The sequence below is a fragment of the Syngnathus scovelli genome, chromosome 9 (assembly GCF_024217435.2).
Source record: "Syngnathus scovelli strain Florida chromosome 9, RoL_Ssco_1.2, whole genome shotgun sequence".
NCBI lineage: Eukaryota > Metazoa > Chordata > Actinopteri > Syngnathiformes > Syngnathidae > Syngnathus > Syngnathus scovelli.
Window position 1 is genome coordinate 16,076,341 of NC_090855.1, and position 280,449 is coordinate 16,356,789.

General features: G+C 48.8%; 12 protein-coding genes and 1 long non-coding RNA gene across 43 annotated transcripts in view; 3 read left to right on the forward strand and 10 right to left on the reverse strand.

Moving 5' to 3' along the window:
• Positions 1-22,070: 22,070 nt before the first annotated feature.
• Positions 22,071-38,041, reverse strand: dcst1 (DC-STAMP domain containing 1). Its single transcript, XM_049729771.2, has 19 exons — positions 37,861-38,041; positions 37,634-37,759; positions 34,326-34,418; positions 34,152-34,208; positions 33,946-34,071; positions 26,285-26,359; positions 26,078-26,206; positions 25,308-25,447; positions 24,970-25,135; positions 24,759-24,902; positions 24,568-24,692; positions 24,345-24,502; positions 24,164-24,263; positions 24,008-24,103; positions 23,807-23,933; positions 23,612-23,728; positions 23,368-23,510; positions 22,317-22,409; positions 22,071-22,190 (listed from the first exon to the last, which is right to left on the reverse strand). Exons 3-19 carry the CDS (start codon positions 34,360-34,362, stop codon positions 22,110-22,112), a joined length of 1,914 nt encoding a protein of 637 aa, XP_049585728.1. The 5' UTR covers positions 34,363-34,418; positions 37,634-37,759; positions 37,861-38,041; the 3' UTR covers positions 22,071-22,109.
• Positions 26,201-97,176, forward strand: dcst2 (DC-STAMP domain containing 2). 5 transcript variants are annotated; one of them, XM_068651929.1, is made up of 17 exons: positions 26,201-26,937; positions 32,964-33,122; positions 34,489-34,548; positions 48,145-48,419; positions 76,873-77,043; positions 77,135-77,236; positions 77,332-77,526; positions 77,893-77,958; positions 78,027-78,240; positions 78,378-78,535; positions 78,743-78,907; positions 84,889-85,056; positions 85,120-85,220; positions 85,307-85,440; positions 85,748-85,845; positions 85,974-86,067; positions 86,374-97,176. In XM_068651929.1, the coding sequence occupies exons 3-17, from the start codon at positions 34,502-34,504 to the stop codon at positions 86,414-86,416; spliced, it is 2,031 nt and encodes a 676-aa protein (XP_068508030.1). In that variant the 5' UTR covers positions 26,201-26,937; positions 32,964-33,122; positions 34,489-34,501; the 3' UTR covers positions 86,417-97,176. The 5 variants fall into 5 exon arrangements, 4 of the variants coding, with proteins under 4 accessions (XP_068508030.1, XP_049585722.1, XP_049585725.1 ...); XM_049729767.2 differs by lacking the exons at positions 26,201-26,937; positions 32,964-33,122; positions 34,489-34,548; positions 48,145-48,419 and adding exons at positions 49,839-51,165; positions 51,239-51,555; positions 51,654-51,801; positions 75,350-75,508; XM_049729765.2 differs by lacking the exon at positions 32,964-33,122.
• On the reverse strand, positions 86,707-91,821 carry plin6 (perilipin 6). 3 transcript variants are annotated; one of them, XM_068651932.1, is made up of 8 exons: positions 91,569-91,821; positions 89,479-89,521; positions 89,191-89,389; positions 89,014-89,096; positions 88,378-88,603; positions 88,178-88,305; positions 87,745-88,011; positions 86,707-87,517 (listed from the first exon to the last, which is right to left on the reverse strand). In XM_068651932.1, the coding sequence occupies exons 1-8, from the start codon at positions 91,571-91,573 to the stop codon at positions 87,068-87,070; spliced, it is 1,401 nt and encodes a 466-aa protein (XP_068508033.1). In that variant the 5' UTR covers positions 91,574-91,821; the 3' UTR covers positions 86,707-87,067. The 3 variants fall into 3 exon arrangements, with proteins under 3 accessions (XP_068508033.1, XP_068508032.1, XP_049585733.1); XM_068651931.1 differs by having other exon boundaries at positions 88,124-88,305; positions 91,569-91,809; XM_049729776.2 differs by having other exon boundaries at positions 86,707-87,451; positions 88,124-88,305; positions 91,569-91,800.
• Positions 96,619-120,506, reverse strand: atp2c1 (ATPase secretory pathway Ca2+ transporting 1). Of its 3 annotated transcripts, none has more exons than XM_049729748.2 (27): positions 120,330-120,506; positions 104,821-104,928; positions 104,616-104,732; positions 103,644-103,733; positions 103,528-103,563; positions 103,408-103,469; positions 103,230-103,338; positions 103,001-103,156; positions 102,823-102,891; positions 102,680-102,755; positions 102,547-102,613; positions 101,967-102,091; positions 101,811-101,908; positions 101,383-101,478; positions 101,215-101,304; positions 100,839-100,943; positions 100,612-100,768; positions 100,375-100,545; positions 99,794-99,891; positions 99,684-99,734; positions 99,433-99,599; positions 99,212-99,280; positions 98,662-98,778; positions 98,368-98,515; positions 98,194-98,289; positions 97,977-98,118; positions 96,619-97,744 (listed from the first exon to the last, which is right to left on the reverse strand). In XM_049729748.2, the coding sequence occupies exons 1-27, from the start codon at positions 120,351-120,353 to the stop codon at positions 97,623-97,625; spliced, it is 2,766 nt and encodes a 921-aa protein (XP_049585705.1). In that variant the 5' UTR covers positions 120,354-120,506; the 3' UTR covers positions 96,619-97,622. The 3 variants fall into 3 exon arrangements, with proteins under 3 accessions (XP_049585705.1, XP_049585703.1, XP_049585706.1); XM_049729746.2 differs by having other exon boundaries at positions 102,959-103,156; XM_049729749.2 differs by lacking the exons at positions 102,823-102,891; positions 103,001-103,156; positions 103,230-103,338; ... (1 more) ...; positions 103,528-103,563; positions 103,644-103,733.
• An 18-nt stretch (positions 120,507-120,524) lies between these two features.
• aldh5a1 (aldehyde dehydrogenase 5 family, member A1 (succinate-semialdehyde dehydrogenase)) lies at positions 120,525-126,639 on the forward strand. Of its 2 annotated transcripts, none has more exons than XM_049729774.2 (11): positions 120,525-120,683; positions 121,135-121,519; positions 122,193-122,276; positions 122,589-122,759; positions 122,831-122,947; positions 123,709-123,852; positions 123,933-124,076; positions 124,269-124,427; positions 124,519-124,682; positions 124,780-124,838; positions 125,331-126,639. In XM_049729774.2, the coding sequence occupies exons 2-11, from the start codon at positions 121,226-121,228 to the stop codon at positions 125,546-125,548; spliced, it is 1,554 nt and encodes a 517-aa protein (XP_049585731.1). In that variant the 5' UTR covers positions 120,525-120,683; positions 121,135-121,225; the 3' UTR covers positions 125,549-126,639. The 2 variants fall into 2 exon arrangements, with proteins under 2 accessions (XP_049585731.1, XP_049585732.1); XM_049729775.2 differs by having other exon boundaries at positions 123,721-123,852.
• Positions 126,640-154,242: 27,603 nt separating this feature from the next.
• Positions 154,243-168,641, reverse strand: dennd4b (DENN/MADD domain containing 4B). 2 transcript variants are annotated; one of them, XM_049729742.1, is made up of 29 exons: positions 168,105-168,641; positions 166,435-166,746; positions 162,588-162,843; positions 162,452-162,521; positions 162,208-162,377; positions 161,768-162,009; positions 161,631-161,697; positions 161,490-161,548; positions 161,278-161,422; positions 161,036-161,211; positions 160,856-160,956; positions 160,461-160,676; positions 160,225-160,370; positions 158,679-158,812; positions 158,482-158,596; positions 157,978-158,184; positions 157,769-157,897; positions 157,580-157,706; positions 157,327-157,476; positions 156,838-157,003; positions 156,413-156,692; positions 156,138-156,233; positions 155,892-156,067; positions 155,725-155,824; positions 155,467-155,661; positions 155,313-155,403; positions 155,070-155,250; positions 154,879-154,937; positions 154,243-154,814 (listed from the first exon to the last, which is right to left on the reverse strand). In XM_049729742.1, exons 1-29 carry the CDS (start codon positions 168,113-168,115, stop codon positions 154,669-154,671), a joined length of 4,323 nt encoding a protein of 1,440 aa, XP_049585699.1. In that variant the 5' UTR covers positions 168,116-168,641; the 3' UTR covers positions 154,243-154,668. The 2 variants fall into 2 exon arrangements, with proteins under 2 accessions (XP_049585699.1, XP_049585698.1); XM_049729741.1 differs by having other exon boundaries at positions 155,725-155,827.
• Positions 168,642-170,414: 1,773 nt separating this feature from the next.
• Positions 170,415-178,906, reverse strand: LOC125974867 (CREB-regulated transcription coactivator 2). 8 transcript variants are annotated; one of them, XM_049729760.2, is made up of 15 exons: positions 178,593-178,906; positions 177,062-177,163; positions 176,876-176,992; positions 176,588-176,649; positions 175,746-175,817; positions 175,260-175,366; positions 175,090-175,175; positions 174,960-175,009; positions 174,308-174,558; positions 173,633-174,063; positions 173,396-173,557; positions 173,144-173,314; positions 173,001-173,072; positions 172,752-172,920; positions 170,415-172,267 (listed from the first exon to the last, which is right to left on the reverse strand). In XM_049729760.2, exons 1-15 carry the CDS (start codon positions 178,764-178,766, stop codon positions 172,074-172,076), a joined length of 2,220 nt encoding a protein of 739 aa, XP_049585717.1. In that variant the 5' UTR covers positions 178,767-178,906; the 3' UTR covers positions 170,415-172,073. The 8 variants fall into 8 exon arrangements, with proteins under 8 accessions (XP_049585717.1, XP_049585716.1, XP_049585715.1 ...); XM_049729759.2 differs by having other exon boundaries at positions 173,144-173,317; XM_049729758.2 differs by having other exon boundaries at positions 173,144-173,317; positions 176,588-176,652.
• A 217-nt stretch (positions 178,907-179,123) lies between these two features.
• Positions 179,124-192,798, forward strand: LOC125974885 (uncharacterized). Of its 2 annotated transcripts, none has more exons than XR_007483749.2 (4): positions 179,124-179,567; positions 179,688-179,964; positions 189,656-190,490; positions 191,248-192,798. It is a non-coding gene; the product is annotated as an uncharacterized lncRNA (long non-coding RNA). The 2 variants fall into 2 exon arrangements; XR_011087344.1 differs by having other exon boundaries at positions 179,688-179,948.
• A 21,316-nt stretch (positions 192,799-214,114) lies between these two features.
• On the reverse strand, positions 214,115-234,095 carry npr1b (natriuretic peptide receptor 1b). 3 transcript variants are annotated; one of them, XM_049729744.1, is made up of 22 exons: positions 234,034-234,095; positions 229,103-229,833; positions 227,363-227,550; positions 227,110-227,223; positions 226,466-226,601; positions 219,682-219,776; positions 218,745-218,880; positions 218,579-218,663; positions 218,295-218,412; positions 218,153-218,224; positions 217,992-218,069; positions 217,569-217,673; positions 217,423-217,494; positions 217,174-217,336; positions 216,896-217,051; positions 216,664-216,832; positions 216,344-216,490; positions 216,143-216,266; positions 215,924-215,992; positions 215,633-215,807; positions 215,469-215,567; positions 214,115-214,874 (listed from the first exon to the last, which is right to left on the reverse strand). In XM_049729744.1, exons 1-22 carry the CDS (start codon positions 234,078-234,080, stop codon positions 214,729-214,731), a joined length of 3,225 nt encoding a protein of 1,074 aa, XP_049585701.1. In that variant the 5' UTR covers positions 234,081-234,095; the 3' UTR covers positions 214,115-214,728. The 3 variants fall into 3 exon arrangements, with proteins under 3 accessions (XP_049585701.1, XP_049585700.1, XP_049585702.1); XM_049729743.1 differs by having other exon boundaries at positions 218,736-218,880; XM_049729745.2 differs by lacking the exon at positions 234,034-234,095 and adding an exon at positions 232,229-232,910 and having other exon boundaries at positions 218,736-218,880.
• Positions 234,096-234,919: 824 nt separating this feature from the next.
• LOC137840593 (cyclic AMP-responsive element-binding protein 3-like protein 4) lies at positions 234,920-239,203 on the reverse strand. 2 transcript variants are annotated; one of them, XM_068651785.1, is made up of 10 exons: positions 239,055-239,203; positions 237,388-237,492; positions 237,126-237,312; positions 236,686-236,765; positions 236,531-236,620; positions 236,345-236,451; positions 236,029-236,097; positions 235,868-235,952; positions 235,719-235,809; positions 234,920-235,645 (listed from the first exon to the last, which is right to left on the reverse strand). In XM_068651785.1, exons 2-10 carry the CDS (start codon positions 237,487-237,489, stop codon positions 235,434-235,436), a joined length of 1,023 nt encoding a protein of 340 aa, XP_068507886.1. In that variant the 5' UTR covers positions 237,490-237,492; positions 239,055-239,203; the 3' UTR covers positions 234,920-235,433. The 2 variants fall into 2 exon arrangements, with proteins under 2 accessions (XP_068507886.1, XP_068507887.1); XM_068651786.1 differs by lacking the exon at positions 236,686-236,765 and adding an exon at positions 236,918-236,988.
• Positions 239,204-245,777: 6,574 nt separating this feature from the next.
• LOC125974877 (protein DEK) lies at positions 245,778-253,283 on the reverse strand. 7 transcript variants are annotated; one of them, XM_049729785.1, is made up of 13 exons: positions 253,130-253,283; positions 252,911-253,061; positions 251,776-252,030; positions 247,797-247,930; positions 247,568-247,662; positions 247,370-247,499; positions 246,967-247,058; positions 246,810-246,885; positions 246,446-246,571; positions 246,310-246,376; positions 246,112-246,251; positions 245,982-246,050; positions 245,778-245,901 (listed from the first exon to the last, which is right to left on the reverse strand). In XM_049729785.1, exons 3-13 carry the CDS (start codon positions 252,026-252,028, stop codon positions 245,890-245,892), a joined length of 1,194 nt encoding a protein of 397 aa, XP_049585742.1. In that variant the 5' UTR covers positions 252,029-252,030; positions 252,911-253,061; positions 253,130-253,283; the 3' UTR covers positions 245,778-245,889. The 7 variants fall into 7 exon arrangements, 5 of the variants coding, with proteins under 5 accessions (XP_049585742.1, XP_049585740.1, XP_049585741.1 ...); XR_007483747.1 differs by having other exon boundaries at positions 246,175-246,251; positions 246,314-246,376; positions 246,810-247,058; XM_049729783.1 differs by having other exon boundaries at positions 246,810-247,058; positions 247,797-247,906.
• A 450-nt stretch (positions 253,284-253,733) lies between these two features.
• LOC125974869 (uncharacterized) lies at positions 253,734-264,177 on the reverse strand. Of its 3 annotated transcripts, XM_068651784.1 has the most exons (5): positions 259,738-264,177; positions 259,165-259,427; positions 258,658-259,085; positions 254,955-255,059; positions 253,734-254,430 (listed from the first exon to the last, which is right to left on the reverse strand). In XM_068651784.1, exon 1 carries the CDS (start codon positions 262,548-262,550, stop codon positions 260,538-260,540), a length of 2,013 nt encoding a protein of 670 aa, XP_068507885.1. In that variant the 5' UTR covers positions 262,551-264,177; the 3' UTR covers positions 253,734-254,430; positions 254,955-255,059; positions 258,658-259,085; positions 259,165-259,427; positions 259,738-260,537. The 3 variants fall into 3 exon arrangements, with proteins under 3 accessions (XP_068507885.1, XP_049585726.1, XP_049585727.1); XM_049729769.2 differs by lacking the exon at positions 254,955-255,059; XM_049729770.2 differs by lacking the exons at positions 254,955-255,059; positions 258,658-259,085; positions 259,165-259,427.
• A 97-nt stretch (positions 264,178-264,274) lies between these two features.
• The window catches only part of tg (thyroglobulin), an 18,700-nt gene continuing 2,525 nt past the window's right edge, over positions 264,275-280,449 (reverse strand). The window contains exons 9-49 of one of the 2 annotated variants that reach the window (XM_049729724.2): positions 279,804-280,294; positions 278,787-279,180; positions 278,533-278,571; positions 278,252-278,455; positions 277,509-277,613; positions 277,351-277,428; positions 277,164-277,270; positions 276,939-277,050; positions 276,478-276,639; positions 275,956-276,150; positions 275,675-275,802; positions 275,454-275,604; positions 275,224-275,379; positions 274,991-275,137; positions 274,652-274,816; positions 274,222-274,326; positions 274,035-274,138; positions 273,869-273,974; positions 273,616-273,795; positions 273,224-273,394; positions 273,062-273,148; positions 272,930-272,986; positions 272,647-272,784; positions 272,379-272,555; positions 272,136-272,250; positions 271,994-272,070; positions 271,218-271,364; positions 271,092-271,157; positions 270,759-270,893; positions 270,398-270,580; positions 269,389-269,590; positions 269,246-269,324; positions 269,018-269,168; positions 268,750-268,940; positions 268,321-268,485; positions 268,106-268,261; positions 267,703-267,884; positions 267,542-267,640; positions 267,337-267,477; positions 266,981-267,159; positions 264,275-266,897 (exon numbers count right to left, since the gene is read on the reverse strand). In XM_049729724.2, the coding sequence (XP_049585681.1) occupies positions 266,803-266,897; positions 266,981-267,159; positions 267,337-267,477; positions 267,542-267,640; positions 267,703-267,884; positions 268,106-268,261; positions 268,321-268,485; positions 268,750-268,940; positions 269,018-269,168; positions 269,246-269,324; positions 269,389-269,590; positions 270,398-270,580; positions 270,759-270,893; positions 271,092-271,157; positions 271,218-271,364; positions 271,994-272,070; positions 272,136-272,250; positions 272,379-272,555; positions 272,647-272,784; positions 272,930-272,986; positions 273,062-273,148; positions 273,224-273,394; positions 273,616-273,795; positions 273,869-273,974; positions 274,035-274,138; positions 274,222-274,326; positions 274,652-274,816; positions 274,991-275,137; positions 275,224-275,379; positions 275,454-275,604; positions 275,675-275,802; positions 275,956-276,150; positions 276,478-276,639; positions 276,939-277,050; positions 277,164-277,270; positions 277,351-277,428; positions 277,509-277,613; positions 278,252-278,455; positions 278,533-278,571; positions 278,787-279,180; positions 279,804-280,294 (6,122 nt within the window). In that variant the 3' untranslated portion in view covers positions 264,275-266,802. Of the gene's footprint in view, positions 266,898-266,980; positions 267,160-267,297; positions 267,478-267,541; positions 267,641-267,702; positions 267,885-268,105; positions 268,262-268,320; positions 268,486-268,749; positions 268,941-269,017; positions 269,169-269,245; positions 269,325-269,388; positions 269,591-270,397; positions 270,581-270,758; positions 270,894-271,091; positions 271,158-271,217; positions 271,365-271,993; positions 272,071-272,135; positions 272,251-272,378; positions 272,556-272,646; positions 272,785-272,929; positions 272,987-273,061; positions 273,149-273,223; positions 273,395-273,615; positions 273,796-273,868; positions 273,975-274,034; positions 274,139-274,221; positions 274,327-274,651; positions 274,817-274,990; positions 275,138-275,223; positions 275,380-275,453; positions 275,605-275,674; positions 275,803-275,955; positions 276,151-276,477; positions 276,640-276,938; positions 277,051-277,163; positions 277,271-277,350; positions 277,429-277,508; positions 277,614-278,251; positions 278,456-278,532; positions 278,572-278,786; positions 279,181-279,803; positions 280,295-280,449 lie in introns of those variants that run through there. The other variant, XM_068651783.1, reaches the window with a different exon arrangement.

Genomic DNA, 280,449 nt, shown 5'->3' on the forward strand with positions numbered 1-280,449 from the left:
TTTGATTAGAGGCACTTCCGGTCTATTTAGGTCACTTCCGGTTTGATTAGAGGCACTTCCGGTCTAGCTGAGGTCACTTCCGGTTTATTTGGGGTCACTTCCGGTTTAAAAAGGTCACTTCCGGTTTGATTTGGGGTCACTTCCGGTTTGATTTGGGGTCACTTCCGGTTTACCTGAGGTCACTTCCGGTTCATTTGGGGTCAATTCCGGTTTGATTTGGGGCACTTCCAGTTCATTCCGGGTTCATTGGGGCACTTCAGGGTCAATCCAAGATGGCCGCCACTCTGGAAGTGGGGGTCAAGGGTTGATTTGTGGAAGTGGGGGTGAAGGGGGTGAATATGGTAAGCATAAGGTGAACAAAGTGAATAAAGTTGGAATGGGTTGAATCGGTTGAAAAATGTAGAAATTAGAAGGGAAAAACTAAATTTTGGGAAAATTTGGTGTGAATTTCAAAATTGAAAATTTGGAAATTTTGCTAAGTGGGAAGGTGTGGAATAGGTAGGCAAAAGATGAACAGTTGAAAGTTGGAACGAGTTGAATCGGTGGAAAAATGTAGAAACTAGAAGTGAAAAACTAAATTTTGTGAAATTTTGCAAAATTTTGTGCAAATTTTAAAAGTGAAAACGTGAAATTTTTGAATTTGGCAAGTTTGGGAATGTCCCCAATGTGATTTGAATGTGTTGAAATAAGTGAATTTCAAACTGGAACAACAAAAATGTGAAATGTTGAATCTGCCATTAAGAATGAATGGGGAAAAAAATGCCACAAAATCGTGAATTTTGTGAAAACGGAAAATTTTTCGAACAAAAAAAATGTAAGCAGCCGTGTCATGAATATTTGGAATAAGTGAAAAGTGGAACGGAGTGAATCGGTTGAAGTATGTGGAAGGAGTTAAGCGTCAAAAAAGTGAGCGGAATAAGTAGAATAATAATAATAATAACTAGAATTTGCAATTCCTGAAGAAATTGCGTGTGAAGGTGAAGAGGTTGAATAAATACTTGGGGAATGTTGCAGAATGATGTTGAAAAGAGTTGAATCGGTTGAAAAATGTAGAAATTACAAGGGAAAAAGGAAATTTGGGAAAATTGGGTGTGTTACAAAATTGAAAATTTGGAATTTTGGGTAAGTGGGAAGTTGTGGAATAGGTAGGAAAATGATGAACAGTTGAAAGGTCGAATGGGTTGAATAAGTTGAAAAATGTAGAAATTAGATTAGAAAAACAAAATTGTAGAGAATTTTTGGTAAGTGGGTAGTTGTGGAATAGGAAGGCAAAAGAAGAACAGTTCAAAGTTGGAACAAGTTGAATCGGTTAAAAAATGTAGAAGTTAGAGCAAATCTTGAATCCTAATAGAGAATGAATGGGAATTAAAAGAAAAAAAATTGCACCAAAATTTTTTGAAATTTGGAACAAAAGGAAAAAAAACAGCTTTAGGAGGTTCACTTTTGGGGTTAAAATGTTGAAATGGGTTTAATCGGGCAAAATTTGCAAAAGTTAGCGCAAATGTAGGTATTTAGGGCACTTAATGTTGAAATATGGTCACTTCCGGTTTGATTTGGGTCACTTCCGGTCTATTTGGGTCACTTCCGGTTTGATTAGAGGCACTTCCGGTCTAGCTGAGGTCACTTCCGGTTTATTTGAGGTCACTTCCGGTTGAAAAAGGTCACTTCCGGTTTGATTTGGGGTCACTTCCGGTTTGATTTGGGGTCACTTCCGGTTTACCTGAGGTCACTTCCGGTTCATTTGGGGTCAATTCCGGTTTGATTTGGGGCACTTCCAGTTCATTCCGGGTTCATTGGGGCACTTCAGGGTCAATCCAAGATGGCCGCCACTCTGGAAGTGGGGGTCAAGGGTTGAATTGTGGAAGTGGGGGTGAAGGGGGTGAATATGGTAAGCATAAGGTGAACAAAGTGAATAAAGTTGGAATGGGTTGAATCGGTTGAAAAATGTAGAAATTAGAAGGGAAAAACTAAATTTGGGGAAAATTTGGTGTCAATTTCAAAATTGAAAATTTGGAAATTTTGCTAAGTGGGAAGGTGTGGAATAGGTAGGCAAAAGATGAACAGTTGAAAGTTGGAACGAGTTGAATCGGTGGAAAAATGTAGAAACTAGAAGTGAAAAACTAAATTTTGTGAAATTTTGCAAAATTTTGTGCAAATTTTAAAAGTGAAAACGTGAAATTTTTGAATTTGGCAAGTTTGGGAATGTCCCCAATGTGATTTGAATGTGTTGAAATAAGTGAATTTCAAACTGGAACAACAAAAATGTGAAATGTTGAATCTGCCATTAAGAATGAATGGGGAAAAAAATGCCACAAAATCGTGAATTTTGTGAAAACGGAAAATTTTCCGAACAAAAAAAATGTAAGCAGCCGTGTCATGAATATTTGGAATAAGTGAAAAGTGGAACGGAGTGAATCGGTTGAAGTATGTGGAAGGAGTTAAGCGTCAAAAAAGTGAGCGGAATAAGTAGAATAATAATAATAATAACTAGAATTTGCAATTCCTGAAGAAATTGCGTGTGAAGGTGAAGAGGTTGAATAAATACTTGGGGAATGTTGCAGAATGATGTTGAAAAGAGTTGAATCGGTTGAAAAATGTAGAAATTACAAGGGAAAAAGGAAATTTGGGAAAATTGGGTGTGAATTTCAAAATTGAAAATTTGGAATTTTGGGTAAGTGGGAAGTTGTGGAATAGGTAGGAAAATGATGAACAGTTGAAAGGTGGAATGGGTTGAATAAGTTGAAAATGTAGAAATTAGAGTAGAAAAACAAAATTGTAGAGAATTTTTGGTAAGTGGGAAGTTGTGGAATAGGAAGGCAAAAGAGGAACAGTTGAAAGTTGGAACGAGTTGAATCGGTTAAAAAATGTAGAAGTTAGAGCAAATCTTGAATCCTAATAGAGAATGAATGGGAATTAAAAGAAAAAAAAATTGCACCAAAAGTTTCTGAAATTTGGAACAAAAGGAAAGAAACGGCTTCAGGAGGTTCACTTTTGGGGTTAAAATGTTGAAATGGGTTTAATCGGGCAAAATTTGCAAAAGTTAGCGCAAATGTAGGTATTTAGGGCACTTAATGTTGAAATATGGTCATTTCCGGTTTGATTTGGGTCACTTCCGGTTTGATTAGAGGCACTTCCGGTCCAGCTGAGGTCACTTCCGGTTTATTTGGGGTCACTTCCGGTTGAAAAAGGTCACTTCCGGTTGAAAAAGGTCACTTCCGGTTTGATTTGGGGTCACTTCCGGTTTACCTGAGGTCTTTTCCGGTTCATTTGGGGTCACTTCCGGTTTGATTTGGGTCACTTCCGGTCTATTTAGGTCACTTCCGGTTTGATTAGAGGCACTTCCGGTCTATTTAGGTCACTTCCGGTTTGATTAGAGGCACTTCCGGTCTAGCTGAGGTCACTTCCGGTTTATTTGGGGTCACTTCCGGTTTAAAAAGGTCACTTCCGGTTTGATTTGGGGTCACTTCCGGTTTGATTTGGGGTCACTTCCGGTTTACCTGAGGTCACTTCCGGTTCATTTGGGGTCAATTCCGGTTTGATTTGGGGCACTTCCAGTTCATTCCGGGTTCATTGGGGCACTTCAGGGTCAATCCAAGATGGCCGCCACTCTGGAAGTGGGGGTCAAGGGTTGAATTGTGGAAGTGGGGGTGAAGGGGGTGAATATGGTAAGCATAAGGTGAACAAAGTGAATAAAGTTGGAATGGGTTGAATCGGTTGAAAAATGTAGAAATTAGAAGGGAAAAACTAAATTTTGGGAAAATTTGGTGTGAATTTCAAAATTGAAAATTTGGAAATTTTGCTAAGTGGGAAGGTGTGGAATAGGTAGGCAAAAGATGAACAGTTGAAAGTTGGAACGAGTTGAATCGGTGGAAAAATGTAGAAACTAGAAGTGAAAAACTAAATTTTGTGAAATTTTGCAAAATTTTGTGCAAATTTTAAAAGTGAAAACGTGAAATTTTTGAATTTGGCAAGTTTGGGAATGTCCCCAATGTGATTTGAATGTGTTGAAATAAGTGAATTTCAAACTGGAACAACAAAAATGTGAAATGTTGAATCTGCCATTAAGAATGAATGGGGAAAAAAATGCCACAAAATCGTGAATTTTGTGAAAACGGAAAATTTTTCGAACAAAAAAAATGTAAGCAGCCGTGTCATGAATATTTGGAATAAGTGAAAAGTGGAACGGAGTGAATCGGTTGAAGTATGTGGAAGGAGTTAAGCGTCAAAAAAGTGAGCGGAATAAGTAGAATAATAATAATAAAGGACAGCAATAACAATAGTGTGAAGGTCTTCACCTTCACACTAATAATAATAATAAAGGACAGCAATAACAATAGTGTGAAGGTCTTCACCTTCACACTAATAATAATAATAATAAAGGACAGCAATAACAATAGTGTGAAGGTCTTCACCTTCACACTAATAATAATAAAGGACAGCAATAACAATAGTGTGAAGGTCTTCACCTTCACACTAATAATAATAATAATAATAAAGGACAGCAATAACAATAGTGTGAAGGTCTTCACCTTCACACTAATAATAATAATAATAATAATAAAGGACAGCAATAACAATAGTGTGAAGGTCTTCACCTTCACACTAATAATAGAGAATGGTGTAGAATAACATATGTGTGAAGGCCATCGCCTTCACACAATAATAATAATAATAATAGAGAATGGTGTAGAATAACATATGTGTGAAGGCCATCGCCTTCACACAATAATAATAATAGAGAATGGTGTAGAATAACATATGTGTGAAGGCCATCGCCTTCACACAATAATAATAATAATAGAGAATGGTGTAGAATAACATATGTGTGAAGGCCATCGCCTTCACACAATAATAAAGGACAGCAATAACAATAGTGTGAAGGTCTTCACCTTCACACTAATAATAATAATAAAGGACAGCAATAACAATAGTGTGAAGGTCTTCACCTTCACACTAATAATAATAATAATAATAATAAAGGACAGCAATAACAATAGTGTGAAGGTCTTCACCTTCACACTAATAATAATAATAATAAAGGACAGCAATAACAATAGTGTGAAGGTCTTCACCTTCACACTAATAATAATAATAATAATAATAAAGGACAGCAATAACAATAGTGTGAAGGTCTTCACCTTCACACTAATAATAATAATAATAATAATAAAGGACAGCAATAACAATAGTGTGAAGGTCTTCACCTTCACACTAATAATAGAGAATGGTGTAGAATAACATATGTGTGAAGGCCATCGCCTTCACACAATAATCGAGAATGGTGTAGAATAACATATGTGTGAAGGCCATCGCCTTCACACAATAATAAAGGACAGCAATAACAATAGTGTGAAGGTCTTCACCTTCACACTAATAATAATAATAAAGGACAGCAATAACAATAGTGTGAAGGTCTTCACCTTCACACTAATAATAATAAAGGACAGCAATAACAATAGTGTGAAGGTCTTCACCTTCACACTAATAAAGGACAGCAATAACAATAGTGTGAAGGTCTTCACCTTCACACTAATAATAATAATAAAGGACAGCAATAACAATAGTGTGAAGGTCTTCACCTTCACACTAATAATAATAATAATAAAGGACAGCAATAACAATAGTGTGAAGGTCTTCACCTTCACACTAATAATAATAGAGAATGGTGTAGAATAACATATGTGTGAAGGCCATCGCCTTCACACAATAATAATAGAGAATGGTGTAGAATAACATATGTGTGAAGGCCATCGCCTTCACACAATAATAGAGAATGGTGTAGAATAACATATGTGTGAAGGCCATCGCCTTCACACAATAATAATAGAGAATGGTGTAGAATAACATATGTGTGAAGGCCATCGCCTTCACACAATAATAATAATAATAGAGAATGGTGTAGAATAACATATGTGTGAAGGCCATCGCCTTCACACAATAATAGAGAATGGTGTAGAATAACATATGTGTGAAGGCCATCGCCTTCACACAATAATAGAGAATGGTGTAGAATAACATATGTGTGAAGGCCATCGCCTTCACACAATAATAGAGAATGGTGTAGAATAACATATGTGTGAAGGCCATCGCCTTCACACAATAATAATAATAAAGTAGAATAACAATGTGTGAAGGCCTTCGCCTTCACACAATAAAGGACAGCAATAACAATAGTGTGAAGGTCTTCACCTTCACACTAATAATAAAGGACAGCAATAACAATAGTGTGAAGGTCTTCACCTTCACACTAATAATAATAATAAAGGACAGCAATAACAATAGTGTGAAGGTCTTCACCTTCACACTAATAAAGGACAGCAATAACAATAGTGTGAAGGTCTTCACCTTCACACTAATAATAAAGGACAGCAATAACAATAGTGTGAAGGTCTTCACCTTCACACTAATAATAATAATAAAGGACAGCAATAACAATAGTGTGAAGGTCTTCACCTTCACACTAATAATAATAATAATAAAGGACAGCAATAACAATAGTGTGAAGGTCTTCACCTTCACACTAATAATAAAGGACAGCAATAACAATAGTCGCCTTCACACAATAATAATAATAAAGTACAATAACAATGTGTGAAGGCCTTCGCCTTCACACAATAATAATAATAAAGTAGAATAACAACGTGTGAAGGCCTTCGCCTTCACACAATAATAATAATAAAGTAGAATAACAATGTGTGAAGGCCTTCGCCTTCACACAATAATAATAATAATAAAGTAGAATAACAATGTGTGAAGGCTTTGCCTTCACACAATAATAGAGAATGGTGTAGAATACCACTGACTGGGACTTGTTTAAGCAGGCAGCCACCTACAACGATTGGACGGACATAGAGGAGTATACTGACTCTGTTACCTCTTACATCACGAAGTGCATCGATGATGCGACTTGCTCGAAATCCGTCGTCACTCGCGCGAACTGGAAGCCGTGGCTGACAGGGGCTGTCCTCAGACTGTTGAGGGCCAAGGACAAGGCTTTCAGAGCGGGGGATGAGGCTGGCTTGAGGACAGCGAGGGCCGACCTGTCCCGAGGCATCAAAGAAGCGAAGAAGGCGTTCTCGTGCAAGGTCTCCACCCACTTCAATGACAGCAAAGACGCACGTAGCCTTTAGCGGGGCATTCAGACCATCACGGACTACAAGCCCGCGCCGAGGAGCTGTGAGGGAGACGTCCGTCTGCTGAACGATCTGAACCGCTTCTTTGCTCGCTTCGACGCCCAGAACAGCACTTGCCCGCTGAAGACCACTCCCCCCCCACACGAGCAGCCCCTGCGCCTCTCTGCCGACGGTGTGAGGAGGGCGCCTGCCGCTATTGACACCCATAAGGCGGCGGGCCCTGACAACATCCCGGGTCGAGCGCTGAACGACTGCGCTGGGGAGCTGTCAGGTGTCTTCACGGACATCTTTAACATTTCCCTGCAGCAGGCCATCGTCCCCTCGTGTTTCAAGGCTGCCACCATCGTTCCTATGCCGAAGAAACCTGCACCGTCCTGCTTCAATGACTACCGCCCCATGGCACTGACGCCCATCATCATGAAGTGCTTTGAGCGGCTTGTCATAAAGCACATCAAATCCGTTCTCCCCCCCACCATTGACCCTTTCCAGTTCGCGTACCTTGCCAAGCGGTCCTCTGAGGATGCCATCTGCTCTGCCCTCCACCCGGCCCTCACCCACCTGGAGAGAAAGGACTCATATGTGAGTTTGCTGTTTGTGGACTTCAGCTCTGCCTTCAACACCATTGTGCCGCAGCGACTCATCTGCAAACTCGACGAGCTGGGCCTCAGTACCTCCCTCTGCAACTGGCTACTGGACTTCCTCTGTCAGAGGCCTCAGGTGGTGCGTGTTGGCGACAAAATCTCCGCCAGCATCACGCTGAGCACGGGGGCCCCCCAGGGCTGCGTGCTCAGTCCATTGCTCTTCACCCTGCTGACGCATGACTGCACTGCGACCTACAGCGTCAACCGCATAGTGAAGTTTGCTGACGACACGACTCTGGTGGGTCTCATCACGAAGGGCGACAAGACTCGGTACAGGTCGGAAGTTGACCTTCTGACCACGTGGTGCAGGGACAACAACCTCCTGCTGAATGTCAACAAGACCAAGGAAATCGTTGTTGACTTCCGGAAGGGTCACACAACACACCTGCCGCTGATCATTGACGGTGCTGTGGTGGAGAGGGTGAGCTGCACCAAGTTCCTGGGGGTGCACATCAGTGAGGACCTCTCCTGGTCCGCAAACACCTCGTCACTGGCAAAGAAAGCTCAGCGCCGCCTGTACTTCCTGCGGAAGCTCAGGCGTGCATGTGCTCCTCAGGCAGTCTTGTCTACATTCTACCGTGGCACCATTGAGAGCGTCCTCACCAGTTGCATCGCTGTCTGGGGTGGTAACTGCACTGAACAGAACTTGAAGGCCCTGCAGCGCATAGTGAATACGGCTGGTAAGATTATTGGTGCTTCGCTCCCCTCCCTGAAGGACATTTACACCTCCCATCTCGCCCGCAAGGCAACCTCGATTGCCAGAGATGTGAGTCACCCGGCTCACTCTTTGTTTGACCTTCTGCCCTCTGGGAAGAGGTACAGGAGCCTGCGCTCCCGCACCACCAGACTCGCCAACAGCTTCTTTCTCCAGGCTGTTAGGGCCCTGAACTCGCTACCCCCTTCTGCGTAGCGTGCGGCACTATTGTGCTATTTTCGGGAATGTCTGCTGTACGCGCACTTGCTCCTTTTTTTTTTTTGCTCCTCTTATTTATTTATTTATTTATTTATTTATTGTGTTATTTATTCATTATTTATTCAGCACGCTTTTGTTTTACTTGTTTACTTGTTTGTCTGTTGTGAGCCATGTCTTGTCACCGTGGGATAGGGGTGAACGAAATTTCAGTTTCTTTGTGTGTCTTTGGCATGTGGAGAAATTGACAATAAAGCTGACTTTGACTTTGACTTTGAGAATAACATATGTGTGAAGGCCATCGCCTTCACACAATAATAGAGAATGGTGTAGAATAACATATGTGTGAAGGCCATCGCCTTCACACAATAATAATAGAGAATGGTGTAGAATAACATATGTGTGAAGGCCATCGCCTTCACACAATAATAATAGAGAATGGTGTAGAATAACATATGCGTGAAGGCCATCGCCTTCACACAATAATTGAGAATGGTGTAGAATAACATATGTGTGAAGGCCATCGCCTTCACACAATAATAATAGAGAATGGTGTAGAATAACATGTGTGAAGGCCATCGCCTTCACACAATAAAGGACAGCAATAACAATAGTGTGAAGGTCTTCACCTTCACACTAATAATAATAATAATAAAGGACAGCAATAACAATAGTGTGAAGGTCTTCACCTTCACACTAATAATAAAGGACAGCAATAACAATAGTGTGAAGGTCTTCACCTTCACACTAATAAAAGACAGCAATAACAATAGTGTGAAGGTCTTCACCTTTACACTAATAATAATAATAAAGGACAGTAATAACAATAGTGTGAAGGTCTTCACCTTCACACTAATAATAATAATAAAGGACAGTAATAACAATAGTGTGAAGGTCTTCACCATCACACTAACAATAATAATAATAAAGGACAGTAATAACAATAGTGTGAAGGTCTTCACCTTCACACTAATAATAAAGGACAGCAATAACAATAGTGTGAAGGTCTTCACCTTCACACTAATAATAATAATAAAGGACAGCAATAACAATAGTTTGAAGGTCTTCACCTTCACACTAATAATAATAATAAAGGACAGCAATAACAATAGTGTGAAGGTCTTCACCTTCACACTAATAAAGGACAGCAATAACAATAGTGTGAAGGTCTTCACCTTCCCACTAATAATAAAGGACAGCAATAACAATAGTGTGAAGGTCTTCACCTTCACACTAATCATAATAAAGGACAGCAATAACAATAGTGTGAAGGTCTTCACCTTCACACTAATAAAGGACAGCAACAACAATAGTGTGAAGGTGTCATGGTCGGGTGGAGCATGGAGCAGGACGACCAAGTGCAGGTTGGACCAGGGTTTATTGAAGCAACTCAAAAGGCAAACTGACATGACTTAACAAACAATAACTTGACTGACTGACCGGGACGTGAAACAAGAAGATAGCAGGACATGACGGCATCAAGACAGTACGACAACCCCGAACGACCGCAACCAAAACCAATGATCCGACAGGGACTGAGGGGCAGACAAGACTTTTATACACGACAGGTAACGAGAGGCAGGTGATCACACTGATCATGGGCACACAGGAGGGGAGGGGCGAGCACACAGACAGAAACCAAGACAACAGACACATAGTGGAGCAGTTGGGGACGAGACGTGACAGAAGGTCTTCACCTTCACACTAATAATAATAAAGGACAGGAATAACAATAGTGTGAAGGTCTTCACCTTCACACTAATAATAATAATAAAGGACAGGAATAACAATAGTGTGAAGGTCTTTGCCTTCACACTAATAAAGGACAGGAATAACAATAGTGTGAAGGTCTTCACGTTCACACTAATAATAAAGGACAGGAATAACAATAATATGAAGGTCTTCACCTTCACACTAATAATAATAAAGGACAGGAATAACAATAGTGTGAAGGTCTTCACCTTCACACTAATAATAATAATAAAGGACAGGAATAACAATAGTGTGAAGGTCTTCACCTTCACACTAATAATAATAATAAAGGACAGGAATAACAATAGTGTGAAGGTCTTTGCCTTCACCCTAATAAAGGACAGGAATAACAATAGTGTGAAGGTCTTCACCTTCACACGAATAATAAAGGACAGGAATAACAATAGTGTGAAGGTCTTCACCTTCACACTAATAATAATAAAGGACAGGAATAACAATAGTGTGAAGGTGAAGACATTCACACTAACAATAATAATAAACGACAGGAATAACAATAGTGTGAAGGTCTTCACCTTCACACTAATAATAATAATAAAGGACAGGAATAACAATAGTGTGAAGGTCTTCACCTTCATACTAATAATAATGGACAGTATTAACAATAGTGTGACGGTCTAAACCTTCACACTAATAAAGGACAGGAATAACTATAGTGTGAAGGTCTTCACCTTCACATTAATAAAGTGAATGATGTAGAATAACATAGGCCATCGCCTTCACACAATTATTCATTCAAATCAATTCACTCAAATCATTCTCGTTATGAAAAATTTGATCACAAAACGTGTGTGGCTTTTTCTTAAATGAACACGTTTGACATTGCTATAGTGTCAGCTTTTAATTATATTGCGCTGTCATTTTAAAGCAAATTGATAAATGCAACAATATTAATTTGCTTTGAAAATACCTGAGTAATAAAATGGATGGATGAATGATGATCACAATTAAGTATAAAGTCTCCTTTGTAATATATACTCCTTGTAGCATGTAATAGTACCGTAATTTTCAGACTAAAAGTCGCTCCGGAATATAGGTCGCATTAGCCATAAAATGCCCAATAACGTGAAAAAAAACATATATAAGTCGCTCCGGAGTATAAGTCGCATTTGGGGGGGGGGGAATTTATTCGACAAAATCCAACACCAAGACCAGACATGAACGAGCAACAACAGGCTAAACGATAGGTATGCTAACGTGTCATAAACCCAAAGAAGAGCTGAGAACGGACCTGACGTAACATTCAGAGTTATTCAAAAAACTATTACATAAATAACACGTTAATAAAACCATCTGTGTCACTCCAATTCATTAAATCCATCGATCGTCCTTTGTCAACAATGCGTTCGCGCGGCTGACGGCGCTTGCACTTCAAAATATTCCACAGGCCCATATAACGATATATAAATTATATATCAAATAACTATTATATAAGCAATAATGTTATCAAACCATATGTGTCACTCCAAATCATTAAAGCCATCGATCATCCTTTGTCAACAATGGGTGCGCGCGGCTGACGGCGCTTCCACTTCAAAATATTCCACAGGCCCATATAACGATATATAAATTATATATCCGCGAGTCGTCACCTTATCGTGGTGGAGGGGTTTGCGTGCCCCTATGATCCTAGGAGCCATGTTGTCGGGGGCTTCATGCCCCTGGTAGGGTCACCCATGGCAAACGGGTCCTAGGTGAGGGGTCAGACAAAGCACGGCTCACCCAAGCCCCTTATGATGAGTGATATAAATGGACTTAGTTTTCCCTCGCCCGGACGCGGGTCACCGGGGCCTCCCTCTGGAGCCAGGCCTGGAGGCGGGGCTCGAAGGCGAGCGTCTGGTGGCCGGGCCTTCGCCCATGGGGCCCGGCCGGGCATAGCCCGAAATGGAAACGTGGGTCCCCCTTCCCATGGGCTCACCACCTGTGGGAGGGGCCGAAGGGGTCGGGTGCAATGTGAGCTGGGCGGCAGCCAAAGGCTAACCTTGGCGGTCTGATCCCCGGCTGCAGAAGCTGGCTCTTGGGACATGGAATGTCACCTCTCTGGCTGGAAAGGAGCCCGAGCTGGTGTGCGAGGCAGAAAGATTCCGACTAGATATAGTCGGACTAGCCTCCACACACAGTTTGGGTTCCGGTACAAGCCCTCTCGAGAGGGGCTGGACTCTCTTCCACTCTGGAGTTGCCCACGGTGAGAGGCGTCGAGCAGGTGTGGGTATACTTATTGCCCCCCGGCTGGGCGCCTGCACATTGGGGTTCACCCCGGTGAACGAGAGGGTAGCCTCCCTCCGCCTTCGGGTGGGGGGACGGGTCCTGACTGTTGTTTGTGTCTATGCACCAAACAGCAGCTCAGAGTACCCACCCTTCTTGGGGTCCCTGGAGGAAGTGCTGGAGAGCGCTCCTTCTGGGGACTCTATCGTTCTACTGGGTGACTTCAATGCTCACGTGGGCAATGACAGTGAGACCTGGAAGGGCGTGATTGGGAGGAACGGCCCCCCTGATCTGAACCCGGGCGGTGTTCTATTGTTGGACTTCTGTGCTCGACACGGATTTTCAATAATGAACACCATGTTCAAACATAAGGGTGTCCATGTGTGCACTTGGCACCAGGACACCCTAGGCCGCAGTTCGATGATCGACTTTGTAGTCGTGTCATCGGATTTGCGGCCGCATGTTTTGGACACTCGGGTGAAGAGAGGGGCGGAGCTGTCAACTGATCACCACCTGGTGGTGGGTTGGCTCCGATGGTGGGGGAAGATGCCGGTCCGACCTGGCAGACCCAAACGCTCTGTGAGGGTCTGCTGGGAACGTCTGGCAGAATCTCCTGTCAGGAAGAGCTTCAACTCCCACCTCCGGCAGAGCTTTTCCCACGTCCCGGGGGAGGCGGGGGACATTGAGTCTGAGTGGACCATGTTCCGTGCCTCCATTGTTGAGGCGGCCGACCGGAGCTGTGGCCGTAAGGTCGTTGGTGCCTGTCGTGGCGGCAACCCCCGAACCCGCTGGTGGACACCGGCGGTAAGGGATGCCGTCAAGCTGAAGAAGGAGTCCTATCGGGCCGTTTTGGCCTGCGGGACTCCGGAGGCAGCTGACAGGTACCGGATGGCCAAGCGGAACGCGGCTTCGGCGGTTGCTGAGGCAAAAACCCGGGCGTGGGAGGAGTTCGGTGAGGCCATGGAGAATGACTTTCGGACGGCTTCGAGGAAATTCTGGTCCACCATCCGGCGTCTCAGGAGGGGGAAGCAGTGCAACGTCAACACTGTTTACAGTGGGGATGGCGTGCTGCTGACCTCGACTCGGGACGTCGTGAGTCGGTGGGGAGAATACTTCGAAGACCTCCTCAATTCCACCTACACGCCTTCCATTGAGGAAGCAGGGCCTGGAGACTCTGAGGCGGATTCTCCAATCTCTGGGGTCGAAGTCACTGAGGTAGTTAAAAAACTCCTCGGTGGGAAGGCCCCGGGGGTGGATGAGATCCGCCCAGAGTTCTTAAAGGCTCTGGATGTTGTGGGGCTGTCATGGCTGACACGCCTCTACAACGTTGCGTGGACATCGGGGACAGTGCCTCTGGATTGGCAGACTGGGGTGGTGGTTCCCCTCTTTAAGAAGGGGGACCGGAGGGTGTGTTCCAATTACAGGGGAATCACACTCCTCAGCCTCCCTGGTAAGGTCTATTCAGGGGTGCTGGAGAGGAGGGTCCGTCGGGAGGTCGGACCTCGGATTCAGGAGGAGCAGTGTGACTTTCGTCCTGGCCGTGGAACAGTGGACCAGCTCTACACCCTCGGCAGGATCCTCGAGGGTGCATGGGAGTTCGCCCAACCAGTCCACATGTGTTTTGTGGACTTGGAGAAGGCGTTCGACCGTGTCCCTCGGGAGGTTCTGTGGAGGGTGCTTCGGGAGTACGGGGTGCCGAGCCAACTGATAAGGGCGGTTCGGTCCCTGTATCACCGATGCCAGAGTCTGGTCCGCATTTCCGGCAGTAAGTCGGATTCGTTCCCAGTGAGGGTTGGACTCCGCCAAGGCTGCCCTTTGTCACCGATTCTGTTCATAATTTTTATGGACAGAATTTCTAGGCGCAGCCAAGGCATTGAGGGGGTCCGGTTTGGGGACCTCAGCATCGCGTCTCTGCTTTTTGCAGATGACGTGGTGCTGTTGGCTTCTTCAGGCCGTGATCTCCAGCTCTCGCTGGAACGGTTCGCAGCCGAGTGTGAAGCGGTCGGGATGAGGGTCAGCACCTCCAAATCCGAGTCCATGGTCCTCGATCGGAAAAGGGTGGAATGCCCTCTCCGGATCGGGGATGAGATCCTGCCCCAAGTGGAGGAGTTCAAGTATCTTGGAGTCTTGTTCACGAGTGAGGGGAGGATGGAGCGTGAGATCGACAGGCGGATCGGTGCAGCGTCGGCAGTAATGCGGACCCTGTACCGGTCCGTTGTGGTGAAGAGAGAGCTGAGCCAAAAGGCAAAGCTCTCAATTTACCGGTCGATTTACGCTCCTACCCTCACCTATGGTCACGAGCTATGGGTCGTGACCGAAAGAACGAGATCTCGGATACAAGCGGCCGAAATGAGTTTTCTCCGCAGGATGTCCGGGCTCTCCCTTAGAGATAGGGTGAGAAGCTCGGTCATCCGGGAGAGACTCGGAGTAGAGTCGCTACTCCTCCACGTTGAGAGGAGCCAGATGAGGTGGCTCGGGCATCTTATCAGGATGCCTCCTGGACGCCTCCCTGGGGAGGTGTTCCGGGCATGTCCCACCGGTAGGAGACCCCGGGGACGACCCAGGACGCGCTGGAGAGACTATGTCTCTCAGCTGGCCTGGGAACGCCTTGGGATCCCCCGGGATGAGCTGGATGAAGTGGCTGGGGAGAGGGAAGTCTGGGAGTCCCTCCTAAAGCTGCTGCCCCCGCGACCCGACCCCGGATAAGCGGAAGAAGATGGATGGATGGATGGATAACTATTATATAAGCAATAGTATTATCAACCCATTTGTGCACTCTAAATCATTAAATCCATCCATCAAATTCCTCGTCCTTTGTCAACAACGCCGCGCGTGCGCCCTGACGTCAGCCTCGTCGTTATTCCACTAATCTACTATATAACTATATTGTAGCGTTAACAAAGTTCAAGGAAAGACGTGGCTTTGGTAAACGGCTCTTTATTTAACAAAACAAACTTCCAGGCGTGTGGCGGCGTGGGCTTCCAGCCACGGAAGTGGAAGAGAGCTCCATAGAATAGGACCGGGCGTGCGTAAAAGCCATGACGGAGCCCTATCCACCGTCCCCGGACAGCTACCCGGCTGAGCCCCGGCCCCAGACTTCCATCCACGGAGGTGAAAGAGAGCTCCATAGAATGGGACCGGGCATGCGTATAATCCATGACTGAGCCCCATCCACCGTCCCCAGACAGCCACCCGGCCGATCGCTGGCCCCAGACTTCCAACCACGGAGGTGAAAGAGAGCTCCATAGAATAGGACCGGACGTGCGTAAAAGCCATAATAGTTTTTCAAACCTTCTGTTTGAATCCTTAAATCCTTCAAACTCTTCATCCTCCGTGTCACTTAGAAACAAAGCTGCTAATGATGCCGGTAGCACGTAGGGCCCTTCGTCATTTTCGTCATCCCGTGATCAATCTTTGTCCTTTTTGTAAACAACCGCCGCACACGCCGCGCCGCGCTGCTAACGTCACTTGAAATTCAAATTACAGTAATCCCTTGCTACATCGCGGTTTCAAATTTTTGAAAAAAAAAACACATATAAGTCGCTCCTTATTATGAGTCGCCCCCCCCCCCACCCAAACTATGAAAAAAAAACGCAATTTATAGTCCGAAAATTACGGTACCCAAAAAGAGGAGTTTCTTTGCATCGAGGTTTATGCAAAGAGCTCACGTAATTATATCGTTGCTTTTTGGTGAAGTTAATGAGTGTTCCTTCTGTACGACTGGTCTTTGAATGCACCCCGCTTCAACGGCAGAACGCGAATGAACTTAAAGACATCAAATGAGAATAATCCTTTCTAAAAATTAAAATTGACTGACACAAACGTGAGTTCTTCATGTTTTTATTGAAAACAACATAGCGCTGACGCCGTACGACGCCATACGGCATCGGTTTTTCGCTTTCCAAACAAGGCGTGCGCGCTCCTGCGGCAGGGGGAACAAAATATCACGGGGGAACCAAATCGAGCACAACACCGGCACCGATCAGCAGGAGCAAAAGTGGCGCCACAAGTGCTTTCATTTTGTCACCACGGCTGATTTCCAGTCATCGAGCGCAGCTTCCGTGTCGGAAACCAGCTGAGCTTGCTGCGTCCACAGTCGCACGTCGTCCAGTCGCACCGGCGCGTCACAAGCACACGTTGAAGGTTGCCCTACCTGCACAAGACACTAGTCTGTAACGTCCGCTAGCCGAACCGCCTGCTTGCGTTTATAACGGACCCTAGTGGTGACGTCTCTCGCCCAGGCAAATCACTCCAGCATAAAGCCACAGATTCGGCCTTCAAAATATAAACTTGCGGAGTCTTTCTACTTCTGGAGGTGATGTGAGGCACGTGCGCACTTTCGACCTGTTCTGCCCCCCCCCCCCCCCCACTTTTCAGTGACAAGTCTCGTTGGATCAACTGACCTGTATTGACCCTTTATGGCACAGGTGTCAAACTACGGCCTGCCACATCATTTTATGTGGGCCGCGAAAACAAATTGTGCATCAAATTCGTGTGTCATTACTAGAATTGCAAATTGGCTTCACTTTTAATAATATATATTTTTTAAATATTTGACTAGTTTTTACTCATCTGATTTGAAAACGAGTTATTTGTCAGTTTGTTTTGTAGCTTTTACTGTACATAATATGAGGTGCTCATACATTTATTTGGGTTGACAGTCATAATGGCCCTCCGAAAGAAGCTATGACTACAATGCGGCCCGCGAAAAAAATGAGTTTGACACCCGCTTTATGGTAGTGGTCCCCAACTTTTTTTGCGCCACGGACCGGTTATGTGTCAGAAATTGTTTCGCGTACCGGCTGTTAGAGTGGTGCCCACGCTAACCTATTTTTGCAAGAACCACACGGGAGACAGTATGCCCTTTTAAACACCTGCAAGCGGAGAGTCATTCGTCGTTGTGCATACAGCGATGATCTAACTCAGGCCTCTTGCAAGAGCATTTTTATTGAGAGAAACAGGGTGGGGGTGAGAGTGGACAGGATGGAGTTGAAGCCCCTGACCTCTGGTCAAAGCATATCAGGGGGTGTTTTACGACGTTGTGTAAAACAGGACAAGCTAGGTTATTATTACAGGTTACATTCCAACATAAGCATAGGATCAACCTAATCTAGCTCGGTTATTTGTTACAGGTTACATTCCAACATAAGCATAGGATCAAGATAGCCTGTAAACCCTAACACCGGCCTTTATATAAATAATACATTCATATAAATAAGACATTTATAATAAATATATAAATACGATGAAATAAAATGATAGACTGGCATAAAAAGAAGTATAAACGACATAAAAATAAAACTCACCATTAGGTTGAATTAGTGAGAGCACTGAGCTTGTTTCTCAGAAACGAGCCGGTCCCATCTAGGCGTAATCAGTGACAATGACACCCAAAGTGATTAAGGTGTGTCTTTTAATGCAGGATGCTTGGTCTCCATGTGACGAAGCAGTTTTGAAGGCTTCACTGCCTTGTTAGCTCGCCTGTCGCCTCATATTATGCAGAGTGGGCTTGGCGCGTCAGAGTCACTTGCGGCGATAAATCCATATTTTAAGTAGGACTCCAGAAATTTGCTTTTCTTTTCTTAGAAGTCGTAGCCCCTTCGTCTTCCGTCTCCTCATTGGGCTTTTTTCCCTTTCCGAAGAAGCTTTCCAAATATCTCTGTTTCTTGCTTATATTTGCTTGCTTCACGGGCTCAACTGACGGGATACGTCATCTGATGGCGCCGCGGATGGCTGCCACGGTGAGTCGCTCTCTGTTTCTTTGTCTTATTTTGTGTGTTTTCTGTGTCTTCTGCTGTCCATCCCGGATCACTTTTACTAGAGAAGCACTGTTAAACATCGGTCAGTCTTCTTCTGGTATTTTCTCTCCTGTTCTCTCTGACTCAGACTGTTTGTCGGAGATTTTAGCCGGAGTGGCGGTGCTATACAAGCTAGCGCGACGGCGGCGACGCGGAAAACGAGCGGGAGCCCTCGTAAATCTGAGGCAGAGAGGGTTCCGTTCTGCCCTACCGTCAATTCATCTGGCGAATGTCCGCTCCCTGGCGAACAAGATGGACGAACTGCTGCTCCTCACTTCAAGGAACACGGACTTCAGCAGATCCGCCGCGCTGTGTTTTGTTGAGACGTGGCTTAGCGAACGAACCCCCCACCACGCCATGGAGTTAGCTGGGTTTCGGCTAACGCGTGCAGATCGCAGCGCGGAGCTCTCCGGAAAATCAAAGGGAGGTGGTCTCTGTTTCTACATTAATGAACGTTGGTGTACCGATGTCATGGTGTTGAAAGAGTTTTGCAGCCCTCTCCTAGAAACACTTTTCATAAACTGCCGGCCGTTCTATTCACCACGGGAGTTCTCCTCGATCGTCATGGCGGCTGTTTACATCCCACCACACGCACGTGCGAGTGAAGCCACGCAGATGCTGGCTGACCAGGTGACAGACATGGAGAAACTTCTACCAAATTCACTAATCATTGTTCTGGGTGATCTTAACAGGGCGAACCTCGCACACGAACTCCCCAGATACAGACAGCACATAACGTGTCCCACCAGAGGGGCACAGACACTGGACCACTGCTACACCGTAATTAAGGATGCATACCACTCTGTGGCTCGTGCAGCTTTAGGACTCTCGGACCACTGTCTAGTTCATCTGATCCCTGCCTACAGACAGAAACTAAAAACTTCTAAGCCTGTGTTGAGGACTGTCAGGAAGTGGACAGTGGAGTCAAGGCAGGACCTCCAAGCCTGCTTTGACTGCACCGATTGGAGTGTTTTTGAAGCTGCAAATTCAGACTTGCATGAACTCACTGACACTGTCACATCATACATCAGTTTTTGTGAGGATCTGTGTGTGCAGACTAAGACCTTCTGCACGTACAACAACGACAAACCTTGGTTTACACCGAACCTTAGGAGGCTGCGCAAAGTCAAGGAGGAGGCCTACAGGAGCGGCGACCGGGACCTGTTCAAGCAGACCAGAAACACACTGAACCGAGAGGTCAGGAAAGCCAGGAGGTGTTACGGGGAGAGCCTGGAGAGACACCTCTCTGCCAATCCTGATCCCTCAACAGTGTGGAAAGGCCTGCAGAGCATCACGGGCTTCAAGAAACGAACCCCCCGTCCTGTGGAGAGCCCAAGGCTCGCTGACCAGCTAAACAGGTTCTACTGCAGGTTTGATCGGTCCTCCCACACAACGGGACCTCCTGCAGCACAATCCACACAATCCACATACTCACCTCCCCCCACAACTGCTCTGTCCACACCTCCATCACCGTGGTCACCGACTCTCTCTCTTGCAGAGGCCGCGCCCGCACTCCAGATTCGCGAGGAGGAAGTGCGCCAGATGTTCCGGAGACAAAAGATCAGGAAGGCACCGGGCCCAGACGGCGTGTCACCTTCCTGCTTGAAAGTCTGCGCTGAGCAGCTGGCGCCCACCTTTGCACGGATCTTCAACCGTTCCCTGGAGCTGTGTGAGGTGCCCTCGTGCTTCAAGAGCTCCACCATCGTTCCAGTGGCCAAGAAGCCCGCCATCACAGGTATGAATGACTATAGACCTGTTGCACTGACATCTGTGGTCATGAAATCTTTCGAGAGGTTAGTACTGAACCACCTGAAGGATGTCACGGGCCCCCTGCTGGACCCCCTCCAGTTTGCCTACCGGGCAAACAGGTCGGTGGATGATGCGGTCAACATGGGACTGCACTACATCCTGCAACACCTGGACACCCCAGGAAAGTACGCCAGGATCCTGTTTGTGGACTTCAGCTCGGCGTTCAACACCATCGCTCCTGACATCCTCCAACAGAAGCTCATCCAGCTTGCGGTGCCTGCCTCCACCTGTCAGTGGATCACCAGCTTCCTGACCAACAGGAGACAGCGTGTGAGGCTGGGGAGCATCACATCTGACACCCTGACCACCAACACTGGAGCCCCTCAGGGATGCTTCCTCTCCCCACTGCTCTTCTCCCTCTACACCAACGATTTCTCCGCAAGTGACTCTTCCATGAAGCTCCTGAAGTATGCAGACGACACCACTCTCATCGGACTGATCCAGAACGGTGATGAGACTGCGTACAGACAGGAGGTGGAGCGGCTGGTCCACTGGTGCAGCCAAAACCACCTGGACCTGAACCCGCTCAAGACCGTGGAGATGACAGTGGACTTCAGGCGAGGCCCTTCACCACTTTCACCCCTCACTATCCGCAGTAATACTATTCTCTCATCAGACACCTTCAAGTTCCTGGGAACCACAATCTCTCGGGACCTGAAATGGACCGGCCACATAGACTCTGTCCGGAAGAAGGCCCAGCAGAGGCTGTACTTCCTGAGACAGCTCAAGAAGTTCAACCTGCCACGGGAGCTGCTGAAGACCTTCTACACTGCCATCATCCAGTCTGTCCTCTGCACCTCCATCACTGTCTGGTTTGGATCGGCCTCCAAACAAGACAAGCACAGACTGCAACGGACAATAAGGACTGCAGAAAAGATAATTGGAATCCACCTCCCATCTATCCAAGACTTGTACCTGTCCAGGACCAGGAAACGTGCAAGTAACATCTCAACAGACCCTTCGCACCCAGGTTGCAGCCTGTTTGAACTACTCCCCTCCGGACGCCGTTATAGAGCTCTGTACACTAAAACCAGCAGACACAGAGACAGCTTCTTCCCCCAGGCTGTCGCTCTGATGAACTCACACCACTCTTAGAGTCTCAGAGTCATTACTGTGCAATAACATCCCGCTTGCCACACCTTTTTTGTCTACACTGTTTGTACTATGTGTCCTCTCTGCATCCATTGCAGCCTGGTCATCCTAGAAGAGGGACCCTCCCATCTGTGGTCTCTTCTCAAGGTTTCTCATTTCCCCTAGCTGGAGTTTTGAGTTTTTCCTTGCCCTCTTGGGAGTTTAAGATCAGGGGGTGTTTGAGAATATCTTTCGTTCTTCACATGTCCTGAGTGTTGTTGTTAGTCACCTAAATGTTGAACAGAGGCTGTGATTTACCGAAGTCAAATTCCTTGTTTGGCACGCTCAAACATGGCGAATAAAAAACTCTTGAATCTTGAACTGAGCTGACATGTCACGTGACCGAGATGAGCGTCTTGACCTGAACCGACGGTTGAAATTGGGAGAGAATAGCCAATTTTCTTCATATTTTTCAAAATAAATTTTTATTCATTTTTTGCTAGCTTTGCAGGCTCGACTAGGGAAACATGTCACGTGAACGAGACGAGCGTCTTGACCTGAATTAATTGATCGTCGATAAAAATGTTTGGGGTTTTTTTTCTGTGCGGCTTGGCGGCCCGGTACCAAGTGACCGGGAGTTGGGGACCCCTGCTTTATGGCACACATGAGCCGACGTCATCAGTGCACAAAATCCCCACACACATTTTTTGTGTTGCCAGCATGACATCTGACCTTTGACATTTGAAATGAGTTTAATGTGACGTTTGGCTTTTCACACACTTTGAAGCTCAGTCTTCGAGGATTCCCGCCTTTCCCGCCGTCTTCGACACAGCCGAGACAAACCCTCCAACATCTGTGGACGAAAGCACACATGCGCGCACATGCGCGCGCATGCGCGTGCACGCGCACACACACACACGGGTGAGAAGACGGTGGCGTTTTCCTGGCGTGGTGCAGACGTTCGAATGCGTTTGCGTACGTTGGTGCGGGTGTGTTGGGTGCACGACGGCCTGTGCAGGATTCTCCTGTACAGGGTGCAGTTGTACAAGAACAAGATTCGTGTTTTCTCCCTCTGGAAGACAAAAAGACAAAACGTGGAGTGCATTTGGCTTATCTTCACACAGGCACGCGCTCCCTCAGGCGGTGTCTCGCCCAAGGGCACTCGGCTGTCGTAGGAGCCGTATCATGACGCGCTATGAAATGTAGTGGGTGGGCCTCCGTTTCTTTAGTAGTTAGGCGCCATACTTTGGCGCCATGTTGTGGGCAGCGCTCAAACTTTTGGGATGACTTGGGGATTTTTGCTGTTCACGGCAGAGGTCTATATCCCCAGCAAGGAGGAGAGCCACTATTCAAAAAGATTTTCCTGTTCAATATTATTACAGAAGGCCAAGCGGCTGACGTTGATCCGGCATGTCACGAGTCGGTAAGTGACAAACGGATATTTAAATGATTTGGAAGGCTCGTTCGTACAACCGAGCGGTCAACAATCTGGTCCAGCATTTTGAAGCGGGTCGGCAGCTGTGTACGAGAGATGAGCCGCCGCTAGTTGGCGCTCGTGTCTGTGCCTCCAGCAGTACTCAAGCCCTGACAGTCGCAGCACAGCAACCAAGAGAGCAAGAAAAAACGTCCGGAAAATGTACTCCTGAAAAGCCTCCATTTGGCGTTGCCAGATTGTGCTTCAAAGTACAAAGTCAATCTAGCGCCTCCGGGTCGGTCGTTTGGTTGGCAGCTGCACAGCGGACACCTTGACGCCAACGTCGGTGGACAGTGCATTCGCCCGCAACATCTGCTGCATCGTTTCAAAAATTATGTTCTTGTGGAAAAAAATTTCTGTCTGCTTAATGGAGGACAGCAGAACGAGAGAATCTCTACAACTCCCAAAACAAATTGAAAGAAGTCCCTCGGATTCTCCAAATCGTTGATTCATTTGAACAGTTGCGAGCTCACTCACAACACAAAAAGGCTAAAGAAAGTCCAAACAAAAGTCGACCCGATTGAAACAGCACACTAAATGTGAAAGGGGGCGTTACCCGCGGGTGGTAGAAGGCGGCGATGACCCTGCGCAGGCGGTTGGTATAGACCTGAAGGCAGCTGGATAGCACCGCCAGCAGGAGGCAGCAGGCAATGCTGATGTACGCCGAGATGGCCGGTGAGGAGGGCGGAGTGACGCAGCCTGCGGAGAGGGGAGGGGGAGCGGGATGGGGGGGCAAGCTCACCCAGGTATCAATCATCAGCCAGCGGCGAGAGACCCCCGCCCCCCAACAAGTGACTCACGCTGGTTGTTGGATACCACATGAACGTTGGAGGATGTGTTGAATGCAGCAAAGGATTTCTGCAGGAGGCGGGCCAAAATCGAGTTTCCATTCACTTGGATGTCCACCTGCTGGGTGCCTGAAGAGGCCACGCCCGCCAACAATCAACCGCCTGCGTGTTTACGTTGGAAGCCGGCAAGCCGCATTTGCATCTTACTGCTGACGTTAAAGGTGGTGTGCGTGTGCTTGCTGACCACGTCCAGAACACGAAAGATGGATGCGTCCACCATCAGCAGGACCGCCGCCAGGAGGAGCACAGACAACACCTGAACCACACTCGCCAGCTGCGCACACACACAAGGGTGACGTGGGCGTTCCAGCACGAGTGGGCGGGAGCATGCACGCCGAGTGAGCCCACCACTTGTTTGACTTCTTCGGGGTGAATTCTCGGGCTCCAGGGGTCCACAAAGTTGCGTCTCTCAGACAGCGTAAGGGGCAACAAATGCTGTTTGCCCTGAACACAGACAGGTGAGGACAAGGGTGACAAAGGCAACAAGGATGCCGACGGCCTCACCAGCGACTTCCTGCGGCAGTCGATGATGCCCAAGTACTTGGTGAGGTACACATTATCGAAGAAGACGTCTCCTTGGAAACGCAAGACGTAAGCCAGAGACCTGAAGACACACAGGGAGTGAGGATGGCCGAGGCAGTGCTGGTGCGAGTTAGGGTTAGGCGAGGGCCGTCCGCTTGCTTACTGCGCAAACACGGACAGGAAGGCCAGGGACGCAAGGAGGCGCAGCACATCCAACAGCCGGCGTGTGCGAGCGGCCAGCTGGCGGAAAGACTCGTGGATGCTCCGCATCAAGTCGCCGTCCGCCAGTTCCCCGTGCATAGCTGTCTGCTGCCGATGTTCCTGTCACGACACAGTGGTGCTGAGCGCCAATGCAGATATACGACTGGCAGACGCAGGGCGCTCACCACCTTGTAGACAACCCTGCTGGTGAACTCGGTGCTGAGGAGATCCATCGAAGCATTGAGATGATCGAACAGCTGACCAAAGTTTTTCTCCACCGGGATGTGCTGCTTGCACCAACCCGTCATCACTGAGGCACACAGGAACAAAAGTTGGTCGTGGATGTCCACGCGAGGATGGCCACGTGCTGTCTGACCTTTCATGATGTCACACAGGAAGCTAAACTTCATGGGCACGCACAGGATGTTCTTGATGACGGGTACTTGGACGACCCGGACACACTCTTCCCACCTGCTGGAGAACCAATCGGCGCACTTCCGGATGCCCTCCTTCACCATGCCTACACGTAGTAGGAGACAAGCTTGGCGACGACCGTGACAAAGACGAGGAGGACGAGGAAGGCTCACCTTCGCACTTTGTGAGGGTGCTGAAGGCAAAGCGTTTCTGCGTGCCAGTCCGGTCGGCTGAGCGCCTGCCGGCGGCAGCACCACCACCACCGAGCACTTCCTGCCGGATGGCCGCAAAGGCCTCGCGGGCGCTGCTAGCCTTCGCCTTCAATTCCGCTTCATTCTGCTGGATGCGCACAATAACGTGTCCAAGCGAGTGACGTGGGCGGCAAGTGGCATGCCTTCACGCAAATTGAGCAGTTGTCACGCAACAAACCCGTTATGAGCCAAATTACAACCAAAGCGCTCCTGATTTGCCATGGAGCAATAGAGGGAGGCTGATCACATTTGGGCCTTACTGTGACTTCTTCCGCCACCTTGTGGAAGGGCGTGACGGTGTCTCTCCACAGCAACTTGGTGTTGCGCACTTGAAGTTCCAGATTGCAAGTCAGGGACGCAGTGGCCTTCTCCATGTTGCGCTGGATATTGGACACCGGACCTGTCAAGAATTCTTTGTTTTGATAGATACACCCTTGTTCATGGCACCCTGTTGCCACCCGGTTTGGATTTTGGCTCTCAACCCGGACCACGATTTGAAAGGGCGCTGTTGTCAAGTTGTCAAGTTGTTGTCTTTCCATCTCAGGCACAGGCTCTCCTTTCTCAACAGCCTGGAATCCACTTGTCAGCCGCTCGCCCCTCAGCTGGTCCAAATGGCTCCCACTTGCTTGTGAGAGGGAGCACGTCGGCCCAATAACAGCCCCCAAAACAGTTTGGAGCGTTTTTGTAAACCACTCGGCCCGCCCGGGTTCACAGCCCTTCCTCTTTCACAACCGGGCTGGAGGACACTTGGTCACCATGACTGGGGACCTCTGTGACGGGAGACTGAGTGGAGTTGTGATGACATTATTGTCTGTTTATTGCCAATCATTTGTTGTTCAACTTTGAAACATCGCGCTGTCAAAGGTGAGCTTGCTGCATGTGTGTGTGTGTGTGTGTGTGTGTGTGTGTGTGTGTGTGTGTGTGTGTGTGTGTGTGTGTGTGGTGTGTGTGTGTGTGTGTGTGTGTGTGTGTGTGCGTGTGTGTGTGTGTGTGTGTGTGCGTGTGCATGTGTGTGTGTGCGTCTCCCAACCTGAGTAGAGCGTTGAGAGGACGAGCAGCATGAGGAAGGTGCGTCCACGGGCGCCAAGCATGTTGGGAAACATCAGCAGGACGGCGCACCTGAAGACCGATGACGTGGCCCCGCCCAACGCGCAGGCCCCTGGAAATGCCCACAACTAGGGTCACACGTGCATCTTGTCGTCCATACGACATCATCTTCCTCATTCCTCCTCCTCACCCGTAAAGGCACATCCTGTGGCCAGCTTGTGATCAAAAGTCAGCGGCAGGCCCGGTGCAATGGCGGCAAACATGGCTGCTCACATAAACACAACACACGACATCATGTGTTATGCGGTGGGCAGCTGACGCTAGTGTGACTTAGCGCCTGAAGACCTTGTGTGGCGCGTTTGAATGGAGACAGAGTCGCCGTAGTGAGTTGAGACTTCTCTGCAGTCAACAGAAGGACTTACATGAAAAAGCAAAGAAAGAAAATAAAAAGCACAAAATAGAATAAAAAATGCAGCCGCGGCCATCTGCTCTGGTTCTATCCACTTTCCACTCGGGGTCAGCTCTGAGAATCACGTCTTGGTGTCCATGGAGAATCGCTGCCGCCAGAAAAGAGCGTCGGGAGCACCAATTGTTCGTGCGGGAACATACATGCAGTACCGGCGTGCCCAATACACGCACTATGCTGTTAGCGTTAGGCCTCACGCGACGTCATCATTCTGTTACGTGTTGTATCTTGCCTAGATGAGTTGCGCTGCATGGCTTGCAGCAGCGTGTCGGCGTAGAGTAGACTCCTAGCTGCAAAGACGTCGCGGCATTTTAAATCAGGTAATGACAAAAGAAAGAGGCGTCTTCATGACAATGAGCAAAGACAACAGCAGTCAGGTGAGCAAGGCAACATAACCCCTCTCTTTTTGTGGTTAGGCTACCCATTGCCATTAATTAATTTTACACATTGACTTCTTAACATGTTCATACAAAACACGTTTTAGACGAGGTTACTAAAAGGCAAGCTACTATTATGGGGAAGTCTATTAACTGAGGAAATGCGGTGAATTTAGGTGCAGCCAATTTGTTACCTCTATTTACCTATCTACTAACCCAGGGGTGGGCAAACTTTTTGACTTGCGGGCCGAATTGGGTTCTAAATTTTGACCGGGGGGCTGAACCAGGAGCAGATGGATGTAGTGTTTGTGTGAAGTAATAGAAACGACCTGTAAAGGTCATTGCATAAAAGGTTTTGGCCTTTAGTAGGTAGTAAAGCGTGGATATTCCAAAAAAAATTTTTGAAAACAAATGCATTTATTAACAGCATTAAAAAAAAAAAATCCCTAAATAAATTGCTATCAGTGATTCTCATAAAATACGACACTGTTATTATGAATAACAGTCTCCATCACTTCAGTGCCTGCAGGTCAGATTAATGAAAGATGTTTATCTTATGAGATCACATCAAACGGCAAACATTCTGACCAAATATATCATCTTGAAGAATCGGTGAAAGCATACATCTAAATAAAGTAATCAAAACGGCAACACGGTGAGGGGTATCTGAAAATCAGAGCAGAGTTTTAACTCACAAACACCTGGTAACAGAGGTGAGGAAACGGGAAACACTTCCTTAAAGTAAGCCTTAAGAACTTTACAGGTTAAGATTAGTCACAAACAGGTGGTGCATCAATGTCCTTGAGCATCCTGCATTGTTTGAAAATGAGAATGGTCGCTAGTTTCAATCCCTGCTATTTGTACAGATCGTATTCAAAATGCTTTTTTTTACAACAAACTTGAAAGCCTCCCCTTCATTTTCAGTGGGAACAGTGTTGTTTATCTCCCTTTTTTTGCTAGTGTGTCATAGTCTGGAGTAAAATTTGTTGTGGCAATTCTTAGGAGAGATCCGAGGTGTTGGTCCGTTTACCTAGATCTGTGACGGGTTGATGTTGATGTTCATGTGGCTGAATGTCACGTCGCGTACGTCGAGCCAAATTGGCCACTCTTTTTAAACACTTGGCACTCAGTGTCCACCTTGCTTTTCCTTGGGCGACTCATTTTAATGGAAGGATTCCAGGGGAAGGTTTGTGGGTGGCTTTAGCGTAAAACTGTATCCGAAAGCTCGGCGCGCAAATTACAAGAATGCTGTCGTCACAGTCCACGCTCTAAATTCGGCAATGATACAAATAGAGCGCGAGTGCACCATTTCCGTACTACTGAGTACGTACACGCACTTGTGAGTGTGCACCGAGCTTTCTGACACGGCTTCCGGTAGTAAATGCGCAGGCGAGTGGTTCCCCATCTACTGGGGAAACGCAGTCATTGCAGGCAAAATGACCGAAAAAAAAAAAAAGTTTAATAATACAATTTATTTAGGGTTGGCGGGCCGGATTAAACGGTCCCGTGGGCCGGATGTGGCCCGCGGGCCGTAGTTTGCCCATAACTGTACTAACCTGTTGTATTTTTACACTTCTGTAAATGCTGTTACTGAGTAGGGGGTGGAGCAACTGTTTATATAAAACTGAGTAATTGTTAATGTTATTCATATTAAACTTAATTTGAGTCAATCAAATGTTGTCTCTCTGGTCTTTGTGGGCGTGACATATTTTTGCGTAGGGCCCCCTGGAGGTCTGAACCGGCTCTGTGTACATTGCCAAACATTTGCAAATATGAGTGTCTAGTAATTTGAGTGGCCGACGTCGCCGAGTTAGCCGACTTGTTTTCAGAGCTCAAAAGACAAAATGTTGTTCTTGCACTTTTCTGCTCACACCGCTTTTTGGGTAATAGCAGGGGCCACCGACATGGTGCCCGCGGCCACCAGGTCGCCCGTGAGAACCGCATGAGTCGCCCGCAGGACTGTTCTAAAATTAGCTCAAATAGCGGCACTTGTTAGTGAGCTGCATCTATTCATTTAACAGTCAAACTTCGGTTTTCGAAAGCCCCGGTTCTCGAAATAATCGGAATTCGAACAAAAAATTCGAGATTTTTTTGCTTCGCCGGGAGGACCCGAGAAAACCCGACCGTGGGGCCCGGATGCTGACTGACTCCGTTGTTATTGTATTTTCGTTACTTTGAGGACTGTATTAACCCCTAATCATGCCTCCAAAGAATGCAAGTGGGAGCAGTAAAGCCCTCCTAAAACACAAAGACTGTCACGTCTCGCCCCCAACTGCTCCAATATGTGTCTGTTGTCTTGGTTTCTGTCTGTGTGCTCGCCCCTACCCTCCTGTGTGCCCATGATCAGTGTGATTGTTCCCACCTGCCTCTCGTTACCTGTCGTGTATAAAAGTCCTGTCTGCCCCTCACTCCCTGTCGGATCATTGGTTTTGGTTTTGGTTTTGGTTGCTGTCGTTCGGTGTTGGCGTACTGTCTTGATGCCGTCATGTCTTGCTGTCTTCTTGTTTCACGTCCCGGTCAGTCAGTCAAGTTATTGTTTGTTAAGTCATGTCAGTTTGCCTTTTGAGTTGCTTCAATAAACCCTGGTCCAAGCTGCACTTGGTCGTCCTGCTCCATGCTCCACCCGACCGTGACAGAATGATCCGACCATCACAACGACCAGCGCTTGGACCCCCCTCCACCACCAGCTCCCGCTGCGACGCCCGATCGTCGTCCGAGCAGGTTCCATCGCCGTGGGCTCCACAGCTGCCGAACCCGCGGCCGCCATCGGAGTGCTTCTGGCGCCAGCGGCTTTGCGGCCGCGATCGGACTCTGGTGCCGTGACGCCGGACCCACGGCCCCCGTTGGAGTGCCTCCCGGCGTCATCAGACTCACGGCCGCCATCGGGCTCCACCCCAGCGTCGCAGGACCCGCGAACGTCGCCAGACATCCAAGCCAGCTGCGTCGGACCCGCGATCGTCCCTGGCTCCACTCCCACTGCTGCGGCGCGTGATGGCTCTTGCCGCCGCGCAGAGCCCCGCCTTCCGAATGTCGCCGATCACTGTACGGACTTTGTGAGTGGCCGCCGATCGCGGTACAGACTTCCCAAGTCGCCGCCCCAGTGCGGTTGTGTTTCCCCGAGTTTCCGCGGAGTGCGGTTCTGTTTCCCCAAGTCGCCGCCCGTGTGCGGTTGTGTTCCCCAAGTCGCTGCCGGAGCGCGGTTCTGTTCCCCGAAGTCGCCGCCCGAGTGCGGTTCTGTTCCCCAAGTCACCGCCAGAGTGCGGCTCTGCCCCCTAGGTCACCGCCAGAGTGCGGCTCTGTCCCCTAGGTCGCCGCCGGAGTGCGGTTCTGTCCCCTAGGTCACCGCCAGAGTGCGGATCTGTCCCCGAAGTCACCGCCAGAGTGCGGATCTGTCCCCGCAGTCACCGCCCGAGTGCGGTTCTGTCCCCGAAGTCGCCGCCAGAGTGCGGATCTGTCCCCGCAGTCGCCGCCAGAGTGCGGATCTGTCCCCGCAGTCGCCGCCAGAGTGCGGATCTGTCCCCGCAGTCGCCGCCAGAGTGCGGATCTGTCCCCGCAGTCGCCGCCAGAGTGCGGATCTGTCCCCGCAGTCGCCGCCAGAGTGCGGATCTGTCCCCGCAGTCGCCGCCAGAGTGCGGATCTGTTCCCCGAAGTCGCCGCCAGAGTGCAGTTCGGTTCCCCCAAGTCGCCGCCCGAGTGCGGTGCGGTTCGGTTCCCCAAGTCGCCGCCCGAGTGCGGTGCGGTTCGGTTCCCCAAGTCGCCGCCCGAGTGCAGTGCGGTTCGGTTCCCCAAGTCGCCGCCCGAGTGCGGTGCGGTTCGGTTCCCCAAGTCGCCGCCCGAGTGCGGTGCGATTCGGTTCCCCAAGTCGCCGCCCGAGTGCGGCGCGGTTCGGTTCCCCAAGTCGCCGCCCGAGTGCGGCGCGGTTCGGTTCCCCAAGTCGCCGCCCGAGTGCGGCGCGGTTCGGTTCCCCAAGTCGCCGCCCGAGTGCGGCGCGGTTCGGTTCCCCTAGTTTTTTTTTTTTTGGGACGTCGGGAGACGTCCCTTGTGGGGGGGGTTCTGTCACGTCTCGCCCCCAACTGCTCCACTATGTGTCTGTTGTCTTGGTTTCTGTCTGTGTGCTCGCCCCTCCCCTCCTGTGTGCCCATGATCAGTGTGATTGTTCCCACCTGCCTCTCGTTACCTGTCGTGTATAAAAGTCCTGTCTGCCCCTCACTCCCTGTCGGATCATTGGTTTTGGTTTTGGTTGCTGTCGTTCGGTGTTGGCGTACTGTCTTGATGCCGTCATGTCCTGCTGTCTTCTTGTTTCACGTCCCGGTCAGTCAGTCAAGTTATTGTTTAAGTCATGTCAGTTTGCCTTTTGAGTTGCTTCAATAAACCCTGGTCCAAGCTGCACTTGGTCGTCCTGCTCCATGCTCCACCCGACCGTGACAAAGACGCGCTTAAAGCAATGCGACAGTGACCGCCCGGCGCGCTTCGGTTGCGCGATCGGACCAAATTAAGCTCCCTGCGCACTGAGGTCCACTTAAATTTTGGAAAGTAAATCAGGACTTTAAAAATATTTTCTAAACTTCAGCGATGGCTGTCACAATAATGCGACCAGCGCAGTGCAGTTGCGCGGTCAGCGACGCGCTACTGTTGCGCGTTCGACGGTACGCTGCAGTTGCGCGATCGGACAAAATGACGCTCCCTGCGCACTTAGGTCCACTTAAATTTTGGAAAGTACATCAGGTCTCTCACAATATTTTCTAAATTTCAGCGACGGCTCTGTCACAATAATGCGACCATCGCGGTGCAGTTGCGCGGTCGGCGACGCGCTACTGTTGCGCGTTCGGCGGTGCGCTGCGGTTGCGCGATCGGACAAAATTAAGCTCCCTGCGCACTGAGGTCCACTTACATTTTGGAAAGTACATCAGGACTTTAAAAATATTTTTTAAATTTTAGCGACGGCTCTGTGACAATAATGCGACCAGCGCAGTGCAGTTGCGCGGTCGGCGACGCGCTACGGTAACGCGTTCGGCGGTGCGCTGCAGTTGCGCGATCAGACAAAAATGCGAAAATGAGCAAATGCTTAAAAAAGGCGTTTTTTTGTTTTTGTTTTTGTTTTTTGCCTGGAACAGATTAATTTTTGTTCACTTATTTGTAATGTGAAAACACAATTCGGAATTCAAACGATTCACTTCTCGAACAGCCTTCTGGAACGGATTGTGGTCGAAAACCGAAGCTCCACTGTATTTGTAATGGGAAAAATAGATTCGGAATTCGACCGATTCGCTTCTCGAACCGCATTCTGGAACGGATTGTGGTCAAAAACCAAGGTTTGACTGTATTTTTGCTATTCTTGTTAAAATCACACTTACATATGAACTGGAAATGACAATAATAACACATAATGAAAGTCAAATTGAGCAAATAGGCTATTTCAGAAGTCTATGTCAAACTGGTAGCCCTTTGCCTTAATCAGTACCCAGGAAGTAGCTCTCGGTTTAAGAAAGGTTGGTGACCCCTGGGTAATAGGCTAAGTCAGGGGTCGGCAACCCGCGGTTCTTTAGCCCCCCCCCCCTAGCGGCTCCCTGGAGCTTTTGCAAAAATGCGTGAAAATGGAAAAATATGCTTTTTGTTGTTGTTGGTATTTTTAAAATATGGTTTTTAGATGTTAATCATGACACAAACATTCTTATGCTGTAAAGATGTATGTAGTTGTAAATATATTAAAATGCCGAATTTCAGAATAGCGTCAAACAGCCAAATTGCGTCAAACAGCCAAATTGCGTCATAGCCTGCGACACAGGACAGGCGAGTTGCAAACCGGGGTGTGAGAGTGATGGGCCATGGATTCAAAAGTCAGAGAAAGATTGCTGATGAGAACAGAGGGTTTAAGAAAGACCGGACTGAACCATTTGCTTTCATTCCCAATGCCGAAGGATTGCCTGCATGTTTGATTTGCAATGAGAAGTTGTCAAATCACAAGAAGAGCAATTTGGAGCGACATTTTTACCTAAAGCATGCTAAATTTGCTGCCGATCACCCAGTTGGAGCTGAAAGGAAAGGTGCAATTGCAGTGCTGGTGGAGAAATTGGAGGACCGAAAAAACGGTTTCAAGAAGAGGATTGCATCTCCGAACTCTACTACTGCTGCAAGTTTTGTTGCAGCCCGGGAGATAATAAAGCTCGGAAAACCATTCGCCGATGGTGAGTACATGAAGGATTCTTTCATTAAACTACCAGAGTGCCTATTTTCGGACTTAAAAAAAAAACGAGTTCAGAAATTTGAAGACATGCCTCTCGCCGCAAAAACAGTGAAGGAAATGGTAATTAAAACGGCAAACAACATCAGCAAATAAAGGGCATCAATTCAGCTCCAGTTTTCTCAATGGCCTGTGACGAGTCGTGTGACGTGGCCGATGTCGAACAGATAGCTCTGCTATGAAACGATGCAGGTACGTGAACTCTAATGGGCCGCACCAAAACACAAGACATTAATATTGTAATGGAAGTTCGGCTAAACTTGAAGTAACAATAGGCTTATCGTACATCAGTAGTCACGCGGTGCGTAATTCTCTCCAGGATGCGCTGCAGGGAAAATAAACATTTAATCGTGAATGTTCATTTTGTATTTGTAGCCTCCTTAATTATTTTAATAGTTGGCATGCATACAGCTTATGTACTGACAGTCTATGTTGCCGTATAAAAGGCTTTTAGATTTTTGCGGCTCCAGACAGGCCAATATGGCTTTTGAACATTTTGGGTTGCCGACTCCTGGGCTGTTGAGCTGCATGACGCTCAGCGACCGATTTTAAGTTGTGCAGCGGCCAATCAATTTTTGCTCATGGGCGTGGCTGACACGTTAGCGAAGCAAGTCAGACAGGACGGAGACAACTCAACAATGTCACTCCCAACTCCCATCTGGACTGGCCACAAAGTAACGGACAAAAAACACAACAGCGAGTCCAGCAGCAGTCCAACTAGTCCGTCCACCTTAGTCTTGTCTTCTCGCGAATTTCGCTTTGATTACCTGCGCCGCTCAGCGCGCCGAAGAGAGCTCGGAGGATGACGTAAGCGTGCCGCAGCTCTTCCGATTGGCCGAGGAGGAAGCGTTGGCAGCCACGTGGGAGAAAGCGCCTGATCAGCTGCTCCAAAGCTGCGAGTACGTCACCCCCACAAGGGGGCGTCACACACCTGTAATACTCCAACAGTAAAGAAGAAAATAAAAACACTCACTGCTGCGGGGCTGCTCGTCCCGAGTCATGATGGCGCCACGAGCGTCTTCTGCCGCTCCTGCTTGCCGTTCCCAATAATAGCATAATCATGATAAAAGCATATCAAAGCATCATCATGATCATCATTATATGTTAATCATCCTGACCCGTCCCTTTTGACTGCAACACGACGTACGTGCGATGTGTGACGTCACATGCGTGTGGCTCGTCATGGCACGTGACGTCTTGTGAATGCGCCTCCTCGTGAGTTCAACTTTGGGTTTCAAACCTGAAAATAGAACAGGGAGACGAGCGAAAGGCATGTCAAAAAAAGTTTTTATTCTTTAATTCTTTTTTAGTGACAGTCGCGCGATGACCGGAAGTGGAGTCAATTGGTTACCATGGCGATACCGGAGCAGGTAAAACAGATGTTTGGACACGCACGCACACACACACACACACACACACACACACACACACACACACACACACACACACACACACACACACACACACACACACACATACACATACACATACACATACACACGCACACCTACGCACACACACACACACACACATACGCGCGCACACACACACACACAATCACACAAACACACACACACAAACACACGAACACACACACACACCACTGACGTGCGGTGAGGTTCATGACTGGGGAGGCACTGACATAAAATGTTCTGAGTCTCTCTCTCACAAGTTCAGCTTGTTTGGTCTCACCACCGCTCTCCCAGACCTGGTTCTAGGAGTAGGTGGTGGTTCAGGTGTGGTGTGCTGCGGTGGCTCTGAGGAACTCTGTCCAAGAATACCCTCAAGGGATTGCGGTGTATCGTTATAACGCTCTGGTGATGACCTCATAGGGATGAGATGATGGCGGTTTCGCCTGACAATCCCGTCGGTCCGTCCACGATATATGAACATGGAGTAGGGTGACTGTCAACCACAACGTCTGTGGCTCATTGATCTGTGATCCATACTTCCTTCCCAGGATCGAGCTTGTCAAGATTCCGCGCCCGGTGTCGCAGGTTGTAGCGTTGCGCATCACTCATCCTCTTCTCCCTCTCCTTGTGAATGACTGCCTCACTGTCCGGCAACATCAAAGTCAGCAGCGCTGGGAGCGCCGAAACCGTCGTACGGAGCCTCCTGCCCATGAGCAGTTGTGCCGGACTGTAACCATTCCACAGTGGGGTCGCCCTGTCGGCTAGCAGCGCGAGATAAGTGTCAGCTGCTTTCTTCAAAAGAGCCTTAACAGTCTTGACCGCATGCTCGGCTTCCCCGTTGCTCTGGGGATATCTCGGGCTACTCGTGATATGCCCGAAGCCATATAACCCTTTGAATGCTGCAAAGGCCGCACCTGAGAACTGAGGCCCGTTTTCTGTCACCACTATTTCTGGGATGCCATGGCGTGCAAAGATTGATTTCAGGTGATGAAACATCTGTTGATCTTGTAGGGGTAAGAAGAGCAATTTCTACAAATCTGGAAGCATAATCAACAATCAGCAAGTAGTTGTCCCTTCCCAGTCTGAACAAGTCTACTCCTACCTTCTGCCATGGTCGCTCTGGGTATTCTGACGGCATCATTGGCTCCATGCTGTTCTGTCTCTCCTTGCAGCATGTTCGGCAATTGAAAACCAACTCATTCAGCTGTTGACTCAGCCCAGGCCACCATACTGATTGTCGTGCACGCTCACGGCACTTAACCACTCCCAAGTGGCCTTCGTGTAGTATGACGAGAACCTGGTTTCTCATCGCTGCAGGAATAACAAGCCTGCTTCCTTTGAGCAAGAGTCCATCTTATACTGTGAGGAACGCTCTTTCTGCCCAATACAGTTTGAGTCCTGGTTCAGTCTTGCTGTGTGCAGGCCATCCTTCTCCGCACAATGCCATCACCCGCCTGCAGACACTGTCTCCCTTCAGCTGCTCCCTCAGCTCATCCAAGTACGCAGTGGTCGCTGGCAAATTATCCATCGGTGTCCACATATAGTTTAGTATCCTCAAAGCGCTGTCTCTCATCCAGAGTTACTCCACCTGCGACTGGAGCCCTTGACAATGTATCCGTTGTCCATAGCCTCTTCCCCGGGACATAAGCGATCGAGTCAGAATAGCGCATCAGACGCATGCGGAAACACAGAATCCGTGGAGGTAGAGTATCCGGTGTCTGGGAGCCCAGGAGGCTCAGGAGAGGCTTATGATCAGTCTCCATCTGGAAGTGCTTGCTGATAAGGAAGTTGTGGAACCTTTCGCATGCCCAGGTCAGGCCTCCTTCTCTGGCTTCCTTCTCAACTTGAGCATATCTCTGCTCTGTTGGCGTGAGAGACCGTGACACACAGGCCACCATCCCCCCTCCTGAAGAAACACAGCACCGAAGCCATATGACGACACATCCGCCAAGACTTTGCACTCCCTGTTTGTGTCATACATCGCCAGCACCGATGGGGATGACATGCGTCCTTGAGGTCCTGGAATGCTCTGGCCTGGTCTGCGCCCCAGAGCCAACCATTCCTCTTTGAGAGAAGGTCGCGCAAGGCCTTGTCCCTCTCAGCGAGCCGTGGAATGAACTTCCCCAGCTGGTTCACCATGCCGAGAAAGCTTTTCAGCTCGCTCACATTTGTCGGTTCTTTCATCCCCCGGACCGCTTCCGTCTTGGTAGGGTCAGGACTGATGCTGTTGGTGGAGATCACATGACCCAAGAAAGTCACTTCAGTCTTAGAAAAATCGCATTTCTCAACATTCAGTGTGATGCCTGCCTTTTCTATCCTCCCCAGCATGGTGTGTCGACGAGCGTCGTGCTCCTCTTGTGTACGTCCCCACACCAGCACGTCGTCGATTTGGCAAACAACGCCCTCAAGTCCTTCTGTGACCTCAGTCAACATCCTGTTTTGGAAGTGCTCAGGAGCGGAGCTAATACTGAAGGGCAACCGACTGAAATGGAAACGTCCGAAGGGTGCGATGAACGTCGTATACTTGGATGAGTCCTCAGTCAGTGGAATTTGCCAGAAGCCCATGTTAGCGTCCAACTTGCTGAATACAGTAGCTCCGGCCAGCATCCCGAGTGTCTCTTCCACTGATGGCAGGGTGTATTTTTCCCAACACACCGATTCATTGAGGTTGGTTAAGTCCACACATATGCACACAGCACCTGACGGTTTGAGCACCACCACAACGCCCGCACACCACTCCGTCGGTTCATCCACTCAGCTGATCACCCCAAGGCGCTCCATACGGGACAGTTCCTGCTTCACTTTGTCCATCAGTGGCAGCGGCATTCTCCTTGGTGTTTTGAGTGAGAATGGTTGGGCACCCGGTTTCAGCCTGATTTTGTATGGCTGTCACATCTCCCCGAGACCCATGCATATCTTTTTCCTTCACTGCCTCAATTGCGATGGTGTCTAGACATGCCACCAGCTGCAGCCCATTGATTGCAGGCCTCCCAAGCAATGCTGTGTGCAGGTGTGGGATGACATACACGACGCCCTCTCTCACCTCTTTCTCTCCTCTCCTCAGCAACAGTTCAGCCATGCCCACAACATCAAGTGGACGACCCCCTGGTCCCTTCAGGGTTTTTGTTGTCTCTCGGAGAGTGGGTGGATCTTTGTCTCTGTAGATCTCCTTGAACACAGTGTGAGGTATGATTGTGACGTCAGCGCCGGTGTCAATCTTGAACTGCACCTGCCTGTCACGAATGTCTATGTCAACCAACCATGGATCACCTTGCTCTGCTGACACGCTACCAAGAAAGCGTTCGTCGTCCTCCTCTTGTACCTCATGGACAGCCTTAGCAGACTTGCACACGCGGCGGTAATGTCCCTTCATGCCACATGAATGGCATGTTACATCATTTGCGGGGCACTCTCGCGGTGAGTGGGACTGTGAGCTTCCACATTTGTAGCACTGGATCCCTCTCCCCCTCTCCTGTTGCACGCTCTGTGCCCTAGCCTGGCTGTTAGCATTTTGGGGCACTCTGAAATTTGACCTATTGCCGCTCTTACTCACGTGGTCTACAGACTTGTTTCTTTGGCCTCTCGAAGAGCAGACTGTTGCCGTTTCCCCTCTTCACTTGTCTTGCCATGATTGTAGCACTCTCTAGCGTCAGCTTAGGATCCAGCTGCATTCGTTCTGACAACTTGGCATCCAACACCCCTACAACAAGTCGATCTCTAATTAACTCGTCATGTAGCTGCCCGTAATTGCAATGTTCAGCCAGCGCATAAAGAGAAGTTAGAAAAGAGTCCACCGTTTGTGGCTGTCTCTACCAGACATTCCACACTACCACGCCACGTCGTGTTATCAAAGATACCAGTGAGTTTAACTGTAGTTTGATGTGACGAGAGCCACTTTATTAACTTCCAAGCTCATACTCTGCAATCCTTCCACCCCCTGGGGATTTCAACATAATAGCACCACAGCATCCCCTGCCATAAGGCTGGAGAACCTTTCTTCGTAGCCTCCGTAAAGTATCTTTCAAAGCCATTTTGTTCATCTAAAGCAGGGGTCACCAACACGGTTGAGCGATCGGACCAAATTAAGCTCCCTGCGCACTGAGGTCCACTTACATTTTGGAAAGTACATTAGGACTTTAAAAATATTTTCTAAATTTTAGCGACGGCTCTGTCACAATAATGCGACCAGCGCGGTGCAGTTGCGCGGTCGGCGACGCGCTACTGTTGCGCGTTCGGCGGTGCGCTGCAGTTGCGCGATTGGACAAATATGCGCAAATGAAAAAATGCTTAAAAAAGGCGGGGGTTTTTTGTCTTGAAACGGATTACATTTTTTTTTCCATTATTTGTAATGTTGATTCGGAATTCGAGTTGAAGAGGTGGGTCTTGAGATGGCGTTTAAAGAGGGAGTCAGCGTTACAAATGGTCAGAGGGAGAGAGTTCCAGAGAGTGGGGGCAACAATGGCAAAGACTCTATCCCTAATGGTCCAGTATTTGGTCGAGGTGGTGGGGGTGAGAAGGTTGACGTCAGCAGTGCGGAGTCGGCGGGTGGGGGTATGGCGGTGCAGGAGGCAGACAGGTAGGGGGGTTAGGTTGTTTAGGGCCTTGTATGTGGTGAAAAGGACCTTGAAATGTATGCGTTGTTTTACGGGAAGCCAGTGAAGTTGACGGAGGACAGGGGTGATGTGCTGTCTGAAGGGTGAGCGGGTTAGATGTCGGACAGCAGAGTTTTGAACATATTGTAGTTTTTGAAGGACAGTTACATACAGGATGCTATTGCAGTAGTCCAGTTTGGAGGTGATAAATGCATGAAAATATGTCTCTGCCACAGTGGTGGAAAGAGATGGTCGAAGGCCTGCAATGTTTCGTAAGTGAAAGAAGGATGTTTTGGTAACGTGGTTGATGTGTGGTTTGAAGGAGAGTGTGGGGTCCATATAAATTCCAAGGTTTCTGACTAGGGGGGAGGGAGTGACAGAATGGCTGTCAATACAGAGTGTGAAGTTCTGGTAGGTGGAGAGGCTGGATTTAGGACCAAAGATGATGATCTCTGTTTTGTTACTGTATAGATTGAGAAAGTTTTGAGTCATCCAGTCTTTGATGTCTGTGAGGCAGCAAGTGAGGGTGGAGAGGATGGCAGGGAAGATGGTTTTAGTGGTGATGTAGAGTTGTGTATCGTTGGCGTAACAGTGGAATTTGAGACCATGGCGGCGGATGATGTGTCCAATGGGAAGCATGTACAGAATGAAAAGAATGGGGCCCAGAACTGATCCTTGAGGGACTCCATGTGCAACAGGGGCGGTGTGGGATTTATGTTGGTTGATGGTGATGTTGACATCTGGCAGACAGGTAGGATTTGAACCAGGAGAGGGCGGTGTTAGTGATGCCGATGGATTCTAGGCGGTTGAGAAGAATGGAGTGGTTTACTGTGTCAAAGGCAGCACTGAGGTCAAGGAGGAGGAGGATGGTGAGAGAGCCAGAGTCAGAGGAAAGCAAGAGATCATTTGTGACTTTGAGTAGAGCCGTTTCAGTGCTGTGGTGTGTACGGAAACCAGACTGGAATGTTTCATACAGGTTATTTGAGAGGAGGTAGGTCTTGAGTTGAGTTGTGACAGCTCTTTCCAGTAGTTATGACAGAAATGTGAGATTAGAGATGCGTCTGTAGTTGTTGAGGTCCTCGTGGTCAAGCCCGTTTTTTTTTTAGGAGAGGAGTGATGGCTGCAAGCTTAAGAGGTGAGGGGACTGTGCCAGAGGTGAGAGAGGAATCGATGTCTGTGATGAGTGGGGCAATGGGGGTGAGGCAGTCTCTGACGAGTTGAGATGGCATGGGGTCCAGGGGGGAGGTAGACGATTTTATGGTGGAGAGTATTTTGGAGAGGTCAACAAAGGTTATAGGGGGAAAAGTTGATAGCCAGGGGACAGAAGATGAAAAGAATGTGGGTTCAGGTTGTGGGGTAGTGGAGGGGGAGGATGCAAGCTCATGGTAGATGTTTTCCGTCCGTCCGTCTTCTTCCGCTTATCAGGGGTCGGGTCGCGGGGGCAGCAGCTTTAGGAGGGACTCCCAGAGTTCCCTCTCCCCAGCCACTTCATCTAGCTTATCCCGGGAAATCCCAAGGCGTTCCCAGGCCAGCTGAGAAACATAGTCTCTTCAGTGCGTCCTGGGTCGTCCCCGGGGTTTCCTACGGGTGGGACTTGCCCGGAACACCTCCCCAGGGAGGCGTCCAGGAAGCATCCTGATGAGATGCCCAAGCCACCTCATCTGGCTCCTCTCAACGTGGAGGAGTAGCGACTTTACTCCGAGTCTCTCCCGGATGACCGAGCTTCTCACCCTATCTCTAAGGGAGAGCCCGGACATTCTGCGGAGAAAACTCATTTCGGCCGCTTAGATGTTTTCTATTTTAGAATTGAAAAATGACAAGAGCGTGTCATATTTCTCTGGGGTTTCTTAAGTTTATGGAGTTCCGGGTTGAACCAGGGTGCTGAGTGAGTAAAAGTGACTGTTTTTGGTTTTCAGAGGAGCCACTGTGTTGAGGGAGGTAGACAGAATGTTGCTGTAAGTGTTGACGAGGTCCGTGGGGGTTGGGTTTCAGGGGGGGTGAGGCCGGAAAGTGTGTGCAGGTGGATAGAGTGTCTGGGCAGATGGACTTGAGGTTGCGAAAGATGATTGTGCAGTTTTGTTTTGGTTCGGGGATGAGGGTGTCAATGTCAAATAAGATGGCTAGCTGGTCAGATATGGTGAGGTCGGAGCTAGAAATGTTGTGGATGTGGAGGCCAGTGGAGCAGACCAGGTCTAGGGTGTGTCTGTGCTTGTGGGTAGTGAAGGTGATGCAGGCACGTGCACTCATAGGAGGCAGGTGAGGCAGTGCCTCACCTTGCCACCAGGGGCGGTAAAGGGCTCAACATGGTTTCCTCAGCTGTGTTAAAGCTATAAGTTGTTAAAAAATGAATAATATAATGAAACATAATATAATATCTGTCCTGTGGTCTATGCTTTTAATGCAATTTTGGTGTGTTTCCTATACATTTGGATCATTTTCATAGTCAAAATAGCTGTATTTCTTGTTCAAATAACAACGGGAGATGAGAATCATGGAGGCTGAGACAGTGACAGGTAGTGCCTCTCAGGGCGTGCGTGTGAGAGTGTGCACCACTCACACACTGTACTGAGCGCGTGCAAACGGCACGTGCTTGCAGTCAGCGGGAAAATACGGGCCTTGAGGCAGCCAGTACCTTTGCCTCAAAGATGGGAGGCGATAGTGAGCCTGCGGCTAATACAGGGGTGGGCAAACTTTTTGACTTGCGGGCCGAATTGGGTTCTAAATTTTGACCGGGGGGCCGAACCAGGAGCAGATGGATGTAGTGTTTGTGTGAAGTAATATAAACGACCTGTAAAGGTCATTGCATAAAAGGTTTTGGCCTTTAGTAGGTAGTAAAGCGAGGATATTCAAAAAAAGTTTTTTGAAAACAAATGCATTTATTAACAGCATTAAAAAAAAAAAAAATCCCTAAATAAATTGCTATCAGTGATTCTCATAAAATACGACACTGTTATTATGAATAACAGTCTCCATCACTTCAGTGCCTGCAGGTCAGATTAATGAAAGATGTTTATCTTATGAGATCACATCAAACGGCAAACATTCTGACCAAATATATCATCTTGAAGAATCGGTGAAAGCATACATCTAAATAAAGTAATCAAAACGGCAACACGGTGAGGGGTATCTGAAAATCAGAGCAGAGTTTTAACTCACAAACACCTGGTAACAGAGGTGAGGAAACGGGAAACACTTCCTTAAAGTAAGCCTTAAGAACTTTACAGGTTAAGATTAGTCACAAACAGGTGGTGCATCAATGCCCTTGAGCATCCTGCATTGTTGGAAAATGAGAATGGTCGCTAGTTTCAATCCCTGCTATTTGTACAGATCATATTCAAAATGCATTTTTTTACAACAAACTTGAAAGCCTCCCCTTCATTTTCAGTGGGAACAGTGTTGTTTGTCTCCCTTTTTTTGCTAGTGTGTCATAGTCTGGAGTAAATTTGTTGTGATTCTTAGGAGAGATCCGAGGTGTTGGTCCGTTTACCTAGATCTGTGACGGGTTGATGTTGATGTTCATGTGGCTGAATGTCACGTCGCGTACGTCGAGCCAAATTGGCCACTCTTTTTAAACACTTGGCACTCAGTGTCCACCTTGCTTTTCCTTGGGCGACTCATTTTAATGGAAGGATTCCAGGGGAAGGTTTGTGGGTGGCTTTAGCGTAAAACTGTATCCGAAAGCTCGGCGTGCAAATTACAAGAATGCTGTCGTCACAGCCCACGCTCTAAATTCGGCACTGATACAAATAGAGCGCGAGTGCGCCATTTCCGTACTACTGAGTACGTACACGCATTTGTGAGTGTGCACCGAGCTTTCTGATACGGCTTCCGGTAGTAAATGCGCAGGCGAGTGGTTCCCCATCTACTGGTACCGAAAAAAAAGTTTAATAATACAATTTATTTAGGGTTGGCGGGCCGGATTAAACGGTCCCGTGGGCCGGATGTGGCCTGCGGGCCGTAGTTTGCCCATACCTAGGCTAATAGTTCACGAGTCGTGAATCACGACACGAGTAAATGCGAGAGTAAATTAAGAAGAAAAAAAAGAAAAGAAAAACAACCAACAACATTCGGTGCTAACGCGTTGCTATTTGGCTTTATTTTCCCTGAAAATGGAGGATATAATCTGACTCTGAGTCAGTGCCTCACCAACCCCAACCCTCACCGCACATCACTAAGGTGATGGGTTGAGTGAATGTTTAAAGTCTGTGGAATCGATGTGCAGGTTGAAATCACCAAGAAGATGATGAAACTGAGAAAGGTGCAGTGATGAATTCATCACAGGTCAGATAAGAAAGATGGGTTTGGTTTGGGGGGGGGGGGGGGCGGCGGTAAATAATAACAGTGATGAGGGGTTTAGGTCCTGGAAGTTTAAAACCCAGACGTTCGAATGATGGGGCAGAGGGGAGGGACAGTGCATGGGGTTTGAGGTTTTGATTGAAAATAGCAGCGATGCCACCTGTGGGATGTCCAGATAAGAGTATCCTGTAGGGGTGGTTTGATTGAGTGAGAAATAGTCCAGGGGTTCTTGCCATGTTTCATTTAGGCAGACCATTTACATCCATTTGATGAACGATGAGATTGTTTTGAACAGCTATCTGCATCAAAGCCCGTATTGATGTGATGTTTGCTCTTGGAGCAAACGTCTCGGGATAGTCTATGCCTTCTCTTTGATTGTAACCTTTGACGACATATCTAGCTTTATATACTTTTCCTCTTTCAGTATTTTATTGTAAGGCATACATACCTATTTCACCCCTATTGTGCTACTACTTTTGGGTAAAGAGACCAGTTCAAATGTTTCATTTTCTTGGAGTGATTGGATCTCTTCTTTTATTGCTTGCATCCATTTGGTTGCATCATCAGACTCAGGGCTTCACTGTAGGTTTGGGGAATGCCACATATAGCTCTGCAACTATAAGTTACATAATCGTATTTTGGAGTCTGCTTTTCCCTTCTTGGATAGCGGTGCTGCTCAGTGCCTAAATCAGTCTTGTTCTGGCATTGCACTTCTGCCTCATTATGCTGTAATGCTCTGTGTTAATCCATCTCTTGTTCTCAATTAAGTCTCTGTTATCTTCACTGTGTGGTGTAGCCTCACAAACCCTAGTTTCAGTGGTTGTACACCTGATGTTCATGATTTCTGAATCACAGTCGTCTGTTGTGTTTGACTGTCAACGCTGATGTTTTTGATAAATTTCACTAGCCTGTGTTTTGATACTTTTTCTGTCTGTGAGTTGTAGACCAGATACGCTGGGCTATTCCTACAATACCCAACAAATATCCCTTTCTCACCTATAGCCTCTAGTTTCAGGGGTGTCAAACTAATTTTTTTCGCAGGCCAGATTGTAGTCATAGCTTCTTTCGGAGGGCCATTATGACTGTCAACCCAAATAAATGTATGAGCACCTCATATTATATACAGTAAAAGCTACAAAACAAACTGACAAATAACTCATTTTCAAATCAGATGAGTAAAAACTGGTCAAATATTAAAAAAAAAAGATATTAAAAGTGAAGACAATTTGCAATTCTAGTAATGACACGAATTTGATGCACAATTTGTCTTCGTGGGCCACATAAAGTGATGAAGCGGGCCGTATCTGGCCCCCGGGCCTTGAGTTTGACACCTGTGATCGAGTTTCTTATGATCATGCTTGAACGTATAGCATTCTGATCCAAACACCCACATTTTGGAAAGTTCTGGCATTCCCCCCATTAGCATATAATATTGGGGTGTTTTTGGTCCTGTCATTGTAACATCTGTTACGGATATGGGAAGCATTTTGAACATTTCTAATAACATTTTCTAATAACAGGCAGCGACCCATTTCGAAAAGCTTTCTCCAATGTCGTTCAGCTGTACCATTTTGATGCAGAGAGTATGTGATGATTTTTAGTGTCTATTCTTCAAGAGCGACTGAAAGGCATTACTGGTGTGCCATTATCTGACCGCATACATTTGACACTACCATATGGGGCGCTGTCAGCTAGGAATTTTTTGGTTGCTAGCATCACATCACTTTTGCTTTTGAGAAAGTAGACAGACACAGCTCTTGAAAAATCAATATGGCATACCTATAACCATCTTGACTAGTTGGCTCAATGGGACCTGACAAGTCAGTGTGTGCCAGCTCAAGAGATGCATTCGCTTTTGCATTTGATTTCTTATTTCTCCTGTTTGTGAATTTTCCCTCTGCACACACATTAAAATCTTCTTTTGTGTTACTGGTAATTTTCATACCCTTTGGCAATTTCAACACATCATCAACATTACAATGTCCCAAATTTCCATGCCATGTTTTGATATCACAAGATAACATCACAATATATTTTGTCGTTATGTCACTGATTGACTCATCAAAACATTATTCATTTGGATTTACCATGCTCACGTAGTAAAGTCTTCATGTTCCTCAATGCTGAAGACTGCTCCATCCTTGGTCAGAGGTTTGTTTCGTCCTTCTTCAAATGTCCCTATGGCTCCATGACACGTAGCTGATCTTACAGAGATGATGCTTTGTGGGTACGTTGGTATGTATAAGGCTTTCTTCAACGTGAAACCAACGCATCTTCCTTTCTTGTATATCTCCTCAATGCTACGTTGTTTTCCCTGGTTCCATCAGTCCATGTCGTGCTTAGCTGGGTTGAAAGTATCGTCTAATGTTGTGAATTAGTTTTCTTCATTTATGAATTAATCCCTTTCTTTTGATGTCGTCTGGAAGGTGTTTTAGATTGATCTCAAAGACAAATGTCTTTTCCGCCTCGTGGTCCTCATGTTTTTCTGCTGTTTGTTTTCAGAATCAGAATTTATTGACCAAGTTTGTGCATGCCAAACAGGGAATTTGACTCTGGTTGATCTCTGTACAACATTTAAGTGACTGACAACATTTAGGTAACTAACAACATTTAGGTGATGAGAACAGGATGTTATTGCACAGTGATGACTCTGAGTCTATGAGTGGTGAGTTCATCAGAGCGACAGCCTGGGGGAAGAAGCTGTGTCTGTGTTTGCTGGTTTTGGCGTACAGCGCTCTGTAACGCCGTCCGGAGGGGAGGAGTTTGAACAAACTGTGTCCTGGGTGAGAAGGGTCTGCGGAGATGTTACTTGCATGTTTCCTGGTCCTGGACAGGTACAAGTCTTGGATAGATGGGAGGTTGGTCCCGATTATCTTTTCCGCAGACCTGATTGTCCGTTGCAGTCTGTGCTTGTCTTGTTTGGTGGCCGATCCAAACCAGACAGTGATGGAGGTGCAGAGGATAGACTGAATGATGTCAGTGATCTAACCCCCCCAATTCCAACCCTTAATGCTGAGTGCCAAGCAGGGAGGCAATGGGTCCCATTTTTATAGTCTTTGGTATGACCCGGCTGGGGTTTGAACCCACAACCTTCCAGTCTCATGGCGGACACTCTACTACTAGGCCACTGAGCTGAGCTTCCGGACAGAGTCTATGTGGCCGGTCCATTTCAGGTCCTAGGGGGATTGTGGATCCCAGGAACTTGAAGGTGTCTGTGGTGGGAATAGCAGTACTGAGGATGGTGAGGGGTGGAAGTGGCGAAGGGTCTCTCCTGAAGTCCACTGTCATCTTCACAGTCTTGAGTGGGTTCAGCTCCAGGTGGCTTTGCCTGCACCAGTGGACGAACCGCTCCGCATCCTGTCTGTATGCAGTCTCGTCACCGTCCCGCATCAGTCCGATGAGAGTGGTGTTGTCCGCATACTTCAGGAGCTTCACAGAAGAGTCGCTTGAGGAGCAATCGTTGGTGTAGAGAGGGAAGAGCAGTGGGGAGAGTATACACCCCTGGGGGGCGCCGGTGCTGGTGGTCCAGGTGTTGGATGTGATGGTCCCCAGCCTCACATGCTGTCTCCTGTTGGTCAGGAAGCTGGTGATCCACTGACAGGTGGAGGCAGGCACCGCGAAGTGGGTGAGCTTCTGGTGAAGAATATCGGGAGCGATAGTGTTGAACGCTGAGCTGAAGTCCACAAACAGGATCCTGGTGTACGATCCTGGGGTTTCTAGTTGGCGCAGGATGTAGTGCAGTCCCATGTTGACTGCATCATCCACTGACCTGTTTGCCTGGTAGGCAAACTGCAGGGGGTCGAGCAGGGGGCCTGTGATGTCCTTCAGGTGGCTCAACACGAGCCTCTCAAAGGATTTCATGGCCAAATATGTCAGGGCGATGGGTCTCATTCAATAATGTGATGGCGGGCTTCTTAGCCACCGGTACGATGATGGAGCTTTTGAAGCACGAGGGCACCTCACACAGCTCCAGGGAACGGTTAAAGATCCGTGTAAAGGTGGGTGCCAGCTGTTCAGCACAGACTTTCAGGCAAGAGGGGGACACGCCGTCTGGGCCTGGTGCCTTCCTGACCTTCTGTCCCCGGAGCATCTGACATACCTCCTCCTCGCGGATCCGAAGTGCTATTACGAAGCTTTGAGGAGACAGAGAAATTTGACACTAACATCAAAACGGACAATGAGATGAAAGTGGATGTGTCATCAGCGACCTGCTACATAGAACTATTTCAACATATGAAGTAGGTCCTGGAATGAATTAAATTCATATATAGAGGTTTGACTGTTAAAGAAGAAAAAGCGGGTGTGACAAAGCGTCTTGAGATACAAGTGAACTGACTTAACGACATTTTTTGTTGTTGGTCTTAACAGGAGCCATCATCCAACGGCAAAGGAAGGCTCTCACTAGCTTAATGATAACGTGTCATGGGAAACACCAGAGACGGAATAAGGAAAGGCATTTATAGTTGAGTCGTAATTTTACACTTGGAGCAAAGTATACTTGAACACAAACGGTGCAGAATCACATGTAGACAAAAGCTTCTGTCGGCCAAGCGCATCATTGAATTGCTGATTTCTCTGACCACATCCAAGTGCGCCGAGTGAGCTTGTATCTATCTGCGGATGGCACCGCCACTACAAATAGCCTGATCATTTTTTCCCGCCAAAGGGCTCCATCCTCGTCGTCGATGTCTTCGCCCGGGTTGCGGCAGCGCAGGAAGTTGCGAGGCGAGCTGCATGCGGCAGGGCGGAGCCTGCTGGCCTTCGGAGTGGGGCTGGTGCTGGCCTCATGCTACGGCGCCACGGCGCTCTTCCTGGAAGGTGCGCCGCTGTGGACGTGTGTATACGGCACGCTGGGCGTGGCCGGCGCCGCCGCCTTTGGAATGGGGATCTCCGTGCGCGTGCGCGCCGCTGTCGGCCTCATGCTGCCATTGCTCTGCTCAGGTCCGTCGCCTGACCGCCGTGTGTGTGTGTGTGTGTGTGTGTGTGTGTGTGTGTGTGTGTGTGTGTGTGTGTGTGTGTGTGCGTGTGTGTGTGTGTGCGTTTGTGTGTGTTTGTGTGTGTGTGTTTGTACTTGCGGCATTGTGAGGACCGGCATGAGTAAATAGACCAACACTGTGAGGACATTTTAGCGAAGTGAGGACATTTTGGCCGGTCCTCACTTTGTCATGCTCTAAATCAGTGTTTCCCAACTTTTTTTCATTCACGGCACACCTTTTCATTGGAAAAAATCTGGAGGCACACCACCAACAAAAATCTGTTAAGTGTTACACCAGCTTCTATATTAAAATCAGTTATATTACAACAAAAGACGTAAAGTTCTATTCCTATATATGTATGGAGAGTTGAATAATTGAATAAAAATAAATACTACATATTCTTTAAATGTAACTATTCTTTAAATTGTATTTCTTTTGTAAATGAAAGTGACAGTTTTTGAAAAAAGGTTTTAGACAGTGTAAGGAATAAACTATTGAAAGTGATTGTGGTCAAAATCCAAAAGAATCAATATGGCTTTGTTTACTGTTTTAGACTAGCTCTATAAAATATTGCGACATTAAGAACAAAGTCACTTTTAAAGACGCTCTGCTGTTCTGACAGCGGCTGAGTGGCTATCACGGTCGAGGTGTCTCGACTTGACTGTGTATTTTACGTTGGTGAAAAATGAACAATCCAGGTTCTCCTGTTGAACTACATGCTCTGATTTCCATCAGACAGAAAACGCACCACAGCCGTCATAGTGTCACTGTTAGTAAAAGCACACAGTAACTAGTAATGTGCATTCCAGTTCTTTTAAGTGAACTGAATCTTTAGAAAAAGTTCATTCAAAAGATTCGTTCAAACAAATCGTTCAACAAATCGTCCCCCCCACACACACACACACTGAACAGGAAGTTGCGTCACTGACTCGTCTCATTCGTGGACGGGAAATTACGTCACTGACTCGTAAAGTCTCCTCCATCTATCGCTCGCTGTTGATTAGTCGTTCGCAAAGATTCACGGGTGAGTGACAGACAGCATTGCTGCTATACCGGCCAACACATGTTATGCCGACATTGATGTTTTAATTTTGTATTTGTTGGGCTATAGATGATGGTGTTATTATTCCGAATGTGTTTGAATAAAAGGTTGATTAAAAAAAAAAAACGTTATGCCGACATTTGTTATTTTGGGGGACACTAACTCATATAACAACGTAAAACACACACACACATATATATATATATATATATATATATATATATATATATATATATATATATATATATATATGTGTGTATGTATATATATATATATATATATATATATATATATATATATACATATTGCGCCACAGTTGAACATCTCTCACGGCACACCAGTGTGAAACACTGCTCTAAATCAACTCCAAAAGGTATGGAAAAGCCACCCTATGATTTTCCTGAAAAGTCCTCAGAATGACCTAAAGTTGAGAAATTTTAACCAGAATTTCACACACATTTTGCTCTCTACTGCTGTCATGGTCAAAATCCGGTACTGCACCTATTTTTTTTTTTTTTTACTTTTCACTCTCTTGCTCCACCTCTGGTCAAAGTCGGTACTGCACCAGATTATTCCATGGTTAGGCATAGGGCTAATCCCCTCTTGCTGTACTGAAAGCCATTATTGAAAAATACTATTTATATTAATTTTCGTACGCATTTATTTTTTTATAAAATAATAATAATAAATTAAAATATTATTGCTATATCATTGATTTGGTTCAAAATACAAGGTTTTGGTGGTTATTTTAATACGTTTCACCACCCTTACTGCTATGTCTTAGGCTACAAAGTATTTACTGTTCTAAATGAACTATTCATTAATTCTCTCAACCGCCTGTCATCACTAGGGTCATAGGTGTGCTGGAGCCTATCCCAGCAGTCAGTAGGAGGCATAGAATGTATAAACCTTTGATGTCTATTGTTATGCAAATGTGTATGCTAATGAGTTTGTTGCCAGTCTAGCCGGCGCCAAGATGGCGCCAGTTGAGACGGCGCCATCTTGGCTGACGCCATCTTGCATGGGGTATTGTTATGCTAATGTATATGCTAATGTGTATGGTGCCAGCCGAGGCGGCGCCAGCCGAGGCAGCGCCAGCCGAGGCGGCACCATCTTGGCTGGCTGGCGCCATTTTGGCTTGCTGGCGCCATCTTGGATGGGGACATGTATGAGGCATGTATTATAGCAGCCAGATGTTGGTGCACCTAATTTGACATTCAATAGTTAGTGGGGTCCGTTCAATAGTTTGAGTTTTCGGGGTCGTAGTCGGCTCTGAGAGTCGAGTCATTAAAGCGCCGTCACAATCATTAGCTATAGCGGAGTGTTTTCGCGTCACATGACCCCATAGGCATGGCCTTTTCTCCGCCAAGTTTGAAGTTAGTTTGGGACGGATGACCATCGATCATTTTGAGAAGACAAGCCAGTGCATGAGCTCTGATCAACGGAGTTGGAGTGCGCCAAATATTGTTTCGAGATGGTTAAAGGTAAGTAATGTTACTATTTTATCAGTATAATAATAATAATAATAATACATCAGGTTTATTATAATACACTAGGGTTATTTGTAAAACATAATGTAATGTTTATGTGATGTCATGCAGATATCATCGTTTTTGCCGATGTTCATGCACCCTTTGACGACGACTTTAGTGGAGTTTATCAGATTACGGTGAGTCCGCCGTTCATCTATGGTAGCTAATATAAATGCTATTAGTTTGTGATTTATTTTATGTATGTAACAGATCTCGTAGCCGCAGCCATTAAAAAAAATGAGCCGCCAACACAAGCTGATTTCGAAACACAGACTCTAGTAGATGTCTCTGGACGACATTTTGAAATACCAGAGCCGGCAGAGCCAACCGCATCAGAGCCAGCGGAACCAATCGCATCAGAGTCACGTGCTACCATTGAGACCAATCAACTCATGCCCCACGCCGACCGACAGGAAGTTTTCACGAAAATAGAGGTTGAGCCGGAAGCATTCACGGACACAGAATTGGCGGACGCTTTATCTGCATACGAAGGCGTGAACCACCATTACGAGTCGACAAAGTTAGAGGTATTCCCTTCTATTTTTTTTCCTCTTTCTATGTTATCATTCAACTAGCTATTTTTGGTATTATAACGGTTTAACTGATTTTAAATATCTTAATATAGTTAAGCGTCATGACACAGGGCGAGGGGTTCAAAGAGGAAGGAGGAGGAGGAGGGCAGCCGTCTACAACACGAGCCATCCAACCACCGCCTGAGCCGGCACGCAAGGGTCATCACCATAAGAATAGGAGGCGTCCAGTAAAGTGCGATGGTAATTGTATCTACAAAAGTCGATTACAAGAATGTTTTAGGGTTATACGCATCCTGACAAATTTGGCTGAATCAAGACAGGTCTGTTTTTATTTCTTTTTACTATTCCGTGTTGCGTCTGTTGTGTTTTTTAAAAAAAGAAATATAATGGATCATTGTAACCTCTCGTCAGTGGAGTCAGATTTCCTAACAAACATTGATGAAATAGATTTGCAACCATTTTGTGAAACGGTTACAAACCAAAGAAGTGATACACCTGAGCTAGATTTGTTGAGCATTAACACCGATATTGATTTGCTATCAACCGATGCATCTACGAGTCAAATATCAGATCTGCTCACGGCTCTCTACAATGTGAACAATGCTATATCGTGGGAGAAAGCCCCCTCAGTCCTGATATTCTTACCCATTTACAAGTTGTCATAGATGATCTGAACAATCAAAGTCTGAATGAAGGTAGACAGAGTCCTACACCGATCCCGTCACAATTGCTAAACATGATAGCGGAATTAAATAACCAAGCTAATGATAACAGCGGACGTCTCAGTCCTGATATTCCTAATCAATTGCTAGCCATGATCAAAAATCTAAATACGCAGCCTTTGGTTGACCAGTTGACCATTAAGCCTGTCGATTCCACACCAGCTGTTATTGATGATAGCAGACCAACATTTCAACACCAGCGTGACAACGGTTCTGTAATAACTGATGATATTCCACCAGCGTTTCAGCACATTCCTCAGCCTAACAACTGCTCTGTTATAATGGATAATGAAATAGATGTTATTGATGACAGCACACCAGCGTTTCAACACATGCCTCACCAGCCTAACAGCGGTTCTGTAATAACTGATCAGCAGGGTGGTTCTGTTGTAGTTAATAGACTGCATTTCAATAATGTCGAGGTAAGGCGCCAGTTAAATATACCAGCGCAAGCAAACATCAATGATTTTGCAACCTTTTACCTCCAGATTGAAGATAAAATAGATTATGTTATGCAGGAGGTGGATAGGCTAGCACAACCAGGCGATGTGATTCAGGTTGAGTTAGTGGGTGGTAATGATAGGGCTCATATCTACCAGCAAACGAGTGACATAAACTCTATCAGAGATTGTGTAACAGACATGCTTGAGCATTTAGCCCAATCAAATGCAGAGCTTCTGGCCAATGAGAGCTTAGAGCTTATTGTACAAATAGTCGCTCCATTGCGTGGTGGAATGCGTCGCAGGCTGGTGAACAGTACCAACAAAGAAATTTTGAGGTTGAAAAAACGACTCTTACACATACCTCGTAATGAAGACAATCATCTATGCTTTGCTCTCTCACTAACTTATCTCCTAAATGACACACTAACAACGAAAGAGGCCACACGACAGGCATGGCCTTTACATGAGAGTGTGGGGTTGAATTGTCAAACACCTGTGAGTCTGGGGGATGTCCATAAATTTGAAATAGTCCTCAAACAGAAAAAAACTATAATGTACTGAAAAGAGGACTGTCGCCCCTTGACTTTTTTCGACACACATTACCCCAAAACAGACGAAGACGCTTTATTTGTCTTACGCCTAGAGGGTCATTACTACGGCGTGAAAGCTATAGAGGCATTTGTTGGTCACGCGTTCTTTTGCAAACATTGCTACAAGGGGCATGAGAACTGGCAACAACACCATTGTGAAGGACACTGTAACATTTGTCTCGATCCGCGTTGTAAACAACGGCGGTTTAAACATGTTATCTGCCTCGATTGTAACAAAACTTGCCGTAATGAGGAATGCTTTGCCAAACATAAAGAGTTTCGAGCGACGAATCGTGTGAGCAACTGCACCTCATACAAAAAATGCTTGCAATGTGGTCTGCAATATTATGTGAAAGCTGATGGTACCGGTGCTAAGCATTGTTACCCTGTTAAAAAATGTGCAGTGTGTGATGAAATCTTAAATCAAGATGATGCCTTGCTGAATCCCCACATGTGCTACATTCAGCCCATCAAGCCTCAACCACCTTGCAAAAATGTAGTCTACTACGATTTTGAAACCTATGTAGATACAGATGGTTTACACAAACCTTTTCGTATCTGCTGTAAATCAAATAGACTGGAGAAACAGTCGTTTGGCACAGATTGTGTTGACGAATTTCTTAGATTTTTTCGAAACCCACGGTTTAAACAAACGACATTTGTTGCACATAATGCGAGAGGTTTTGATTCATACATCTTGATAAGGAGAATGCTTGAACTATGTATCAAACTTGACAGTCTGATGCAGGGGAGTAAAGTTCTGTCATTTGTCGATTTAGACACAAAATCTCGATTCATGGACTCGCTCTCATTCCTGACGATGCCTCTAAGTGCGATGCCTAAGGCCCTGGGGTTTGAAGATAAATCAAAGGGTTATTTTCCACACAAATTAAGCTCTTTAGAACATCTAAACTACGTGGAGTGTTACCCTGACCCTGCGTACTACGATATCGAACGAATGTCACCCTCTCAACGAGCTAAGTTCGATGAATGGTATGCCAAAGAAGCTAGCGGTGTGTTTGATTTTGCAGGCGATAGCCTACTGCGAGAATGACATTGACCTGTTAATGCAGGGCTGTGGGAAATTCAGGAGTGAGTTTTTTGAAGCCACTGGAACAGACCCATTCAATGCTGTGACAATAGCCTCTGCGTACATGAAAGTTTTTCGCGCTATATGAAGCCATTACACCTTCAGACAACTATATGCATCAGTACAAAGCTTTTTCGCATGACGCTATTCAATACCTGCAATGGATCATGCATAGCCAAAATATTCACATTAGGCATGCACTGAACAGGGGTGAGATCAAGATAGATAACTACACTGTAGACGGATATACTGAAATTGGGGGTGTAAAAATAGTGTTTGGGAATTTTGGTTGTTATCACCATGGCTGCGCAGAATGCTACGGCTGGTGAGACTGTTACTATTTTCACAAACAGTGATGCTCCTAGTAGCTTGAGACACGAATCGCTGTCTAAAGCGCTCATGGGACAAAAATCATCAGGAGCTCTAGTTAATTTCAGGCGCAGATCCACATTATTCACATTATTGTTCGTGTCTTATGTCCGAGCCACCTCACTGTTCAAATCAGTCATCATTCTGAAACAACGCTGATGTAATCTTTCCAAAATAGTACAACTACTCAAGTCCTTTCAATATTCGTTATGCAAACTAATTGTCCTAAAATGTATAATTAAACATTTGTCTTGTAATAGCAGCTTTAATGCAGTCACACGTTCAGAAATTTCCCCTATTCCTTGTTTCCGACATTCAATGACCTTCCAAACTTTTGCTGTGTATTGTGCCACAGTCCATTCCCTAATCGCTGTATGATTTGTCCTTCGTGCTTTGTCATTAAAAAACCTTAAACCTTATTGTCACTAGAGTGTTACCACGCTTTGCACCCATTCCACGTTGTTGTCTCCCATTAACTCCCTTTCTTTCAAGTTGCTTCTTCTGCTCTTTATCACTGCTTGTTGAATTCTGGCATGTCCTGTTAAAGCTTAAAAAAAACAAGTGAATTTGGAAAAAAACTTTGAATCTCACAATTAAAAATTGAAATCTACTTACCCATTTCTATTTTACCACTCCCCCTTTTGACACCTTCACCCAATGTGTTATTACGTATCAAAAGGAACCTGCAAAGTGTCCCCCCTCATCACCACACTCAACGTAGCCAGGCCCACGGAACCTCTCGCTCTCATCTGGGCCCTGGTACCGTCACCCCAAGTCCCTGAAAATTGACTGTCCACCACACACTCGGCAACACAAACAAAAATCATCGCACTCCTGTCAGTGAGCATATACTAGCCCTGCTGACAGCGGACATTTGTACGCACAAAAATTACACAGACATCAAGTATCAAAATAAAAACAGTCATAAAATGAATCCTGGCGCCCGTGGATCATGTCCTGAAAACCATGTCATCAATAAATTCATTATAAAAACCAAAAGGGCAAGGGTTAACATATTCTTGTAAATTCAACACAACTTTCCACGAACGCAATCGACAACCTACAAAAACGAAAACAAGTTGCGCAAACAACGGGCAATCCGCTCCTTGGCTGGCGGCTGGTGCTGCAAATTTGCATGCAGAGCATTTTTGAGTTGTTGATCATAGACATCAGTTGAACACTCTTTCTGGTCTGTGTCTAAAGTCTTCAAACAACTCATCTTCTCTTTGTTTAGTTCGGCCAATGTCTGTGTAATTTGCTCTACGTTGAAATATTATTTCTATCCTGCAATAGTTGGTCAATTTGTATTTGTAATGGCACCTCGTTATATTCCAATGGACGGCCCTGGAGATCAAAAGGACTCCAGGTGTCTTTAACGCTTGCCCAATGTTTGGTTAAGGATGCCATGAAAACCTGTTGTACTTCATCACCTCTCAAATTATAGGAAGCAATGAGTTGTTTAATTTGGGGTACAAAGACGGAAAGGATGGTTCGCTTTGTCAACATCTGTCTTTGTAATTTGATCATTTTTCTCATCTCCATTCATCACATTCTCAGCTGCGGTTTTTAAGCGAGCTCGTGCTGACACTGTGTCATCATCTTCCTGTCTGTGCAACAGCAAGTTCTTTCTTATCTTTTCTTTGTCTTCCTTATCTTTCAATTTCCCTCACATCTGGGAAAATGAGAATGTAATTTTGCTTTTTAATTTTTAATTTTAAGTCTTGCAAAATTGCTATATCCTTACTGCACCGAGATAAACTGTTAAACATATCTTTAAAAATAAACAAACAAAAGCAATCTATGCTCTTCAAAAATGGGACCCAAATGTCAGATTACAAATCAAACCTCCTCATTCACTCTCACATTTCTTTTTTTTTAGAACAGTCTACTTAGCTAGACACCGTCATATCATACTAAATAATGGCCTGCAAATTTAATATAATGTTGTTGCTGTGGTCCCTCAAAACATGTGACTAGAATTTGGACAATTACTAACCCCCATCAATCGACAAATTATCTCCTCACTAAAGTCCCAGCCTGTTAACCTATCTGCATCAAGAAGACATTTGTAATGCAGGGGATAAGAGAATAACAAGAACACCTTAAAAATAAACAAAATAAACCCAAACCACAATCAAAACCAAATAAACTAGGCCCATGACCTATGTAAACCAACAACGTGCAGAGAGGGGGTCAGTACTCCAAATATTTCCCCATTAAAATTTAAGCCTTTTTGTGTAGAGCACCATTGATTTCTAATCATTGACCTAATTTTATCCTTAATTCAATCCCAATCACGAATGCCCACTACTTAATACTTTACTTGGTGTTCTGTTGATAAAAAGTGCCCCCCTTGCAATGTTGTTTTTAACTCCAAGTGATTCAAATCTTTGACTTGTCCTTACATGTGTCCTTGTATAGTCTTATGTCATAACCAATCAATAATTCCTCCTAAATTTAAAATCTGCAATCATAATTTAATTTTATCCAATTCTACAATGTATGTTCTCTCTTACTCTCACATTTTTATGAGGGCTGGGCACTCTCCTCGTTGGACGAGTTTCTGACCACAACCCTCAGTTTATTCTATCATTTCTATTTTTTTACATTTAACAATGCAAATCTGATAAACCATTGTCTAGCACACCGCTTTCGTGCACCAATTTAACGCAATTCCATCCTTTATAACGAACTGATACACAAAGACAAACATACACAGAAACAAACACACGGGCCCACAACATAGACATGACAATCTTCCCAGCTGATAACAAGGGTGGGGGGAGCAACTGAAGTGCGGAGAGCCTCGCCACCGCCACGTCGCATAATGCAACCCCCTCTGTCCAAAATATGCATTTGTCAAGATATTTTACATTTTCGGGGTCAACTTCTTCCATCAATTTCCAATCTTTGCATTTTAATTCATGTCGGGGCAGCGGCTTTTGCTTGCTATTTGCTGTCCCCATGGTTTATTTGTTTAGTTTACGGAGTTGGCAATTTGAATGGCACCTACAGTGTCCTAAAGCCAACTTAATTCACAGGACAGTGGTAAAATATTCAGTGGTAAGTCTCCTGTCCTCTGCTTCCACACAAAGCCACTGTTTACATAAAGGAGAGCTCAAATGAGATCACTCTCAGTCAAACCATACACACACAATGCACATTCTTATCATCCCACAGGCAAGCAGGGGAGTCCGCCCTCCCGTGGATCTTAACATAATCTAAACTCTTTAACCTTCCTATTATGTAAGAAAAACTTATTTTTGCCTTTTTCTTAAAGTAGATATAAAACCTATCTTTTCATGGATAAAGAAGCCAAACCAGCTAAACAAGAGTTAAGAAAAAACGCCACAGATGGCAGCAGAAAGCTAACACATTAGGAAGGTTAACTAGGAGGCCCCACGACACCTCAGCGGAATTTAACTGCTCCAAATTACCTGTACTTCTTTAGAAAACAGATGGGTCCGCTTTCCCATGGAATTTAACTGACTTATCAGTCAGGGGACTCCAACATCCCAGCGGAATTTACTGTTTCTAATTGCACTTGATAGGGTCTAGAATTGTCAAGGTTTTAAGTGACCTCTTGTCACTGCACTTTCATTACTTCAACAGAATTAAGATTCGTACTCACAGTCTGCTGGGCCTTCTCCTCGGATGATCTCGTCAACCACTCCGGTGTCCAACCGACTGATCGAGACAGCCCCGTGAAAAGGGTTTCTTTATATGCCTTGGCCAAGGACTTGTCCTGCGTCGAAAAGTCGGCCGGAACCCTCAAATAGGTCTTTTGAGATCCCGGACGAGCCCCCAAAAATCTGTTATTGGTTAGATTCTTTTGACGTTCCAACATTTTTCTCATGTAATCAGCTAACGTGGCTTCCTCGGGGATCTCCCATGTGTTCTTGAACTGAGGAAGCCTGTAAGGCCTTCCAAACATTGTTTCATAGGGAGTTAGCCCTGTTGTACTTGTAATATTTATGTACATTTTGACCAGGTCTAAGCACTGAGTCCATGGTCGTTTGGTTTCCTCCATACATTTCTTTAATCTGTTTTTTATAGTCGCGTTAAATCTCTCAACAAGGCCAGCTGATTGTGGATGATAAGAACAATGGTTTTTTAAATTTATGTGGAACATTCTCCCAATGTTATGCACTATTTGATTTACAAAATGTGGACCATTGTCGCTGTAAATTGTTTCCGGAATACCGTATCTTGGAATGATGTCTTTGCATAAGGCTTTTGCCACTGTGAGTGCATCAGCATGTTTGGTAGGAAATGTTTCTACCCATTTAGAAAATGCGTCTATTATGACTAAACAATATTCTTTCCCTTCACATTTATGTAATTGGATATAATCCATATGTATTGTCTGAAACGGATACAATGGAGTCGGGAATTTCCCTCTCTGAGGTCTTAAATTGCCTTGTGGGTTATGTTTAGCACAGATCAAACACGCTCTGCAAAATTGTTTTGAAAAAGCTGCAAAGCTGTATGTTGTATAAATAGCCTCAACTTGTTTCACCATACCCCCCGTCGAGACATGGGTGACCCCATGACTCGAAATAGCAGCCCATTTGAACAAGTTACGAGGCAAGACAGGTTTGCCCAAAGGTCACACAAAATGACCAACAGTGTTTTTAGTTGCACCCCGTTTTTCCCAAGAGAGCCGTTCCTGGGAGGGGCTCTGAGACTGCATGTCAAGCAACACATCAGGGGGGATGTGTGACATCGAATCATGAGCCGTGAGAGACGAGAGGACATGGAGCAGGCCTTCTGCAGCGGCCTTCGCGGATTTGTCAGCAAAAGCATTACCGAGAGAAACAGGATCAGAGCACGCAGTGTGAGCAGCACATTTGCAAACTGCTATCTTTAAAGGCAGCTGGACAGCGTCCAAAAGTTGAGTCAGTAATGTGGAATGAGTGACGGGCTTCCCTGCAGAAGTTATGCCACGGTTGCTCCACTGCTGAGCAAACACGTGTACTGTAGCAAAAGCATACTGACTATCAGTCCAGATAGTGACGGATTTGTTTACAAACAATTTGCAGGCCCCAGTCAAAGCAATGAGCTCAGCGGCCTGTGCAGACATATTGGATGGCAGTTAGCAGCCTCCAAAACCATGTCGGCAGTAACAATGGCATACCCAGTAAGGGTCACACCAGATTCATTTTTCTTAGAAGACCCATCAACAAAAACCACATGACCATCTGGCAGAGGCGTATCTTCCAAATCAGGCCGAGCCTTAGCAACTTGTTGGGCAGCATCGACACAATCATGGAATTCGCCGTCGCCAGGAAGGGGAATGAGAGTGGCAGGATTGAGTGTCGTGCATCTTCCAACGGTCAGCTGCGGCTGAGACAGCAACGTAGCCATGCAAGAAAGATGACGTGTAGGCGACAGAAAACTCACGCAGAAAAACAAAGCAGAGCGTGCTCTTGCCGCAAGCACGCTCAAGCGTCAAACATTTGGTCGCTGTTCACCTAGTCCGTCACCTCGTCGGATGAGCCCAAAGTCGTCACACGTCAAATCGTCCAAAGTCTTGCTGTTCGATGCTTGTTCTGTCTTATCTGACCATATCACTGAAATGGGCCTTCTCCATCTAACCATTTTGTTGTTGATGGTGCGCCTGATTGATCATTGAACCATGGTTCCGGTCAGAACTCATCACTTACCAGTTCCAGTCCCTCCAATCTGTACCACCCCTTCAGGTGAGAGGAATTTTATCCTCAATTGTGATCACACCATCCCAACTTCAGACCTCTCTGGCCAATCATACTGCGCACACACAGTCATAGACGTGCGCACCCATCTCCACACTCACAGACACACTCATTCATCACTATCACTCAGCACTCATCCCACACTAAGCAAAGTTAGTATGTCAGCGAGCAGGCAAACATTGACTCCTAAACGTAACTCTTCTCATACTCGTCAACCAGACCTATGGTAAAATCTCCAATTAAATTTTCCATAAGCTCGCCAATCAGATTCATCGCAAATTGTCATATATCTCTATCTGAGAGGCTAACTGTGCGGCCTGCGTTTTGGGTGAGCCTTCATAACTTCAGATTGCTCCTACAAACTCGAACCCTATTACTCCCTCTGACCTCTTACTTCATCCTTTGGCTCCCCCCTGTGTCCTGTTGTCTAGCTCAAATATGTTTCTCAGTCTGCTTCTCTTTATTGCCCCACATCGCGAGTCTCACTCCCCCCTTTTTCCCCCCCCTAGAAATCCTGCCTGTCACACCATCCAGCACCTCTCCCTGCTTCCTTACGTCATCGCCTATTACCACTCCTTTCATCCACTCACTCATGCGGTCTGCCCCCCATGCAAAGCTGCAGCTCCACACAGGGGGCGCCAAGCCCTCTCCCTCGAATGAGCAATTTTTAATGTAATTTACATTATTGCTGTCCAGATCTTCTATCCTCAATTTCCCTTGCTGTCAATCCCTGTTAAAATGCCAAAATGTCCCCATTCCCACTCGCTCTAATCCTATCTTTGACAGTGGAGTTTGCCCTTATCAAACCTCAGAAAATCTACGTCCTCCTGTTATCTTCACATCCATCTCTTAGTACTTCTTTTGATAAAATCTCCTATTGGTAACTATAGTGGACTGTTTAGCATATAATCCTTGACTCAGCTCTCTTCCTTCTACTTTGCCATGTCGGTGCAGTTGTAATTGAGCCCTATCTCAGTCATTATCTTGTTACCTGTCGCCTTGTGCGACTCCTATGTATGATTGTGTGAAAGTCAAAAATTCCTATGGCCGTTCCGTCTTCAACATGTCCAGCTACCTGACCACACAAGCTCCACTGTGGTGCAACGAACTTCTATCGTATTGAGTAGGTACATTGAGCAACCTAGCTTCCTCTTGACTGAATTCACTTTAGTCCAAATGTCCTATTCTAAAATTTATCTAACTCGACTTCTGTTAGGGTTTTTCAAATTATTCTTATCGTATGATTACGTTGGAATGCAACCGGTAATAAATAACCTACCTTGTCTCATCCTACACAAGGTCGTAAAACATCCCCTGATATGTTTTGACTAGAGCACAAGGGCTTCCTATTCAGTCTACTCTTACCCCCACTCTTTCTCTTAATAAATATGTCCTTGCAGTTGGGAGAGCCAGACTTCATTCTGGAGCGAGTGAACTCTCCACCTGCAGGTGTCTAAAAGAACTTGCCTGTCTCCCGTGTGGTTCTTGCAAAATAAGTTGGAGTGAGCAAATCTCTAACAACTTCTACTTCTTAAGCCTGACGAGCCAAAATATCAGATCTCGCTCGTTTCCTACCGTTTTAGCCTATTTGTTTTATCCAAATTTGTTCACTCTCTGACTATGATGCTTTTCTCTGTAGCTCTACGCATTATTCAATTTTTTATCAAATCTCCTCAGTTATGTCAAACTCAGTGCACAAGGACGCTCCCGTCCACTTTGGCCCAAGCTCCAGCAAGTTTGGTAAAACCTCAGCAAGGAATGCGAATTGGTTGTCGGACACTTCATGTCTCATGTGTCTTTTGCAGCACCTCACCCTCTCAAGTTGGTGTTCTTTTGTTGTTGCTTCAGAGCCAACCCATCCATCACTCTCGAATGAGTCCATTGTTCAAATGAGTCCATTTTCAGCATTGTGAGTACCTCCACTTCTCAATGTCTTTTCTCGTCTCCGGGGATGTCGTCCTTCCTCCAGAGAGTCGCTTGCCCCCTCCAAGCACAAAAACAGTCTTTCTTTGTTCTTGCCTAAGGTCAACGGTGCATCAAAGCCAGGCACTGTTTTCTAGTTGTCTATGGCTGCAGGCGAAGTCTCGGGATCGAGTTTCAGGTATCCTGGCACTGAGAGTGACAGACTGGGATGTCAAACTTGTGAGATTATCTCCAAATATAGCTGCTGCCATCAATTTGCTAATAACGTTTGTTTATCAAACTTCAACTTCTCCTAGTAACAGCGATCTCGTTTTTATATTGTAAGTCTTGCAAACTCATCCTGTTTTTGAGATACATTTCATCTGTTGTTTTCTTATTTTCGATTCTAATCCCTTCCTTCTTCTAATTATTTGAGTTGGAACCGCTGAGACCACTCCTTGCTCCATGTGCATACCACATCTCCCCAGGGGACTTACTCCAAGCTCCCCTCGTTCCACACCTCACTTAGATCCCTCGTCCTTCTGTCTTTCCCACTTCAAGCCTTCAATTTTGGATACAGCTTCCAACTCTTGTGTAAAAATGTAATGTAATTTAATGAGATGTAGGTTGTGTCTTCAGTATCAGTATTCCAAATTAACTCATCAAGCGTCTGCGTTCCAAATCTAGCCCTGATCTATGTCTCGACCTCTCCAACATTATGCTTGCTCGAAAATGTGACTTAGAATATGGTGTTGTGAATTTCCAATCTCCCCGATCCCATTTGATCCCGCTTCTCAGCTGTGCTTTCTCATGCTCCTGTTAGCTTGCAATTGTCCAAATCAAAACTTTTATTTGCTTTTAAATGTCTTTCTGTTGAACCTCTAAATCTCTCGTCTTGCTAACCTATCTACACCAGGGAACCAATTAAAGGGTATTGAAAAAAGACCAACCGACCACTCCCAATATCTCCTCATTGAACTCTCCTCCACTTTTTTCTATGTAATGCAGTGTTGACCACAAACTATTGACCTACTGTAACCTCTAATTTAATCCCAATCAACAAATACTTCTTCCTTCTCACTTATTTTGTCTTAATCAATTACTAACTGGTTTAATTTCTTTAACGCGTCTGTCTCTATGTCTATTTGAGTATTGGAACTCTTCTACAAATGTAATGTCTCATCTCCATATCAGTTGCCAGATGGCCTAGCGCAGGGGTGTCCAAACTTTTTGCAAGGAGGGCCAGATTTGATAAAGTGAAGGGGCCCAGGGGCCAGTACTTTTTTCAGACATTTTTTAACTACAGAAATTTCATGCAAATACATACTGTTATGAAACAAATGTCATTGTCCCAATTGTCTTTATTTTTTAAATGACAAAATAACCAAATATAAGTCACTCAGGCAGATGTGAACAACTTTAAAAACACAAATTCTACCTTTCATTCATATCTGAAGAGTCAGATAACATTGAACAAACTGTATGAAGTAATTTAATTTACAAGAGTTTAAAATTATTTTTGCCTCATGAACATTTTAAACAGGAGTTATAAGTAATGCAAAGTTGTCTGTTATTATTAAAACTTAAAACAAGTTAATTTTGCTCTTGTTATTTACAATATTTTTCAGAAAGTAATAGTTTGTGTCACATCTACAGATTCATAACTTCAACAGTATTAACATGGCCACTTCGTTATAATTAATATTAAATAATTTTTACTTTTGATTTACTTTTGACTCACAGCCCCACGTGATGAATCACTGTTGTGATGCCAGTTCAGCTTGGAGCTGCTTTATTTTATCAATGCGGTCACTCCCTGTTAGCTTGTCGTATGTGTTAGCATGTTTAGTCTGATGGTGTCTCTTTAGGTTGAAATCCTTAAACAAAGCAACAGTCTCTTTACGAATTAGACAAACACAATTGCCTTGATTTTCAGTGAAGAAGTATTGTAATTCCCATTTCTCTTGAAAGCGACGGCCCTCAATGTCAACTTTCCTCGTTTTCTTTGCAGTCGCCATGGCAGACATGAGCGGAGAGGGCTGGTGCTGCCACCTTTTGGTAATAGGAGGAATTATAGTTTCAAGTTTCATGATTTTTTTTTAAATTCAGTTTGACAGTGTAGGCGGGCCACACTTGTACAGCAAGATGGCGGCGCGTGCACACGCAGCGGCCACTCTCTGTCCCGTTCGGTGTTTTGTGAGTGTTTACTGAGTGTTTGTCCGGCAGTTTTGTGTATGTTCGTCTCGTGTGATACGTCGTGCTACTAGTGCGGCGGGCATGTTCTGCTCAACATCGGCGGAAGTGGGTTTTATGGCGTTCTGGACTTTGGTGCGGAGAGATTAAGGGCGCTCGGACTGCTTCGTCATGGAGCGACGCCGGACTGGCCTGCTCTTCCTCCCCCGGTTGGACTGCGTCGTGAGCTCGGACTGCTCCGTCCTGGAGCATTGTTGGGATGCGTCGGCAGCGGGTCTGCGAGGCAGCGGGAGAGGGGCCAGCGCGGAGACATCGGGCCAGGCTTGCGGCCACCCCACCTCGCCCAGCCGTGCCTTCCATTCTACTGGCGTACGTTCGTTCGCGGGACGACAAGATGGGTTGCGTTCGCCTGATAAGATCCACGAACCGGACAGTGCGTGCCTGCTGTGTGCTCGTGTTCACAGTGGCCTGGTTGACTGTCATCTTTCCGGACTCTGCTGTGGATCGGGAGCGGCTAGCGTGCTATCACTCTTATTGTTCATCTTCTTGTTTTATTTTTCCTGTGTTGTTTACTTGTATGTGCGTTGTGGACTCTGTCTTGTTACCCTGGGATAGTGAGAAACGTAATTTCGATCGCTTTGTGTGTCTTGACATGCGGAGCTATTGACAATAAAGGAGACTTTGACTTTTGATAATACATTATAAGACCGAAGCTGTGGGCCGTATGAAATATGTCCGGGGGCCGGATTTGGCCCACGGGCCAGACTTTGGACATGCCTGGCCTCGCGGGTTGCTGACCGCTTCCGAAAGGGTCCCTCATTAATTATGAGTTATTATAATTATATTATTTAGTAATTAATTATTTAGTAATTATGAGAAGAACTAAAACTTCAAATTTTATTAAGCAACTAGAAAATGCAATTCCTGGAGAAATTGCGTGTGAAGGCGAAGACTATGACTAACTTCTTGGGGAATGCTGACGAATGATGTTGAAACGAGTTGAATTACTTGAGAAATGTAGAAAAGTGTATAACGAAATTTTGGAGAATTTGTGGTGAATTTCAAAATGGAAAATTTGTCATTTTTGGTGAGTGGGAAGTTGTGGAATGGGTAGGAAAATGATGAAGAGTTGAAAGTTGGAATGGGTTGAATCGGTTGAAAAATGTAGAAATTAGAGTTGAAAAACGAAATTTTTGAGAATTTGGCGTAAATTTCACAATTGAAAATTTTGAACTTTTGGTAAGTGGAAAGTTGCGGAATAGGTAGGAAAAAGATGAACAGTTAAAATTTGGAACGGGTTGAATCGGTTAAAAAATGTTAGAGCAAATGTTGAATGCCTCATAGAGAATGAATGGAAATTTAAAAAACAAATTGCACCCAAAATGTTTTTACTTTGGAACAAAACAAAAACTACAGGTTCAAGAGGTTTACTTTGGAGTTCAAAAGTTGAAACGGGTTGAATCGGACAAAAATTGTAAAAGTTAGAGCCAATGTTAAATTTAGGTCACTTCTGGTTTCATTCAGGGCACTTCTCTTTGAAATAAGGTCACTTCCGGTTTATTTAGGGTCAAGTCAAATCAAGTCAAGTTTATTTGTATAGCCCTAAATCACAAACAGTCTCAAAGGGCTTCACATAGACAAAAATTGACAATTATTCTCAAAGCATCCCCTGATCTTAAGCTTCCAAAAGGGCAAGGAAAAACTCAAAAACCCCTACCAGGGGAAAATGAGAAACCTTGAGAAGGGACCACAGATGGAAGGATCCCCCTTTCAGGATCACCAGGTTGTAATGGATGCAGAGAGGGCAAAAGTAATACATAATATGAAAAGCAATGAAAAAATGGATGTCGGAGGTGCCCTCGATTGTCCTGGCAGTGTCTTCAAGGAGGTTGAGCTGCAGTTTCCTCATCTTGAATTGGTCCCCGAGAATCCAGCCGCTATCAGCTTTTGCGCCACCTAACCCCAACCCCAGCCAGGGAGTGGGGAGAGCGAACAAAAACAAACTCCGGCCGAATTGGCCACTACAAGTTAGTTAAAGGCCATCTCATAGAAATGTGTCTTTAAACGTGTCTTAAATGTTTCTACTGAGGTAGCAGTTCTAATATCCATTGGTAGGGCATTCCAAAGCTCTGGAGCCTGAATAGAGAATGCTCTAGAACCTGCAGACATTTTCTTGGCCCTCGGTGTAACTAAAAGACTAGCGTTTTGCGAACGAAGGTTACGAGACGGAACATAAGAAACGACTAGGTCGACAAGATATGAAGGCGCTAAGCCATGCAGTGATTTATAAGTTAGTAGAAGAACCTTGAAGTCACATCTTAAATGGACCAGGAGCCAATGTAAGTTGGCTAATATTGGGGTAATGTGATCAAATTTTCTTGACCGTGAGAGCAGCCTCGCAGCAGCATTTTGTACTAACTGTAGACTTTTGATGAGGGACTTAGGAAGACTAGAGAATAATACGTTACAGTAGTCCAGGCGCGACGTGACGAACACATGTATAATAGTTTCCGCATCCCCGGTCGAGAGGATCGGACGAATCTTAGCAATATTACGAAGGTGAAAAAACGCAATTCTGGTTATATTCTTAATGTGTTTTTGAAAGGAGAGCGTTTGGTCAAATATTACCCCGAGATTAGTTACAGTATCACTCTGAGTGATAGTACGGTTATCTATAGTTATAGTGGTTTCCTTAAATAAGTGTCGATAACGAGTAGGACCAATTATCAACATCTCAGTTTTATCTGGGTTAAGACGAAGGAAGTTGAGAGACATCCATTGCTTGATCTCCACAAGGCACGCCTCAAGATTACAACAGTCCCGCGGATCTGTCATCGATAACGACATATATAATTGGGTGTCATCCGCGTAGCATTGAAAACTAATATTATATTTATGTATTATGTCCCCAAGCGGAATCATATAAATATTAAATAGAATCGGTCCGAGTACCAATCCCTGTGGGACACCACACGTAATATTATAGAGCTCAGAGGACGCCATGGACCACTCGGTGCGTCCTGTCTGATAGATAGGAATAGAACCAGCCTAGTGCTGACCCTGAAATACCAACACAACTTTTAAGACGCCCTAATAAAATATCGAAGTCTACAGTGTCAAAGGCAGCACTAAAGATCGACTAGTAACAATACAGACGACGTATTTGAATCCGTAGCTATGAGGAGATCATTAGTCACTTTAGCAAGTGCTGTCTCTGTGGAGTGATTAGCTCTAAAACCAGACTGAAAAGAGTCATATCGATTATTAGCGACCATGTAATCAATAAGCTGCTGCGCTACTACTTTTTCAAGAAGTTTTGCTATGAATGGGGGGTTTGAAACTGGCCTATAATTACTGAGACAGTGCGGGTCAAGATTTGCTCGCTTAAGTAACGGTTTAACAATAGCGGTTTTCAAGGCTGTTGGCACTATCCCAGAGGAGACAGACAGATTGATTATAGTTAAGACGGACGGTCCTAAAATTGGAAATAATTCTTTAAGTAGTTTGGCTGGAAGCGGGTTGAGTAAACATGTTAGCCGCACTAACCAATTGTGTAAGCCTTTCAAGGGACAGGCTTTTAAAATTTGAGAGGGTTATTGCATGATCCCCAGCGCTAGTAACCGGCGGAGCGATTGGAATGGTATTCTTGATCTCGTCCCTAATGGACTCAATCTTTTGAGCAAAAAATTTCATAAACTCATCAGCTGAGTGGAAGGAGCTATCAGGGGTCGGCTGGTGTAGAGTTAGCTTTGCCACTGTATCAAATAGGTATTTAGGATTGTTTTTATTGAGATTAATGACTTGCGAAAAATAACGAGTTTTTGCTAAAATAAGCGCATCTTTATATTTCAGGAGGCTGTCCTTCCATGCCTGATGGAAAACCTCAAGTTTGGTTAAATGCCATCTGCGCTCATGCTTTCTACATAATTGCTTAAGCGTACGTGTTTCATCTGTGAACCACGGAGTTGGCCATCTACGGCGAGTTTTCAGACGTAGCGGCGCCACAGAGCCGATGGCTTTTAATAATGTCGCATTGAATTCATTTGTAAGATTATCAATAGAGCCGCTGTATGCGAGAAATATGGCGGTTGTCGGCAACAGCAACTCAGATAGCGCAGTTGCAGTCATGGAGTTAAAATTACGGCTGTTATAATTCTGATTGCTCTCTTGTCTTTGACAAGGAACTAAAATTTCAAATTTTATTAAGAAATGATCAGACAAAACAGTAGTGTATGGCAGTACTGCTATATTTGAGGTTGCTAGTCCCCGGGATAATACCAGATCTAAGGTATTTCCATTCTTATGCATTGCTGCCTGTACGGCTTGCGTAAAAACAAACGTATCGATTAAAGTCTGAAATGCCGAAGTCAGTGGTTCTGACAGTAAATTCATGTGGATGTTGAAATCACCCATGATAATTATATTATCTGCATTTGTCACTAGATCAGCCACAAATTCTGAAAATTCATCCAGGAAGCCAGAGTAAGCCCTGGGTGGACGGTAAATAACAGCAAGATAAAATGACGGTAAAGCGGTGGATCGGACAATGAGAACTTCAAATGTTTTAAATACGTTAATTGAGCGAGGCCTAAACCTAAGCTCAGAATTTGAGATGAGGGCGACACCCCCACCCTTTTTTCGAGGACGCGCCACATGCAAGCTCACAAAATTTGGAGGCGAGGCCTCGTTAAGCGGCAGCAGTTCATTAGGTTTTAACCAGGTCTCGCAAAGACCAAAAACGTTTACATTATGTTCGGTGACAAGGTCATTAACGAGAACTGCTTTCATTTGGGGTCACTTCCGGTTTGATTTGGGGCACTTCCGGTTCATTCTGGGTTCATTGGGGAACTTCAGGGTCAATCCAAGATGGCCGCCACATCGGAAGTGGGGGTCAAGGGTTGAATTGTGAAAGCATAGTGGAAGTGGGGGTGAAGGGGGTGAATATGGTAAGCATAAGGTGAACAAAGTGAATAAAGTTGGAATGGGTTGAATCGGTTGAAAAATGTAGAAATTACAGTAGAAAAACCAAATTTTGGAGAATTTGGTTGAATTTCAAATTTGAAAGTTTGGAATTTTTGGTAAGTGGGAAGATGTGGAATAGGTAGTCAAAAGATGAAGAGCTGAAAGATGGAATGGGTTGAATCGGTAGAGAAATGTAGAAATTAGAGTAGAAAAACAAAATTTTGGAGAATTTGGTTGAATTTCAAATTGGAAAATTTGGAATTTTTGGTAAGTGGGAAGTTGTGGAATAGGTATGCAAAAGATGAACAGTTGAAAGTTGGAATGGGTTTGTTGAATTTTGTCCACAATTTCGGGAGCGCGCTATCTGCGCCTCATGGCAAAAGCCATTGCCAATCACCTGTTATGCAATTTACTCACTGCGTGCTCGTTTGATTTCTTCAGATATAGGAAAATGCTAAGACACTGAAGCAGAAATTAGACTTACACAGGTTGGTTTTGGAGTTCAATCACAATTCTTGTTAAGAAAGCTCTGTTTTCAGGAAAGTACATTACAGTGCTGGGCCTTTCGTGCGACGATGCTCAAGAGCAGAAAGTCTCCATTCAGAAAGGCAACGTTCAAGGTTCTTTGGTCAGCTTATATTCAGTTGCACATTGTGGGCCGAGTTTGATGGGTGATGAGTCTTTGGGGTGGGGCAAGTTCGCAGCAGAGTTTGAGTCCATGGGAGTGGGTGCTGGTTCGGTGAGAGCTGGTTCCGTGGGGTTGGGTGCTGATTATGGGCAATTCGATGTGTGTGGGGGCTGTTGTTTTCCATCCCATCTTTCGGCCTTGGTGATCACCTTGGCTGTTTTCCTCCTGGCATTCTCCCTCTGGCACCTCTGCTAGTTTTATCTCCAAATGACCTTCCTGTAAACATTCTCCTCCATTCTTGCACATACACTGTCGCACCTCATCCATTCATCATTCTTTCAATTTTGTCATTTTGTACGGAATTATGTGAGTTTTTGGCTGTGACATCAATTTATTGATGTTCCCTGACTATGCAAAGTTTGTACTCACCACTTACCATGTTTTTGTTTGCTTGTTCTTTTGATACTCCATGTACTTGCTTACGTCATCATATTCTTAGTTTAATCATGCTTTCAACCATATCTTTTCTTTGTTAGGCAAAATATTTCCCTCTGTCCAGAACGTTCAATAGTAATCGAAAACTGGCGTCTAGCATTAGTCAAAACATAAGATACAATCAAGTACTGAACATTTTTAGACGACTTTGGCAGTGTCCGTGATTTAGAAAATCATCAGGCATGCATTAAACAGTTCCTTAAGGGTCATTAAGCTATTCAGGCAATATATAAAAAAACATTTGTTATTTCAAAGTGCTCAGAAATATATATCAGATCATAAAGTTATAAAAACCTTTCTCATTACCACTTATCAAAAATGTCTAGTTATGTCTTCTTTATTGATTTGGTGTGTAGGTATAATTATATGCTTAAAATGTTTCTTTTATTAATTTAATATGTGAATATACTTTTCTGCATATGTACTTTATTCAATGAGGTTTGAGCACATCTGTTTTTGTAGCTAGGCAGGACTTTTTGTATTTCGACCCCATTCCTTCACTCCCTCTGTTGACCTCAGTTTAACTGAGGTCACCAAAACCATTGATACCACCAGGGTCCCTCTGTTGGCACACCACGTCCCTCCGTGGAGCCGCTTCAAGTCCCTCTGTGGGGCCGCCAATGAGTGAGAAAAATAAATATAGATAAAATTCATACCCAGACATTTGTAAAAGATGAAGAGTGGAAAGGCAATTGGCCTAGACGACATTTCATTGACAGCATTGAACTATCAAGGAGAGATGGCAGAGGAGATTCTTAAAAAGCGAGAAGATTCCTGGAAAGGTGCTGACTCCTATTCTTTATTTCAGGCCACGGCGATGCGCAGAACTGTAGTAGCTACAGAGGTGTTGTTATGTTGATTAAGCAAAGCATGAAGTTATGGGAAAGAATGTTAGAAGCGAGGCTTGGAAATCTCTACTGGCCAAAATAATGGAGAGTGTGGCAGAGATGAAGATGTTGCAGGACATGCAGATGGTTGGTGTGACAGGACAGAAAGATATGGAAACGATTGCTCTGCAGTCGCGGCCCCTAACAGAAGCAGCCGAAAGAAGTGGAAGATGAGAAAGAAAATGTGAGAGAAAAATACATAAACAAATAACGAAATACATACATACATATAGACAGACAGACATCGAACGATTGCCCATTCGGTCACTCAGTCATTCAGTCAGTCACTCAATGAATCACTCAATGAATCACTCAATGAATGAATGAATGAATGAATGAATGAATCCATCCATCTATCTATCTATCTATCTATCTATCTATCTATCTATCTATCTATCTATCTATCTATCTATCTATCTATCTATCTATCTATCTATCTATCTATCTATCTATCTATCTATCTATCTATCACACAAGTGTTAACTAATCTGTAATAGTATTGCAAGCAGTTTAAACTCTAATGGAATATGTGGATGTCCATATCAGTTTTATCAAATTCTAATCCTACTTTACCTTTGTATAAGGCACAGGTGTCAAACTCAAGGCCCAGGGGCCAGATGCAGCCCACCACATCATTTTATGTGGCCCGCGAAGACAAATTGTGCTTCATATTCATGTGTCATTACTTGAATTGCAAATTGTCTTCACTTTTAATATTTTATTTTTAAATATTAGACCAGTTTTTACTTGTCTGATTTGAAAATGAGTTACTTGTCAGTTTGTTTTGTAGCTTTTACTGTATATAATATGAGGTGCTCACACATTTATTTGGGGTGACAGTCATAATGGCCCTCCGAAAGAAGCTATGACTACAATGCGGCCCACAAAAAAAAAAGAGTTTGACACCACTGGTATAAGGGATAGCCTTCTCAAAGCATAGTCATCATAATTTATTCAATTTGTTGTTTTACTAACATTTAATCATTGATCAATCACGTATCTTAAATTATGCTTTTCCTCCTTTGAAGCGACTATGTACTTCAAACCCAAACGCCACCATTTTATAGGGAAAAAATGTGTTGAATCTATTTGTTTTCGACATAATATTCCCGCAGTCATCTTAAATGTGTTCAATTTATCAATCCCTTCCATTGTTTATCCTGCAAATGAATCACGTGAATAATGTGTTATTCAAACTTTAACGTTCATAAGTTATCCACCTTTTCCTAATTCGTTTGTAGTCTGTATGTTATTGTTCCAATTTTTTACATTTAATACTCTCCCACCTATTTGATCCTATATTGTAAAGGTCTACAATTTATTATGAGCTATTTTAAAACTCTCCACACTTGTTGCCAGCTCAGTGTCCTAGTGGTAGAGTGTCCGCCCTGAGACTGGATGGTTGTGGGTTCAAACCCTGGCCGGGGTCATACCAAAGACACATAAAAACATACAATATTAAATTGTAAAAGGAACCCTCCCTATGCAAAATTTTCTTCTCAATTAAAATTTCCCTTTTTTTATTTTAAATCCAAAATTAATATGTAATTGTCTGGTCTCCTGTCCTCTCATCATTTGCCAATATGCATAATGCTGGAACATGATTTAACTCCCCATTTAGTTTGCTCATACAATCACATTTGTAAATGAATGGCATTTGCTATTTGACACTTTGTGTTGATCTGTAACTTCAATATTTCCACCTTCCTATATTTCTTCCACTAAACAGTTCCATTTTGCTTTCAGTTTAAATTCATCCCTCCAAATAACTACCTCTGGCAAAGAACCAAAAATTTATAGAGCACTCCCTTTTACTGTTACCTTGTTCCTTCATTCATCTCCTCACAAGCATTACTGACCCTCCTAAAAAATAATGATACTAAAAATAATGTTTAAATATACACAGCTTACTCTTGCCACTTACACTATCACCTTGAAGATTATCGTTCTTATTTTTGTTGATGCCAATTCTTAGAATTAAAAAGAAATGCTTACTCTTGATAATAGAGTCACGCTATATCACAAATTTTGAAAACCTTCTTCCACGTTCCCCCTTTGTACCTATCAAAACCAATTAGAAATATTTTTGCTGTCATGATCATCATTGTGGCCCTCACACTTATTGTTCCTGTACTTTAAATTGCCAAGTTTTGTATATTTGAAGCCCTTTGAGACTTGCTTGTGGGCTATATAAATAAACTTGACTTGCGTTGACTTCATTATTATTCAACTTCTTCTGCATTCTTCTGCCTCTTTTTATTTATTTATTTATTTATTTATTTATTTATTTATTTATTTATTTTTTAGCTTAACCACTTCCACGTAACTCATCAGATTCACTTCATTCCACTCCCAACACACTCCAAATACCCATGCCAATTATTCTAAACATTCACGGTCCCCGAGAAATTCACAAACCCCAAGCCAATATTTCACCATCCATTCTTCATGGCGCATCCAATATCCCTCATCCTCTTCCACATAATTCCTCCAATTCACCTTCTTTCACTTCCTAGATTAAAATTTCACATCCTCACTTCCAACATTGCGGTAAAATTATGCAAAATTTCATTTTTCCCTTCTAATTTCTTCCTTTTTTTTTCCACTGACTCAACCCATTTCAATTTTTAACTCTTCCTCTTATGCCTACCTATTCCAAAACTTCCCACTTGTAGAAAATTTCAAATTTTAAATTTTTAAATTGACGCGCCACTGACGTCACTTGAAATTCAAATTACAGTAATCCCTTGCTACATCACGGTTCGTTTATCGCAGTTGAACTTTTTTCTTTTTGTTTTTTCTTTTTTTAATTTTGAAAATTTGTGAAAAATTTCACATAAGTCGCTCCTCAGTATAAGTCGCCCCCCCACCCAAACTATGAAAAAAAACGCGACTTATAGTCCGAAAATTACGGTACCTGGAAATTTCACCTTTTTTATCTATCTCAAGGAGCGGCCAATTGCACATCACAGTTGCCAGGTGAGCTGTGATTGATTGGGACTTTGGCAACTGAGTGGCAAAATGGCCACCCCTTGATATGAATAAAAACAAGTAGAGTTTACCTGTTTATTTTCCATGAATTAAACATTAATCATAGAACAGTTTTTTTAAATGGGGGGCTGACTCCCCCTTTAAAACAGCACTAGGTAACCTTTTAGCCTTCATAAAATATTTTTACAAATTTTCTGATGGTATTTCGACTTACAACTAGTTGACTGACTTCACTGTCCTGGCCTGGGGGCGGTTTGTATCACTTTCACCTCCACTAAACAAGTCTGAGGACTGTGTTTGGAACAATGCCACGCAAACAATCGTCGCGTGAGGTTGGGAGGGTGCGGATGTTGTCAGAATATGGTACAAAACCAAAGTTAAACATTTCTTGTTTTCAACATCGTCATATGACATTGTTTTGCTACAACTAGATTCATTACCTCATCGCTATCCATCCTTCACACAGCCACTGAAAACAGAAATGTAGTTCACTACAAATGCAGCAGGTCTGCTGATTCGCTGGTCCTCATGGGAAATGTGGTCTTCTTTCAAGCTAAACACTACTGCTTTTGTCCACCGTCGCCAAAATTGACCAAAACTGAAAGTTACCTTGTGCTATTTTAAGTCAACAAAACTGTTTTAAGGTAGCTGCTTCAACATGTTTTATAATTACTGTTGTGAATCAAGTCGACTTGGATTTTTAAATTATTTTTCAAATTATTCATACAGTTGTAAAACTTCAATAAAGTCTCAATTTAATCAACTCAACCTCTAATAAACTATTTTTGTTTTTGTTCCATAGATGCTGCAGAAATAGAAGTCACAAAACAAGGTAAGAGACCATGGATTGACCAGGAGAGGACTGCAGTCGAGCAATATCTTGCCTAGTTCATTGCACTGAAGAAGGTTCCAGGAAAGGAGGACTGCCTTATGTGCATTAACAAGTGGTCTCCAGTTCTCAGTAAGCAAACGTGGAAAGACGTGAAATTTTTTGTATGTAACAAAATTGTTAAAATCAAGAGAAAACTTGCATTTTAAATCACTAAAGCACACCAGAGGAAACAGTAAGAGGGTAATTTTTTCATTTCATGTTTCATAGGCATTGTTGTTGTTCTGAAGATGCCATCAATATTTTGATATGCAGTAGGAGTTGAATGGCTCAGATGAGAGAATGACGATATATCAGGGTCATGGTTTAATTCCTCAACACGTTTCTGTTTTTTAATGAATGAGCAAATTTTACCCAACCACTCCTTGGAACAAAATAATTGCAAATTTTAACTTGGAAATTTCAAGTAAACTTTACAATTAAAATTTACCCTATTTTTTTTTCTAGAGTTAGTGACTGGTGTTGAGTAGGAACTGACAATTTGTTGCCTTTGAGGAAGCTGTCTCAAATATTTAATTTTGTATCGCTCTTGCTGATGTTCTTTAGTAAACTGCTGCGTTCTAAAGAGGTGCAATATATTATCTAATGCACTTTGAATGAGCGTCTTGTATGAGGTTGGCAATAATGAATAATGAAAGAAAAATAATCAAGCATTTATCAGTTTGACCTATCACTGTTCATCGTGGATTGAGTCTGCCATGTTTTTTTCCACACAAGAACAGGAATGGCTTTCTGAAAAACAAGCATCAGTGTCAGAAGTTGACACTAAATACAAATTGTTGGTTTACAAATTTAAATATTAGATGTTTTTGTTGCCTGTAAAATTTAACTAATATTCTATGCTTTACCTTTTGACAGCTAAACTGCCTATAAAACTAACACTTGTCCTGACAAAACTAACCAATTTGTTTTTTATTGAATATTTTTAATGAATAAAACTGCCTTGTGATGGTTTTGAGAATATGTTTTACTAAGGTAACATTTCTCAAAAAAAATTGCATTATATAAAAAACATTTAACATTCAAGTTAACCTACTTTAAATCATTAAAAAAAGCTCCACTTTCCGGTCCTCATTCCTCCGTTTGAAAACGTTTTCTTCAATCTTAGTGTTTTGTGTAATCTAAACAGGTGTATTGGATAAGGGCGCCACCCTGAGTGCAGAAATGCTTTTCATTTGTTGCTATGTCAAGCAGAAAGGGTGGTCCTCACCTTGTAGGCCCTTTTACCTGGTCCTCACTATGTCGCATGTACAGGAACGTGTGTGTGCACGCGTGCCTTTGTGTGTGTGTGTGTGTGTGTGTGTGTGTGTGTGTGTGTGTGTGTGTGTGTGTGCGTGTGTGCGTGCGTGCGTGCGTGCGTGCGTGTGTGTGTGTGTGTGTGTGAGTCTGTATGTGTGAGTGCACTTTGGTGATTGTAATTGTGTTCGTGTGTGTAGCTCATGGGCGAAACTTCTTGCTGCTGGCAAGCACATCAGTACTGGTGTCGGGCCCGGTGGCCAACACAATGGAAAATTCGGAGCGAGCCGCCGCCAGCCTGATTTGCGCCGCCAAGCTGGCGGCTAATCAGACGCAACAGTTAATGAGGAATGCGGCCACGCCCCTTATGGGTAAGACACCCACTTCCTTCCAACATCACAGCCTAGCATAGCAGCAGCTCAGAGAGAAAAAAGCCTTTCCTATGTGCGCGTGGCCTCGCAGGTGCACTGGAGCATATCCGCCATATCGGCAGGAACGCCGCCACCATGGCCACCAGAGTCAACAAACTGATTCGCTCGCTGAGTGACGGCGTCCGCCAAATTGGTGAGAGCGCCACCATTTTCCCGTGTTATTGTGTTGCACTTGTGTGTGAGAGAGAGGAAGCGAAGTGTCTTCAGGTTGAGTCTTGGTCCTCCTAGCTCGCACCCTGAAGAATATTCTTCATTTCCTGGTGGACATCGGAGACGTGTGCAACGCCAAACTCGGTTTGCCATACAGGAAGTGTCGTGCCACCTTCATGCGAGCCCAAACCGATTGCATCCGTCAGCTGGGCGACTTTAAGTTCATGTGCAACATCATCAGCGGCTTCGTGCACCTCTGCGATGTGGCTAAAGGTACGTTTTCTCATTGAGCACCTCCCCAAATCCCTTTTGTGTATTTGTCAAAGGGGAGGAGGCGGTGCACAGGCTAAAGCATGGCTTTCCGTGGTGTGGCGTAACGTAATGGAACGTAACATGGCATGGCATAACATAACATAACATAACATAACATAACATAACATAACATAACATAACATAACATAACATAACATAACATAACATTCCAAAGTCCCCCATAACATTGCTGGATCCGAGCAAAGGTTATCGCGACACAGAAAGGGAGCTCGCTATCGGGACAGAAAAGGGCCGAAGGCAGAAGGCGACGGGTGTGAAACAATTCGTTCCGGTCTCATGGTGTGCCCCTGCTTGGATGTCTTTTAGTCACCACGCTGTTCTGCAGTGTCCCAAAGTACGTCTCCAGCCAACTCAAGCAGCACCTGACCGAGCGTAAGTCCAGCAGCCGCCCTTTGAGGGCGCTTCCCAGCCCTGCCACTGACTCCCCCTCACATATTTAGCCGCCATGGCCGCCTTCCACCAAATGCAAAGCCAATTCGACTTTGACTTGTCGGTGTCGGCGGACTTCAAGGCGGACGTCAACATGAGCCGCTCGCTGCACGAGACGGCTCAGGATATCCTGGACCAGCTGACCCGGGAACTCAAGGTCTTTGCCAAGCTCAGAGGACCGCTAGTGTGGGCGGGGCTTGTGTTCCTCACCTGCTCCCTGATCAGGTGACCCAGCCCTTTGCTGTGCAAGCCACACCCACAGTTTTGTGAAAACTGTGTGTTTGTGTAAATGTCTATTTTTGTGCATGTCTGTGTGTGCGTGTGAAGACAGTAGCTAGCAGTTGCTATACGTGTGTGCGCAGGGCAGTGTGGTACCAGCACAGGTACTTGACACGCTTGAATTTCGACAACGTTTACATCAGCGCTCAGTTAGTAGAATTGGACCGTCGGGTGAGCTCAGCGGGTGGGGCCTCCATCCTGCCAATAACACGCAGAGAGGCACAGTTCTACATTAGGCCACGTGAGTAGACATCATTCAAGTCAGCCATATCACACGACCACCACTTCCGCCTGTTGCTTCCGCCTGTCGCTTCCGCCCGTCGCTTCCGCTTGTCGCTAACGTGCGTCGCTTCCGCCCGTCGCTTCTGCCCATCGCTTCCGCCCGTCGCTTCTATGTGTCACTTCCACCCATCGCTTCCGCCCGTCAATTCCGCTCATTTTGTTTCAGTGTCGCTCCGGCTGACAAGCAGCGAGTATCGGGCGGTGCTGCTGGGTGTGGCCTGGGTGTTAAGGCACACGCTGATGTCGGCGGTTCTTGTGGCTCTAGACTTCTTAGTGTTCTGGCTACTGGATCAGGTCAACCAGCAGGTCCGGGGAGGCGTGGTGGCCCGAGGTGAGGACGGTAACATGTTACGCTAACAAAACAATTTTTCAGTTGCCATCATGACACTAACTACGATATTGCTAACTACGGTCTTGGGGTCCCTGCGTGCTCCGATTGTTGCATATAGGAAATGGAGGAACCTGACGTTTGCAGAGACCCAATGACTTCAAGGGGAATGAGCAGAAAGGCAAACTTGCAATTCACTCATGCACTCGGTCCAAGAGTGGTCTGTTTTTGGGCCACGTTACTAAGTCAGCATGTCAAACGCAAAGCAAAGCTACACACCCCAAGTAAACAAGTCTACTCCTTGTCCATGAATTAGAACAAGGGGATATGGTGGAGACCTTTTCTTAAAATAAAACATAAAAATCTTTGGTCTTCGACACATTAATTTTTAAAAACAAGCTCTCACACCATTTGCTAGAATCATCCACCACTAGGCCGTGGGTACAATCCTGAGAGTTTAAAAGGGACACAATCACAGAATCATCAGCAAATTTAAGGATGTGCGTATCAGGATGTTGACTACAGCAATCAGTGTATAAAATGAGTAAAAGTGGTGAAAGGAGCCAAAGCCTTGAGGGGAGCCAGTGGAAGATAAATGTACTACATCAGATAAAACACCATTTACTTTCACCCTCTGAGGTCTTTTGATTAAAACTTCAACCAGCCAAGATACTAGACCTCGGTCTCGGTTAAAAGAATTGGTTAAAAGATCTAAAATATGTGGTTGAATACATTCAAAAACAGAGCAGAAATCAGTCAATGGAAGACGTGCAAAGTTTTGTGCCCTGCCCCAAGGTGACCTAAAACTAGGCTAAGGAGAGTGTTCACAGTGCTCCTGCTTGCCCTCTATGCAAATTGCAGGGGGTCCAGCCTACTTTGTATTGCCTCTAAAATCTCAGCCTAAAAGCTTACATATCACGGTAATAAATTGTACTGTTTTACGTTTTACTCATTCAGTTGTGGTCTATATAAAGTGGAACAGCGATGCTTTTGTCTGAATTCCTCGTTTTTACAGGTCCCTCTTTTCTACTTGTTCTGAGGTGCGGCTCACAGCAAGGCGTTTTGGTGCGGTCTCTTTAAATTCAAATAAAATACTGCACACTCCACTTCCTCCAGGCCACAAGATGTGCGCCTCCCTTTCCGGTCAACATGTTGAGCCGAGGTAGCGTTTACTTGCGGCGCAAACTTTTTGAATGAGTAAAAGATGTCAACGGCAGAAGACATACGTATATTGTTACGTGTTATGTATGTATGGATAAATACATACATAACACGTAACAAAATAAATGCCCTCACAATATTTATGAACATGTCTTTTGTAAACAAGCACTGCAGTCAAGCTATGAAGTAAGCTAATGCTAGCGTTAGCGAGAAGCTAACAAATGCATTTACCACATTATTGCGCTCGTAAGAATAAAACAGCATCTTCGATGCAATTCATCTGATACAAGTACTCAAAATACACCCACAAGAAGTGAAAATATAGAGCGCATAGCTATAATCAGCATAAAAACTGACGCTAATGCTATGAAAACGAGTGCATAGACACGCTATATTATTAAAGTGAAATACAGTTTATTATTTTTGTCATCTCTAGCTTACCGCTTTACTGTGTCCGTCATTTCCATTGATTGAAGGAACTTAACTATCCACGAAGTCTTTCGGCGAATCCATCTCTATATTGACAAAAGATTTCTGAAACAACCAGGACTTTGCCCACAGACGTGGGAACACTACTTGAAAAATTAAATTTGACCTTGGGGGGATGACGTTAGTGCCTCCCCAGTCATGAACCTCACCGCACGTCACTGAAATAAACTATATAAAATAACAAGTTTATCAAACCATCTGTGTCACTCCAAATCATCAAACCCATTGAAATCTTCGTCCTCTGTGTCAATCTCTGTCCTCTGTGTTATAAACAACTCCGCTGACTCCAGAAGTCAGTGAATGGATTTAGACTCATTGTCAGTTGTGGTTCCAATTATTCCACAGGCCTAGTGCGACCTCATGCGGTTTAAAGTAGAAATAACACGTGAAGTGATCAACTATACAAATAGGTAATGTGTAAATGATCTAGTAATAATGTGTTAATGATTTCACTTATCCCCTCCGTGAGTCGTCACCTTACCATGGTGGAGGGGTTTGTGTGTCCCAATGATCCCAGGAGCCATGTTGTCTGGGGCTTCATGCCCCTGGTAGGGTCACCCATGGCAAAAGGGTCCTAGGTGAGGGGCCAGACAAAGCACGGCTCAAAAAGCCCCTTATGAAGAAAAATATATATGGACTCAGTTTTCCCTCACCCGGATGCGGGTCACCGGGGACCCCTCTGGAGCCAAGCCTGGAGGTGGGGCTCGAAGGCAAGCGTCTGGTGGCCGGGCCTTCGCCCATGGGGCCCGGCTGGGCACAGCCCGAAAAGAAAATGTGGGTCCCCCTTTCCATGGGCTCACCACATGTGGGAGGGGCCAAAGGGGTCAGGTGCATTGTGAGCTGGGACCTTGGCTGTCCGATCCCCGGCTGCAGAAGCTGACTCTTGGGACATGGAATGTCACCTCTCTGGCTGGAAAGGAGCCCGAACTGGTGTGTGTGAGGCAGGAAAGTCTTGCCTCCACACACAGTTTGGGTTCCGGTACTAGCCCTCTCGAGAGGGGCTGGACTCTCTTCCACTCTGGAGTTGCCCAAGGTGAGAGGCGTCGAGCAGGTGTGGGTATACTTATTGCCCCCCAGCTGGGCGTCTATACATTGGGGTTCACCCCGGTGAACGAGAAGGTAGCCTCTCTCCGGCTTCGGGTGGGCGGACGGGTCCTGACTGTTTGTGTCTATAAACCAAAGAGCAACTCAGAGTACCCACCCTTCTTGGGGTCCCTGGAGGAAGTGCTGGGGAGCGCTCATTCTGGGGACTCCATTGTTCTACTGGGTGACTTCAATGCTCACGTGGCAGTGACAGTGAGACCTGGAAGGGCGTGATTGGGAGGAACGGCCGCCCTGATCTGAACCCGACCGGTGTTCTATTATTGGACTTCTGTGCTCGACACGGATTTTCTATAATGAACACCATGTTCAAACATAAGGGTGTCCATGTGTGCACTTGGCACCAGGACACCCGAGGCCGCAGTTCGATGATCGACTTTGTAGTCATGTCGTCGGATTTGCGGCCGCATGTTTTGGACACTCGGGCGAAGAGAGGGGCGGAGCTGTCAACTGATCACCACCTGGTTGTGGGTTGGCTCCGGTGGTGGGGGAAGAGGCCGGTCCGACCTGGCAGACACAAACGCTCTGTGAGGGTCTGCTGGGAACGTCTGGCAGAATCCCCTGTCAGGAAGAGCTTCAACTTCCACCTCCCGGCAGAGCTTTTCCCACGTGCCGGGGGAGGCGAGGGACATTGAGTCTGAGTGGACCATGTTCCGCGCCTCCACTGTTGAGGCGGCCGACCGGAATTGTGGCCGAGGTCGTTGGTGCCTGCTGTGGCGGCAATCCCCGAACCCGCTGGTGGACACCGGCGGTAAGGGATGCCGTCAAGCTGAAGAAGGAGTCCTATCGGGCCGTTTTGGCCTGCGGGACTCCGGAGGCAGCTGACAGGTACCAGATGGCCAAGCGGAACGCGGCTTCGGCGGTTGCTGAGGCAAAAACCCGGGCGTGGGAGGAGTTTGGTGAAGCCATGGAGAATGACTTCCAGACGGCTTCGAAGAAATTCTGGTCCACCATCCGGCGTCTCAGGATGGGGAAGCAGTGCAACGTCAACACTTTACAGTGGGAATGGCATGCTGCTGACCTCGACTCGGGACGTAAGTCGGTGGGGAGAATACTTCAAAGACTTCCTCAATTCCACCTACACGCCTTCCATTAAGGAAGCAGGGCCTGGAGACTCTGAGGCGGAATCTCTAGGGTCGAAGTCACTGAGGTAGTTAAAAAACTCCTCGGTGGCAAGGCCCTGGGGGTGGATGACACGCCTCTACAACATTGCGTGGACATCGGGGACAGTGCCTCTGGATTGGCAGACTGGGGTGGTGGTTACCCTCTTTAAGAAGGGGGACTGGAGGGTGTGTTCCAATTACAAGGGATTCACACTCCTCAGCCTCCCTGGTAAGGTTTATTCAGGGGTGCTGGAGAGGAGGGTCCGTCGGGAGGTCAAACCTCGGATTCTGGAGGAGCAGTGTGGCTTTCGTCCTGGCCGTGGAACAGTTGACCAGCTCTACACCCTCGGCAAGATCCTCGAGGGTGCATGGGAGTTTGCCCAACCAGTTCACATGTGTTTTGTGGACTTGGAGAAGGCGTTCGACCGTGTCCCTCGGGAGGTTCTGTGGAGGGTGCTTCGGGAGTACGGGGTGCCGAGCCAACTGATAAGGTCTGTATCACCGACGCCAGACTTTGGTCCGCATTTCCGGCAGTAAATCAGATTTGTTCCCAGTGAGGGTTGGACTCCGCCAAGGCTGACCTTTGTCACCGATTCTGTTTATAATTTTCATGGACAGAATTTCTAGGCGCAGCCGAGGCGTTGAGGGGGTCCAGTTTGGGGACCTCAGCATCGCGTCTCTGCTTTTTGCAGATGATGTGGTGCTGTTGGCTTCTTCAGGCCGTGATCTCTAGCTCTCACTGGAGCGGTTCGCAGCGGAGTGTGAAGCGGTCGAGGATGAGGGTCAGCAACTACAAATCCGAGTCCATGGTCCTTGGTCGGAAAAGGGTGGAATGCCCTCTCCGGATCAGGGATGAGATCCTGCCCCAAGTGGAGGAGTTCAAGCATCTTGGAGTCTTGATCACGAGTGAGGGGAGGATGGAGCGCGAGATCGACAGACGGATCGGTGCAGCGTCGGCAGTAATCCGGACTCTGTACCGGTCCGTCGTGGTGAAGAGAGAGCTGAGCCAAAAGGCAATTTACCGGTTGATTTACACTCCTACCCTCACCTATGGTCACGAGCTACGGGTTGTGACCGAAAGAACGAGATACCGGATACAAGCGGCCGAAATGAGTTTTCTCTGCAGGATGTCCGGGCTCTCCCTTAGAAATAGGGTGAGAAGCTCGGTCATCCGGGAGAGACTCGGAGTAGAGTCACTACTCCTCCACGTTGAGAGGAGCCAGATGAGGTGGCTCGGGCATCTCATCAGGATGCCTCCTGGACGCCTCCCTAGGGAGGTGATCCGGGCATGTCCCACCGGTAGGAGACCCCGGGGACGACCCAGGACGCACTGTAGAGACTATGTCTCTCAGCTGGCCTGGGAACGCCTTGGGATCCCCCGGGATGAGCTGGATGAAGTGGCTGGGGAGAGGGAAGTCTGGGAGTCCCTCTTGAAGCTGCTGCCCCCGCAACCCGACCCCGGATAAGCGGAAGATGGATGGATGGATGGATTTCACTTATAAGTCGCTCTTGATTATAAGTCGCACCCCCGGCCAAACTACGAAAAAACTGCGACTTGTAGTCCAGAAAAAACGGTAATAGAAAACTGAGAAAACTGGACGGAGAAAAAAAATAACCCTCAAACAGATCATAAAAGTATCTCTGCAGCACCTGGAGGGATAGATTACACTTTTCTACACTCTTAGAGAGTCCAAATACACAAGAAAATGAATATAAAAGCAAAAAAATGATTTTCCATTATATGCTAAAATGATTTCATGACTAGGGGGGACGTCAGAGCAACTGGCTGAAAGTCATCTAGCGTTTTCTGTGCTCTAGTCTTGGGAACTGGATCTATAATTGAGTCATTCTAGAGACGAGGGACCCTACAGAGCTGGAGATTTTTTCTAAAAAAAAAAAAGAAAAAGACACCCGCCACCTCTCCTGCACAGCTCCTCAAAGGTTTTCCCCCAATATTGTCTGGCCCCGAGTTTTTTATTTGCCTGACAATAGAGATGACTGGTGAGACCAAAATCCAATGGAAGCAGGCACCTGCCAAGTGACGCTCGTTGTGCTCGTTGGGGCCAGCGGCCGGGAAACTTGTGTCGAGCTCTGACCTCAGGATGATTGATTGTTGACGTGGGCCTGCAGCTCCGGTGATGGTGTTGGTCCAGGTGGAGGGCTCGGGCTTCGTGGCCGACATCATGCGCGACTTGACGGCGTCCTTCAACATGCTGCAGGCGGGTAACGTCACGGTCATCAGCGGCAAGTGCCTGCCGGCGCCAGCGGAACCAGATCGCTCCGCCTGCTTCATCTTAGGTAGGCCGCCGGCGTCGGTGGAAGTGGTCTCCGGCAACTCGAGCCGCTTGGATCTGCTCACAGGCTTCCTGTTGGGCGCAGCCCTCGTGGTGACACTCGCCGGCGGGATAGTGCGGCGATCACGACGCCTTATCTGCGCTTACTTCCACCCCGACACAGAGAAGGTAAATGTGCACGTCATAAGACATGTCATTTGACACCCGACGGACCGGATGTCCGCTGACCTTCCATTGACCTCTCGCTCTGCCAGGCGCGCGTCCACTTCTTGCACCAGCATATCCTGGACGAGCGGCGGGCAGCGGCGAGAGCCCTGGTCAGGGCGGCAGCCAGGACGCGAGCGAGAAGGCCTGAGCCGCACGGCCGTCTCCAGGGCCTCTTGCGACGGTGCGTCTTTGTTCAGACGGGAGGGTTAGACTGAGCTGCAGTGGGGGAAATTATCTTTCTTATTGTGCAATGAAGGCCCCACCCGAAGCCTTTATAGTAGGGGTGGGCAATTCCAGTTCTCGAGCGGAATTGCCCACCCCTGCTTTATAGCATGACCGTCTAACAAAGCCAAAGTGCATTGGCTCTTCCACTAAGGTCCCACGCAGGCGTCCTCTCTCAAAAATTTGGCAGCAGCGCTTTGATGAAGCCAGTCCACACCTGTCTTGCGTGACGATGTCAATCAAGTGTCAATCCATGTGTCTGCCAGGCTGCCAGGGGGCATAGCTTACCTGTCTCAAATGTGTGTGGCCTGCGGTGAGAGGTCGGGCTTTGCACCGTTCGTCTGCGACGTCTCGCAATGTCCGGGTAGGACGACCTCCAAAGCTGCTGTCCTGCGGAGCGGCCGACATCCGCAACTAGCCTACGCGCACTATTTGCAAAAGTCTCCGACGTTGGTTACGAGGGAATTTTGAATGTAGCTTTTATGTTTGCAGGCCTGTTTTGTAAGGCGTGCTTCAAGAGCATGGGAAGGGTGTGTGACGTGTGCGTGCGACCGGCCAGCTTCTGGGAAGATAGCCAGGAGGAGCTGTGAGTGAGCAACAAAACAGCAGAACAAGAAACTAGCAAAATATAGCAACAAATGCCAAACCCTCAAACATGGATTGCATGAGAAAAAAGCGAAAAAAAAAAATCAAAAACCCTAAGTGAAAATGCTGAGAAGGCTTTAAATGTTCTCCTGTTGTGTGTGTGTGTGTGTGTGTGTGTGTGTGTGTGTGTGTGTGTGTGTGTGCGTGTGTGTGTGTGTGTGTGTGTGTGTGTGTGTGTGTGTGTGTGTGTGTGTGTGTGTGTGTGTGTGTGCGTGTGTGTGTGTGTGTTGGCATGCGCATGGATCAGCGACTCGAGCGAGGACGAGCGGAGGGACGCCCTCCGGATGTGAACTCCCATCGCCGAGCCGTCAACCTGCACACAGCTTTTTCTAAGGGAGCGGAGGGTGATGACTTTGCATCGGCTTGAGCAAACAGCAAATGAAAAGAACGTTCCAATGCAAATAAATTATTTGACGCGTGAGCTGCGTGAACGTCAAACAGGCCCAAAAGGCGGTTCAAAGAAACACGGCAGCAACACGACTGTCTAAATGAACCTCAAGAGGGGTGAATCAGCCTTCAAATATGCTTCCAGCACATTTCAGACATTGCTGAAAGCTGACTAGTTGGAGCAGTCCCACGATGAAGGTATGACAAGCTTTATTGGGGGATGTTGCGGACACAGAAACACTACAAATAATCAGCGATAGCGGCTGTCACGGTGATTCCTGGTGGCTTAGCTGTTAGCAAGGCACGTGCGTGCATTAGACTTGAAGGAAGCCTGACACAGCCAGGCAAACACGCACACACCAACACAACGGGGCTCTTTGAAAGATCCACAAGTGTGTAGCAGGCGTTAGCAGCACCGACGTCAGGCGCTACGGGCGTTCAAGCGAGAGCAGAGGGAAGCAGGGTTGCCACGGTTACTTTGGAGAAGGTGTATGCGCTCGGGTGATTGGCCGCAGCGGAGGCAGCGTGTAGCGACGGGGACAACCCGGTGCCCATCAGTCGCTGGCGCTGTTGATGGCCTCTTCCGCAGAGTTGGGGTTGAGGTACTCAAAGGCCTTTTGGCTCTGCGACACAAACTGCTTGAGCGGCGTGAGGATGAGCTCAGCGGCGGAGGGGCGGCGGGCAGCGCCATCGGAAGGCATTGAGGAACCATCTGCCTCCGGCTCCTGCTTCAGGCTGGAGCGCCGGCCGGAGGCAGCAGGGGGGTCGGGGCCCGGGCTACGGGCGGCCCTGGAATAGAGACTCTTGCGCCGGCGAGGACGACCATCCATGGCCTTCAGGAACAGGCTATTGGCCGAGCTGCGGCGGGACGAGCTGTCCGCACACAAGTCCTCCTGGTTCAGGAAGTCTTCCACCTCCTTGTCGGACGGCCGCTGGAGCTGATGCACCACACATATGGGAAACACGGCCTCGCTTATCAAGGGGAACCCAGCAACACGCGACACCTGGGAACATGCCTCCAGCGTGACAACAAAATCAGCCCAGATATTCTGAAAACATGCAGCCGTGTGTCTCAAATGTGATGATCTAACTCATCTGAAAGTGTGCTTCTCAAGTCAGCACTTGAGAAGATGCCGCCCACATGCCCCTTTGAACATGCACCGTTCAAAGATCGTGCCGAGACCCGTTTGAAAGGTGTCAGCTCCGATTGGCCAGGACAAAGCAGACTCACCAAGTCGTACAGTGGCGTGGCGTTGATGACAAGTTGCAGGAGGATCTTGGAGAGCTCCTGAAGGTCCCCCAGGAGACGGCGCACCTGAAGCGGGAGCTCTCGGACTTGCCGCACCGGGCGCAGCTCCGCCAGCGCGACGGCCTGCTTCCGAACGTGACCCAGGCTCGTTTCCCGCAGGCTCTCGGCCCGGTATACCAGCGCCACCAGCAAGCTCCGCAGGTTCCACAGCAGCTCCCCCAACAGGTCCAGGATGGCCGCCAGCCCCACCTGCAGTGAACAAAATGGTGGGATTCCCGTGCATGTCAGAGCGTGTTCACGGAGAAAATTCAAGTCATAAGTTGCGATCAAAGGCCAGCGTTGTCCTCAGCTTGCCACATACGGCTCGGACGGTGTCCCCCAGGGCTCCGGTGGCGTCCTCCAGCTGTTCTCTGACCTTGAACATGCGGTGGTAAAGCTGCAGGCTGATACTGAGAAGGAGGCTGCGCACGCGGGTCCACGGGCCGGGCTCATCGCTGTCATCTTCGTCCTCGTACGCCTGAACCCGCATCTCCCACTCACGACCTCAAGACGGCACATGTCACAAAGCGCCGTTACGACCTGCACTCGCCACAAAAGTAGGAGCTTGCTACTCACGCAACGTGGGCGGCAGTGGCATGTAGTAGGCAGCGGCACTTTCCAGGCGGCTGAGCACGTCATCCAAACCTGACGAGGCGGCGCGTCCCACCTGCGAGTCCTGTAACTGCCTCACCGCCGCCCGGGCGGTCTGAGACAGGCGCTCCATCTGCTCCAGCCCGTCCAGCATCCACAACTGCATGTCGTCCAGCGTTAGGAAGAAGGCATCCTTCAGGTGACCCACCACCTGGATGGGGACGCGCCACATGTTACATAATCACATGACAAAGCAGACCGTCATAGGGCAACAGCCATTATGCGACGGCATCGATTGAATGTTTCCCGCGTCATTTAGCCAAATCGTTTTTCATGTCATCGATGACGAAACGACATGGCCGCTGGACAAATGTGCGTCTCGTGCAGCCAAACTCCCAAGGGGACGGCTGCCTGAATCTCTGCTAGGCTCCAATTTCAACAATCACTTGCACAGCATGAGGGCTGAGTTCTTTTTGGAACAGGCCTAGAGGGTGTTGGCCGCCACTGTCGTTCAGCCCCAATCCAAGCGACGGCATGCCCCTCCCTTTCGGATGGTTCTCTAAGCCCCAATCACAACGGAGGCGCTTTCTCAATCACAAGAAGAAGAAACAAGATGGCAACCTCGTCAGTGGAGCGGTTCAGGACGGGAAATTTCCTCTCCAGCTGATCCAGACCCACCAGAGCAAAGCTGTTGGCCGCCTCGACTACGGGGCAGAGAAAGACACACATGACATAGCATGGGACGGCCATGCCACAGTGGCCAAGTATCGGCGGCATGGCTAGCGGCGGCGTACGCACTCTGAGGCCAGAGGGTCTGCACCAGGGGCGTGGCGCCGCTCAAGGCCACCACGGAGGCATTCCGGACACCTGCCTCCGCCGCGTTGCCCACCAATCCCAGTAGAGGGTAGCGACCTTTGACCTCCGAGTATGCAAAAGTCACCGAGCTCAGCGCCGAGCGAACCAGAGGAAGGTGCGAGAGCCTCAGCACCACACTCATCTAGACATGAAATCCACAGAGATTTCAGTGACACATTTGACACATGGCACGTGACATGTGGCACGTGACACGTAGTAGGCCCACCTCACCTCGTGATTGTGACGAACAGACATGTCGTCTCTTTCCCCAAATCTGAAGGCACAAAGAGAGAAAGGAAGTCAGTGCATTTGATTTGGCTAAAGTCCAGCGCTACCGATTTTTGCAGAAGCCTACAGGCTTGTCAGGGGGAGGCCCCAAGTTCTAAGGTGGCGGCGGCATGAGGCAGTCAGCTGCTCTTGCGCACAACTCTAATGTTCCGCCACCAAACCAGCGTGGAAATCGCCCTCTTTGGTGAAGGCACGTACGCTCAGCCGTACACAAACGGGCTTTTCAAGCACTCTAACAACTTCCATAGGCTTTTGTGTGAGATGGAGGGAGCTCAGTGTACCCATGGCGGATGACGCTATCCGAGCTGTCTTACTGCTGGCGTTGCCTCCTTAGTGGGATTTTAGCTAAACTACCTTGGACTACAGAAGAAGTGAACGCCATCAACTCTGATGTGTTTGTCCACAACCGGCTCGCCAATCTGCTCTCGACTGTGGCACGGGAGCCAATCGGGCTTTTCGAAATAAATCCATCATTCAATCAAACAAAGTTCAGACGACCACCTAACACTCTTTGGGAAATTTAAAAGTATTTGCTTTCCAGTGAGTTGTAGCTAAGCCCTGCTAACTTTGGGCTAGACGCTAGAGCAGGTATGGGCAAACTACGGCCCGCGGGCCACATCCGGCCCACGGGACCGTTTAATCCGGCCCGCCAACCCTAAATAAATTGTATTATTAAACTTTTTTTTTCTTTTTTTCTCGGTAATTTTGCCTGCAATGACTGCGTTTCCCCAGTAGATGGGGAACCGCTCGCCTGCGCATTTACTACCGGAAGCCGTGTCAGAAAGCTCGGTGCACACTCACAAGTGCGTGTACGTACTCAATATACGGAAATGGCGCACTCGCGCTCTATTTGTATCAGTGCCGAATTCAGAGCGTGGGCTGTGACGACAGCATTCTTGTAATTTGCGCGCCGAGCTTTCGGATACAGTTTTACGCTAAAGCCACCCACAAACCTTCCCCTGGAATCCTTCCATTAAAATGACTCGCCCAAGGAAAAGCAAGGTGGACACTGAGTGCCGAGTGTTTAAAAAGAGTGGCCAATTTGGCTCGACGTACGCGACGTGACGTTTAGCCACATGAACATCAACATCAACCCGTCACAGATCTAGGTAAACGGACCAACACCTCGGATCTCTCCTAAGAATTGCCACAACAAATTTTACTCCAGACTATGACACACTAGCAAAAAAAGGGAGACAAACAATACTGTTCCCACTGAAAATGGAGGGGAGGCTTTCAAGTTTGTTGTAAAAAAATGCATTTTGAATATGATCTGTACAAATAGCAGGGATTGAAACTAGCGACCATTCTCATTTTCAAACAATGCAGGATGCTCAAGGACATTGATGCACCACCTGTTTGTGACTAATCTTAACCTGTAAAGTTCTTAAGGCTTACTTTAAGGAAGTGTTTTCCGTTTCCTCACCTCTGTTACCAGGTGTTTGTGAGTTAAAACTCTGCTCTGATTTTCAGATACCCCTCACCGTGTTGCCGTTTTGATTACTTAATTTAGATGTATGCTTTCACCGATTCTTCAAGATGATATATTTGGTCAGAATGTTTGCCGTTTGATGTGATCTCATAAGATAAACATCTTTCATTAATCTGACCTGCAGGCACTGAAGTGATGGAGACTGTTATTCATAATAACAGTGTCGTATTTTATGAGAATCACTGATAGCAGTTTTTTAGGTATTTTTCTTTTTTTTTAATGCTGTTAATAAATGCATTTGTTTTCAAAAAACTTTTTTTGAATATCAACGCTTTACTACCTACTAAAGGCCAAAACCTTTTATGCAATGACCTTTACAGGTCGTTTATATTACTTCACACAAAAACTACATCCATCTGCTCCTGGTTCGGCCCCCCGGTCAAAATTTAGAACCCAATTCGGCCCGCAAGTCAAAAAGTTTGCCCACCCCTGCGCTAGAGGCTGTGTAGACCCTGGAACGATCTCGCAAGGAGACGGGTGAGCAGAAAAGGAAAAGTCCCATAGCCTCGCTGCTCACAGGGCAAAAAAGCCACGTACTTACCCCATGAGCAAGGCACAGCTGCTGAAGATGAAGAGCAGAGGTGGCTGAGCCAGCGAGCCAGCACTTGTGAGAGCGGCGGTGGGCGGGACGGCGGGTTTTCAGGAGGAGGCGTGACGTAACGGCCTCACGGGCAGGCCGGATGAATGACCACCTTTCTTGACTTTTGCAACTCCACATCAAGTTCAGCCCAGTCCAGCCCAGAAATCAAAAGTCAACCAGACAAATTTGTCAAGTCACTCTGGCGGCATGAAACAAACTGGACAGAATGAGCACAGCAGACGTCTTGAAATATTTCAGACTGTGGACATGGCAACTCCCCAGAAAAATATTTCCCTGAGGGAAATTAAAAAGAAGTGAGAGCATTTGGTTGCACAAGTGCGCACACCCTCTAGAACAGGGGGTGCGACCATGTTCTCCATCAAGCCATCACATTCAAACGGCGCACCCGTTTGTAAAGCCAAATCCAGTCCACATGTTGCAGTCGGCTCATCCTGACTTCTTTTAACTCTTTGGTGTTGACACAGACGGTCATTTTCAAGGCTTCATCACAAAATTAGACACAAGCCAGAGACTTAAAGAAACCTCAGCGACTGTGCTGTGCCTCAATATGACGGGCTTGAGGTTCTTGTCACACATCCTGACTGGGACCAGGAACGGACATGCAGAAATCCCCGCAACGCCTAGCCGCAAACACCCTCGGGCCCTTTGGACTCGTTCACTGGTGGGCTATCTTTTCCTGTCCGCCACTCTCCTGGGGATGGGCGGAAAACGCTTGGTGGCAAATTCTTCGCTACTCTTGTGCTGACCGGTCCCGTTGCCCACATTTGTGGGCTTTTGTATTGCATTGAACTTATTTTGTTTTGTTTCCCATCATATCTTGTTTCCCTGCGCTTGTCATTAGGTGGGCTTTTCCTCTCCGCCCCGTCTTCCTTATGTTGGTCCCATTTCAGCCTTTTGTGCGTCATGAGCTCATCAATTTGCTTGCAATTGGTTCCCTGTGCTCGCTCGACCTTCGTCACCCTCTTTTCAAGGATCCTCGAGTTTGCGTAGTGGCTCTGGAGGGAAAACAAAGAATTGAAAAAGTGGATGTGGTGCGCCGTTGTGCTGAATTGCCGTAAGCCAACTTGGCGGAGGCTCATGTGAGTGCAGCTTCATAACGCGTTTGGCCACGCCAATCATGAGCGAGTCAGCACTTCACTTGCAGCCTCTCAGAGCCTTTCATTTCGTATTCTTTTTGTGCATTGACATAGGTGATTTCTTTTTTTGTTCCTAACACTCTGCCGCAAAGCAAATTGCCCCCCGCGGGACAATCAAAATCTTCTCAACTAAATTGATTGTATTTGTATTCACCACTGTATTCATTATTACAAATTAGCATCCGACGGGCAACGGGCTCAACTCTATATTTTCTTTTTTTAGCTTGCCGAAGCAGGAAACGCAAGAGAGGGGGAAAAAAATTCTTAGTAGCAAAAAAGAGAGCAGCTTTCATCAGGAAGAAGGACCAGACCGACTCAAGCCCAGTCCACCTTAAAAGTGTGTGTACACCAGTGGTGGGCTGGCAGGGCCTGCAAGGCCTTCTCTGCTGGCCTACAAATATCTGAATCACAGACTGATGTTACCGTAATTTCCGGACTATAAGGCGCACCGGACTATAAGCCGCACCAGCTAAAATTCAGGGATATTTTAGTTTTTTTCTTACATAAGCCGCACCGGACTATAAGCCGCACGTGCACATGAGTTTTTTACAAAGAAAGACAGTACACAGAAAGCCGTAAAAATCCATAAATATACCGCGCCGCCATTTAAGCCTCAGGGTTCAAAGTAACCTTCTGAATAAAATGCATTAAAAGTTCACATTCATTACAACTTGTTTTTGGTGAGCACAATGTCAGAAGAATTGAATTTAAATGCTGATTGATTGGGTTTTAATACAATGCAGATGGTCCAAACAGCGCCACTGCTTTGTGTAATCTCTGAGTAACATGGCAGAGTATGAAAAAGGGTTTAGAGCCCTTTGACGCAGGTCACCTAGCGTGTATTTCTACTAAAGCTCATAATAGTCACAAGCAACACAGCCAGAATAAGCAGCGGCCATAGTAGTGTTTCAAAATAGTATTTTTGTTGTTGTTTTGTTCTTCAAGATACCGCACAACAGTGGTCCACAGCCTTTTTGCGAGTGTATAAAAGTGATCAAGTCATCACAAAAATCATGAAAAAAATCGTATATAAGCCGCACCTGACTATAAGCCGCAGGGTTCAAAATTTTGGAAAAAAGTCGCGGCTTATAGTCCGGAAATTACGGTAATTATGTTTTGTCGAATACATATTAAATAATTCCAAATGGTCAGTCCGTTTCCTTTCACTGCTAGCCCTCTGGTTGCACTGCTTCCAGATGTGTATTTTCATATTTAAGTATTTAACCAATCACATTTCAGCCACTATTTGTTGCCAGGGTAAAAAAAATCTGCCTGGACGCCTACACAATCAGTTCTGCGGGCCCTGTAGCACAAAATAAATATCAATCAAACTGTTGCTTCAAGCAATCGGATTTTGAGTTGGCGACACCAAGGCCCTCTAGCAGGCGTACGGAAACATCAGTGTATTCACACACTTTGATTGGATAGTCAGAGAGTGTACTTGTCAGAGTTAGCAAACTGCACCTGAGTTTGGTCCGCATTTCCGGCAGTAAGTCGGATTCGTTCCCAGTGAGGGTTGGACGCCGCCAAGGCTGCCCTTTGTCACCGATTCTGTTCATAACTTTTATGGACAGAATTTCTAGGCGCAGCTGAGGCGTTGAGGGTGTCCGGTTTGGGGACCTCAGCATTGCGTCTCTGCTTTTTGCAGACGATGTGGTGCTGTTGGCTTCTTCAAGCAGTGATCTCCTGCTCTCACTGGAGTGGTTCGCAGCCGAGTGTGAAGTGGTCGAGGATGAGGGTCAGCACCTCCAAATCCGAGTCCATGTTCCTCGGTCGGAAAAGGGAGGAATGCCCTCTCCAGATCGGCGATGAGATCCTGCTCCAAGTGGAGGAGTTCAAGTCTCTTGAGGTCTTGTTCACAAGTGAGGGCAGGGCGTGAGATCGACAGGCGGATCGGTGCAGTGTCGGCAGTAATGCGGACTCTGTACCGGTCCATCGTAGTGAAGAGAGAGCTGAGCCAAAAGGCAAGGCTCTCAATTTACCGGTCGATCTACGCTCCTACCCTCACATGTGGGCATGAGCTATGGTTTGTGACCGAAAGAACGAGATCCCGGATACAAGCGGCCGAAATGAGTTTTCGGGCTCTTCCTTAGAGATAGGGTGAGAAGCTCGGTCATCCGGGAGAGACTCGGCGTAGAGCCGCTGCTCCTCTACGTTGAGAGAAGCCAGATGAGGTGGCTCGGGCATCTCATCAGGATGCCTCCTGGACACCTCCCTGGGGAGGTGTTCCGGGCATGTCCGGTAGGAGACCCCATGGACGACCCAGGAAGCGCTGGAGAGACTATGTCTCTCAGCTGGCTTGGGAACGCCTTGGGATCCCCTGGGATGAGCTGTGTGTCTGGGGAGAGGGAAGTCTGGGAGTCCCTCCTAAAGCTGCTGCCCCCGCGACCTGACCCCAGATAAGCAGACGAAGTTGAATGGATTGGATAATCAGGATTTTTGGTGAGTGAAATGTTGCTATATTCCTAAATAATATTGCAATTTTATCAGGTTATTTTTTATGCTTTTTTTTTTATGTGTGTTGGAGCTGTACCTGCAGCAGAAGTTTTATAGCCATAAAATAGTTATTGAGGGTTGGGTGAATTCAGACAGAGCACTATTGAAGACCTAGGTGTGAAACGCACGGCCCGCCACTGGTGTACACATGCACATAGATGCGGTGTGTCATATTACTAAGTCAAATGTGACGGGGGCTTTCTCCAGCTTGCCGGTTTGCGGAAAAAACTGTTGAATTAGAACATTGGATGCACATGCTAACATCGTGTTATATGCTATATCAAGCAGGCACGCAACATTGTGTGCTTTCTTTTAACTTTGTGCAGCCTTGTCTTCCACAGAAGGCTAATTTTCAGCAGCAATATCTGTCAAAGCACGCTGTCCGACCTCATTCAGTCAATATTGTTGGTTTTCTGGACTCCTCAATTCCCCGAAGACTCAATTGAACGCCGACGCTTGCTAATGAAATGGAACACGTGGAGCAGCCGGAGGCTGATCAGCTGGGAGCGCATTTCCTTCATGCGGAGCGTGAAATGTGCGTGACAGCAGTCAGACAAGCTTTCCCTTTTCCACTTGACAAGTTGAAAACGTCACTACAAGGTCAGGGAGACAAGTTGTCGATGAGCATAGGCGTGGCCAACGGAAGCCTGAAGCCGCCTCTTGTTGGCCTTGTCCTCCCGACTTCCGGCGGCAACAGACGGGGACAGCTCAAAATAAACACCCAACAGTCACTTCAACAAGCAACAAAAATATTTGCATTTTATTTCCCGTGGACATTTTTAACAAAAAACAGTCGTTTTTAAAACAGAAGCCTCCACCAAATAGCCGCCATTTCACTTCATGGGGTTTAAAAATAAAAATGAGCATAGAGGGGACAAAATTCTTCAGTGTTATTTTCTCTTTCATCTTTGTCACAATTGGGAAACGTCGCTTGAGAAAAACAAAGTAAAAGAATCTTTTAAAACCAAAGATGCTTTGCCATGTACAGTACTTCCAAGACAATATTGGCTTCCTCTGGTCAAGCAGCTTGGCCCTCAAACATCCTGTGTTGACAAAAGCCCAAATTTTGCCAACTGGGTGCTTTTTAGCATGCGCTGCCGTCAACGGCGGCATCATGCAAGTGGACCATCATGGATGTCGAAGAACAAGAGTTGGGTTGGCGAGAAGGGTAGCTGCCTGGAAGCACTTTCCCTTTCCACTTGACAAGTTGAAAACGTCACGACAAGGTCAGGGAGACAAGTTGTCGATGAGTATAGGCGTGGCCAACGGAAGCCTGAAGCCGCCTCTTGTTGGCCTTGTCCTCCCGACTTCCGGCGGCAACAGACGGGGACAGCTCAAAATAAACACCCAACAGTCACTTCAACAAGCAACAAAAATATTTGCATTTTATTTCCCGTGGACATTTTTAGCAAAAAACAGTCGTTTTTAAAACAGAAGCCTCCACCAAATAGCCGCCATTTCACTTCATGGGGTTTAAAAATAAAAATGAGCATAGAGGGGACAAAATTCTTCAGTGTTATTTTCTCTTTCATCTTTGTCACGATTGGGAAACTTCGCTTGAGAAAAACAAAGTAAAAGAATCTTTTAAAACCAAAGCTGCTTTGCCATGTATAGTACTTCCAAGACAATATTGGCTTCCTCTGGTCAAGCAGCTTGGCCCTCAAACATCCTGTGTTGACAAAAGCCCAAATTTTGCCAACTGGGTGCTTTTTACCATGCGCTGCCGTCAACGGCATCATGGATGTCGAAGAATCGAGAGTTGGGTTGGCGAGAAGGGCAGCTGCCTGGAAGCACTTTGCAGCAATGGGGGAACAACGAACTAACGCTTTCAGGCCCGCCCGCGGTTAATAGTGTCGGGAAGCAGGGAAGGAGCGCACCATTGTAGCAGCGGTCTTTGGGTCTCATTCCCACCTGAAGAGGCTTTTCAAAAAAGAGGGGTGAGGCATTTTGTGGAATAGCCACCGATAAGAATCCAACAAAAGCAGCGGCTAATTGTGGCGATGGCCGGATTTCTTCTGAAGAGGACCCCACCCTAATCACGGACTCACTCCCTGCTCCCGAATCATCACGGGAGGATTGGAAGACTGGGGGCCTAAAAGGATTATTCAAATAACTTCAAGCAGAAGGTCAGCCTACGAGCCTGGTGGTGTTGACGCCGTCGGGGGCGTGCTTAGTGAGTGGCGTCCTCACAACAGATGGGCCTGTGGCGACAGCTCACAGAGTCAATCTAAACACACTTCCTGCAGGAGGAAAGTGAACGAGAGCGCCCGCCAGCAGGAGGAAGGAAAGAGCAGGAATGTGACCGATGGGGCAGGGTTTAGTCCTTCCCATCTGATTCTGTCAGATGGGGCGTTGGCTGGCGTCACACCTGATGGAAGCGGTCGCCGGGTGCCCTCCTGGCCGCGCTTCGCCACCGCTCGGCTCGCTTGATGGCCTCCGACACGATGCACACTGATGACGCCAGTGCCGCCAGGAACAGCAGGTCTGACAAACGGGACGGTCTTTATTTTCAACGGGACCATGCGCATAGCTCAGCATAGCATAGCTCAGCTAATAAACGTTAGTGTCATAAATTCTTTGGCTGGCTAAAAATGTATTTGGCTGGTTTGCAAATTGTTATTGCGTCGCTCCAAGAGTGGCCGCCACTGCCACTGTGCTCTGCTTTCTTGCCGACTGACACTTGAGAAGATTTAAACCCTTGCTTTGGTCCACTTACCAAAGACGCCGAGGCTCTCGGTCTGGAAGACGCGCTGCAGCGGCGGGAAGTAGATGACCAGCAGTTGGCCCATGATGGATGCCAGCACCGCTAGGCAGAACGCGCGGTTGCTGCACAGGCCCATCTCGTGGACCAAGCGTGTCTGTGCGCACGCACGTACGCACATTAGGATACAGGAATGCGTCCGGGAGGGGCAAAGGCCAGCAAGCCAACTGACCTGTGAGCGAGAGCTGAGCGCATTGAACATGTCAAAGAAGACAAAGCAGGTGAAGGTCATGGTGGTGTCTCGGGGGGTGATCTCGTTGTCCTGGAGCTGCAAGACACGAGTCGTGAGGAGCGGCCAGAAGGAGCAGCTGTGAGGAGCGGCCAGCTCGAGAGCGCGAGCGCCCACCTCTCTCCAGAAGACAAAGAGCGTCCCGCACACGATGATAAAGGCCGACACCAGAACTTTGACGATGAGGCCACGCGTGATGATGCTGTCGGAGACGTTGCGAGGCGGCTTCAGGATCACCGCACGGTCTACTGGCTCCACGCCCAGACTGAGGACACAAACGCACATGCCATCGCTTAGCTTGGTGAGCTAAGGCTTGGAATGAGGCCAGGCCAGGCTAGGCTGAAAAATTGGCCTTTTCCCACCCGGCTCGGGCTTTCAAAGTAGGGCTAAGCCTGTGTGAGGAGCCCTTACCTTTGCGCGGGCGGCCCGTCCATGATGATGTTGATCCACAGGATCTGCATGGCGTTGAGCGGGTTGGGGAAATTCAGCAGCGTGGCCAAGGAGATGAGGGTCAGCGCCGCGATGCTCCTGCAGGGGGCAGCGGTGGGGTGAAACAAACAGGTGAAGCAAACAGGAGGCCGCAAATGGAGGACACCGGCTTTGTCCCGCCAAACTGCCAATACGCGTTCGCCATGGCGCCTTGGCTACTCAAAGGCAACGCAGCTTTCCTTCTATAATAATGCCGTCTTTGTAGCCTTCAACTCTCATTTCACGTTTGAAAAAAAGTCACTTTGGAGTCCAGCTCAAGTGGTTCCAAAGCAACCGGCGCCTCGGTGGCATTGACACCTCGCAAGGCGGAACTTTGCAAAAATAATCCCGCTGCAATTTCATCGGCTCAAAAGTAGCATCAAGGTCGCCTTCTCAGATTTTTGACCATATAAACACTGACGCAATCAGATGTATTTTACTTCTACTTGTCTTGACTCTCAGGAGATGCCGGTCTGGCGAGCGAGCGACTCACGTGCTGAGTTGGAAGCGCACAAAGTTCTTGATGTTGTTGTAGATGCTCTTTCCCTCCTCGATGGCTGACCTGCAAGTGGCGCAACAGAGGAGACGCGTGTGAGGACGACGTGGGCCTGTCATGTTCCCTGCCACGCGTGAGGACGACGTAGGCCAATCGTGTTCTCCTCCGCGCGTCAGGACAATGTGGGCCAGTCGTATTCCTCGCTGCCGGCCGCTCACATGATGGTGTTGAAGTCGTCGTCAACCAGGATCATGTCGGCGGCCTCCTTGCAGACGTCAGTTCCGGTGCGACCCATGGCTACGCCAATGTCAGCCGCCTTCAGTGCCACTGCGTCGTTGACACCGTCACCCGTCATGGCCACGACGGCGCCGATGTTTTGGAGAGACTACAAGAGGGGCAAGAGTCAGCCAAGGCCCGAGCGCCTTTGGATGTGCGTGCGTGCCATGTGTTGGGCTTCGTGTGTGCTGACCTTTACAATCTTCAGCTTGTGCCTGGGGCTGGCTCGGTAGAAGACAGAGACCTGTGTGCACACACGCATGTCAGGTGATGGAGACAAGCGCCGAGGTGTGTGCATCTTACCCGACGGACAATTTGCGATAGCTGCTGCAGGTCCAGACGGTCCACTTCCTCGCCGGACAAGCACTGGCCTCCTTTGGACCACAGGCCCAGACGGCTCGCTGCACACGAGCGCGCGTACGCACACACGCACACGCACACGCACACGCACACGCACACACACACACACACACACACACACACACACACACACACACACACACACACACACACACACACACACACACACACACACACACACACACACACACACAGTGTGCTGCTTTTACAGGGACATCTTCCTCATCTTTTGCCCACAAGATGGGCCAGGGCTTGTTTCTGAGCCTGTGATGTGACCCGTCGTCACCACTGCCCCAATTCGAATGAGGAAAACGTGTCTGCGTTGTGGTTTGTCGTGCACAAAAGTAGAGCAAATGCAACCTGGCACTCGCTTGCTGAAGACGTTTTAAGCAGCTGGGGGGCCGAAAAGCCACCCCCCGAGCGAACCCAACTAACAGGTCAAGAAGACTTTTGCCATCCGAGCCAAACGTCAGCAAACAACAGTCCGGCCGCTTTACTGCGAGCCACCACGGGCGGCGCCTGACCTATGGAGGCGGCCGTCTCCTGGGAGTCTCCGGTGATCATCTTGATGGCGACGCCCGAGCTGATGAGCGTGCCCACCGCCTCCTTCACCCCCGCTCGCGGCGGGTCAATGATGCCCACAAGGCCCAGGAAGGTCAGCGTTCCCATCTCACAGCCGGAAGCGAAGGCCAGTACTGCAGGGGGAAGACAGAGCGGCTCAGGTCAAGGAAGAGACGCTGGGCTGGACTGGGCACGCTCACCTCGGAGGCCGGCGGTGCCCATGTAGCTGATGTGCTGCTGGTAGAGCTCCGCCTGCTGCTGGCTGAGAGGAAAGGCGCTGCCTTGGCTGTTGTAGGAGCTGCAGAAGCCAATTACCTGCTCGTAGGCGCCCTTCACAAACAAAACGCCCGCCTCGTCCTGCCAAGTGTAGAAGCAGGCGGGCTTCACACCTTTGCTCTGGCTGCCTCGGCAGCCGGGCCTTACACACCTGCCGCGTGCGGTGAACGCAGCGCACCGCCATCCATTTCTTGTCGGAGGTGAAGGGAATCTCCTCAACACGCACATACTCCTGCTGAAGGCCTTCCAGGCCCATCTGTGGAGGAGGGGGAGGAGGCAATGTCACATGCTGGCCAGGATGCCTTCTAGGCCACGGGGTGGCGCACTTTGAGCGTGTTCCAAAGGCGAGTGGGGCATTCGCATCCACTTTGTGTTTCTTACTAAAGTAACAACAGTAGAAATTGGCTTCTCGGGAGACCCCCGAAACACCACACACGTTGGCTTCCCCGCCAAGATCAACCCTTCCGATGGGCCACACGCAACATTATGCCGGCGTGTTTTTTCGTGGCTTTCGCTCTGCCTCCTACCTTCATGGCAAGGGCCACCAGTGCTCCCTCGGTGGGCCGGCCCAGCAGAGTCCCGTTCCTGATGACGGAGTCGTTGCACACGCAGCCCACCTAGACGCAGGCACGCCAATGACCCATCATTCCTCACCGTGGCTTTTCCCCTTTCGTACCATTTTGTCACAGACCCACCTCCGCGATCTTGCCGAGCGACGGGTGGGAGAAGCCGTGGACAATTTCTCCGTGGGCTAAGACCTGTCCGCTGGCATTGTAGCCCACGCCTGTGACCTGGACCGCAACATAAATCATGGCAGGCAGCAAAGGGAACATCAAAAAGTCCGGTCCCAAGACTTTTACATACTGACCCATGAGACGGTCGCGTTTGTTTGCGTGTTCATTACGTCAGCTAGGGGGACAAGACGAGAACCCCGACATGCACGAGTGGATGAAAAAGCTCAAGGAAAGAATGATGGGTGGAAGGCAAGCAAGTAGAACCCCAAACAATAGAAAAACAAGCAAGGAGAAGTAAAGAGGAAGAAGATGAGGAGAACGCGGCAAAAGAAGAAAGCAGACAAGGCGCTGCCACAGGTTGGGAGCAAAGGTTGGCAGAGCGCGTCCACCTCAGCATGAATGCCGTCCGACGTGAACATCTGCGCGACGGTCATCTCGTTCTTAGTCAGTGTTCCCGTCTTGTCTGAACAGATGACGTTGCAGCAGCCTGAAAGCACAGCACAGCTCAGGAGCCCGGGCGGGCGTCTGGCGAGGGCGGGGCGTACTCAGTGTCTCCACGATGGGAAGCTTCTTGATGATTGCTCTCTTCTTGACCATGCGCATGACACCCAGCGCCAGCGTCACTGTCACCACGATGGGGAGGCCCTCGGGAATAGCCGCCACTGCCAGACTGCGGGCACAGCGCCACGTTAGCTTACATTTCAAAGGAGGGGAGGCCCATCACGGGCGACAAAGTCACGGACAAAAACACAGGAAAAGAGTTTGACCTCACTTTCTTGCTCATTTGAAATTCCGGAGCCGCTACCTTTGACGAAAAAACAAGCAGGGAGGCTGAGCGACGTGTGGCCCTTTTCTTGGGCACAATCAAAAGCGCACAAAAACGCAACTTTCGGGCGCCATGTCCTTTCTGGCTTGAGTCATCGATCCGCCTTTTGAGCGCTTCAATCAATAAGCAAACAAAGCTAAACTAAGCTAAGCTAAAATAAGATAACATAAACTACAGTAAAATAAGATGAACTAAGATTAGCTAAACTACGATAAACTAAGCTAAGATAGGCTAGGCTAAAATAGAATAAGCTAAGATAAACTAAGCTGGACTCCCCGGAGGATCAAAGGAGCAGCTACCTGACACCGATGGTGAACATATCCATGATCCTCTTGCCCTGCAGCCAGCCCACCAGCATGATCACCCCTACAGGAAGCACAGGCGGCCTGTGTGAAGGGCGCCAACTAGACATCGAGAGATGGGTGGACTGACCGATGATGCCGAATGAGTAGAACGACAGCTGCTTGCCCAGGAGGTCCATGCTCTTCTGCAGCGGCGTCTTGGGAGCCTGCCGTTGCACACAAACAAAAAGTAAGCGGGCCAGCCGCACTCACGGGAGGTCCATCCAGGCACACCTCCTCCGCCCGCATCATCTTGAAGACCTCGCCGAACTCAGAGTTCTCCCCTGTTCCGATGACGATGCCCTGCCGCGACAAAGCCCGTGTCAGGAGAGGCCAGCAAGCGATGCAGAGAGCGGGCGGGTCTGATCACCACGGCCTGGCGGGATGACTTTGCTGCATCCATCTTGCGTACCTTGGCTTTGCCGCAGCGCACCAGTGTGCCCATGAAGGCGATGTTGGCGCGGGAAGCAATGTCGCCGTTGGTGGCGGCCGGCTGGTGTGCTGTGGACTTGGAGCAGGGCGCAGTCTCCCCCGTCAGACTGGACTCGTCCAGCGAGAGGTCACTGGCCTGCCACGCGGGAAGTTGAGAGGGGGGCTCAGCGGCCAGAGCGCAAGCGCTGGACAGGCTGGCGTGAGCTCACCTCAAAGAGGCGCAGGTCCGCTGGCACCTGTTCACCCACCGCCAGGCACACCGTGTCGCCTGGGACCAGCTCCCGGGCCAGCAAGTGCTGCAGCCGACCTTCACGGATGCTGAAACCGGCGGACAGCATGAAAAAGGCAGAGCGCCATCTTCTTAAATGGGGCGGGGGGTTAGCCTACCAATGACATTGCGGCGGGACCAGCTTTCCCAGCTCTTCCAGCGACTTCTCCGAGCGATACTCCTGCAAGAGCGGCGGTAAGCTTTGCCAGCGTACACCCGCCTGCCGGCGTCACACTCACCTGGACGAAGGCCACAGTGACTACAATGATAATGGCCTGAGAGCGAGAGGCAGACATAGCAGTCAGTGAGAGAGACACAGCGGTCAGCGAGGTGCTGCGCAGTGCGCCAGTCGTACCACGGTGATGCTGATGGCGTCGTCAAACTGCCGCATGACGACGCTGATGATGGCGGACGCCAGCAGCAGCAGGATGAGCGGATCTTTGAACTAGAATGGGAGGGCAGTGCATCACCATGCAGTCAGACTTTGGCCCACCGGTGTTAATTGCGGGCCAGCTGCCGCTTCAACTCGGTCAACGCACGACGGCTCGCTTGATTTGGCTCATCGGCTGCAGCCGTGGGCTTGACCCACGCTAATCTTTGCCTTCCTGGCGCCACGTCAGCGCTTCTTCCTCAATGCTTGCCTTGTTTCTGTCGCTCGTTGCAGAGAGACAAAACTCTAGAGCGTTTTGGCGGATCTCTTGACGACCACGTCATCCTTCAGGTTGGATGACTCGGCAAATAAGCCAATCGGATTTGTCATGCACAAAAGCACCGTTCTCCTTTGATTGATAAGGCGGGGAATCAATTCCCCGTGAATTGGCTCGGGCAGAGCAAATGGACTGGATGAGTTGCCAGGTCCGGCAGTTCCGGGTGTGTAGAGGTGGGCAAGCCAGACCCAGATGTCACGAGTGGCGCCTCAAATGACAAATTTTGGGTGGAGCGCTAAATACCGACCGGAGAGACAGGAATGTCGATGCTATGTATACGAGACGCTCCTGTTAGGGAGGGCGAGGGTCGGCCGACAAGCTTCTTGTGAAGGGACGGCACAGAAAATCAAATTGGATTTTAAAGCACTCGCACAGATTACAAAGGGAGCTAAGGTCAAAGGACGGCAATTGACTTGAGCAGACTCGTGGAGACACCCGGGCGAGGCTGAAGGCGTGTGGCGGCGATTTCTCACGTCGCTGTACAATTTGCTTGCGTGCAGATGTTCACGCTGGTCCGAGTTGGCCGTTTTGTCTTGGAACAGCAGTAGCAACCCTCCATTGTGCTCCAACTAGTATGTAAGGAAGCCGGATCTGCGTCACCCGCACCCAAAGCTGCCTACCTGCAACATGTACTTCCTCCACAGCGGCAGCTCCTCTCCGACGTCAAACTCGTTCCAGCCGTGGTAGACCCGCCTTCGGGAAACCTCGTCCTCGGCCAGTCCGTACTGAAGGTCGGCCTGCACGCACATGGGACACAGGCACGCATGCAGGCACACATGCACAATGCTCAGAGTGATCCCCGAGCGCGCTTGGCGACACTCATACCTGCAGGGCGCTCGCCACTTCATGGATGGGCAGCTCGCTGGCTTTTTGGGAGCTCAGCACGGGAACCATCATGTCATCTTGGGCGCGCTCTGTGTCTGTGTGGGAAAGCTGCAAAAGAGATAAATGGGAGTGCATTGGGAAGACTGGCTGAATTGGGCCGGCCGACGCGCATCAATGAAGCCGCATTTTGGATGTTTATACTCAGGAGCGACTTATATGTGAAATTATCAACACATTATTATTTGAGCATTAACACATTACCGTAATTTTCGGACAATAAGCCGTGACTTTTTTATCACATTTTGAACTCTGCGGCTTATAGTCAGGTGCGGCTTATCTATGGATATTTCCCTTGATTTTTGTTATGACTTGATCACTTTTATACACTCATAAAAAGGCTGTGGACCGCTGTTGTGCGGCACCGCTTTGCTGGGTGGAGGGATATGTGACACGGTCATTGGGGAGAAAAGTGGTGTGTTGATCGCATGTCCATCCGCCAGGCGAATAGTGCCGTACAATTCACACAAAGAAGAGACTGAACGAGATCAAGATGGACATGACGGAAGAAAGGAAGCTTTTATACAAAAACCATCATAATGGAGGACAAAAGAAATGCATATGTTGCTGCTTTTAAGTTAAAGGCAGTCAATTTGGGCCCTTGTTGATGACATCGTGTTGCGTCACCCTTTCCTTTCTTTATTTCCCAATCACATCTACTCTGGAGCTATACGTGCAGCTCGCTAGTTTAATGTAACTTAATGCTTCGTGCATGAATGAAATTAGCATGAAGCAGACCCTCATCATGGAAAATGCTAGAAGAAATGCATAAAGGCGACGACAAAAGAGAGATGAGAGTGTGTGGCGAAGGATATCTAACGCTATTACAATCGGACACTGAGGAGGAAGACTTCAATGGTTTCAGTGTACAGGAGGAAGATGAAGATGGCTCATTTACCGACTTTTTTTTTACTTTTACTGGTATGTTTTTTTAACCAGCCCTGTTAGTGCTGTGCTACCGTGTTGCTGTTGTGTTACCGCCGCGTCTCAGTGACTTTTACGAGTATGTTTTTTTAATCTAGCCCTATTAGTGCCGTGTTACTTCCGTGTTGCTGCGGTATTACTGCCGCGTCACAGGCAGTGTTTCAAAAGAAATGTTAAGGTATGTTTTTAAAACTTTAAAAAGGCTTTCTGTGTACGTGAAGGAATGGGGTCATAATACAAAAAGTCCTGCCTAGCTACAAAAACAGATGTGCTCAAACCTCATTGAATAAAGTACATAAGCAGACAAGTATATTCACATATTAAATCAATAAAAGAAAACATTTTAAGCATATAATTATACCTACACACCAAATCAATAAAGAAGACATAACTAGACATTTTTGATAAGTCTAAGTCTAAGTCTATAAACTTTATGATCTGATATATATTTCTGAGCACTTTGAAATAACAAATGTATTTTGATATATTGCCTGAATAGCTTAATGACCCTTAAGGAACTGTTTAATGCATGCCTGATGTTTTTCTCTAAATCATGGACACGGCCAGAGTCGTCTTGACCGTACAGTACTTGACTGTATCTTATGTTTGACTAATGCTAGATGCCAGTTTTTGATTACTACTGAACGCTCTGCACAGAGGGAAATATTTTGGCCTAACAAAGAAAAGATACGGTTGGAAACATGATTAAATAAGAATATAATGACGTAAGCAAAGACATGAAGTATCAAAAGCACAAACTTTACATAGTCAGGGAACAGCAATAGATTAATGATGTCACAGCCAAAAGCTAACAATTTCGTACAAAATGACAAAATTGAAAGAATGAGGTACGACAGTGTATGTCCAAGATTGGAGAAGAATGTTCACAGGAAGGTCACGTGGAGATAAAACCAGCAGGTGCCAGAAGGAGCCACCCAAAGACTCGGCCAAAGATGATCGCCAAGGCCGAAAGACGGGATGGAAGACAACAGCACCCACACACACCAACAGCCCCCACCTACACACCGAATCGCCCATAACCAGCACCACTCCCATGGAAGCAGACTCTCCTTCGAACTTGCCCCACCCCAAAGACTCATCACCCATCAATCTCGGCCCACAATGTGCTACTGAATATAAGCTGATCAAAGAACCTTGAACATTGCCTTTTCTGAATGGAGACTTTCTGCTCTTGAAGGGCCCAGCGCTGTATTGTACTTTCCTGAAAACAGAGCTTTCTGAACAAGAATTGTGATTGAACTCAACCATTACTATTACTGCCGCGTCACAGGCAGCATTTAGAAAGACATGTTAAAGTATGGGGCGGCTCGGTGGCGCACTGGGTAGCACGTCCGCCTCACAGTTAGGAGGGTGCGGGTTCGATTCCACCTCCGGCCCTCCCTGTGTGGAGTTTGCATGTTCTCCCCGGGCCCGCGTGGGTTTTCTCCGGGCACTCCGGCTTCCTCCCACATTCCAAAAACATGCTTGGTAGGCCGATTGAAGACTCCAAATTGTCCCTAGGTGTGAGTGTGAGTGCGATTGGTTGTCTGTCTCTGTGTGCCCTGCGATTGGCTGGCAACCAGTTCAGGGTGTCCCCCGCCTACTGCCTGATGACGGCTGGGATAGGCTCCAGCACGCCCGCGACCCCCGTGGGGACTAAGCGGTTCAGAAAATGGATGGATGGATGTTAAAATATGTTATGGAAACTTTAAAAAGGCTTTCTGTGTACCGTCTCTACTTTATATACTTTAAATAACTCGCGTGCGCATGCGGCTTATAATACGATGCTGCTTATTCATGAAAAAAACCAACAAATTTTCCGCAATTTTTTGCTGGTGCGGCTTATACCGTATTGGCTCGAATATAGGATGACCCTGATGATAAGACGACCCCCTTTTTTTCAAGACTCAAGTTTGAAAAAATACTTTTTGAACACCAAATTTAATTTTTAGGCAGAAAATGATTACATCTGAAACAAATGATTGTAACAATATATTCGAGAGAAAAAGCATGTTATTTTGCTTCATTCAAATCATGCAAAAACTATCACATCTTAATATCTGAACATTTAAATATGTAAACTGAAGTGCAATCACATTTGTAAAAGAATGGCTTCTGGTTTTTGCAATGTAAATAAACCAATCTACTGCGATAAAAGAACAAAATTGCAATAACTGCATTAACCATCAAAGTGAAGTCTAACTGTAACTGTAGTCTTGAAGCAAATCTGAATAAGGAAAAACATTGCAATAAAATGATGCAAACTGCTACCACTATTGTTGGGGAGCCTGAGGACTGTATAGGGGGTTGGCTCGGATGGTTATGCTCTTTTCGCCCCCGGGTGTCGGTCAGAACACAGGAGGGAAGACGTGGTTCAGTTTTGATTGCTTTACTGAATTATTGGCAAAAAGGTAACAGGCACTGTGGCTCATAGGGGCATACAGGCAAACTGGCAAAAGGGTATAGGCACACGTTTGGTCGTAAGGATGTGAGAGCAGGTGTGTGTAGTGGACATGGGCGAGGCTTTGAGTGTGTAAATGTGATTCATGTGTGTGTGATCATTGTATGAAGCGTGTGAAGGGTGTGTGTGGTGTGTGGTTCAGCAACAGAGAGAAATACAGCACGTAAGTCAAAGTCAAAGTCAAAGTCAGCTTTATTGTCAATTTCTCCACATGCCAAAGACACACAAAGAAACCGAAATTTCGTTCCCCCCTATCCCACGGTGACAAGACATGGCTCACAACAGACAAACAAGTAAACAAGTATAACAAAAGCGTGCCGAATAAATAATGAATAAATAACACAACAATAAATAAATAAATAAGAGGAGCAGAAAAAAAAGGAGCAAGTGCGCGTACAGCAGACATTCCCGAAAATAGCGCAACAGTGCCGCACGCTACTCAGAAGGGGGTAGCGAGTTCAGGGCCCTAACAGCCTGGAGAAAGAAGCTGTTGGCGAGTCTGGTGGTGCGGGAGCGCAGGCTCCTGTACCTCTTCCCAGAGGGCAGAAGGTCAAACAAAGAGTGAGCCGGGTGACTCACATCTCTGGCAATCGAGGTTGCCTTGCGGGCGAGATGGGAGGTGTAAATGTCCTTCAGGGAGGGGAGCGAAGCACCAATAATCTTACCAGCCGTATTCACTATGCGCTGCAGGGCCTTCAAGTTCTGTTCAGTGCAGTTACCACCCCAGACAGCGATGCAACTGGTGAGGACGCTCTCAATGGTGCCACGGTAGAATGTAGACAGGACTGCCTGAGGAGCACATGCACGCCTGAACTTCCGCAGGAAGTACAGGCGGCGCTGAGCTTTCTTTGCCAGTGACGAGGTGTTTGCGGACCAGGAGAGGTCCTCACTGATGTGCACCCCCAGGAACTTGGTGCAGCTCACCCTCTCCACCACAGCACCGTCGATGATCAGCGGCAGGTGTGTTGTGTGACCCTTCCGGAAGTCAACAATGATTTCCTTGGTCTTATTGACGTTCAGCAGGAGGTTGTTGTCCCTGCACCACGTGGTCAGAAGGTCAACTTCCGACCTGTACCGAGTCTCGTCGCCCTTCGTGATGAGACCCACCAGAGTCGTGTCGTCAGCAAACTTCACGATGCGGTTGTCGCTGTAGGTCGCAGTGCAGTCATGCGTCAGCAGGGTGAAGAGCAATGGACTGAGCACGCAGCCCTGGGGGGCCCCCGTGCTCAGCGTGATGCTGGCGGAGATTTTGTCGCCAACACACACCACCTGAGGCCTCTGACAGAGGAAGTCCAGTATCCAGTTGCAGAGGGAGGTACTGAGGCCCAGCTCGTCGAGTTTGCAGATGAGTCGCTGCGGCACAATGGTGTTGAAGGCTGAGCTGAAGTCCACAAACAGCAACCTCACATATGAGTCCTTTCTCTCCAGGTGGGTGAGGGCCGAGTGGAGGGCAGAGCAGATGGCATCCTCAGAGGACCGCTTGGCACGGTACGCAAACTGGAAAGGGTCAATGGTGGGGGGGAGAACGGACTTGATGTGCTCCATGACCAGCCGCTCAAAGCACTTCATGATGATGGGCGTCAGTGCCACAGGGCGGTAGTCATTGAAGCAGGACGGTGCAGGTTTCTTCGGCACAGGAACGATGGTGGCAGCCTTGAAACACGAGGGGACGATGGCCTGCTGCAGGGAAACGTTAAAGATGTCCGTGAAGACACCCGACAGCTCCCCAGCGCAGTCCTTCAGCGCTCGACCCGGGATGTTGTCAGGGCCCGCCGCCTTACGGGTGTCAATAGCGCCAAGCGCCCTCCTCACACCGTCGGCAGAGAGGCGCAGGGGCTGCTCGTGCGGGGGGGGAGTGGTCTTCAGCGGGCAAGTGCTGTTCTGGGCGTCGAAGCGAGCAAAGAAGCGGTTCAGATCGTTTAGCAGACGGACGTCGCCCTCACAGCTCCTCGGCGCGGGCTTGTAGTCCGTGATGGTCTGAATGCCCCGCCAAAGGCTACGTGCCCCCTTCTGTCAACTTCTGACGTCACAATACGACAGCACACATTACATAATTAACTGCACATAACGGTTACACTATACTAAATAACCATAAATCAGGGATGAGAACGGCAAATGAAAAAAAAAAGTAGCCGGGGTCTGGGGGCCGCAGACCCCCCCCCCCCCATGGGGGCCACAGTGGGCCAGGTGCCGCAGGGGGCCAGGGGCCTGGGGGCCACAGGAACCACAGGCCCCCATTGGGGGCCGCAGGGGGCCAGGGGCAACTCCCCAGAGGGGGCTCAGGGGGCAAAGCTCCCTGGAAACTTTTGGCAGTATAGCAACCCCAAAACCATTAATTTCATCACTCAATTTCCATAGTTTTGTTAAAATAATATTCCTGCTTGGTGGGCTACCAAAGTGAATATAATACATCAAAATGGCACAATCAATTCTGGAGTTTTTCCTTTTGATGAAAACTGTTAATTTTTTGCAACATTCATCCATCTATCTATCCATCTATCCGTCTGTCCATCTGTCCGTCTGTCTGTCCGTCTATCATTGAACATTTATTCTTTAACGATATCATGACAATAGCCTAACATTAGCTTACATGTAACATCATGTTACCCCAGGGGTGGGCAAACTTTTTGACTTGCGGGCCGAATTGGGTTCTAAATTTTGACCGGGGGGCCGAACCAGGGGCAGATGGATGTAGTGTTTGTGTGAAGTAATATAAACGACCTGTAAAGGTCATTGCATAAAAGGTTTTGGCCTTTAGTAGGTAGTAAAGCGTGGATATTCAAAAAAAGTTTCAAAAACACCTGGTAACAGAGGTGAGGAAACGGGAAACACTTCCTTAAAGTAAGCCTTAAGAACTTTACAGGTTAAGATCAGTCACAAACAGGTGGTGCATCAATGTCCTTGAGCATCCTGCATTGTTTGAAAATGAGAATGGTCGCTAGTTTCAATCCCTGCTATTTGTACAGATCATATTCAAAATGCATTTTTTTACAACAAACTTCAAAGCCTCCCCTTCATTTTCAGTGGGAACACTGTTGTTTGTCTCCCTTTTTTTGCTAGTGTGTCATAGTCTGGAGTAAAATTTGTTGTGGCAATTCTTAGGAGAGATCCGAGGTGTTGGTCCGTTTACCTAGATCTGTGACGGGTTGATGTTGATGTTCATGTGGCTGAACGTCACGTCGTGTACGTCGAGCCAAATTGGCCACTCTTTTTAAACACTCGGCACTCAGTGTCCACCTTGCTTTTCCTTGGGCGACTCATTTTAATGGAAGGATTCCAGGGGAAGATTTGTGGGTGGCTTTAGCGTAAAACTGTATCCGAAAGCTCGGCGCGCAAATTACAAGAATGCTGTCGTCACAGCCCACGCTCTAAATTTGGCACTGATACAAATAGAGCGCGAGTGCGCCATTTCAGGCAGCTGGTATTCTATCGGTAATGGAGTGGCCAGTGCAGTCACCAGATCTGAACCCCATTGAGCTGTTGTGGGAGCAGCTTGACCGTATGGTACGCAAGAAGTGCCCATCCAACCAATCCAACTTGTGGGAGCTGCTTCTGGAAGCGTGGGGTGCAAATTCTCCAGATTACCTCAACAAATTAACAGCTAGAATGCCAAAGGTCTGCAATGCCGTAATTGCTGCAAATGGAGGATTCTTTGACAAAAGCAAAGTTTGATGTAAAAAAAAATCTTATTTCAAATACAAATCATTATTTCTAACCTTGTCACTGTCTTGACTCTATTTTCTATTCATTTCACAACGTTTGGTGGTGAATAAGTGTGACTGTGAGGCGGACGTGCTACCCAGTGCTCCACCGAGCCGCCTATATATTATATAAGCAATAATATTCTCAAACCATCCGTGCACTTTAAATCATTAAATCCATCCATCAAATTCCTCGTCCTTTGTCAACAATGCCGCACGTGCGCCCTGACGTCAGCCTCGTCGTTATTCCACAGATCTAGTATATAACTATATTGCAGCGTTAACAAAGTACAAAGAAAGACGTGGGTTTGGTAAACGGCTCTTTATTTAACAAAACAAACTTCCAGGCGTGTGGCGGCGTCAACTTCCAGCCACGGAGGTGGAAGAGAAATCCATAGAATAGGACCGGCCGTGCATAAAAGCCATGACCGAGCCCCATCCACCGTCCCCGGACAGCCACCCGGCCAAGCGCCAGCCCCCGACTTCTATCAACGGAGGTGAAAGAGATCTCCGTAGAGTAGGACCGGGCGTGCGTAAAAGCCATGTCCGAGCCGCATCCACCGTCCCTGGACAGCCACCCGGCCGAGCGCCGGTCCCCGACTTCAATCCACGGAGGTGAAAGAAAGCTCCGTAGAGTAGGACCAGGCGTGCGTAAAAGCCATAATAGTTTTTCAAACCTTCTGTGTCACTCCAAATACTTAAATCCTTCAAACTCTTCGTCCTCTGTGTCACTTAGAAACAAAGCCGCTAATGATGGCGGTAGTACGTGGGGCCCTTCGTCATCATCATCCCGTGATCAATCTCTGTCCTTTTTGTAAACAACCGCCGCGCCGTGTCGTGCTGCTGACGTCACTTGAAATTCAAATTACAGTAATCCCTTGCTACATCGCGGTTCGTTTATCGCGGTTTCACTTTTTTTTTTTTTTGGAACATTTTTTGAAAAAAAACCCACACAAGTCGCTCATTATAAGTCGCCTCCCCACCTAAACGATGTTAAAAAAACGGGACTTATAGTCCGAAAATTACGGTAGATGGATTTAATGATTTGGAGTGACACGGATGGTTCGATAAAATTGTTGTTTATAGTTATTTGATATATAGTTTATATATAGTTACATAGGCCTGTGGAATAATTTGAACTACAATTGATGTCAGCAGCGCGCCGCACACACTTTTTTTAAGTGACACAGAGGATGAAGATTTTGATGGCTTTAATGATTTGGAGTGACACGGATGGTTCGATAAAATTGTTGTTTATTGTTCTTTGATATATAGTTATATAAGCCTGTGGAATCATTTGAACTGCAACTGACGTCAGCGGCGGGCCGCACACACTTCCAGGGTCAGAAGTGCCGTTGTTTACACAAAGGACGAAGATTTCGAAGGATTTAATGATTTGGAGTGACACGTATGGTTCAATGAAATTGTTATTTATGTTATAGTTTTTCGATATATAGTTTATATATAGTTATATGGGCCTGTGGAATAATTTGAACTGCAAATGACGACGAGTCCGACGTCAGCGGCGCGCCGCACACACTTTCGGTGTCAGAAGCGGCGTTGTTTACACAAAGGACGAAGAATTCGATGGATTTAATGATTTGGAGTGAAAGCTGGTTTGATAAATGTGTTAATTAAGTTATAGTTATTTGAATAACTGATAATGTTACATCATGCCCGTTCTCAGCTCCTTGTTTATGTTTATGTCACGTTAGCATACCATATCGTTTAGCCTGTTGTTGCTGGTTCATGTCTGTTCTTGGTGTTGGATTTTGTGAAATAAATTTCCCCCCAAAATGTGACTTATACTCCGGAGCAACTTATGTTTTTTTTCCCCTTTATTGTGCATTTTATGGCTCATGCGACATACTCCAGTGCGACTTATACTCCGGAAAATACGGTAATTAAATCCATCAAATATGATCATATTTTGAAATATTAAACTCTAAACCAGATGTAAGTTGTATAAATAACGTACAGAAGTTGTATTGCTTCGTTTTAATCACCCATTGATCCGTGTAAAGTGTGGTTATTTTTTTAAACCAGATTTAGACGCATAATTGGTTATTCCATAGACCTAATATAGACGACAAAATTAAATCCATCAAATATGACATATTGAACCCTAAACCAGCAGTAATTTGTACCAACAACTCTAAACCAGCTGTAAGTTGTATAAATACAAGTCGTATTGCTTCGTTCTAAACAACCATTGATCCGTGTAAACTGTGGTTATTTTGTAACCAGATTTAGACGCATCTATAATTGGTTATTCCATAGACCAAATATGAACGACAAAATTAAATCCATCAAATGTGAAATATTAACCTCTAAACCAGCTGTAAGTTGTACAAATAATGTACAGAAGTTGTATTACTTCGTTTTAAATCATAAACAAAACGCATGGATGGAGATCAATTTTACAGTAAAAACTCAGTAACATCACACGAGGAGGCAGCAACGTGCATAAATTGTGTGCCACCGTAAAACAAAAGAAAACACGAAAAAGTGTGCGGAGCAAGAAAAGTTTTCCTGCGTGTTTGTTGGAGTTTAAGTTGACGACTGTTACTTCTTATAGACAAAATCCCTCCTGAAAGACACCAACGAAGGCTGCTAAGAGGTGAGTCCTCGAGGTTTCTCAGTAAGCACTGTTGTTTTGTCCTGCAAAGTGCAAAGTTTGCCCATTTCATTATCAATTGATTGCAAGATTAGACTTAAGTTGTAGCTTGCCTGCTAGCTTGTACTTGTTTTCCCATAATTCGCTATATGACTAGTTGTTTTAGTTTTAATAATTTGGAAGAGATGAGCTCCTGACACAAATGTTAAAGGTCGCTAAAGTGAATTTGCTTAAAATTCAAAAAAACTTTGTTAAATGTTGATGCATAATGTATGTAGTGGTTTTCTTTAAGTAAATAAAATCTCAAGTGAATAAAATCTTTAAAATTAAAACACGCTCCAGCGCTGAGTGGCCAGGGGGCTATCAAAAGCCCACAAGAGGGTGATGTCTATTTTGTTTCCCCCTTGTGTTTTGCTGAGCAGGTTGTTTTGTTTATTTTATATGTCCTACAGAAAAAGTATGTACATAATTCACATTGCAACTTAGTAGTTTTGTTCTCTATTAAAACAGCCCCCATTTTTTAATATTGTATGCATTTTTTTTTAATTTTTAAACGTGATATGATTAAAAACATTGCACGTTCATGTTTGTGATGGGTGGATAATGTTTGAAAAATGTGTTTATTTAGATTCAATTGTCATTTTGGTTCATTTTAAACATCAAAAGATCTATTTATATCCATAGCTAACAGAGGTAAGGATCACATATCAAATGCATTACCTCGACAGCCCAGAACTACACAAAGGTTAAAGGTATTAAAGAGAATCTTATTTCATGTTGAATAGACGTCTAGACCAGGGGTGGGCAAACTTTTTGACTTGCGGGCCGAATTGGGTTCTAAATTTTGACCGGGGGGCCGAACCAGGAGCAGATGGATGTAGTGTTTGTGTGAAGTAATATAAATGACATGTAAAGGTCATTGCATAAAAGGTTTTTACTTTTAGTAGATACTTAAGCATGGATATTAAAAAGAACTTTTTGAAAACAAATGCATTTATTAACAGCATTAAAAAATATTTCACCAAAAAACTACTATCAGTGATTCTTATTAAATATGACACTGTTATGATGAATAAGATTTTCCATCACTTCAGCGCCTGCAGGTCAGACTTATGAAATATGTTTATCTAATGAGGCGAAATCGCATCCAACGCCAAACATTCTGACCAAATACATCATCTTGAAGAATCAGTGAAAGAATACATCTAAATAAAGTAATAAAGAAATCAATAGTATTGTTGGTTTTGCTTTTTTGCTAGTGCATCATAGTCTGGAGTAAAATTTGTTGTAGTAATTCTTAGGATAGAGCCGAGGTGTCGGTCAGTTAACCTAGATCTGTGACGGGCTTTGTTGACGTTCATGTGGCTGAACGTCTTCTCACACACGTAGGTCGAGCCAAATTGTCCACTCTTTTTTAACATTCGGCACTCAGTGTCCACCTTTTTCTTCGGGCTACTCATTTTAATGGAAGGATTCCAGGGGAAAGTTTGTGGGTGGCATTAGCATAAAACTGTATCTGAAAGTTTAGCGCGCGAATTACGAGAATACTGACGTCACAGCCTACGCTCGAAATTCGGCACTGATAGATGAAATAGAGCGCGGAGTGCGCTGCGTCCGTACTCCTGAGTACGCACACACACTTGTGAGTGTGCACCGTGCTTTCTGACACGGCTCCCGGGAGTAAATTCGCGGGCGGGCGCTTCCCCATCTACTGGTGAAACATAGTAATTGCAGGGAAAATGACCCCCCAAAAAATTAATAATACAATTTATTCATGTTTGGCGGGCCGGATTAAACGGCCCCGTGGGCCGGATGTGGCCCGCGGGCCGTAGTTTGCCCATGTCTGGTCTAGACGTTCAAATGATCACTAATAGCTATTAGCGCTAATAGTGGTCACTGGAATGTCTATGCAATGGACGTCTAAGAAACTTTCATATATACGTATATAGATATATAGATATATATAGACGAGTTACAGTTGTGTTTTACACGTCTAAGCATAGCCGTCGCTTCGATGGCTGCGCTTAGACGTCTAAGAAAGTTAAAGTTAAAGTCCCAATGATCGTCACACACACATCTGGGTGTGGTGAAATTTGTCCTCTGCATTTAACCCATCCCCGTGTGATTTTGATCCATCCCCTGGGGGAGAGGGGAGCAGTGAGCAGCAGCGGTGCCGTGCTCGGGAATCATTTGGTGATCTAACCCCCCCAATTCCAACCCTTAATGCTGAGTGCCAAGCAGGGAGGCAATGGGTCCCATTTTTATAGTCTTTGGTATGACCCGGCCGGGGTTTGAACCCACGAACTTCCAGTGTCAGGGCGGACACTCTACGACTAGGCCACGGAGCTGAAACTTTCATATATAGACGTGTTTGAGACAGATTTTAGCCGAAACGTCTAGGCACCATATAGCGGTCTAATAGACGGATTTTAGACCGGAAAATGCTCAGTGGGCAAACGCGGGCTTTGACGGCGGCTAACTTATGGAGAGACGCGCACCTATAATGTTCTTCTTGGATTTGGGTTGGAATTTTGTTTTCAGTTGAATTCAAGTAGAAAAGGGCAATTAGCGAAAAATGAAAACCACTTGGTCTTCCATTATCCACATGTGTTTTTTGTGTCTTCCATGAAAAGATTTGACTTTTATCCAAAAACTCGATTGTTCAGGAACTACTCGATTGCCTCAGCCCTAACGGTGAGACGCGTGACATAACTTCAGCTTTATTTTTTGTCAAGAGTTCAATTCGCTCGGTTGGAGAATGCAATCACTGTTGGAACGTATCACTAGGCCTCTCGTTCAGAACGTAACAGTCTTAGTCAATAAAGATAATTCGGACTCCAAAGGCAATCGTGCGATCAATCAACCAAGCAACTAGATCAGGGGTGTCAAACGTACGGCCCGCGGGCCGAAACCGGCCCGCCAGTGGGTTCAGTCTGGCCCGCGGGATAAATCTGCATTATTAAAGACGAATAAACTTAATTTTCTTTCAAATGTGCAGTTCCTATATTGTCCGCTAGGGGCGCTGTGTTTTAGTCAATTCTATCGCTTTACCTGCCTTTTCTGTTGATCCTGGCACCCTCTTCAGTGAAATGTCTTTGTCAAAAAAGAGGAAAGTGGACACAGAGTGTCGGATTTTTCAAGAAAAATGGACCTCTTCCTATAGGTTCACGGAGGTGAATGGGAAACCCGTGTGCCTGGTGTGCATGCAGCAAGTTTCGGTGCTTAGGGAATACAATATTCGGCGCCACTATGAAACTCAGCATGGAGAAAAATACAACAGCTTGCAGGGAGAACTGAGAAAACAGAAGGTAAATGAAATGCTGGTGGGTCTGAGGAAACAGCAATCTGTTTTCACCCGGAGCCGAGAGGTCAGTGATGCTGCGGAGAAAGCCAGCTACGTAATTGCTAGCCAAATAGCATTAGCGTCAAAGCCGTACTGTGACGGGGAGTTCGTCAAAAACTGTATGCTGAAGGCTGCCAAAATTGTGTGTCCTGAGAAGCGACAAGCTTTTGCCAATATTAGGCAGACAGGATTTCGGAACTATCGGCAGACTTGGACAGCCAACTGAAACGCAAAGGGGAGTCATTCCTGGCATTTTCCATTGCAAATGATGAGAGTACTGATATTACGGATGTCGCTCAACTGGCCATATTAATTCGTGGAGTTGACGAGACTTTGACTGTCACAGAAGAGTTTCTCGAGTTGGTGCCTATGACCGACACCACAACAGCTGATGACATTTTCCGCTCCATTGTTGGAGCGCTGGACAGAGTCGGGGCGGACTGGTCCCGCGCCGTAAGCCTGGCTACTGATGGCGCGCCGTCAATGATCGGGAAAAAGGCAGGTGTTGTGACAAAGTTCAGAGAGAAAGTACAAGCCGCAAATGAAAGAGGTGATTTTTTTGACATTTCATTGCATTTTGCATCATCAGGCATTATGTTGCAAGTCGCTAAAAATGGATCACGTCATGGAGGTGGTTGTCCGAACTGTTAATTTCATCCGAGCAAGAGGTCTCAATCATTGTCAGTTTGACAGCTTTCTCAGTGACTGTAACATTACCCATGGTCTGCCATACCACACTGAAGTAAGATGGTTAAGCAGAGGTGCTGTGCTGAAGCGCTTCTTTGATCTACGTACGTGGGGAAATCGGACAATTCATGGCGAAAAAAAGAAAACCTGTTAAGGAATTACAGTGCCCACTTTGGCTGCAGGACCTTGCATTTATGGTTGATATTACAGAGCACTTGAATAATCTAAACAAAATGTTGCAAGGACGCAAAGAAATTGTAACACAGTATTATGGCAGTATACGTGCATTCAAGTTAAAGCTCGCGTTATGGGAGACGCAGATGGCAAGCGGTGACCCTGCTCATTTTCCCTGTCTCAGAGATGTGTGAGCTGCAAGCGTTAATCCTGAAGTGACAAAGTACAAAGACAAGATTTCAGGGTTGCTGAGGGAGTTTGAGAAGCGATTCCAGGTCTTTAGGGAACTTGAGACAGAATTTGTAGTTTTTCGCTCACCATTCACAGTCAGAGCTTCTGATGTGCCCGTTTAAATGCAACTTGAAATCATTGATTTGCGGTGTGATGTAATGTTGTCCATGTTTGGGACTACCTACCTTTGTGAGCAGGTCTTCTCAGTAATGAACATTAATAAAACAAAGCTTCGCTCAAAGCTCACGCATAAGCACTTAAATGAGATTCTGAAACTGGCTGCTTCTCAGGACATGATGCCTGATATTGATGCAGGCTAAAAGATGCCAAGTTTCAGGGGCAAATACTGAGCAAGACTAAATCCTATGGAATGCTGCTTTCAACATTGCACTATAAAAATAAACAGCTCTGAATATTTGCTGTTGTAATTGCTGGGAAAGTCAGTGCTAGTCAGTTTTCTTGTCAGTTTTCTTTGCATTATTTCTTATGCATGCCATATATGTTATGTGAGTTTTGCACTTGAATAAATGTTCAAGTGATTAAAAGTGTTGTTGAAATTGCACATACTTTTCTTAAAAACTCTTAAGTTGTTCATAATATATTTAGTAACAGGGACAATTCATTTCATATAAAGATTTTTATAATTTACGTCTTCTTTGCACTATTACAAAGAAAAAAAGTGGACTTATTGTTAGTTCTATGTAATTTTGGAATTAGTTTACTGGTCTGGCCCCCTTGAGATCCGATTAAGTTGTATGCGGCCCCCAGACCAAAATGAGTTTGACACCCCTGAACTAGATGGACAATTCTGATCATGTCTAGAGGCTAAGTCGATTGTGTCAAGTAAACACGTCATCCATCCGACAAGTGCACACACCCAGGGCGTACACGCAACCTGAACATTTCTTGATATGTTCACTCCAGACAGGAATTGCGAGCGAATTTGCAAAATGACGCCGACACGTACAAAACATGCTAAGGACCATCCGACATGGGGGCAGTTGAGCTCGTATCGGCGCCTGCCTGCAAGCTCGCCAGCCAGTCAGCCTGTCTGCCAGCCAGGTTGCCAGCCAGCCTGCCACTTTCACGTCCACGTCGTCCGGGAGCCTCTGAGCGAAGCTTCTGCTTCCCGGCCAACTAATTTCGCTAGCGTCGCCCATCTCGCGGCCGGGCTTTAAGCAGCATGCTAACAGCGGGAAGCTAACGAATCGTCCTTTCGTCTTCTTCGCGCCACGGCCGGACACGAGCGAAGCCAGCCAGCCAGCCGAGCGAGCCTGGTCTGGCTCAGAATGCCAACGCGCAAGTAGAACTCACCAGAAGCTCGCGTTTCTTCACCATCTTCCGTCAAGTCGCACCTCGGCGCTGAGCCTTCGAGCTCGGGTGGCACAAAGCTGCTCCGCCACCACCATGTCACACAAGTCCACTCACTCCTCTTCCGGGGACACTTCCAAAACATGAGCAACAACTTCCGCTACCTTTTGGATTAGTTTGTTTCCGTGGACAGTGAGCACAGCGTCAAAAAAAAAAAAAAAAAAAAACGTGAACAGATGCTTGCGGAATCTGTGGTCTTCAAAGAAAAACCCTAGCCTGGCAAGACAGAGGTAATGTTGATACTGTTGCGCAAGCTCCTCAGCCTTGCAGTTGGGAAACGTCTGCTAAATTTCCAAGGCAAGTAAAGCTGTTAAAGTGCGCCATAATTTCCAGTTGGAAACTTTAAATGCAAACAATATGGTTTTATCATCCATCCAAAATGATGACCATGCGCGTAAAATGTGTAAAGACTTTATTTGTTCTTTTACTCCCTTCACTTTAAGTAGCTCACTCCACTCTAATATGAAAAATGCGAGCGAACGAGTTGCGGCACTTGGATTGATGGACGGAGCGAAGTTACTTTTCACACGCAGATTTAAGTGCCCTGCTGAGAGGCAACTTCTACGTTTACATTTAAATTCAGTTACTGTTTGACTTGTTTTTCATCATGATATTGCCATTTTGTCATCACTTGTTCCTTCGCTATCCCTCTTTTTATTGAAGCGTCTATGCGTGTCAGCTTTGCGCATGCGCCGTTGTGAGCACAACAAGCCTAATGCGCGTGCGTGGTCACGTGTCCAATCTGCAGAAAAGGCTTTGAAAGGTGTCGATCGCTAGCTGCCCGCTGAAAACGCCCGTCCTCCTGTGACCCAGAAGCTGCGACCACCATAAGCACCTTGATGATGATTGTGATGATGATGATGAAGACGACGCAAAGCGCGCGCCTCCTCGCTACTGCCTTCGTGAAAGCACCGCGTCAACGCGCCTTTAGCTTGGACGCGAGCGCGCCGCTGGTGCGCACGCGTGGCTACGTACACGGCCGTTGGGTGAGCGCGCCTCAAGACTTCCCGGTTTGGGACCCGGCCACCGGAACCGAGATCGCGCGGGTGGCGGACTGCGGGCCGGAAGAGGCCAAGCGGGCCGTAGAAGCGGCCCACGAGGCATTCCAACAGTGGAAGGATGTCACGGCCAAGGTGAGAAGAATGGCAAAGAACACAAGGAAGGAAGCTTGAAAGGGGGACGAGAGGACCACTCGTGCAGCGGGATACTGAAAATTTCAGCTGGCTCTCCAATCAAACAGAGCAGAATGTAGCCGAGCTGTTGGTCCCTATGCACTGCATGCGTGTCCTCTAAATCCAATACAATTACTTTTAATTTCCCCGTGGTTTCAAAATCGATTTCTTCATGTTCCAATGCTACTAACATTCATACATATACAGCGGTCTCTCGCTATTTCGCGTTTCGTTTATCGCGGCTTCACTACATCGCGGATTTTTTTCCAAATTAAAAAAACATTTAAAAGTCAAAATAAAACTTCTAAATTGAGGAAACATGTCTAACCTTTAAAACCATGAAGTATTGCTCCAAATGTTCGTTTTCATTCCTTTAGAAGTCCGTTGTCGCGTGTTAGCACGATCGCGAATTAGCATCTTTCCGCTAACTCGTTAACCTGCCCAGTACTTCTTGTTGGTGACCGTACTTCGCGGATTTCACTCATCGCGGGTGGTTTTTGGAACCAATTATCTGCGATAAACGAGGGTTTACTGTATATACTCACAAGTGCACAATATAAAAACTCCACCGTGACGGCAAGGAAGATATGCATGACGTGAAACTTCGTCACTGAGTTGTGGTTGTCGGCCGCAGGAGCGCAGTATCCTCTTGAGGAAGTGGGCCAACCTGATGACGGAGCACAAAGAGCACCTGGCCACCATCATCACCTTCGAGAGTGTCAGTAGCACCGCTCCTCAGTTACAGTACCTTTGCAAATTTAGCACAAGTTAACACCATGTTAGCATGACCTGATGTTAGCGGGACGTAAGCCTGACGTGAGTGACTTCAATGTGACTTAGTTGGCTGATGTGAGCGTGCTGTCAGCATGGTGTTAGTTTAGTAAGACTGTCCGACTGACATTAGCATGACGTTAGTGTGACGTTGTCAATGTAATGTTAGGTTAGTGTGACATCAGCATGACATAAGTCTGACATTGCATGACATGAGCTTGATGTTGTCATGATGTTAGCGTGATGTGTGCGTGTGTAGGGTAAACCCATGAAAGAGGCCCTGGGTGAAATCGCCTACTCAACATCCTTCCTGGACTGGTTTTCGGAGGAAGCACGGCGGGTGTACGGTGACGTGGTACCGTCACCATTCAGGGACCGCAAGATGCTCCTCCTCAAGCAGCCGGTGGGCGTGGCCTCCATCATCACGCCGGTGAGCGACTGGCTGGTGGGAGAACTCCAGGCCGGCTGCGACGTCAACGTTGTGTCGCGTCTGTGTCGTAGTGGAACTTCCCAAGCGCCATGATCACCAGGAAGGTTGGCGCCGCGCTGGCCGCAGGATGTAGCGTCGTGGTCAAGCCGGCCGAGGACACACCCCTATCGGCGCTTGCTCTGGCAGAGGTTACAAACCCACTTGGGGCTACTCTTCCAGCCATAATGAGAATCAGGAGCTGGCCTTAAGGTCAGGCCGGTATCTGGCAACGGTGTCTGCATGGGTGATCTTGATTCAACCTCAATAGCTTACGGGTTCGTGGGCAAATCTGGCTTCCGTTGGCGCTTATTCCGTCAGCGTTTTACAGTTCCTGTCAGTCTGCCAGCAAAAATGGGAGTCGCTCAGACCTTCCGTCGGCGCTGATGGTTGACGACGAGTGTGAATGAGCTCAAGCTCGTCTGCTTTTCATTTTTAGTGTCTGGTCAGTTATCCACTGCTAAACTGGGATTTTTGACTCGTAGTCCTTGCGGTTTTGTGATCCAATCCTGACTGCAGGGATGAGAATTTCCCGCGGATCCGCGGTTTTCCTTTTTTTTTTCCGTCGAAAGTATTTTCGTGAATTGTGTAAATCCGTCGAAAGTATTTTCATGAATTGTGTAAATCCATTGATAAAATATTTTTTTTATATATGGGGGGGAGCGGCCGGCTAGCTGGCCGGACAACGTTATACTCGGCGACACTCACAGGCATTCCGCCGCCCGCCGTGACACCGTGTATAACCCCCCCCCCCCCCCCCCCCCGCTACTTTTCCGTGCTTTTTCACATTTGCCATCCCTGTCACTGAGAACTGGCTCAGTTAGTTTCGCTCCAGTTGAGTCTAGTCTTTAGGTGTGGTGTAGCATTTGTGTTGGGCGTATCTTTTGGCCTCACGTCGTTTGCGTCTCATCAGCTGTCGTCTCAGGCGGGCCTCCCGGCGGGCGTGTTCAACGTGGTCCCATGCTCCAGGGAGCAGACGCCGTCGGTGGGGCGCGTCTTGTGTAGCAACCCACTGGTGCGCAAGATCTCCTTCACAGGTTCCACCGCCACCGGCAAGGCAAGAGCATAACAGACCTGGGGCGACGTGCCTCTCCCTGTTCTCCTTGTGCAGGCTAACGCTAATGCTAACGATGTCAGGTCTTGCTGAAAATGGCCGCAGAAACCGTCAAGAGGGTCTCCATGGAGCTGGGGGGTCACGCCCCTTTCATTGTCTTTGACAGCGCCGATGTGGACGAGGCGGTGCAAGGAGCCATGGCTTCCAAGTTCAGAAACTCGGGGCAGGTGAGCACAACAGAGTCAAAAGAAAGAACTCCAATGTCGCTCCCTAATGGAACGCACAAAATGAGTCTCAAAGGGCTTGCCATTAGGTGCCAGCAGTATGCAACGGTGCAGTTGCTGAGTTGCAGCATTTGGTGAGGTGAAGCACTTCAAGGCTGGGAAGGGCAAAAAACAGGCTTGTTTTTTTGCGTGCAGACGTGCGTGTGTTCCAACCGTTTCCTGGTGCAGAGCTCCGTCTACGACAGCTTTCTGGAAAAGCTTGGAGCCGCCATGGACTGCCAGCTCAAGATCGGACACGGCAGCGAGCCGGGCACCACGCAGGGCCCGCTCATCAACCACAGGGCAGCGGACAAGGTCAGAGTCACCTTAGCTCTTTCGTGGGGCCTGCCGAGCAGACCATTGCCTCGTCTCAGCGTCTTGTTTTTTTTCTTCCGATGCCCGGCAGGTTCTCCATCAGACCGAGGATGCCCTCTCTCGGGGGGCCCGCCTCCTGCGGGGCGGCCACCGTCTTCACGGCTCTTTTGTGGCACCCACGCTGCTGGCGGACGTCAGGGCCGACATGTTGTGCATGCGAGAGGAAACCTTTGGGCCTCTGGTGCCCGTAGTCAGGTGAGCCACAACATCCCGGCCGGCGACTTCCTCCTCCCATTGGGACGGGCCCAAAACAGGAATGACGACTTGGGAATGGTGTCGTCTTCCTGCGCAGGTTTGACACGGAGCAGGAAGCGCTCGCCATCGCCAATTCGTCCCGAGTGGGCCTGGCAGGTGAGCCCCCAGACTAGATCCAGACAGCTACTGGATTTGCTTACATCTCATCCGCTGGCGGAGGCGCATTCCACTTTTCACATCAACAGTATTCTTTAGTTTTTCTACTTGAGTACAGCACTCACCACTAGTTTCAATCTGTCCAGTCTTCTTGTGCTTATGTTATTTTTATCTTGAGATGCACCCACTCATTAGTTTTAACCCAATTCCCTTCTAATCCACCTCCAGTTGAGGTCTAGTCTAGCTCACTCTTAGTCCAGTCTTGACTGGCTTTGACTTGGCTGTAGTCCATTCCTTACATTTGGTTATTTCTATTCTAGGTCTTTTCAAGTCCAGTCTAGCTCTTTTCAAGGTCTTTGACAGTACTACTTGGATCTTTATTTTGTTTCATTCCAGTTTTTTTTCACTGACTTTGGTGCAGTAGTAGACCAACTCCAGACCATTTTTAATTCAATGTAGTCCAGTGCATCATAATTTTGTGTGTGCCGATAGGTTACTTCTACTCGTCGGACATGTCTCAGATCTGGAGAGTGGCAGAAGCTTTGGAGGTGGGTCTGGTGGGGGTCAACGAGGGTCTGCTGTCCACCCCCGAGGCCACCTTTGGGGGGGTCAAGGAGTCCGGTCTTGGCCGCGAGGGCTCCAAGTACGGCGTGGACGAGTACCTTGATGTCAAATACGTCTGCTTGGGTGGACTGTCGCCAACTGGCTAACGGGATAACCAAACGAGAACCCCGTCAACGTGCCATAAATGACGAGAGCTCGCTAACGCTAATTATTAGTTCTTACTTTGGCTTGCCATTTTTGTAGTGTGCTAGTTAGCTTAGCACAATTGCAATTGGCCAGTGACAGTCAACTTGTATTCATTCATGGAAGAATCCAACATTGCTAAGCGGTGACTGGATGATGTGAAGCTTCTGCCAGCCAACCAGGAGAGATTTTTTCTTTACTGTCACTCAGTGAAATGAATTTCACATTTTGAAAAAAAGCACGATATAAGATGAGAACAATTGAAAAGATTGACATGTCCTCTAGATATTTGTAATGGTTATACTAATTAGTTTATAATAATTGTCTATATTGACATGTCATGGACCACATCTTCATTAATGTTAGCATGATGATCAGCACACACAGGATGATGTCATCCTTTCTGATTGCTAATCCTAAATGTCAAATAGTTTGTTGTAGTCATTTGGAAATATTTTTTTTATTTATAAATATTACAAGATTAATAAAAAGTCATCAGCACATCATTACCTCAAAGTCAAGCATACGGCAAATCTAAAAAATCAACTATCGATGTATGTTTAATGTGCTGATCATTAATCGCATGAACACCTGTGTCCTGTTGTTAATTTAATAATTGCTAATGTACTTTACATCAAATCCAGTGTAACCAGAATACTGAGACGATCTTACTTGTCATATGTTTGTGTTGTACCTTATTGTGTTTATTGTTATTGTCTATTATACATCTGTATGTTTGTCCATAATTTAAGGATATCTGGCCAATATCTGATACTTATGGGAAACCAGGCCCCCTATTAAAAGCTTTAAATAGCTTGCTTAGGGTGACCTTTCACGCATCCGACTGTGTGATACTGTTTGTTGTATCATCAAAGTCAAAGTCAGCTTTATTGTCAATTTCTCCACATGCCAAAGACACACAAAGAAACCGAAATTTCGTTCCCCCCTATCCCACGGTGACAAGACATGGCTCACAACAGACGAACAAGTAAACAAGTATAACATCATGTTGTATGTCTTGGATATTGCGTGAATAAACTAAACTCAACAGGAAGTATGCCCTTTGTTGGGGACATGCCCTCTGCTGTGGACTGCGCCCATCTGACTCATTTCGATGTGGATGGACGTCGTCTTTTGACCCTAACTTTTGAACGTAATGGCTTAGAGTCCGTCTGTCCGTCCGTCTATCATTGAACATTTATTCTTTAACAATATCATGACAATAGCCTAACATTAGCTTACATGTAACATCATGTTACCCACATGCTTGTAAAACTAAAAAGGTACCTTTGTGTTTTTTTGTTTTGATGTGCTCCTCAATGTTCGAAGCGCCACGACCTCCATAGCTTATCACATTTTGACAAAGAATGCACAAAACCTTCCCCGGGACATCTAATTTATGGATATGTTCCGTCAGGCAGGCGGTTACGGACTGTGTTCCGAGTTGTAAGATGACGCCACTCTCGAGCCATGCCCATCTGAAGCAGTTCCTGATCGACTTGTCTATTTCCCTGTAAAGGAAAATGTGCTTTCGGCAGTTTGCAAACATATTTTTAAGGTTGTGTTAAACTTATAATCATATTAATATAATATCTAGTATTGGAGTGCTCGTGTGGATTGGTGGTTGGCGAAGAATGTGCAGGCAAACTGCATGAACTTGTTTTCGTTGAAGTGTTGTGTATAGGCCCAGACAGGGAGTACCGGACGAGAACATCTCAAGGTCGTTGAGGAACGAGAACAACAGTACGTCTATGTTGCCCAGCTTCGCGGGGAAATCCAACCACCTGACCTCAGCGATAACGCCGACACGGGGAGGAGATGGCCATCGACCAATCATCTCACAATATTTTGCATGCTTTAATATTCATATTGTGTTTCTTTAAAACTGGGCAACCCGGAAGAATGTGTCGTCTTTTGGTGGTCACAAAAACGCACGAGTTTTAGTGTGAGGGACCCGGGACCCAGGCCTGTATTAGTGCGCTTTGTCAGGAATAAACAATTGGTAAATTTGGTCTGATTGATCTACTGGTCTTCTCTTTGACAGAATGTTAGGTTCAAAATCAGCAAAAGGATCAGCAGACAAAACCAGTGAGGCAGAATATTGAGTCTTTTCTCGCGAGGAGTGCATTCAGACTTACAGCAATCCGACTACACTAAAAATCTGTTTTACACTCCTCGCTCTTTTTATTTGGAATGCCCTACCCACAGTGTGAGACGATTAGCCCTTAAGGGGGGGGGAAGAGATTGCGGCTTCGTCTCGTAAGAAAAGAAACAAAAAGTAACGCACAAAGTGTTGCGTGCAGATATGGCTATATCAGCAAAACAGTTTAAGCGATATTCCAAGAGATAAAAAGAGAAAGTGACGTTCTTTAAGGAAGATCAGAAGGTTCATGACGCATTGTTTGACGTGTTGTTTTCACGATCTGTTCTGGTGGACGCTGAGCTGTCAGCAGCATCTTGTTTGACACAACCGTCATCTCGCCCCTGACCCAGCCGTAATCCTTCTGTTCTGTTGTACAAGATAAGAATAAGCAAGGCAAAGAAGCAAGCATAATGAACAGTAATATTGTGAATAAGTACTCATTAGAGAACGCATGATAACATATATATACAATTTTTCTAACAATTCCCCCCTGTTTATCATAAGTTCTCGGGGACTAACTTATCACCCATATGGCCACTTCAAAAGATTTTCAGCCAAGGGATCACATTTCGCAAGAACTAACTTACACTTGGGAGGAAATTGAGTCTTACCGTAATTTCCGGACTATAAGTCGCGGTTTTTTTCATAGTTTGGATGGGGGGGCGACTTATACTCAAGAGCGACTTATATATGTTTTTTTTTCACAAATTTTTACTTGATCATTAAGACATCACTTACAAGTATAGTTGACCACTTCCCATGTTATTTTTAGTATAGTTGATCACTTCACATGCTTTTATTTCTTTATCTTGAACATATTCAAAACATAAAAAATAGAGAAAACATCAAATAAAGCAATTAACACTTTAAAGCACCATATCCAAGTCCACTGTCTGCTGTATGTACACTTGCTCCATTTTTGCTCCTCTTATATTTATTATTATTATTTATTATTATTTGTTTATTTATCATTTATTCAATACTCTTATTTATTCATTGTTAGTGCCTTCTTGGTTTTTTTTGTGTTGCTTGTATGCATATGTGTACTATCTCACCGAGGGATAGAGGAAATGTAATTTCAATCTCTTTGTGTGTCTTAGTATATAAAAAAAGTATATCGACGATAAAGCAGACTTTGACTTTGATAAAACAACCAAAAAAAATTATATTTTCAGACGAAACTGGATGAGGGCGCTCTAAATTTTACCGTTGGCCGTGACTCATCAACTGGGTGGGCTTAAGAAAAATGGCACCAAAAAGAAACTCATATTTTGCAGGTTACAAACTTCAAGTTGTAAAATATGCAGCTGAAAACAGTAATCGAGCAGCAGAAAGAAAGTTTGGAGAACCGTGATGTACCAATGGATTACTATTTCAAGTGACGTCAGTAGCGCGGCGCGCCGGTTGTTTACATACAAACGTGCCCACACAAGGACGACCGGCATCATTAGCGGTGATCATTTCTAAGTGACACGGAGGACAAAGAGTTTGAAGGAATTAAGGATTTGGAGTGACATAGAAGGTTTGAAAAACTATTATGGCTTTTACGCACGCCCGGTCTCTACTGAGTCGGGGGCCGACGATCGGCCGAGTGATTGTCCGCGAACGGTGCGCGGGGCTCGGACATGGCCATTACGCACGCCCGGTCTGTCTGGAAGTCCACGCCGCCACACGCTTGGAAGTTTGTTTTGTTTAATAAAGAGCCGTTTACCAAACCTACGTCTATCCTTGTACTTTGTTAATGCTACAATATAGTTATATAGTAGATCTGTGGAATAAAGACGAGGGTGACGTCAGGGCGCACGCGCGGCGATGTTGACAAAGGACGAGGAATTTGATCGATGGATTTAATGGAATTAAAGTGCACGGATGGTTTGATAATATTATTGGCTTGTATTATAGTTATTTAAAATATAGTTTATCTATCGTTATATGAGCCTGTGGAATATTTTGAAGCGCAAGCGCCCTCAGCCGTGCGCACCCATTGTTGACAAAGATCGATCGATGGATTTAATGAATTGGAGTGACACCGATGGTTTTATAAACATGTTATTCATGTAATAGTTGTCCTTAATCACTCTATATGTTACGTCAGGCCCGTTCTCAGCTCTTTGTTTGTGTTTGTCAAGTTAGCATACCTATCGTTTAGCCTGTTGTTGCTATTTAATGAATTGGAGTGACACCGATGGTTTTATAAACATGTTATTCATGTAATAGTTGTCCTTAATCACTCTATATGTTACGTCAGGCCCGTTCTCAGCTCTTTCTTTGAGTTTGTCACGTTAGCATACCTATCGTTTAGCCTGTTGTTGCTATTTAATGAATTGGAGTGACACTGATGGTTTTATAAACATGTTATTCATGTAATAGTTGTCCTTAATCACTCTATATGTTACGTCAGGCCCGTTCTCAGCTCTTTGTTTGTGTTTGTCACGTTAGCATACCTATCGTTTAGCCTGTTGTTGCTATCGTTTAGCCTGTTGTTGCTCGTTCATGACTGTTTTTGGTGTGGGATTTTGTCGAATAAATTGCCCCCAAAATGCGACTTATACTCCGGAGCGACTTATATATGTTTTTTTTCACTTTTTGGGGCATTTTATGGCTGGTGCGACTTATACTCCGGAGCGACTTATAGTCCGGAAAATACGGTAATCGTCAAAGCCAGAGTCACGAAACAAATCGGATAGGTTTACCACAATGGATTCGCTGACAGAGTCGTCACTAGAGAAAGAACTCCCGTCGATCGAAAGGTCATCCCTTTGGAGTAACGGAAAAGTCTCAGCTGGTGGAGAGATAGCAGTTGTAATTAGCTTATTAATTAAGGATCGGAGACAAGGAATGCAGCAACATCCACACAGGGTCAAAATGGCAGAGAAAACGGCAATGGAGACCAGAACCGAGGAAACCAGGGTGCGGTACTTTCCGAACATGTTCAACCAGTCGGTCCAAACCTCCGTGTTCACCCCACTGTGTTCCTTCATCCTCCCATTCAAGGTCCTCAGACCCTCAAGGGCCCGGGACAGGCTTCCGTCGGCTGCAGTATTATTTGGAATAAATGTGCAACATTGCTCACCAAACATGGCGCAGACACCGCCCTCTTTTGAGAGTAGCATGTCAAGGGCCATTCGATTCTGGAAAGCCATGAGGGAAGTAGCGGCCAGTTGGGAATGGACCGCCCTGAAACCCGCCTCGGTCCAGTTTCCAAGCCTCTGCACGTTGTAGTGGATGTAGTTAATCCTGTCAACATTTTTATTAAGAGTACACCACCAACACAGGGCGGATTCAAAACCAGCTGCTATCTGATTCACCAGCTTATACTCATCCGGTACTCCTCTAGGAACACCAATGGCGTCTATGTAAGTTGGATTAGCTGCGCCCTGCCATTCGGCGTTTCGCTTCGTTCTCGGCCAGTATTCGGGCACTACGGACTTAGCAAAAGACGAAAAAAGGGGTTTATATTTTGTCATAGAGGCAACAGGGTAAACCTTATCCCATTTAAAACAATCATGAGTGGGTGAAATGGATGAGTTTAACATTAAAACATCAGCACACTTAGGAACTATATTTCCAGGTATGATTTTCAAAAGAGGTCTTGGACCCATACATGCAATGCAACTGGTGTTAGCCATTTTTGCGGCTTGCTCAGCCATAAGAAGCCAGTTGTTGGTTTGACCGCTTATTCCTGTGGAGGCTATAAAATAGCTATCTATATCAGTGAGGAGCATACTTGTGATTTTTGCTCCTGCTGACAAGGTGTAATTATTTGTAACGGGACGGTCTGCGATCGACATTGTTTTGTTAATGCAAATAGCAATAGGAAAGTGGGGATCAATTTCAGAGGACCAAGCCCACAGTTGAAAACCCCAACAAGAAGTGTTAAAGTGGCATTTGGAGGACGAATTTGACCATCAGGGAGTGTAAGAGTCAAAAGGAGGCTTGTGCCCTGATTTTTCAAAGTTACTCGTTTAGCAAAGAACACAGCCTCTTCACTGGAACCAGAGGGCCAAAAATCTTGCGTTTGTGTGGTGACAAGGGTGCCCCAGTCGGTGCTAACCGGGTGACCAGTTAAATACCACCAATATCCGAGCCATTTATCCCCAGTAGTGGGGTGACCATTTCGAAAACCCTTCAAACTTTTCATTGGTAAAATAATAGAAGAAGATGTATTAGGAGCCACAGTAAACATTAATGAGTTATTGTAAGTCCAAGACAAAAGCCATGCTACGCAAGTTGGAACGCGGACGGTTTCTGGTGTACAAACAACATGATCGAAAGGGGATTTTTTGTTGCGCTTATGTCTAGCAATTTTTCCCCATGAGCCGTATTGATTAGAATCAGTGTTGGTAGTTGCCTGAGAGAAGAATGTTCGAGGCTCATGGTACTCCATCTCTCCAAATAAAATAACCCCCGAAAAAAATACAATGGTAACACAAACCAGCAAAAGCAACCAAAAACACATGGCAGACTTTGCGCAGGCCACAGCCGGATTAAAGTACTCACCAAATGACTCTCTAATGCTCATGTTTTTGGATCTCCTCAGAGTCAACACCCTGAGCTTCGGGTTGGTGTCTTGGAAATTGGCTTCTGCTAGCTTTCGTGTCAACCCTGGATCTTGGCACCAGGATCAGGCACTATTACCAGACTTTGCTCACCTTCCGTACTTAGGTTGGGTCTGCGGAGATCACCTTTTTACAATAAGATAAATGCAGAAAACAAATAAATGCAGAAAAAACAATATTCTTTCCCTTCACATTTATGTAATTGGATATAAACCATATGTATTGTCTGAAGCGGATACAATGGAGTCGGGAACTTTCCTCTCTGAGGTCTTAAATTGCCTTGTGAAAAAGCTGCAAAACCGTATGTCGTATAAATAGCTTCAACTTGTTTCACCATACCCCCCGTCGAGACATGGGTGACCCCATGACTCGAAATAGCAGCCCATTTGAACAAGTTACGAGGCAAGATAGGTTTGCCCAAAGGTCACACAAAAAGACCATCAGTGTTTTTAGTTGCACCCCGTTTTTCCCAAGAGAGTCGTTCCTGGGAGGGGCTCTGAGACTGCATGTCAAGCAACACATCAGGGGAGATGTGTGACATCGAATCATGATCAGTGAGAGACGAGAGGACATGGAGCAGGCCTTCTGCAGCGGCCTTAGCGGATTTGTCAGCAAAAGCATTACCAAGAGAAACAGGATCAGATCTTGCAGTGTGAGCAGCACATTTGCAAACCGCCACCTTTAAAGGTAGCTGGACAGCGTCCAAAAGTTGAGTTAGTAATGTGGAATGGGTGACGGGCTTCCCTGTAGAAGTTATCATGCCACGGTTGCTCCACTGCTGAGCAAAAACGTGCACTGTAGCAAAAGCATACTGACTATCAGTCCAGATAGTGACGGACTTGTTTGCAAACAATTTGCAGGCCCCAATCAAAGCAATGAGCTCAGCGGCCTGTGCTGACATATAGGATAGCAGTTTAGCAGCCTCCAAGACTTCGTCGGCAGTAACAATGGCATACCCAGTAAGGGTCACACCAGATTCATTTTCTTAGAAGACCCATCAACAAAACCCACATGACCATCTGGCAGAGGCGTATCTTCCAAATCAGGCCGAGCCTTTGCAATCTGTTGGGCAGCATCGATACAATCATGGAATCCGCCGTCGTCAGGAAGGGGAATGAGAGTGGCAGGATTGAGAGCAGCTGAGACAGCAACGTAGCCATGCAAGAAAGATGACGTGCAGGCGACAGAAAAGTCACTCACTCACTCACTCACTCACTCACTCACTCACTCACTCACTCACTCACTCACTCACTCACTCACTCACTCACTCACTCACTCACTCAATCAATCAATCAATCAATCAATCAATCAATCAATCAATCAACCAATCAATCAATCAATCAATCAATCACACAGGTGTTAACTAATTTGTAATTATATTGCAAGCAATTCCTAATCCTACTTTACCTTTGTATAAGGCACAGGTGTCAAATTGTGCTTCATGTCATTACTCGAATTGCAAATTATCTTCCCTCTTAATAATGTTGTAAGTTTAAATATTAGACCAGTTTGTATTTGTCTGATTTGAAAGCGAGTTACTCGTCAGCTTGTTTTGCAACTCCCACAATATGAGGCGCTCACACATCTACTCGGGTATGACAGTCATACCGGCCCTCCAAAAGAAGCCATGACTACACCGCGGCCCTTGAACAAATGAGTTTGACACCCCTGGCACAAGGGATAGCCTTCTCATTGATCAATCGCGTATCTTAAATCATGCTTTTCCTCCTTTGAAGCGACTATGTACTTCAAACCCAAACGGCACCATTTTATAGGGAAAAATTTGTCGAATTTATTCGTTGTCGACATAATACTGGTCGCAAATTTGCATGTAGAGCATTTTTGAGTTGTTGATCATAGACATCAGTTGAACACTCTTTCTGGTCTGTGTCTAAAGTCTTCAAACAACTTATCTTGTTTTTGTTTAGTTCGGCCAATGTCTGTGTAATTTGCTCTACGTTGGAATTTTATTTTTATCCTGCCCAATAGTTGGTCAATTCGTATTTGTAATGGCACCCTGTTATATTCCAATGGACGGCCCTGGAGATCAAAAGGACTCCAGGTGCCTTTAACGCTTGCCCAATGTATGGTTAAGGATGCCATGAAAACCTGTTGTACTTCATCACCTCTCAAATTATAGGAAGCAATGAGTTGTTTAATTTGGGGTACAAAGACGGAAAGGATGGTTCGCTTTGCCGTGCCACAACATCTGTCTTTGTAATTTGATCATTTTTCTCATCTTCATTCATCACATTCTTAGCTGCCATTCTTAAGCGAGCTCGCGCTGACACTGTGTCATCATCTTCCTGTCTGTGCAACAGCGAGTTCTTTTTATCTTTTCTTCGTCTTCCTTATATTTCAATTTTCCTCTCATCTGGGAAAATGAGAATGTAATTTTGCTTTTTAATTTTAAGTCTTGCAAAATTGCTATATCCTTACTGCACCGAGATAAACTGTTAAACATATCTTTAAACAAAAACAATCTATGCTCCTGCAGAGACTCTTCAAAATGGGACCCAAATGTCAGATTACAAATCAAACCTCCTCCTTCACTCTCACATTTTTTGATAGAACAGTCTACTTAGCTAGACACTGTCATATCGTACTAAATAATGGCCTGCAAATTAAATATAAAGTTGTTGCTGTGGTCCCTCAAAACATGTGACTAAAATTTGGACAATTAAAAATTAATAAAAATTAATTAAAAAAAAAGAGGTCCCGGGTTCAGATCCCGGACGAGCCCCCAAAAATCTGTTAGGTTCAAAATCAGCAAAAGGATCAGCAGACAAAACCAGTGAGGCAGAATATTGAGTCTTTTCTCGCGAGGAGTGCATTCAGACTTACAGCAATCCGACTACACTAAAAATCTGTTTTACACTCCTCGCTCTTTTTATTTGGAATGCCCTACCCACAGTGTGAGACGATTAGCCCTTAAGGGGGGGGGAAGAGATTGTGGCTTCGTCTCGTAAGAAAAGAAACAAAAAGTAACGCACAAAGTGTTGCGTGCAGATATGGCTATATCAGCAAAACAGTTTAAGCGATATTCCGAGAGATAGAAAGAGAAAGTGACGTTCTTTAAGGAAGATCAGAAGGTTCATGACGCATTGTTTGACGTGTTGTTTTCACGATCTGTTCTGGTGGACGCTGAGCTGTCAGCAGCATCTTGTTTGACACAACCGTCATCTCGCCCCTGACCCAGCCGTAATCCTTCTGTTCTGTTGTACAAGATAAGAATAAGCAAGGCAAAGCAGCAAGCATACTGAACAGTAATATTGTGAATAAGTACTCATTAGAGAACGCATGATAACATATATATACAATTTTTCTAACACAGAACGAACTCGCAAAATTGTTAGGTGCGCCAGTGTGTGGATTAGGACATAGCAATTTATGTGTTAAGTGTTGATCGCAATTTGGAGTCAGATCAATAACTAGAATCCGTAACCTAACAATTTCCTGACGTGATGTCAAGAGAAGGGTAATTGACAACTCGTGGTCTTTAGCCAAGACACCGGACAGTGTCAGGGACACTGTCTCCCGGTCGGCGAACCGTTTGGAATAAGCGCACAACGTTGAGCTGGTACGACGTCTCCTCAACCCTGAGCTCATCACCGATAAGGTAAGCAGAATACCTGTTACTATAAGTCGAAATGCTGCAAATTGAAAGAGGAAATTTAAGAGGAGACTGTCGTTCAGATCAAATAAGATGTGCATGAAGTTAAGATACATACGGTGAATAAGTTTGGAACTTACGTGTGTAACGTGTACGGTAAAGTCAGGGACTTACGCGTACTACGGATAGGTCAGGGACCTAGTGCTTCGTCGTGGCGGACAAGGGTGCGGTGACGATCGTATTCAAATAGCTGGGGTTAATAAAGAGATCCCCGAGGGGAAGTGAGGCCTCGTCAAAAAATATCCGGTGGTAACAGTTCCTCCTGTGAGAGATCAGACCGCTAAAACATCCAAAATGAACCAAATTGGGAGGAGAGTGTGTGTGCGCGCAGAGGATCCTCATGAGTGGGTGTGTATATGAGTGTGTGTGAGTGAGATGTGTGTTCTATGGAAGAAATCAGTAATGGAGAATGTTTAGGAGGCTTTTGAGCGATGATAGGGAAATTGAGAAGTGGACAATGGTGTGTTTAAGTTGGTTAGAGAAACTAAGATGAGCAAGGTGTGGCAGTAGAGAAAATAAGGTGTGTGACAGAAAGTTACTAGAACGGTGGCTTGATAGGATGAGAATAAGAGACAACAAATGTTGTGTAGAAGACATTGAAAGATGTTGAATGTGAACATGATGAAGGGCGCAACAGCAAAGTTGGCCTGCCCTTTGAGAGGTTGAGACTGATGAGCGTGCCTGCACTCGCGCGTAGTGGCGGGTCTGGGCTGTGCGCGTGGGCCTGTGCTATGCTTGTGCGGGCGGTGGGCCGGCGTCATGATTGTTGCAGGAAATGGCCAGCCTGTAACCGGTCAACATTGATGCCGCGACCCCCCCTCGCACGGGGGGTGCTATAGCCCGGGCGGGGCAGGGACAGTGTGAGTTTCTCAGTGAATGTTTGAAGCAGTGAGATTGAGCGGTTGTGTGCGCGCTCGGTGTGTGCGTTTATGTGCACACCCTGTGTGGGTGCAGGCGTGTGAGGAGGAAGACGGCATGGATCAGAGAATGTTCAAGAAAGGGGGGCTAACTCGTAAATAATGAGGAGCTATTGGGAGTAATCTGTTTGTCCTTTCTTTAAGGTTAGTTTAGGTTAGCAACACGAGCGATTTAGAGGTTCAAAAGAAAGACAGTTAAAAGAAAATAAAATTTTTGATTTGGACAATTGCAGGCTAACAAGAGCATGAGAAAGAAGGGTAGAGAAAGCGGTGAAAATAGACAAGGAAAGAAATGAATACAAGGGCATTTATCCATCTTTGCATGATGTGACACACCCGAGTGCCCCGACACTCGGAGTGAGCTATGTTGAACCGCCGCCGTACGGCGACCCCGGAGTAATGGCTCCGGTGGTGACGTTGGGTGGTAGGATGGTAGTGGATGTCGAGGGCGAAGGCGAAAGGGCGGATCAGAGTATTGTACAGTTGATTGAACAAGCAGTAAATAAAGAGAGGCGACGGGCCCGGGAGGGGGACACATCCCGCGTGGACACATCCCGCGTGGACACCTCCACCACCGGTCTGAGCCCTCAACCGTCCAATGTGACGAAAGAAGAAAGCTGGCATAGACTTACTGCCGAGAATGAGGAGCTAAAAAAGAAAATTGATCAAGCTGATGAGCAGCGTAGACAGGAAGCGCAGATGTTAAAATGGGCAACAGAGAGAGAGAGAGAGAGAGAGAGAGAGAGAGAGACGGAGAAAATATACCGTATTTGCCGGTGTATTGGTCGACCTTTTTCGATCCAAAATCAACCGAAAAAAATCGACCTCGACTTATACACCGAGTCATAAAATTTAACTTCGTATTCATCGCTTCAAATGTGATGGTAACCAAGGCCGTTTCTCATGCATCTCATTGTGCGTTGCACTTAGAAAATTTGAACCGGGCGGCGTGCGCGAGTGCGCGGCCCGCTGGAAGTCGAATGAGGCTCAGCGATCTCCTCCGTGGTGCTTATAAACAGCCGATCCGCTCGGCAGGGGCTATTTTCGGCCACTCGGCGCGTGCGCACGGCCTCCCGGATGTGCCGGGCGGCGTGCGCGAGTGCGCGGCCCGCTGGAAGTCGAATGAGGCTCAGCGATCTCCTCCGCGGTGCTTATAAACAGCCGATCCACTCGGCGGGGGCTATTTTCGGCCACTTGGCGCGTGCGCACGGCCTCCCGGATGTGCCGGGCGGGTGCGCGAGCTCGCCGGCCGCTGGAAGTCGAATGAGGCTCCGTGATCTCCTCCGCGGTGCTTATAAACAGCCGATCCGCTCGGCGGGGGCTATTTCCGGCCACTTGGCGCGTGCGCACGGCCTCCCGGATGTGCCGGGCGGGTGCGCGAGCTCGCCGGCCGCTGGAAGTCGAATGAGGCTCCGCGATCTCCTCTGCGGTGCTTATAAAGTGGCGATCCGCTCGGCTTGGAGCTATTTCCGGCCTCCCGTTGGTGCCGGGCGGCGTGCGCGAGCTCGCCGGCCGCTGGAAGTCGAATGAGGCTCCGCGATCTCCTCCGCGGTGCTTATAAACAGCCGCATGCGGACGGCCTCCCGGAATTTGAACACATTTTGTCAATAAATTTCGCATATTGAATTTTGAAGTTTAATATAATGCAACAATTGAGCTCGACTTATACAAAGGATATATCATAAAATCGTAAATTTCCGTCGAATTTTAGGGGGTCGACTTATACACCGAGTCGACCTGTACACCGGTAAATACGGTAATTTGCGGAGTGGTCAGGGACAGATGACACAGGCCGAGGTGCAGAAAAATGAATTGATGTGTCCGCTGGTGACCACATCGGGCGGTCAGCACTACGAGCCCATGGTGCTCCGTGATGTGACCGCGATGATGGAAAATATGCCCCCACTTCACAGAGGAGGCAAGGTGTGGCTAAACAAATTTTTGGCTCTGATGAGTGGGCAGAGCTGTACACTCGGTGACATGCGCCAGATGTTGGCAGGAGCATGCTCCCTAGTGCAATTGCAGGCAATTGAGGAAGCAGCAGGCACAGCGAGACTGGGGAGGGAGGTGCCCTTGCCACAAGTAGCAGCGCCCCTGTTTGAAAACATTAAATTGACTTTCCCACAACCCACCGATCTGGCCCCCACTATGTTTCCTTATGATGTGAAAATGTCACCTGCACAACATTATGTAACATGTGTGGAGAGTTGGATTGAAACCACAGGTCGCCATCCGGCTCTCACGCACGAGGCAGAGGTGCTCTTCCGAACGGCGCTGCTGGATGGACTTCCGCCAGATGTGAAGAAGCAGCTAATGTCAGATCCTGACATTCTGGTTTGTGCCGAAGAACGATTTAAACGTCATCTTTTGCATCACTGCAGAATGTTCACTGAGTCACAAGCTAAAGTTGAAAACGAGACAGACGCATTATCTAAACAGTTGTTGAAATTACAGTTGGCAAAAATGCATGGTGAAGCTAAACAGTCTAAATCACAGAAAAAGGAAATGCAAATGTCACAGGCTCTTCAGGTGGTGGGGCGCGGAAGGGGCCAGTGTGGTATATGGTTTTTGCTGCTTCGCTGGTCTTCAAAAAACACTCGGTGATCGGTGGCTGTTTCCCGACGAATGAGCACTTCAGGGACCACGGCTGATTGGGAAAAGATTTTATTCAACCAATGTCAGAGTGAAGTCTTTCCAAAAAGTTGAGTGGCCCAAGGCATGGATGTAAAAAAGCCTTCCCCCCCCCCCCCCCCCCACCCCCAAAAGGGGGAGCGAGCGAGAGCGAGCGAACCCGCGCTAGAGCAAGCCCTGGAACCAACGAACGACCCCCGCTGGAACGCCCGAACGAACGCCCCTCTTGTCAGGCCCGTAGCTTTTATACCTGACAAGAACCTCAAAAGTCAAAGTCAAAGTCAGCTTTATTGTCAATTTCTCCACATGCCAAAGACACACAAGGAAACCGAAATTTCGTTCCCCCCTATCCCACGGTGACAAGACATGGCTCACAACAGACAAACAAGTAACAAGTATAACAAAAGCGTGCTGAATAAATAATGAATAAATAACACAACAATAAATAAATAAATAAGAGGAGCAGAAAAAAAAAAAGGAGCAAGTGCGCGTACAGCAGACATTCCCGAAAATAGCGCAACAGTGCCACACGCTACGCAGAAGGGGGTAGCGAGTTCAGGGCCCTAACAGCCTGGGGAAAGAAGCTGTTGGCAAGTCTGGTGGTGCGGGAGCGCAGGCTCCTGTACCTCTTCCCAGAGGGCAGAAGGTCAAACAAAGAGTGAGCCGGGTGACTCACATCTCTGGCAATCGAGGTTGCCTTGCGGGCGAGATGGGAGGTGTAAATGTCCTTCAGGGAGGGGAGCGAAGCACCAATAATCTTACCAACCTGATGTCACGGCTTTGGGTAACAGCTGTAGTTTTCAATCTACTAGTTTACTTCAGTCCTAAAAAGGAGATCTTGACCAGCGCTGTTGGTGATGGACGACAACAGCCACTTTACCTTATTATAGGATTGCACACATTGCTGAAACTAAAGCTTCTCTGTACAGCAAATATAGTTTGATAGTCTTACTGCTACTAGTGGATCATCTAGTGCAACATACAGATACGCATAAAGTTCAAAATTCACTTCACCAGTTCCAGGGCGGATACAGAGGCCGGGGAGGGAGTGCACCTGCTTACCCGGGGAGGGCAGCATATAAACCCCATTCGCCCAACGCATGCTTCATCTGCGGCGAAACCGACCACTGGGCAAAAGAATGCCCACAGTATCGACCGCGCGGAGCCACCCGCCCACAAACGCACAGAGGTCAGTACTACCAACATGATGATCTCTGGTGTGGACCATTAGAATAGGGCTGCCCGGGGAGCCAGGAAAGCAGTGGCCCGGCGGAGCCAATGCTTCATGTGACAGTGGAAGGAAAAACCTGTGAAGATGCTGGTGGACACAGGAGCAACTTATTCATCAATAAACACTGCCCTTCCTGTATCCTCACTGTTAAAGAAAACAACAACTTTAGTCGGCTTCTCGGGACAACCACGTACTCTGCCTTTTACCAAACCACTTGAAACTGTGATCACCCGGACAGGGTGTAGACTGTGGTACAAATACATCCATTCCACAGACACTCCGATCAATTTGATGGGAAGGGACTTGCTGTCAGCCGTTCAAGCCAGAATTCTGTGTGGGCCAGAGGGAGTGATTATTCAATTTCCAGATGGCGTCAGCATCCAGTGCTCACAGCAGCTACAACAACATGGTCAGTGGCTGATGGCGCCCCTACCGGCAGAAGCAGAAACTGCAACCATCTACTGGGCCAGGCTGGAGCCAGAGACCCCTGCTGGTGGTGGTGTGTTCTCGACCTACCTACTGTGGAAGCCCTGGATCTGCTCACTGGCGCCATACCACCCACCTGTTGATCCTTTGCATTGCACTCTATATTATGACCGAGAAAGTGATGATGTATATCGGGATTTGTTTGAAGAAATTGAAGGGCACATGTGGGATTTAACTTCATCGTGCATTTTGATTGGTAAAGAGGGAGTCGCAGCGGCAACTGAATTGACATATGAACAAATGCAGTGGTTCAAAATGACAGAGAAAGGGGTGCCACACATTTCGCTGGCTCTTGCCCCAGGACACGAGGCCAGACAATTGGGCTCAATGGTCAAGCAGTTGTTGCAACAGACCGATTGGCGGAAAACTCACATTCCTAATTTGTACTGGTCTGAGTCTCAGAATGCATACCAAATTAAACAACCCATGGCAGACACAGGATTGCTGGAGATGATGTTGGTGTCCCGCACACACGGTAGGGCGTTAACTGATCATGAGGACGCTGAAGTAATGCTGGCGGCCTTGCCCGACACACTGTGGTCCCAGGGTCCATTTGATGTCGGGTTTTGTCATTCGGTGGCCCCTATTGATCTCCAAATGGATGAGACGCAGCCTATCAAACGGCCTCAATATCGTTGGCCGAAAGAGGCGGACCAAGGCATGGAAGACACTCTGTGTGGCCTCTGGGACGCAGGGGTGTTGGAAGTGTCCGACGGCCAAATCGCACTCCTTGCTGTGGCGTTACCAAACTGGGTGGAGCTTGGGTCAAGGTGGACAGGAGCTTCATTGTGCACTGAGTTTGACAGAACTGAGGAGATTTGATAAAAAATTGAATAATGCGTAGAGCTACAGAGAAAAGCATCATAGTCAGAGATTGAACAGATTTGGATAAAACAAATAGGCTAAAACGGTAAGAAACAAGAGCGAGATCTGATATTTTGGCTCGTCAGGCTTAAGAAGTAGAAGTCGAGTTAGATACATTTTAGAATAGGACATTTGGACTAAAGTGGATTCGGTCAAGAGAAGAAGGGGCGAGTTAGACTCGCCAAGAGGGGCAATAAAGAGAAGCAGACTGAGAAACATATTTGAGCTAGACAACAGGAAAAAGGGGGAGAGCCAATTGATGATGTAAAAATCCAGAGGGAATAGTCGGACCCATCTTTATTGAATTTAATTAGGATAATTAATAGAGATCGAGTTTGTAGGAGCAATCTGAGGTTATGGAGGCTCCCCTGACACGCGGGTCCCACAGTCGTCTCCCCCCAGATAGACATATATGACAATTTGCGATGAATCTGATGGGCGAGTTTATGGAAAATTGAATTGGAGATTTTACAATAGGTCATGTTGACAAGTATGTCCAAATGTGAAGAGTTACTATTAGGAGTCAATGTTTGCCTGCACACTAACATACTAACTTTGCTTAGTGTGGAAGGAGAGCTGAGTGATAGAGACAGATGTGTGTGTCTGCGAGTGTGTGGATGGGTGCGTGCGCATGTGATCATCTATGACTGTGTGTGCGCAGTATGATTGGCCAGAGAGGTCTGAAGTTGGGGTGATGTGTTTGCAATTGAGGATAAAATTCCTCTCACCTGAAGGGGTGGTACAGACTGGAGGGTCTGGAACTGGTAAGTGATGAGTTCTGAGTTCATCAGGGACACCATCGACAACAAAACGGTGTGATGAAGAAGGCCCATTTCAGTGATATGGTCAGACAAGACAGAACTAGTATCGAACAGCAAGACTTTGGACAATTTGACGTGTGACGACTTTGAGCTCACCCGACGGGGTGACGGACTAAGTGGACAGTGACCAATTGTTTGACGCTTGAACGTGTTTGCGACAATAGCATGCTCTGCTTTGTTTTTGTGTGACTTGATTTTTTTTTTTTTTTTGCAGCATCAGCCACCAGCCAAGGAGCGGATTGCGCGTTGCTTGCGTAACTTGTTTTCCTTCTTGCAGGTTGTCGATTGCATTCGTGGAAAGTTTGTGTTGGATTTACAAGAATATGTTAACCCTTGCCCTTTTGGTTTTTATGATGTTGATGACGTGGTTTTCAGGACATGATCCGCGGGCGCCAGGATTCATTTTATGACTGTTTTAATTTTGATACTTGATGTCTGTTTTTGTGTGTACAAATGTCCGCTGTCAGCCGGGCTATAAGCTCACTGACAGCAGTGCGATGATTTTTGTTTGTGTTGCTGAGTGTGTGTGGTGGACAGTCAAGTTTCAAGGACTTGGGGTGATGGTCCCGGGGCCCAGATGGTAACTAGAGGTTCCGCAGGCCTGGCTATAATGAGTGTGGTGATGAGAGGGGACGCTTTGCAGGTTCCTTTTGATACGTAATGACACATTGGGTGAATGTGTCAAAGGGGGTAAAATAGAAATGGGTGAGTAGGTTTCAATTTGTAATTGTGATATACAAAGTTTTTTTCCAAATTCACTTGCTTTCAAGCTTTAACAGGACATGCCAGAATTCACCCAGCAATGATGGAAGGAGCAGAGGAAGACCAGTGACATCTGGTTGTGCTGTGGAGATGACAAATTATAGGATCGCTTGCCGAAGAATGCATCAGGTATCTGTGCCCTCGTGTCGTTGATAATGCCTGTGGGGGTTGTCCCCATTGAAATACAGAATCTCAATTGGAACCTGGAGTCCCCACTGGCGGGGCTCCTGAAGCGAGCCAAAAGAGACATTTTGCCCCCGTGGTTGAGCGACGACGATCCAACATATATTGACACTATAGGAGTGCCCCGGGGTGTGCCAGATAAGTATAAACTCGTTAATCAAGTGTCCTCGGGATTCGAAAGTATCTTCCTATGGATCACCCCCAATAAAAATGTAGACCGTATTAATTACGTTCATTATAATGTCCAACGACTGGGTAATTATACAGCTGAATCATTTGCCGCAGTTCATGAACAATTGGCTGCAACGTCGTTAATGGCGTTCCAAAATAGAATTGCGTTGGACATGCTATTGGCTAAGGAACATGGTGTGTGTGGAATGTTTGGTGATGCATGTTGTACTTTCATCCCAAACAACACGGCACCAGGAGGCCGACTGACCAGGGCGTTGGAAGGACTAAGGACACTGAACAAAAAGAAGAAAGATCATTCAGGCGTACACACCGATATTTGGTCTGATTGGATGAAAACGTTCGGAAGCTGGAAAGGGCTCATCATGTCTGTGCTTGTTGCTGTAGCTATTTTTACTACAATTATGATTTTATGCGATTGTTGTTGTATTCCATGTATTAGGTCACTCACTGTCCGGTTGATCGAGAAAACCGTTGGCCCGTTGCCACCGATGGGCCAATATGCCCTGGTGACTCAACATGAGCAGCGGGGGGAAGGAAGGATCGACAGCGCGCTGGTAGCTGTTTGCTAAAGTAACGGGTGATGACCTCATAAACGAGGTCATGAGAGGGAATAAAGGAAAATGTGCTTTCGGCAGTTTGCAAACATATTTTTAAGGTTGTGTTAAACTTATAATCATATTAATATAATATCTAGTATTGGAGTGCTCGTGTGGATTGGTGGTTGGCGAAGAATGTGCAGGCAAACTGCATGAACTTGTTTTCGTTGAAGTGTTGTGTATAGGCCCAGACAGGGAGTACCGGACGAGAACATCTCAAGGTCGTTGAGGAACGAGAACCACAGTACGTCTATGTTGCCCGGCTTCACGGGGAAATCCAACCACCTGACCTCAGCGATAACGCCGACACGGGGAGGAGATGGCCATCGACCAATCATCTCACAAAATTTTGTATGCTTTAATATTCATATTGTGTTTCTTTAAAACTGGGCAACCCGGAAGAATGTGTCGTCTTTTGGTGGTCACAAAAACGCACGAGTTTTAGTGTGAGGGACCCGGGACCCAGGCCTGTATTAGTGCGCTTTGTCAGGAATAAACAATTGGTAAATTTGGTCTGATTGATCTACTGGTCTTCTCTTTGACAGAACGAACTCGCAAAATTGTTAGGTGCGCCAGTGTGTGGATTAGGACATAGCAATTTATGTGTTAAGTGTTGATCCCAATTTGGAGTCAGATCAATAACTACAATCCGTAACCTAACACCTGGCATGATCCTTGGCTTTTTTCTCTAAAACTTTCGCCATGCTGGCTAAAACTTTTGCCAATTAGGCAAATGATGTGACGAAAGTAGCGCCAAAATGCTGCCGAAAATAAGGCGGCTGTTGTCGCAATACTCCCGCCAGCCGCTCCCCCCCATATAAAAAAAACATTTCTCAACGGATCTCCACGATCCACGAAAATGATACTCCTGACGGAAAAAAAAACGGCAATCCGCTGATCTGCCGAACATTCTCATCCCAGATAAATGAAATACTCTCGGCAACACATCAAACATAAGTCATCGAGACAACAAAATACATTTGCTGGCGACCGTTACTCGCCGTGCCGCTGCATAACGGCTACTCGTACGTTGAGAAGCAAACTTAAAGGAGCACGCCAGAGCTTTCAGTCAAATGGCACGCACACGAAGCAAACCGCGATCGGACAAACGGCACAACAGTGGACAGTAGTAACAATGAAATGTATATACTCTTTTTGTGTCAAAGACGCACACGATCGCAGCAACATACTCAGACGATACCAGCAACCTTTAACTTACCGCTGCGCACAAGTGAATAGGTATAATGTCTAGACCCCGAATGTAAGACGACCCCCACTTTTTCAGTCTTATTTCAATGCAAAAAACATCGTCTTATATTCGGGCCAGTACGGTAATCAGGTGCGGCTAACAGACCGGAAATTACGGTACTTACTAGTATAGTTGATCACTTCGCATGTTATTTTTACTTTAAACCGCATGAGGGCGCACTATGCCTGTGGAATAACTGGAGCCGCCACTGACATTGAATCTAAATCAGGGGTGGGCAAACTTTTTGACTTGCGGGCCGAATTGGGTTCTAAATTTTGACCGGGGGGCCGAACCAGGAGCAGATGGATGGAGTTTGTGTGAAGTAATATAAACGACCTGTAAAGGTCATTGCATAAAAGGTTTTGGCCTTTAGTAGGTAGTAAAGCATGGATATTCAAAAAAAGTTTTTTGAAAACAAATGCATTTATTTACAGCATTAAAAAAAAAAATCCCTAAAAAACTGCTATCAGTGATTTTCATAAAATACGACACTGTTATTATGAATAACAGTCTCCATCACTTCAGTGCCTGCAGGTCAGATTAATGAAAGATGTTTATCTTATGAGATCACATCAAACGGCAAACATTCTGAACAAATATATCATCTTGAAGAATCGGTGAAAGCATACACCTAAATAAAGTAATCAAAACGGCAACACGGTGAGGGGTATCTGAAAATCAGAGCAGAGTTTTAACTCACAAACACCTGGTAACAGAGGTGAGGAAACGGGAAACACTTCCTTAAAGTAAGCCTTAAGAACTTTACATGTTAAGATCAGTCACAAACAGGTGGTGCATCAATGTCCTTGAGCATCCTGCATTGTTTGAAAATGAGAATGGTCGCTAGTTTCAATACCTGCTATTTGTACAGATCATATTCAAAATGCATTTTTGTACAACAAACTTCAAAGCCTCCCCTTCATTTTCAGTGGGAACAGTGTTGTTTGTCTCCCTTTTTTTGCTAGTGTGTCATAGTCTGGAGTAAAATTTGTTGTGGCAATTCTTAGGAGAGATCCGAGGTGTTGGTCCGTTTACCTAGATCTGTGACGGGTTGATGTTGATGTTCATGTGGCTGAACGTCACGTCGCGTACGTCGAGCCAAATTGGCCACTCTTTTTAAACACTTGGCACTCAGTGTCCACCTTGCTTTTCCTTGGGCGACTCATTTCAAGATTCAAGAGTTTTTTATTCGCCATGTTTGAGCGTGCCAAACAAGGAATTTGACTTCGGTAAATCACAGCCTCTGTTCAACATTTAGGTGACTAACAACAACACTCAGGACATGTGAAGAACGAAAGATATTCTCAAACACCCCCTGATCTTAAACTCCCAAGAGGGCAAGTAAAAACTCAAAACTCCAGCTAGGGGAAATGAGAAACCTTGAGAAGAGACCACAGATGGGAGGGTCCCTCTTCTAGGATGACCAGGCTGCCATGGATGCAGAGAGGACACATAGTACAAACAGTGTAGACAAAAAAGGTGTGCAAAGCGGGATGTTATTGCACAGTAATGACACTGAGACTCTAAGAGTGGTGTGAGTTCATCAGAGCGACAGCCTGGGGGAAGAAGCTGTCTCTGTGTCTGCTGGTTTTAGTGTACAGAGCTCTATAACGGCGTCCAGAGGGGAGTAGTTCAAACAGGCTGCAACCTGGGTGCGAAGGGTCTGTTGAGATGTTACTTGCACGTTTCCTGGTCCTGGACCGGTACAAGTCTTGGATAGATGGGAGGTGGATTCCAATTATCTTTTCTGCAGTCCTTATTGTCCGTTGCAGTCTGTGCTTGTCTTGTTTGGAGGCCGATCCAAACCAGACAGTGATGGAGGTGCAGAGGACAGACTGGATGATGGCAGTGTAGAAGGTCTTCAGCAGCTCCCGCGGCAGGTTGAACTTCTTGAGCTGTCTCAGGAAGTACAGCCTCTGCTGGGCCTTCTTCCGGACAGAGTCTATGTGGCCGGTCCATTTCAGGTCCCGAGAGATTGTGGTTCCCAGGAACTTGAAGGTGTCTGATGAGAGAATAGTATTACTGCGGATAGTGAGGGGTGAAAGTGGTGAAGGGCCTCGCCTGAAGTCCACTGTCATCTCCACGGTCTTGAGCGGGTTCAGGTCCAGGTGGTTTTGGCTGCACCAGTGGACCAGCCGCTCCACCTCCTGTCTGTACGCAGTCTCATCACCGTTCTGGATCAGTCCGATGAGAGTGGTGTCGTCTGCATACTTCAGGAGCTTCACGGAAGAGTCACTTGCGGAGAAATCGTTGGTGTAGAGGGAGAAGAGCAGTGGGGAGAGGACGCATCCCTGAGGGGCTCCAGTGTTGGTGGTCAGGGTGTCAGATGTGATGCTCCCCAGCCTCACACGCTGTCTCCTGTTGGTCAGGAAGCTGGTGATCCACTGACAGGTGGAGGCAGGCACCGCGAGCTGGATGAGCTTCTGTTGGAGGATGTCAGGAGCGATGGTGTTGAACGCCGAGCTGAAGTCCACAAACAGGTTCCTGGCGTACTTTCCTGGGGTGTCCAGGTGTTGCAGGATGTAGTGCAGTCCCATGTTGACCGCATCATCCACCGACCTGTTTGCCCAGTAGGCAAACTGGAGGGGGTCCAGCAGGGGGCCCGTGACATCTTTCAGGTGGTTCAGTACTAACCTCTCGAAAGATTTCATGACCACAGATGTTAGTGCAACAGGTCTATAGTCATTCAGACCTGTGATGGCGGGCTTCTTGGCCACTGGAACGATGGTGGAGCTCTTGAAGCACGAGGACACCTCACACAGCTCCAGGGAACGGTTGAAGATCCGTGCAAAGGTGCCAGCTGCTCAGCGCAGACTTTCAAGCAGGAAGGTGACACGCCGTCTGGGCCCGGTGCCTTCCTGATCTTTTGTCTCCGGAACATCTGGCGCACTTCCTCCTCGCGAATCTGGAGTGCGGGCGCGGCCTCTGTAAGAGAGAGAGTCGGTGACCACGGTGATGGAGGTGTGGACAGAGCAGTTGTGGGGGGAGGTGAGTATGTGGATTGTGTGGATTGTGCTGCAGGAGGTCCCGTTATGTGGGAGGACCGATCAAACCTGCAGTAGAACCTGTTTAGCTGGTCAGCGAGCCTTGGGCTCTCCACAGGACGGGGGGTTCGTTTCTTGAAGCCCGTGATGCTCTGCAGGCCTTTCCACACTGTTGAGGGATCAGGATTGGCAAAGAGGTGTCTCTCCAGGCTCTCCCCGTAACACCTCCTGGCTTTCCTGACCTCTCGGTTCAGTGTGTTTCTGGTCTGCTTGAACAGGTCCCGGTCGCCGCTCCTGTAGGCCTCCTCCTTGACTTTGCGCAGCCTCCTAAGGTTCGGTGTAAACCAAGGTTTGTCGTTGTTGTACGTGGAGAAGGTCTTAGTCTGCACACACAGATCCTCACAAAAACTGATGTATGATGTGACAGTGTCAGTGAGTTCATGCAAGTCAAGTTTGCAGCTTCAAAAACACTCCAATCGGTGCAGTCAAAGCAGGCTTGGAGGTCCTGCCTTGACTCCACTGTCCACTTCCTGACAGTCCTCACCACAGGCTTAAAAGTTTTTAGTTTCTGTCTGTAGGCAGGGATCAGATGAACTAGACAGTGGTCCGAGAGTCCTAAAGCTGCACGAGCCACAGAGTGGTATCCATCCTTAATTACGGCATCCATTTTTTTCATTGATTTTCATATTATGTATTACTTGTGCACTCTCTGCATCCATTACAACCTGGTGATCCTGAAAGGGGGATCCTTCCATCTGTGGTCCCTTCTCAAGGTTTCTCATTTTCCCCTGGGAGGTTTTTTTTTTGAGTTTTTCCTTGCCCTTTTGGGAGCTTATGATCAGGGGATGCTTTGAGAATAATTGTCAATTTTGGCTATGTGAAGCCCTTTGAGACTGTCTGTGATTTAGGGCTATACAAATAAACTTGACTTGACGGTGTAGCAGTGGTCCAGTGTCTGTGCCCCTCTGGTGGGACACGTTATGTGCTGTCTGTATCTGGGGAGTTTGTGTGCGAGGTTCGCCCTGTTAAGATCACCCAGAACAATGATTAGTGAATTTGGTAGAAGTTTCTCCATGTCTGTCACCTGGTCAGCCAGCATCTGCGTGGCTTCACTCGCACGTGCGTGGGATGTAAACAGCCGCCATGACGATCGAGGAGAACTCCCGTGGTGAATAGAACGGCCGGCAGTTTATGAAAAGTGTTTCTAGGAGAGGGCTGCAAAACTCTCTCAACACCATGACATCGGTACACCAACGTTCATTAATGTAGAAACAGAGACCACCTCCCTTTGATTTTCCGGAGAGCTCCGCGCTGCGATCTGCACGCGTTAGCCGAAACCCAGCTAACTCCATGGCGTGGTGGGGGGTTCGTTCGCTAAGCCACGTTTCAACAAAACACAGCGCGGCGGATCTGCTGAAGTCCGTGTTCCTTGAAGTGAGGAGCAGCAGTTCGTCCATCTTGTTCGCCAGGGAGCGGACATTCGCCAGATGAATTGACGGTAGGGCAGAACGGAACCCTCTCTGCCTCAGCTTTACGAGGGCTCCGGCACGTTTTCCGCGTCGCCGCCGTCGCGCTAGCTTGTATAGCACCGCCGCTCCGGCTAAAATCTCCGACAAACAGTCTGAATCAGAGAGAACAGGAGAGAAAATACCAGAAGAAGACTGACCGATGTTTAACAGTGCTTCTCTAGTAAAAGTGATCCGGGATGGACAGCAGAAGACACAGAAAACACACAAAATAAGACAAAGAAACAGAGAGCGACTCACCGTGGCAGCCATCCGCGGCGCCATCAGATGACGTATGACTGGAAGGATTCCAGGGGAAAGGTTTGTGGGTGGCTTTAGCGTAAAACTGTATCCGAAAGCTCGGTGCGCAAATTACAAGAATCCTGTCGTCACAGCCCACGCTCTAAATTCGGCACTGATACAAATAGAGCGCGAGTGCGCCATTTCCGTATATTGAGTACGTACACGCACTTGTGAGTGTGCACCAAGCTTTCTGACACTTAGACTTAGACTTAGACTTAGACTTAGACTCAACTTTATTAATCCCTTGGGATTACTCCTTCAGGGAAATTCTGTGTCCAGTAGCAGTAAAATACAAGATACACAAGAAAAACACAAGAGATCAAGATATACAGAAGATGCCGAAATACACACAGTGCAAGAGATAGCAATGAAATGTAAAAGAGAATGTGTACAGTTATGTCCCTGTTCATGTCCATGTCACCTCCTCCCCAGTGAGGAGTTGAATAGCTTGATGGCTTGGGGGACAAAGGAGTTCTTCAGTCTGCTTGTCCTACAATTGGGGAGGAGCAGTCTCCCACTGATCCGGCTCCTCCGATTAGTGATGACAGAGTGCAGAGGGTGACTGACATTGCCTATAATGTCCAACAGTTTTTTCAGTGTCCTTGCCTCTGCCACCGTCTCCAAAGAGTCCAGCTTCTTGCCGATCAGAGAGCCGGCTCGCCTGACCAGTTTGTCCAGTCTGGAGGTGTCCTTCTTGGATGTGCTGCTGCCCCAGCACACCACGGTGTAAAACAGGACACTGGCAACCACGGACTGGTAGAACATCTCCAAGAGTTTGTTGCAGATGTTAAAAGAACGTAGTCTCCTCAGGAAGTACATCCTGCTCTGTGTCTTCCTGTGAAGGTGGTTGGTGTGAGTTGACCAGTCCAGTTTTTTATCCAGCCACACCCCAAGGTACTTGTAGGAGTCCACAGCCTCCACCTCAGCCCCCTCCAACAGTACGGGCCTAGGCTTAGGCCTGTTCCTCCCAAAGTCTATGACCAACTCCTTGGTCTTGGAGATGTTGAGCTCCAGTTGGTTGGCACGGCACCAGGTGGCGAAATCCCCCACCAGGCTCCTATACTCCTCCTCTCTATTGTCCCTGATACACCCGACAATGGCTGTGTCATCCGCGTACTTCTGTATGTGACACAGCTCAGAGTTGTAACAGAAGTCTGAGGTGTACAAGGTGAAGAGTACAGGGGCCAGCACTGTGCCCTGTGGGGCTCCAGTGCTACTGACCACAGTGTCAGAGATGGCGTCTTTTAGTCTGACGTACTGTGGCCTGTCTGTGAGGTAGCTGGAGATCCAGGTCACCATGTATGGGTCCACTCCCATCCTGTCCAGTTTGTCTCTGAGCAGGGGGGGCTGGATGGTGTTGAACGCACTGGAGAAGTCTAGGAACAGAATCCTCGCTGTGGCGCTTCCCTTATCCATGTGGGAGTGAACTCGGTGCAGTAGGTGGAGGATGGCGTCCTCCACTCCAACATCTGACTGGTATGCAAACTGCAGGCAGTCCTGAGCATGTCGCACTTGAGGTCTGAGGAGACCGAGGAAGAGCCGCTCCAATGTCTTCATCAGGTGTGAAGTGAGTGCCACCGGCCGAAAGTCATTCAGTTCACTGGGCCGGGTCTTTTTAGGAACCGGCGTGATGCAGGATGTCTTCCATAGTGTAGGCACTGTCCCCAGCTGCAGGCTGAGGTTGAAGATCCGTTGAAGTGGTTCCCCCAGTTCAGCAGCGCAGGTTTTCAGTAGTCTGGGACACACCTTGTCCGGGCCTGGTGCTTTCCTGGGTCGAAGCTTCCTCAGTTGTCCTCTGACCTGGTCTGCTGTGAAGTAAGGCAGAGCTTGTGTTGGCGTGGGGGGGCTGGAGGTGGAGAGTGGTGGTGCTGTGGTATCTGGGGTGGGGGGGCAGGACACGGCTTCCGGTAGTAAATGCGCAGGCGAGTGGTTCCCCATCTACTGGGGAAACGCAGTCATTGCAGGCAAAATTACCGAGAGAGAAAAAAAAAAAAAAAAAAAAAGTTTAATGATACAATTTATTTAGGGTTGGCGGGCCGGATTAAACGGTCCCGTGGGCCGGATGTAGCCCGCGGGCCGTAATTTGCCCATACCTGGCTTAGACACCATTACATTAAACATTAAATCCCCCATTTCCAGTTTGTGTGGCTCTGTTCACCCAGAATGAACGTCAGAATGCCCGTTTCAATCTCTTCCAAGCATCCAACCATATTCTACTGCTTACCCAGGGTCGGCTCGCAAGATGTGTACCTCCCTCTTCCCTCAACATATCTAGTTTTTATCCGAGGTAGAGTCCCACAGGCTAATAGGACTCCTTTAGCTTGACGGCACCCTTTACCGCCGGTGTCCACCAATAGGTTCCGGGGTTACCACCACGACAGGCACCGACCACCTTACAGCCACAGCTCCAGTCGGCCACCTCAACAATGGAGACACGGAACATGGTCCACTCAGACTCAATGTCCCCCGCTTCCCCCGGGATGTTGGAAAAGCTCTGCTGGAGGTGGGAGTTTAAGCTCTTTCTGATAGGGAATTCTGCCTGATGTCCCCAGCAGACCCTCACAGTACGTTTGGGTCTGCCAGGTCAAACTGGCATCTTCCCTCACCATCGGAGCCAATCCACCACCAAGTGGTGATTAGTTGACAGTTCTGCCCCTCCCTTCAGCCGAGTGTCCAAAACATACGGCCGCAAATTCAATTTTAACTACAAAGTCGATCGTCAAACTGCAGCCTAGGGCGTCCTGGTGCCACGTGCACACATGGACACTCTTATGCTTGAACATAGTGTTCATTATGGACAGTCCATGTTGAGCACAGAAGTCCAGTAACAGGACACCGCTTGGGTTCTGATCGGGGGCATTCCTCCCAATCACGCCCTTCCAGGTGTCATTGTCCAGGTGAGCATTGAAGTCACCCAGCAGAACGATGGAGTCCCCAGAAGGAGCACTCTCCAGCACTTCTTCCAAGGACTCCAAAAAGGGTGGGTACTCTGAGCTGCCGTTTGGTGCATAGACACAACAGTCACTAACCCTCTTTGAGCTGCGTCTCGCTCGAACCACAACTCAGCAGCAGCCGGGGCCACTTGGAGTGCTGACTTGCTCACCGAATTTGGTCTGGGGATCCGTCCTCTCCCGCTCGGCCGGGTTGTTTGGGTTTGCGTATCTCACTTTAACCTGTGCACACGGACAAACACACGAAGCTCGACATCAAGCATGCAAGCAGAGCAGCAAAACGTCAAGTTATGACATCACAGCACCAAATTGCTTCTCAAAAAGAAGGTGAGCTGAAAGCCAAACCTTCTGTGAGTGACAAGACGTTCACACGTGCAGTCAGCCCAATCAGCATTCTGCTGTGGTGAAGAAGCGATGCAAAGTCCAACTAAAATGTGAAAGTAAAGTTTAAAAGAACCCGCACTGTCCTCTTCCAAATGCAAACTTGAAACCTTCGATTTGGGGGATGAAGTGAAGCCGAAAATGAAGTTTGTTCTCAAAGATGCGCTCACAGAAAGAAGAGTCAAAACCGTCTGCAGGACAATACCCAAAATAGTCACCCAGGAAATGCTCTTTTCTGCGTTTATTTTCTTGCAAAAACAACAGAGGAAACACAGCAGTTTTATTTTTCAAACAATCCCGGAAGCAACTTTTCATTTATTTATTTTTTGTGGACACGTGGCTAAGGTTGCATGGTCACAAAGGGACCACTCAACTATCTCCACGCAAACGTCGCCTAAGGACATCGCACGACATTGGCCTGACGTCACGGGCTGCCGCAGATTCATTTGAGACTGCGTCTGTGCTCGCTCATATCACGGCATTTGTATGTTTTTTTCCCCCAACAAACGACGAGCAGCAGAGGTAGCATCCCGCGACGTCTGGTTGCCGGGCAGCGCGCCAGCCGGGGTGCCCATGTCGCGACCGAGGGCAAAGCTGCCTGCTGCGGGATGAGGGGCGAGGCGCCATGACTGAGGGATGGGCGTCTCTAGCCTCAGCACTGGAGCGGCGGCTGGAAGCTACGTCTGCAGTCGAGGGCTTTAGCGCTGGGAGGCTGAGCTCTCCTCTGGCGCAGCTCTTCTTTGCCCAGCTGGCCACTCAGCCGCACGTACGCCACTTTGTACTTCTTGTCGAAAGCGCCTGCGAGGATGACGCAGCGGCGTTAGCAACACAAAGGCGCCGCCGGCCGCTCTACCACACTTACCCGCGTGATCCTGGCCCATCGCCGCCAGCGTCAGGAACAGCAACTCCCGGTACACGCTCCTGGACAATCAGAAACACACTTTGATACACAGCCAGAAATACAAATGTAGCCACGCATGCACACGCACGCACGCACACGCAAGCACATGCAAGCACATAAATCCATTGCGAGGGCGCAGTTCCACATCTGACCTGCGGAGCGGCGGAGCAGCAGAGTGGGCATGGCGGCGTGCCTTGTCGACAGTGTCGAGGAAGAGCGTGACGGCTTTGTGGATTTCATTCATGCCCACACAGCGCAGGACCTCCTCCAGGAAGGCCAGTGTGAAAGGGTGGTTGTGGCGCCGCCAGTGGGAGCCGCGCACAGGCCCGCCGCCTGCGCGGGGGGACGCCAAGTTAGTCTGGAAGGAAGGGAGGGCGGTGAGGGGGCTCACTTACTGTGAAGACGCCACAGCACGTAGAGGGGCGGCCATGCGTCGGGGTCAGGGGTCAGGGTGTCCCACTGGAGCCTCACGCGAACACACGAGCCCTGCCACACGTACGCACACAAGATGACCTCTGGAAGTGATCTCATCACCAAAGACGATTGTACCTGCGCCGGCTCGCCAAGGAGACGTAGCAGGTGGCTGGGCAGGCCAAGGCGCTGGAAGAACCACAGAAGGTTCCAGAAGATGATGCAGTGGCTCTCCAGGAACTGCGGCTGGCCCAGCACCGCCTCGCCCTCATGGTCCAGAAGGCTTTCCAGCTCCTTGCGCAGCACCAGCGGACTCACGTATGCCACCGCCACCTGGGGGGGGGGTTAGGGTGTGACACGCCCACCGCCCATCCCACTGCGCGGCTCCACGCTTACCACGTCACTCTCAGAGGCCGAGTTGTCACCCACGCCGTTACACCACGGGGTCCCCGGATGTTCGTCGGGTGGCCGGGCAGCGATCTTGCCCCTGTCCTCGCTGCTAACACACAGTAGACTAACAGATAAGCGCGAAAAGGCCAGGCGGCAGTGGTGGCAGAATGTACCTGGCGTGGAGTCGGAGGTCGCAGATGCGGGCGTTGAGGAAGGGCACAAAAGAGGCGGCGCAAAAGGGGCAGCGGGAGTTGAGGTTGGAGTCGTCGGGCGTCCACCCTGCCATGATCTCCTCATCGTAGACCAGGCAGCCGCACGCCCGGCACCGCGAGCAGCTCGACATCAGAACCTTCCAGACGTTTATTTGAAGCCTTCAAGGAAGGATCAACAGGCAAAAAAGAATAGAGGGAGTGTCTCACCTCCATCCCCGCCACATCTTGATTGGCGTCCCAGGAGTGGCGCGGCAGCCAGGGTGCGTCCGCTGGCTCAGCGTCACTGCCCAGCGAGAGCGAGCTCTGAACACGCAGAAATCCACCAATCGCATAAAAAAAAGAACTCCACTCGGCAAAGATTCTCATCTGCAAACGTGCACCGGGCGTGCTGCCTCAAAATGCGAGCGCCTCGAATGACGAGTTAGTGTCGGGCCGTCCACCAGCCACCAGAGCTTCTATTTCGCTGTTTTGCTTTGCCTCACCTCCGAGGTGGCGCCGGCGAGGCGCTCTTTGGCTTTCAGCAGCGTTTCCGCCACCTGCGACTTCCTGGACCGGCGCTGCTCAGAGAGCCGGCGTCCCGAAGTTGAGGCGGGTACTGGCTCGCTGGGCCGCCGCTCGTCCACACTGGCAGCGCGGCGGACCGCCCCCCGGTGCCGTGTGGGCGTCAGGAGCCGTTGTAGCCGCCCCGCCAGGCCTCGGCCCGACGGCGACACTTTGTTGTCATTCTCGTCCACCAACACCGTCTCGCACGCGCTCGCTGCTCTGATGGGGAAAAAGGTAGACTTAGTGGGCACGTCCTCTTCCTGTCCTCACCCCGCTACAGGACAGCAAAGCAAGCAACAGCCTGTTTGGCCGGTGAGCATATGCTCCCCTGAGAAGTACACGTGTGTGTGTGCGTGTGCTCCACCTTCCCAACCTGGCCCCCGCCTCCCAGTTGCTGTTGTTCTCGGCAGCGGTGTAGAAGCCGGACAAGCAGATGTCGCTGCGACGTACCAGGACCCCAGCGGGGGGCCCCGGGGGGGGCTTGCCGGATACGCCACCACGGCAGCGGCCCGACTTCCCGTTGCTTGTGGCTGCAGACAGCACAAGCAGGGTTAAGCCTGGAAAATGGGACGTTGCAAAACCGGCGAGGAAGAAGTGCAAAAGGAGAAAATACTTCCGTATCGATACGAGAAAACCAAAGAGTGCACGTTTGTTGCGGGAATGGCAAGAGCGACCAAAACGGCGGCATTTTAAGACTTGTTGGGGGCGCTTATACCATATTTTTGGAAACAAATGTTTCGAATCAGTGTGGCCGTTTTAAAGGACTGACGCGCGCGCGCATGCGCACGTGTGTGTGTGTGTCTGTGTGTGCGCGTGTGAAGAGAGAAGGTGAAGCTGATGTTTTACAGCTTACTTTGTGCAGGCGTCTTGATGCTGCTCAGGCTGCTGCTCTTGGCGAGGGATCCCGTCAGAGATTCATGACTGGAGCTTTCGCTCAGGCCGCTCCAGCTGGCTTGACGAATCAGAGGCAAGTGAGGGTGGGGCCAGCGCTCTTCCGGAACGGCTGTGGGATGGGAAAGAAGAAGGCGAGGGGGAAGCAGTGTGAGTGGCACAGTGGCGACGGCTTGAGTGGCACAGCGGCAGCGTTTGGAGGCGAGCATTCTGACCTCGGGCGCGGCGGCGAATTTTGACTGGCTGCCTAAAGAGGGCGATGGCCAGCAGCACGTTCCTCAGCTTGGCCCAAAGCAAACGCCCGCCCCGATTGACCGACGGCCATTTGCTCTCCAGGACAGCCTGAGCCCAAAATCGCCAGTTGTGAGTGGGCCGTCGCCAGGCCAAGCCTCTGGCGGGCGTACCTTGTTGTAGTATCCGTATGTGATGGTATTGGGTGTGACGCCCGCTTTCTTCATCTCCAGGAGGACGCGCACGGCAAGCACGGGCTGACCGTACTGGCCGCACAGCTGCATCAGGATTCTGTAACACACCTGGCACACAGAGAGAGCTAGCTTGCAGCACTTTGGCCAATGCGGGCGCTAGGGCCAATGTGGGCGATGTGGCGAGTCACCTCATCAGGCAGCAGCACCTTCCTGCTCTCTGTGTCCTTGAGGACGTCGAAGGCGGCATGGAGGGCAGGCACCTTGGTGCTCTGGGCGCGCACAAAGGTGGGCAGGCAGATGAACCAGAGGGCATACATGTGACCCAGCAGACACTTGCACCACATGTCGGGCGAGCCGCAGCAGCTCTGCGCGCGCCGCTGTGCCACCTTCAACTCCTGCCGGGAGCACAAAAACAGTCCAAGACCTTTTCAGTCCGCCCATTTTCCTTCTTTCCTCTCTTCTTGCAAGGTGTTTCTGGCTTATCTTTCAAGTATTTGACCTTCTTCTGTCTCACTTTCATTTACCGTTTTTCTACGTTGTTCGACTCCTAACCCTTCTTTCCATTTCTTTTTCCAGACTCTATCCTTCCATCCCTTGGCTTCATTTTCATCCTTTATTTTATTTGATTATTATTTTTTTTCCATTGGAACCTATTTGTGCCTTGTGTGCTGCGTTAAGGCTTTTCCTCGTACCTGTTTGGTGCGTCTCGGGGCGGGGCTACTGGGCGTGCTGCCTTTGGCAGGGACGTACAGTTGGTCCAGTGGGCGGTCAAAGAGCTCTGCCCTCAAGGCTGGGAAGGTGTCATAACTGCGCATGAAGCAAGGGAAAGCCATATTTTTGTTTGAAAAAAAGGAACCGCAACATGAAAAGGCGCGGCGCCGGGTGTCACCTGTAGCGGGCCGGGCACTCTGAGCCGTCGTCTTGGGTGGGCTGCTCGGGAGGCATGATGAAGACGGTACGCTCGCCGCAGTGGCTCTCGTCCACATCCACCAGGCGAACATACTCCGGTTTGTCCACGTCCACCTGCCGGAACGGCCACACTCTGCTTAGCACCTTAAGCGCCTTTGCCAGAAACGGCCTACGCAACGAAGCGGATCCATCTCAGGTGTTTGCGCATGTCTCACTTGTTCCAACCAAAATCATGTCGCCCTTGTGCTTGGGTGCCGCTACGCTGAACAAGCATCCTCATATGCAATTGTTGACTTTTTAAGCACATAAGATCCTGTTTTGAAGCAGGTCAATGCCACGTGGGCCAAATTATTGAGATTCAAATACGCAAATGAGACGATGGAATCCTATTGCGCCATCTTGGCGACGACCCATTTGAAAGGATCTGCTGGAGACTCGTTATGGGAGTGGAGGTTTTCATCAACGTTGGTGGCCTAATGCAGGGGTCCCCAACCCCCGGTCCGCGGACCGGTACCGGGCCGCCAAGCCGCACAGAAAAAAACAACAACTTTTTATCGACGATCAATTAATTCAGGTCAAGACACTCGTCCCGATCACGTGACATGTTTCCCCAGTCGAGCCCGCAAAGCTAGCAAAACATTAGTAAAAATTTGTTTTGAAAAATATGAAAAAAATTGGCTATTGTCTCCCAATTTCAACCGTCGGTTCAGGTCAAGACGCTCGTCTTGGTCACGTGACATGTCAGCTCAGTTGAGCCCGTGAAGCAAGCATATATAAGCAAGAAACAGCGATGTTTGGAAAGCTTCTTCGGAAAGGGAGAAAAGCCCAATGAGGAGACGAAAGATGAAGAGGCTACGACTTCTAAGAAAAGGAAAGCTGCATTTAAAAGCAAATTTCTGGAGTCCTACTTAAAATATGGATTTATCGCCACAAGTGACTCTGACGCGCCAAGCCCACTCTGCATAATATGTGGCGATAGGCAAGCTAACAAGGCAATGAAGCCTTCAAAACTGCTTCGGCACATGGAGACCAAGCATCCTGCATTAAAAGACAAACCTTAACCACTTCGGGTGTCATTGTCTCCGATTACACCTAGATGGGACCGGCTCGTTTTTGAGAAACAAGCTCAGTGCTCCCACTAATACAACAGATGGTGAGTTTTATTTTTATGTCGTTTATACTTGTTTTTATGCCAGTCGTGTCATTTTATTTCATTGTATTTATATATTTATTATAAATGTATTATTTATTTATATAAATGTGTTATTTATTTATATAAAGGCCGGTCCGCGAAAATATTTCTGACACGTAACCGGTCTGTGAAGCAAAAAAGGTTGGGGACCACTGGCCAAATGCATTTTGTGTTTTAGGACTTCCAAATTCCTCTCCATGGTGAACGGTGTGAACCATGATTGGGAGCCACCGATGCCGTGCCTTCAGTGTCTCGCTCAAGGACGGGAGGTCGGGAGACGACCACTCTACCGCCACACAGCCTTTCCTCTGGCCACTTCTTCTGGCAAACCGACCTTTTGCACGCACTCATCAAAGAACTCGAGGCAGGCGTGGCGGTCGCTGACGAAGGAGCACTCCTCGATGAACTGCGTGAACATCTGCGTGCGCGTCAGCTGGCAGTAGAACTTCTGCTGGGTACGCTCGCGAGACTTCAGGAAGCCTGACGGGAAGAGGCGCGTCAACCGCAACAAAGGAAGGGCGGCCAAAGCCGCACGCTGTAACAGAGGCGAGATAAACTTCTCCTGCTCACCCTGCAGGTTGAAGAGGGAGCTGCAGTCGGTGGCGGTGGCAGAGGACGGCTGTGTGATGGGCAGGAGGAAGGCGCGGTAACCACGCAGCAGCACGCTCATGAAGCGCAGGAAGGCTTCCTGGATGTCGGCCTCCAGCTGCTTCTGCCGACGGTATGTCTGGTCAAAGTCCGTCAGCAGGAACTCCAGCGTGGCCTCCTCCTGGCCCGGAGAGCAAACTACCAGCAAAGCAAAGCGACGCCGCAAGGTCACACACGTGCCCGGTCCAGCCTTGTCGGATTTCCATTTGCTCCATTGCAACAGTGTTGTGAGCGTACGTCCTGCCGAGTTACTTGAAATTGCGCAAGAGTTTGACGCTTTCACCACGTTGCGACGGGTGCGGCGCGTGCCGACATACTCTGCTCCAGTGTCTTGTGCAGGTTGCCCAGGGCGCCCAACAGCGTCTTGGCCGGCTTCCTGGGTAACGATCGCCATGACAACGGCTTCTTGTCGTCTGACCTGACGGGCGACAGGGCGAAGAGAAAACTGGTGACGGAAAATGAGCACACACACACAGGCGAGTGGGGAGTGCACTGACTGGAAGAGCGTGTTGGTGTCCAGGTCGACACAGACCACGTCGGCGGGAGGGCAGTGGAGGTCAAAGTAGCTGGAGTGCACGCCCACGATGAAGGGCACGGGCGCCAGTAACACTTCGGCCATCTGGAGCGGGCACAGCGGGATGTAGGGGCACAGCCAGCGTAGCGGGAAGGTCATCTATGCGCAAAGACAGGCCGCGTCACCTTGGGTGCGGCGGCCTCAGTGCCGGTGCCGGCCGCTTACCGAAACAAGCGCCTCGGCCACGGCCGTCAGGACGTCGGGCCGCAGTGAATGCAGCAGGACTTTGTGCTCCACCAGCACGGCTAGCAGCAGCGTGCAGGCATTGGCCGGGCCCAGGTTCTGCAGGAGCTTCAGGAAGCTTGCTCCGCTAATGCGCACACGAGACAAGCTCACATTTCCAGAGACAAGCGCACCCTGCCGACGCATGCACGCACCTGAGGGGCAGCGGCGAGGAAACAGGCTGGCAGAGGAGAAGGTTGTCATTCGGTGAAAGCTGCAACACACACACGCATGAACAATTCACGTCCTCACGGCGACTGGGTGCTGCACATGTTACCGTGGCGACGGCGGCCTACCTGAACCAGGATGCGAGGCCGCTGAGGGGACGGGAAGGGAACGTTGTGCATGAAGCTGGAGATGTGCCTGCAAGCGGGGTTCCACCGTTAGTAGGCAGCACGGCGCGGTGCCACGTGGCCTACCCGGACGGACTGACTTCTCCAAGGGCAGCACATGCGGTCCGGAGACAGAGTATCGGTAGACAAAGGTGAGGAACTTCTGGAAGACGTCAAAAAAGGGCCAGTGCGAGAGCACGCAGATGCTCTTCTTGGCCTGTAGACTGCGCTCAGGGACAGGCCGGCGGTCCAGCACGCTCAGCAGGCCCAGGCGCACGCTCTGGTGCTCCGACAGCGCCTCCCGAGGGAATGCCTCGTAGAATTGGATGGCCGCGCCGTACACCTGCGCAAGAGGTCGCGCTTTAGTGGTATTTGAAACGTTCAAGTTGGCTCGGGATGGGACGTATAGCTGGCGCCGCCTTGGTTTGATGCTGTGACTAGCGAAGGACAACCTGGCCAACTTTGCAAGTTGGACTCACTGGTTGCTCGTGCTCCTTTTCCACACTCCGGCATCTGATGGACATTTGTTTTTTTCGCCCACCTTGTCGCCGCTGGCCGAGGTGAGCACGAAGGTGGAGAAGACGGGCAGCCTGTACTTGGCGTCGGCAGGCCAGCTCTCCAGAGCCACACCCATGGGGAGGCAGAAGACAGGCACCGACTCGGGAAGCGGGAAGGCATCCCGGTCGCAGGCAGGGTAGCGGCTCAGCAACGCTGAAATACAGTGGTTGCCGGTCACAGGTGCATTTTCAGGAGTGGCCTGCCGCACTCGGTGCTGCCTCACTCACCCGCCTCGTAAAGCAGTGCGTTGGCTTTGGCCACCGCCCGCTTGAAGCACACAAACACAGCCGGACCCCACTGCAAAGACGCACAGCGGTCGGCACCGGGGTTCGGTCCCGGCCTGACCCGTTCATCGCATCTCACCATGCCCGTGTTGAGGCTCTTGTCCACGCGGCTGAAGGTGTGCGGCGCCACCTCACCCTTGCCGGGCAGCAGCACGCTGATGTCGGTTATAGCCAGTGAGTGCGGGCCTCGCTCGTCCGCCGCTCGGCGGTATGTCAAGAAGACGCGCTGCGCCGCCGGGCCTGCGGCGGAGCTCAGGTTGGCCGAGCGGCTGTAGGGTGTGGTCTCGATCACATTCCAGCCCACCTTGGGCTGTTCCTTTCCCTCGTACAACACCCTGCTCGACACAGCAGACGTGCTCGTCGGCGTTTACAGATCCATCTCACACAAAAATCATTTTAGCATTTCAGGATTAAGTGAAAGGCGCGGTGAGGTTCGGTTCCAAAGCCGTTCCTCGTGCGACCCATGCCCATCACCGCTACTGACAGCTAAAAACATGGATCACGTGGTATTTTGGGCATTTTTAAATACCGTATTGGCCCGAAGATCAGATGATGTTTTTTGCATTGAAATAAGAAAAAAGTGGGGGTCGTCTTACATTCGGGGTCTAGATATTATACCCATTAACAACGCTAGATGGGGCCAGATATCTTTAAAGCGAATCCTGAACTTAACTCCCCAGGCCAAAGCGAAGCCCTGTCACGAAGAATCAAAAATAATAATAGCGGTAGCACGAAGAAGACAAAAATAGCGGTAAGAAAGAAAAGAGAAGAAAATAAGAGAAGAGATAGAAAATGGAGAAACGTAGCGACAATCTGGAGAAAAGTGGGTCGAAGATCGGCCGGGTGAACCGGCAGCTGAGGAGAAGTTATGATGCAAACTTCAAGATGATGGTGATAAATGAGGCAGAGTCTTCAAACAATTGCAAAGCGGCTGTGAAATATGGTGTCACAGAGTGTAATGTACGGAGATGGAGAGCTCAAAAAGATCGCCTAAAAAATGCTCACAATCAGAGAAAACCTTTCTGTGGTCCTCAGAGCGGCCGCTTTCAAGAGTTCAACAGGAGGGTGTGAACGTAGGTGGACAGTGACACTGAGCACAGCGAGGCAGAGGATGTTCGTGAGGAGTAATGTTCTGACATGACAGATCTCAGCTACTCTCAAGTTTGAACCAGTTTGCATTATTTTATTGCAATGTTTTTCCTTATTAAGATTTGTTTCAAGACTACAGTTAGAGTGGGACTTTACTTTGATGGTTAATGCAGTTATTGCAATTTTGTTGTTTTATCACAGCCCCTCCGTGAGTCGTCACCTTATCGTGGTGGAGGGGTTTGCGTGCCCCTATGATCCTAGGAGCCATGTTGTCTGGGGCTTCATGCCCCTGGTAGGGTCACCCATGGCAAACGGGTCCTAGGTGAGGGGCCAGACAAAGCACGGCTTACGCAAGCCCCATATGATGAATAACATAAATGGATTTCGTTTTCTCTCGCCCGGACGCGGGTCACCGGGGCCCCCCTCTGCAGCCAGGCATGGAGGGGGTGCTCGAAGGCGAGCGTCTGGTGGCCGGGCCTTCGCCCATGGGGCCCGGACGGGCACAGCCCGAAAAGGAAACGTGGGTCTCCCTTTCCATGGGCTCACCACCTGTGGGAGGGGCCAAAGGGGTCGGGTGCAGTGTAAGCTGGGCGGCGGCCAAAGGCAAGGACCTTGGCGGTCTGATCCCCAGCTGCAGAAGCTGGCTCTTGGGACATGGAATGTCACCTTCTGGCTGGAAAGGAGCCTGAGCTGGTGCGCGTGGCAGAAAAGTTCCGACTACACATAGTCGGACTTGCCTCCAGGCACAGTTTGGGTTCCGGTACAAGCCCTCTCGAGAGGGGCTGGACTCTCTTCCACTCTGGAGTTGCCCACGGTGAGAGGTGTCGAGCAGGTGTGGGTATACTTATTGCCCCCCGGCTGGGCGCCTGCACATTGGGGTTCACCCCGGTGAACGAGAGGATAGCCGCCTTCGGGTGGGGGGGACGGGTCCTGACTGTTGTTTGTGTCTATGCACCAAGCGGCAGCTCAGAGTACCCACCCTTCTTGGAGTCCCTGGAGGAAGTGCTGGAGAACGCTCCTTCTGGGGACTCCATCGTTCTACTGGGTGACTTCAATGCTCACATGGGCAATGACAGTGAGACCTGGAAGGGCGTGATTGGGAGGAACGCCCCCCCGAACTGAACCCGAGCGGTGTTCTATTATTGGATTTCTGTGCTTGACACTGATTTTCAATAATGAACACCATGTTCAAACATAAGGGTGTCCATGTGTGCACTTGGCACCAGGACACCCTAGGCCGCAGTTCGATGATCGACTTTGTAGTCGTGTCATCGGATTTGCGGTCGCATGTTTTGGACACTCGGGCGAAGAGAGGGGCAGCGCTGTCAACTGATCACCACCTGGTGGTGGGTTGGCTCCGATGGTGGGGGAAGATGCCGGTCCGACCTGGCAGACCCAAACGTTCTGTGAGGGTCTGCTGGGAACGTCTGGTGGAATCCCTTGTCAAGAAGAGCTTCAACTCCCACCTCCGGCAGAGCTTTTCCCACGTCGCGGGGGAGGCGGGGGACATTGAGTCCGAGTGGACCATGTTCCGCGCCTCCATTGTTGAGGCGGCCGACTGGAGCTGTGGTCGTAAGGTCGTTGGTGCCTGTCGTGGCGGCAATCCCCGAACCCGCTGGTGGACACCGGCGGTAAGGGATGCCGTCAAGCTGAAGGAGGAGTCCTATCGGGCCGTTTTGGCCTGCGGGACTCCGGAGGCAGCTGACAGGTATCGGAGTTCACGAGTGAGGGGAGGATGGAGCGCGAGATCGACAGGCGTATCGGTGCAGCGTCGGCAGTAATGCAGACTCTGTACCGGTCCGTCGTGGTAGAGAGAGAGCTGAGCCAAAAGGCAAAACTCCCAATTTAACGGTCGATTTACGCTCCTACCCTCACCTATGGTCACGAGCTTTGGGTCGTGACCGAAAGAACGAGATCCCAGATACAAGCAGCCGAAACGGGTTTTCTCCGCAGGATGTCCGGGCTCTCCCTTAGAGATAGGGTGAGAAGCTCGGTCATCCGGTAGAGACTCGGAGTAGAGTCGCTACTCCTCTACGTTGAGAGGAGCCAGATGAGGTGGCTCGGGCATCTCATCAGGATACCTCCTGGACGTCTCCCTGGGGAGGTTTTCCGGGCATGTCCCACCAGTAGGAGACGCCGGGGATGACCCAGGACGCGCTGGAGAGACTATGTCTCTCAGCTGGCCTGGGAACGCCTTGGGATCCCCCGGGATGAGCTGGATGAAGTGGCTGGGGAGAGGGAAGTCTGGGAGTCCCTCCTGAAGCTGCTGCCCCCGCAACCCGACCCCGGATAAGCGGAAGAAAATGGATGGATGGATGTTTTATCACAGTATTTACATTTATTTACATTTCAAAAACCAGAAGCCATTCATTTACAAATGTGATTGCACTTTAGGTTACATATTTAAATGTTCAGATACTAAGATGTGATAGACAGTCTTTGCATGATTTGAATGAGGCAAAATAACATGCTTTTTCTCTCGAATATTTTGTTATAATCATTTGTTTCACATGTACTGTATAAAAATTTAAATTGGCGTTCAAAAACTATTTTTTCAAACTTGAGTCTTGAAAAATAGAGGGTCGTCTTATAATCAGGGTCGTCTTATATTCGGGCCAATACGGTAGTCAAATCAAACTCTCTTGGAAATCTGTCCATCGTTTAGGGACCTTCCCACATTTGCTACCACCTGTGCTGACAAATTAACTTTTAAAAGTGACGTGCGCCATCAAAATCTGCGTAGCCCCTCCTGCATATGAGTTGATGTTCTAAAATGAATTTAGAAATTCAGTGAATGGGACCTCGGCTCCACGTGGCCTTGCTGACGGCGGTCTTACCCGAGCTCGAGGAGGGGGGGCTTGTGGAGGCCCCTCCTGTAGCAGAGGTAGAGGTGCGGGTTGTTGATGAGACCGGCGCTCAGCTCGGCCGAGTGGCCGCCCAGCGACTTGTCGATGCAGGTGAATCCCTGTGGCACATCCTCGCCTAGGCCGCGGGCGATCACCGCCAGATCAGTCACGGGCTCCGCCCCCCGGCGGCCCGCCGCCTGTGCCAGAGGCCGCCAGGGTCCCGCCGGGTCCAGACCCGCTACCACAAAGTAGTCCAGCAGCTGTGGGCATTTGTCCTCCGTCATGGCGCCGGTGCAGCCTCCTCTGCTCGCCACGCAGCATCACACAAACAGCAAGTCAGGCACCGCATGGAAAAGCATTCATTGACAAATCATTGCCGAGCAAATCTGCCTTTTGACAAACTGTCACGAGACATTGTTGAACCTAAAACTTTCTCCGGTTTTGGTTACTTTGTACTTTTCGCCTTAGCTGCTTTTACGTTGCAAAACAACATTTTGGATCATTTTCTGATGGACGTCAGCGACCAAAGCGATAAGTGAAGCATCCGCAATTTATGTGTATGCAATGTCACCTTGAAATCATATCCCGTTTCACAATCAAAGCGAGGTTTTTGGGGCTAAAGGCAATAATAATGAACAAACACACGGCAAAAAGAAATCGCTCAAACGTCTCAGAAGGACATGGGCGGGCGCCGGCTATGCAGTTGCAAATTTGTCCGACAGGAAGCATGCCATCGGATGTTTCCTGTCCAAAGTGCAAAAACGGCTTTTGGTGCAAGCGCGGCGGCTGCGTTTGACGATGACAACACAGGAAGGAGGAAGCTGGTGGCCCGGCCTAAAGTGTCATCGGCTAGCTTCCTCCTTCCATTCTCTCAACATGCGGGTGGCTGCGCATGCGTGGCTGTGCCCTCAAAAGGGAGGGCACGTTAGCAAGGGGACACTTCCAGACGATTGTCCGTCAATCTGTTTAGAGATGTGCTCGGAGGTGCGAACAGAGACATACTTGAAAACCCTTTTTGGTGACATGATGGTGTTATTAGAGGTAGTCACCAAATCCCCATTGTGATCGTGTGTGCGCAATAATGCATGTGCCAGGACGCACGTCCCTTTTTCTATTCGCATTGAAAAAGGCACGCGCATGCGTGCAACTGTGCGTGCGTTCAGGTGTGCGCACGTTTCTTGCTTGGGTTAGTCCTTGTGGGCGTGAGCGGTCGCCAACATTCATCCATTTTACGGAGCCCTCAATTGGTCGCCAGCCTATCCCAGCCTCAATGGGCAGTAGGCGGGGGACACCCTGAACCAGTTGCCAGCCAATCGCAGGGCACAGAGACAAACAACCATTTGCACTAAATCATCAATCGGCGTACCAAGCATGTTTTGGGGATGTGGGAGGGAACTGGAGTGCGAGGAGAAAATCCACGCGGGCCCGGGGAGATAGACATATACAACCATCCGCATGTTTTTGGAAGGCAGGAGCCGGAATCGACCCACAAGCTCTGCATTGTGAGGCAGACGGGCTAACCGGTGTCGTCCGACAACATGCGTGTGACTATTTTTAACATAAAGGCGCACACTTGTGTCACGTGTCGATCATGTCTTTAGTTACATAATAAAATATAACGAAAAGTCAAGGACGGCGACAACAACAGGAGCCCAACATACAAACACAGCATCGCGTGGACTACTCGTGTAACACACACGATTATGGTGATGATGATGATGATGGAGAGGTTCGCGCGTATCTGCGGCCGGCCGCGGTGAAGGGACGAGAGCGCATCTCAATCTCTAGTCCGGAAATAAACGCATGACGTCACCGAAGGCCAGCGCATCGCGAGCGAGCGAGGGGGGACAGTCCGAGCGAGCGACTCGGGATATTGGCAGTCGAGTGTTTCGCTAGTTCCGTTAGCGGACAGCAGCTGCCATCGGCTCGTCACGTCCTCGACACTCGCCTCAAAGTTGCTTGAAACGTGGCCGCCCACCGCACACCATAGCCGGAATTGTCGTGGTTTCGGCGCCCAACGCTGGACGGCGGTTTGGTGGCCCCGCGGCGAGACGGCAAAGGCGTGTCAGATATAAAGCGCTCAGCGGAGCCGAGCCCCGTTAAAGGCGAGCACCGTTAAGCTTGCTGGGCTCTGCCGCGTTAGCCGAGTGTCCGGCGACTTCGTTTGGGTTAAATGTCGACTTTTTGTGTCGTGAGCGCCTTGCCTGCTCGCGTTTGCTGTTTTATCCGGCGGCAGAAGACGGCGACGCTCATGTTACCCTCATTGGCTCCCATGTAACTTCCATGTTTGATCTGGGCCCGGGCGGAGCGGCGACACATCAAGACAGACTCGCTGCAACTGCCACTTCCGCTCACGCATTTCAGAATAAAAGACAAATGATTATTTTCTCGCCTACTTGGCCGGTATCTCCTTCAAGCTCGGGTACTTAACCCGAAGCGTTTATGATTAAATACATTTATAAATACTTTTTCGTTCATCATAAATATTTTCTCATTATTATAATGTATGAGGATAAGCTGTTACGAAAACTAATGGTTCTCCATTTATACTACTGTACTGACCGCAAAACAGTGACACTGCGAATGGCGGAACGCCAATATCAGGGTCCGCCATAGCGATTCAGGAGGAAGGAATGAGCGAACGATGACAAATGAGACGACTGCACCAGGACTCAGGCTTGTCTCTTGTGATGAGGGACGCAGCTGATGATTGTAGGAAAGTGTTGCAGATTCTGAGAGATCACTATATGCTATATCCCCGTGTGATAAATCTGTATACTGGACTGACATCCCTCCAAAAGGCAGTCAGTGTCCTCATTGATTATACGGGCAGAGATGTGGGAGAGATGTTAAGTGATGATCTGCTGATCGCTATTTTAAGGTGCTTACCAGATGCTTTTAAGCCCTTTTCCATTCATGTGTCGCAGAGTGATGAAAAGTTTACTTTTGCTGAGTTCAAGATAAAGCTGCGGAGCTATAAGAGCACTGAAAAGTTCAGGACTGTGTCCACAGAGGACAGCATCATGAGAGTGAGATCTGGTGGGGACGTCAGACTGACCTGCTACAGTTGTGGCCAGAAGGCCCGTAAAGCAATAAAAAAAGGTTGTCCTGAGGTGGGCCAGCACAGTGGACAAAAACAATGGTGCAATTTTTGCAAGAGCTCCACGAACAAAGATGAGAAATGCAGGCACAGGAGGAGAGACAAGATCAAGCAGGCGGTGGATGAGGGGGACCACACGTTTGCATTCAAGGTGGGCCAGGTGGATGGAGACCCTGTCAGCAGACCACAGAGGAGAGGGCTTATGGTCGACACGGGGGCCCATCCCGTATTGTGACTGACATCACAAAGTTCAAGGACTTTGACAAGAAGCCCCAAAAGTACATCCTGGAGTTGGCTGACGAGGAGAGAACCAGTGGCTCGCACTGAGGAGGGGTGCAGTGCAGGTGTCTGATTGACAGAGGAGGATGCGCAGTGGAAACCATGTTGATGGGGGGCATTATATGTCCCATCATATCCCAGGACATTATTCCTGTCAAGTCAGGGACTGCCCAAGAAGCGACTCTCATCCTTAAGGAGGGACAGAACAAGCTCATCCATAAAGATGGTATGACATCTGAGATTCAAGTGTGTGATGGGCTATATTATTTAAAAATTGATGAGCCTACAGATGAGTAATAATGAAGATGGATGTCATGAGTGTTATGATTTACAAACATGGCATGAAATTTTGGGGCAGGCACAGGAAAAACACGCAAACGCAGGAAGACTCGAATCGAACCCGCATGCTCATTGTGCCGCCCCTGTTACCATTAGTTTTTATTTTATTTTGGGGTAGCGGTCCTGTTGATTTTATTGTGATGTAGTGGCACCGTAGCACTTTTCTATTACAGTAGCAATGCGGCAGCCTTTGGCTTGAAGCAGCTATAGTATAGCTGCTATACCGTTGCCTCCCCCTCATTGTGAAAATGTGACAAGTTCACATAACGTTTATTTTCTGGAAAAAAAAAAGTGAAGTAACAGTTTATAAATCTCTTGTTAGCTGCTTTGCAAACATTCATATATACAAACATCCCTGCTTATTACAAATTATTACAACAAACGCACGAAGGCAGTTCGGCCTAAAAGCGCGAGCCAAAAGGCGTGAAGGTTGGCCCAAACCTTTGTAAAAATGTGACAACTTATGAAATACGGCCTTTAGTTCATGCTGGGGGAGACGCACGCACAGGCCTGAGCCCTCTATAGCTCCCCAGTGGCAGAGTTTATAACTGCATTGCGACTGCCTGATCAATTGCATAATCCGCTCCCACGTGCGCAAGCATGCATTTAAGCTTGACTAAAGAAACTTTTCAACGCGACTTGCTTGTCAACGAATGTGGCTTTGAGATTTTCCAACCAGCACTTCCTGCGCAAAGGGGAAGCTCTGGCCTGACCGCTGACGCGACCAATGACCTCTCCCTCACCTAGGATTTTCCATCCATCCATTTTCTGAACTGCTTAGTCCCCACGGGGGTCGCGGGCGTGCTGGAGCCTATCCCAGCCGTCATCGGGCAGTAGGCGGGGGACACCCTGAACCGGTTGCCAGCCAATCGCAGGGCACACAGAGACAAACAACCATTCGCACTCGCACTCACACCTAGGGACAATTTGGAGTGATCAATCGGCCTACCAAGCATGTTTTTGGGATGTGGGAGGAAACCGGAGTGCCCGGAGAAAACCCACGCAGGCTCGGGGAGAACATGCAAACTCCGCACAGGGAGGGCCGGAGGTGGAATCGAACCCGCACCCTCCTAACTGTGAGGCGGACGTGCTACCCAGTGCCCCACCGAGCCGCCATCACCTAGGATTTTTTTCAACAAAAAAGCTGATCAGACGCGTCTGCCTGAGGCTTAGGGTGTTTCGTTTCTTTTCTTTTCTTTTAAAGGTCTGGCTATCATTAGTTCTCTTCTTGGGTTTGACTCGACGGACCTCTTGCGTGTGCGCACGCCTGCGCGAGCACATTCCGAGGAGCTTCTTGTCAAAGATGAGCACCGCCAGATTGAATGTGGCCCAACCTGGCCAAGCGGCCGCGGAAACCGTGAGGATTTGGGATGAACGCCCAAAGTCCAATTGGTGCCCGCCGACAACACGGACGATCTTCTTGAAACGCTTGTTTTCTCTTTTTCGTCCGAAACCGGTGGTTTTGGTGAAAGTAACCCACATTCTGTTGCCACTTAACAAACCCCACCCCCGGTGAGATGAGTCTCCTTTTTTGATAGGTTACCAACGATGAAATGCTCGAGTGCGATGGGTGGAGGTCACGTGGGAAAAGGGAGCCATCTAATTTGCATGGGTGTCTGCTTCGGACAAAAAAAACTCGCGCTTAGAGGCTCTCTCTCCATGAAATTATGGTAGAAGGAATGTACGCTGGTCACGGAGAACCATGAGGCTCCTACGGGAGTCACCAATCCCAAGAGGGGGGGAACCATTGCACGGCAGATGGAATGGAGGGCAAAGAAATGGCCTTTGAAATGGTTTCAATTTGACCAAATTCCATAATTCCCCATCTTGAGTTCCGTCGGAGGTTTAGCAGCCACCTTGCGCGCACTAGTGCGCGCCAGCCACTCGGTGAGCTCGCTCCATCCGCCGAGGCTCACTTGAGTCTGTCCGAGCGGAAGGAGTCCTCTACGGCGGGGTCAGCCAGCATCAGGTCTCCCTCCAGCATATCCAGGGCCAGTGCGTCCATTTGCAGCGGGTCGTCGAGCGAGAAGGGGCTCATCTCGAAACCTGGCACGTGCGACAGGGCGCTGGCAATCTCTTTGGACAGACCCGGTGGAGAAGAGTCACCTGAGGGCAAACACATGCGGCAAATGAGAACAGAAATAAAACAAGGATCCATGCAGTAACAACTGATAAGCAAGCTTCTTTTTCCTATGACTGTCAATGATTGTTGTTCCTGTCCTATTGGTGGATGAGTGCATCTCCCAAATCGGGTCGCAGCTTCAGCAGGGAAGCCCAAAGTTCCCTCTCCCCGGCCACTTTGTCCAGCTCGTCCCGGGGGATCCCGACGCATTCCCAGGCCAGCCAAGCGCCCCAGTGTGTCCTGGGTCGTGTCTTTACAAGTCGGTTCAACTGATTATTATTGGTTGGCCAAACGGTTCAGTTCCTGCTTTGGTCTGTAACATGCATCAGAAACTTGGCAAATAGCGACAGGAGGGGCGAAGCTGGTCGAGTAGTGCCTTTGGACTAGCGGGCCACACACTACATGTCACGGCAAGCCACAGTTTGTATTCGAGTTCCTCTTGACGCATCAGGTCATGAAGCCACCCACCTGTCAAGATGATGTTGGGGATGTTCTGGCGAGCGCTTCCGTCGTAGTTGAGATTCTGGTTCTGGTTGAGTACAGTTTGATCGAAGGAATGCTGCAATGCCTGGGTGTCAGCATGGCTGCCGCTCAGCACGCTGTGGGCTAGGATGTCACTCGGACTCTCTGTGGGGAACTGAAGAGCAAAAACACACACGCTCCATCACATTTCCTGTTGATCCCGCGACACACCGATCACGTGTCGCATCGTCGTACCTGCGGGCCGGCTTTGCCGCCAAGCTGCAGGTTAACGTACGAGTCGTCCAGCAAGGAATTGAGCAAGGCGTCCTGGGAAAACATGGGGTTATCGTGGCAACAGGCGCGCAAGCGCTCGACAAACATGCCAGTTGAGGGCTCACGTTGTACAGGTCGGAGGTCAAGTGCAATTGGGGGAAGTTTGCACTCCGAGTTTGCTCCGCCTCCTGCTTGAGCTGGCACTGGGAGGTCAAGGCGCCGTGGAGGTACGCCTGCAAGGCGCTGTTGTTCTTCGCCAGTGGCGAGTTGACCTGAGAGCTGCTCATATGCTGCTGCTGCTGCCGGACGCGCACATGCACACACATGTGGGTGACGTTAGATAAGGAGAACATAAGAATGGCTTTTTGTACTGGTACCGTTCCAAAGTGCTGAGTGTTGAGCAGGTTCTGCGGCGGCTGCGGTAGATGGACCAACTGCGTCTGCGCTTGATGCTGACTCACTAGGGGGGGCTGCTGGCCCAGAGGGTATGGCGGTAGGCGTTGATCCAGAGGCAGCTTACTCGTGTCCAGCGGCACACCCTGGCGGGAGGGGGGGGCGAGGTGGCTGATTATGTGTAGGAAAGCTTGAGGGGGATTTGTGCGTGCGTGACTCACCTGCGCGATGGAGGACAGCGTGGGCGAGATGGTGGGCGAGAACTGCTTGGCGTGATGTCGCCGGACATCCCCACCCAAAACGGGCAGGATGAGTGGCGAGGGCTGCGGTCGTCTGCGCGGTGAGGTGCTGAGCGAGGGAGTGTAGGAGGCGGAGCCAGAGGCGACACCATAGGCGGGGTTCCCGGAGGCTGACTGGAGGGAGGAGCTACTGAGGGACGAGTGTAGTGATTGGCTGCTGAGGGAGGAGGGAAGGGAGGGAGAGGAGCACAGGGACGACTGCAGCGAGGGGTTGCTGAGCGACGACTGCAAGGAGGCGGAGCTTAGAGAGTTGCGGAAAGAGTGGCTACTGAGCGAGGCCCGGATGTTGGGGTTGCTCAGTGACGATTGCAGGGACGGGTTGCTCGCCGCGCCCCCCAGCGAGCCCAGCAGACCTATGGGAAGAAGAAGCGCAAACACAATGGCCATCGTGAGTCAGATGCCCCCGATGGTTCGACGAGAGCTGGCCACATGGCGGGACCGAGCGATGCGACCCGACTGGCCATTTTGACTCTGTATGTTTGTTGCAAAAGACGGCGGTCTCACAAGAGCCATTGCGGTTGGTTCGGGCTCTGGCCACAACCTCGCCTTGCGAATCGGTTGCCAAATAAACGGCGGCCAGTCGTCAGGTCTGCTTACTGGGCTGATGGTAACGGTTGGAGGCGCCGTTGCTTCCCTCGGCGTCGCCGACGTTAATGCCCAGCTGGGTGAGGGTGGAGGCCAGATTGCCTGTGCTGCCGCCAGGGTAAGCAGGCTCATCCTGGTCCAGCGGGGTGGGCAGGGGCGAGGGGAAGTGGAGGCTGGACAGGTCTGGCAGAGAGCCGCTGATGTTGAGGGCCGATGGGACGCCGTGGGCAGGAGCCAACGGCAGCTCGGGCGACATGAAGACGCTTAACACACGCAAACGAGGCAGATATATTGAAATATTGCTTTTCCCAAAACGTGACCGAGGCGCTTATGCTGCGTGGCCGATGACAATATGAGTGAGGTACTGCGAATGAAAAAAAACAAAAGAACAAAACCAGACAAAAAAAGAAACAAGAAAACATCAAGTTCTCAAACAACGTGTAGAAAAGCTCAAAGTCCCGAAAATGGCAAGGCCGGTTGCAACGCGCAAACATATGTTTGGGAAGACGTGCACCTTGGAAGAGAGAAAGGAGTGTTTGTTTGACATCTCGAGCAGAGGTCCGCTTTAAGCCTCAACTATTGAGCGGCTTCCAAACATCGAGACTGTCTTAGCGCACGTGTGTAAGCGGGGCATATGTTATGTCATGACAGTGTGTGCGCGTACTTGATGCCAGGAACTTCACATGACTTTGGTCGGGAGATCATCACAGGAAACTGAAGACATGAAAAAAACAAATCAGCCCAATTTATCTGCGTGCGTGTGTGTGTGTGTGCATGCGCGTGCGACATCTGACCTTCTTGGCATCCCAAGCCTTGTTAGCAACCAGCTTGGCGTCGTCCAGCACATTCTCCTCGATGGGCGGGACGGGGTACGGAAAAACTAAGGACAGATAAGGTTGGTGCGGTGACACAGCGAAACAATGCCGTTTGATTGGCCGAGGCTCCGAGTGGGCAGGGTTCTCACCATTGCGTCTTCCGCCATGGGGCGCGAGGGCGTGACCTCCTGTGGCGAAGGGTTCACCCGATGGCGGGTTCATCGCGCTGGTGTGGAGGGCCGAGTCAGAGTTGGTCCTGTTGGACCCCGCACACGCACACGCACGCGCACGCACGCACGCACACGCACACACACGGGACGTCAGCAAGCCGACCCACGCAACCTGTCACAGGCCGCAATTTAGTGAAAGAGATTATGTCCCGAAGGCGGAACTGATGAGCGCTTGACCCGATCTTACCTCCCCCTGCCGGCCAATCACATGACAACAGGAAAGGCTTGCCGTACAGGGGTACCACAAAAGGAAAGAAAAGAGATGCAGAGGAGCGGATGGCGGCAATGAAGAAGAAGACCCACACGGGCAGATATTGCATCATCACAAGTGGAGAGAAACGACAGGAAGAGGAGATGCACTTAAAGAAAAGGATGAGGAGAAAGAGGAGGAGGAGGGGGGTTCACCTGTTGAGCGCGGCGCTTGGAAGACGTAACAAGTGGCTTTTTCCCCCCGGGAAGATTCCAGCAGACCAATTCCTTTTCACGATCGACAAGAACAAAGCGTTACGTTACTGGCCAGTGGGGCAGGTGAAGAGGAGGGGCAAGCGCGGAATGAAGGCAGCCTCTGGAAAAGCGTAAGCGGGACGACCGCATGCCCAAAATCCCGTGAGAAAGCCACCACTGGTCATGGCAGCCGGCATGTGCGTGTTATGCGCGCATGCGTGCGTGCCTATTGTGGTTAGAAAATCCTAGGCAAGAATGCAGAGGGAAGAATTCTGAGGTAAGAGTGCCTTCGTACACCCCCAAGAAGAAGAAGAGAGGAAGAAGGCGGCAGCCAAAGAGCAAGTGGCTTGCTAGCATGTCAGCGCTCCAAAGTGTGGCTGCACACGTTTGGACGTGCGGGGGAATCCCTCTGAACGCTTTGCGGTGTGGTTGCCATCTTGCCCGAATGGGGAGCGCCTCTCCGTCCCCGATCGGCCCGCCTACATCACGGACTGGGGGAAAACGGCCCAAAAGGGCTTATAAAAATGTAATCTTGCCAGCCTCCATCTTTGGGAAGATTGGCTTCAAATGTTTGTGCCACCGTGGACAGCCCTCATCTGGCGGTTTAGGAAATGGGAACAAAGAAAGATGGGGAACGCCGTCGCCGTGTTTGGAATTCAGCCGATCCAAGCCTACAAAGCTCCTTGCAGAAGGAGAAGGGAAAGAGTTGAAAGATTCAACAGCCAAAGACTCCGAGTAGCAGCAAGATGGCCGCAGACGCGGAGAGCAGAGCAGAGGGGAAGGGGGCGGAGTCAAACATGTACCTTCTCCAGCCGGGGTCCGGTGGGGGGGACAAGTAGGCTGAGTTGTAAGGAGAGTTGTCCGCCTGCGGAGGCCGCTGTTAAGGAGAGAAAGGTTTTCACACCAAACCAAGGCGAGGCGGGCTCGGCGCCTGTCGCCGGGCACCAGCCCTCAAACACCCGCCCTCGAGCACCCGACACCGTATCCATAAATTCAAGTTCCATTCATTCAAATGAACTCCCCGTCGTGCACAAGACCCATCGTCGTTTGCACTTGGCTCGACGCAGCCCCTTTTGGCACAGAAAGGATACTTGGCGGCTGCGATAGGGCCTGATGGGTGGCACGAAGCGGCGCTCCCTGTGGACACGCTCCACCAGGCCATGATGGCGCGTGGAGCGAGCAGACTCCAGCGACGGCGGGAAGGTGCCCTGCACGACAGCGCACACGCTCAAGCCAACGGGTCCCTGAGCTGAATCTTTGGAACCATGAACGCTCACCTGCAGGTCCTGTGGCCCGCGGCCGATCTGGTTGACGTTGGGTAGCGAGCCGCCGTAGTAGGGACCCTGGGTGTGGGCCAGCCGGAGCTTCTGAGCCTGCAGCTGGACACCAAAAGGCAGACATGCTCGTCACAAACTTCTGAAAACACGCTAACGGAAAAACATGCAATATGCCATGCGGTTGTTGAATACGCCAAGATCGCCGTTTTTTTAACATGTCAAAGAAATGACATTGTGTGTGTGTGTGTGTGTGTGGTGGGGTGTGTGTGCGCGCGGGTGGGGGGGTTCATACGGCACAATGAGCAAATTCAATGTATTCTCAGCTAATTATGTATAATTATTTAGTGCGCGTCTTGGCGATACGCTGCGATACGCATATTGCACGAGCCATTGTCACAATATATTGCGCAGCCCTGCAACATGCAGTTACTTGCTAAAGCTCACAACCGAAAACCGCAGTGACTGGGGCACACTCGGTAACAATGCTGAACGTGATCATCATCGGGACATCCCCCAAATGAGAGCACCCTACCACGCAGACGTGGGGAGAACACGCAAACTCCACCCGGGAAGGCTATGCCCACTCAACTAGCCCCATCCTTGCAAACGTCATTTACATTATTATCTCTGATTGCGTTTCTCTAGTTTTGATGTTCACCAATCTTGCGACTTGCCGAGCTGACCTGGGACCCGGTGTGTCGTATTTCATGAGGGAATGAAATATGACGGCAGATTTTCTTGCACTGTTTTTGATAACCCGGAGCTCGGTGGTAACGAGAGTAACTGTGGTAACTATAGCGACTGCTCCAGCCACAATTGCAAGTCAACCGACTACACTTTGACAGCGGATGTTCATCACTCAGACCGCAACGTGCACTTTTCCAGTGACATCGCTCGTTATACTTGACATAGTTCGTCAATAGCAAATGCCTCTCTCCAACGAAATTAACTAGTACGACTCAACCACCCGGACAAGCTCTTGCGAATATCACAAGCAAGCAAGTTAGCGAGCGAACGAGCCCGCTCATGCAACTGCCTCCTGTCACACCAGCTGCGTCCAATGTGGACATTGCCGAGGAGAAAACCAATTAGGCGAAACTTCCGCCACAGCCGAACGTTTCGGGGAGCCGCGCAGACTATCAAGCAGTCGCCTCGGTGCCGCACACCAAAGCTGAAACACGCTGAGGCGAGAATCCGCAACCACTCGGACGTTGTTCATAGGGACTTCCGGCGTGCGATGACAGCTCGCTGAGTTGGTAAACAAGGCGACTAGCCGCCGAAGCTAACGTGCTAAGCAGGCTAACGACGCTCGCAAGCGGAGCGCAAGCCGCTCGTGGTCTCGCCGACTTGCCGCTGCAGAACAAACGCGTCAAGCGGCGGTTTTCGGGGCGGCTTGCCGACGGGCTCCGAAAGCATCCGGCCGGCAGGACGGCGCCGGGAGCCCGGATGAGGCCTGCGCTCGCTTGCTCACTTGGCCACGTCCGCCTCCGACAACCACTGGCGGACGGGCAGTGGCTGGCGGCGTGCTCACCCTGGTCGACGTGATGTCCATCATGACCTCGTGGAAGGCGGCCGTCTCCTCGGCCTGCCGCTGCGTGTGAAGCGCGATCTTCTCGCTAAACTTGCGGGGGTTGCCGACACCCGCTGCTGCCGCCGCCGCGGGGCCGCCGGGTCCCGATGCTGGGCCGCCTGAGCCCGCAGACATGTTATTCGTCGCTCGCTGGCTCGCTGGCTGTCTCGCCCGCCACAGCAACAGCGCAGTGACGTCACTTCGTCGCCGGCCCGAGATCGTCTCCACCACGCTCGGCCGGCCAAGAGCGTTCACTCTGCGGTCACGCTCGGAGGTCGCGGTTGCGCGCGATCAGAAGGGGCCAACGATGACCTCTGACCTTCAAAGTGACCCCCAGGGCGACCACTTGCACCGGGATGACTCGCCACACGCTGCTTTGTGTCCGATGCGCTCGACCCTGCCCTCTCCGCCCACATCACAAGCATCCGGTCATCTGTTACGTGACGTTACATTGACGGCACTCTTCGCGTGGCCGTGTTGCGGTTGCCTTGGCAATGCCTGCACAAAGACAAGCCCCTGCAAACAAACATACGGCGACAGCTGCCGTCGGGGTGACTCATCTGTCTTACATAAACCATCTTGGCTTGTGCCGTTACAAAACTTCCTGTCGGCGGCGGCCTACTACTGCAGCCAACAGACAACCGGACGTTTACTTCTTCCGCCTTCTCTATCAAGCGGCAATATTTATTCGAACCGAAGCTATTCCAGAAAACAAAACAAAACAAAACGATTTCAATGTGGCGTTATAACTCGATGATTTGAACTCGATGACAGGCCAAGTTGGAAGAAATTCCTTCCGTTTTGTGTCATTGAAATCAAAGTCACCCGCATCGTAACGCTACGGAAGATGAGAAGGCCAAGAACGTTAACCAGAACGTTAAACACCTGCCGCAGTTCGGCTTTAGACAGCCGGTGTTTTTTCTTGTACTCAAGCAGGTAAACGAGCATGTGCAGCTTAACTGGGCTGGTTAAGTGGAACCACCTGTCGCCAAAGCCAATCTGTGGATATGTTTTCACCTTCTTGACCTGATTTTCCCATCTGTGTTTTTATGCAAGGTTCTCTTGGGGTAATGCAGGGGTCTTCAACCGTGGTCCTTGGTGTCCGGTGTGCCGCATACATTCTATGTCTCCCTGCTGCAACACACCCAAATAAAGTGTATGGGATCATTATCCAGCTGCTGCAGACGTGGCTGATGATCTGGACAATCATGTTGCGGCAGGTGTTGCAACATACAGGACACTGGGCCCGGAAGACCAGAGGGGTATTCCAGAAAGCGAAATGAGGGAAACTCCGAGTTATTTGTTCCCGAAAGAGCGGTAATTTAAACTCTGGGTCAGTTACTGCGATAACTTACTCTGTGCACATAACCTGCTTGCTGGCAGGTTTACTACAAGAGACCCAGAGTTTCAACCTGTCTCCTACCACACAAAGAAAATGGTTAATCATGAATTGGCCGTTCATTCAAAATCCGATCGACATCGAAGCCGTAATAATTCTAAATGTTTTACGTCGCAAAAGACTCTTTCGACCCAGATTAGACGTTTTATCATTTCTAAAAGAAAATCTTTTTGAATGCTACCGCTTTTCTTTGAACAGTATAATTTATCTCAACAACCTTCTCTGGCCGTGGGATGCCTGATGGTGTAGTGGTACACCTGCCTGTCTTGTGTGAGTTCTGTCGAGCACTCACATCAGAGCAAACTTTATGCATAGTACTACGTTTTTTTGCAAATGGCATTTTCTTTATATCAGGGATGCAGAGCATTACCTTTTTTCTGTTGGCTGAGCAGAACTCAATGTTTGTTTTAAAATAGTATTTTAATGAGTGTTGCTGTAGACTACAGAGTTACATTTTAAATGACTACAAGATAAATGCGTTTGTGTCAAGTGTTAATCCACGAAGTGTAGAATTAAGTGAGAGGACGTTAGAAAACATTTTGTTTGGGGTTTAAATTATTTGAAGTAGCCACTGAATTAATATTTTAGTTTAAATCAATATCAAAGACAAAGTCAGCTTTATTGTAAATTTCTCCTCATGCCAAAGACACACAAAGAAACCGAAATTTCGTTCCCCCCAAGACATGGCCCACAACAGACAAACAAGTATAACAACAGCGTGCTGAATAAATAATGAATAAATAACACAATAAATAAATAAATAAGAGGAGCAAAAAAGGAGCAAGTGCGCGTACAGCAGACATTCCAGAAAATAGCGCAACAGTGCCGCACGCTACGCAGAAGGGGGTAGCGAGTTCAGGGTCCTAACAGCCTGGAGAAAGAAGCTGTTGGCGAGTCTGGTGGTGCGGGAGCGCAGGCTCCTGTACCTCTTCCCAGAGGGCAGAAGGTCAAACAAAGAGTGAGCCGGGTGACTCACATCTCTCGCAATCGAGGTTGCTTTGCGGGCGAGATGGGAAGTGTAAATGTCCTTCAGGGAGGGGAGCGAAGCACCAATAATCTTACCAGCCGTATTCACTATGCGCTGCAGGGCCTTCAAGTTCTGTTCAGTGCAGTTGTTAGGGTTTTCCAGGTTATCTTTATCATAGGATTATGTTGGAATGCAACAGGTAATAAATACCTTACCTTGTCCTCCTTATCACAAGGTTGTAAAACATCCCCTGAGATGTTTAGACTAGAGGACAAGGGCTTTCTATTCAGCCCACTCATACCCCCACTCTGTTTCTCTTAATAAATATCCTCTTGCAGGAAGGAGAGTTCAGACCTCCATTCGAACATCGCTGCACGCACAGTGACGAATGGACTCTCCACCTGCAGGTGTCTAAAAGGACTTACTTGTCTCCCGTGTGGTTCTTGCAAAATAAGTTGGAGTGAGCAAATCTCTAACATTTTGCAGTTACCACCCCAGACAGCGATGCAACTGGTGAGGACGCTCTCAACGGTGCCACGGTAGAATGTAGACAGGACTGCCTGAGGAGCACATGCACGCCTGAGCTTCCGCAGGAAGTACAGGCGGCGCTGAGCTTTCTTTGCCAGTGACGAGGTGTTTGCGGACCAGGAGAGGTCCTCACTGATGTGCACCCCCAGGAACTTGGTGCAGCTCACCCTCTCCACCACAGCACCGTCGATGATCAGTGGCAGGTGTTTTGTGTGACCCTTCCGGAAGTCAACAACGATTTCCTTGGTCTTGTTGACGTTCAGCAGGAGGTTGTTGTCCCTGCACCACGTGGTCAGAAGGTCAACTTCCGTCCTGTACCGAGTCTCGTCGCCCTTCGTGATGAGACCCACCAGAGTCGTGTCGTCAGCAAACTTCACTATGCGGTTGTTGCTGTAGGTCGCAGTGCAATCATGCGTCAGCAGGGTGAAGAGCAATGTACTGAGGACGCAGCCCTGGGGGGCTCCCGTGCTCAGCGTGATGCTGGCGGAGATTTTGTCGCCAACACGCACCACCTGAGGCCTCTGACAGAGGAAGTCCAGTAGCCAGTTGCAGAGGGAGGTACTGAGGCCCAGCTCGTGGCGTTTGCAGATGAGTCGCTGCGGCACAATGGTGTTGAAGGCAGAGCTGAAGTCCACAAACAGCAACCTCACATACGAGTCTTTTCTCTCCAGGTGGGTGAGGGCCGAGTGGAGGGCAGAGCAGATGGCATCCTCAGAGGACCGCTTGGCAAGGTACGCGAACTGGAAAGGGTCAATGGTGGGGGGGAGAACGGATTTGATGTGCTCCATGACAAGCCGCTCAAAGCACTTCATGATGATGGGCATCAGTGCCACGGGGCGGTAGTCATTGAAGCAGGACGGTGCAGGTTTCTTCGGCATAGGAACGATGGTGGCAGCCTTGAAACACGAGGGGACGATGGCCTGCTGCAGGGAAATGTTAAAGATGTCCGTGAAGACACCCGACAGCTCCCCAGCGCAGTCCTTCAGCGCTCGACCCGGGATGTTGTCAGGGCCCGCCGCCTTACGGGTGTCAATAGCGGCAAGTGCCCTCCTCACACCATCAGCAGAGAGGCGCAGGGGCTGCTCGTGGGGGGGGGGGGAGTGGTCTTCAGCGGGCAAGTGCTGTTCTGGGCGTCGAAGCGAGCAAAGAAGCGGTTCAGATCGTTCAGCAGACGGACGTCGCCCTCACAGCTCCTCGGTGTGGGCTTGTAGTCCGTGATGGTCTGAATGCCCCGCCAAAGGCTACGTGCGTCCTTGCTGTCCTTGAAGTTGTTAGAGATTTGCTCACTCCAACTTATTTTGCAAGAACCACACGGGAGACAGGCAAGTTCTTTTAGACACCTGCAGGTGGAGAGTTCACTCGCTCCAGAATGAAGTCTGAAAAGTCTCCTTCCTGCAAGGGCATATTTATTAGGAGGAACAGAGTGGGCGTGAGAGTGGACAGGTTTGGTGAACCCCCGGCCTCTGGTAAGATCAGAGCAGGGGGTGTTTTACGATGTTGTGATAAACAGAACAACTTTGATTGCTTCCTCTGCAGCTGGTCACTCAAGCAGAGGAAGCAACCACTTTACTACGTTGTGAGAGCAAGACAAGATTGGTTAATCATTATAGTCTACATTCCAACATAATCCTATGTTAAAGATAACCTGGAAAACCCTAACAGAAGTGGGTGGAGACCTTGCACGAGAATGCCTTCTTCGCTTCTTTGATGCCTCGGGACAGGTCGGCCCTCGCTGTCCTCAAGCCAGCCTCATCCCCCGCTCTGAAAGCCTTGTCCCTGGCCCTCAGCAGTCTGAGGACAGCCCCTGTCAGCCACGGCTTCCAGTTCGCTCGAGTGACGACGGATTTCGAGCAAGTCACATCATCGATGCACTTCATGATGTAAGAGGTAACAGAGTCAGTATACTCCTCTATGTCCGTCCGATCGTTGTAGGTGGCTGCCTGCTTAAACAAGTCCCAGTCAGTGGTGTCAAAGCAGTCACGAAGTGCATCGGAGACACCCTCAGGCCACACCCGAACCCGCCTCCGAACCGGCCTGGATGCCTTCACCAATTGTCTGTATGCGGGCAAAAGCAAAACGGTGAGATGGTCAGAAAGTCCAAGATGGGGGAGGGGGGTGGCTTTGAAAGCTCCCTTTTGCGCAGAGTAGACCAGGTCCAGGAAGCTGTCTCCACGTGTCGGAAAAGTAACATGCTGGTGAAGCCTCGGGAAAACAGACTTCAGGTTGGCATGATTGAAGTCTCCAGCGAAGATGGTGAAACCGTCAGGGTGCGCTGTCTGCTGTTCACTGACAGCCTGGTACAGTTCACCAAGCGCCGCGATCCTGTCGCCTTCCATGTTGGTAGGCGGGATGTATACCGCGACTAGCAGAATCGCGGTAAATTCCCTCGGCAGGTAAAAAGGACGGCACTTGATGATCACAAACTCCGCAAGTGGCGAGCAGTGCTTACATACCACCACAGAGTCCCGGCACCATTCCTCTCGGATGTAGACGCATATTCCACATCCTCGCGACTTTCCCCCTCGTACAATGGCACGGTCCGCCCGATAGCTCGCTAGCCGCTCCAGATGCACGGCAGAGTCCGGAATGTTGTCAGTCAACCAGGTCTCGGTGAACACGAGCACACAGCAGTTCCGCACCGTCCGGTTCGTAGACCTCAGCAGGCGAACGTAATCCATTTTGTTGTCCAGCGATCGAACATTCGCCAGAAGAATGGAGGGCACCGCCGGGCGCGCTGGGTTGGCCGCCAGCCTGGCCCGGACGCCTCCGCGCTTGCCCCTCTTCTGCCTCCTCGCACACCGTTTCCGACGGCTCCCAACCGGGGGAGGAATAGCGGGCGAGGTCGGCGACGTTTCAGGACGTAGCAGTCCGACCGCCTTTAATGTCGCCGCTTCAAAGTCCAGAACGCCACAAAACCCACTTCTGCCGATGTCGAGCAGAACCTGCTTGCTGTACTTGTAGCACGATAAAGCACGACGAGACGAACACATAAGACTGTCAGACGAACACTCATTAGACGAACCGTACTGACGGGACAGAGAGTGGCCGCTGCGTGTGCACGCGCCGCCATCTTGATATCACTATTGACCTTGTTTAATAGCGTAAGTCCATTTAGAATAATTAAATTCAAATCCCCCTCCGTGAGTCGTCACCTTACCGTGGTGGAGGGATTTGCGTGTCCCAATGATCCTAGGAGCCATGTTGTCTGGGGTTTCATGCCCCTGGTAGGGTCACCCATGGCAAAAGGGTCCTAGGTGAGGGGCCAGACAAAGCACGGCTCAAAAAGCCCCTTAAGAGGAAAAACATATATGGACTTAGATTTCCCTCGCCCGGACGCGGGTCACCGGGGGCCCCCTCTGGAGCCAGGCCTGGAGGTGGGGCTCGAAGGCGAGCGTCTGGTGGCCGGGCCTTTGCCCATGGGACCCGGCCGGGCACAGCCCGAAAAGGAAATGTGGGTCCCCCTTTCCATGGGTTCACCACCTCTGGGAGGGGCCAAAGGGGTCAGGTGCATTGTGAGCTGGGCGGCGGCCAAAGGCAGGGACCATGGCGGTCCGATCCCCGGCTGCAGAAGCTGGCTCTTGGGACATGGAATGTCATCTCTCTGGCTGGAAAGGAGCCCGAACTGGTGTGTGAGGCAGACAAGTTCCGACTAGATATAATCGGACTTGCCTCCACACACAGTTTGGGTTCCGGTACTAGATCTCTCGAAAGGGGCTGGACTCTCTTCCACTCTGGAGTTGCCCAGGGTGAGAGGCGTCGAGCAGGTGTGGGTATACTTATTGCCCCCCAGCTGGGCGCCTGTACATTGGGGTTCACCCCGGTGAATGAGAGGGTAGCCTCCCTCTGCCTTCGGGTGGGGGGACGGGTCCTGACTGTTGTTTGTGTCTATGCACCAAACAGCAGCTCAGAGTACCCACCCTTCTTGGGGTCCCTGGAGGAAGTCCTGGAGAGCGCTCCTTCTGGGGACTCCATTGTTCTACTGGGTGACTTCAATGCTCACGTGGGCAATGACAGTGAGACCTGGAAGGGCGTGATTGGGAGGAACCTGAGCGGTGTTCTATTATTGGACCTCTGTGCTCGACACGGATTTTCTATAATGAACACCATGTTCAAGCATAAGGGTGTCCATGTGTGCACTTGGTACCAGGACACCCTAGGCCGCAGTTCGATGATCGACTTTGTAGTCGTGTCGTCGGATTTGCAGCCGCATGTTTTGGACACTCGGGTGAAGAGAGGGGCGGAGCTGTCAATTGATCACCACCTGGTTGTGGGTTGGCTCCGATGGTGGGGGAAGATGCCGGTCCGACCTGGCAGACCCAAACGCTCTGTGAGGGTCTGCTGGGAACGTCTGGCAGAATCCCCTGTCAGGAAGAGCTTCAGAGCTTTTCCCACGTCCCGGGGGAGGCGGGGGACATTGAGTCTGAGTGGACCATTTTCCACGCCTCCATTGTTGAGGCGGCCGACTGGAGTTGTGGCCGTAAGGTCATTGGTGCCTGTCGTGGCGGCAATCCCCGAACCCGCTGGTGGACACCGGCGGTAAGGGATGCCGTCAAGCTGAAGAAGAAGTCCTATCGGGCCATTTTGGCCTGCGGGACTCCGGAGGCAGCTGACAGGTACCGGATGGCCAAACGGAACACAGCTTCGGCGGTTGCTGAGGCAAAAACCCCGGCGTGGGAGGAGTTTCGTGAGGCCATAGAGAATGACTTCCGGACGGCTTTGAGGAAATTCTGGTCCACCATCCGGCGTCTCAGGAGGGGGAAGCAGTGCAACGTCAACACTGTTTATAGTGGAGATGGCGTGCTGCTGACTTCGACTCGGGACGTCGTGAGTCGGTGGGGAGAATACTTCGAAGACCTCCTCAATTCCACCTACATGCCTTTCATTGTGGAAGCAGGGCCTGGGGACTCAGAGGCGGACTCTCCAATCTCTGGGGTCGAAGTCACTGAGGTAGTTAAAAAACTCCTCCGTGGCAAGGCCCCGGGGGTGGATGAGATCCGCCCAGAGTTCTTAAAGGCTCTGGATGTTGTGGGGCTGTCATGGCTGACACGCCTCTACAACATTGCGTGTACATCGGGAACAGTGCCTCTGGATTGGCAGACTGGGGTGGTGGTTCCCCTCTTTAAAAAGGGGGACCGGAGGGGGTGTTCCAATTACAGGGGAATCACTCCTCAGCCTCCCTGGTGAGGTCTATTCAGGGGTGCTGGAGAGGAGGGTCCATCGGGAGGTCGAACCTCGGATTTAGGAGGAGCAGTGTGGCTTTCGTCGTGGCCGTGGAACAGTGGACCAGCTCTACACCCTCGGCAGGATCCTCGAGGGTGCATAGGAGTTCGCCCAACCAGTCCATATGTGTTTTGTGGACTTGGAGAAGGCGTTCGACCATGTCCCTCGGGAGGTTCTGTGGAGGGTGCTTCGAGAGTACGAGGTGCCGAGCCAACTGATAAGGGCGGTTCGGTCCCTGTATCACTGATGCCAGAGTTTGGTCCGCACTAAGTCGGATTCGTCCCCAGTGAGGGTTGGACTCCACCAAGTCTGCCCTTTGTTACCGATTCTATTCATAATTTTTATGGACAGAATTTCTAGGTGCAGCCGAGGCGTTGAGGGGGTCTGGTTTGGGGACCTCAGCATCGCGTCTCTGCTTTTTGCAGATGACGTGGTGCTGTTGGCTTCTTCAGGCCTGATCTCCAGCTCTCACTGGAGCTGTTCGCAGCCGAGTGTGAAGCGGTCGGGATGAGGGTCAGCACCTCCAAATCCGAGTCCATGGTCCTCGGTCGGAAAAGGGTGGAATGCCCTCTCCGGATCAGGGATGAGATCCTGCCCCAAGTGGAGGAGTTCAAGTATCATGGAGTTTTGTTCACGAGTGAGGGGAGGATGGAGCGCGAGATCGACAGGCGGATCGGTGCAGTGTCGGCAGTAATGCGGACTCTGTACTGGTCCGTCGTGGTAAAGAGAGAGCTGAGCCAAAAGGCAAAGCTCTCAATTTACCGGTCAATTTACACTCCTACCCTCACCTATGGTCACGAGGTATGGGACGTGACCGAAAGAACGAGATCTCGGATACAAGCGGCCGAAATGAGTTTACTCCGCAGGATGTCCGGGCTCTCCCTTAGAGATAGGGTGAGAGGCTCGGTCATCCGGGAGAGACTCGGAGTAGAGTTGCTACTCCTCCACGTTGAGAGGAGTAGTATGTCTCTCAGCTGGCCTGGGAACGCCTTGGGATCCCCCTTGGATGAGCTGGATGAAGTGGCTGGGGAGCGGGAAGTCTGGGAGTCCCTCCTAAAGCTGCTGCCCCCGCGACCTGACCCCGGATAAGCGGAAGAAGATGGATGGATGGATGGATGGATGGATGGATGGATGGATGGATGGATGGATGGATGGATGGATGGATGGATGGATGGATGGATGGATGGATGGATTAAAATCAAAGTGAGGTGCAATCACAGCCTAGCAAAACATGCCTTACCTTTTTGACGAATGTTTTTCTGCATCATTTTGAGCTGCATCCAAGTCCTTTTTTCTCCTGTTGGATTGCACCTAAATGAAAATCATAGGCTATGCTACAATCTTTTATGGTTAGATGTTACATCAATGAAATAGTACATTAAAACTTGCGCATTGGGCAGCAATTTCCTCCCATGACGTCTCGCTCTCCTTCGCTGCTGCAGCCGTATTAGATTTGCGGCGAAAAATACATTCGGACTTGCCATAGTCTAGCAAAAGGACCTCCAATTCCTTTGTGGTAAAATAAGGTTATCTGTTTTTCCTCTGTTGTCATGGTAACTCATGGTATCGGGACTCTATCGATGATGGCTTTTTATAGTGGTTGTGCACGTGCATAATTCAGAGTCTCCCATCTCAAAGTAAGTCCACTCAGAGTTCAGGGATAGACTCAGAGTATGCCCTGCGAGCCATAGACGTCTATTAGATGTCTGGTCTATGGATGGACCTAATTTAGACGTCTAAAAATGGTCTATGTATAGACCTAAAATAGACGTCTAAATTAAAAACATCAAATATGATCATATTTCAAAATTTTAAAGTGTTAACCAGCTGTAAGTTGAATAAATAATGTACAGAAGTTGTATAAAGTTACTTTGTTTTTAACAACCATATTGATCCGTACATGTGAAGTGGTTATTTGTGTAACCTAAAATAGATGTCAATTTTAGGTTATTCTATAGACGTAAAATAGACGTCTATATTAGGTCTATGTGTAGACCTAAAATAGACATCTAAACTAGGTCTATATATAGACCTAAAATAGACAACACATTTAAACCCATTAAATATGAAATATTAAGCCATAAAGCAGCTGTAGGTTGTATAAATAATGAACAGAGGTGTCATTGCTTTGTTTAAACGACCATTGATGCGGTTGAAGTGTGGTTATTTCTGTAAACGGGGTGCGGGGTATAAGCTCCAAGGCGGGAGAAGACAGGGGGACTTCTTTTTTGGCTAGAGAGAGACACTTTAATTCTGACATCGGTTGAATAAAATCTTTCCCCAATCAGCCGTGTGTCACTGAAGTTTTCCTTCCCTGAGCCAGCCACCTATCCACCGTTTGATCTTGGAGACCAACAAAACATCGAAGAGAATTCACCACAATATCTCAAGTCAGATAACATTGAACAAACTGTATGAAATACCTTAAATTTACATGAGTTCAAAATTGTTTTTGCCTCATGAACATTTTAAACAGGAGTTATAAGTAATGTAAAGTTGTCTGTTATTATTAAAATTTAAAACAAGTGAATTTTGCTCATCATTTACAATATCTTTGAGAAAGTAATAGCTTGTGTCACGTCTACAGGTTCATAACAGCAACAGTATTAACATGGCCTCTTCGTAGCTTGCTTTACTTTTGACTCAGCCCTGCGTGAAGAATCACTGTTGTGAGGCCAGTTCAGCTTGGAGCTGCTTCACTTTATCAGCACGGTCACTCCCTGTTATCTTGTTGTACGTGTTAGCATGTTTAGTCTGGTAGTGTCAGGTTGAAATCCTTAAACAAGGCAACCGCCTCTTTACAAATTAGACAAACACCATTGCCTTGATTTTCAGTGAAGAAGTATTGTAATTCCCATCTCTCTTGAAAGTGACGGCCCTCAATGTCAACTTTCCTTGTTTTCTTTGCAGTTGCCATGGCAGAAATGAGCGGAGAGGGGTTCGCCGCACGGATGCAGACTGATATTATTAAAGTGGTGCTGCTACCTTTTGGTGAAGGAGGAATTACAATTTCAAGTTTCATTATTTTTTATTCATTCAGTTTGACAGTGCAGCCGGGCCATAAATAATACATTATAAGACCGAAGCAGCAGGCCGTATCAAATCTGACCATGGGCCGGATTTGGCCCGCGGGCCGGACTTTGGACATGGCTGCTGTAAATTGTATACAGAATGTACAGAAGTTGTGATGGTTTGTTTTAAACAACCATTAATCCGTGTGAAGTGTGGTTATTTCTGTAGTTTGAGGCCAATATTAAATCCATCCATCCATCCATCCATCCATCCATCCATCCATCCATCCATCCATCCATCCATCCATCCATCCATCCATCCATCCATCCATCCATCCATTTTCTATACCACGTGTCCCCCCATCAAATATGAAATATTAAACCCTAAACCAGCTATAAGTTGTATAAATAATGTACAGAAGTTGTATTGCTTTTTTTTTTTTTTAAACTATGATCCGTGTGAAGTGTGGTTATTTCTGTAACCTGGTATAGAAGTCTATATTAGGTTATTCCATAGACCTTATATAGATGCCAAAATTAAATCCATCAGCAGTAATTTGTACGAACAATGTTGTATTGCTTCGTTCGAAACGCTAGGGGCAGACACGTGCATAAATTGTGCGCCACCGTAAAAAAAAACAATCAAGAAGAAGAAGTAGAAGAAGTAGCAATAGAATGCACGCAGAAAGCTATAAGACAAAATTTTAAAAAAGACTCTAGAATGCTGCTATGAGGTGAGTCTTTGAGGTTTTTCAGTAAGAGCTGTGTTTTTGTCCTGCAAAGTTTGTCCATTTCATTATCAATGGATTTCAAGCTTGGACTTAAGTTGTAGCTTGCCTGTTAGCGAGTACTTTGTTTTCCCATAATTCGCTATGTGACTAGTTGTTTTAGTTTTAATAATTTGGAAGAGAACTTCTGACACAAACGTTAATGGTCGCTAAATGTTAATGGTAGTGGTTTTCTTAAGAAAAATAAAATCGCAAGTGAATAAAATCATTTTGAAAGTTTATAACTATGAGTCGCCAACTTTTAAAAAGCAAATGTTATTTTTGACAAGAGGTTATGCCGTATGCATTTACAATTCATATGTGAATTCAAAACTAATGTAAATAATGGCATTCCTTTTGCAGATGTCAGCTGGTCACTTTCAAAATTCGCCATGGTTATTATAAAGGAAAAAAACAAGATCAAACAGTAAATATAGATCACAAATTTAAGATTTTCTGATGGCATGGCAAAGATGTATCTTCCCTTTTTACCCATGTTGCGATTTGTGACTCCAGTTTAAGCTCAAGAAGTGGCATGTGAAAAGATAGGTTTTTATCTTCTGATGTCATTAAAATGTGCACCTAACTTTGTTTTGCGCTCAACAGGGCTCGGAACTCTAAGGCAAATCACTTCAAAAGTTAAAATTGTGTTGTGTCATGTGATTAACAGCAGTTAATGGGTGAATTGTCAAATCAGAGATGTTCTTTTTCCCTTGTTTTTCAGACTCCAAGCCTGGAGAAAAGAGAAGCATCTGTATTTAAAACTGACCGCAGTCCACAAGGTACATATTGATTTTTGACTTATTCTTGATTGTAGAAGTAATCACAACTGTCTTGAGTTATCTTTGGAAATTGATCCGTTATTGGTGGTTTGAATATACTTCTGTATGCTGAGCTACTGTCGAGCATATGCAGAAAGCGTATGTCGTAATTGCAATCTTCGATATGGAACTTGCATTTATAACATGTCATTGCCTTGACTTTCACACTCCGGAAACCGGGGTGGATGTCAAAGTGAAAGGCGCTTCAGCATTCTAAGGCGGCTGATTGGACAATAGCATGGACTTGAGCAGCTAAACAGTTCCTATGTAAGTTTGGAGATAAAGTAAAGTGGGAGGCAGTGCAGTCATCTGGCATCATCATGATTAATGAAAGAGAAGCCATGTTCCATAACCTATGATTGGCACCACAGGAGGGCGTACACTTTCCAAACACTACAACTGATAGACTGGTCGTTTACAAGGATCACTCAAGTGGACTCCTGATGTGTGGAGGCAGGATCCAGACCTTTAAGGAAGACCACTGAGCTGTTCCCCTCTTACCTTTCCAACCTTGGCTCTCCATACTCCTTGCCCGAGAAGCGCACAGTGAGGGTCATGATGGAGTGGCAGGAACTGTGCTGCAGATGCAAAAGAGAGCATGGGTCATCAGAGGGAGAATTAATGCAGATTCCAAAGGCATCGTCCGGGATGTCCACGTGAAGGTTTCTCCGGGAGGATATGTTCAACTCAAGTCTCCAAATCCGGTTTCCAAGGAGTCTAAGGAAAAGGATCGCAAGGGAACCATACTACACAGGGACGTGCGGCGCCTCGTCGTTCTCATCCCCGCAGAGAATCAGTGTGATGGACACTAGTTTGCCTGGAAAGTGCGATCTTTCCGTGGTACACCACGCAAAGATGGAGTGGGAGTTGTTGCGGCAACCTGGGAGGTGTGCACCTGTCTGTGGGTGCATGTGACCACAAGGGGTCACTGCAGGTTTATGACGTGAACGCGCAGCACGCAGTGGAGCTCCTCAGAGCGAGCGCAATCTATCCTGATTGGGAGCGCGCACACACCAAGGTTCATAAGCAGCAAACAGCTCAATCCTCTTGTCCAGTGAGCGGCCGCCGCCACCGCTCACTGGACAAGAGGATTGAGCTGTTTGCTGCTTATGAACCCGGCAGCGGCGGCAACAACAAATCGCACTGAGCTCCACGGAGAAAGGAAAAAACTGATGGGAAGAGGAGACCAAAGAGACTACCGGTGAGCTCACATTTCTCCACTGGACTCATTTAGTTTAGTCTTTATGACAAGCATTAAGTTGTGTACTGACTTTTGTTTGAAAGGATAACTTTATGTTCAAGACCTTTTCTTTCTTTTAGTAAAAACACCAGAACTTTATCTACATTGTTTATTTGGAAGAAAATTGTACCTTTTGTTTAAACTCATCCATTTTTTTTGTATGTGTTTTAAAGGTTTTTCACCTTTTTTCGCTCATTAAAAACCCGAACAAAGAGTCTCTGGTCAAGTCCTTCTTTTAAGTGTGGAAACCCATCCATCCGTTTTCTGAACCGCTTAGTCCCCACCGGGGTCGCGGGTGTGCTGGAGCCTATCCCAGCCGTCATCGGGCAGTAGGCGGGGGACACCCCGAACCGGTTGCCAGCCAATCGCAGGACACACAGAGACAAACAGGAATGATTAGTTTGACATCTGTACCGTAGATTAAAAAAAGACAACAGTGAAGGCTTACGATGTGGTGGCTGCTCTCAATGTTGACATTTTATTTCTGTTGTAGACTCTACACAGGTAATGAACCACAACAGTCAATATGCGTGCTTGCGTGACTTGTGCAGAGGGCCCTCAGGAAGAGTGCTCTGATAGCGCTGGTAAATAAAATAAAAAAACTAGTCTGCTCGTTCCTGTGCGATTTCATGTTCGAAATGTGTGACTGAGATACATCAAAGAACTATTTTACAGATGGTCATTTTTTTTTCATGGCTTTAAAATTAAAACAGGCTCCAGCTTTGAGTAGCAAAGGGGCCTATCAAAACCCCACAAGAGAGTGATATTTATTGTTTCCCCCTTGTGTTTCGCCGAGCTGTTTTGTTTATTTGATATGTCCTACATAAAATTTGTGATGGTTGGATAATGTTTTTTTAAATTTAGTTTCAATTACCGTTTTGGTTAATTTTAACATCAAAAGGTGTATTTATGTCTGCAGCTAATATAACTATGAGCGTTACTAAAACCTATTTTTATATTTAAAAAAAAATGTAGATTTTCACACCCTGGACCATCACTAAAGGCATTTTCACAACATCCTGGATCTACACAAAGGTAAGGATAACAAGTTAAATGTATTGAAGAGAACCTCCATGTTGAATAGACGTCGAGATATTCAAATGATCACTAACTATTAGTGCGATTAGCGCTAATCGCGCTAATAGCTATTAGCCATCATTTGAACGTCTACGCAATAAACGTCTTAAAAACGTTCACGTATAGATGTCTAATGGACGTCTAATAAACGTCTATCCCGTAGACGTCTAAAAAACTCACATATAGACGTCTAATAGATGTCTATCCCGTAGGGAGGAGGATAAAAATTGTAACAGGAACTCGATAAAAATGTCAACCCGTGAGAATTTGTGCCCCCCTCCCATTTTGAGAACGGTGAGTCCTGGACATTGACTGGCTTCTTTTCTGTCTTCCTGGGGATCTGTTCAGGTAGTGTGGCAAATTTGAACAGGTCGCCTCATTCCTATCCCAAATTATAGGGGGGGAACAAATCCTCATAGCGGCCCCGTGAGAATTTGTGCCCCCTTCCCACTTTGAGAACGGTGAGTCCTGGACATCGACTGGCTTCTTTTCTGTCTTCGTGGGGGTCTGTTCAGGTAATGTGGCAAATTTGAACAGGTTGCGTCATTCCATTCACGGTTCTCAAAATAAGGAGGGGGGGGGGGGCATTTCCTCACAGGGCCGCCGTGAGGATCTGTTCCCCCCTTGTAATTTGGCCTAGGAATGAGGGAACCTGTTCAAATTTGCCACACTACTGTTGGATTTTGTCCACAATTTAGGGAGCGCGCCATCTGCGCCTCACGGCAAAAGCCATTGCCAATATCACCTGTTATCCAATTTACTCACTGCGTGCTCGTTTGATTTCTTCAGATTTAGGAAAATGCTAAGACACTGAAGAAGAAATTAGACTTACACAGGTTGGTTGAGTTCAATCACAATTCTTGTTAAAGCTCTGTTTTCAGGAAAGTACAATACAGCGCTGGGCCCTTCAAGAGCGGAAAGTCTCCATTCAGAAAAGGCAATGTTCAAGGTTCTTTGATCAGCTTATATTAAGTGGCGCATTGTGGGCCGAGATTGATGGGTGATGAGTCTTTGGGGTGGGGCAAGTTCGCCATGGGAGTGGGTGCTGGTTATGGGCGATTCGGTGTGTGTGGGGGCTGTTGTCTTCCATCCCGTCTTTCGGCCTTGGCGATCATCTTTGGCCGAGTCCTTGGCTGGCTCCCTCTGGCACCTGCTGGTTTTATCTCCATGTGACCTTCCTGTGAACATTCTTCTCCAATCTTGGACATACACTGTCGTACCTCATTCTTTCAATTTTGTCATTTTGTACGAAATTATGTTAACTTTTGGCTGGACATCATTAATCTATTGCTGTTCCCTGACTATGTAAAGTTTGTGCTTTTCATACTTCATGTCTTTGCTTACGTCATTATATTCTTAGTTTAATCATGCTTCCAACCGTATCTTTTCTTTGTTAGGCAAAATATTTCCCTCTGTGCAGAGCGTTCAGTCGTAATCAAAAAACTGCCGTCTAGCATTAGTCAAAACATAAGATACAATCAAGTACTGACCGGTCAAGACGACTCTGGCCGTGTCCATTATTTAGAGAAAAAACATCAGGCATGCATTACACAGTTCCTTAAGGGTCATTAAGCTATTTAGGCAATATATCAAAAGTCATTTGTTATTTCAAAGTGCTCAGAAATATATACCAGATCATAAAGTTATAAAAACCTTTCTCATCACCACTTATCAAAAATGTCTAGTTATGTCTTCTTTATTGATTTGGTGTGTAGGTATAATTATATGCTTAAAATGTTTCTTTTACTTATTTAATATGTGAATATATTTGTCTGCTTATGTACTTTATTCAATGAGGTTTGAGCATATCTGTTTTTGTAGCTAGGCAGGACTTTTTGTATTTTGACCCCATTTCCTTCAATTCATTCAAATCAGTTCACTCAAATCATACTCGTTAGGAAAGATTTCATCACAAAACGTGTGGCTTTTGACATTGCTATAGAGTCAGCATTTAATTATAATGTCATTTTAATGCAAATTAATAAATACAACAATATTAAGATGCCTTGAAAACACCTGAATAATAAAAATGGATTAATGATGATCACAATAAAGTATAAGGATCTCCTTTGTTATATATACCCCTTGTAGCATGTAATGCTCCCCAAAAAGTGGAGCTCCTTTGCATCGAGGTTTATGCAAAGAGCTCACGTCATTATATCATTGCTTTTTGGTGACGTGAATGAGTTTTCCGTCTGTTCGATTGGTCTTCGAACGCACCGTGCTTCAACGGCAGAACGCGAATGAATTTAAAGAAATAAAATGAAATAAATCCTTTCTAAAAATTAAAATTGACTGACGCAAACGTGTGTTCTTCATGTTTTTATTGAAAACAACATAGTGCTGACGCAGTACGGTATCGGTTTTTCGCTTTCCAACAAGGCGTGCGCGCTCCCGCGGCAGGGGAAACAAATCTTCACGTGGGAACCAAATTTGGCACAACACCTGCTGGCGTTAGGCCTCGCGTGATGTCATCATTCTGCCACGTGTTATAATTGTCTAGACTAGTAGCGCTGTATGGTTTCCAGCACCGTGTCATAGAGTAGACTCGTAGCCGCAACGATGTCGCGGCATTTTAAATCAGGTAATGAAAAATGAAAGAGGCGTCTTCATGACAATGAGCAAAGACAACAGCAGTCAGGTAAGCAAGGCAACGTAACCCCTCTCTTTTTGTGATTAGGATATCCATCCATCCATCCATCCATCCATCCATCCATCCATCCATCCATCCATCCATCCATCCATCCATCCATCCATCCATCCATCCATCCATCCATCCATCCATCCATCCATCCATCCATCCATCCATCCATCCGTCCATCCATCTTCTTCCGCTTATCGGGGTCGGGTCGCGGGGGCAGCAGCTTTAGGAGGGACTCCCAGACTTCCCTCTCCCCAGCCACTTTATCCAGCTCATCCCAGGGGGATCCCAAGGCGCTCCCAGGCCAGCTGAGACATAGTCTCTCCAGCGCGTCCTGGGTCGTCCATTGGGTCTCCTGACGGTGGGACATGCCCGGAATACCTCCCCGGGGGAGGCGTTCAGGAGGCATCCTGATGAGATGCCCGAGCCGCCTCTTCTGGCTCTTCTCAACGTGTAGGAGCAGCGGCTCTCCTCCGAGTATCTCCCAGATGACCGAGGTTCTCACCCTATCTCCAAGGTAGAGCCTGGACACCCTGCGGAGGAAACTCATTTCGGTCGCTTGTATCCAGGATATTGCTCTTTCGGTCACAACTCATAGCTCGTGACCACAGGTGAGGGTAGGCGCGTAGATCGACCGGTAAATTGAGAGCTTTGTGTTTTGGCTACCCATTGCCTAGGCTACCCATTGCCATTAATTAATTTTACATATTGACTTCTTAACATATTAATTGACATAAAAAAATGTTTTAGGCCAGGGGGATATTCCAGAAAGCAGGTTCAACATACTCTGAGTCTATCCCTGAACTCTGAGTGGACTTACCCTGAGATGGGAGACTCTGAGTAGCTGATCTGAGTTAGTTCAACCAACTCCGAGTATGTTAACCTGGAGTTACGCGCGTGCACAACTCCTATAAAAAGCCATTATCAATCGAGCCCCGATACCACGAGTCACCATGACAACTGAGGAAAAACAGATCACCTTATTTTACCACAATGGAGTTGGAGGCCCTTATGCAAGCCTACAGCGAGTACGAACGTATTTTTCGCCGCAAATCTAATACAGCAGCAGCAGCGAAGGAGAGAAAGACGTCATGGGAGAAAATTGCTGCCCGAGTCAATGCATCAGTTTAAATGTATTATTCCATTGATGTAACATTTAACCATAAGATCGTAGTGTAGCCTATAGTTATGAATTTAAATGGGAATGAAATCTAATTTTCATTTAGGTGCAATCCAACAGGAGAAAAAAGGACTTGGAAGCAGGCTGTGATTGCGCCTCACTTTGATTTTAATTTAATTATTTTAAATGGACAAAGTAAACATTAATTTAAAGTAAAATATTAATTCAGTGGCTACTTCAAATAATAAAAACCCCAAACAAAATGTCCTTTCAGTTGATTCTACACTTTGTGGATTAACACGTGACACAAACGCATTTATGTTCTATACCTATTGAGGTCATCTAAAATGTGACGCTGTAGCCTACAACACTCAAAACACTATTTCAAAACAAACATCGAGTTCTGCTTAGCCAACAGAAAAAAAAGTAATGCTCTGCATCACCGATATTATAAAGAAAACGCCGTTTGCAAAAAACGTAGTGCTATGCATAAAGTTTGCTCTAGTGTGAGTGCTCGTCCGCGGTGTATGAAGTTGGAGATGTATGGCCGGAAAAGGGTTTAAAAAAAAAAAAATCACAAACCGACATATGTGGGGATCGAACTCAAGGTGCCTGCACACAAGACAGGTGTGTCTTCCACTACATCATCAGCCGTGGCCAGAGAAATTTATTGAGATAAATTATACTGTTCAAAGAAAAGCAGTCGTGCTCGAAAAGATATTTTTCTAAAAATGATAAAACATCTAATCTGCGTTGGAAGATTCTCTCGCGATGTAAAGCATTTTGAATTATTACGGCTTCGATGTCGACCGGATTTTGAATGAACGGCCAATCCATGATTAACTACTTTTTTGTGTGTGGAAGGAGACAGGTAGAAACTCTAGGTCCCTTCTACTAAACCTGCCAGCAAGCAGGTTATGTAAGTTACAGCAGTAACTGACCCATAGTTTAAGTTACCTCTCTTTCTGGAAAAGATAACTCAGAGTTTCCCTCATTTTAGGGTTAACTTACTCAGAGTTTTCACATAACTCGCTTTCTGGAATACCCCCCCGGTTACAAAAAGGCAAGCTACTATTAAGGGGCAGTCTATTAACTAAGGAAATACGGTAAATTAGGGTTCAGCCAATTTGTTACCTCAAAGTCAAAGTCAAAGTCTCCTTTATTGTCAATTCCTCCGCATGTCAAGACACACAAAGAGATCGAAATTACGTTTCTCACTATCCCAGGGTGACAAGACAGAGTTCACAACGCACATGCAAGTAAACAACACAGGAAAAATAACACAAGAAGTCAACATCAATGAACAATAAGCGTGATAGCACGCTAGCCGTTTGCGATGCACAGCAGAGTCCGGTAAGATGACAGTCAACCAGGCCACTGTGAACACGAGCACACAGCAGGCACGCACTGTCCGGTTCGTGGATCCTATCAGGCGAACGCAACCCATCTTGTCGTCCCGCGAACGAACGTACGCCAGGAGAATGGAAGGCACGGCTGGGCGAGCTGGGTTGGCCGCAAGCCTGGCCCGACATCTCCGCGCTGGCACCTCTTCCGCTGCCTCGCAGCCCCGCTGCCGACGCATCCCAACAATGCTCCAGGACAGAGCAGTCCGAGCTCACGACGCAGTCCAACCGGGGGAGGAAGAGCAGGCCAGTCCGGCGTCGCTCCATGACGAAGCAGTCCGAGTGCCCTTAATCTCTCCGCACCAAAGTCCAGAACGCCATAAAACCCACTTCCGCCGATGTTGAGCAGAACATGCCCGCCGCACTAGTAGCACGACGTATCACACGAGACGAACACACAAAAAACTGCCGAACAAACACTCAGTAAACACTCACAAAACACCGAACGGGACAGAGAGTGGCCGCTGCGTGTGCACGCGCCGCCATCTTGAACCTCCTGTGAAGTGAAGTGAAATTTATTTTTGAACATAAGATCGACCAAACACAAAATCATTTTTTCACATAATTTCATGTTATGCCAAATAAGGCACATTAACCAACATGTTCAAAAAAGGAGAAGGAAGAAGCTATTGCTTGTTTTTTCCTACCCCTTTTATACATCATAATTCTCAACATGGTTGCGAATTTGTTTTTTCGATGTGCAGAAACCTGATTTATCGGAGGAAGATAATTTTAGAAATGAAAAGCAGTTTATAAAATAATATTCTGGAAAGAAAAATAAGTAATTAAGATATGGACTATATAGCTGAAAACAGACAGACAGAAGATTTCAATTACTATAATTTTCTAGTGCAAAATTTTTAAAGTGTACTTTGAATTGGGCAATGTGTTTACTTTCTTTGATCGTTACAGGTAACTTATTCCATAGCTTTACCCCATTGACAGATATGCACATGCTTTTGAGGGTGGTGGTGAGGGTGGTGAATCTTTTACAACCTATGGTGCAGGTTGTAAAAGATTTCCTCTCCTTCTTAGACTGTAAACATTTTCTCTTTCTATGAACCATTTTTGTATATTATTAGGGAGTAATGTTTTTTTTAGCTTTATAAATAATTTGTGCGGTCTTGAAATCTACGAAATCCATAAATTTTAATGTTTGTAATTTAATAAATAAATTATTTGTATGTTCACAATAGCCAACATTGTTGATAATTCTAATTGCCTTTTTCTTTGTCTTTAGGGTGGTTTTGTAGGTATTGCCCCATACCTCAACACCATTGCCACGGTCTTTGCCAATTTTGAACACGTGTTTGACTTGCGGTTTCCAGCTGAGACTGTGGTCAATTATTACTCCCAGAAAGGAGTTTTCATAAACTCTATGTAATCTGGTGTTATCACACAATATTTCAATAGTTACGTCTTCTGGGATTTTTCGTTTCCCAAAGATCATAAAATTGGTTTTCTTTATGTTAAGAGATAATTTATTTAAGTCAAACCACAGTTTTCGCTTGGCAAACTCATCAGAAACAGTCTTCATTAGTTGTTTGTGTCATCAGCAAATATGACAAATTTTAAAATCTTAGAGGTGTTAATTATATCATTAATATATAATATGAATAGTTTTGGTCCTGAAGGAATGAGGTCGAAATACAAAAAGTCCTGCCTCGCTACAAAAACAGATATGCTCAAACCTCATTGAATAAAGTACATAAGCAGACAAGTATATTCACATATTAAATAAATAAAAGAAAAATTTTAAGCATATAATTATACCTACACACCAAATCAATAAAGAAGACATAACTAGACATTTTTGATAGGTGCACTTTATCCCCTTCACTTTATCAAATCTGGCCCTCCTTGCAAAACGTTTGGACACCCCTGGCCTAAACAAACAGATTGCACACCCTCCCCTCCGTAACGCTTCAAGAGCCCTCACCCCATCACAAGCAAGTGGTGATGAGAAAGGTTTTTATAACTTTATGATCTGATATATTTCTGAGGACTTTGAAATAACAAATGACTTTTGATATATTGCCTAAATAGCTTAAGGAACTGTGGAATGCATGCCTGATGTTTTTTCTCTGAATCATGGACACGGCCAGAGTCGTCTTGACCGTTCAGTACTTGATTGTATCTTATGTTTTGACTAATGCTAGATGCCAGTTTTTGATTACTACTGAACGCTCTGCACAGAGGGAAATAGTTTGCCTAACAAAGAAAAGATACGGTTGAATGAGGTACGACAGTGTATGTCCAAGATTGGAGAAAAATGTTCACAGGAAGGTCACGTGGAGATAAAACCAGCAGGTGCCAGAAGGAGCCACCCAAAGACTCGGCCAAAGATGATCGCCAAGGCCAAAAGACGGGAGGGAAGACAACAGCACCCCTCCACACACACACACCAACAGCCCCCCACCTACACACCGAATCGCCCATAACCAGCACCACTCCCATGGAAGCAGACTCTCCTTCGAACTTGCCCCACCCCGAAGACTCATCGCCCATCAATCCCGGCCCACAATGTGCTACCGAATATAAAACTGTTCTAACAACCTTAGACTTTGCCTTTTCTGAATGGAGACTTTCCGCTCTTGAAGGGCCCAGCGCTGTATTGTACTTTCCTGAAAACAGATCTTTTTGAACAAGAATTGTGATTTAACTCAACCAATCTGTGTAAGTCTAATTTCTGCTTCAGTGTCTTTGCATTTTCCTAAATCTGAAGAAATCAAACGAGCACGCAGTGAGTAAATTGGATAACAGGTAATTGGCAAAGGCTTTTGCCGTGAGGCGCAGATAACGCGCTCCCTAAATTGTGGACAAAATCCAACAGTCCCAATATTGATCCTTGTGGAACACGGCAGATTATATTTAAAAGCATTGACTTTTTCTCTCCTATCTGCATCCTATGTTCTAAGTAGCTTTTTATCCAACTGAACCCTATTACCTGCTTTTAAATTTTTAGGAGCAGGTCGTATCTCTCGGCGAAGTGGGTTGAATATCTCAGGCTCAGCTATGGGTTTTTTTTCTGGAGGAGTGTACTGCGTAAGTGTGCTGAGTGTGCCACTGTGCTCTCTGTCCGTTCCGCATAGCGTCTCGGAGAATGCGCTTACTGTATTTTAGTTCCGCTTTACTTGGCATATTTAAATAATCGGAATTTGGATGTTTGCGAATCGTTCTTGATTCTTCCACGGCCAAATCACAATTAATCTAAGAATCAGAAATTTCCCCCACCTCTAGTAAGCATCATATAAAGCAGCGTACCAAATTGCTCAGTGCAAGAAAAAAAACACACTATTGCAAAAGAGCTGATACTACCTGCAGCCGTGGATAAGGTCTCCATCATGCTGCCTCATTTTGAGCACAAATTGTTTTATTCATTATTTTGTAGGTTAAAATGTTTTATATATTGTGCTCCTGAGTTAATGTTGCTTATCACTTTGAATTGAATATTATTTATTGCTGTTATTTAATATTATGGATGCTTATTTTATTGTATTTTTTCCAGCATAAAATGGCAGTTGGTCAAGAATGTTTATAGTTTAAATAATAATTTATTTTTAATTTCAGGCAAAGTGATGCACATTGAATCTGTTCTATTACAGACTAAAAAACAATGTTATTAATAGTTATTCTTTATTGTAAGTTGATCTTTCTTTTTTTATTTATATTTTGTTTTCTTTAATGTTAACATGGGGGGGGCAAAATATTTTCTTCTCCCTAGGGGGGCATCAGAAAATTGAAAAGTACTGGTATACTCACACGCACTCACCCACGCACGCACACACCAAAGAATCAGAAAGTTAGCTATATGACGTTATGATGTGATGCAGTTAGTTTCCTGTGAGCAACTTAGAACAGTGTTTCCCAACCAGTGTGCCAGATGTTCAGCTGTGCCATGGGAAATTGTCCAACATTAATTACGGAGCGCATTGTAAACAGGATCGCCAAACCACTGGTCAGTTAGCACAAGGCCTGGTCAGCCACCGCTAATCGTGCACGCGGGGCAAATCGGAGAATCTTGAGATTTGTTAGGTTACGGATTCTAGTTATTGATCTGACTCCAAATTGCGATCAACACTTAACACATAAATTGCTATGTCCTAATCCATACACTGGCGCACCTAACAATTTTGCGAGTTCGTTCTGTCAAAGAGAAGACCAGTAGATCAATCAGACCAAATTTACCAATTGTTTATTCCTGACAAAGCACACTAATACAGGCCTGGGTCCCGGGTCCCTCACACTAAAACTCGTGCGTTTTTGTGACCACCAAAAGACGACACATTCTTCCGGGTTGCCCAGTTTTAAAGAAACACAATATGAATATTAAAGCATGCAAAATATTGTGAGATGATTGGTCGATGGCCATCTCCTCCCCGTGTCGGTGCTATCGCTGAGGTCAGGTGGTTGGATTTTCCCGCGAAGCCCGGGCCACATAGACGTGCTGTTGTTCTCGTTCCTCAACGACCTTGAGGTGATCTCGTCCGGTACTCCCTGTCTGGGCCTATACACAACACTTCCAAGAAAACAAGTTCATGCAGTTTGCCTGCACATTCTTCACCACCCACCAATCCACACGAGCACTCCAATACTAGGTATTATATTAATATGATTATAAGTTTAACACAACCTTAAAAATATGTTTGCAAACTGCTGAAAGCACATTTCCCTTTAGATTTCATGTTGTGTGTGTGTTGCTGTGTGCTTTTACTAACAGTGACACTATGACGGATGTGGTGTGTTTTCGGCCCGATGGAAACCAGAGCATGTAGTTCAATGGAAGAACCTGGATTGTTCATTTTTCACCATGTTAAAGTCGAGACACCTCGACTGTGATAGCCACTCAGCAGCTGTCAGAACAGTAGAGCGTCTTTAAAAGTGACTTTGTTCTTAATGTCGCAATATTTATAGAGCTAGTCTAAAACAGTAAACAAAGTCATATTGATTCATTTGGATTTTGATCACAATTTTCAATAGTTTATTCCTTACACTGTCTCAAAATTTTTTGGGAAAACTGTCACTTTTATTTACAAAAGAAATACAATTTAAAGAATATTTAGTGTTCTGCCCTCAGAATTGTTTTCATGATGTAAGAAATGTTTTCTATGTAAAGAAGCATACACAATGGTTATTTGTCGTTCGGAAGCAAACCGGAAATGTATTTTGAAATGTACCGGAAGCTACGCATGTTTTTGTTGAAGCGACTTGACATCTGATGAGTGGAGAGACGTTGGCGTTACTCGCGTCATCTGAGCGAAACTTTCTCCTCTCCTTATGCTCACGGAATTAACGGCTGTAAATTATCATTGTTTTATTGGATAACTTTATTATTGTTTATAAGATTAGAAGAAAACTTATAGAAGAAACTAAGTGTGTTTGTTGTTTCACTTGCAGTTTCACTCGTTGTGTTTAACACTGAATCGAAATAAAGGGAGCAAGACGCTCTGAATGCTGGCTCAAGTGTTCTATACGTGAGTTTGGCTGGCTGATGAACTGTGACAACGTACATGAAGTACATAACGCACAGGGAGATCAGTACAGTGAAAAGCCGTACCACAGTGAGTTGAGGAAACAACGAAAGATTCAAACATGGCCGCCGAAGATGTATCCAATGTTATCGACATGGAGACGGTGGACTTTGAAGAGAATTCACGTAGACCTTCATCTTCCAAATCATCAGTCCACAGTCGATCGAGAGCTAGTGCTAGTTTTTTTTTTTGGGACGTCGGGAGCCGTCCCTTGTGGGGGGGTTCTGTCACGTCTCATCCCCAACTGCTCCACTATGTGTCTGTTGTCTTGGTTTCTGTCTGTGTGCTCGCCCCTCCCCTCCTGTGTGTCCATGATCAGTGTGATTATTCCCACCTGCCTCTCGTTAACCTGTCATGTATATAAGTCCTGTCTGCCCCTCACTCCCGGTCGGATCATTGGTTGCTGTCGTTCGGGGTTGTCGTACTGGCTTGATGCCGTCATGTCCTGCTGTCTTCTTGTTCCACGTCCCGGTCAGTCAGTCAAGTTATTGTTTAAGTCATGTCAGTTTACCGAGTCTGTATTTTGAGTTGCTTCAATAAACCCTGGTCCAAGCTGCACTTGGTCGTCCTGCTCCATGCTACACCCGACCGTGACAGAATGATCCGACCACTACAACGACCAGCGCTTGGACCCCCCTCCACCACCAGCTTCCACTGCGACGCCCGATCCACGTCTGAGCAGGTTCCATCGCCGTGGGCTCCACAGCTGCCGTCGAACTTGCTCCCGCGACTCCGAACCCGCGGCCGCCATCGGAGTGCTTCTGGCGCCAGCGGCTTTGCGGCCGCGATCGGACTCTGGTGCCGCGACGCCGGACCCACGGCCGCCGTTGGAGTGCCTCCCGGCGTCATCAGACTCACGGCCGCCATCGGGCTCCACCCCAGCGTCGCAGGACCCGCGAACGTCAGCAGACATCCAAGCCAGCTGCGTCGGACCCGCGATCGTCCCTGGCTCCACTCCCACTGCTGCGGCGCGTGATGGCTCTTGCCGCCGCGCACAGCCCCGCCTTCCGAATGCCACCGATCACGGTACGGACTGTCAGAGTTGCCGCCGATCAAGGTACAGACTTCCAGAATCGCCGCCAATTACTGTATGGACTTCCAGAGTCGCCATCCGAATGCATTCTATGTTTGTGTTGCCGCCCGAGTGCGGTTCATGTTTGTGTTTCCGCCGTTTGCGGTTCTGTCCCCAAGTCGCTGCCCGAGCGCGGTTCAGTTCCCCAAGTCGCTGCCCGAGCGCGGTTCAGTTCCCCAAGTCGCCGCCCGAGCGCGGTTCTGTTCCCCAAGTCGCCGCCCGAGCGCGGTTCTGTTCCCCAAGTCGCCGCCCGAGCGCGGTTCTGTTCCCCTAAGTCGCCGCCCGAGTGCGGTTCTGTCCCCGAAGTCGCCGCCCGAGTGCGGTTCTGTCCCCGAAGTCGCCGCCCGAGTGCGGTTCTGTCCCCGAAGTCGCCGCCCGAGTGCGGTTCTGTTCCCCAAGTCGCCGCCCGAGTGCGGTTCTGTTCCCCAAGTCGCCGCCTGAGTGCGGTTCTGTTCCCCAAGTCGCCGCCTGAGTGCGGTTCTGTTCCCCAAGTCGCCGCCTGAGTGCGGTTCTGTTCCCCGAAGTCGCCGCCCGAGCGCGGTTCTGTCCCCGAAGTCGCCGCCTGAGTGCGGTTCTGTCGCCCAAGTCGCCGCCCGAGTGCGGTTCTGTCGCCCAAGTCGCTGCCCGAGTGCGGTTCTGTCGCCCAAGTCGCCGCCCGAGTGCGGTTCTGTCGCCCAAGTCGCCGCCCGAGTGCGGTTCTGTCGCCCAAGTCGCCGCCCGAGTGCGGTTCTGTCGCCCAAGTCGCCGCCGGAGTGCGGTTCTGTCCCCTAGGTCGCCGCCCGAGCGCGGTTCTGTTTCCCCAAGTCGCCGCCCGAGTGCGGTGCGGTTCGGTTCCCCAAGTCGCCGCCCGAGTGCGGTTCGGTTCCCCAAGTCGCCGCCCGAGTGCGGTTCGGTTCCCCAAGTCACCGCCCGAGTGCGGTGCGGTTCGGTTCCCCAAGTCGCCGCCCGAGTGCGGTGCAGTTCCCCAAGTCGCCGCCCGAGTGCGGTGCGGTTTGGTTCCCCTAGTTTTTTTTTTTTTGGGACGTCGGGAGACGTCCCTTGTGGGGGGGACGTTCTGTCACGTCTCGTCCCCAACTGCTCCACTATGTGTCTGTTGTCTTGGTTTCTGTCTGTGTGCTCGCCCCTCCCCTCCTGTGTGCCCATGATCAGTGTGATTGTTCCCACCTGCCTCTCGTTACCTGTCGTGTATAAAAGTCCTGTCTGCCCCTCACTCCCGGTCGGATCATTGGTTGCTGTGGTTTTGGTTTTGGTTGCTGTCGTTCGGTGTTGTCGTACTGTCTTGATGCCGTCATGTCCTGCTGTCTTCTTGTTTCACGTCCCGGTCAGTCAGTCAAGTTATTGTTTGTTAAGTCATGTCAGTTTGCCTTTTGAGTTGCTTCAATAAACCCTGGTCCAAGCTGCACTTGGTCGTCCTGCTCCATGTCCCACCCGACCGTGACAGTCATCCTACAATTCCGTTCTGGAGGCAGCTGCCAGAGCCAGAGCTTCGGCTGAAGCAGCGGCAACCAAGGTAGCCTATTCAAGGAAGCAGTTGGAAATTAAAAGGCAACGAGCTAGGCTAGACATAGATTTAGAAGAATTAGAAATTGAAAAGGAAGCAGAAGTGGCACGGGTGAGAGCAGAAGTATTGGAAGCAGCTGCAGCTGTAGAAAATGAAGATGTGCTGAGCATAAAAAGTCATTTGCCAGCACATGTGGCTCAAAAACGCACTGAAGATTATGTGCAAAGCCAAACACAGCTCAACGCACAGTCCCTTGTAGCCTACAGTGGAGTCTGGCGCCGCGAACCCACGCATAGTCCACCACCTGCGGCAGCTGAGGAGAGGTCCTCACACAATGTCTGCAGACCATCAGTGAATGAGGAACGTGAGGTAAAGGAGCAGTTCCAAGAGGCAATCAACACTCCGTATTATGGCCCCCCATTTCATGGTCCAGTCAGACCTTTTGAGTACAGCCTCCTACGACAGTCATCACCCACACCTACGACACCACCACGCATGGATGACTTCAGGCCTTTGCGTGATAACCTCAGGCCTCTTCAGAGTGACATCGGAACCCCGACTCAGTCTTTACATGCAGCAAGGCGCACATCTGCCCCAAAGCCACCTGACAGTCCACATATGCAACAAGGTCGGTATTCTCCTCATGCTAGCCCTCCACACATGATAGACTTTGCCAAGTTTCTTGCTCGCAGAGAATTAGTGACTACTGGCCTCACAAAATTTGATGATATGCCAGAGAACTTTAGGGCATGGCAGTCGTCATTCCTAAATGCAACACAAGGCTTAGGTTTATCATATAGTGAGGAGCTAGACCTCTTGGTGAAGTGGCACGGTAAAGGCTCGTCTGAACATGTAAAGAGGATCCGTGCTGTTTATGTCACCAAGCCCAAAGCTGCTCTACAACTGTCCTGGGATAGACTGCATGAATGCTATGGCGCACCAGAAATAATTGAAAATGCCCTGTTCAAAAAAGTGGACGATTTTCCCTGTCTGTCTGCTAGAGACAACACGAAGCTAAGATTGCTCAGTGATCTCCTCATGGAGCTATTAGCAGCCAAAAACGATGGATATCTTCCTGGCCTTGCATACCTCGACACGCCTCGTGGGATAAAGCCTATCGTGGAGAAGTTACCTTCAGGCCTGCAGGAGAAATGGCTCAATGTAGGCTCAAAGTACAAGGAGCGCTACAGGACATCTTTCCCTCCCTTTTCGTTTTTTGTGGACTTTGTGTATGGCCAAGCCAAGGCTCGAAACGACCCAAACTTCAGCCTGTCCATCAGTAGCCAGCCGTACGGCAAAGGTGAGAAAGCTCAAGCCAAGTGAATTTAAGACTGCTGTATCTGTGCGCAAAACAGACGTGTCTGGTACCACTGATGCAAACACCTTAAACTCTACGGACGATGGAAAGGAAAACTATGATCCGGCTCGTTATTGCCCTGTGCACAAGAAAACACACCCATTGGAAAAATGCAGATCATTTAGAGCGTAAACATTACAGGAAAGAAAAGACATTCTTAAAGAACATAAACGCTGTTTTAAATGCTGCGCCCCAAACCACCTTGCCAAGGATTGTCAGGCATCATTGAAATGTGGTGAGTGTGACAGCCAAAGACACAGCTCTGCGATGCACCCAGACACCTCTCTGCCTCCCGATCAATCGACCCTTCCACAAATAGACACAGTGGCACAAGGCAATTCCCCACTCGAAGTGACGTCACGATGCACTAAAGTTTGTGGCAAGGGCAACCTCCCACGTTCATGCTCAAAGGTGTGCCTGGTGCGCGTCTTCCCTCGGGGACAGCCGGATCGCTCTGTCAAGATGTATGTCATACTTGACGATCAGAGCAACCGCTCACTGGCCTGCTCTGAATTTTTCCACCTCAAGAGCAGCCTCTCCCCTTACCTGATGAAGATCTGCGCCGGCACCACAGAGATGATCGGCAGGAAGGCGGCGGGCTTTTAGGTCGAAGCAGTGAACGGAGGTGTGCGCCTAGACCAGGGGTGGGCAAACTTTTTGACTTGCGGGCCGAATTAGGTTCTAAATTTTGACCGGGGGGCCGAACCAGGAGCAGATGGATGTAGTGTTTGTGTGAAGTAATATAAACAACCTGTAAAGGTCAATGCATACAAGGTTTTGGCCTTTAGTAGGTAGTAAAGCATGGATATTCAAAAAAAGTTTTTGGAAAACAAATGCATTTATTAACAGCATTAAAAAAAAAAAAACAACCATCTCATAAAATACGACACTGTTATTATGAATAACAGTCTCCATCACTTCAGTGCCTGCAGGTCAGATTAATGAAAGATGTTTATCTTATGAGATCACATCAAACGGCAAACATTCTGACCAAATATATCATCTTGAAGAATCGGTGAAAGCATACATCCAAATAAAGTAATCAAAACGGCAACACGGTGAGGGGTATCTGAAAATCAGAGCAGAGTTTTAACTCACAAACACCTGGTAACAGAGGTGAGGAAACGGGAAACACTTCCTTAAAGTAAGCCTTAAGAACTTTACAGGTTAAGATTAGTCACCAACAGGTGGTGCATCAATGTCCTTGAGCATCCTGCATTGTTTGAAAATGAGAATGGTCGCTAGTTTCAATCCCTGCTATTTGTACAGATCATATTCAAAATGCATTTTTTTACAACAAACTTGAAAGCCTCCCCTTCATTTTCAGTGGGAACAGTGTTGTTTGTTTCCCTTTTTTTGCTAGTGTGTCATAGTCTGGAGTAAAATTTGTTGTGGCAATTCTTAGGAGAGATCCGAGGTGTTGGTCCGTTTACCTAGATCTGTGACGGGTTGATGTTGATGTTCATGTGGCTAAACGTCACGTCGCGTACGTCGAGCCAAATTGGCCACTCTTTTTAAACACTCGGCACTCAGTGTCCACCTTGCTTTTCCTTGGGCGACTCATTTTAATGGAAGGATTCCAGGGGAAGGTTTGTGGGTGGCTTTAGCGTAAAACTGTATCTGAAAGCTCGGCGCGCAAATTACAAGAATGCTGTCGTCACAGCCCACGCTCTAAATTCGGCACTGATACAAATAGAGCGCGAGTGCGCCATTTCCGTACTACTGAGTACGTACACGCACTTGTGAGTGTGCACCGAGCTTTCTGACACGGCTTCCGGTAGTAAATGCGCAGGCGAGTGGTTCCCCGTCTACTGGGGAAACGCAGTCATTGCAGGCAAAATGACCCCAAAAAAATGTTTAATACAATTTATTTAGGGTTGGCGGGCCGGATTAAACGGTCCCGTGGGCCGGATGTGGCTCGCGGGCCGTAGTTTGCCCATCCCTGGCCTAGACCTTCCACCTCTCATTGAGTGCAATGAAATAATGAATAACAAATCTGAGATTCCAACTCCAGAGGTAACCCTCACACATGCGCACCTGAAGCATCTCGCTCCTCTCATTCCCAAGCTAGATCCTGATGCAGAGATGATGATCCTGTTGGGGAGAGATATGATACGTGCACACAAAGTGAGAGATCAAGTCAACGGTCCTCATAACGCACCTTTTGCCCAGCGCCTGGACTTAGGCTGGGTCATTATAGGCGAAGTCTGCCTGGACAACGCCCACAAGCCAACCCTGAGCGTCTTCAAAACTCATGTGCTTCAAAATGAACGTCCGTCACTTCTCATTCCTTGCCAAAACAGCATCAGTGTGAAAGAGAAACCATGCTACGGCGGGGAGGACAAGCATAGCCACACTACACGTACGTTGAAAGCATTGCCAGTCAAGGATCAGCTCGGGTAGACTGTTTTCCAACGAACAGACAGTGACAAGTGTGCCATGTCCTTTGAGGACGAATTCTCCTTGAAAATTATGGAAAAAGAAGTCGCCCAGGATGAAAGGAATAACTGGGTAGCTCCCCTACCATTTAAGTCACCTCGACCTCGGCTCCCAAATAACAGAGCGCAAGCCCTGTCTCGTCTCAGCTCTCTACGGCGCACTTTGAGAAAAAACCCTGAGATGAAAGAGCAGTTTTCCTCCTTCATGGAAAAGCTTTTTGAAAACAACCATGCAGAGATTGCCTCATCCATTGACGACACAAAAGAATGCTGGTACCTGCCCTTTTTTGGAAAGATCTCATTGCTGTCACTGCGGACATCCAGCAGATGTTTTATGGATTCCTGGTGAGGCATGAGCACAGAGATTACCTCAGATTTCTGTGGCACAAAGACAATGACCTGTCTAAAGAGGTTCAAGAGTACCGCATGCGTCTTCGGCAACAGCCCATCGCCTGCAGTAGCCATCTATGGACTACAGCGTGCTGCCAAGAAAGGTGAAGCAAGTTGTCAACAGCGTCTTCGACCCGCTGGGTCTGGCCGCCCCAGTGACCATCAAAGGCAGGCTGCTGCTGCGAGAGGTGTCCAGTGGGGTCCGGGATTGGGACACTCCACTCCCTGATGAAAAGGCGAGCATGTGGGAAACATGGGAATCATCACTCAAAGAGCTGAGTAGCCTCCATGTGCCCCGCTGCTATGTTTCAATGTCACTCTCGGAGCCAAGGTACGCAGAACTGTGTGTTTTTTTGTGATGCATCTAACTGGGCTATAGGGGCGGTTGCATACTTAAGAGCAGTCAGTAAGGTGGGCCATTGCAAAGTGGAATTTGTGATGGGAAAGGGTAGACTGTCACCGCAGCCGGAGGCTACGATCCCACGACTCGAGCTCTGTGGTGCCGTCCTGGCTGTTGAGCTGGCAGAGTTGGTCTTGAGTGAACTGGACCACAAACCAGACGCTGTGAAATTCTACTCTGACAGCAAGGTGGTCCTCGGATACATCTATAACGACTCAAGGCGCTTCTTTGTGTACGTGCACAATCGTGTGCATCGTATTCGATAAACAACCTCTCCTGAGCAGTGGCATTATGTGCCATCGGAACATAACCCTGCTGACTTAGCCACCAGGTCAGTACCTGCATCACAGCTGATGGACACAATGTGGTTCGTAGGACCGGACTTTCTTCACAAGACTCCTAAGCTGGACACGCACATTCAATTCGATCTGATAGAGCCTGGAAAAGATGTGGAGGTCAGACCGCAAGTGGCAGCTTTACTTACGTACATCGAAACCAAGCCACTTACCTCTTCAAGATTCCAGCGTTTTTCAAAATGGAGCTCCTTGCTGAGAGCCGTTTCCTTTCTGATACATCAGATGCGTTCTCACAAGTCAATCTCCACCTCAGACTCAACAGACACACCACAGCATGCATGCAAAGGCTGGCATCAGTGCAGCGGACCTCGCACTCCTGAGGAGCTTGCAGCAGCCAAGAGACTGATACTAGAGACTGTCCAAAGAGATGTATATCCAGATGAATACGCTGCTCTTAAAGCACACAAAGAAGTCTCTAACTCAAGTCAGATCTTGACCCTGGACCCCTACATGTGTGAGAGCCTGCTGCGGGTCGGAGGGCGCCTCAGGCATGCTACTCTCGACTCAGAGATAAAACACCCAATCATCCTCCCGAAGCAAAACCAGGTTCATCCCAGAGGTAAAAATGGCTGACCTCCCACCAGGCTGCTTGTGGAACACCATCATGCAGAGGTAAAGCACCAGGGGCGACAATTCACAGAGGGAGCCATCAGGGCAGCTGGACTATGGATTGTCGCTGGCAAAGGGCTGGTGAGCTCTATCCTCTATCACTGTGTGACATGCTGTCAGCTGAGAGGGAAGGTGGGCAAAAAATGGCTGACCTCCCTCCGGAGCAACTCGACACCTCTCCACCCTTCAGCTATGTGGGGCTGGATGTATTTGGACCGTGGACAGTGGTGACCCGACGCACTCGTGGAGGTGCGGCAGAAAGCAAAAGATGGGCCATTCTGTTCACATGCATGTGCACCAGAGGAGTACACATTGAAATTATTGAATCGATGGATGCTGCCAGTTGCATAAATGCGCTACAGAGATTCTTTGCCGTCAGGGGCCCAGCAAAGCAGCTCAGTTCAGACAGAGGGACAAATTTCGTGGCTGCTAGTGCAGAACTAGGGATGAGGCCCTCACATGAAAAGCAGAACAAGATCTTGAATTATCTCAACAGCAAAGACTGCACGTGGGAGTTCAACCCACCACACGCTTCCCACATGGGAGGTGTGTGGGAACGGATGATTGGGGTGGCACGAAGAATATTAGATTCCATGCTTCCGCAAAACAAACATACTCGCCTGGAACATGAGGTCCTGTGCACGCTGATGGCGGAAGTGTCGGCAATAATCAACGCCAGGCCGTTGGTCCCTATTTCATCAGACCCCTCTGCTTTAGTCTTGCTGTCTCCTTCCATGCTACTGACACAGAAGCCAGGCCTGCTTGCTCCTCCGGGCGAGTTTGCGGGGAAAGACCTTCTGAGAGGCCAGTGGAGCCAAGTGCAGGCGCTGGCGAACGAATTCTGGAACCGTTGGAGAAATGAGTACCTGAGCACTCTTCATCCAAGACGTAAGTGGCACAGGACACACCGCGAACTTCAACCTGGGGACATTGTGTTCTAAAGCAAACTCAAGTGCCAAGGAATGAGTGGCCGATGGCTATGGTCATATCCACCCCCGAGAGCAGCGATGGAAAGGTCCGGAAGGCTGAGGTGAGGACATCATCCCAAGGCATCTCGAAAACTTACCTGCGGCCCATTTCCTTCTCATGGAAAAGGCGGATTAAAAGTGGACTGAGAAAAAGGAAAGTAGTTTCAAAGGTTAGTGGCATTACATGCCAGACAGGGAGTGTTCTGCCCTCAGAATTGTTTTCATGATGCAAGAAATGTTTTCTATGTAAAGAAGCATACACAATGGTTATTTGTCGTTCGGAAGAAAACCGGAAATGTATTTTGGAATGCACCGGAAGCTGCGCATGTTTTTGTTGAAGCGACTTGACATCTGATGAGTGGAGAGACGTTGGCGTTACTCGCGTCATCTAAGCGAAACTTTCTCCTCTCCTTATGCTCACGGAATCAACGGCTGTAAGTTTTCGTTTTATTGGATAACTTTATTATTGTTTATAAGATAAGAAGAAAACATAGAAGAAACTAAGTGTATTTGTTGTTTCATTTGCAGTTTCACTCGTGTTTAACACTGAATCGAAATAAAGGGAGCAAGACGCTCTGAATCCTGGCTCAAGTGTTCTATACACGAGTTTGGCTGGCTGATGAACTGTGACAACGTACATGAAGTACATAACGCACAGGGAGATCAGTACATTTAGTATTTATTTTTATTCAATTATTCGACTCTCCATACATATTTAGCAATAGAACTTTACGTCTTTTATTGTAATATAACTGATTTTAATATAGAAGCTGGTGTAACGCTTAACAGATTTTTGTTGGTCGTGTGCCTCGAGATTTTTCCAATGAAAAGGTGTGCCGTGAATGAAAAAAGGTTGAGAAACACTGAGTTAGAACACAATGTCACGTCTACATTCAACAAGCGAGCGGCTTGAAGGCTTTCTGGGGACGTGAGCAACTTCCGCTTCCGTTGCAAAGTCTAGCCACCAAGTAGGGACACGCTCGATGGCCACTGGTACGCCCGAAAGGAAATACTCCACGGCCGTGAAGCCAGTGGGGCCTCGTCAGCCGCTGCCGCCATCTGCCGCTCCTACCTCAAGTTGTTGCTAGCGAGTTGGCACCCAAAATGGTCCTGAGGAATCGTGGCTCCAACCGCAAGGGAAACGACTTCACGGACTGTCGGGCTCCGGCTTTCTTCCGTGTGTTGCCTTTTTTTACTCAGGTCCTACTCGCATGGCCTCTAAGCTTCCCCGCCCAGCCCGGCTGAGGCGCAGCCCCACCCTCCGGCTCACTCGCCACCCGCTCATTGGCTGTCGCTCTCTCCCAGCAGCCAGTAGGTGGTCATCTGTCCTTTGCCTTTGACGTGCACGTCCCCTCGCAGCTCCAAGCGGAAGTGGCCCGATTCCTGGAGGACATCGTGAGTGGTCGACGACACGTGGATCTTCAGCGCTGCATGCGTACACACACAAGTCCAAGCGGACATGAGCAGTGGTCATTTTGATATTACTGCATTCACCATGCTATAGGCTAAATAGTCATCGCAAAAAAAAAAAATCTACACTCATGCAATGACTATTCGAATGTTTGGCAGTTGTCAATTGGAGCTTTTTTCCCCCGAGGTCTTGACTAAGTTTGCTGATTTGTATGGATGCTTTTGATGGCTTTTGCACAAAAGCTGACACAAATGCATCTTAGTGTCGTCAGACTTCCTTTTCCCCTTGTTCTTCTTTCTCAAATGCCACTCGGGAAGCAACTTCCCGATACTGTTGCTCGGCCCCAGAGGGCTCTACGAACTCAAGTGCATGTCGTGTCAGAACATGTGACGTGACGTGCAGGCTTCTATATCGTACGATTTTGCCGCTCTATGCCATTCAATCCTCGAGGGAACTCGAGTTGCTACTCACATTTAGAAAGCGGAAGAAAAATTTGGAAGGAGTCACCCCCCCATCATTTGTCAAGAGGGACGCCTCTCTCTGTCGTATGACTGCAAGCAATTCTTATCAGCAAAGGCAAAATGTGGAGCAATTGTCGAGGTGTGCCGACCTTCTCCGGTGGACTCCATCCTGGATGAGGTGTTGACAGTGTCGCCAAACAGGCAGTAGCGGGGCATCTTCAGACCCACCACGCCCGCGCACACTGGACCTACAAACACGCAAACCTTCTAAAGTCCGTGTCTCCTTTCCTTACCAAGCCGTGTCGTGTCTGACCGCTGTGTATGCCGATCCTGAGCTTGAGCTGCTCATCAGGCCGATGTCGTATCCTGAAGGTGGCGACGGCGTCCAGCAGGGCGAGGGCCATGCGCGCCACCTCGGGGCCGTGCAGCTTGCCGTTCCTCACCGGCAGCCCTGACACCACCATGTAGGCGTCGCCAATGGTCTCAACCTAGGGTCGCCGCATCATCAAGCCGTGTCAAGCTGACACGCAGCGGCGCCGACAGGCTGCGTGTCGCCGCCGCATGTTGCCTCGCCACCCTGTTTCGCCGCCACGTGCCCCCTTACCTTGTAAACGTCAAAGTTGTCTATGATGGCGTCAAAGCACGTGTAAAGGTCGTTCAACAGCGTCACCACCTGGAGACACACAAAAGTACTCAAGTCCTGCCCAGCACCGTACGCACACACTTCAAATGCTCCCTTGGCGCACAGCGACAGCATTTATGGCACTACTTCTCTGCACTTTCAAAGAAGAGAGGTGGTGGGGCGGGGCCGGCGCACGCTCACTTCCATGGGCGTGCTCTCGGCGGAGATGGCGGTGAAGCCCACGATGTCGCTGAAGTAGATGGTCACCGAATCAAAGGCTTCGGCCTGCACCGTCTCGCCGCGCTTCAACTGCTCTGCTACCGAGCTGCAGGGGGGCAACGCAATCAGAGTGTGGCTCCCGTGTCATCCCCAACGCAGATTTTAATAGCGTGTGCTACTGACTGTGGCAGTATTTGGTAGAGGAGCGTCTCCGCCTTGCGTTTCTCTTCATGGTAGGCTTGCGTTCGTTCCTCCACCAGCTCCTCCAGGTTGTTGGCGTACTGCTCCATGCGCGACAACAAGTTGTCCAGGATGTTGGTCCTGGACTCCCTACACGCACGCACACACGCCACCTGGCGTCAGTTGGCCTGTTACACTACACGTCCAGCCGCTTGACACGTGTTCTAGGGCTTTGGGGTGCTTTCAAAGGCTTCTTTCCTGTGCCAAGTTTGCGTGGGCCCACGTCATTTTCCAAAAAAGAAGAGCATATGGCACGTGCTTACTTGTTCTGCTTGCGCAGCAGCATTCGGATGTGGTTGAACTCGGGTCTCTCGGTGGGCTCCTCGGCCCAGCAGCGCTGCATCAGCTGGCCCAACTCAGGACTGTGAGCGCGCGGGTCCACGGTGGGTCGGAGACAGGGCCATTCGCCCAACACCACTCGGTCCACCACCTCTGCACGAGGAAGGAGGATGAAGGACACATCAGCCCCGGCGCCCCCCCAATTTGCGCTCTGACCTTTGGGGCTGAGCGGGTCGCTGTCAAGGTAGAAGACACCCCGGCGCAGCGCCACCTCCTGGAGGATGATGCCGAAGCTGTAGACGTCGCCCTTCTGGGTGCCCTGAGGAGGTGGGGCTTCGGCGCGCAGGAGTTCTGGAGCCATCCACAGCCTCTCTGAGGGATAACATCGCACGGCACTATTCAACACCACATCAAGTCAGCCAGAAGCCAGTGGGAAGCCAGCCAAAAGCCAGCGAGAAGCCAGCCAAAAACCAGCGTTGCGGAACGTGACTCACGGGCGTAATAGGCGTGAGCGTCCTTGGCCGGTTGGCTATCGACCTGCAGACTGCTCAGGCCATAATCGGTGATCTTCAGCACAAAGCGCTTATCCACCACACAGTTGGACGACTTCAGCTTGCCGTGAGACACCAGCACGCTGTTGTGGAGGAAAACCATGCCCTGCGTGCGCGCGCACAGCCGGGACATCAAAAGCAAAGAAAAACAAAACGCCTCCGCTGCTGGTGGATGACAAAATGGTACAGTACTTTGACGATGTCGTTGATGAGCGAGTATTTGAACATCCAGTCCAGAGTTATGCTGTCATTCTCCAGGATGTCCTATACGCGCACGCAGAGGGAGAAGGAGAGGTCACCACATTTGCCCCTCCGTACCTCGGAGAGGGAGAGCCTACCTGAAGACTGCCCCGGGGGCAGTACTCGGTGATGATGCAGGTGTTTGGCGGGTAGATGCAGGCTCCGATGAATCGGGTGAGATGTTCGTTCTGAACGTCTCTCATCTGAAACGTTGTCACACTCGACCCGCGCTCTTATGACATAATCGCAATGCGCACGGACGCGTTCTGGCCGTGGCCCCGCATTGTCCGTGGCCCCGCATTGTCCGCCCAAAATGCCACAGTGCTCAAAGCGATGGGTTGAAAATCTTAACGATGGAATCACGGCACACCTTTGAGAGCCAACGGCTATTGTGAGACGAATGAGCACCGACTACCGGCGTTGACTCGAGTGTCCACGGCAAGAAATACACACAAGAAATAGTCTCACCGCCAGAACCGGCGGGTCCGGCTCGTCTCACGGGAGGCGGGCTCCATACTCACGTGCTTTAACTCAAATAAGAGCTCCCTGCTCAACTCGATGCGTTTCCTGTTGGTGCACTTGATGGCCACAATGTTGCCCTGTGGTAGAAGAGGTCCGCATCAGTGAAGCCAAGCATGCACGGCACAGGGCGAGCGGCCGCCCAGGCGAGCGCCGCGCTGACCTTGTAGTAGCCAGTCTTGGCAAACACCTGCACGTGACCGTCCGTCATCAGCGAGCCATAGTTGGAGCCTCTCTGCAGACAAAGAGCGTGAGGCTCACCGGCCATCCCGCCTGAGCCCCGGCCAGTGCACGACGGGACCCACCAGGGACAGCGTGATCCTGCTGCCGCTGCGGAGCACTTTGTCCAGGTTGCTCATGTGGATGTCGTCCCAGGAGATCCTCCACAGCTGAGCCACCAGCTCCTTCTCCAGCTTCATCCTCCTGGAGCCATGACAAGGACAAGCGCAACCAGTCAGAGCCACAGTGGGGACGGGGCATTGTCTTGTCAGATAGTCCACTTTAGCCTCGACTCCATTTGACCAACTATTGGCTGAAATTGTTGCCTAGCTCTGCCAGGGGGAGCGCTTGAGCGGCCACAAGGCCTCACCTGAAAATGAAGATGGCGACTGTCAGGGTCATGGTGAGGATGAAGAAGACCACCATGGACACCATCTGGTGGATGGTGATGGTTTCTGTGGACACAAAAACCATCTTGTGAGAAGGTGCTACTTCCTGCTGTCTCGTCTGCCTGCCCGGGCACCCACCCAACTCACTGGTGTGGCAAGCGGGATTTTCGTTCTTGAATCCGCACACGGGAATATCAGGGGGAGGAGCTCCGCCCGGCCAGCGCAGCGACCTTCCGGGAATGGCCGTCAGCTGCTCCTCCAAGCTGTTGTAGTGCAGCACCATCTGTAAGCAAGCAAGCAAGCAAGCAAGCAAGCAAGCAAGCAAGCAAGAAAGAAAGAAAGAAAGAAAGCAAGAAAGAAAGCAAGAAAGCAAGAAAGAAAGCAAGAAAGAAAGCAAGAAAGAAAGCAAGAAAGAAAGCAAGAAAGAAAGAAAGAAAGCAAGAAAGAAAGCAAGAAAGCAAGAAAGAAAGCAAGAAAGAAAGCAAGAAAGAAAGCAAGAAAGAAAGAAAGAAAGAAAGAAAGAAAGAAAGAAAAAAAAGAAAGAAAGAAAAGAAAGAAAGAAAGCGAGCAAGCAAGCAAGCGGCTTGATGATGAGCGCTGCACGTCCCGAATCACTCCGTGTGTGAGAAGTAAGTCTGAGAAGCAAGTCAAAAAATGTCTTTCTTGTTCTGAAGGGGGATTTACTGACAGCAAAATTGTTTGACGCCTGAGGAATTCATCTGGAGTTTTGCATGTGGCTTTTCCTTTTGCTCAAGAATTTCAACTGTATTTCATGTTTTTTCTTCAATGAATTAGAATTGTTTGGTATTGAAAGTGTGTAAGTGAATTTGAAATCAAATGTCTTGGGAGAATGCTCTCCAAAGATTTGCTTTTCCGGCAAGATTCCACATTTTGTTCTGGTTTTGGGAAATGGCTGAATGCTGCAAGGTCGTATCACATTCAAAAGCAACTTTCCACATTTATGGTCAAATCAGCCCAGATCAGGTCCACCGCCTACAAAAGCTGAACTGCATGGCTATCATTGGGGGACTAGGGACCTTCGTGTCAATGATTTCCAAAATCTCTCACACACGGCACGGTGTACCTGGAAAGCGCTGCTGGCGGTGTCAATCATGTCCCACAAAGCAAAGTCGGTTTCTCTGTCTCCGTTTTCATCCAGCTGCAATGTCCCAGTCACACCTGAATGCAACATGATGACACGTGAGCGCACGCACTCACACGCGCACACACACACCACACACATCAACACACACCCACGCGCGCAAGTGTCGAACGGCTGGCTTTGGACATTCAGGCCAAGAGCAACAATTCTTCAAATGATAGAATTTGGTCAATTTGTTACGATTGGAACTGAAAATTTGTCGGGTGGTGCGTCTCAATGGCTTTCTCCTTCTTCCGCTCGAGCACAGGCACAATAGGACAGACTGCGCAATTGGAGGAGCCAAGCAACAAGTCGCAATGACGTAGATCAATCGAGCCTTTGTCCCGAGTTTGAAAACAAAGGTTTTGCAATCGCTCAAGACGTGCTGTTGCAGCACACTTGAAATTCACATGCAGTCCTGTTAATTTTGGCTTGGGACTTTGCAATCCTGGCAGCTCGGTGACGCACTGGGTAGCACGTCCGCCTCACAGTTAGGAGGGTGCGGGTTCGATTCCACCTCCGGCCCGCCCTGTGTGGAGTTTGCATGTTCTCCCCGGGCCCGAGTGGGTTTTCTCCGGGCACTCCGGTTTGCTCCCACATCCCAAAAACATGCTTGGTAGGCCGATTGAGTTCTCCAAATTGTCCCTGAATGCGTGTGCAAATGGTTGTTTGTCTCTGTGTGCCCTGCTATTGGCTGGCAACCGGTTCAGGGTGTCCCCCGCCTACTGCCCGCTGACGGCTGGGATAGGCTCCAGCACACCCACGACCCCTGTGGGGACTAAGTGGTTCAGAAAATGGATGGATGGATGGATTTTGCAGTCTTGTTATTGCCATGTTGCCCTTGTGTAGCCGCGTGCACTCTCGTCGGTGGTGAGTCCCGAGTGTAAACCTGAGAGCCGTTGCCAGGCAACAGCGGCGTGTAAATCAAAGATAAGGAATTAGGAACATTACACGTGACAGCAAGCAGGAAGTGCCTCAACCCAGCCGGACCGCCGCCGGCTTTCCATTTTGCGCGGGAGGACAAATGGCTCAGAGCGGCACACAATGAGATTGGCAGCGTAACGGATATCCCCGGGGAGGATAAAGAGACGAGCCCGCGCGCACAGCATGACGTCATCGCCCCTGCACTTCTTTGGCCAAGAAAACGTCAGAGGGTGTCTCCTGCCTGGAGGCCGCTCATCCTCCCCATTTTGCCCATCGAGGCTTTTAATCCACCCGGCTTTTCGTCCAGCCGGTGGGAGCGGACAACAAGAGTTAGGAGAAAAGTAACAGTGGTTGTCTGACAACCGCTCAAATGACATTATCAGGTCAGGGGGGCACGCGTCGCGGTGACGCTTTGCTGCGCTCATCTTCTTGCTCCACTCCATTGGTGACCTTACAGCGTAGGACCGACACCCCCAGAGTCTCAAAATGCTTCCCGAGCTGGTCCAACCACCGTGCATGCAGTCGCCCTACTGGGCGCTTCCACCCCCTCGGGTCCGGAGCGGACAGAATCCTGTTCGCTGGATCTGAGGGCGGGTAGCGTAGCACGTGGCTGTAGAAGCGCAGCTGTCACTCCCATATCTGGCAGTTGACACACTCCATCCCCGCTTGCTCGAGAACTGTCTGGTTTGACACATGGTCTCGCCAGTGGATCCCGAGGATGAACGGGGGGAAGTGCACACAAAGGTGTTCAGTCTTCGCCTTTGCCCGCCAGTCAGTGTCCATGCTTCACAAGAGTAAAGCAGGATGGTGGAATATGCGTCTACATCCGAGAAGAATGGTGCCGGGACTCTGTGGTGGTATGTAAGCACTGCTCGCCACTTGCGGAGTTTGTGATCATCAAGTGCCGTCCTTTTTACCTGCCGAGGGAATTTACCGCGATTCTGCTAGTCGCGGTATACATCCCGCCTTCCAACATCGAAGGCAACAGGATCGCGGCGCTTGGTGAACTGTACCAGGCTGTCAGTGAACAGCAGACAGCGCACCCTGACGGTTTCACCATCTTCGCTGGAGACTTTAATCATGCCGACCTGAAGTCTGTTTTCTCGAGGCTTCACCAGCATGTTACTTTTCCGACACGTGGAGACAGCTTCCTGGACCTAGTCTACTCTGCGCATAAGGGAGCTTTCAAAGCCACCCCCCTCCCCCATCTTAGGTTTTCTGACCATCTCACCGTTTTGCTTTTGCCCGCATACAGACAATTGGTAAAGGCATCCAGGCCGGTTCGGAGGCGGGTTCGGGTGTGGCCTGAGGGTGCCTCCGATGCACTTCGTGACTGCTTCGACACCACTGACTGGGACTTGTTTAAGCAGGCAGCCACCTACAACGATCGGACGGACATAGAGGAGTATACTGACTCTGTTTCCTCTTACGTCACGAAATGCATCGATGATGTGACTTGCTCAAAATCCGTCGTCACTCGCGCAAACTGGAAGCCGTGGCTGACAGGGGCTGTCCTCAGACTGCTGAGGGCCAGGGACAAGGCTTTCAGAGCGGGGGATGAGCCTGGTTTGAGGACAGCGAGGGCCGACCTGTCCCGAGGCATCAAAGAAGCGAAAAAGGCGTTTTCGTGCAAGGTCTCCATCCACTTCAAGGACAGCAAGGACGCACGTAGCCTTTGGCAGGGCATTCAGACCATCACGGACTACAAGCCCGCGCCGAGGAGCTGTGAGGGCGACGTCCGTCTGCTGAACGATCTAAACCGCTTCTTTGCTCGCTTCGACGCCCAGAACAGCACTTGCCCGCTGAAGACCACTCCCCCCCCCACACGAGCAGCCCCTGCGCCTCTCTGCCGACGGAGTGAGGAGGGCGCTTGCCGCTATTGACACCCGTAAGGCAGCGGGCCCTGACAACATCCCGGGTCGAGCGCTGAAGGACTGCGCTGGGGAGCTGTCGGGTGTCTTCACGGACATCTTTAACGTTTCCCTACAGCAGGCCATTGCCCCCTCGTGTTTCAAGGCTGCTACCATCATTCCTGTGGCGAAGAAACCTGCACCGTCCTGCTTCAATGACTGTGGCACTGACGCCCATCATCATGAAGTGCTTTGAGCGGCTTGTCATGGAGCACATCAAATCCGTTCTCCCCCTCACCATTGACCCTTTCCAGTTTGCGTACCGTGCCAAACGGTCCTCTGAGGATGCCATCTGCTCTGCCCTCCACTCGGCCCTCACCCACCTGGAGAGAAAGGACTCGTATGTGAGGTTGCTGTTTGTGGACTTCAGCTCTGCCTTCAACACCATTGTGCCGCAGCGACATCTGCAAACTCCACGAGCTGGGCCTCAGTACCTCCCTCTGCAACTGGCTACTGGACTTCCTCTGTCAGCGGCCTCAGGTGGTGCGTGTTGGCGACAAAATCTCCGCCAGCATCACGCTGAGCATGGGGGCCCCCCAGGGCTGCGTCCTCAGTACATTGCTCTTCACCCTGCTGACGCATGATTGCACTGCGACCTACAGCGACAACCGCATAGTGAAGTTTGCTGACGACACGACTCTGGTGGGTCTCATCACGAAGGGCGACGAGACTCGGTACAGGACGGAAGTTGACCTTCTGACCACGTGGTGCAGGGACAACAACCTCCTGCTGAACGTCAACAAGACCAAGGAAATCGTTGTTGACTTCCGGAAGGGTCACACAAAACACCTGCCGCTGATCATCGACGGTGCTGTGGTGGAGAGGGTGAGCTGCACCAAGTTCCTGGGGGTGCACATCAGTGAGGACCTCTCCTGGTCTGCAAACACCTCGTCACTGGCAAAGAAAGCTCAGCGCCGCCTGTACTTCCTGCGGAAGCTCAGGCGTGCATGTGCTCCTCAGGCAGTCCTGTCTACATTCTACCGTGGCACCGTTGAGAGCGTTCTCACCAGTTGCATCGCTGTCTGGGGTGGTAACTGCACTGAACAGAACTTGAAGGCCCTGCAGCGCATAGTGAATATGGCTGGTAAGATTATTGGTGCTTCGCTCCCCTCCCTGAAGGACATTTACACCTCCCATCTTGCCCGCAAGGCAACCTCGATTGCGAGTGATGTGAGTCACCCGGCTCACTCTTTGTTTGACCTTCTGCCCTCTGGGAAGAGATACAGGAGCCTGCGCTCCCGCACCACCAGACTCGCCAACAGCTTCTTTCTCCAGGCTGTTATGACCCTGAACTCGCTACCCCCTTCTGTGTAGCGTGCGGCACTGTTGCGCTATTTTTCTAGAATGTCTGCTGTACGCTCACTTGCTCCTTTTTGCTCCTCTTATTTATTTATTTGTTGTGTTATTTATTATTTATTCAGCACGCTGTTGTTTACTTGTTTTACTTGATTGCCTATTGTGGGCCATGTCTTGTCACGGTGGGATAGGGGGGAACAAAATTTTGGTTTCTTTGTGTGTCTTTGGCATGTGGAGAAATTGACAATAAAGCTGACTTTGACTTTTTTGACTTTGATATCCTGTTTAGAAGTACCCGGGCGAAGACTTTGCCTGGCACCGAGAGAAGGGTAACCCCTCGGTGGTTGTGACACTCCTAGATATCACCCTTCCCCTTCCAGATAGGAATGACAATGCCCCTTTTCCAGTCGGTTGGGATGAGCCCGGAGCTCCATATGGGGCAAATAAGCGTGTGCAACCACTGGACGGCGGCATCCCCTCCAGCTTTGAGCATCTCTGCACAGACACCGCAGATTCCCAGAGCCTTTCCATCCCTCAGCTGGCCCAGAGCCTTCCGGACTTCCTCAAGGGTAGGCGCATCAATGCTGAGTGGTGGGTTAGGCACCAGGTTCTACATGCCTACAGCAGAGAGCTCGCAGCGTGGAGGTTCGGCCCGATACAACTCCTCGAAGTACTCGGCCCAGCGCTTCAGCCCATCTTCTTCCGAGAGGACACTGCCATCAGCTGCGAGGACTGTCAAGCTGCGCGGGCGTAGCCCGCACGAGCGGAGTTCTTGAATCGCCTCGTAAGCTGGGCGAGCGTCACTTTTACCCAAGTGAACCTCGACCGCCTCACAGTGATCTCGTACCCGCGCCTCATGGTCCCGACCAGCAGCTTGAATGGGTTCTCGCCTCAGTTCCCTGTAGCGACCGGTTCTGCCATCGAGTTTGCCTTGCGGCACTCGTCGATTATGTCCCTGGGAAAGGGCACTCCAACAATTCCTAGGGATCTCTGGAATGCTATCGCTGGCAGCCGCCAGGACTGCGTCTCTGAAGCCCTCTCACAGTGCCTGCGGGTCCTCTGTTGCACCCAGCCTCCCAGCCAAGTTCCCATGCCAGGCTCCTGCAGTCGAGCGACATCCAACCGAATCTGGCCGGGCGCCGCTCTCCTCGGAGCTCGAAGGCGTAGTTTCAGCGTTGCCACAAGAAGCCTGTGGTCGGTGTTGAACTGTGCACTCCGGAACACCCTGCAGTTCTGCAGCAGGGTCCAGCGACCGTCCACAAGTACATGGTCAATCTCCTTCCTGACCAGGCCGGTATTTGAATACCAGGTCCAACGCCACGAATCCGGCCTCTGGAACCATGATCCACCAACTCTCAAACCATGACTACTGGCAAAGTCAAGCATCATGGTGGAGCTGGTGTCACGTTCCCCGTTGCTGAAATTTCCAGAGCCATGAGGCACACATGCCTCGTAGCCATCCCTGCAGATACCAGCGACAGCATTGAAGTCCCCGAGAACAATTAGCGTGTCCCTCCCAGGAACAGCGTCCACAACCGAGCTGAGTTCAGCGTAGAAGTCTTCCTTCGCAGACAGCCCACTCGTCCCGGTGGGAGCGTACAGTGCGACAAACGACACTACACCCAAGGAGTGCGCGAGCCGTAGTCACATAATACGCTCCGAGACCGACGCCACCTGGTCGGCCACCGCAATGGCCACTCCCTCTTTGTGCTGACCGTCGAGTCGACCAGACCAGTGGTAGGTGTATCCACCTGCCCTGATCTCGCGAGAGCCCGGCTGCCTCACTTCAGAGAAAGCAGCCGCCGCGATGCCCAGCCGAGCAAGCTCCGCCGACAAGGCGGGCACGCGGGAGTCATCCTGGAGTTCCAGGTGGCCACCCGGACCGAACGCCTCAAATCAACCGAGGGTTTCGCGATCGGGTGAGCGACAACCTCTGCACCACCGCAACGCGAGGCCGCGCCCATACCGACCCTGCTGCGGGGTTTACCCTCAATCGGGCTGCGGGGGTCCCGAGGGCTTTGCCCCGCCGTCTTCATATGGCGCCATATTTGTGTGTCGGTGGTACTTCCCCGGAGCGGGTTTCGAGTATGATTGCGTCGACGTTCTGTTGCGTTGCGGGAGAAATTTAAGGGGGTGGGGGTGCAAGCCCCACTCCCCCGTGGCTATGGATGCAAGAGATGCCACCTCTTTCAGTACGTGGGCAAGTGCCCAAGTACCGCCGATAAGGCTTTTCATCCACCCGGCTTTTCATCCAGCCGGTGGGAGCGGACAACAAGAGTTAGGAGAAAAGTAACAGTGGTTGCTGTCTGACAAGCGCTCGAATGACGATGTGAAACGGGCTAAATATCGGCCATGTGCCGGGAAGGGCCAGGAGGCAACGTCAAAGCAATTCCACCGTGAAGACAATTTCAAACAAAACGTGCAACTCCCATGATGGATGACACACCGGCTGATAGATGACACGCCGGATGGTGGACGACAGACCAAAACAAAGCGTGGGAATGAAGAGCAAATAGAGCCACTAACTGATAAAGTGACGGTGGCAAGTGTGACAAGTCTGGTCTGACCGCATGTGCGTGTGCGCGTGCGCTCAGGACCATGAAAAGTTCTGTTCCACATCCGCTGGGTGACGACCCTCCCTGGAGGCCGCTTGCCAGACATGCCCATGGTTTCATTGAGCGCGTGCGTGTAGAGCATCAGGCCATCGTAGAAACCCCCAGCGATGATGTTCATCTGCAAGATGAAAAAGATGTCATCAGCGCCCAGGCGCTCCTTTCGTGACGTCGGCGCGACACAATTGTCCGCCCGTCAGCCCAACCCTATCCTGACCGGCCTTCTTCAGCACACCTTCCCAGCAGAGCCATGGGTTGCCCGCTCACACGGACAAAACAAATACGCAGGCGCTGCTCAAAGATGACTCGCTGTTTGCTGACATTTATTGTGTGTGGGCGAGAGAGGGAGAGTTAAGCTCATTAGTGTCTCTCAGCTGCCTGCTACTGATTAACGGGTTTTACAAGCAGCCTGACAACCTGCTCCTGCCACACACACGCACGCATGCACGCACAAAGGGTGTGTGCGGCAAGGGCCCCAGCTCGCGCCGTAATGTGATTACGTGTATTGCCGGCCGCGTGGAGGAAAGTGGCCGAGAGTGCTTGCTCGTAAAGATCGGCGCAGCATTCGGATGGCGCGAGCGCACGTCGGCCTGAGCGGAACATCTATTTTTATTTGCTTGTAGACTGACCAGTGAGTCGTCTACAGTGTAGTTGAACATGCTCTTGGCGTCCATCTTCAGGTTGTCCACAAAGTCCTTGTACTCGGCGTTCTGAGGCTCTCGGTACGTCAGGATCTTGACACTCTGACGGAGACGACACTCGGCGTCAGCCATATTTGTGAATGAGACAACATGGCGGTGGTGTCACGTATACGGTACGCACATACAAACACGTGAAAGAGGACACGCATGTCACCGTGAGTGAGACGGCCGGAGGCGCTACCTGGAAGGCCTCCTTGGCCGCGGCGTCGTCTGCGTCACCGCGCGCCCACGGCAAGCGGCGCTCCGACTTGAGGCTCTCACCGAACACGTCAATGAAGAAGAAGATATACTGCTCGTGGGGAAGGTCAGCGCGGCGGAAGTGCACCATCAACTTCCTAAACACGTCCGGCGAGCAGCACACGAACATCACTGCGGAAGACACAAGCATTTGGAACGCTGCTCAGCTTGGCCTCGGCTCATCACAGGGCGGCCGCCAAGTAGCCATCCCGCATCTGAAAAACCGTCGTTGCTCAATGATTCAAGCGTCACACCGATGCTTGCGCAAAGTATATAAGATGGCAGACGTTTCTCCCGAAAAGCATATTTCCTTCGACCGGGTTTGGCGGAGATAAGCAAACATGAGCAGCCAGTTTCCTTTAAAGGCAGAGCTTGCGCATCCTGACAAGGGACTTTTGGAGCCTTCCTTGGACGCAGCTTGAAAAAGGCCAAGGAAAGCTCAAAAAGAGTGGCACTCGTCGGTGCGATCGGGCGTGCCGTCTTCCTCCCGTGCGTCAGGAAGCCACCACCCCTGTTCCGGCGCTTCTATTGTTCCACGGGTGGGAAGTCGGCAGTTAAAAGCAGGCAGGCAACAGGCAAACACAAGCCAAAGCTCGGCCATGCCCCAAAACGCTCGGCTCCTCCCACCGCAACACGCATTACAACATCTGCAAAGACGTCATCTCGGTGGGACAAAAACAATCGGCGAGCCCACCCTCCTCCTGTGAGTAAAAGGAGAGACTCCAACCTTTGGGATGACGGCATGGTCGTGAGGAACCACCCGTCCGGTGACACTTTGAACCAAACCACGCACCTTGCAGCGCATTTTGGAGAATGCCGCCTCTGTCCATGAGTGAAATGCTTGTTGCTTTTGTGCTCAGGCGAAACAGGACAAGTGGCTTGATTTGGACAAAGGTTGGACGGTGCGAAAACGGCGACAATCAAACGTGAGCAGAACTAGTGTGGGCAAGTGTAAGCGGCGTGTTTGGCAGGAAATAGCTGCACATCTGATAGGCGCGCGGCGGCTTCCTTATAAGGCCGCAGGTTGCTGACCTCCGTTAATGAATGTCCTGCTTTGGGGGGGGGGGGCAGCGGCAGCTCTCCCTCGCTCGTTCACACATGCTTGTGTGGTTTCCAATCTGGGGCCCGGGGGGAGGGGGGGTTGGGGGTTGGGGGGGGGGGGGGGGGGGGGGGGGGCTTTTGGGACCAGACCAAGCTATTTATAGACCCTCCAGACCAACAAAGCAAGTCAACGCCAAATTGAGAAAATATTTTAAATGAGCACGCAAAGTCAGGCCACAGCCAAAGCTGCAATCACGAGGCAGATACAAGCGCTTCAGGGCAGACGCAAATTGCTCCGAGCCGGCGAGCACGATTGATCCGCTGGGGGCGGGTCGGGTCATCAGTTTCATGTTTCCACTCTGCGCCAAGCGCCAACATTTTGCCGGAAGGCGTCTTGTCGACAAGGTCTGGCCACGGCGGCTGCGGTGACCTTCAAATGGCGTCCCCAACCTTTCTCAGCTGCCTTTACTCGTTTCAATGGCGGAGAGAGGAAAAGCAAATAAGACCAACATTTTTTTTTTGTTTGTTCTTTGTTTTTCCCTTCTGAAGCCAAACGAGCCTTTATGTTTTTCTTCCTCACTTTTTTCGCCCGTGTTTTGTGTTTGTCATGGGTGCGGGCATAATATGGAAGGTGTGTGCTGACCTCTGCCCTCGTTGTGGATGTCGGCGAGTATCTGGGCGTAGTCCAGGTGCGGGCGCTTCTCCTCAAAGACGCTGTCCACCAGCGTGATGTTGATCCTCTTGAGCTCGTCGTAGAGGCCCTCGGCTGCAAAGTAGCAGGGCCGGTCGTCTACCTTGTCATCGTTGAACATCAGCATGACGTGGCGGAGCCAGCCGAAGCGCTGACAGATGCGCAGGGCGAACTTGCCCAGCTTCTTGTGGGTGGGGCCCGTGTTGGTGATGGATGGGTAGACGCCGCCGTAGAAGGCCACGGCCGGCGCGCCTGCCGTCACCATGGGCACATCCCAGTGGGCGGTGAACAGGCCCACAGGTGAGGATGCGTACGAGCAGCCCGGCCCAATGAAGGCCCACGGGTCGTGCGCCAGCTTTAGGTCCACCGCCATCAGCGGCGCCACTGTCTCGGAGCAAATGCCGTCTTTGTCCTCACTGCTCTTGAAGATGTAGCTCAGGCGCAGGCCGGGCAGCAGGGTGGGGTCAGCGTTGACCCGCCGCACCGCCTGCTCCAGGGCGGGGCCGACGCGAGCCCACGCCCATGGGTAGCCCGTGTTGCTCTCGGGCAGGATGACGGCCAACGTGACATTGTGAGGCTCGGGACGCGCCGGCAGCAGCATCAGCAGAAGCAGGACGACGCAGCAGCAGCGGCGGGGGGCCGTCCTCACTCCGGAGGCGAAGGCCATCTCCTTGTGACCGGCCCTGAGAACACCACACGGCCTCTTAAAATGCCGTGTGACAAAAAAACATCTCCTAAAGCCAGAAATAGCTCCCAAAATATCTCAAGAATGTCTCAAATGTTCCCTCCCTAAAAGTCTCTACTCAAAGCCCATCGAGAGCTCCCGAAGTTTCGGAAAACGTCTCCAAATTGCTTCACACGGCTGCCTGAAAGTGCTTTAGGGAGAAGCCCCAATATTTGGGTGGAGACATTTTGGAGACCGGGTCACACACCCCGTTAGAACACCTATGGAGAACCGACTTCGAAGTCCACCCGAACCTGATATTTCAGGCGCGTTTCCTAAAACGTTCTCAATCACAAATGGTGTCTCATGAAAGAGTACAAAGATATCTTTTCATCCTACGTGCAGCCACGCAAACATCACGGTGGAAGGCTGGGTCACACAAAGCATTGCAAGCAGTGTTTCCCAACTTTTTCCCAAGATGTTGCTACACAAGCCACCCAGACTTTGAAGAGTGACATTGGGATTTTGGGTCCGTAAAGTCAAACTCACGAGCCGCAGGTGCTCCCACTCGACTGTCTTTGGCTTTAGACTTTCTGGACCTGGGTCGCCCATCTCTGCTTCAAAACAAACCTCAGAAAATGTTTCAGCATGCACATAGCTCACAAATGTCTCCGAAAAGTATCGCCACAAAATTCCTTCACGACTCACCGCCTCAAAACATCCTGGCACAAATCTTGCTGACAGACACTCAGAACGTCACAGGCGGGCAGCACAAATGTCGAGGGAGCCATCCCAAAGGTTAATGAGCGACCAGCTTAATGAATGAGTTCACTTTTGTTTATGACAGCCATTCTCTCACTGAGGTCATGCAAAAAGGTCAACTCATTCTCACCATCAAATTTGGGTCCTATCTTGTCGCATGGCTCGTATGAAAATTCCCATTATGTATTGCTAGCATGATGCACTCTATCGAGATCATCATTTAGTCCACGTGACTGATGCTGTCTTTTACAAACATCTCGCATTGGTCAGAATCCTCACATCCCCAAAACACAAACAAATGGCATCTTGTGGAGTCACACAACTTCACCACATTTAGACATGGGAGGTTGCTGCCCAACCTCGGCGATACTTTGTTTAGTACCGGTGTTACAGGTTAACTAGCTCCCATGTTATCTTGCTCCCCGTCTCCAGTTGCGCTCGTTAGGGTAAAGCGAGTTGCGCAATCTTGTGTTTCGTGACTGCAGATTCGTCACAAGCGATATGACGAACTTGCCTGACTGCAAAACTGTTCAAATTCTCAATAAAAACGTTGAAAGAGACGTCTAGTTTACATTTCCGACTGACTGCAAGAAATAGCAAACTTAAAAAAAAAAAAGAGGATCAGTCATAAGCGGGAATTGAACCTGTGACGTAAAGTAATAAAGTATTACAAGTACTATTGGCCATCAGGTTAACTGCTAAGCTATCGTACACCCATGCCAAGCTGTTGATTATGTTGAATATAGCCAAAACCAAATTATCTGGCGAAGGTATGAGTTGATCTGATGCCTAGTGTATACCCCGCCCATGTTAACTGGCTCCTCGGAACCAACTTGACATTGTCGCGTTCCCAGGCTTCACGCCAACCTCGCAGTAGGGCATTATGTATATATGACATGATCAACTTTCTACACACATAAGGAATGGGTCCAAGCACTAAAGAAACGGTGTCACCAAGCCCCCCAGCCAAGGATGGTTTATTGATCTGTTAAGTTTGACATCAGATCAAGTATGTTGATGGCAGTGACGTGTGGTGAGGTTCATGACTGGGGAGGCACTGACGTCCCCCCCCCCCGCAAAGCAAAACAAAAAAACGTTGGGGAAAGCTGCTCTAGTGTGGCTTATTCATTATTTCATTTGAACTATTTTAATTAAAATCTCATATCAGCAGTCTCCACACATAAAAACACTCAATAAGGCACATGGAATCAAAAACTTGTTTTCGATCGTGCGTACCACTCCGTTTGAAAAACATGCTCCTAAGTCCCGTTGTCCGAATCAAACCTTTTAACTCCGGAGTTGCTCTACCTTTACTGATGACCTCGTGCTTCGACCGAAAATCCATAGTTGAAAATCGTTTGGATATGTAATCCTCCATTGTAAAACGAAATGTAAAAACGGAAAAGAAAAAAAAAAAACGAATTTAAAACCAAATGAATGGACGACAGCCCCTCAGTTGACATTTTTTATATTTTTGCGTAGGGCCCCCTGGAGGTCTGAACCGGCTCGGACTTTATTACTCAAGTTTTAAGAGATTAAAATTAGCTTCGAAGTTTGTTTTTTGAGTCATGCCTTTGTTGATAACCATGTGCTACTAAAAAGCAGATGTCTTTTTTTTAAATAAACAATAAAACATAATAATTTTATCTTACCTCAAAGAGTGTGGACGTCTTGCATCCTCATTTTGTCACTTTTGCTGATTTAAGCACGCAGCATGCGGAGCAGCTCAGGCGCTAGCAACAGACTAGCTAAAAGCCGAAACCCGCCGAAGATGACGTCACAGCCACAATAAATTTGATTGAACCGTTCACCCCAACGCAATCAATGTCCTCTATCAGCCCCAAGAGAACAAAAAAGGAGGGGGGGGGGAGAGAGAGAGAGCGAGAGAGAGCGAGAGCGAGAGAGAGAGCGAGAGAGAGAGCGAGAGAGAAGCGAAATAATAGAACCCCTCGCTCAAGCACTCTTGAAATTATTGCTGAAACTGTTGCGAAGCCGTCAAATTGATTCCATGTGTGTCCTCGGCGCAACTTTGACATCGGGCTGCAGCGAAGAAAAAGCACAGGCGCTGTCGCTCACACGAACGCGCAAAAATAAAGAACAGAAAGGAGAAGCAAGAAAACCAAAGTCCGAGCAGGACAGGAACAACCAAACCAAAACGAGTCCAGATTCCAGGACCTAATGAATGAATGAATGACGGCGGCGTCCAATCAAGGCAAATTGTCCTCATCTGTCTCCAATTGCCTGCTCGGTCGACTCTGACATGGGACCAGCAGCGCAGCGCGCAAAGTCGGCAGGCATAGTGGCAACTGGCAGCGGCGGACCAGAAGCCAGCCAGCAAGGGAGGGACTGCACGGAAGGAGGGGAGGAGGCTCATTGGAGGAAATGAGCCGCAGCCGTCAGGACAGAAAAAGAAAGAGAAGAGAAAAGAAAGGAAAGGCAAAGAAAAGGGAACAAATGACAGGAAATGAGATGCTGGGAAAAGATACGTTGGTTCGCTATGACGGCAAATACTACACTCATAATGAATGACACGTTATCTTTTCAAGCGCAATTAATTAATTAATTAATTAATTAATTAATTAATTAATTAATTAATTAATTAATTAAAGATAGTTGTGTCGTATCGTATGCTGTTTTATATTGTATTTCCACCGCATTGTATGATGGGCACGTCACTTACTGTGTCAGTGCCTGGGCAGACACTGCTTGTCTTGCACTTAGCTGGGCCACAAGCTTGACTTGAGCACAGATTGATTCCCACCCGAGTCAGGGAGTTTGTGTGAGACCCACAACAACGTGGTTGTTTTTTTTTTTAGTAGCGCGTATATGAGCTCAATGTTCAAAACCTCTAAAAGAAAAAAATCTTGTTTGCTGATTGTATACGTTCAATCGTGAATTGACAAGCGCTTTGACCTGTGAAGAAATCCCATCAGTGCTCACGTCTGGTCACACCGCATACATGAGCATGTACCTGCATGTCACGCGACACTCCCGTGTGGATACTACAAACGTGATGTGACGCACGTGCCACAAGCTCATCTGTCAGCAAGCATTTGCCGTGCAGCGTCATCCAAGCAGGTCCTCCCACAATGCGAAAAGTATGCAAGTGACAAGAATGTCTCATGATGGTACTTAAGATGATGAAAGTCCTCAACTCACACCGACATAGTGCGAAAGCACCACTTTTGTCTGTTACTTTTGTCTGTCTTACTGCATTTTGTACAGCGACTTTGAGTGTACTGATAGGCGCTTTAAATAAAATGTTATGCCACGAGCTCATCTGTCAGCAAGCATTTGCCGTGTAGCGTCATCCAAGCAGACCCTCCCACAAAGCGAAAAGTATGCAAGTGACAAGAATGTCTCATGATGGTGCTTAAGATGACGAAAGTCCAACTCAGTGCGAAAGCATTACTTTTCTGTCTTACTGCATTTTGTACAGGCGCTTTAAATATGTTACCAGTAATGGGGTGACACGGTGGTGCACCAGTTAGCACGTCGCCTCATGGTTCAGAGGTGCACCGGTTGATTCCAGCTCTGGCCTTTCTGTCCGAAGTTTGTTTTTTCTCCTCGTTTCTGCGTGGGTTTTCTCCACTTTCCTTCCGCATTCCCAAAAACTTGTATGGTAGGCAGATTGGCCGTAGGTGAGAGTGCCGATGGTTGTTTGTGTGTTGTGATTGGCTGGAGACCAGTTCAGGGTGCACCCCGCCTACCGCCTGATGACCGCTGGGATAGGCTCTGGCGCTACCGCGACCTTTATGAGAAGCTCTTCTGATCATTATGATGATGCATCTCCAAAACTCACTAACACGGTTTCTCGGCACCAAGATTAGCTACAAGACAGTACCAAAGGGCTACTTTTATCAAAACAAAATTCCTCAATCGACTTTGATAGTTCTGTGCGACAAAACAGCGACAAGGCACCACTGTTGTTCCTTGGCACAAAGATGCCACAATATGGCACCAAAGCAGTAATTGTTCTCAAAATCAATGAAGTTCCCCTTTTTGTCACATTAAATGCACGCGCCAAGACGCCACATTCCGCATTCAGTTGATCTACATTCATACGCTACGGTGGTGACTCAGTTGCTCTCGCGACCCAGATCTCACGCACTGCTTCACGTAGCTCGTTATTCAGGGTGTCATCAGCTAAACGTCGCGTAAAAGCCAGCATGCGGGTGTATGTGGAAATGGCGTCCGGTCCCGGTTTACGTAAGGGTCCCGGTGGACGTACGAGTCCCAGGTCACTCGATCTCGGTGCCGAGGCCGCCTCACTGTGTGTGGCCGCCGCCTCGGCAGGAAATGTAGGCGCCCCTATTGCCTCCCCGGTCAATTATTGAGCGCGCTGACGTCACGTGTAATTTATTATTCAAACTCACGCACATCATAATCAAGTTTGTAGTACAGTGAAGACATGAAGGTGTCAAACGATGAATGCGTGTTCTTGATTGTTCCTGTGTGCTTCTTTGCTACACTGGTTTCGTCGCCTCAAAGATTGCTTCCTACCTATGCTTTCCCACCACAGCGCTTACCTATCTTCCTCCTCCACCTCTAGCCTTTCCTCCCTGCCTTATAACCTACCCATCTTCCCGCTCCCCACTTTCCTTCTATCCTGACAATCCTGACGATCACCGAGGAAGTGGCGCCATCTGATGGCTCGGAAACGCACGGCGGCACCCTTGGTTTGAGTCTTTTTGCCACAGTTACAATTTGTCCATTTAATTCGCCATCAAAACATGACCGAACGATAAGCAGAAAGCGGAGGCCACCGAGCAGACGAACGCCGTACTCGAGCCTCTAGGCCGACGCAGGGTGCCGTGGCCAAACGAGGTCAGGGGCGGGATCTCCTTAGCGGCGCATCTACATCTCATCGGCACGCGGCGGCTTGCCGAGTCGAGCGGATGCCTCCGCCAAACTATTTCCAGAAGGGGTGTCATTAGATGGGATGCCTTCGAGGTTCTGCTTGGCTTCATTTACGTCCACCCCCGATTGCCCGCCACCCGGCGCGGCCGCCTGGAGCGTCTCGTCGGACAGCGAGGAGGTAAAATCAGTCAAGATGCTTCTGGAAAGGACTGAAAGATCACAGAAAGAGACGTGAGCACAAAGAGGAAGAGGAAAACATCACGGGGAGCGTACCCTACCCACCTCCGGTGGGCTGGGAGTCGTCTGCAGACGGGCGGCGGCTGAACGGGCTCAAACTGGGCAGCATGATTAAAGTCAGCGAGATGAAGATGATCTGAATGTACACACGCACACGAGTGGGCACACACAGGCACACGCATGAACATGCGTACCAGTAGGCAGGTGCTGGTCTGAACTCCTTTGCTCACTGAGTGTATGACCAGTGACTGAAGGTGGCGCAGCTGAGTCAACAGAGACCTCAAAAAACAAAAACCCACACACGTGTACCACATGCATGCCATTGTGTGCGAGTATGCAAGTGTGTGCTGCTTACATGTTGTGTTTCTCCAATTGCTCCACTTTCTTATGCAGATCTTTGTTCTGAGCTGAGCACAGGGCCGCCCTGCCAGCAAGTGCACACGCACCCAAAAACGAGCACAGTTGAGTCGGCCTTTTTTTTCTCGTTTCAATTATGTCGTTACCACCGTTAAAGCCCCCGACAGCAACCCTACGTAGGCGTACGGGGCCACGGTGCACGCTTCGTCTGCTGAGGAGCTACGGCAGCTTCTCTCCCAGGAGGTGGATGGAGCTGCGTACGTACGCGAGCTCTTTGCAGCTTGAGCAGGCCGCTGAGGAGGAAGCCGAGTCACCTGTCCTCCAGGCCGTCCATGTACTCCTTCCTGCGTTGCCGACTGTCCTGCGCCGACCGCTTGTTGCGGATTTTCCTTCGGACTTTTTTTAGGACGCCTTCCTCCGCCTGCCGAGCCAGGCCAGTTCAAAGGTCACCTGGGGAAGGGCCACCGCCATGCGTGACGTCACGTTGACTCGTATCAAACCTTGGTGAGAGGTCGTTTGTCCGGCAACGACATGCCTTCCTGACTCAGCAGTTTCTGTTCTTCGGCCGTCAGATGCAGAGTGCCGCTCGCCTGACGCGCGCACACACAAATGAGTTAAGAGAAACACACACACGTACACACACGCACTCCCGTACCCCGTGGTCAGCGGCCGTGTCGGTACGCTCCAGTCCAAGCGTCAGCTGGCCGACGGTGCAGTGATGCGGGCTCCACGGCTCTGCAGAGGAACACATTTAGCCTCGTCCGGCAGGGAGCGCTACCCCAACGCATTGGATGGCACAAGCGGACCGAGACAGTTCCTTCGATCAAAACGCAATGCCATTGGCGAATTGGCAATGAGCAAACGATTCCCAAGGCAGAAGCGCTCACCTGCTGATGATGGCGACTCCTGCCATTGTTGGCGCTATGCTGGGTGCCGACGACGTTGGTGAGCAGAGAGACTGATAAAACCAATCAAGGCTCCCGCACAAGTCAGTCAAACCGAATAATCGGCATTTAACTCATTTCTGACTGCCCGATGCTAGCCGGCGATTTTAACCAAGCCATCAACAAATGAACGCATGTTGTGTGTCCTCACCCAGTTGGATGGCGATGATGTCAGGGGCCGCTGGCTCTGCCTCCTCGGCGCTGAGGCCGTACACCAGCCGGTACACGGTGGGTGGGGCGACAGGGCCCTTGCTTCCCAACGGTGGCCCGGCACGGCCAAACACCTCGTTGGGGTTCACGGCGCGGAGGATGTCATCTGGCTCGTCGCGGCTCGGGGTCTGGACCAGAGGGGGGCGGAGAGTGAGCCAACGTAGGAAGACCAAGCGGCACAGCTCGATGAAGGCGACACTCACGCTGTACGGCGGGCGGCCGTTGGGGAGGCCCGCAGCCGCCACTTCCCGTTGCCAACAGAGGGACGCCGTGTCGCCGTGGTTACAAGCGTTTTCCACGTCCATGGCCTGCGTGCAAGAGGTGTTAAAGGAAACATTCAAGATTCAAGAGATTCAAGAGTTTTTTATTCGCCATGTTTGAGCGTGCCAAACAAGGAATTTGACTTCGGTAAATCACAGCCTCTGTTCAACATTTGGTGACTAACAACAACACTCAGGACATGTGAAGAACGAAAGATATTCTCAAACACCCCCTGATCTTAAACTCCCAAGAGGGCAAGGAAAAACTCAAAACTCCAGCTAGGGGAAATGAGAAACCTTGAGAAGAGACCACAGATGGGAGGGTCCCTCTTCTAGGATGACCAGGCTGCAATGGATGCAGAGAGGACACATAGTACAAACAGTGTAGACAAAAAAGGTGTGGCAAGCGGGATGTTATTGCACAGTAATGACTCTGAGACTCTAAGAGTGGTGTGAGTTCATCAGAGCGACAGCCTGGGGGAAGAAGCTGTCTCTGTGTCTGCTGGTTTTAGTGTACAGAGCTCTATAACGGCGTCCGGAGGGGAGTAGTTCAAACAGGCTGCAACTTGGGTGCGAAGGGTCTGTTGAGATGTTACTTGCACGTTTCCTGGTCCTGGACAGGTACAAGTCTTGGATAGATGGGAGGTTGATTCCAATTATCTTTTCTGCAGTCCTTATTGTCCGTTGCAGTCTGTGCTTGTCTTGTTTGGAGGCTGATCCAAACCAGACAGTGATGGAGGTGCAGAGGACAGACTGGATGATGGCAGTGTAGAAGGTCTTCAGCAGCTCCCGTGGCAGGTTGAACTTCTTGAGCTGTCTCAGGAAGTACAGCCTCTGCTGGGCCTTCTTCCAGAGAGAGTCTATGTGGCCGGTCCATTTCAGGTCCCGAGAGATTGTGGTTCCCAGGAACTTGAAGGTGTCTGATGAGAGAATAGTATTACTGCGGATAGTGAGGGGTGAAAGTGGTGAAGGGCCTCGCCTGAAGTCCACTGTCATCTCCACGGTCTTGAGCGGGTTCAGGTCCAGGTGGTTTTGGCTGCACCAGTGGACCAGCCGCTCCACCTCCTGTCTGTACGCAGTCTCATCACCGTTCTGGATCAGTCCGATGAGAGTGGTGTCGTCTGCATACTTCAGGAGCTTCACGGAAGAGTCACTTGCGGAGAAATCGTTGGTGTAGAGGGAGAAGAGCAGTGGGGAGAGGACGCATCCCTGAGGGGCTCCAGTGTTGGTGGTCAGGGTGTCAGATGTGATGCTCCCCAGCCTCACACGCTGTCTCCTGTTGGTCAGGAAGCTGGTGATCCACTGACAGGTGGAGGCAGGCACCGCAAGCTGGATGAGCTTCTGTTGGAGGATGTCAGGAGCGATGGTGTTGAACGCCGAGCTGAAGTCCACAAACAGGATCCTGGCGTACTTTCCTGGGGTGTCCAGGTGTTGCAGGATGTAGTGCAGTCCCATGTTGACTGCATCATCTACCGACCTGTTTGCCCGGTAGGCAAACTGGAGGGGGTCCAGCAGGGGGCCCGTGACATCCTTCAGGTGGTTCAGTACTAACCTCTCGAAAGATTTCATGACCACAGATGTCAGTGCAACAGGTCTATAGTCATTCATACCTGTGATGGCGGGCTTCTTGGCCACTGGAACGATGGTGGAGCTCTTGAAGCACGAGGGCACCTCACACAGCTCCAGGGAACGGTTGAAGATCCGTGCAAAGGTGGGCGCCAGCTGCTCAGCGCAGACTTTCAAGCAGGAAGGTGACACGCCGTCTGGGCCCGGTGCCTTCCTGATCTTTTGTCTCCGGAACATCTGGCGCACTTCCTCCTCGCGAATCTGGAGTGCGGGCGCGGCCTCTGCAAGAGAGAGAGTCGGTGACCACGGTGATGGAGGTGTGGACAGAGCAGTTGTGGGGGGAGGTGAGTATGTGGATTGTGTGGATTGTGCTGCAGGAGGTCCCGTTGTGTGGGAGGACCGATCAAACCTGCAGTAGAACCTGTTTAGCTGGTCAGCGAGCCTTGGGCTCTCCACAGGACGGGGGGTTCGTTTCTTGAAGCCCGTGATGCTCTGCAGGCCTTTCCACACTGTTGAGGGATCAGGATTGGCAGAGAGGTGTCTCTCCAGGCTCTCCCCGTAACACCTCCTGGCTTTCCTGACCTCTCGGTTCAGTGTGTTTCTGGTCTGCTTGAACAGGTCCCGGTCGCCGCTCCTGTAGGCCTCCTCCTTGACTTTGCGCAGCCTCCTAAGGTTCGGTGTAAACCAAGGTTTGTCGTTGTTGTACGTGCAGAAGGTCTTAGTCTGCACACACAGATCCTCACAAAAACTGATGTATGATGTGACAGTGTCAGTGAGTTCATGCAAGTCTGAATTTGCAGCATCAAAAACACTCCAATCGGTGCAGTCAAAGCAGGCTTGGAGGTCCTGCCTTGACTCCACTGTCCACTTCCTGACAGTCCTCACCACAGGCTTAGAAGTTTTTAGTTTATGTCTGTAGGCAGGGATCAGATGAACTAGACAGTGGTCCGAGAGTCCTAAAGCTGCACGAGCCACAGAGTGGTATGCATCCTTAATTACGGTGTAGCAGTGGTCCAGTGTCTGTGCCCCTCTGGTGGGACACGTTATGTGCTGTCTGTATCTGGGGAGTTCGTGTGCGAGGTTCGCCCTGTTAAGATCACCCAGAACAATGATTAGTGAATTTGGTAGAAGTTTCTCCATATTTGTCACCTGGTCAGCCAGCATCTGCGTGGCTTCACTCGCACGTGCGTGTGGTGGGATGTAAACAGCCGCCATGACGATCGAGGAGAACTCCCGTGGTGAATAGAACGGCCGGCAGTTTATGAAAAGTGTTTCTAGGAGAGGGCTGCAAAACTCTTTCAACACCATGACATCGGTACACCAACGTTCATTAATGTAGAAACAGAGACCACCTCCCTTTGATTTTCCGGAGAGCTCCGCGCTGCGATCTGCACGCGTTAGCCGAAACCCAGCTAACTCCATGGCGTGGTGGGGGGTTCGTTCGCTAAGCCACGTCTCAACAAAACACAGCGCGGCGGATCTGCTGAAGTCCGTGTTCCTTGAAGTGAGGAGCAGCAGTTCGTCCATCTTGTTCGCCAGGGAGCGGACATTCGCCAGATGAATTGACGGTAGGGCAGAACGGAACCCTCTTTGCCTCAGCTTTACGAGGGCTCCCGCTCGTTTTCCGCGTCGCCGCCGTCGCGCTAGCTTGTATAGCACCGCCGCTCCGGCTAAAATCTCCGACAAACAATCTGAATCAGAGAGAACAGGAGAGAAAATACCAGAAGAAGACTGACCGATGTTTAACAGTGCTTCTCTAGTAAAAGTGATCCGGGATGGACAGCAGAAGACACAGAAAACACACAAAATAAGACAAAGAAACAGAGAGCGACTCACCGTGGCAGCCATCCGCGTTACTTGTTGTGCTTCTATTTTTTCTCGAGTCCATCTGAACTGTACAAGCAGTACTCTCTATTTTCCATTGGAAAAACGAATGTCTAACATTTTCTGTCCTTTAGTGGCACCTCTTTCTGACCCAAGAGTGGGAAAAACAAAACATGTCAAGCAGGGCAGTAACTTTGAGGCCAATAGTGTACTTCTGCGACAGATCACGACGTAAAGCAATATGAGGTGGAAACGGGCTTTCATTATAAACAAAGCAGAAAACAACGCCCCGCAATCACCTGCGTGAAGTTGGCCCCCCCAACCTCGCAAAATTTAAGGAAAATAGTCCGATTCGTTTGTGCTTCGTTTGTGCCGGTTTGTGCAGCAAAAATCATCAGGAAGTGGATGTTGTCTCTATCCCCATCAGCCATGGCAAGTTACCTGCTCTCCTCACATATGTCTGTCACCCACTGTCGGACATTAGTCTAGATGTGTTGGTTTAATGCATCACCTGGTTCTTGTCCCTCATCTGAAATGGGGACAAATTCCTCCGCGATTTGCGCTCTCAAGTATTTCTTGCACTTTTCTGATGGAATAGGGGCTCCAGAGCTGTCATTACCCTCTGTCTCACTCAGTGCCACAATGGTGATAGCACGGAGAAGTTCTTTTGCATGTTGCAAACATTGTGACTTAAGAAGCTGTGCAATTGACCTGACAAAGAAATCCTTAACACGAGGTCTTTTGTTTTTCAGGCAGTCCCATCGGCAGATCATCTTAATACAGTGTGCTACATCTACCCTGACAAAACATCGAGGTAGATGTCCAGGCTGATTCCCATGTGAAATGTTAAAGCACTCATTGATGTAGCTCTTCAAATCAGGATGAGGGGTAAAAGCTTTGACTAGAGCTCCAAGAATCGCCAGCGGAAAGTCACTTACTGCTTCTTTAGGAACAGATGCACCTGCATGGATCCATTCCTTCAGCCACTGTGTGATAGCATTAATATCATGCTTCTCTGACAACATCTGCACGACTGGAACACTGGAGCTGGTATGCCCTGTCATAACACCCTGATACAGGAAGATATGGCCAGACATGCCATTCGGCCTCATCAGTTTTTTAACTATTGAGCCCGTTGAATCAACACATAATATTGGGTGAGATTTCTTTAAGATCTTGTACATATGCAGTTGTGTTTGACTCCAATAGTGACAGAAAAACTTGTCAAGTCCAATGTCTGATGCTGTCACTGTGAGGTGCACTGTATTTCAACATCTGCAATGATAAAATTGGATTTTTGTCACCTAATGGCAAATAATTTTTCTCTTGCTTTGCCTTGCGCAGGGTGGCCAAATTTGGCAGGTGGCTTGGCTCAGGGACTCCGAAGGTCATCAGTTTATTTGCCTGTGATGCTCGCCATACATGTGGTTCCATCCTGCCCTCACAAAGTTCCTTGGCTACCTGGACACGCAACTGTCCAGATAGAAACCGTTTTGAGCTACCAGTGTGTAGAGAGTCATCACTGTTCTTAATGAAACCCTGTTGCGATATGTCTTACCGGCCTGCAGAGGTCACTTTGCATGGTAATTAGTTGGATAATACATGTGTAAGAATTGAAGAGTTATGATGTCAAGTGAAAATTTGTTAGAATAAAATACATGACACGGGGTTAATGAAGATGTATGATTATAATCATGCAAACAAATTTGTTTTGCGGCACAATCAATTGGTACCATTTTGGGTTCATTTGGAGGTTACGTCATCGCTAGAAATTAAATGCCTAATATATCCGAAACGGAAGCAGCACAAACGAAACGTTTTGCAGCACAAACCAGCACAGACGAAGCCCAAACGAACGGCACTATTTTATTTTGGGTCCATTTGGAAGTAAATACGGGGGCGGAGCTACGTGATGTCATCGCTATTAAATAAATGTGTAATATCTACGAAACGGAGGCAGCACAAACGAAAGTTTTTGCTGCACAAACCAGCACAAACGAAGCACAAACGAAAGGTACCAATTTGGGTCCATTTGGAGAAAAAGGGGGGGCCAAGTTCACGGCGACGTCATCGCTAGAAATTAAATGCCTAATATCTCCGAAACGGAAGCAGCACAAACGAAACTTTTTGCTGCACAAACCAGCACAAACGAACGGTACCAATTTGGGTCCATTTGGAGAAAAAGGGGGGGCCAAGTTCACGGTGACGTCATCGCTAGAAATTAAATACCTAATATCTCCGAAACGGAAGCAGCACAAACGAAACTTTTTGCTGCACAAACGAAGCACAAACGAACGGTACCATTTTGGGTCCATTTGGAGAAAAAGGGGGGGGGGGAGGGCTCGATGACGTCATCGCTAAAAAATAAATGTGTAATATCTCCGAAACGAAAGCAGCACAAACGAAAATTTTTGCTGCACAAACCAGCACAAATGAAGCACAAACGGACGGTACCATTTTGGGTCCATTTGGGGGGAAAGGGGGGGCTGGGTGAACTCTGGATGACCTATAAAATAATCGTTCATAACTAAAAAACCATAGCAGCACAAACGATGATTTTTGCTGCACAAACGAATCGGACTGTTCTGCCCTCAGAATTGTTTTCATGATGTAATGTTTTCTATGTAAAGAAGCATACACAACGGTTATTTGTCGTTCGGAAGCAAACCGGAAATGTATTTTGAAATGCACCGGAAGCTGCGCATGTTTTTGTTGAAGCGACTTGACATCTGATGAGTGGAGAGACGTTGGCGTTACTCGCATCATCTAAGCAAAACTTTCTCCTCTCCTTATGCTCACGGAATCAACGGCTGTAAGTTATCATTGTTTTATTGGATAACTTTATTATTGTTTATAAGATAAGAAGAAACTAAGTGTGTTTGTTGTTTCACTTGCAGTTTCACTCGTGTTTAACACTGAATCGAAATAAAGGGAGCAAGACGCTCTGAATCCTGGCTCAAGTGTTCTATACATGAGTTTGGCTGGCTGATGAACTGTGACAACGTACATGAAGTACATAACGCACAGGGAGATCAGTACACGGACTATTTTCCTTAAATTTTGCGAGGTTGGGGGGGCCAACTTCACGCAGGTCCCGCAATCTTCATCTTCGCCGATCCCCGCTCCAAAGCGAGGCAGCGCTGCCATCTACTGGCATCAGATTGTTACAGCAGTGACGTCAAAGCTTGAATTTTGTCGGAAAGCGGTTCAAGAACGTACAGGACGAATAAGAGTCAACACTTGGATTCCAACTGGAGTCAATTGGAAACGTTCACCGAACCAAATATGATACATAGCACCATTTCAAGCACATTTGATATCTCCATCCATTTAATGTAAAGAAAACTTGCTTTGAATAAAACACGAGGGTGTAGTGGGTAAGAGTAATGAAAGGAAAAAACGAGAAGTGATTTAAAAAAGGAGAAATAAAAAAGAAGAGCCGAAGGCGAGGTAGGTGAGAGCACACAGTGTCAAGGATATCCTGTTTCACGCGAGATAAGCAAACACTGCAGTACAGGTGGCAAACTTTTGAACTTTGTCGTTGTAGCTCTTCAAACTTGTACGTGACTAGACATGATCAGTTTTCTGCTCGTGCATACACTTGAATGCAGGCCGGTGCAACAATTCCTAAGTACCACAATGATGAATTCAAGACCAGCGATGCTAGACACTCACCGTGGTGACGTCAGACGAGGTGGAAGAACATCGAACTTTCCAAAGTGGTCCAGCGGTGTAGCAAGCCCGCTGACAAAACAGAACAAAACTTAGACCAAGGCGAAACAACGTCAAAAGCAGCTTTTGAGCTCGACGTGAAATTGTCCCACTTTACTTTCACCACTTGTCTTCTTCATTTCTTCCTGCCGCTTGACTGCTGCTCATCGGCACCAAGCACATACTGTCGTCCTCTGCGGCTGTTTGAAGAACTACAACTGAACGCCACAGCCCCACGCTTTGCGAAAACATGTACCGACTGAACATTTTTTAACAAGGTCCCATATTGCGAACTTGAGAAACATCCACTTCACAAATCTACAAAAACGGTGTGAAATTATTATGTTACCTTTTGTTATTTTGTGGGAAAAGGTTCACCTCCATAAACCAATCAGAATTCATTATTTAAATAATTTTCGATTTAAATAGATTCTAGGCCTCAATAAAATCAATAAAAAATCTCGGTCGATATTCAGTGTCCATCGGTTTTCTTATCATGGAAAATCCACATTTTTGCTTTTATATTCATTTTATTATGTACTCAGAGGCTCAAAGATTGTAGAGAAGTGTCAGGTGCTGGGTTATTCTTAGGGAACACAATAATGTGTTAAATGCATTCGTTAGGTTCTTGCTAACGCTAGCATTAGCTTACTTGGTTAACTTGACTGCAGTGCTTGTTTACAAGACGTGTTCATAAATATTGTTTTGTTACGCGTTATTCATGTATGGGCAAGTCTTCTGCCATTAACATGTCAACCGGAAAGGGAGGCCTATCTCATTTGCATTTAAAGAGCGAACCAAAACGCCTTGCTCTGAGCCGAACAAGTACAAAAGAGGGACCTGTGATGCTATCAAAACGAGGAATTCAGACAAAGGTATTGCTGTTCCACTTTATATAGACCATAACTGAATGAGTAAAACATAAGAATTTATTGACGTGATACGTAAGCTTTATAATAAAATCAATGAACTTAAATCGTTGTATTCTCCTAGATCACCACTATATGACACTAAATGCTACACACACTGTCCCCATAAGAGACAGGTTCCACATTAAAAAAAATATTTTTATCACTCTAATTCTGTAATGTCTTATCCAGGTTCCACATTAAAAAAAATATTTTTATCACTCTAATTCTGTAATGTCTTATCCCGCTGGTGAGTTTGTCCCAGCATTGAAAGTGGAACTTTTTCAAAAGGGAACTTTTAAAAAAGCATCCTTCAACCATATCCAAAGTGGGCGCTTTGTTGAAAATGTTTATTGAAGACATAAAAAAAGAAAAAAAGGGTAAAAAAAGGAAAGACCTGTCTGGTTGACGGCGCGTGGACAACGACTCTTGTTCTTCACGTGATGAACTGCGCACGCAAAGGCACGAGTGAGTTAACGGCCAAGTCTCTAGTGCCAGACGGGCTCGCGCGACGCACGCGGCACTCACCGACTTGACCAACTGTTTGATGAAGTCCTTCCTGCCACTCAGATCGTGATCGGGATAGGTGTCAAACACCTGAAAGAGAGCAAGCAATGAGAGCGGGGTGGGTGGGGGTGGGTGGGGGTGTACGACGCACCCTCTGGCAAATTTGCTTCATGGTTATCTGGGCCAGGTCAGCTTTCTTGAGGAGCGCGCGCACCGTCTCCTTCAGCTCGTCGTCGCTTGGCGCTCGCTTGATCATCCGGATGAGCGGCTCGTCCTCGTCTGACGTGTCGTCTGTTGACGTGGAGGCGACCGTGAGCCGGGTCAACCGGCAGACGTGACTGTCTCTCACCTGCGTTGGTGTTCTTGCTACTGCTGTCTGCCTTCTTGGTCTTGGCGGCAGGCCTATTCTTCTTGGCCTGACAAACAGGAAGTGAAGTCATACAGGCAAAGGGATAAGCTGGTAGCCTTTTTCTCTTTTTAAAAACCTCGTCGATGTCCGAGTCAGCGTCTGAGAGGTCCCTCTTGACCCGCTTCCTCTGAGGGAGCGTCTTCTTGGCGGGGGTCCTGGAGCGCTTCTTCAGTGCCAGCTCGGTCACCTGACGGGGCATCGTCTGATGAAAAGAAGTGCATGCAAACACTGTTTAAAAAAAAGTGCATCCAAACAGTTTTGGAGTGGTCAAGGAGCAAAAGATGCTCCTGAAACGTAGGATGTGGATGCAGCGGCCACTACGCTTGAGTGTGGGGCTTCAACCAACCAGAAGAACAACACCAAGGACCCGACAAGTGAGTCCATGTGTGTGTGTGTGTGTGTCTGTATTGGGAATCAGTCATCAGTCACTCATCACTCACCTCATCCTCCTCCTCACAGGCCAACTTGTCTCCAGTGTCGGAAGCTTCAGCATCCGGCGCCTGGTCGTCGTCCTCGCTGCTGGAGTCCATGACAATAGCTTTGGACTTGCTCAACCCTTTGGACTTTTTGGGGCTGGACGAGGAGGACGATACGCGCCTGGTCTTGGGGTCGCCCTCGGCCTTTTTGCTCTTGGCAGCCGCGTCGGTGGCCACTTTCTTCTTGGAGCGCTTCTTCTTCTTCACTGGAAGCTGCAACAAAGGTTGGAGGAGAGAATGAGTGCTGACAAGCGGCGACAAGCACAGCTCACATGACACGGCGGACTAAATGTGGCTGAGGACACGAGCGGGCAAATGGCGCACTTCGCCATTTGAGTGGCTCTCTTGTCTGAGGAGTTCTCCTGCCAGCTCAAACGTCTGACTAATTCCGGACAAGCTTCTTGGTGGGAGTTCCGAACCGCGACTTGGGCAAGTCCAACCGATATGCTGCCAATTTTCGGAGCGCGTTAGATTCACCCATGGACGACGGTCCGAGCCCCACTACCGCCCGCTCGGCGGCTGACCTTTCCGCTGCTCTTGGGCTCCAGCAGGAAGGTCAGGATCCTGTCCACCAGTTCCACCTGCGTGCCTTTCTTCTCCAGGTCCAGAATGCCACAAACCAGCTTGAGCTTGGCCTTGGTGAAGTGTGCGTTCCTGCGGCGAGGCATCGCATTGCGGCGCGGTTAGAGCGGGCCGGGAGGATGCGCCTGCTCCGTACTTACTTGACCAGTTTGTCTCGCTTCTTGAGGTACTGGTCGCTGCCGGCGGGGAAAGGGAAGCCGCTGAAGAGGCGCAGGTTCTTCTTAATGCTAGCCATCTGTCAAAGCATCACAGTCTTTAAGGAGGTGTGCTTGGATGTCATTCGCTTTGCCTTACATTGTGACGTGTTGATGACAAAAAAAAAGAAAAGAAAAGGAACCCGCCAATCTGAAAAGGCGGCCGTCTTCTTACCTTTCCTGGCCGCTCAAATAAAATGGTATGCAGCGGCTTGAGGTCTTCGGACTTGAGTTTGCCAATCTGGAAATTGGTGCGCGGGATGTTTCCCAGCTTGTCGCCGCTTCCTGCACACACGGTAGGTGGCGGATCTACGTGGGGCGGTGGAATAAACAAATCACCGACTATCACTAGCAATGATGCTATTCTTCGTCCGTGTTTAAACTCCAATCCCATTTGCGCAAAACAGACCAATCTTGGTCTCCGTGAGTCGTCACCTTATCGTGGTAGATGGGTTTGCGTGCTCCTATGATCCTAGGAGCCATGTTGTCTGGGGCTTCATGCCCCAGGTAGGGTCACCCAAGGCAAACGGGTCCTAGGTGAGGGGCCAGACAAAGCACGGCTCACACAAGCCACTTATGAAGAAAAACATAAATGGATTTCGTTTTCCCTCGCCTGGAGGCGGGTCACCGGGGCCCCCCTCTGGAGCCGGGCCTGGAGGCGGGTCTAGAAGGCGAGCGTCTGGTGGCCGGGCCTTCTCCCATGGGGCCCGGCCGGGCACAGCCCGAAAAGGAAACGTGGGTCCCCCTTCCCATGGGCTCACCACGTGTTGGAGGGGCCAAAGGGGTCGGGTGCAGTGTAAGCTGGGCGGCGGCCAAAGGCAGGGACCTTGGCGGTCCGGTCCCCGGCTGCAGAAGCTGGCTCTTGGGACATGGAATGTCACCTCTCTGGCTGGAAAGGAGCCCGGGCTGGTGTGCGAGGCAGAAAAGTTCCGACTAGACATAGTTGGACTTGCCTCCACACACGGTTTGGGTACCGGTACAAGCCCTCTCGAGAGGGGCTGGACTCTCTTCCACTCTGGAGTTGCCCACGGTGAGAGGTGTCGAGCAGGTGTGGGTATACTTATTGCCCCCCTGGCTGGGCGCCTGCACATTGGGGTTTACCCCAGTGAACGAGAGGGTAGCCTCCCTCCGCCTTCGGGTGGGGGGATGGGTCCTGACTGTTGTTTGTGTCTATGCACCAAACGGCAGCTACCCAACCTTCTTGGGGTCCCTGGAGGAAGTGCTGGAGAGCGCTCCGTCTGGGGACTCCATTGTTCTACTGGGTGACTTCAATGCTCACGTGGGCAATGACAGTGAGACCTAGAAGGGCGTGATTGGGAGGAACGCCCCCCCCCGATCTGAACCTGAGCGGTGTTCTATTATTGGACTTCTGTGCTCGACACGGATTTTCTATAATGAACACCATGTTCAAACATAAGGGTGTCCATGTGTGCACTTGGCACCAGGACACCCTAGGCCGCAGTTCGATGATCAACTTTGTAGTCATGTCATCGGATTTGTGGCTGCATGTTTTGAACACTCGGGCGAAGAGAGGGGCGGAGCTGTCAACTGATCACCACCTGGTGGTGGGTTGGCTCCGATGGTGGGGGAAGATGCCAGTCCGACCTGGCAGACCTAAACGCTCTGTGAGGGTCTGCTGGGAACGTCTGGCAGAATCCCCTGTCAGGAAGAGCTTCAACTCCCACCTCCGGCAGAGCTTTTCCCATGTCCCGGATGAGGCGGGGGAGATTGAGTCAGAGTGGACCATGTTCAGCGCCTCCATTGTTGAGGCAGCCGACCGGAGCTGTGGCCGTAAGGTCGTTGGTGCCTGTCGTGGCGGCAATCCCCGAACCCGCTGGTGGACACCGTCAAGCTGAAGAAGGAGTCCTATCGGGCCGTTTTGGCCTGTGGGACTCCGGAGGCAGCTGACAGGTACCGGATGGCCAAGCGTAACGCGGCTTCGTTGGTTGCTGAGGCAAAAACCCGGGCGTGGGAGGCCATGGAGAATGACTTCCGTAAGGCTTCGAGGAAATTTTGGTCCACCATCTGGCGTCTCAGGAGGGGGAAGCAGTGCAACGTCAACACTGTTTAAAGTGGGGATGGCGTGCTGCTGACCTCAACTCGGGACGTCGTGAGTCGGTGGGGAGAATACTTCGAAGACCTCCTCAATTCCTCCTACACGCCTTCCATTGTGGAAGCAGGGCCTGGAGACTCTGAGGCGGACTCTCCAATCTCTGGGGTCGAAGTCACTGAGGTAGTTAAAAAACTCCTCGATGGCAAGGCCCCGGGGGTGGATGAGATTTGTCCAGAGTTCTTAAAGGCTCTAGATGTTGTGGGGCTGTCATGGCTGACACGCCTCTACAACATTGCGTGGACATCGGGGACAGTGCCTCTGAATTGGCAGACTGGGGTGATGGTTACCTTCTTTAAGAAGGGGGACCGGAGGGTGTGTTCCAATTACAGGGGAATCACACTCCTCAGCCCCCCTGGTAAGGTCTATTCAGGGGTGCTGGAGAGGAGGGTCCGTCGGGAGGTTGAACCTCGGATTCAGGAGGAGCAGTGTGGCTTTTGTCCTGGCCGTGGAACAGTGGACCAGCTCTCCACCCTCGGCAGAATCCTCGAGGGTGCATGGGAGTTCGCCCAACCAGTCCACATGTGTTTTGTGGACTTGGAGAAGGCGTTTGACCGTGTCCCTCGGGAGGTTCTGTGGAGGGTGCTTTGGGAGTACGGGGTGCCGGGCCAACTGATAAGGGCGATTTGGTCCCTGTATCACCAATGCCAGAGTTTGGTCCACATTTCCGGCAGTAAGTTGGATTCGTTCCCAGTGAGGGTTGGACTCCGCCAAGGCTGCCCTTTGTCACCGATTCTGTTTATAACTTTTATGGACAGAATTTCTAGGTGCAGCCGAGGCGTTGAGGGGGTCCGGTTTGGGGACCTCAGCATCGCGTCTCTGCTTTTTGCAGATGACATGGTGCTGTTGGCTTCTTCGGGCCGTGATCTCCAGCTCTCACTGGAGCAGTTCGCAGCAGAGTGTAAAGCGGTCGGGATGAGGGTCGGCACCTCCAAATCCGAGTCCATGGTCGGAAAAGGGTGGAATGCCCTCTCCGGATCGGGGATGAGATCCTGCCCCAAGTGAAGGAGTTCAAGTATCTTGGGGTCTTGTTCACTAGTGAGGGGAGGATGGAGCGCGAGATCGACAGGCGGATCGGTGCAGCGTCAGCAGTAATGCGTACTCTGTACCAGTCTGTCGCGGTGAAGGGAGAGCTGAGCCAAAAGGCAAAGCTCTCAATTTACGGGTCGATTTAGGCTCCTACCCTCACCTATGGACATGAGCTATGGGTCGAAAGAACGAGATCCCGGATACAAGTGGCTGAAATGAGTTTCCTCCGCAGGGTGTCCGGGCTCTCCCTTAGAGATAGGGTGAGAAGCTCGGTCAACTGGGAGCGACTCAGAGTAGAGTCGCTACTCCATGTTGAGAGGAGCCAGATGAGGTGGCTCAGGCATCTCAGGAATTCATTCTGGACGCCAACCTGGGGAGGTGTTTCGGGTATGTCCCACCGGTAGGAGACCCCGGGGACAACCCAGGACGCGCTGGAGAGACTATGTCTCTCAGCTGGCCTGGGAACGCCTTGGGATCTCCTGGGATGAGCTGGATGAAGTGGCTGGGGAGAGGGAAGTCTGGGAGTCCCTCCTAACCAGCTCAGTGGCCTAGTAGTAGAGTGTCCACCCTGAGACTGGAAGGTTGTGGGTTCAAACCCCGGCCGGATCATACCAAAGACTATAAAAAATGGGACCCATTGCCTCCCTGCTTGGCACACAGCATTAAGGGTTGGAATTGGGGGGTTAGATCACCAAATGATTCCCGAGCGCGGCACCGCTGCTGCTCACTGCTCCCCTCTCCCCCAGGGGATGGATCAAAATCACATGGGGATGGGTTAAATGCAGTGGACAAATTTTACCACACCCAGATGTGTGTGTGTGACGATGATCATTGGGACTTTAACTTTAAAGCTGCTGCCCCCGCAATCCAACCACGGATAAGCGAAAGAAGATAGATGGATAACTGGGGACCAATCTTGGTCCCGTCTTCCGGCCAAGCGCACAGCATGATGTCGGCCTCTGGGTCGATGCCATACCCAAGTGGCTCGGGTACCCGACTAACTCACGTAACGTACCTTGCGTGATCTTCAGCTCTTTGTGTTTGGGTGCCTGTAAGTCCAGCCGCGCCACACTCTTCTTGGCGCGTTTTCCCGCCACGGCAACCTCAGCGGCGGGTGGCCAAGGCGGCTCACATTGCCCCGCCCACATGGGAGACCCGTCTTCTCCAGCCTCTGATTTTTCCGCGACCGTCGACTTCTTGTCTTCCTGCAGTGACTCTGGGCACTCGCCCACTGTTCCCAGCGACACTTCCGCCGCCACGTTACTCATACCTGCGGGTGGGCGCACGCACACACGTCGGCACTCCTAAAATGTTCTGGATGTTAGATTTTCGGGTCAACTTTTAGGTTAAAGCTAAATGACATTTGACAGGCCAACTTTATTTGCCCGTCTGCAAACTTTTGAATTTACATGTCCATTTGTTGACTTTTAAAGTTGCTATCCTTTCCAGTGTCTCTGTTGCCACCTGTCAAGTGGCAGGTGCAACAATCAGAACAGCGTTTCGACACATTGAGGTTCAAACTGTCTGAATCCTCCGATTTCAGTCGCAACAGTTAATAGCGGCGCGATCCAAATAACGTCTGGTTACAGCCTGAGCCGAAGCTCCATGGCCGCTTCCTTCCTGTCGGCAGGCCATCCGAGTAGCGCTCATCAATTGTTGCATTCGTGATATGAAAATGTGACTTTTTCCACCGAGCTGCTTGTTGCCGAACAGCAAGTTATGCAAAAACATTCAGCATTCCGAAGCTGCAAAGCTGAGTTAATTTTAGGCTCCCCCTGAAATTTCAATTTAACTCCAGCTTGAAATTTGCCAACTTTTGCTGAGTCCTGCATGCACGTTATCACACGTGACGACATGTTCAACCTGCGACTCCTTTCCCCCTGCGAAATGATAGGACGGCTATGATGGCAATGTCACGTGACGGCAGATGGCGCCAACATCCAAAACGGCAGCGGAAGGAAGAGGAATTTGGGGTTTCAACACGCGCGTGGCGTCAAAAAGTCTTTGCTCAGCACTGTCAAACAAAATCGCTTATTTGATCTCATTTGATGTTAGGCGGACAGTCAAACAAACAAACGTTTCTGATCTGACACTTGTTTTGACACCTGCCCTTGTCGCCGCTGACGTCATTAATGTGTCTTTTCATTTACCATTGGACTGAAGTGTTGTGACGTTGACTTGTCCGGCCGTCGTGTGCTGTTTGGTGTCGTTAGGCTGGCTGCTAACAGGTTAGCTTCGCTCGCCGGCCGCAATTCAACCAAGTTCCAAGTTGGCACGCCGTTCAAAGTGACACTTGGGAGCCTTCGAAGGACGTTATGACGTCTATGAATGACGTCTGCGACCAAGAGGTCGAAGCAAAGTTTGCTTACCTGACCGAGGTTCCGTGTCGCGTCTCACAACTCCTGCACTTTCCGCCTTTTCCCGTCCGTTTCTTTTCCGATGGCGGTTTCTCTGGAGGGCGGTGCTCCGTCCGCGTACTCACCCCCGATTGGGCACGAGATGGATGACGTATGCGTTGGTCTTCTTCGTCAAAGCTAGGGTGGCCGGTCGTCGGATTTCTGATAGGCTTATGCCCTCAAGAGGACATAACAGTATTGCATCAATAACGCCACGCCTCGCGTCTCTTGACAGTGAGTCCAACATGTTCTAAGTTAAATATTTAGTTGCCTTTCCTTTGAACGCGTGACAAGCCGCTCTCGAGTGCCGCTCAGTCAAACCTTTCAGCAAAGAAAAAAAAAAAACGTTATTTTTGAATCACAGGGAATAAGCAGGCCAGCTGAGCTTTTTTGACGTCCTCTCCTAACACACTTATTTTCGTTTTATTTTCCAAAAAGTCATGTTTTTTTCCCCAAAAGCAATGATTTCTTTTGATTTTTTTCAATCGATTTTTAATTTTTAAAGACAAATCGTTTTTTATTTTTGAAGGACACATACTTTTTCACTTATTTTCTTAACCCAATTTAATTAATCTGATTTATGTTTTGGTAAACAGATGGCCTCTTTTCTAATCAACTGTTCGACCTTTTTTACGTGCGTCGCCACAGTTTGCTGTGTGTGAGAGAGAGTGTGAGAGAGTGCGAAGTGGGAGAGAGCGTGTGCGTGAGTGTGAGAGACTGAGTGAGTGTAAGAGTGAGAGAGTGTGAGCGAATGAGTGAGTGTGGGAGTGAGAGAGTGTGAGTGAGTGTGCGAGAGCGAGAGAAAGAGAGAGAGAGAGAGAATGAATTCGGCTTCCCTGACATTGACGGCCAACCGATTCCTTATTTGTCTCTATGTGAGCCAGCCAGGCGTTTTGCTCACGCGATTGTCGTGTTCCACGTTTGCAGGCGCGGGAAGGCTCACGTGGCAGTTGCCAAATGGGAATGTCCTCGTCATGAAGAGGAACGGCAAAAGAGTTGACGGCAAAGAGGCCGCCTGCGATTTATTTACGATTGATGGATTGACACACTTGTCTTGAGACAAAGAAGCAAGTCGTCGCCTGCACTCAGTGCACATTTGGACTTTGAACATACAGAAGAACTCAAGAGGCGTTACTTGGCCACATCCAACCTTCTTTGGCTTCTCCTCAAGACTGTCTTTGATCTTGATTTAATCATCTTCAAGAATCATTAGAATCATCTGGTCATGTGACACCACCTCACTTGGTCCCCTTGACTTCTTTGTCCACATCCTCCTGAAAGAACAACAAGATGGTTTACTTCGCTCTGCAGCTCGCACCTTACACAAGACCTGTCCAACTTACACGTTTTGTCACGCATGATGTGTCCTGATAACAGGTATGACTTGACGCCTAAGACATGCTACTGACATGTTGTCAAATGTGAACCCACAAAGGAACTTAGTCTGATACAGTTCTGCCCCCCCCCCTAAACACGGGCAACCTGGCGGTACAGAGGCAGTTTCGCCTTCCCCCGCTGGTCATTGTTTTTTTCCATTTGCTTCTTCGACAATGTTAAAAATGCCGTTCTGATCCTGTCCAACACGGATTTGCGGCATGGCCAAGGATTATGTGACCTGTTGCCGTGACGTGATGACATACAAGCAGTCCTTGCGTGTAAATGTGACCTGTCCCGTGCCACATCCTCGTGACACGTGTGACCTGGTGGAGGGCCTTGTGAGAAGTCATTTGAACAGGGGCCATTTGACACAAGTGACACGCGAGAGCTCTGTCGCCGTGCGGCACGTGCGTTGACTCACGTAAGCGGGGACAGAATTGCCGTTCCAGAATCGAGCGTGCGTGGTGTAGAGCGGGATGTCGTTGGGGTGGTTGTAGTGCCCCCTGTTGCAGCAACACCAAAACATCTGACGGCAACACGAAGACAGCATCAACGCAAGGGTCCTCGCTGTCTTCACGTTCAGTCCAATCCTGACCCATAAAAGCTGCGAGGCTGACATACAAAGCACTAGGTCATCGTAATAAAATCAAAGACAGAATGGCAAAATCCACAGAGTCGAACGATCTTTGTTGACTCCCCGGCATTGAAGACCTCCAATTTTTGTTTGAAAGTCGTCAAACCAAGTGATTTGTTCGTCTAATGAGTGTTCGTCCGACAGTCTTGTGTGTTCGTCTCGTCCGTGCTACAAGTACAGCAGGCAGGTTCTGCTTGACATCGGCAGAAGTGGGTTTTGCGGCGTTCTGGACTTTGAAGCGTCGACATTAAAGGCGCTCGGACTGCTACGTCCTGAAACGTTGCCGACCTCACCCGCTATTCCTCCCCCGGTTGGGAGCCGTCGGAAACGGTGTGCGAGGAGGCAGAAGAGGGGCAAGCGCGGAGGCGTCCGGGCCAGGCTGGCGGCCAACCCAGCGCAACCGGCGGTGCCCTCCATTCTTCTGGCGAATGTTCGATGGCTGGACAACAAAATGGATTACGTTCGCCTGCTGAGGTCTACGAACCGGACGGTGCGGAACTGCTGTGTGCTCGTGTTCACCGAGACCTGGTTGAGTGACAACATTCCGGACTCTGCAGTGCATCTGGAGCGGCTAGCGTGCTATCGGGCGGACCGTGCCATTGTACGAGGGGGAAAGTCGCGTGGAGGTGGAATATGCGTCTACATCCGAGAAGAATGGTGCCGGGACTCTGTGGTGGTATGTAAGCACTGCTCGCCGCTTGTGGAGTTTGTGATCATTAAGTGCCGTCCTTTTTATCTGCCGAGGGAATTTACCGCGATTCTGCTAGTCGCGGTATACATCCCGCCTTCCAACATCGAAGGAGGCAGGATCGCGGCGCTTGGTGAACTGTACCAGGCTGTCAGTGAACAGCAAACAGCGCACCCTGACGGTTTCACCATCTTCGCTGGAGACTTCAATCATGCCAACCTGAAGTCTGTTTTCCCGAGGCTTCACCAGCATGTTCCTTTTCCGACACGTGGAGACAGCTTCCTGGACCTAGTCTACTCGGTGCAAAAGGGAGCTTTCAAAGCCACCCCCCTCCCCCATCTGGGGCTTTCTGACCATCTCACCGTTTTGCTTTTGCCCGCATACAGACAATTGGTAAAGGCATCCAGGCCGGTTCGGAGGCAGGTTCGAGTGTGGCCTGAGGGTGCCTCCGACGCACTTCGTGACTGCTTCGACACCACTGACTGGGACTTGTTTAAGCAGGCAGCCACCTACAACGATTGGACGGACATAGAGGAGTATACTGACTCTGTTACCTCTTACATCACGAAGTGCATCGATGATGTGACTTGCTCGAAATCCGTCGTCACTCGCGCGAACTGGAAGCCGTGGCTGACAGGGGCTGTCCTCAGACTGTTGAGGGCCAGGGACAAGGCTTTCAGAGCGGGGGATGAGGCTGGCTTGAGGACAGCGAGGGCCGACCTGTCCCGAGGCATCAAAGAAGCGAAGAAGGCGTTCTCGTGCAAGGTCTCCACCCACTTCAAGGACAGCAAGGACGCACGTAGCCTTTGGCGGGGCATTCAGACCATCACAGGCTACAAGCCCGCGCCGAGGAGCTGTGAGGGCGATGTCCGTCTGCTGAACGATCTGAACGATCTTGCTCGAGCGCTGAAGGACTGCGCTGGGGAGCTGTCGGGTGTCTTCACGGACATCTTTAACGTTTCCCTGCAGCAGGCCATCGTCCCCTCGTGTTTCAAGGCTGCCACCATCGTTCCTGTGCCGAAGAAACCTGCACCGTCCTGCTTCAATGACTACCGCCCTGTGGCACTGACGCCCATCATCATGAAGTGCTTTGAGCGGCTGGTCATGGAGCACATCAAGTCCGTTCTCCCCCCCCACCACTGACCCGTTCCAGTTTGCGTACCGTGCCAAGCGGTCCTCTGAGGATGCCATCTGCTCTGCCCTCCACTCGGCCCTCACCCACCTGGAGAGAAAGGACTCATATGTGAGGTTGCTGTTTGTGGACTTCAGCTCTGCCTTCAACACCATTGTGCCGCAGCGACTCATCTGCAAACTCGACGAGCTGGGCCTCAGTACCTCCCTCTGCAACTGGATACTGGACTTCCTCTGTCAGAGGCCTCAGGTGGTGCGTGTTGGCCAGCATCACGCTGAGCACGGGGGCCCCCCAGGGCTGCGTGCTCAGTCCATTGCTCTTCACCCTGCTGACGCATGACTGCACTGCGACCTACAGCGACAACCGCATAGTGAAGTTTGCTGACGGCACGACTCTGGTGGGTCTCATCACGAAGGGCGACGAGACTCGGTACAGGTCGGAAGTTGACCTTCTGACCACGTGGTGCAGGGACAACAACCTCCTGCTGAACGTCAATAAGACCAAGGAAATCATTGTTGACTTCCGGAAGGGTCACACAACACACCTGCCGCTGATCATCGACGGTGCTGTGGTGGAGAGGGTGAGCTGCACCAAGTTCCTGGGGGTGCACATCAGTGAGGACCTCTCCTGGTCCGCAAACACCTCGTCACTGGCAAAGAAAGCTCAGCGCCGCCTGTACTTCCTGCGGAAGCTCAGGCGTGCATGTGCTCCTCAGGAAGTCCTGTCTACATTCTACCGTGGCACCATTGAGAGCGTCCTCACCAGTTGCATCGCTGTCTGGGGTGGTAACTGCACTGAACAGAACTTGAAGGCCCTGCATCGCATAGTGAATACGGCTGGTAAGATTATTGGTGCTTCGCTCCCCTCCCTGAAGGACATTTACACCTCCCATCTCGCCCGCAAGGCAACCTCGATTGCCAGAGATGTGAGTCACCCGGCTCACTCTTTGTTTGACCTTCTGCCCTCTGGGAAGAGGTACAGGAGCCTGCGCTCCCGCACCACCAGACTCGCCAACAGCTTCTTTCTCCAGGCTGTTAGGGCCCTGAACTCGCTACCCCCTTCTGCGTAGCGTGCGGCACTGTTGCGCTATTTTCGGGAATGTCTTCTGTACTTGCTCCTTTTTTTTTCTGCTCCTCTTATGTATTTATTTATTGTTGTGTTATTTATTCAGCACGCTTTTGTTATACTTGTTTACTTGTTTGTCTGTTGTGAGCCATGTCTTGTCACCGTGGGATAGGGGGGAACGAAATTTCGGTTTCTTTGTGTGTCTTTGGCATGTGGAGAAATTGACAATAAAGCTGACTTTGACTTTGACTTTGAAATGAAAATCATTGCCTACAGTGGAGCTAAGCTAACGGTGCTAGCTCTTGCGCTTACGCAGCAAACAATTTAGATTTTTTTTACCTTACCGTCTGACAGTGTACGTCAATCAAGAATCATGCCCAAACATGTCCATGATCAAATGAGCCTGTGGCCGTCGTGTTCTGTCAGTGTAAAAAGCAGAACTGAAGAGGATTTGACATTGGTCAATTTGACAAAAACTAGACTGAGTTACTTCCTGACAATGCTGAACAAAGTAAATGGAGTGACGAAGCGGGCCACAATAGCAGACCCAGAAACCACGACATGGGGGGGTTCGACTCGATAAAGATTAGAAATGATGCGCTGACCATGGCCACCAGCGTGAGAAGGAGGAGGAGCCCAAGGAGCAGAGCGGCCAGAACCAGAAGCGCGATTCCCCAACCGGGAACGCCACTGCCCGCTGGAGGAGAACTTTTGCTTGTGGTTGGCCACGTGGTTTTGGCAGTCGCCGTTGCGGCAGGTGTCATCTCAAAGGGCGGCGTTGTTCCGCTCGTCCCCTTGCCAGTCGTGGCGGCACTGCCGTTTGTGGCCGCAGAGTCAGCAAGCGTGGTGTAGCCTCTGGTGTTGTTGGGCTGCCTGTTGGTCGTCCTGACAATGGTTGAGGCGCTGGTCGACATGCCAGTTGACGTGCTGGTGGACGCGCCGGTAGACGCCCCGTTGGACGCCCCGTTGGACGCGCCGCTCGACACGCCAGTTGGCATTGTCGTCATGTAAACGCCACCCACGATAGAACACACTGCAGACATGTTGAGAAATGCCACAACTCACTCACGCAGAAGAACAGCTTGTTCCGTGAACTTTGACCTCTGGCTGACCTGTGATACCCATGGCTAGGAGCATTGTTGTCTTCCACATTCTTGTGCTGTGCGTGCATCTGTGCGTGTCAAGTGGCCCACACTTTTGTGGGGTTAAACTGCAGCTCCCCACTTGAAAGGCGCTTGGACAAAAGGATTTGAACTGGACTTCACTCAGTGATCATGACTGTTTTTTTTTCCTTGTCTTTGGTTTATTTTCATCTTCAGCCAAACACAGCCAAACACAACCAACACAGCCAACACAGCTGACACAGGTGAAAACCCTTAAAATAAACACAAATAGATGGTCAAACTCTAAACCATAATTAAGCAATACAATCCAAAATCAAATACTTAGGTTTTAAATACTAAGTCAGGATGACTTAGCCAAACAGCTTTCAACCCTGGTAAGTACATACAAACATTTTTCCCGATTTCTTTTTTAGCTTTTACTTTTTAGAATAAACCACATAATTTACCACAATTTCACTATAATGTTGAACATAACCATGACCCATATCAATTTTACATATTAATTTCCTAAGCCACCCAGATGTGAGCTGTAGCCCCATATTCAAATGTCCAAAGGCTCACCGGCTCCTTCTTTTGCTTCGTTTTCCAAGCTTTCCGCTGCAGTCCTGCCTTTTGGAAATGCTGCCTTGTCTAAAGCATGGCAGGTTACGTGAGCTCCAACACTCTCCCTCTTAATTAACCCCACCTGGTGCTCTCAACAGCCTGCCTCCTTGGGTGTGGCTGAGACACACCCAGGCAGAGAGGGTGCGGCTTCCAACTCGTCTCAACACCTCCCACTCGATCTTCCCACGGAAACCGCTGGAAAGATCGCAGACAATGACTTGTGGTCAGGGTTTCTATTTTGGGCTTTCTGTCTGCTCTTCCACTGGTAGCAAAACCACCAGTCGTCGGACATCCCGGTGAAGAATTGTGGACTGATGATCCCTCTGGATGCTGGACGTAGGATGCTTGGATGCTGATGTTGTGGGTCTAATCTCAGGGGCGCAGGAGGTTCTCACAACTCTGAGTGTCACATCCCGTACGATGCCACGGGAGTCTGGGTTGACACTGATGACTCTCCCAAGCTTAAAGTGGCCCCTCAACGCATTTTGGTCACACAGCCAAACAATGTCTCCTTCTTTCAACCTGACTCTTTTCCTCACATCATCCTTGACCTGATATGGTCCAAACAGGTCAACTGCTGTGAACTCAAATGGAGCTGCCGGCCTGGTTCTCTCCTGGGGCAGATCACCCATCACTTGCTGGCATCTTCTAGCTCTAGCTTTCTTGCAGATCACACAGTTATCAATGACCTTTTGAGCAATTCGTCGTCCCTTGATGACCCATGCTCTCTTTCTCACTTTCAGCAGAGTCGCAGCAATTCACTCGTGACCTTCTCTGTGGGCTTCACGAACCAGCAATGTTGAAATCCAAGCACTGTATGGTAAAAGGGGAACACTAACCCTGTCTTCACTGAAAGCCTGGACTCTCCCACCACAAACCAATAACCCAGTTTTTTCCTCCTTGAAGACTACCAGCCGGTCTGTTGTGGTGGTTGGAAAGGTCACGCCCTCTTGTGCAGCCAGAAAAAGATCTCTTAAAGCATCTTGACGTTCTGTCACAGTAATAACTCCACCCAATGAAACTGCCTCCCACTTTGGCGTTTCCAGGCCCCTACTTCGAGCTGCAAAATGCTTTGCTGCCCTCCAGACCTGGGCGACAACCTTAACCAGGCGGGTCAGGTTGCTGAACCGTCTTTCATCCACCAGGTTTCGGGCAGCAATGCCAGCAGGTGGCCTCCGGCACTCCAGATCTGGTGGGTCTTTCTTTACCTGAGCTCTTGTGAGTGCAGATGTAAATACTTTCTTCTGCATCTTCCCAACACTCTCTTTGGCATTGACCAGCGGGTCTTCTTGGTTTTCTTTCCCATGCTCGCCCTCTAGTGGCGGATTGCTCTCAAACTCGACCTCATCGTTCTCCTCGAGCTTCCTAATCTTGGCGGGCAGCGCCGCTTCCGATTCGTCCACCACCCGCGAGCGGCGTCTCTTCTTCTCCGAGATTTTACCCGTCGTCTTCTGACTTGTGGCATCTGAGCCTTGCTGCTGCTTCTTTTTCTTCTTCTGCTGTTGCTGCTGCAGAACTGGCGGCTCGGCGTCCATCGGCGCCACTTTGGCCTCCTCTGGCAGCAGCTTCTTTTTCTTCTTTTTCTTTTTCTTCTTTTCCTCCCCGCCGCCACCTGAAGATGGATTGTCTTCAGTCATCTTGATGGGCTTCCCCTTCTTAGTCTTGGGAAATATTCCCGGCTTCCTAGGAGCATCTTCAGGAGGGTTATTGAGCATCTCAATGACTTTTTGGGCTTGCTCTGGGTTCTCGAACTCCACAAGGGCAAAGCCTTTGGGATCGTTGGTGGTTTTGTATCTGGGGATGCTGGCGTAAACGACGGTCCCGCATTTAGAGAAGACCTTCTCGATCCAGCTGTGAGTCACGTCCTTGGGCAGGAGCTCCACGTAGACTGTGCGGCTGTCCACGTCAGGTGGAACATCTCCGATGGGAAGTTGCCGTCTCACTTTATCACCCTCTAAATTCACCTCCAGTACGGAAGAATTCTTCAGAGCCCGGGCGATCAGTTTAGTGTCGCTCGTCAGCTTCTTCATGTGATTGAAGCTCGCCACCACGGATAAATCAACATAGCCGTCATCCGACTCGTCAATGAGCTTTCTCAGAAAGCGGTCCTTGTGGAGGTTGACGTCTCCGAACCAGAACTCCACTTGTTTTTTCACTTCGCACAGCAGCTGCTTGACGCGGGATCTCTGAGGTTGAATGGGGACTTTGCAGGTGTGTTCTTCATACATCACAGCAGCAGTCCTCATAGATCTAGCAAAGTGCGTCCTTGACGTGCGGGCTGAGACAGTGACCTCCTCAAACAACTCAGAATGGGTGCCTGCAACTGTTTTCCCTAGTGGTCCGTCCCACAGCACGAGGTCCCCCACCGTGCGGATTTTCTGTGGAGCCAGCTGCCCCTCTTTGTGACTTATAAGAAGCTGGATCACTTTTGGTCTTGTCAGGTCACTAAGTGGGATGTCTGGGAAGAACCTTTGCAGTTTTCCGGCTGACACATGCCTGTGGATGTCTGCTATGCTGTCTAAGCCATAACAAACTAGCTGGTGGGACTTGAGAGTGCCTTTTGGGGTGGTGATACGGATTTTTAGGAGGTATCGTTTGGTTTTGACCAAGACTTTCATGCCTCCCACGCCATGAACCACAAGCGTGACGTCTTCACTTCTAAGATTGAGCTGCCCTGCGGCCTCATGGGTGATATAGTTGGTATCGGATGCTAGGTCGATCAAAGTCCCAATTTTTTGCCCAGCATTGGCAGTTACCTCCAGCAGCATCATGATGACCGGCCACTCCACTAGGCCGCTCTCTGCCAGGAGACTTGAGTGCGTCTTCGCAGCGTGGGAGGTTCTTGCTACTGTGTTGCAGAATGCGTCCCGGCACTGTTAGACTAATTCAGGTGAGAGCTTTTTGAAGAATTCTTCCTGGGCCTCGGTGTAACCCTTCTCGCCACCTCCCACTGTGCTGCCTTTGCTCCTCCTTTGGGCCATGCTGCCTCTGGATGGTTCAGCATTGGGACACAGGTAGAAATGATGCTCTCGTTGATCCTCGCACTCAGGATTTTTACACAGGAATGTTGTCCTGCAGTGATTATCACCATCATGGATCTCTAGGCATTTCCAGCAGGCGCCCAATTTCCGCACTGCCTTCTTTTTCTCTATGAGCTTGAGCACCCGGAACTTCTTGCAGAAATACAGCTTCCTCTTATGCTTACTGTCCCCACAGATGATGCATCCTGAGAGGTGGCTACTTGACTGGCTTGAGGCTCTAGTACTGGCTTGCCTTTGCTCCGGCCGCTCTCTCCTGGATGATGGCTCTTCATCCCTCAACTGGTCCAGCTGTTCATAAATGCTTTCTTGACTCTTGAGGAAGGTCAGAAGACTGTCAAACCGCTTCTCTGGATCAGGACAACTTCTCCCAGCTGCATAGAGAAGCCACTCTTTCCTCAATGCATCAGGAAGCTTGCTTTCTATTGACTTTGTCACCAGAGGATTCTTTAAAGCATCAGTTTCACCAAGGTCACTCAGATCTTGAAGGGCTTTTCCAACAGCTTGGATGAGCTCAACAACTTTCTTGGGCTGGTTGCCTCTAACAGCTGGAAGTCTCTGGAGCCCCTCCACTATTTCAATGGCGATCGCTATTTGACTTCCAAACCGGTTCTCCAGGACCCGAAAGATGTCGTCTGCTGTGTTATAGGTCATCAGCCGAAGATCTCTCATTATTTTCTCATCCAAACTGTCAAGGAGCTGGAACTTTTTAACTTCTTTTGACCCAGTGGGCTCTCCTTGCCTCTGAAGGGCCTCCCAGTCTCTTTTCCAGCGATGAAAGTCTCGCTTGATGCCAGTGAACTTGGGGAGGGGGGTTGGCTTCAGCCTAATGGCTGTTGGGTAGCTGATGGAAGCTGCACTTACACTTCTTTCAACATCTTCTTTAGCTTTTGCTCCAATGAACCATGCTTTTCTGGACATTAACTTGGGAATGATGCTTTCAAGCTCCCTCACCCGCAGTTGGAAGTCTTTCTGCTCGGCGGGAGGGGCCCAACACTTCCACTGTGTGTGCAGCTCCTTTGCTCTCTTGATCAATCTTTCCATGTAATCAAACAGAAAGTCAAAGGCCTCTTTACTTCCATCACGTTCAAGGGACATCACAGTCTTTACTTTCTTCTCTGCAGCCTCTACTGCCATCGTCACTTCCTCTTCTCCGAAGTTAGCCCAGAGTGTCCTTTGAATGAGGTCCTTCAGCTCTTTCAGTTTCATCTCACACCCGTCCGCAGTTTTCACAATATCGGCCTTTTGCTGTTCGCTCAAACTGGGAACTTCATCGGGGTCCTCCTCCAGCTCCATCTCTGCAAGGTACTGGGTTTCCACATCCTCATTTGCTTCCATGACTTTGCTGGACTCAATTATAAGGGTCTTGAAACTGTCTCTGAGCTCCTCTTCAGACATTATGGCATGCATCCGGACAATGTTGTTGGCCAGCCTAGAGAATTGCCGCTTTGCAGATGTCAAGTCAAGTCAAGTTTATTTGTATAGCCCTAAATCACAAACAGTCTCAAAGGGCTTCACATAGCCAAAATTGACAATTATTCTCAAAGCATCCCCTGATCATAAGCTCCCAAAAGGGCAAGGAAAAACTCAAAAAAACCCTACCAGGGGAAAATGAGAAACCTTGAGAAGGGACCACAGATGGAAGGATCCCCCTTTCAAGATCACCAGGTTATAATGGATGCAGAGAGTACACAAGTAATACATAATATGAAAATCAATGAAAAAAAATGGATGTCGGAGGTGTCCTCGATTGTCCTGGCAGTGTCCTCAAGGGGGCCGAGTCGCAGCTCCCCCATCCCGAACTGGTCCCCGAGAATCCAGCCAGCCGCTATCCGCTTTTGAGCCACCTAACCCCCTCCCCAGCCGGGGAGGAGGTGGGCAGAGAGAACAGAACAAACTCCGGCCAAATTGGCCATCACAAGTTAGTTAAAGGCCATCTCATAGAAATGTGTCTTTAAACGTGTCTTAAATGTTTCTACTGAGGTAGTAGTTCTAATATCCATTGGTAGGGCATTCCAAAGCTCTGGAGCCCGAATAGAGAATGCTCTAGACCCTGCAGACATTTTCTTGGCCCTCGGTATAACTAAAAGACTAGCGTTTTGCGAACGAAGGTTACGAGACGGAACATAAGGAACGACTAGGTCGACGAGATATGAAGGCGCTAAGCCATGCAGTGCTTTATAGGTTAGTAGAAGAACCTTGAAGTCACATCTTAAATGGACCGGGAGCCAATGTAATTCGGCTAATATTGGGGTAATGTGATCAAATTTTCTTGACCGTGAGAGCAGCCTCGCAGCGGCATTTTGCACTAACTGTAGACTTTTAATACTGGATTTAGGAAGACCAGAGAATAATACATTACAGTAGTCCAGGCGCGACGTGCCGAACGCATGTATAATAGTTTCCGCATCCCCAGTCGAGAGGATAGGACGAATCTTAGCAATATTACGAAGGTGAAAAAACGCAATCCTGGTTATATTCTTAATGTGTTTTTGAAAGGAGAGCGTTTGGTCAAATATTACCCCGAGATTAGTTACCGTATCACTCTGAGTGATAGTACGGTTATCTATAGTTATAGTGGTTTCATTAAATAAATGTTGATAACGAGTAGGACCAATTATCCTCTTGGCTTTGAGCTGCTCCAATGACTGTGAGTCGGCCATCTTTCCTTCCCACCAGGATTCAATTGCCGTGAGCTGATACTCAGCGTGTTACCAGGCCTCTGGATTTCCAGGCCTGGTCAGTTGCTGTTCAGGATACTCCGGTCTTCACACCGGTTTTTCACTGTCAAGTGGCCCACACTTTTGTGGGGTTAAACTGCAGCTCCCCACTTGAAAGGCGCTTGGACAAAAGGATTTGAACTGGACTTCACTCAGTGATCATGACTGGTTTTTTTTCCTTGTCTTTGGTTTATTTTCATCTTCAGCCAAACACAGCCAAACACAGCCAACACAGCTGACACAGGTGAAAACCCTTAAAATAAACACAAATAGATGGTCAAACTCTAAACCATAATTAAGCAATACAATCCAAAATCAAATACTTAGGTTTTAAATACTAAGTCAGGATGACTTAGCCAAACAGCTTTCAACCCTGGTAAGTACATACAAACATTTTTCCCCGATTTCTTTTTTAGCTTTTACTTTTTAGAATACACCACATAATTTACCACAATTTCACTATAATGTTGAACATAACCATGACCCATATCAATTTTACATATCACTTTCCTAAGCCACCCAGATGTGAGCTGTAGCCCCATATTCAAATGTCTAAAGGCTCACCGGCTCCTTCTTTTGCTTCGTTTTCCAAGCTTTCCGCTGCAGTCCTGCCCTTTGGAAATGCTGCCTTGTCTAAATCATGGCAGGTTACCGTGAGCTCCAATACTCTCCCTCTTAATTAACCCCACCTGGTGCTCTCAACAGCCTGCCTCCTTGGGTGTGGCTGAGACACACCCAGGCAGAGAGGGTGCGGCTTCCAACTCGTCTCAACAGTGCGTGTTCCTTTTTATAGCACACACCTATACAGAGGTGGTGCCGAGCAGGTGTGGGGCCACACCCCGGGGTGGGGCCACACCCCATCATACCTGCAGAAGCATAGTGCCTCACATTGGATGTAGTTTGCACGTGCACTCTGTCACACATTCATGTGCATGTCACGTGTGTATTGCAACGGTGAGGCACTGTCCAACTCAGCGGGATACTCCCTCTACAAACCTTGCCCACGGATACGTATATTTAATTCACGTGGGGCCGTGGGCCAAGCTACTGCTTGCGGTCGCACCCCGCCTGTGGATGCCTAGGGCTGCACCCCATTAGGCCCCCCCCCGCTCATTGCTCTATGTATATGACAACAAGTTGCAATTTGTACTTTTTATTTATGAATTGATTCTTTGAAGAAAGCTCAGTAAAAATTAACAAGTCATTTCCATATTGCGAGTGATGACACTGCGGCGATGACGACGGCAGTCGTGGAGAGGTCGCGGTCAGTTGTAGGCGTCTTTATCGCTCTGCGATTGGCCGTGCGCTGGATCCAGCGGTAGTTCAGGGTCGAACGTAGGCTGCTCCTCCAGCTGACCTGCTGACGAAGGGATAGTGGGGGGGATGAAAGGCTGCCGGGGCATAATGCTTCGTCGCAGGAGCGCGTCGCGTGACCTGACCGACCGTTTGACGTGAGCACTTTTGCCAGAAGATTCCAGAAAGAGCAGCTCCTCTGCCGCAGGCCTTGCTTCTGGCTAAGGGTGGGGCTTAGCTCCAGAAAGATGGGCGGAGCTTCAGAGGACAGTACCGGATGCCAGCGGGGCAGAGAGGTTGCCGGCCATGACACTGAAGGGTTGGGATTGCTGAGGGCAAAAGAAAAAGCCTCGCATTGTGAAATTTGGAGCGTGTCTGTCTGACAAATCAACTGTCACTCCTTCACGTTGTCAGGTTGTCTATCTGTCGGTCAGTTTGTAAGTCAGGCAGACACATGGGCAGACAACCTGGCCCACTGTCAGTCTGTTGGTGTGCGTGGTTGTCACCCGCTCCTGACGAAGTTGGCCACGTAGCTGATGATGGCCAGTGAGAGGCGCCGCTCGGCGGCAGTGAAGCGCGCTGAGGCGGTGGGCCGAAGATGCACTCCAAACAGCAGTTGCACGTCCGGCGCCAGCGAGTCCTCGACCCTGCAAATGGGAAGCGAGCCGGGTTAGGACGGCTCCAAGCGACCTTGGGCGGGGCGCACCGCACCTGCTGCCGCTCTCCGGCTGGTGATACAGGAAAACATTGGCACCGCTCTTTGCATAGTGGCTGGCCATCCGCAAGCTGGGACAGACCACCAACAGGTCTCTGAAGCCAAATGGGCACGCGATCAGTAACACTCAAGATGCAGTCAACCGGCGCCCGCCCACCTGGTGGCGTTGTCGAAGGCGCGTGAGAAGAGGTTGTATCCAGCGGGGGCGGAGCTATGGTCCAGCGAATAGAACCACGTGGCCGCCTCCTTCAGCAGCGAGCTTCCCGAGGCTCCGCCCAGCGAGCGGCTCAGCACCTGGTAAAACGCCGTCTTGCCACCAGGCAGCGCCGCTGCAAAGTCCTGACACCACCCACAATGCAAGGCGCGCGTGACTTTGCGTGTGCGTGCAATCAAATCGCCGTGATGCTTTCCACCACTCATCTATGTGCATGTGTGTTTGCATGCACGCTCATCAATGTTTCCATGTTTGTGTCTTCTCACTCATCCATGTGAGTGAGCATGTTCGTGTGCGTGTGTGCATAAGCGTGGATGTCCCGCTCCAACACGCTATGACCTCTGACCTTGACGCTTTGCATCCGAGCTATGATCCCGTCATGCTGCGACGTTCCGAGGAGGAGGTCGACTCTGCGCAGGGACGCCGGCTCCCCGGCGGTGGCATCATCGTCGCGGGGCCACGTGGGTGACCAGAACTGGAGTGGCCCGCCAGCGACCAGCAGCTATAAAAACAAGAAGTGGTGTGGGCAGGGCTCGCCAGGCACCGCGTCACGTGGCCTACCTTAGTCTGAGCGGCATTCAGCGCGTGCACAGACGCCGCCCTGAGGCATGCCATCAAGCGGCGGTCGTCATCCGTGGCGCAGTCCAGCTCGGCGGCCAGGCGCAACGTCAGCCGTCTGGCGGCCGATGGCGTTTGGAACAATGTCGGAGAGAACAGCGAGCCGCCCTGCACGCCGCACGTTCCATGTTAAGAGGACGCACGTGTGACAAACAGCCATGAATAACAAGCGTGAAGAACAGCATGGGCCAATTACGTATAGAAAAACAAGAATGCACAAACAAAAGCTAACAATACACATGCACAGATGCACACGTAGAACGAAGGATGTTTGCTCTCTCTTGTTCTGACCACTAACAGGACTGAGTGGCGATTCCTCCGCTGCTACACAGATGGAGCACACACAGCCAGAGGCACGTGCTTAGTACTGACCATGAGCAACATGCGATGGAAAAGGGGCGTGCGGCGCATAAGAAGCAGGCTGACGATGTCGGCGCCGTCGCATTCGGCCCCCACCGTCACTCTGCTCTGGTCTCCGCCCAGCGCTGAAATGTGGGCCTTGACCCAGGCCAGGGCTGCCTCCTGATCTGATGCACCCCAGTTGCCGCCCATGTCTGACGCACCTGCATGCCGAGTTGCGAGCGCATCAAATGTGGACACAATGTATTTTTTTGGGCGCGTGCTGGCTTGTGCTACGGACCTGTGCTGAGGAAACCGAGAGCCGCTGTCCTGTACGCGGCCGTCACCACCAGCAGGTTTCCGATCGCCGCGAGGGTGGAGCCGTCCAGGATGGCTCGGCTGCTATCGGTCGATGGGTTGACAAAGAAGACCAGCACCGGGAGGTGCCCCTTCTGACCGAGCATGCATGCAAAGGTCAGCCAGTGTCAAGTTACCTCATTTGCATGTGACTTAAAATGGCGTCGGTCACCATGGCGACAGGCCTGAACACATTGAGGTAGAGGCAGTCCTCGCTGGCGTCCGCTCTGCCTGGTTGGACACAGCCGGACCTAAGGGACGTGCGCACATGCGTCAGCCTCCTTTCACGTGGCCGCCGGGCGCGATCGCACATACCGCGCTTGAGAGGCATCCCGTGTCCCATTCCAATCGGGGGGCTGCGCGCTTCGGAAGCGTAGCGATCCGATGGGCGGACGGGCATACGGAATGCCGAGGAACTGCAGCACCTGCTTCCTGCCCAAGCCCAGCGCCATTTCCGTGGTGATGCCCCTTAGGGTGCCGTGACCCGCGATGGCCACGGTTGTCTCTGCCGTCGCCGCTAATGACAAGGTGAATGCACGTTGCTGCGACGCGTGCATTCAAAAAACACAAATGGGGCAATATCGCGCGAACTAACACCCGCACACATACGCATAGCGCACCTCCAAAGTACCCATAAACGGGACAAACGCACTGTACACACACACACAGACGCACACACACACACACACACACACACACACACACACACACACACACACAAACATACACATGCACACACACACACATGCACCTGCACCCACACACACAGACACCCACACCCGCACACGCACACACAGGAATAACTCACGCGTATATACACAACACGATAAAAAACAAACATAAAAAAACAGACGTGAACAAAAACACGACTAACACTCACACAAACGTGAAAAGTTATAGTGCATCATTTGCTACATCCACCCACCCATTTTCTGTACCGCCTTGTTGCCCACGGGGGTCACGGGCGTGCTGGAGCCTATCTCAGCTGTCATCGGGCAGTAGGCGGGGGACACCCTGAACTGGTTGCCAGCCAATTGCAGGGCATGCAGAGACGAACAACCATCCACACTCGCACCGAGGGGCAATTTGGAGCGCTCCATTGGCCTACCAAGCATGTTTTGGGGATGTGGGAGGAAACCGGAATGCCCGGAGAAAACCCACGCGGATACGGGGAGAACATGCAAACTCCACACAGGGAGGGCCGGGGATGGAATCGAACCTTCACCCTCCTAACAGTGAGGCGGACGTGCTAACCAGTGTGCCACAGAGCCGCTCATTTGCTACACATGTAAACAAAACAAAATAGTCATTTAGATCAGCTGACCTCTCCTCAGGTACACCTGGGGGGCGGGCTCTCGGACCACCAGCCGGCAGGTGAAGGTGGGGCTTTCCGAGCCAGGGGCAGAGCTTAGGGCGCACACAGTGGTGTCGGGGTAAAGGATGCAGCGGGTGGCGGACTCCCATTCGGCCAATGACACGGCGGCGCAAGACTTCGCCTCCTGGCAGGCTGCAATGGGAAGAGTGCACACGAGAAGTGCCGTGACCTCACCGCCGTCTTGTGACGCACAACTCGAGTTGCCTCCCAAATCACTTTCGTGTCCACGATGCAAAATTGCGAGAGAATTATTTGGGGAATATTGGATTGGATTGTCAACTTCGCCCAGTGATCAGCGAGGCCAGGTTACCATGGAGACACCAATCCCTGGTTCGAAGAGGATCGGCAGCAATGTCGCGGCTGATGTGTATGACATCATAAGAAGGTGAGGACGCGTCCAGCACAAGCACCGAGTCGGGCAGCAGACTCCACTGCTCCGTGGACACTGATGGACGGCAAGAAGCCACAAGACCATTTAGACCAATCGATCAATCAATAGCACTAAATAGTAGTACTTGCAAGTAAGATTGTACTCGTGTCACCACTCGACTAAGCGGCAGCCAGCCACTTGCTAACCGACCGGCCGGCAAGCACTTTTGAGCGGCTCCCGAGCGGCTGGCGAGCTGCGGCTTCTGTGGCTCACCGTTGTTTTGCACAGCCGGCAGATGGAAGGCAGGACACAAGGCCGGAGACGACGTCCACTGGTTGACTGAAAACACACGTGGTGCTTAGGCACTCTGTTTGCGTGTCAGGTGTGTGCGTCCCTTACCAGGCTTTTGGTACCAGCCAAAAGGTTGTGGCCACGCACTGACCTCGCCGGCTTGACAATCGGCCACGCTCCAAGAGGTCTGTCGCTCTTCGGCACACGTTTGAATTCCGAGACTGAGCAGAATCACGCACGTAATACCCGACCCACCTGTGCGCCCGCACAGAATTCACTTGTGTTACACAGGTGTGTATGTTTTGTGTTGTGTTGCCTGTTGTGTTCCACGTGTTCCATGTTTCGGGGCTGTTATGCATGTCTTACTCCTCAGGTGCTGTGTCCGTTGCATTCTTGTCATACGCACTATGTATACACGCATACACATACTGTGTATGCGTGTGTGTGTACCCGCGTGTTCCATTGACTGTTACGACTGTTGCTCGTGTTGAATGCGTGTGCGTTCACTTGTTACAAGTGCAATTCACACGCCCTATGCTGCTTACAAATCTGTTTGCATGTCTTTTCGTGTCTCCGTTCCAAATGCACTGCTTTGACCGGTGCCACGTGACTTCATTTTGCTCCACTTTGTACGCGAGCGCTTAAGAAAGTTGAGTCACGTTGTGCGAGCGTCTTGTGCGTGTTACGCAGGCATTGCATTTGTGTTGCATGCGTGTTACATTTTTGCCTCGTGCATGTTCAGGATGCATGATGCCTTACATTTCATTTTGTGTTGCGTGCACATAGTACCTTTTGCTAGGTTTTTGTTTCCATTTGTAATGTGTCTGTTATACGTGTACATTTGATGTTTTAGTCACGTGTGACGTTCCAAGTGTGTGCGCTACCATCTTTGGAGTCTGCGATGAAGCCAAAACCACGGCAACAGGCATCCTCATCACAACGACGCTCACAATCCATGAACCTACAAACATACGTTACAGGTGAAATGTGTGCGTGAGCCTGCGCCTGTGTGAGCGAGTCCGTTACCCTTGGGGCAGCGGCGTCTTTGCATTCACGTTAACTCGAGCGCGCACCGAGTAAGAGACCATTTTCCTGAAAGAAACTCGCTCGTAGAAGCTCTTCACCGGACCCCTCAGATCCTCTACACACACACACACACACACCCACACACGCACACACACACACACACACACACACACACACACACAAGCAAACAAATGCACACAGAGCTGCGGTGACATGACATCATGCTTGACATATGACACATACCCTTCTTGCTGAAGGTGTTTTTTGGCTTCCTGGCCAGCAGTGGATGACAGGGGCGTCTGAGTGGCGTGTCGTAGGCGCCACACACACGACTGTCTGGAAACAGGAAGCAGCTGAAGAAATCTGTCGAGTCTGTGTCGTTCAGCTCGGCCAGCAAGCAGCTGGGCTCGCCATCGCAGCCTAAAACAAAAACACCAGGTTTGTGCGTGTGAGAGAGCGAGAGTTGAGAGTGAGAGAGAGCGCGAGCGAGAGAGAGAGAGAAAAAACGCACGTGTGAGACACCACAGCAAAGCATGTTGGGAAGTGAAGACCTTCTTGTTGAGCAGGAAAGACAGCACAGGAAGGGACCTCTGAGTGTTCACCAACACGTCGTCTTCAGACAGCGACGTGAACTTGTTCTGCACTGAAACTGCCCGCGCACACGCACACACACTTTGGTTGTACACAAACATTTGCCCGCCATCACACACACGCACACGCGCACACACACACACACGCACGCACACACTCACACACGCACACACACACACACACAAAAAGTTGACTGTCCAAACCATCAAGAGTCGGTATCAAATCTTCGCTGACTGCACAGGAAGCAGCATCTGATTGGTCTGCAGAAAGAAGAAAGATCACGTGACCTCATGTCGTTCTTGCATGATGCAAGGACAACGTGGCTCGCGCTCTACCAGCTCTCAGGTAGATGGCCTGGAAGTCTACGATGGATGCCTGGTAGTCCTTGTTGTCCGTGTTGGAGGCAGGAAGTGCTGACTCAGCTGGTGACAACACATCATACTTACGTGCGTGTGTGTGTTTGGTTTACAGGGTGTTGTTAGTGAGGTTTTTCTTACTGATGGTAAATTTCTGTCCCCCAAAGTCAAACAGGAAGTTGCGTCGCTGCTTGTTGTATATGAGCCCCACACCGCAAATGCGATTGGCGGTGCTCTGGCCAATCACGTCCCAGTCTCCTTGGTGGCACATCAAGACAGATGGCGCTCTCAGCCAACCGCAGAGCACAGAACCTGAGGGGTTGGGAGAGAAGACCTCAGAAGGACGACAACTTGACAACTTCATGACCACACAAGCGTACCACAGTAAACCAATAACTCAAAGAAATGACGATGCAAGGGCTAAGAATATACTAAAAGGGCACCGCATGAGCTGCGCAACAACGCAAGCACAACACAAACACACAATAATGACGCAAGAGGAGCACAAGCAAGCGTCACGCTTGATGTCCTACCACCGTTCAGGCTGTTGCGGTTAAGGATGAAGCCGTGGCAACAGTCGTCCCGGTGACAGCTGAGCTCACAGAAACGATGGGCGTCGGCTAGCAACGCGTCTGTGAATACCAACGTGCGAAACACACCGGACTCCACCTTTGCCATAGATGACCTCAAAAAGCCAGGAGTAGACTCCGCCCCTAAAAGACATCTGAGCGTCTTAACATGCGAACACACGCATTGACGTGGTGGCTGGTTGCCATGGTCACTTACCAATCTTCCTGACAATCAGCACATCGGAGGCCTTGCCCCTCACCCTCACCAAGCACCGCAACCGTCCAAAGACCTCGGCCTGACTGTTACCCAGAAACCCTTTCGCCTACACACACACACATGCAGTCAGTGTTAGGCGCCGAAGAGCATGTGTGTGGGTGGGTACCTGGTCAGAAACGTTACAGCGTGTGTTCAGAGGGTGCGTGCTGTACATGACGCAGTGGCCGCCGGCCAGCGCCATGTGGTGACAGGATGGCTCCATAGCACACGCTGAGGGACAAACACAAAACAGCCACACGACGTACACAACAGATGTTATTCGGACAAACAGTGTGTGTGCTTGCCAGTGTTACCTTGAGCACACTGTCTGAGGTCCAAGGTCATGCGCTGCAGGACTTCCGTGTCTTCAGCTTTGAAGATGACCTCTGATTTCGGGACACTCTGAAACTTTCTGAGGACTACACTCAAAAAAAAACAACACACACCAAAACACACGCACACACACACACACACACACACACACGCACACACGCACACACACACACACACACACACACACACACACACACACACACACACACACACACACACACACACATAGCGTGTGCTATGTGTAAATAAGAAAGTAAACCGTCACTGATTACTTAAAATTTCTTTATTAGGATTAACCCCTTAAGGTATATCACCTTGTTTTCGAGAGGGTTCCAGGTAAAAATAAAGAACAAGGCTTAGGAAAAATGGAGGAAGCAATTCCTGATTGCTTGACTTTTGTTTGTTTGTCACCTGAGCAGTCATCATCAGTGAGGGACGTGTTAGTCCTGGTCCAGTCAAGCTCTGACCCCTCGCTGTTAAAGCAGCGCCACGTGGCAGACAAGAGGTCAGACTGAGCGGGCAGTAAGTCACCGATCTCAGTGCAGCGAAGGCCCCGCCTCTGACAGTCGGTCAAACCTACACGCACGCACGCACGCACGCACGCACGCACGCACGCACGCACGCACGCACGCACGCACGCACGCACGCACGCACGCACGCACGCACACACACACACACACACACACACACACACACACACAATGAGGCCTTGTACGATGCCGTCGGTCGTGCGGATGATTGACAGCTCACAGTGATTGATGGAGAAGGCTCCGGGAGAGGAGGAGGAGCCTCTTGGACACCGCTCGCACACGTCCTGCCCTTCCGTGTCTTGATAGGTCCCCTTGGGACACAGAAGACACGTGCCTTTGGCGGAGTAGCTGCCGGCAGGGCAAAGGACTGCGCACAAAGACGACATCAGCGGGTCGTATCACGGTAGCCCTGATTCGAAACGGGTTACGCAATGATGTCATCGAGTGGCTCACCGCAGCCTTCATGGTCGTCGCTTAGTCGGTAACCGTGGGAACAGCCAACTCGCGGCGGTGTCAAGGATACCAGCTGAGGTCGTGAAGTGATGTTGCTATGCTGAGTCAGTAGACGCTCAAAACGCTCCAGGAGACGCGAGACGTTGAGGAACGTCACTGGTGCACCGGAAAACGTGGCGTGACATCTCGAGCAATGACATCACGCTCTCGCAACATACACCTTGACTCACCAATGTCGTAAAGGGTGGGCAGTTCGGAGGTCGGGAGGTCAGACATGTAGGCATTCCAGGTGACCGTCACACTCCAGGATGTGTCGCCGAGACAACGCACACGCAACGCAGAGTTGCCGCACACAGACACGCTGCGCCCTGATGCTGGGAGCTATGTGCGTACACACAAACATGGCGTTATTCGCTGTCGCTGTCATATTTGCGTGTGTGAGTGACTTCACTTGAGCTGAGCAGAGCCCCCCGCTGGTCATGTCACGTAACAGCTGCGAGCGTATCGCTCGGGGGTTTTGACACGCCGCCACCAACGACCAATTATGAGACGCCCACACACGTTGAGGAGGCATACTCACTACACACACGCGCACATGCACACAAACACACACATACACACACACACACACACACACACACACACACACACACACACAGAAACACACATGAATGAATACTACATGCGTGCGCGGAAAGTTCCGGTAAACTTGGTCAGGTGAAAAATTTGTACTCTGGCAGGCTCCAGGCAGAGGTTGGAGGTCGCCCTCCCACCGACGACCGAGCGTGTCGCATGTGAACCTGCGGACGGGAAGTGCGACGTGGTACCCGCGGTGACACACCAGGTCACAGCCTTGGCGGCCATTTTGCGCAGGGCCGCACACGAGGGTTCCGTGAGCGATGGCGGCGGCAGGACAACTGTCAGGACCTGGAGGACACAAGGTCACAAGATTCCCGTTGTGTACAATCGCTAAGCTAAGCTAGAACAAGGTTTTAGTTGGCAAAATTCTTATTGCACACTAGCACATTTTTGTTACTTCCTTGCTTCATTACTTCCTGTCATGTCCACCAGGTGGCTCTGGGCTCAAACTGTACTTTGAGTCATTCAGTACAAAGCTAATGAGGTGCTAGCACGTGAGCTAATCACTGATCATTTCCCAAGGTGTCACCAGATGGAGCACTCAATTCATTTAGCACAATGCTAATTACGTAAACAACACAAACAAAGAACAACTTCAGCTCAGGAAGCACTTACGTTCACAAGACAGCATGCCACCTGTCACTCGGAGTTGCCGGGTACCCGACACTTCCAGTCCGTCCTCAGACACGCACCAACAGGAGGTGACGTCGCACTGAAGAGGGAAGAAGGAGCCGTCGGGGTGACACCGGAGACCCTGAAGCTCACACCAGCTAGGACCTTTACGCACCATGCAAACATATGTTCAACATATATATGTGTATATGTTTGTACAGTTGCACAAAAGTAATTAATGTAATTTCCAATCATTTCAATGGAGAAAGTTGATTTGAGTGACACAAGAAATCAGCAAACATGTTCAGTCAAGGTATTGCCAGTCAAGTTGTGTGTGTGTGTGTGTGTGTGTGTGCGTGCGTGTGTGTGTATACGTGTGTGTGTGCGTGTGTGTGTGTGTATGTGTGTGTGCGCGTGTGGGTGTGCATGTGTGTGTGTGTGTGTGTGTGTGTGTGTATGCATACAGATGAGTTGTCCGTCAGGACCCAGGATGGCATTCCGCAGGGTATCTCCGCTCACAGGGTGGACGCACCAGCCTGTGCCGCCCTCTGTCTGCAGTACGGAGAAGCGACCGTCCTAAGCGGAGTAGCATAAACACTTTCTGTCACATGGCCAATTGGCGTCGTCACCGTGTGACGTGATAATGTGCACGTGTGGATGCGAGTGTGCGTGTGTGCGCGCGTGCTTACTCCGTCACACTGTGGGCGGTACCCTGAGGCATTCGTTGTGATGTGAGAGGCTTTCAACCAACCAGAAAGCAGCGAGTGACTCTGAGCTCTCTGACAGCGCGTAAGACCTGCAAGGCACACACATACACGTGCGCACGTATCCTTCTTGTGCGCGCGCGTGTGGGTGCGTTTGTGTATCCCCACTTACATCTGACCAGGGGCAGTGAGCGACTGCTCAGAGATTCCGGAACATAGTCGCCATCTTCATCGACACACCAACACTGACCTGAACTCAGACACACACGCAGTCACGTGCGCAGTCGGCTGCGTTGAGTGCAAGGGCAAGCGTGTGAGGGTGACACCCACCTGTGCTGTGGTAGCACTGCGTGGGCCGCCATTCCCCGTCACTGTCGCACTGCGGACTGAACGGCTGATAGGCGAGACGTCCCGCTGCCCGCAACATCTGCACGGCTGGAAAGCGTACCGCAGCCAAATTCGTAAAGGAGCAGAATATTCACCGCTCAACACCACATATGGAAACACGCAACTCGCGTCGGGTCTGACCGCAGCATTAGTATCGCTGAACTCCATCTCGTCCCCCAGCTGACTTTTAGCAATCTGGACTGATCACTGATCAAGGTATATACAAACAAAGGACCGGACGCAAATTGTGTCAAAAACAAGCTACAAACAAGCATTCACCCCTACGGACAATTTCTTGGTCTTCGATTAAGCCAACGGGTTTTTGGAATTGGCCCAGCCACTCTCTGACTGGTGGCGGGTGTACTGGCGCCTATCCCAGCAAGAACACCCTTGACTGGTTGCAATCCATTTCAGTCACAGGACACAAACAAAAGACTCACACCTAAGGGTCCAGTCACAGGACACAAACAAAAGACTCACACTTAAGGACGATTTGGAGAGTGCAATCAACTGAACGCGCAGGTGGTTGGAATGAAAAACAAGCCCGAAAGCTGACAATTGCAAGACGAAGGTGTTAACCACTAGGCCACCCCAGACTGATCCCAATCCTTGCTTGAAATGTCCCTTTGAAATTGATGTGATGATGATGCCAATCAGGCTGGCAAGTGCAGGAGAGTGGGACTCACTGGAGTAGGTGGCCAGTCGCAGCGCAGTTTTGGAGCGGCTCAGCAGCCAATCAGACAATGGCAGCGCCTCCGGGGTCAGAAGCAGACCCTCGGCCGATAGGGAGGCATATCCAGTGGGGATGTGGGAGGAGTTAGAGAGAGTCAACGCCTTGCTGACTACCTGTCCAAAGGTCATCACTGCCTGTAATGCCCTGAAGCACTGGCCTGCGCGTTAACGGGACAGGAACTTAACGATACATTCAAAACAATCATAACAACCATCTACACTTTGGTTTTCTGACCTGAGGAGGAGCGATGATTGCTAGGGCTCATGTCTCCACCTGAAAGAGGAAGCGCGGGCAGATGAGGAACAAGGACAGGGAGGAGGAAGGGGTGCAAGAAGAGGCCAGGATGAACGAAGAACAGGATTGTGAGAAGAAGGAGAGCAGGAAGTAGTGGAGGACAGGAGGACAAAATGGAGGGGGGAGAAAGAGAAGGAGAAAAAAAGGAGAAGAAGAACAAGTTGAAGCTGGCTAAACGTGTCTGGTGAGGTTACAGGCCAGGTGGGTGCCCGGTGAGGGCGCAGTGGTCGGCACCCCTCGTTGGTCCACGCAGAAGCACCCGGAGCGTCCGCACTGCAAAGTCAGGAAGTGTCCGTCCCGCGAGCACGCTGGAACGTGGACATCGCCCCCCGCCACCATCTTGTCTCTCATGCGCAGGGCAGCCGCCCTCTCGCTCTCGCAGCGCGACGGACACCGAGGCCGGACCCCGCGTACTTGTGTTCCATCGATCTTTCGGCCTCGGGTGGTCACACACCAGCACTCTCCACCCTGACACTGAACCTCCTGGAAGGAGCCGTCGGTTGCGCAGCTCGGGACAAAGACTGCCGCCGCCGCAGCGCCTTCAGGGCTGCCGGTGGCGGCGCAGGAATGCAAAATTGGTGTCAGTGCCTACAAGAAGACAGCAGCCGGTGTCAGTGAAGGTAACCGCATTCTGTTGGTTAGCACTCGTTGAACCATTCCACTTGCCATGACATTAACATCGACACCTCCCGTAATTCTGTCTAGCGACTGAGCCAAGTGTCTGCACCAGGGGTAAGCAAATCCGCTCCTGCCTGTTTGAAGTTCCCCTCCTCTGACACACCTGATTCAAATGATCAGGATTGATCATTTGAAAAGCATGCAGGTGGGCGGCTTTTGATTTTTTACCCACGGGCTACCCAAAAGGCACACCACAAGGATGCATCCTCAGACCCATTCACTTTAAATGAAGCTAACCCCTCGTTATGGCTGCACTTCTGCTGTGTCTTGGGATTTCGCCAAAAACTTTGGGTCTTCAATTTAGCCTTAGCATTGGTATAAGAATGATTAGCTAGCATTAGCATGAATACATATATCATATTTAGCGTGAACAGTACTGTTGGCTTTTAGGGTAGTACTGGCAAAGGCATTTAGTATTGGCATCAGCATATATAATCAAATTCAACATTTAACATAATTTTCGCATCAGTATTATGATCACCATTTGCATCCTCATTCCAGTGGTCTGTCACGTTTGGGATTCGTGCACATACCTGACGCAGGGAGACGGATCCTGAACTACTCATCAGGGTGAGTCTGACACCGGCTAGAAAGTCCCGGTCCTCCAAGGCGCGGTCCACGGCAAGGATGAGATTCTGATGTTGTGATGGGCCGGAGGCGGGATCCATGCGTAAGCCCCCCTGCGTTCCCACTGCGCCGCTGAGATTAAAGCTGGCCGCGTTTCTCAGGAACTTCCCGCCAAACAGAAACTCCTGTAGACTGTGAGCGGGGGCGCCGGCTAGAACCTCCAAAGCCCTGCCCACCGAGGGGAAGAGACCATGCAGGACGTCCACCATGATGGACAGGAAGGAGAGGGGATCCGGCTCCATCGGAAGGAGAGCTTCTATCGCTCGCAGGAGGACTTGGCAGGAAGCAGAGTCTCCCGATGACGAGGGGGCGGGAAGATGAGATTCCAGAGGTCCCGAAAACAAGCGAGACAGCGACACACGACGAAGCGAGCCGCAATCCTCAGATCCAACACCGCCTTTACAGACAACATCATCATCAAGAAGCGGTATTCTCATCAGACATTTTCAGCACATTTCCATCAGTAAACAAACAAGTGATTGGCCGTTGTCAGGGCACATTTAGCAAGGAGAACAACAGCTCACATCGGCCAACTCTTATTGTTGGATGAAG

Excerpts from the sequence above, each read along its gene's own strand:
- dcst1 (XM_049729771.2), bottom strand. The coding sequence starts at position 34,362 with ATGACGAGCCACACGCATGTGACGTCACACATCGCAC. Across the intron at positions 34,072-34,151 it reads GGACGAGCAGCCCCGCAGCA|CTTTGGAGCAGCTGATCAGG; the intron begins GTGAGTGTTTTT and ends ACGTACTCGCAG. Across the intron at positions 24,104-24,163 it reads ACTGCCGCAGGAAGTCGCTG|GGCAAACAGCATTTGTTGCC; the intron begins GTGAGGCCGTCG and ends GTCTGTGTTCAG.
- dcst2 (XM_068651929.1), top strand. The coding sequence starts at position 34,502 with ATGACCGGAAGTGGAGTCAATTGGTTACCATGGCGATACCGGAGCAG. Across the intron at positions 77,237-77,331 it reads TGACGGCGTCCGCCAAATTG|CTCGCACCCTGAAGAATATT; the intron begins GTGAGAGCGCCA and ends TGGTCCTCCTAG. Across the intron at positions 85,441-85,747 it reads CTCCAGGGCCTCTTGCGACG|GCTGCCAGGGGGCATAGCTT; the intron begins GTGCGTCTTTGT and ends TGTGTCTGCCAG.
- plin6 (XM_068651931.1), bottom strand. Across the intron at positions 89,390-89,478 it reads CTGTTCGTCACAATCACGAG|ATGAGTGTGGTGCTGAGGCT; the intron begins GTGAGGTGGGCC and ends TTTCATGTCTAG. Across the intron at positions 88,012-88,123 it reads TGGGGGACACCGTCCGAGCC|GTGGGGCTGGCGGCCATCCT; the intron begins GTATGTGGCAAG and ends TGTTCACTGCAG.
- atp2c1 (XM_049729746.2), bottom strand. The coding sequence starts at position 120,353 with ATGGTGAAGAAACGCGAGCTTCTG. Across the intron at positions 103,157-103,229 it reads CGGACCTGCGCCTCTTTGAG|GCCAGTGACCTCTCGCTGGA; the intron begins GTGAGCTCACGC and ends CCCGCGTGGCAG. Across the intron at positions 97,745-97,976 it reads CGAGAGCCTCGGCGTCTTTG|ACCTGCTGTTCCTGGCGGCA; the intron begins GTAAGTGGACCA and ends CCCGTTTGTCAG.
- aldh5a1 (XM_049729774.2), top strand. The coding sequence starts at position 121,226 with ATGATGATTGTGATGATGATGATGAAGACGACGCAAAGCGCGCGCCTC. Across the intron at positions 122,277-122,588 it reads CCATCATCACCTTCGAGAGT|GGTAAACCCATGAAAGAGGC; the intron begins GTCAGTAGCACC and ends GTGCGTGTGTAG. Across the intron at positions 124,839-125,330 it reads GTCCCGAGTGGGCCTGGCAG|GTTACTTCTACTCGTCGGAC; the intron begins GTGAGCCCCCAG and ends GTGTGCCGATAG.
- dennd4b (XM_049729741.1), bottom strand. Across the intron at positions 160,371-160,460 it reads CTCCCTCTTCAACCTGCAGG|GCTTCCTGAAGTCTCGCGAG; the intron begins GTGAGCAGGAGA and ends TCTTCCCGTCAG. Across the intron at positions 158,185-158,481 it reads CCCCGAGACGCACCAAACAG|GAGTTGAAGGTGGCACAGCG; the intron begins GTACGAGGAAAA and ends TGCTCCCGGCAG.
- LOC125974867 (XM_049729755.2), bottom strand. The coding sequence starts at position 178,766 with ATGTCTGCGGGCTCAGGCGGCCCAGCATCGGGACCCGGCGGCCCCGCG. Across the intron at positions 174,064-174,307 it reads CAACCGTTACCATCAGCCCA|GTCTGCTGGGCTCGCTGGGG; the intron begins GTAAGCAGACCT and ends TTCTTCCCATAG. Across the intron at positions 173,558-173,632 it reads CGCTGTCCTCCATCGCGCAG|GGTGTGCCGCTGGACACGAG; the intron begins GTGAGTCACGCA and ends CCCTCCCGCCAG.
- npr1b (XM_049729743.1), bottom strand. The coding sequence starts at position 234,080 with ATGAGGCGACGTGCTAACTGGTGCACCACCGTGTCACCCCATTACTG. Across the intron at positions 216,833-216,895 it reads CGACCCGCTCAGCCCCAAAG|AGGTGGTGGACCGAGTGGTG; the intron begins GTCAGAGCGCAA and ends TTCCTCGTGCAG. Across the intron at positions 216,491-216,663 it reads CTGCTGCGCAAGCAGAACAA|GGAGTCCAGGACCAACATCC; the intron begins GTAAGCACGTGC and ends GCGTGCGTGTAG.
- LOC137840593 (XM_068651785.1), bottom strand. The coding sequence starts at position 237,489 with ATGGACGTGGAAAACGCTTGTAACCACGGCGACACGGCGTCCCTCTGT. Across the intron at positions 236,452-236,530 it reads ACAAACGACCTCTCACCAAG|GCGGAGGAAGGCGTCCTAAA; the intron begins GTTTGATACGAG and ends CTGGCTCGGCAG. Across the intron at positions 236,098-236,344 it reads ATGGACGGCCTGGAGGACAG|GGCGGCCCTGTGCTCAGCTC; the intron begins GTGACTCGGCTT and ends ACTTGCTGGCAG.
- LOC125974877 (XM_049729780.1), bottom strand. The coding sequence starts at position 252,028 with ATGAGTAACGTGGCGGCGGAAGTGTCGCTGGGAACAGTGGGCGAGTGC. Across the intron at positions 247,931-251,775 it reads AGAGCTGAAGATCACGCAAG|ATCCGCCACCTACCGTGTGT; the intron begins GTACGTTACGTG and ends CGCCCCACGTAG. Across the intron at positions 247,059-247,369 it reads AGCCCAAGAGCAGCGGAAAG|CTTCCAGTGAAGAAGAAGAA; the intron begins GTCAGCCGCCGA and ends CCTTTGTTGCAG.
- LOC125974869 (XM_049729770.2), bottom strand. The coding sequence starts at position 262,550 with ATGATGCTGCTGGAGGTAACTGCCAATGCTGGGCAAAAAATTGGGACT.